At 38.3% G+C, this 288358-nt stretch overlaps 7 protein-coding genes and 2 long non-coding RNA genes across 18 annotated transcripts; 7 read left to right on the top strand and 2 right to left on the bottom strand.

The window, feature by feature from the left end:
* Nucleotides 1-34681: 34681 nt before the first annotated feature.
* On the top strand, nucleotides 34682-36771 carry LOC129758699 (probable cytochrome P450 28a5). The gene is made up of 3 exons (XM_055756292.1): nucleotides 34682-34914; nucleotides 34979-35225; nucleotides 35291-36771. The coding sequence occupies exons 1-3, from the start codon at nucleotides 34730-34732 to the stop codon at nucleotides 36353-36355; spliced, it is 1497 nt and encodes a 498-aa protein (XP_055612267.1). The 5' UTR covers nucleotides 34682-34729; the 3' UTR covers nucleotides 36356-36771.
* Nucleotides 36772-46853: 10082 nt separating this feature from the next.
* On the top strand, nucleotides 46854-63366 carry LOC129758698 (probable cytochrome P450 28a5). The gene is made up of 3 exons (XM_055756291.1): nucleotides 46854-47515; nucleotides 47583-47829; nucleotides 62287-63366. The coding sequence occupies exons 1-3, from the start codon at nucleotides 47328-47330 to the stop codon at nucleotides 63349-63351; spliced, it is 1500 nt and encodes a 499-aa protein (XP_055612266.1). The 5' UTR covers nucleotides 46854-47327; the 3' UTR covers nucleotides 63352-63366.
* A 13242-nt stretch (nucleotides 63367-76608) lies between these two features.
* On the top strand, nucleotides 76609-91441 carry LOC129758697 (probable cytochrome P450 28a5). Its single transcript, XM_055756290.1, has 4 exons — nucleotides 76609-76931; nucleotides 89819-90062; nucleotides 90142-90243; nucleotides 90394-91441. Exons 1-4 carry the CDS (start codon nucleotides 76744-76746, stop codon nucleotides 91357-91359), a joined length of 1500 nt encoding a protein of 499 aa, XP_055612265.1. The 5' UTR covers nucleotides 76609-76743; the 3' UTR covers nucleotides 91360-91441.
* Nucleotides 91442-95572: 4131 nt separating this feature from the next.
* Nucleotides 95573-173241, bottom strand: LOC129758694 (protein bride of sevenless). 5 transcript variants are annotated; one of them, XM_055756283.1, is made up of 7 exons: nucleotides 173089-173241; nucleotides 126685-127599; nucleotides 116170-116976; nucleotides 115960-116055; nucleotides 97742-98092; nucleotides 96250-97685; nucleotides 95573-96101 (listed from the first exon to the last, which is right to left on the bottom strand). In XM_055756283.1, the coding sequence occupies exons 2-7, from the start codon at nucleotides 126764-126766 to the stop codon at nucleotides 95829-95831; spliced, it is 3045 nt and encodes a 1014-aa protein (XP_055612258.1). In that variant the 5' UTR covers nucleotides 126767-127599; nucleotides 173089-173241; the 3' UTR covers nucleotides 95573-95828. The 5 variants fall into 5 exon arrangements, with proteins under 5 accessions (XP_055612258.1, XP_055612259.1, XP_055612261.1 ...); XM_055756284.1 differs by lacking the exon at nucleotides 173089-173241 and adding an exon at nucleotides 158993-159111; XM_055756286.1 differs by lacking the exon at nucleotides 173089-173241 and adding an exon at nucleotides 158938-159054.
* LOC129758702 (ADP-ribosylation factor 1-like) lies at nucleotides 103832-105237 on the top strand. Its single transcript, XM_055756295.1, has one exon. It carries the CDS (start codon nucleotides 104336-104338, stop codon nucleotides 104900-104902), a length of 567 nt encoding a protein of 188 aa, XP_055612270.1. The 5' UTR covers nucleotides 103832-104335; the 3' UTR covers nucleotides 104903-105237.
* On the top strand, nucleotides 136247-137643 carry LOC129758704 (uncharacterized). The gene is made up of 4 exons (XM_055756296.1): nucleotides 136247-136803; nucleotides 136859-136986; nucleotides 137289-137394; nucleotides 137456-137643. The coding sequence occupies exons 1-4, from the start codon at nucleotides 136686-136688 to the stop codon at nucleotides 137482-137484; spliced, it is 381 nt and encodes a 126-aa protein (XP_055612271.1). The 5' UTR covers nucleotides 136247-136685; the 3' UTR covers nucleotides 137485-137643.
* A 7042-nt stretch (nucleotides 173242-180283) lies between the features above and the next one.
* LOC129758693 (dentin sialophosphoprotein) lies at nucleotides 180284-269224 on the top strand. Of its 6 annotated transcripts, XM_055756282.1 has the most exons (8): nucleotides 193022-193599; nucleotides 202992-203692; nucleotides 230321-230682; nucleotides 244232-244642; nucleotides 244703-244886; nucleotides 244950-245597; nucleotides 245792-245833; nucleotides 260356-269224. In XM_055756282.1, the coding sequence occupies exons 2-8, from the start codon at nucleotides 203611-203613 to the stop codon at nucleotides 262539-262541; spliced, it is 3915 nt and encodes a 1304-aa protein (XP_055612257.1). In that variant the 5' UTR covers nucleotides 193022-193599; nucleotides 202992-203610; the 3' UTR covers nucleotides 262542-269224. The 6 variants fall into 6 exon arrangements, with proteins under 6 accessions (XP_055612253.1, XP_055612257.1, XP_055612254.1 ...); XM_055756278.1 differs by lacking the exon at nucleotides 193022-193599 and adding an exon at nucleotides 180284-180405 and having other exon boundaries at nucleotides 244703-245597; XM_055756279.1 differs by having other exon boundaries at nucleotides 193022-193267; nucleotides 244703-245597.
* Nucleotides 269225-283258: 14034 nt separating this feature from the next.
* LOC129758706 (uncharacterized) lies at nucleotides 283259-284020 on the bottom strand. The gene is made up of 3 exons (XR_008740049.1): nucleotides 283709-284020; nucleotides 283414-283641; nucleotides 283259-283346 (listed from the first exon to the last, which is right to left on the bottom strand). It is a non-coding gene; the product is annotated as an uncharacterized LOC129758706 (long non-coding RNA).
* Nucleotides 284021-286694: 2674 nt separating this feature from the next.
* On the top strand, nucleotides 286695-287364 carry LOC129758705 (uncharacterized). The gene is made up of 3 exons (XR_008740048.1): nucleotides 286695-287065; nucleotides 287122-287193; nucleotides 287270-287364. It is a non-coding gene; the product is annotated as an uncharacterized LOC129758705 (long non-coding RNA).
* The last annotated feature ends 994 nt before the right edge of the window (nucleotides 287365-288358 follow it).

The raw sequence follows: 288358 nt of genomic DNA, 5'->3' as shown, positions 1-288358 counted from the left end.
ATTCACTATTATCTTCAAATTCTTGAATTAAGAATAAAAATCGGATTTTACTCCCCAAGCCACTATATCAGAAATGTTCGTGGAATTCTACTGAACAACCGTAGATAGGTGGAAGTACCTGAATTATAAACAGATTCGAGTTTTAGGGTTCCCAATTAAAAAATTTACATCCGGGGAGGGGCCCCTAGGGGAGTAGGGGTTTGCAAAATGTCCACGCTTGTCCACGAAGTGGGAGGAGGGTTTCAAAAATCTCATTTTTCTGTCCACGTGGTATCTGAACGGCCCCAAAGCCAAAATACACAGCCTGGTCATAAGCAAGGCCATCAGCAGAAAGAGAAGTAGAAGAATTTTTCTTGAACTTTCTTTCATAATCTAATCAATTTACTTACTAGAAACTTACCTAAACGATGGAAGTAGCACTGAAAAGTGCTGTTTTTATCACTTAATAAAATTTAAAAACTTGCACGAAAGCGGGATAGAAAATATTTTCAAAAAATATTTTACTGTTTTCTCGTGCCACAAAACTTTTTCAACTGGAAAAAGGGTTTCACACACTCACACGCGTAAAAGATTTATTTATTATGGTTACACACAAGAAAAACAATTTAATTTTTATACCAAATTTACCAACACGCTCCCGCAGCAAGACTCATTTTTAGATAGAGTACTAAGAGTATCCGCAGCAATCGAGTGGAAATGCTAACTCGCCACAATCACTCTGATACCGCACCGGGAGTTACTCTATGGGTGAGCAAAACAGGGCCGTTGCCGTCACCAAGGTCACCAAATTTGCTCACAAGAAAGGGGCGAGAGCAAACATGCACTGAAAAATTATAGACTATTTAACATATTGTTGAATAAAATGCATGATAAATTCAATTTAAAATAACAAACCAGTAATGATCGCATGTTACCTTAACTGGAAATGTACTTTGGGATTTATGATGACTGTCTGTGGTACCATAATGCGATTTATTTCTCTCAAGATCTCTTAACAGTTTAGAACAGTTAGGATTTCCTAAACAGTTTAATGAAAACATTCTAGAGGAATGTCAATAACCCACATTATTAGCTTAAACCAAGTTCCGTTAATGGTTTTCTTAAATTTGGATTCTAATTTAAGAATTGTACGGTTTGGGCCGTTGACTTTGATGTGCGTGTTTCATGGAAAGCTATATGCATATCAAAATAAGATATGAATAAAATATTTTATAACAATTTGAAACAAATTCTTTATCGTTGAAAGTGAGTTCAATCCCGATCAGGAGAGAAAAACAAAATTATATCAAGATGAGATATTTTGATACTATTTTTTTCCTATCTAAATGAGTTATTATTCAGTACTCGTAGGATGTTAAAATATCTCAAATTATATCAAAAAATCTATGCGGTCATAGCTAAATTATATCAATTTTAGATATGCTCCTTTCAAGATTATATCTCGTTCAGATAGCATAGTTTGATATTGGGCAGAGCAAAACCTATCAAAATTATAACTTATCAAGATATGAGTGCTACGAGAAAATTTTCTAGTGGGATGTCAATAAACCACATTATTTGCTAAAACCATGCCCTATCTTCAGATTCCATATAATTGCATTCAATTTTATGGATCTGTTCGGTTTGCCCGATCAGGAGAGCATATCAAAATAATAAATCAAATATATCTCACCAAGATATTAACATCTCATTCAGTTATAATTAAGTACTCACAATTTTTGATTTAACTTTCTCCAATCTGAATTATATCTTATTCTGATCGACAGGCTTGAACGGGGTTGAGCTCATTTTCAATTATAAATTTTTTTTTTGGATTGTCCTTAAATAAAATGATTATATCTTATTTTGATATACGAATAACTTTTTCTGAAACACGGACATCGAAGTCAACGGCCCAAACCGTACGTTTATGAGTTACGCTCAACAGATTCTTGAAATAGAGTCCAAATTTTAGGAAATCGAAAATGGAACATGGTTTCAGCAAATAATGTGGGATTCCACTAGAAATTTTTTCGAAGCATTCATATCTTGATAAGTTATAATTTTGATAGGATTTGTTATGCCTAATATCAAACTATGCTATCTGAACCAGATATAATCTTGATAAGAGCATATCCAAAACTGATATAATTTAGCTATGATCGTATAGATTTTTTGATATAATTTGAGATATTTTAACATCCTACGAGTACTGAATTATAACTCATTCAGATAGAAAAAAATTAGTATCAAAATATCTCATCTTGATATAATTTTGTTTTTCCCTCCTGATCGGGTGGGCCGTTGACTTCGATGTCCGTGTTTCAGAAAATGATGTACGTATATCAAAATAAGATATAATAATTTTATTTTAGGACAATCCTAAAAAAAATCTTGATAATTGAAAATGAGCTAAACCCCATTCAAGTCTGTCAATCAGAATAAGATATAATTCGGATTGGAGAAACTTATAATCGAAAATTTGAAGTACTTAATCATAACTGAATCAGATGTAAATATCTTGGTGAGATATGTTTGAGTTATTATTTTGATATGCTCTCCTGATCGGGATCCTATTCAAGAATTTCAATCAAAATAAGATATTACCCAGATTCAAGAAACTTAAAGTCGAAAATTATGAGAATAAAATTCTAACTGAAGAAGATATAAATATCTCGTTCAGATATGTTTGAGTTATTATTTTGATATGCTCTCCTGATCGGGTATATCGATATACGGTTTTTTGTAACTTTATTCATCACTTTTTTTCAGAAGATAAAATAGATATGGAATATGAAAAAAAAATTACAGTCGAAGATCAATATCTTTTAGGAAAATGTATATTTCGAGAATAGGGTCCAAGTCTATCACGGCCAGCACATCTCTCACTGGAACTAGTGGTTTTTTCTAGGGCCTGTTTCACGTACGTGTACAATTTCTGAAAAAAAACAGCACGAGTTCGTCAGGATCTAATTTAAGAATTTTTCAGGCAACTGTTGCCAAAAATTTTTAAAATAAAAAAAAATTCAATGCATAGCATTCAATCAAAAATAAATTAGTTTTGATTCAATGTAAGTTTTTCACTAGAACAAAGTTTAATATCTGAATACAATGCTGGAATGCTGGAAATTTTCCATTTGAAAATTTCCTACTGTAGAAATATTTTAGCTCTTCAAGATGGGTACAAAAAAAGTTGCATTTTGAATATCTATTAGATAAAATTCTCTTGTAACGGTGTTTGTAGTACTACTCCTCCGAAATGGCCCAAACGATTCGAATGAAATTATTTTTAGAATATTCTGTAGCCATGCGAATCGGTTTATATCGAATAAAAACAACAAGAAATCGCATCAATTGTCCGTAATAATTAAATTTGCAGTTTTTTGAATCAAATAAAAGTCATGGCTTTCAATTTTTCGAGATTTTTTTTTCCTTTGGGCGGTTTGTTTTTCGTCTCCAAGATCGAGGCGTCGCGAGCAGACGTCGTTAGAAGAAAGTAGCCATGGCATAGCTTACTGATTAGTGGAAGCATTTGGGCGCGTATTTCTCAACCAAGCATAATTTCAATGCACGTGGTGGCGCTATGAAGCCTAGATGAGATTTATTTCTTATTGATTCCTAGCTCATTTGTACAGCATATAGTAATGAATGACGCCTAGATGTGATCCGGATTGATATTTTGCCGATCGAATCGAAACTATATAAATAATTTTAAAAATTAAAACTATTTTTGATTGCGTTATAATTAAAACAGCAATTGTTGTCGAAAAAATATGAATTTAGTATTGATGCATATGAAAGAGTGGTATGACTCTTTGCGGACGTTTCAAAAAAGAAAGTGGGAAGATTTACATACAGTTGTATAATCCAACGTTTATAGAAGGTTAGTTTTGATCCATATCGAAAACAGGAGAGAGAATCAGATGTTTTAGACAGAAATAGATCGAAAACATTTTTTTAACATGTACAAATGTACTTAACTGAAGATGTATCAAGCGTTTTTAAATTATTAAAACAACAACAAAATCCGATGAAAATGAACAGACACGTCAACTGAACAAGAGCCTGTCCTTCAAAATAGATGATATAGGATTGATATATTTGAAGGCCGAATGCAGAGATTTTTTTTATATATTTTCCAAGCATAATGACTATCACCATCAATGAAATAAACAACTTTCTCATAACAAAAAGTAAGGATATGCATTTTCTGGAAGAATTTTCAGCTAAGAAGGTACACTAGATCAAATGCAAACGTTCAACATTTACAAAAATTGTATAAATTAATTCTTCATCTTTAAATTCTGTGCACAAATTTACAATCTGACTAAATAAACTCAACATTTTTTTAAATCATCCGTCGAAAAACACTGTACTGTTTGTTTACACACAATTCAAGTACGTACTTAACATAAAAATTGTGTTTTTTGTTTTACATATTTTGGTATCATAAGAGAAACTTTTGATCTTTTTTTGTTGAAAAGAGTTAGTTGTGATTGATGTTCCTGTGGAAGCAGATTTTTTTGATAAATTTTTGATATGACCTGAAAATGTTGAAAATAATATTTACTCCTGTCATTTCACACGGTGGAACAAGTTAAAACGCGCCTTTTAGCCATGAAACATCTACCTTTGAAGAATTTCCTCTGCAAAATTATTTAGAATTATGTGAGAAAGGTCAGAAAGACTGTTTGTTGAATCTAAAGTAAATATTCAAAATTATTGCATGTCTTTATTAATGAAAGTCTTTTGCTTTAAACAGCATTCAGTATCAATTATTAGTATCAATCATTAACAGATAAACTGCAGATATATAAATGAAAGTTGATAAATAAAACAGGAACACGTGTTTAATTCATTTCAAAGCTATGTTACGCATCTATGAAGAAGTTTCAAAAATGCATTGTGTTTTCACTTGCCTCAATAAACGATACAAATGCTATCTTAGAAATATCTTTATGTCAACAGTTTTGCATATTTTGATTTCAACAAGACTTTGTTGAGAAAGGATTTTGTTGTACATACAACAATCGAAATTTATTTGTTTTAAATATTTACATGTTTTGCTTAGAATTCTAAAAGTTGAACTATGGTGAAATCCGTTTGCACTTGCCCTGGTGTATCTAAATTGAAATTGAGATTGAAATAAAAACAAAATAGAAGCAAATGAAACTTTGATAACTTCTCGACGGTTACCCTTCTCGACGCAAAAATCATCATTATAAGATTTTGTGCGATGTTTACATGAAAATTTTTAGAAAATATTCATACCACTGTTGAAGTATGAACAGGTTTTTTTTCGATCCATTAAATTTTTAAAAATCTGCTTTTCAATCGATTGTTTATGAACAGATAAGGTTAGTAAGTTTAAATCTTGAAAAGTCTTTAAAAGGATCATCAGCACAATATAAAAAATAGCTGTGATTCAGTCGAATAATAAAATTTAAACACATTTTTTTCTCCATTGATTTGTTTGGCATCACTTCAAGTTGTATTGTGTCATGTCTACAAGTTTAGTATATGGCGAAAAAAATTATTAACTTCCTGATTGTTACAAACGCTTTTGCATTGAAGTGTGAAGAAGAGAGAGACAAAGGCAATTCTTTATAATTTGGGTTGTATAGCTTGAAAACTTATTTACCAGTCAGGGCATCCATACAAGTTTGATGGCATGAATCGAGAACTTATCAAGGAAAGAAGAGAGTTTGTCTGCGTACGAATAATTTGATACCATCCCTTATTTCTGGGTGGAGTCGGAAAGAAGAAGGCAAGTCTTTATTCATATTATAATTGGTATAATTTGAAAACTTATCAGACAGATAAAGCAAAATATTACATCATTTAGACACTAAAAATTAGTTATAGTATAGTTTATGAAGCTTATAAAACAGATTCAAAGTTTCAGATCTTGAAAAACATGTTTAGAGATCAATTTTAAGAAAATATCATTTAATCATCTTTTTAAAGCGGTTGCTTCTAAATTATGTTGAAGTTTGATATGAAATGCTGCCTAGAAATAAAACTAAATTTCAATTATTTTTACAAAACTTTATTATTTTTGGAAGGTGTAGCAAAGCACACCGGGTCAGCTAGTTTTTTTTATAAAATAGACCATCGAAATTCTTCAAAATTGTGGATTTTCACATTTCAGTGTTTGCAAAATTTTAAAATTAGTTAAAAGTTTTCAAATTACATCTTTTTTTAACTACGCTTTCGAAAAAAAGATTGCTCGTGTTTAGATTTCGTATACTTTAACATTTTTTTGCAGTGTAGTGTTAACAACTAAAACGTGTAATCTTCCTCTAGCGTGAATAAATATTTTATAGCAGAAACATTTCATCTCTCTAATACTTCTCTCATTGGCCAATAGATGCTGCTAGCAGTGCAAAGAAAATCAGGCAGCGGTGCCAAACGTATCGATATTTAATATGACTTATGATATAAAAACTTGCCGATTTACAAAATTTATCCACAACTGGTGTAGAACAATATAAGAAAACATGTAAATTTTGCTGCCTTGTGTTATAATTTACATTGAAACAATTTCGTGGATCAATCTTATTATGATGTTCGAACAATCAAAGTGTTAAAACCTTTACCACATTGGAATGAGCATCGCTCACGGTCACTAAATCGTATACCGATAATCATAACCGCCTAAAAAGTTTCAATTGAGTGTCCCCAGAGTAGGTTCATCAAGAATCAACCGTGTTCTCCGAAATTATTGCACCTATTTATAGGGGTCGTTCGGATTCCACGTGGACATAAAAAATGAAATTTTGGCCCTCTTCCCCCTCCGTTGAAAAGCGTGGACATTTGATAAAGCCCTACCCCTTCTCTCCGGATGTCTCCCGGAGATTTGATGTTGTATTTTTTTTAAATCTAATTCGAAATTATTTGCCGATTTAAAAAAAAATAAGCATTTCGTGGTGTAGAATAATTTAATTTTTTTTTTAATTTCCATTTTTTTTAAATCTAATTCGAAATTATTTGCCGATTTAAAAAAAAATAAGCATTTCGTGGTGTAGAATAATTTAATTTTTTTTTTTAATTTCCAAATTACTTATCATTTTTATATCTTGCTTTCAAGAGGCTACTAATTGTTTAAACTTTAACTGTAATGCTTTGCAATTTAAGATTTTTATAATATTGATTCAATTTTAGAAGATATTTGGAAGTAAGTATGTCCACGTAGACATGACCCAAACCCCTACCCCCCTCTCCGTTGATAAGTGTGGACATTTCCATAAACTCCCCTCCCCCTAAGTTGTCCACGTGGTACGTGGACGGCCCCATAGTTTTTAACACATTTGTTTTTATCCTTTCAAATGAACATGTTAAACAATTGATAGTTTTTTAAAGATTTTACTAGCAACTCTTCTCCGCTTCATGGAATTATTTCAAGAAGTTTGAAATGTTTGGAGGTTGTTCCTAACTTCACAGCGGTCCCAAGCTGGTCGAAGTCTCGCTGTTTGGAGACGATTCCGATGCCAAGGATTACAATATGCACAGCGCACTTTTGATAGGATTAGCGTATATTCCCCCAGAAAAAAGTTAGCATAGTATGAGACCAGCATCCGATCAACGCTGATATGGATCGACTTGACTCGTCTGCTGCTGGCTCTGGTCTGACGAAGTGAGGACGTTTACGATTGGATCACGATGTGGCCGAACGATGAAGGTCCGATGAGAGATAGAGCGCGACCAAATGAGAACGAAGGAGATTCGCAGAGACCAATTCATCGATGTGAGGATATATTCAAAAACTGGTGAACTGGGCTGCCAGTTGACATTGTTTGACTCGTTTCGGAATATGAACAAGATAGGTATTCTTCTCCCGCATAGACCAGGATTGTAACCTAACTATCTCTGAAATAGTCTTGAAACGATTCAATGGAGTGTAGCAAAGATGTTAAGCAAACGATTATGGAATCTGTAAAATTCATTGGTTGAATCGTGAATTCCAAATCGACAGTATTTTTAATATGTCGTTAGGTTATGTAATTGTTAAAAACTGTTAAAACACTTGTATGGAAGAACTGTCCTACAAACTGTTGGGTTAAGGTTAAAAAACAATTGTGGGAAATGTTTCAAGATGATCGAGCTGTAACCGTTATAGTTATTTTAAGGAGCCGTTAAACCTGAACGTTTAAGTTAAAAGTTCCGTAACGATTTGACTTCACTTTATTCCAACGTTTTGCAGACCGTTTTAGGAACCGTTCATTAAAACTGCACGCACACAAACGCAAAAATTGTGGGAATTTTTCGGATAAGACCATGACAAATCTTTTCAATTCCATAATTTGATTGAATCACATCAATTAATATCACCAATTAACTGCACCAGCTTATCATTTGTGTACTGCCTCCTTCTCCTCCTCATTTCGATCTGCATGCCCTTAGGTCGTTCCGGTTCAAGCAATCCACAGCATGGAGTAAAACTTTGAAGGGTTCTGGTGGCGTAACCTAAAACATAGAAACGGGATCATCGGATTTGTTTTGAGAGATTTTTTATTTCCGCATACCTGAAACAAACAATGTTATCGAGGTTTTTCCTTCTTTGATGGCCCGGCGTGCTGATTGCATCAATTCCTGCAGGTTTAGGCTGGTTTAGGTAGAATAAAATATCCGCGAAAGTTTTCCCGGCGCAGCAAAACAAATAAATAATATCACCTGATGCAGTGGTGCCAGGTGCAATGTTTTATGAATATTCGCACATTGAGATGCGAAATTGTAAGGCGAATGCTCCAGATGATTATATATGTGTAGTATCCAAGGAATGTTATGAAAATGTAAATAAGCTAACAATTTAATTTAGAAATTACGCTCAATTGCAATCAAAGTTTTGCATCGAGAACGCCATACACAATACAAATGCAGATTCGATGTTTCTTTGACGCCTGTTTGCATATGTTTGCATGTAATGTGTAGCTCCCAAGTTCAATTATTGGCGTTGAAGCTACTCTAGAGTTGTATCAGATTATAAAAAAAATATTAAATGTGTACTGATTTCTGTGAAAAACCATCTGGCATCTCTGATCGGGGTTTCGTTCATTTTTGACGTGCGAGTGTGACAGAAGGAATGGACGGTATGGGTAACGGTTCGAGATCATTTTAACGATTCAAGAAAAGTTGAAGCAAATCGTTCATACCATTCTATGACCTTTCCAGATACCATCACCTTTTCACGGAAATGTTCATATTTCGTCCTTATCGTTGGCAAAGTAAAGTTTAATAGAATATCTGCGTTTACAGAGACAATCACTTTTTCTGAAGCCGTAGATGTATCTTATAGACTGTTTGAGATATAGTTTTTTAGTATGCGGGCTATCTCACACATAGATCAGTGATATATTTGCATGTAGAAGCATTATCTGAAACTAGGCAACATCCCTCGTGTGGTACAATTTTTCATGGCGATTTCAACCAACCGCAATTATGGTCGGTCTTTAATCCTCCATCGCAAAAATCTGGTGGTAGACGCTGCCTCAATTAACAGTATGGCTAGTGCTTAACTGTTGGATGGAACTGTATTGAACGGAATGCATCAACAAAACTGTATACAGAACCTCCAAAACCGAACGGAATCTTGCTACCAAGATACCGGATGCACTCCACTTTCTCAATCTGTTTCCCAGCTACCATGAAACTGGAGGGATTTCCTGTGTTGATCTCCATCGATTTGGTCCTTCCGAATTTTATTTTTAGACCTGCTGCCTTGGAGCCCACGTCCAACCCAAACGACATAAAGATGCATTCAATTTGATTTGGTTGATTTCACCATTGATAACCATACCATTTTGGACAAATTTATGCATGCGAAACTGAGAACAGTTGCTTGGGCTAACGTTTCGTTCTCTGCAGTAGACAAGTTGATGTCAATCATAAACCCACTTGATCCCAACTCCACAATTCTACGAAGGATAAAACTAGGAAAGACCTAGACAACAGCTGTTGTAGACGGAGTGTTTGCAGATACACATCGTGCAGAACTAGTATCGAAGATGAAAAGCAGAAACTTTTCTTGGATGATTGACGAGCACTTGTATTGAAACTCTATACTTGACATGAAAAAACCCCTACCTCATCTTCCGCATGAGTTTTTATTAAGAGGTGTAACTGGGCTTGTGATATAGCTCAGTTGCTTCCTGAGCCGATGTCCGTGATTTCGGTGTCGAATAAACCGAATACGAAAATACTGTAACAACAGTTCCTGTTGTAGTTTTAAAACGATTAGAAACAGCGTAAAAAAACGTTTAGAAAATGATGTCTGAAACCATAAAAAACATTCCACTTATCTTGAATTCCAAAATGACGGTCTTATATTACATATGTTACTGTTTAGAACTGTTAAAACAATTGTATGGGGCGACCGTTCTACAAACAGTTAAGATAAAGTCCAAAGAACACTCATGGAAAACATAGTTGGACAATCAAACTGTTTCTGTTACAGTTATTCTAAATATTTTCTTGTAACCTTACATTTGCAGTAACAGTTGTGAAACGATTTGAACGTGATTCCTAGAGTAACAAAAATGAAATTTAACCTGTTTTATTATCTAATGGAAGTTTATAATGCTTGATGCCGATGGCTTTTGATTGTTTCGGCCTCAGGAATCTCAGCAGCTTGATCGCCATTACTCACCTACTTGTTGTTTACTTTTTTCTCTGGTGCAGCCGGTGTGGGCCAGCGGTGCCAATTTTAGCTGTTTTTACGATTATTTACTTTTATCCAAAAACTATACAAATCTGTTGATTAACAAAAGCTTGAAAGTTTTCTAGTGAGACTATTTATGGGGCCGATTACAAAGTTAGAGCGAATTGGCAAACGCTACACACAAAAAAAAAGCATAGTAAAATTACTAGATCCGTGGTTTAAATGAACAACACGCAACCATATTTTTGAGTCAATAATGTTTTGTTCTTGATATTACCATGCACATAGTAATTTTACTTTGTGTTAATTTTGGCTGCGCATAGTAATTTTGACTACGTTCATAGTAAAATTGTCAGTAATAGAATGAGCTCTTTTACTTCGAGCATTGTAAAATTGCAATTTTCCATTATCGTAATAACACATTAAAATGAGTACCCTATCATGATATACATCACAAAATTACCATGCGGCATTGTATAAAGACCTCGAAATAAAATTCATTTGTTACAAATTAAAATTTTTATTTATTTAAATTATTTTTCTTAATACTTCAATTCATGGCGCACCACCCACGAATGGGGCACAGGGGTTGCTTCACACTTAGCGTCTGAAATGAAAATGAAAAAAACGGGAAACAATTAATTATAAGAAATACGAAAACGTACAATAAATGTTCAGTTTGCTTGTTCAACAAGCAGTAAAATAATTAGAAAATAAAAACACAATTTCACTCACCTGAAAGCCTGCATTTAACGGCCCGGCAGATGTGCTGAAATTGCGTTCCGCAAACAGTGCGCCAGCTCACCGGTTAGCAGCTATCGTCACAATGTCCTCCGACGTTGTCCAATGTCCGAAATCGAGGGAGGTTGAGGAACACGAGCGCATTCGCCGACAGACTAATCTGCTGTGCCGCTCCGGGTGCGGGTTCAAAGGCTCGTTGAGGCCCTTTCCAGCTGGTCGACGACACAATCTGGGAAATCTTTCGTCAACAATATAGGAAAATTGTTCTGTTAGCATATTTCATACGCAGTTCATTAGAAGTAACAAAAAAACACAATTTACTCACCTGAGAGAATACATTTCCCGATCCGACAAACCGGAAATCCGATAATTTTTGTTCGCGTTCCGAAATCGCGAACGGCTGACCCGTACAAAATAAACACTCGAACGAAGCACATAGTAAAATTACTATGAATTATAATGCGCATAGTATTTTTGACAACACAAATGACGGTGTTTCAACATTACCATGGGGATAGTAATTTCAAGAACACGAATTGTGTAATATCAAAATATCATGCGCATGGTAATTAAGACACGAGAAAATTACTATGAGCTGTCAAAGTTCGCATAGTAAAAATACTATGTCATAGTATTATCGCCCAGATTTTCGGTAAAAAATACTAAATCATGGTTGAAAATACTAAATGATGGATATAGTAAAATTATCATGACTCTGTATTTGAAAAGCCCATGCATTTTTTTTCCGTGTACCAATACGAACTCGAGCGGCGAAACAAATCTACATCTGCATTATCGAATTCAGTATTTCAGCTCAAAGCGATTTCAATGGATAGGAACAGGTTTTGACAACTCAACCGCAGTTCGCTTCACGTTCGCGTACACTACGCCATCGCTTGAGGCCGATGAGAGCGATGCGATGGGAACCGGCGAATGCGATTCAATGCGGCGAACCACATGTGATGAAAATGTATGTAAATCGCTTAAACCTGACATACCCAACGCGACAAATGGTTCGCGGTCATTTTTCATTTTTAACGTGTAGTATTTATTCCAAACAAAATTAAAAAAATATAAAATATATAAACTTTGTGAAATTTTTTAACCCAGAATTTATTTAAAATCAAATCTTTTGAAAGAGGACTTTTTTCAAAGATCGCGCTTGCGGAACCTCTAAACGGGATTTTTTTTTTGAGTCGGCCCCATACAAAAGTTTGTTCTCCACATCTTAATCTACCATTTGGAGGGTAAGCCCCCAGATTCCCAGACATTATGCAATTTTAGGAAACCATAATGACCATGTTATTTCTAGCACATAATTTTTTGTTATCTCGGACAATTTTTAACAGTTAAATCACTTGGTTTTAATAATTGTTTGTGTACAACAATTCACTCAAACATATCATGTATCTATGTATCTCATATCTCATGTAAATCTGATATCTTTTAGCCCTATCCTTAATCAACCACTTTTTATGGTTATGATGAGAAATTGTGAAATTATTATCAGTCTTAGCCTAGAAACAAGTTCAGGTGAATAATGCTTCGATATCTTATCGCTACTTTCCATATACGGATTATTCCCTCTTTCTATACACAACAGCAAAACTCAATAAGATCGAATTGTTTTTTTTTCTCTCTTTATTCACACGTGCGTTACCAAATATTTTAGTTTGTGTATGGTCAATGCACAATGATTCATACGGAAAAAAATTAAACGTGCTTAACTGTCGGTCGCCAATTTTTCGGATCCAATTTAGTATTTGGATTACGCCATACTCTTACATGTACGTCACACCCAAAAATATTAAATTATCTTTCGTCAGTGAATATGACGTTCTGCCAGAACTCTTCCGGTTCCAGGACATACTTTTGAGCGTATTCCAGCCGCTTTTTCTTATTTTTAGCAGATATAAACGGCTTCTTCAGAACAACACGACCTCGGTATTTTTTCTCATGAAGTATGTTCCGTACCCTTTGAGGATTAACCTGTATGTTTTCAAAATTCTTCAGGCTGTCTGCTAGTTTCGGGGCACTGATTTTAGGATTCTGGCTGATTTCCCTGACAATGATGCGATGGTGACGATCCGTAAGCTTCAGTTTGCGGCCTCTTCCTGGAGTAATCTCCAGGGATTTAGTCTTCTTAAAGTTCAGAAGGACATACTGAACCGGCGATCGTGGCCGTTTTACTATACCTGCAATTTCGGACAAGCTTTTACCGTCATTCTTCAGGTCAGCAATCAGTTTCCGGATGTCAACGGGTATTTTTTTGTGAGGAGCAGACATTTTCCTGTTTATCTTTGTGGATTTAATTAACAGGAAAATGTCTGCTTCTCACAAAAAAAATACCCGTTGGCATCCGGAAACACGAAAATCTACTGGTTTATGCTAGATAAAGTTCATTTTATCGCTCAGACCACTGGAAATTGTCTTTGCTGAGATTCAACTCACGTTTCTGCGTTCAACAGACTGACACATAACTGTTTTCTTGACTAATATTTGACAAAGACCTCAGTGTACGGACAATTTTTTGACGTCGTTTTTGGGACTTTCTATACAAAATTAATTAAATTATTTTTAAGGTTTATCTAACACCACAATAAAAGATTGACTTCGACCCAGTAAAAGCCAAAGCAGGCATTGATATGTCCTTCGCTGCAGCAGAAATATTCATTAACATTGATCCAAATGCTGCACGAGCTATTGCTTTCAGAAACGACATAAGATGTAAGAGCTGAAGCAAATGGGAACTGTCTGAACTGTCTGTCTGAAAGTTTCAAATACAAGTTTCGATGTCCAAGGTCTCAGGTTTCACTTCTCAAGTCTCATGTCACAGATCTTAACTCTAAGATCTTATCTCAGAAAATGTTGGATAAATATAGAGAATATATGAAATGTTGGCACTCTGTGTATTGTTCTAAGAGAAAACTAGTTGAAAAGCTTTCTTTGCAGTTGGGAAGGAGAGTCCGTTTATAACAACTTCGGAAAAAGAGAGCTTCAGACAGTTTTCTAAGTAATTTTAAAAGATAGGAGTTCCGTGAAAGAAAAATTCGATACGGAACAGGAAGTTTCGGGTTAGATAAACCATTCATATACCACACCACTTATTCGTATTTTGATTTTTTTTATTATAGTTTCTAGTTATTGGTTCTAATTCTCAACGTGCATCGTTCAAGCCAGCATGTTTTAGTATTTGTGTTGTTCATTCTAATACCGTCAACAGGGGCAACATGCAACAATTTTCAACTTCAATGACTTCTAAAATCTTAATGCTTACAGATAATCGTACCTCTTTCACATCAAAAGTTTTAAGGTTGATGGGACACCAAACTTTTCACCCTACTAAGAAAAAGGGGTAAGTTGCAACAAATTCTGTAGATAATGAAAAATCACATGAAAACGTCTGAAAATTTAAAGTTTTTGATACATTTATGATGTTATAACGCATAAAGCACCAATTGCAGTAGTTTTTGGTTTTGTGCGAATCAAATTTTTATTTTTTCTGACAAAAATGTTTTTAAGAAAAAAGTGTTAATCTGCTGCATACATTTAGGGGTATAGAATACTACAAAATATTCTATTAGCTCAAATCATGCAAATAAATCTTAGAATGGATGAAATTTTAATGTTAACAAACGCATAATGCAAAACAGTCATATCTCAGCATATGGAAACGCGATTTATGAGATTTAGTTCCGATTTGCATTTTGTTGCATTAAGCCCCAGACAGCTAACTTAATTGTAAAAATATTTATTTAAAAACATTTGGTGATTGTCCGAGAAATATTTATACACCAACAGTGTTGGTATAGTATAATGAAAGCAATATAAAGCTTGTAGGTGATAGCATTAAGCCAATGCATCATACTGAGTAAAGTTTTTTATGGCATCGAAAACTGTAAAAAAATTTATATCTTTTGCTCGATTTTTTAAATTTTTTATTACAATCAAAAACTTTAAAAAACTTTTTCATGATGTTAAAATCTATGTCATCATCAATTTGTTATCATTCAATGATAACTTTATTACAGTATATTGAAATAAAAATTGAATGAGTGTTGTGGCATACAAATGTTGCATCTAACCCTGCTTTTGCATGATGCCCCGTTTGACGGTACTATACAAGCAAGCTGTATCCAACCTCGCGTATAACACATAATTGTTTCTCTAATTCAAAAAGTGAATTAAATTTGAACACTGTGCAATGAGTTCGTTACTTTCCGCCATCTTTGGATTCCAGTTCAATCGCAGCAGGAACGACTCTTCTCAGCTCCCGGAAACAGGCAGGTTGAAATACTATTCTCTTAGTTTGTTAATTCATTTATCAGTCGTTTCGGTGAAAAGGACGTCCATTTTAGTAAGAACATTTCAGAATAATAAAATTTTCAAAGACGGATAGAAAGTAAGAAGAAATAAAATATGGTGAAAATGAGCGAGTAATATTTTATTTAGAAACATTTTCATCACATACCAAAATTTTGTTCATCACGGTCATCTAAAGGTAGATACAAATAGAGCTGCATCTACCAGCTTTGAACTACTTGTGAGTAGCAATGTGGCTTCTTCGTCACTCACAAACTTACAACAAACAAGTTAATGAGGAATAAATTTATTTGGTTATCTAATCCTAAATTTGTGAATTCAGGATCTAGCAAATATTTTTATAGAACCAATTTCACTGTTCTTACTAATCTTTCAGCTTGGCCATTACTTTGAGGATGATACGGGAGATTTTCCATCACTCTGATACCCTGTTTGCTCAAAAATTTATTAAATGCAAAAGGATGGGGGACCCCGATCTGAGACAAGGATATCTGGCAATACAAATCTTGCAAACGATTCTATTAATTTTGTAAGTAATCTATTGCATTCTGCCCCTTTGTTCATTCGAACAACTTACAACCATTTAGTATAACTATATACATACCATCAGTAAAAAGGTGATATGTGAAAAATGAAAAAAATCTAAATATGTGAATCCTACTTAAAGGTCAAGTAGGTTATCCCCAAAGTTTTCGCGGAAACTATAACCACCAAGATTTGTATTATATTTTTCGTTCTCTTCGGATGCCTTACTGTTCCTTGCACCGCTCCAACTAAACCATCGCTAGTTGTTCCATAGCGGGCGCGCAATTTTTTGGCATTTCCCATATCATGATTATATTTTCTGCCGTTTCAATATTTAGTTTAATTTCGTTCAAAAGACGGAACATAAGTTGCTCGTCTTTCAAACCTCCCACGATTCTGTCCAATAAGAGTTCGTATTTATCTCCACCCAATTTGCAGAACTCTGCCTCTATTTCTGATGAAAAAATGAAATCTTCTATAGACTTCCCCTGTTCTTGCATCCTTCTTGTGAACTTGTACCATAAAACTCTCGCGGGTGGGGTTTTGTCAAAACGGTACTTGATTTTTTCGACCTCCATTCGGAAACAATAGTTTCATCTTTCTTTTTGTCATCGTTTGTACTATTGACAATAAAAAATAGTACACCAAACGCTCCACCCAATCAGAAAATGAAGTTCCCTTTCTGGAAGGCTCAATAGTGGCAATTAAAGCATTTGCTGAGGTGATTTCATAAAAGGTAATTAAAAAAAACAACGCGCACCAACACCAGCAACGAGATGCTACGAGGCTGCAGGTAAAGGAATGATCGCCAGAGAGTTAGTGTTAGTTACATTTACACCATTTACAGATTTACTTGGTGGTTGTATACGGGTGGCCCAAAATTGCCTTATGTCTCGAAATCTTGGGTCTAAACCTCCAAATGGTAGCTTAAGGTGTAAAAAAAACTTTTATGTGGCGGCGACTCAGAAAAATTATGTTTAGAGGTCGCACTGGGTCGATTTTTGAAAAAAGTCCTTTAATTTTAAATTTTGTACTATGAAAATTATGATTCACAGAAACTACATTAAACATATGAGTTTTATATTTTTAAAATTTTGTTTAGGTAACAAATTTTTCGTGAATAATAAAAAAAATCTTTTATTTGTTTCACTTGTTTTTAGTATGACTTTTAATTTCTAATATATTATTTTATTTTATCGATAAATTTTTATTTAAATCTTCAAGAAAGTGTACCTTGCGTTATACTTTTTGAAAACCAAGACCAGCAAAAGATGCGAATTTTTACATACAACAAATTTTACGAAGAAAACATGATGTATTCAAAAGTTCAAAAAGTTATTGATATTTTAGTTTCTTAAAAAAACCATTTTTCTGCTAAATTTAGGTAATTATAATTTTATTATCAGCAAACTGAACAATAATGCTAAAGCTTAGCTTAGCTTGTTTGACTACTCATATCCACCTGAAATCATTAAGCCCGAAATGCTTTAATTAGTCTTCGAAAAAACCACCATTTTGTCACGGTTTAGAAAAAAGTATAATATTATATTGTATCAAATCATTCCATGCATTTCGTATTTCATGATCGCTGGCGTGGCTAAGAAGAACGAGTTCCACATCACCAATGGTTGCTACTCCGTGATTGGTCGAGGCCATCAATTTTGTACAAAGGCCAAAAGAATGCAGCTTGGGATTAGCAATTCATTCTTAATGCACAAAACCCATGCTCTCCCTTGAAAAAAAAAAAAAGATCAATGACAGCGCCGGCCACGTCCTAGTAGTCAAAGGGGGATGAAGGAAGAATAGTTAGTAAGAAATTTTGTAGGATCAACCATAAATCTGTTATTCCAGTTTTCTTCAAAGCTTGTTTTGAAAAACTTTGAAACAATGATAAATCAGTATCACCACCTAAAGAAACCGTCTATATGTCTGCGAATCTATATTCAAGTATCTCAGGAAGGGTTATTTAAAAAAGGGAGAGGTTTAGATCAGGAGCCATTTTGGAAAATGGTGCGATCTTCGGTTGACCTACACCCCTATGCTCCTAGACTAAGGTTGCCAGATTGCCCGGTTTTATCCGGGTTTGCCCGGATATTTCATACAAAATTTGGGAACAGTCCGGTCCGGCCCGGTTGCCCGGATTTCATTGGAAAATGCCCGCATGTTGCCCGGATTTATTCACTTTATTTGGCAAATAAAACAAAAAAAAAATATTGTGTTGTAAAAATTGATAATTTATGCCTCCAAAACGAAATTTTTGAGCAAGATTTATAAAAAATAATCATGAAAGGTTTTTTGCAAGCCTCTAATACGATTTAAAATCTGTCGATGTACTTTAATGAAAAATTTTTTTTTTCAATTTTTTTTCTTGATATTTGTTGAATAATTTTTGGATTTTGACAAAATTTGCCCGGATTTCGGTCGTCAATTTTGAAATCTAGTGCCCGGATTTTGCCAGGTTTTTATAAAAAATTGCCCGGATTTGTCCGGCCCGGATAGGTACTGAAAAATTTTTGGCAACCTTATCCTAGACATTTCCTAAGGAAACTCCTAATAAAATCTACGAGGTGTTTTTAATTAGAAATGTTAAAAATAATATGAACTCCGAAATAATTATCAAGGCAACCATTCGAATTTTCTAGAAGCTAGCAGTTTCCCTCACTATAATCTCTAACACATCACTGATTCTCGAAACGACTCTTAAAAAGAAATAATAAATAAACACTAAAAAAAAAATGGAATAAAGAGTCAAAAAGTTATAGATGATGCAGTTTGAAAACATGTTTACAGGAGCAAGAGAAAAGTAAAATAGAAATGTGTGTTCGATAAAAAAAACTGATATTTGATCATATTTTTTAATGATAAGCATAACAAACTATTACTGAAAAAAATACTGTGGAAATCATTTAAATAAATTATAAGTAATTCTTAGAAAATTTTGACTTGATCATAAGATTTAATATTAAAACAAGCGAAATATAACCACTTTGGGTAAAAGTTGAAAACAAATAGTTTACACTTAATTAGAATATATGATTGTTCGAAAGATTAAAAATTATATCAAAATGGTCATGATCGTATTCAGTTACCCTTCAGAAAATTTAGTCAGCTATTAAAATCCTCGAATGAAATCATAGCATACCTTTTAGACAAGTATAAATTTCCGAAAGGTATGCAACTACAAAACCATGTTCAGCTGGAAAAAAGAATTGAGAAGCTTTTTTACACAAAAATTTGCATTCGAGATTGAAATGAATACGATCATACAACATGAATAACCTAACTTGTAGCAAAAATATCAGCTACAAAATTTTTTCAATCAAATATCTGATACTTTGTCAAAGAAAACAGAATCAATCTACTTATCTGAGTATGCCAACTTTACTTCCTGGTTGAATTTCATGCCGCTCTTTCCTGAACGAATGTTCTGGGCCTGGTTTAGTCTGGATGGCGTAGAACCAGCCCCGTTGATTCAACCATTCACAACACTATTCAAAAAGCTAAATTTTCGCCTGTTCCTGATTGAACTTTACTCTTCCGCGTTTTAAAACTTAAAACATTTTTCGCAGACGCAGTATTTATAATTCAATTTGGTGAATTCTATTCGCGAAAAATAAACAAAAGGGAAAAGCGCGACGACGGAAAAAAACGTCCGTTCTCGAGCATGGATTGCTGCGACCTCCCTATAAGCAAAGTGAACAATAATGATAAAAAGAGAAAAAAAAACATTTAAAAACTAGTATTACTTTTAAATTAAGGAAGTGAACAATGATAGTCACAGAATATTAAAAAAAAAACAACTTGTTAAATAGTGTGAGTAGCAATATTATGAGAACACTTCTATACGAGAACATAAGTATCGTCCACAAATAATCTGGCAACACTGCAATGTCAGCCCGTTTCGCCCGTTAAACGAATGACAACTGCGGGGAACCTATCTGTCACTTCACGCGAATAGTCCTTCCTCTTTTGCTGTGCGACCGTCGAGAAGGTAAGTCCACATCGGGCGAGTCTCCGCGTAAACGAGAACCTAGTCTCACAAAATGGCGACCGTTGACAGATTTTTCTGCAATTCTTGGGAGCATTGCATGAAAAAAGGGAGACTCGCCCGCTGGGGACTTAAAGTGACTTAATTTAGTTTTATTTTTCTCCTCTTGGAAGTGATTAGTTTTGTGACCCGGTGTCCATCTGAAAAAAACAGTTTGTGTTGTGCGCCGCGGAGGAAACGTGGTAAAGCATCCTATTTGTTCTTCATCGTCGAAAAAAGGTATGTTGAGAAATTCAATCTACTGAACCTATTTTTGGAGACAGTGATTTTAATTTTTTTTTTGGCGACGGATCCGACGGAGATCTTTTTATTTTTTTTGTTTTGAAGAAGTTGTTTGAAGTGAGAGTTTATTTCTGCATTGGTGTTGAGATGCAACATCCAACCTGTTTACCATTATTTTTTTTCGAAGGATGAACGAAATTCCGAATCCAATAGCATCTTCATTCGGGAGGTTGTGACGGAACATCCAACCTAGCTTGTTCACATTATTTGAGGTGATTAAGAATTTGAAGTGATAAAGAACATTTTCCGATTCTTCTGGCGGTTGAGACGGAACATCCAACCAGTTTGCTTTTACATTTTCCTGGTGGAGAGGAACAATTTTCCCGGTGGGGATGGATAAGTTTCCCGTATTCAATCTTAATTTCGTTCAGACTTTTTCGGAACTCTTCATATCCTGGTGTGATTGAAATGATTTTTTGATTTTTCTGGCGGTTGAGATGGAACATCATGCCATTATATTTTTTTTCAGAGGATGAACGAAATTCCGAATCCAATAGCGTCTTCATTCGGGAGGTTGTGACGAAACATCCAACCTAGCTTGTTCACATTACTTGAGGTGTTTGAGAATATTTTCCGATTCTTGTGGCGGTTGAGATGGAACATCCAACAAGTTTGCTTTTATATTTTCCCGGTGGGGATGAACAACTTTCCCGGTGGGGATGAACAATTTTCCCTGTGGGGACGAACAGTTTTCCCGGTGGGGATGAACAATTTTCCCGGTGGGGATGGACAATTTTTCCCGGTGGGGATGGACAATTTTCCCGGTGGGGATGGACAAGTTTCCCGTATTCAATTTTGGTTTCGTTCGGACTTTTCGGAATTCTTCATATCCTGGTGTGATTGAAATGATTTTTTGATTTTTCTGGCAGTTGAGATGGAACATCCAACCTGTTTGCCATTATATTTTTAAATTCAGAATTAAATTGCGTCTTCATTCGGGAGGTTGTGACGGAACATCCAACCTAGCTTATTCACATTATTTGAGGTGTTTAAGAATATTTTCGGATCCTTTAGACGGTTGAGACGGAACATCCAACCAGTTTGCTTTTATATTTTCCCGGTGGGGATGGACAAGTGTCCCGTATTCAATATTGGTTTCGTTCGGATTTTTCAGAATTCTTCATTTCCTGGTGTGATTGAAATGATTTTTTATTTTTCTGGCGGTTGAGATGGAACATCCAACCTGTTTACCATTAATTTTTTTTCGAATGATGAACGAAATTCCGAATCCAATATCTAGCATCTTCATTCGGAAGGTTGTGACGGAACATCCAACCTAGCTTGTTCACATTATTTGAGGTGTTTGAGAATATTATAATATAATTTTCTTCTGGCGGTTGAGATGGAACATCCAACAAGTTTGCTTTTATATTTTCTCGTGGGGATGAACAATTTTCCCGGTGAAGATGAACAAGTTTCCCGTATTCAATTTTGGTTTCGTTCGGACTTTTTCGGAATTCTTCATATCCTGGTGTGATTGAAATGATTTTTTGATGTTTCTGGCAGTTGATGTGGAACATCCAACCTGTTTGCCATTATATTTTTAAATTCAGAATTAAATTGCGTCTTCATTCGGGAGGTTGTGACGGAACATCCAACCTAGCTTGTTCACATTACTTGAGGTGATAAAGAATTTGAGGTGGTTAAAAATATTTTCCGATTCTTCTGGCAGTTGAGATGGAACATCCAACCAGTTTGGTTTTATATTTTCCCGGTGGGGATGGTCAAACTTCCCAAGTTCAATTTCTGGTGTGATTGAAATGGGATGTTTTGATTTTCCTGATGGTTGTGATGGAACATCCAACCTGTTTACCATGTTATTTTTTCTCCGGAAGGATTGAGATGAGTCCGGAACGGTTGAGATCAGCCCCTTATATTTTCCCGGTGGGGAGGCATGGTTTTTCCCAATGGGGAGGAACAATTTTCCCGGTGGGGACAGACAGTTTCCCGGTCTTCAATTGAATTTTTCATTCGAGCTCAGCTCAGGTTACATTGAAATGATTTTTGATTTTCCTAGCGGTTGTGATAGAACATCCAACCTGTTGCTCCCAAATGTAAACTGCTGAGATGGAACATCCAGCCCGACTATCTTCAGTTCTGGAAGTTGTCTGAGTAAAATTAAAAATTGAATTAAATTTAAAAAAAAAGGAAATTTTATTTCCGGTGGCTGCGACGGAACATCCAACCCGTTCCTTAGAAATGACCAGGAACACCTTGGCTATACACTGAGGTCAAAAGCAAAGCACATCTTAGAAAAGCTTTCAAATTTGTATCTGGGAACGAGCAAGCCGGCAATTTTTATAAATATAAAAAAATTATCAATTTTAGTTATTTAAGTCTACTAGAATTGCTGAACGCTTAAAGAAACAAGTTCATAATTTTTCTTCCTTCGGAAAGGGTACACATGAGCTCGAGGACATCTTAATTATTTCTAGCGTTTGTACTGGTTTTGTTTCTGTATTGCAATATGAGTGAGGGAAGATACGTGCGTCCTCATACCGAGGAAGAGGATGAGGCCACGGATGTTTTGTCCTCATCTACCTCTTCCGAAGCGTTGGGAATAGAGAGTGATGGGGAGATACATACCCTTTCGGATAGCAATGAGATGCGCGCTAGATTGCCTATTCTAGAGAAAGCTGTTGTCGACATAGCAAAAGGGTTGTATGAACGAGAACAATCTGAGAAGGAGGTCAAACCGTCTATCAAATCTGATGAACCGGTGTTCTTTCTTTTAACAAAGTTACTTGACAAAATAAATTTAAAAAAAAAACGTCTGTTTAAGTTGGTTTTTCTTCTAAGTTGGTAACAACATTCCTTTCTTTTCCGATCTTTTATCGGCAAATGATAAGAAATGTGCCAGTAGACGACGCGATTGTCAATTGTCGTGTTGGATCATCTGAACCAATTTCGTTTTTAGTCGATTCTGGAGCGGATGTAAAGTCATTGGGGGTAGCGATTGGAAATGTTTGGAATCAGAATATAATGTAGGATCAGCTGACTTAAAAATAATCTACCAATTAGATTTTTCCGAGTTGAGAGCTTACGCAACCAAGTGTCCTATGAAAATAAAAACTGCGTTTGAGGCCATAATAAAAGTAATTGGAGATGAGAAACCGGTCATCAAGGCAACATTTCTAGTCATACCGGAAGGCAATCGATCCTTGTTGGGGAGGGATACATCAAGTAAGATGAAATTTCTCAAAGTTGGTTTTTTCGTAAATGTCTGCTCATCAAAAAGCAATACTGCTGTGTTCCCGAAAATGCCAGGGATGAAAGTCAAATTCACCATTGATGAAAGCGTCCTTCCAGTGAAAAATGCATACTTCAATGTCCCGGCTGCCTTTCGAAGGCTGCAAGGCAAAGGTTGTCCGACATGGAGGGCATCTTTTAGATAAACATGGGTTTCACATAGATGAATCGAATATCGACCATGTTCGCAAATTCAGAGAACCAAATCAGCATCCGAACATCCTTTGTAAGTGCCTACATTATGAATTTCGCGGATATTACAAGCCCTCTCTGGTCGGTGGCGAACAAAAAGACTTGGAGTTGGGGCCCTGTACATAGAAAGGCTTTCGAACAGATAAAACAGAACATCGTTAAGTCCACAGTAGCCTTAGGCTACTTTTGTGAAGTTGACAAGACCATACTGTATACCGATGCGTCCCCTATCGCACTGGGAGCGGTCTTGGGCCAGAAATCCGCTGAAGGAGAGAGGAGAATTATAAGTTTTGGATCGAAAGCATTAACCCCAACGGAAAAGAGATATGCTCAGCATCAGCGGGAAGCCCTAGCGGCAGTATGGGCAGTTGAACATTTTTCTTATTTCCTATTAGGACGTCATTTCACACTAAAGACAGAGGCAAAAGGGGTGAGCTTTATTTTGAATCGATCGAGAGAGGGCTCGAAAAGGGCGTTAACCCGAGCCGACGGATGGGCATTAAGATTAAGTCCTTACAGCTATGAGGTTGAATTCGTGAAAGGTAGAGAAACATTGCTGACCCTTCGTCGAGGTTTTAAGTAGGAACTGATGAACCATTTAGCGAGGAATCGAACCCCTGGGAGTTGGCCGTGCTTGAAACAAGTAACCCGCAATTTTGACGAACGACGAAATTTCCAAAGAAACTTTCCGTGACGAAACATTGGCTGGAGTCCTAGAAGCGCTGAAATCGGACCTTTGATCAACAGGACTACGAAGGTTTGATCTGGTGAAGGCCGAGCTTTACGAGAAGAATGAACTCTTATACAAAGGAGGCTGCGTTGTAATTCCTAAATGCCTCCAAGAAAAAACGCTGAATATCGTTCACAGTGGACACCCATCCGCTGCCAAACTAAAATCAATTCTCAGAGAACGAGTATGGTGGCCGGGTATTCCTTCGGATGCCGAGAACTGGGTAAATGGTTGCAAAGTATACGCCGCCAATGGTAGGCCTGAGAAACCAACGCCGATGAAACGTATTCCTGCATCCGAAAACGTTTGGAAAACTATTGGAATAGACTTTAATGGCCCCTACGCTCAGGAGGAATTTACATTCGAGAAGTGGTTGACTACGATCGAGATTTCTTATACCAAAAGTAGTAAAATCTACAAACTTCGCTCAGACTAAGAAAGTACTTGACGACATATTCGGTAGAGACGGATTTCCAGATTGTATTAAGAGTGACAATGGGCCACCGTTCAACGGTACAGAATATAAGTCGTATTGAAGAGAAAGAGGGTTACAAACTGGGTATTCAACACCTCTTTTTCCACAGCAGAATAGTATGGTCAAGAACTACATGAAACTTATAAACAAAGCTATGTCTGCTGCTATCGTGTCAAAGACAAATTTCCACCACGAGCTGCAAGCGGCTGTGGAATCTCACAATGCAGCCAAACACTGGGTTACCAAATTATCCCCAGAAGAGGTAATGCTGCGCAGAAATGTTAAACGAGGTCTACCCTAAATGAACAGAGGAGTAATTCACGTTGATGATCAACTGTTAGACAAAGTGGATTATGAATCAAAATTGAAGTCCAAACAGCGAGAAGATATTCGCCGTGGTGCAAAACAGGGTAGCATAAAACCGGGCGATCGCGTGATTGTTGAACGGCTTAAGAAAACTAATGGCGTATTTTTTTTGATTCCGGATTTGGCTCTGGAACCGTCAGAATAAAAAAGCGAAATTCGGGTTTCGAGTTATTCCATACGTAGGTGTGCGTGAGAACGAGCGCAATGTTTACATGCAGCTGTCATTTTGTTCTCCCTTCTGGATTTCTTCATTCGGTTCTTCACATTCGGATTGCCGTTTTTCGTGTCCGGATTACACTGGACTGCAGATAGTACGATTTTGCTTGGCTGAGAGGTTCAAAATCGCGGCAATAATCATTTGCCCGTTCATTATTTCAACTGTTTTGTTTTCAGCCAAAAACAGCTGTTTAATGTTTTGACAACAACGTTGAGAGTGTTGGTGAACTTCTCGCAAAACTGACTCTTTTCTCAGGGTGACTCCGTCCCTTTTTCGAGCGAACCTAGGTTGCCTCTCGAGCAATAAATGAGCACGATGACAGCAGTTAGAGCGAACCTAGGTTGCCTCTAGTTTGTCTCCAGGTGGAAAAAAAATACGGTATAAGAAGACACAAGATTCTCTCTTAAAAGATTTACCGTTTTAAGTGAGTAAAACGGCAAACTTCGCCTGACGGACGAAACAGGAGACATAATGGATCGTCATGTTTCACAGACAAAGAAAGTCCACAACTGGAGAGACGAGGAAAGTGAGCCATCTAACAGTCAATGTCCGGAGGAGTCAGTCGTCGAGCCCCTGCAGAGGCGCGTAAGAGACAGAAAGAAACCTTCGCACCTGCGGGATTATGTGGACGCAATCGAGAGGAAAGATTTGCAAATGTGACTCGTTCAGCTGTGATTAACATTCAGCCATTGTATTGTTTCATTAAATGCTATATTGAATACATTTTTTTTTCTTCTTTTTCTTCGGAGAGGGAGGAGGATGTGAGTAGCAATATTATGAGAACACTTCTATACGAGAACATAAGTATCGTCCACAAATAATCTGGCAACACTGCAATGTCAGCCCGTTTCGCCCGTTAAACGAATGACAACTGCGGGGAACCTATCTGTCACTTCACGCGAATAGTCCTTCCTCTTTTGCTGTGCGACCGTCGAGAAGGTAAGTCCACATCGGGCGAGTCTCCGCGTAAACGAGAACCTAGTCTCACAAATAGTACACATCCGATGATTTTAAAGATTTTTTTTTTGATTTTTTCGGTTTTCTGCAAAAATCATCAACACATTATGTTTTTCGTGGTCAGCGTTCGGACCAAATCCATTATGTTCTCCTGCTTTTCCTAGGGCTCGTTCTGCTGAGTCATTAATGACTGATAGACTCTGGCATTAAATTTTAGAAACCTTATAATCATAATATTTTCTCCACTGCTTTTCTTCAGTAGATTCTGGACTATTTTTCGCATCAAAACGGCATCAACTTGCTCATCAAAAAACCAATCAGATGTTGAGCTCTGACAAAAACCATAAATGTTTTTCGAATTTTTTCGACGTTTTCAGGAATAATTATCGTAGTTTTTAAGATTGTTTATGAATATAAGATTGTTCATCGGTGCACTATTTAGTAGCAAAAGGAGCTTGATACCACCATTTTAAAAAATTTTTTACTAAACTGGACGAACTTTCCAAGTTTCAAAATATCCACTTGAAATTGTTCTCTAATGCCGTTTTCGTTTTCTCCACTGGCTGCGGGCAAAACAGAATCAACGCGATCCGATATCACTATGGTAATAAAAAAACATCAAACTGTTTGTTTTGCTGGGAATTTTCAAAGGAAAAACGATACAGTAGTAATCAGTTTCTGAAATGGAAGGCGCTCAGGAAATTATTCTTGAAGATTACGACCTTGTCCTGAACGACGGGTACATTGTCTGGAACCGAGAAGATTATGTGCTTCTACGGAACAAGGCCGGGAAGTCTAGTTGCTAAATTATGACCATTCCTGAGTTTTTTTTTTATCCCAGCTTCTCGAAGCCTATAAAGAAGAATGCCAGAGGAAGGAAGAAAGGAGGAGGCAAAGAGCAGAGGAGCATAGGGAAAGAATTGATTGTTTCAAAAGATTGAGTAGTGTATTAGAAGAACTTTTGAAGAAATAATACATTAAAGTTAAGAAATGTTCTTTTGAAAAATAAATGAACTGGTTGTTTCATCGTTATTGGTACCAGAGTTTGTTAAGAATCCTTATCGACGAATCGAGATTTTATTCGTTTTCTGAAATAATTTCCCGGCTTTCTCATTTTAATAATTTTATTTTATTTATACCTTTATACTAACATATCTGCTATATCATTTCTTTTTGTTTCGCCTAACCTGCGCAGGGCAGCGTTTCCCCAACCGAAAGCATGGTCTTTATATTCAGTTAAGTTAAGTTCATTGAACATTATAGGATTACTGGTCGAAAATCTTGTTTGGAGCAGGTTCCGTATCGACCGATGTGAATTGTGGCATCGTTCCCGGAATCAAACGCCAATCTCATAATTTTCCGGTTTTCACGGGTTGCGCGGGGCTAAAAAATTGAACAGCGCTTCCTCTTTTTTCTTACACTCTGAACATTGCCAAAAAATAGGTGTTGGATGCTTCCGGCTGAAAAAAATATATTGGTATAGAAGATAAATTAATAGGGGAAAGGTTTCCTAAATGGGCCTATCGGGTTAAATGACCCTACGGCTGTTTGATGAAATGGCTGACTAGACAACTTATCTGACCAATGCATTTTGAGGGTGATACGCTTAGAACATAAGGCAAGAAAGAATTTTATGAATTTACAAACTCAAAAAAATTCAAAAAATCATACAATGTTTTGATACATTTTGATGTAATATTTCTACTTTTAAAAATTATATGTAAAGAAGATTAAAACAAAAACTAGGATGGTTTTTGCTTCTTACTCAAATGAACTTAAGAAATTAAATATATTCCAGCTTTTTTGGAGGTTTAATAATGATTATATGGTGGAATAATAGAGTGTTTTTGTATGCCCCATCATGTTTTGTAACCGTTCGTTACATTCTCAGAAATGTGTCTTTGACACACTACTTAATCCGACTACAACCCTGATTGACAAATGTCAACACTCGCCACTCATCCAAAGGTTCTCAGAGGATTCCTACCATTTTACCTCCTACTCCCATTTGTACGCAGCCACACACGCTCTTTTTTTTAACTCAAAATTAAGTATGACCGAGGTTCAAAACATAGTTCGATTCTATGAACTTAAAGTTAAGTACCCTTTTTCCTCCTTGCGATGGATCAAAACAGAGTTCGAACTGCGAACTCAAAATTGATCCCTTTTTTTTCCTTCGGCGAAGGATCAAAGCTGAGTTCGACATTATGAACTAAAAATTGAACTCTCTTTGTTGGACTGAAAACACTTAGCGAGTTCAGTCCGAACCGGAACAGCAACCAACGAACACGTCGCAAATTTTGTCGTTCCGGAACAACTACCGGAAGACTATGAAGGAACTTCATAATGGAATGCATGTTCACCGTGTCAGCGTAAAATTCTGTCCGTCATTGTAATCATATGGTGAGCGGCTTGGAATGTCCGGAAACTTCCGGATGTTGTTTACTTCCCGTGGGAAGTAACATCCGGAAGTTTTCTTTGACCGGGAGTGTCAAAACATTCCACCGCTCTGTAATTGCAATGCAATGTACCGGAACAGCAACATCCGGGTACAACAAATTTGAACCATCCTTTAATTCCCTGAAAACAAGCTACCCTAGAAAAAAAAGGATAAATTCGAGTTCGGCTGCCGAACTTAGTATTGAGTTGCCTATCAGAACTTAGTTTTGCTATTGCCCAGTCAAACTCAAAGTTGAGGGATGCCACCGAAGTGCTGTTTTGAACCAAAACTACTTAATTTTGAGTTTAAAAAAAATAGCGTGCACTTCTCTCGCGGGACGTGTCCATGGGCGTCGGATGAACACTTCTTTGTTAATGCGAGGAAGTGTTATCACCCAATGAACGTCGCACCCGTCCAATAAAGTTTCTGACGTTTTTGTTAGTGCGACGGCCGGATGAATTTGTAGAGCTTGCTTTGATATTGGCCTAGCCCACGAAGGGTTTTTCCGTTCGTGAACGTCTTAGAGGCATGAAGTGCGCGCCGTGTGTAAAAATCTAAAGTAATGTTGAAAAAAGAAAAGTATTTTTAAAAAGTGGTGTAATGTATATTAAATATGATTTACTAAAATTACAGGTTAAAAGCGAAAACAAAAGAGACGTTCACAAGTTAAAATCTATCACGAAATCGATAATTAACGGAAAGTTAAAAGTGATTTAAAAAGCTATAACGGAAAGTAGTACGTTTGAAAATGACATGCGGTATTTGTGAAAAAGCTAAACTAAAATATGTTTTTTCTACACTAAACAGCTAAACCTATCGTTAAAAGTGCTTAAAACCAAAAAGTATACGGACATTCAATTGTTCTGTAAAATCAAAGGTAAAATTTATAGGTTATGATTTTTAAAACATGCGGAAAAGTACTAAGTAAACTTATTAACACAGCAACAAATCGAAAAACGTTACAACAACAGAAACATCAAAAACATATTAAAACCAGTTTGTAAAGAAAAAGGTAAAAGTTCTAAAAATGTATATATTTATATAATGTGAAAAATTATTGTAAACATGCGGTTACATATATGAAGTCACAGGGTAGTAACTCCTCTGCTTAGGTCCAAGGGGCCTTTTTCTTTTGTTTCTCCGTTCAAGCTCCAGATCGACCTCATTGGGTAGCGAGTGCATGTTGTAACCGGTGCGTGGTTTAGAAGCCCAAGGTCATTGGGAATCATCGCGGTAGTTTTGTAAATGTGCGAAGGTAGTGCTGGCGTGGAGAGGAGGCGGACCGTACCATACATCATCGGCACGACAAGCATGAAATGGCCCAGTAGACGAACGAGCACGGTGGCGAACAACAGATGGCGCTGCTCTCAACAGGCGAAAAGGCCGTCATAGGCGGGCTTCACAAGTGGCGCAATGGGGCGTAATCCCAGGATGGGACCGTATCCCGGTTCCGGGGGCAATGCCCTTTACTTAGAGCGATCACTTCAGAAGAAACATTGAAACGCTACACACCATACCAGTTGCGTTACTAAAGTGTGATAGTGAACCACAGAGTCTGATAAATCCGTGTTAAAAGGATTATCATACGACCAGGTGAGAAGTGACCGCCGCCCCGGAACCCGTACCGTTGGAAGATACCCTAATGCCCTTGCTTTCTACCCCATTGCGCCAACAGGACCCCTTTTTATTTGTCTCGTATGAAGTTAGCTGTTCGGAGGACGAGAAGCACGTGCAGTTGAGGCCGATAATTGCCGAAAAAGCACCGTTATTGCTGCTTACCGAAGCGACCGACTGTCCCTAAGTATCCGAATACGACGATTCGTTCAACTACCAGGACGCCGGCATCAGGAACTGGGAGTCAGGGCAGTGCTGAAGTCCCCCGGAGCAGAAGCTGACCGTCAAGAGCCGAGCAGCCCGTCGCTCAGCAGGAAGTCTTGGAGTTCGTGAGATCAACAGTAGCGAGGTAGGAGTTAAAAAGCCCATTATAAAGATAGATTCGAAAGTGGGAGTGGGCACAGTAGTTTGTCGACCAATAAAGTGTGGAAAGTTCGTCTCTTCAAGACTCAGTGTTTCCTTTCGCTAGCTATTTCGCGGATATTGCCGACCCTGAGGCATTTTGAGGGGGGTTCTTAGTGATGCTGGGCAGGCTAACTCACCCTTAGGTTATAATGTGGCCAAAAGCAAACAGCCATCACAAGGATTTACAACCAGAATATCCTAAGGAGGACTTAACCTCAATTCAGTCCACAACCATCGTGCGGAACACCGCTTGTGTCAGCCAGAATTGGACACTGTTTCGGGACGCCGAAACATGTACAAATCCACCGAGGTAGCTGCCCTTCTGAGGAGAAATCGCAAGAAATTCGGAGCCTTGAAAAGTTTATACCCATAACAACAAAACCGCAAGTATTTATAATAATAGAGTGACGTCTCGTATTTAGGCCTGTTAAACTAATAAATAAGCTCATCATGATTTGTAACACGTTAGCCGCCCTGTTTTAGTGTCTATTTAATTGGATTTACTACCACATTTTGAGTTGTACCGACTTAATCTCCGTCATCCCATGCCTTCCTCTGAGATGTTACAAGATCTTTTATAATTTACGCATCCAGCAACGGTTGGTAACATGCGAGGTACCACTCGCATGTGTAACACTGGTTTGCCATCCCGCCTTTTGGACATCTCTATCTGAGTTTCTCAAGGGAGAAAGTAGCCCTGCAAGTGACAACCGTAGAAAGTCCGACCCTGAGTCTCACTCATTTCACCCAATTCCACCCACCAGTAAAAACCACCCACCCGCTGAGCAACCGCGAGTTACAGTTTGTAAAATGCCGTCATCCTAAAATAACAGGTTAAATAGCACAAATAAATAAGTTTTATCATTGAACCTTCAAATCTATGCTCTGAATAACATCCTAAGAGAGAATTGAAGATCTAAAAACAAAACAAAAAAATGTACTCATTGTGTGTTAAACGACAATTTGCCACAAATTACAACGTTTGAACAGCCTTAATTTTTTCGTTTTAAGTCCAATCGAGTTGCAGTTTTCAAGTGAAATGTGATTCTTAATTAAAATTTTAATAAAATCTACATAATCAAGCAATCGATTGGTAGAGAAAAAAAATTATGATAAAAAACCAGTATTTTATGCTTCTTTAGAACACTATGTGCCAGAATCCCTTTCACACTTGAGATTCAGTGCAACCCCTTCCTGTTGTCCGATTCCGCTCAAATTTGGCATATGGCCTTCTGATGACTTCCTTAAACCATCAAAGTCTTTTTTCGGCAAGTATTTCGATTTTAAAGTAGGCATTTATTACGACAAATTTGATAAAATAAACAAAAAATATCCAAAATTGAGATTTTCATTAAGGATTAAACCGTGAATAGCTCTTCACACGATGATACAAACAACATATTTAGTTCAGCAAAATTTAATTGCACAAAAATCCGCATCTTTTGATGGCATTGGTATTAGAAATATTTCACGCTTGGTACACATTTTGGTCAGTTGATTACAAAATTTTTGGACAATAAAATTTTTTTTCTTGGAAATAGCTTGCTTGTTTTTCATTTTGATACAAATTGGTTCATTTTTAATTTTTTGAATGTAGTATTTAACTCAAACAAAATTAAAAAAATATAAAATAAATAAATTTCATGAACATTTTTGAACCCAGAATTTATTAAAATCAAATCTTTTGAAAGTGGACTTTTTTCAAAGATCGCGCTTGCGGAACCTCTAAACATGTTTTTTTTTTAGTCGGCCCCATACAAAAGTTTGTTCTGCACATCTTAATCCACCATTTGGAGGGTGAGCCCCCAGATTCCCAGAAAAAAATTGCGTTTTTCTGAAGTTAGGGGAGACTTGATCCCCTATTGAAGGCGACTTGATCTTTTATTCAAAAAGCCCTAATCCTTGTATAAAAATCAAACAAAACCCCAAGATAGAATGTTAATTGACTATTTTGGTCATGTTTGTTCTCATTTCACAATTTATAGCAGACATAAGAAGAAAATTCTATAACTTTGTCTTAACGCTAATATCATTGCATACTTAAAGGCGCTATTTTTTATAATTAAGAGAAAATTAATTATTTTTGCTCTTTTCTTCAGACAATTGTTTGATAAATATTAGTTTTTGGATAAATATTAGTAATTTCGTAATCAGCAATCATAACGATCAATTCAGAAGAAGAATATGGCGTTTGGAAGGGGGATCAATTGTACCCAACTCTAGGGGATCAATTGTACCCATAATCAACATTTTAGAAAAAAAATTCTGAAAAAACTTGAGAGTTTTCCATTGCTTTGAAAATATGGTATAATGAAGTTCATTTTACGCTCGAACGATTGATACATTGGAACATATATTTTTTTCATAATTTTCCCATGTAAGGATAATTTTAAAGTGATAAAAAAAAGATCTTCAAGTTACATTCTCTGAAATTTTTCAAACAAAGTTCAAATACTCAAAAAATTATTTTGTTAAAAAATTTTAAACTACAAGCATTATTTTGCTCATTTTGGCACATTTTTCTAGAATATTTGATCTTTGTAAGACATTCCAGTTTAGAGATATAGCTAAGGAATCAAGTATCCTCATTCTCCCCTAAGGTTTACAAATTTCATTTGTATTTTGAAGATCAAACTATTTAGCAATTATAATTATTTTTGCCCCTAAATGTAAGCAGCATTTAGTTCTTTTTTAGATTATAAATATTTTTAAAATGAAACGTTAAAAATCAAGGTTAAATTGATAAATCAACCTCTTTAAATATTATGAAGGTGTCCGTGAACCGTCAGAATAGAGACTGATCAATGTCACCCCAAAACATTAAATTCTGAACAGAGACGGAAACGATTTTTAAATCAAATTTAATGAGGTCTAATATATTTCTGCATCCACGTTTTACGTTCATAAGACTCCAGTACTGGTTTTGAAAATATGAAACAAGCCACATTCCCCTTAACAGAAAAAATAATCAAAATATATTGAAAAAAGTGATCAATATTACCCCGGATTACGGTATTGATAAAATCGAACAGTGATTAATTCGAAAAACTACAGTACTGAGGAAACAATTGCAAAAATAATAAAATTCATACAATTATCGCTATGATGCAGTTTTAATGGTTTTTGTATGGGTGTAATGAGTGTAAAAACTACAACCAAAGAGATTCAAAACGTTTAGCCCCTGTGGTTATGCAATTTCAATAAATGTCAGATTTTTTCCATGACCATTAAGATTCTCGTAGAGCTAAATTTGTGAATTTTTCAGCAAAAATATAATTTGAGTTTTAGTGAATTTAAGATAATTGGATGAATCTTCATTGTTCCGTGCTAACCGTTTTGAGTTTATTATCTTAATTTCAAATTTTCTCAGCCATCTGGTCCCATAATCGATTCTTTGACCCTAACGATATCTCCCAAAAAAATAATCGCTCGTTTGAATAAAACAGCGTGTTTCTCTCTATCAGCGATCAGTGTGTACGCATTCGCGTCTCGTGTCGTGGACAATTCGCAGTGCGGCAGCCGGTTCAAGATGTTACTGACGTTGAGTTTGATTGTGGGTGCTATTGGAGCGCTATATCTGTACCTGGTATGGAACTTCGACTACTGGACCAAAAGAAATGTTCCCGGTCCCAAGCCGCTTCCGTTTTTGGGAAACTTCCCCTCCTTCTTCCTTCGCAACCAACATTCTTTGGAAGAAATTGACGAAATTTATCGGTAAGGTTGCGTTTTGTGTCATATACTTAGATGGTCACTAAATTTCTTATTATTTATTTATTAGAGCATACAAATCGAAGGTCAACTTTGTGGGTTTGTTCAGTCAACGCTCCCCTCGAATGTTGGTGATCTCACCGCAGCTGGCCCGCGACGTTTTAAGCAAACAGTTCAAAAACTTCCACGATAATGAGTTTGCAGATTTCACAAACAAGGATGCAGATCCGCTATTCGGGCGGAATCCTTTCATGCTTAGTGGCGAAGAGTGGAAGAGCAAACGATCGGAAATAACACCTGCTTTCACAACGCTGAGGGTTTGTTGATAAGGGGTTGATTGATTTCTTGTTTCAAATTTTGAAAGCGGTTTAAAATATTACAGATGAAAGCATTGTACAGCCTTATTGAAGATGTTTGCGGCAGAATGACCACCTATTTGAAGGCAAATCAAGGAGCTCCTCTGGAAACTAAAGAATTGGCAGCCAAATTTACAACCGATGCTGTTTCCAACTGCATTTTCGCGGCCGATGCGCAGTCATTTACCGATGAGAATGCTGAGATTCGCAAGCAAGGCCGCCGTCTGTTGTCAACTTCACCGTTGGCCCTGCTGGTTTTGACAGTCATGAGCCTTTGCCCACCCTTAGCAAGATTGCTCAAGCTGCGATTGATTCCCAAAGATATCGAGCGTTTTTTTACCAACCTCATGGCCGATGCAGTTCGTTATCGGGAGTCGAACTCAATCAAGCGGGACGATTATCTCGAGCATCTTATCAGTCTGAAAAATAAAAAAGAAATATCTGAAGTTGATATGGCTGCCCACGGAGTAACGTTCTTTATCGATGGGTTCGAAACATCGAGTGTAGCGATATCGTACACACTGTATGAAATCGCCAAACACCCAGCGGTTCAGAAAAGACTTCGCCAAGAACTGAACGACGCAACGCCCAAGAATGATTCCATTACATTCGAAGCCCTTCAGGAGCTCCCTTATTTGGATCAAGTGATCAACGAAGCCCTGCGCCTTTGGCCACCGGCAGGTCTAATCTCGAAAAAGTGTACAGAACCCATCCAGGTGGAGCTGACTCCGAATCAGAATGTTCTTATTGGAAAGGAAGTTTGTGCCATGATAAGCATTTGGTCACTTCAGAGAGACCCCGAGTATTACGAGAACCCGTTGAAATTTGATCCCGATCGTTTCAGTCCGGAAAATGGCGGCGTAAACCAGTACCGTGAGAAGGGTTGTTACATGCCATTCGGTGATGGACCTCGCCAGTGTTTGGGCATGCGTTTCGCTAAAATGCAGGTGAAGCGAGGCATCTACGAAGTGATCAAAAAGTTTGAAGTGACTGTGAATCCGAAAACCAAGGATCCACTTCCTTTGGATCCGAAGGAGTTCCTAACGATGGCACTTGGAGGAATTTGGTTGGATTACAAACCACTCGAGTAGTTATCGACTTGAAGCATTTCACTCCTGAAGTTATGCTAGACATAAGAACTGATCACTTCAAACCAAAGAAGATTTACGACAGATGAAGTCTGCATCTTTTTCATCTAAAGATCACCCTAAAATGAGCTGTCAACTTGTTGAAGTAAAAAGCAGTTGTGAAAGCTTTGGATCTTTAAAATGCGAAACGTGTTAAATCAAAAGAAAATCAACAACTGAATAATTAAAAAAATAGAGCTTTGTGCTTATTAAATCTTGAATATTTCAGCCAACAAAACAAAGATGGGTAGTTATAATGAAGTTCGGAAAGCACTTCTCTCTGGGTTTATTTCTATCTGGGTAACGTATCACCAAAATATTATATTGCTTAAAAAACCTCACATTTATCAAGGTTGAAATGAAATAAGCTGATCGATTTTACCTCAAATGTATGCACCAGCTAACATGTTTTTTTCGAACACAAGTATAGGGAACCAGAGTAGGGATACCATACTGTCGTGATTTTACGAATCTCAATCCAGAAATTTACTTCTACACGTCTGTCGCTCACAAGAATTGATCAATGACTGACTTTGTTTTGTTTGTTTGCCTAGTGTTGCCAAAATAGCAAACGTTGCCATAGTTATTTATTTCATTTTATTTCTCTCAGTGTTGCCGAATACAACTATTATTTTATTTTATTTTTAATTAAATTTTGTTTACTTTCTGTATATCTTTCATCTCATCCCTGCATTCCTTCTCACCTCTATTCTCATTCAGAACCTTTTTACGCATCGACTTTTGTTTTTTTTCTCCTTTAGAACAAATTTTTTTTTTAACAAATATCCTTATTTTTTTATTCCATATTCCACATCTTTGTTCTCCATCCTACACATTTTATTTAATTTCTGCTTATCCTTCATCTCATCACTACATTCCTTTTCAACTCTATTCTCAATAGAGTTAAGAAGGCTTAATCAAAACAAACAATCAACAGCAGTAGCCTTAAAAATCCAAACAAAAAAAAAACAAATTAGAAGCAGCAACCTTAAAAATCTGTGCTTCTAAAGCTTATTCTGTCTTTTTCCACCAGAAGGCCAAATCAAAACAAACAATCTGCAACAGCAGCCTTAAAAATCTGAACTTCCTTACCCACATCCGGAAGCAGCCTTAATAATCTGCGCTTCCAAAACCAATTTCATCTTTTTCCACCGGAAGGCCAACACACACACACACATCTTGTGCAAAAATTTAAAAAAAGGATCATAGCTTACAACAAATTACTTTAACATTTTGTTTTCATAAACATGCATTTTTGGTCGTTGTAAACAGTGAGCGCGATAAGCGCCTTTTAGTATGCAAACAGTAACCAATATGCACAACATTTAGTTAAACCTAGTACAAGAATACTTATTTTAAAAGAAATTTTATAATTGTCATGTAAGTCACATAACCTCCAAGACATTATTGTTAACATGATTAAATTGAAATATCTCGATGCAACCTCCGATAGCACGAAATATGTAGAGTAGAAACCCGGTTATCCGAGTTCCGGTTATCCAAACTTCCGCGTAATCCGAGCCACCAGTTTTATTGAAAAATACTTTTAAAAATAAGTTTTATCATTGCGATGTATTATTGACGTTGTTTAAAATCTAAACTTCACAGAAACGTCAATTATATAGAAAAATAAAACCCATGTAAGAATCGAGCTATGCGCCTGGATGATATGCAATATCAGAGCAAAAGGATAGGGTTTGTCAAAGTTTTTCGTTCAATCCGAGAATTCACTTATCCAAGGTTGTCCCTCCCCCGATTAGCTCGGGTAAGCGGGGTTCTACTGTTAATCCTTTTGCATACCATCCAGGCGCAAAGCTCGATTAATGTATCGATCTTGTGTCAACCTGATAACTGGGACTGATGGCTGGGAAATCGCGGGAACTCAGAAAACTGGAGTTCGGATAAGCGGGATTCGAATCTTTTGGTGTCGCCGGTTATGGTAACCCTAAGTTAAGCATTTCATGAAAAAAATTATAACCATTGCAAAATAAAAAATTAGAATCTATTGAATAGTATTTACAAATGGCAGACTTTACTTGCTAGAGCTTTAAATAATTTCATGAAATGTTTTTGCAAGATTGTATTAATCAATGATATGATATGCAAAGTAGTTTTTTGAGATTTTTTATCCTCCTCCATCCACAGCATTCAAATACGAAGTCAAAAACGCTAAGATTAAAATTGATTATATAACATCGCATATCTTTTCTGGGGTAAAAGTTAGGTTTATGCGTTGAACACATGAACTGTACTGCAAGAATCAAGGAACATTTTTCATTAAAATTTATATTATTTGGAACTTTCAGTACATCTCTTGCGATTTCTGAATGATAAATTTTGTTTTCCCATACAAATTTTCATACAAAATTGAAACTCTTTGCACTAATTCAGGACTGTATGGATCGCTTCTAAAAAATGTATTCTTATTTCTGGCAAAAAGAACCAAAAGTTATGAGAGATGAAACATTTAAGAATTTGAAATTTCCATACAAAGCTTGCAGCGGTCTACTGAGGATACTTGATCCCTCTTATATACTAATAAATGGTATCTAGTAACTGGAATCTCTAAAAAAATATAATAATTTAGAAAAATTTGCCAATTGCTGTTACCCTAGAAAATTGAAGAAGAAAATATTTTATGAGTATTTTTGATGAAAATTTAACAAAATGTGATTTGAAGATTTTTTTGATCATTTTCAACCCTTTCCAACTTATCAACAATATTTATTGTAATACTCAATTGTTGAGAAATGATTGAAACTTCATGTTGCTTCAATTGCAGAGCAAAAGTGATTTTTTTTTTGAAAAAGTTCTTAAATCATGTTATTTCTGGGTTCAATTGAACCATGATTTTAAAAAGCAATTGCCTGGTTAAAAAATCTTTAAAGATTGATTTTGCAAAAAAAAATTAATTTCGCCTAAAAGTATGCTTTGTATAGGGTTGTAGACAAACTTTCAGGAATCTCTATATCTAAGACTTTAAAACTGATAAATAAAAAGTAATATTGCCAAAAAATAGTCGGACGAGACGGACGAGTCGGCGAAGGATCGAGAATCCTTCAATATGTACGGGATGAAAAAGCGCTCTTATTTCTGGAGCGCATAAATTTAAATAACAAGCTTTCAGAATCTGTAAAAGACGCCGAGTTACTAAATTTTCCAAAAAAATATGTAGCATGAAAAAAATTGAAAATTATTTGTAGAATTTGTTAAATTTCATACCATGACAAGTGTTGTTCGGAAACAAATAACATAGAAATGTGTCATGTGTACAAGTTTTGTGTAAGGTGAAAATTCTTTAAACATGATTTTACCGATAATAGAAAGACAATTGATTAAAGCAGCTTGGAATGGAGATACATTTTATCAAAACGTTCTTTGGCCCACTAATCGTTGGGTTCATCGAGACATGTATGAATTAGTGCCTAAAATCCGACGTTCATAATTATTAATTTAATACGAAAGTTAATCCTAGCAGAAAAAAAAGTTACAGTTTTCACTGTAAAATTGAAAAAAATCTTTGAATTCTTTGACTATTTTTGCCCCTGGAGTTAGGCACTACTTTTTATCATTCAGTCGCGTGACTCGGAGGCGAACTAACGCGTTTTGAAAAAGATGCGGCTAAATTCAAATGGTGGTGTAAGAGCGATAGATTCCAGCGATACATTGGGCAATAGTGGCAGACTTAAAATTATTCATTCGGAGTTTAAGAAAACGGAAATGAAAAGGCAGTGAAAAGCTGGAGAAGTCTATTCAAATCCTTAACCTTAGGCAAAAAAGTCATTGCAAGAGTAGGTTTTTCTCAATAGTTTCCTCAAAAAACCCGTCCAGGAAAAGCAAACTACACTGCACTATGTTACATTCAAATTTTAAAATTCCTTATCGAATTTTGATAATTGAGTAAGGTTTCAAGGCAGAACAGATTCCCAACTCCAAAAACTATTCCCAGTTTCAGAATTCTGTTACAGATTTTCAAAATTTTCTCACTTATGATAGAAATTCATTCCTGAATAATACTAAAATTTCAAATTAAATTAAACCCATTTCAGGGGTCTGGTTCTCTATTTACAAAATCTAAATTGTATTTCTGTTTACATATTTCGCATTACGTATCTAGATTAGCATTCTTGATTTTCGGTTCGCATCATCATTAGAAAATAGAATTTAAAAGATATTTTGATTTTTTTTTTGGTTTGGATTATAAGATGGTATGAAAAAAAACCTAGCAATTGCTTTTGCTAAACTAAATCGAGCAGCCGAGCAGTCGCTTAAAGCAATTGCTTCGGTTGTTATGAAGTTTTTTTTGACAGCTGTTCTCTCAGTGAGGAGATTTCACTTTTAGAACAAGCTATTTTGGTATGAATAAAACCTAAATCTGAAATCTGATTTAATATTTAAAAATATTAAATATTGAATTCAGATTGAAACCCCTAAACATCAAATATAAAATACTAGATTGATGATTGAGGGCTCTGAAATAAATTTCAATTGTGGCTCAAATTGAAATTTTGATCTGGAATCTTAATTCAGAAATCATTTCTGAATTAGTTAAATCATCAAGATTACGTTGAGGAATTCAAATTTCAAGAGATCGCATTTATAATTTTAATAGTTATTACAATTTGAAATAGTAATCAAAGTCAGCCAGTTTTTGTTTTAGGGGAAAAAAATATCCAGTTCAGTTATTGTTTATGAAAAGTATTTGCGTATAAAAAAAAATGTAATGTTCCCATAAAAAAATAATAATATTATTATTGCAGTTTTATCTAGAGCACTTTGTATTGTGAATAACTGTTGAATGCATGAATGTAAATTGATAAAATTTTCAGTAAAGTTACCTGGTAATGTAATGTTTTTATATGCAAAATTTTGTGATGTTCTATCAAGTGGTTTTTGTGATAGCGTAAAATGAAGAAATTATTCGACTTTAATTTTTGGGCAACACGTGCGCCATCTATAATGCATACTATGAACCACTTTTTTCCAAATCAATGCTATTTTTGATAACGTTTGCTATTTCCTGAAGCTCGACCGAATCTAGAGTTTGGTCGAAGGTAAGGCTATGATCATTAGAATCCGGACAGTTACAAACGTGTGTATTTTAAAAACTGTTCATTTGATCGAAAAACTTTCTACGGACAAAACGAAGCTGTTAATATGATATTTAATGTAAAAATATAAAAAAAAATTACTGTTGATTTCAACATATACTCTTAATTTATCATAAAATCTCTTTTTTATCTTTGCACACTTTTTTCATTCATGTATTGATCTATTATTTTTACCACAGAAACAAAACATTTGCAAAGCAATGACATCGACAATGAAGATTTTTCAAGACGGTTGTGCAAAATTACTTTTATCATGTATTTTTGTATCGTAAATATCTCAAATACACGTAAATTTAAAAATCTAAAGAAATAGGCAAGATAGTCCTTTTCATTATGAACACAACGCTACTAATTTTTTGCTTATCCAAGGTCTGCTAACGTAGCTATCACCAAAATAAAGTGTCCGGATAATGAATGATCATAACTTTATAACAAATTTTGCTGATAGTCCTCCTTCGGCACAAAATAAACATATTTCACTTTTGATCACTCTACCATCGTTTTTGCGTAATGGCACGATTCCAGTCCCAACTTAAACATAGTTAAACATCAATTGTATTATTTATTTTTAAAGCTGTGCATTCGAATTTTTTTAATGAGAAGAATTCCAGTTTCAAAATGAGAAACAATTATAAATAAAAATTCCCCCAAAAATATTTTTTCGTCGAGCTTTTCCTAAAAATCTTTCTTATTATCTGGCATTAGTGGACAAAGTTTCTTTAAAATCGTTTTTTTTTCAACCTCTATTCCTCTGTTTTCATTTCTAATGTGAACCGCAGATGGATGTAAAAGTCCAGGCGCGATTCTTCCTTGAGTTGTTCCACTGTCATTAATGGAATTCGCTTTCAATCTCCTTTAAAACAAGATTTATAATGAAACGAAAACGAATTTCTGACGAATTCCACTTCTTTGATTTCAGCCAGTTTTGGTCGCTAGACACCCTATAGTTCTTCCTCACTCGAATACGATTTAAAAAAATTCAACGCACTGACCATTTTAACTGAAGAACGAAATTTGTTCCAGTTGCACGATAAGACTATGGATAAACGTCACTCCGACATAAAATCGTCAAATCAAAACAAACGTTTATACGCCGAATTGACGCATATCCATTTTAAGCAATTGTACGAATTTTACGCAGAATGAAACACAATTCTTTCAAAAGGCTGCATTTGTCATCTATCTGTGCATAATTTCTACAGATGACATTTTATGAATAGTCCCAGGTCAACGAATAAAAAGGAAAAAGAAAAAATCGCCTTTATTCGCTAAAAACAAAAGTGGTTTATGCATCACTTCGGCGTAACACGGCAGAGTAGGTTTAAACTTTTAGGACCTATTAAAGAGCTTTGCAGAGAAAACGGTCACATTTGGAGGCAGTTTTCTTTGTATTTTTAGCCATTCACCGTGTCAATCCTCATGAAAGACTAAGTAATTTGCAGTTTCAACAAAAAGTTAGCTACCTCAAGTACTAGACGTTAAATTTATCCATTTTTTTCCTTGTTTATCTCCGGAACATCCAGGCGAGACTTGTCAACGAAAAGTTTCTGGTTGGAAACCTTCCAGGTGACCGCTAAAAAGTTCGTTTTGCTATAAAAATATATAATATCACCGTATTTTGTTTATTTTTTGTGGGCAGCTCAACCTTGTAAAAATAAACATCCTTATTCTGCGCCGCGCGTGACGTGATGATTGTCACCTCACCTCGGAGTCACCGTGACTTTTGTCACCTAATTCCCGGAGTCGATGTGGGTAAAGTGACAGTGGCCCTTATTCTGCGCCTCGCGTGACGTGATGATAGTCGAGTCACTCAAGTCACTCTATTCTAGCAGTCGGTTCAGGTGAGGATCGTCACTTCGGATGAACTTTGTGAGTTCTTACCCTATTCTCGTAGTCACCGTGGGTGAGATTTGTCGCATTCGGGTGACGATTTTAGGTGACAATTGTCGGTACCTTTTCAGGTGGTGACGAGATAGAAATTCAATGAAAAATTTATGGAACAGGGAAAAATTTGGCTCTAAATGTTCAACAACATTAAAAAAGTACCATTTTATAAACAATTTTCACGAACAAATCTAGAATCGCTGAACTAATTCGGCAATCGGTGAGGATTGTCGTTACCTTTTCAGGTGGTGACGAAATAGAAATTTAACAGAAAATTTATGTACGTGGGAATGAAAGGCCCTAAATAGTTAAATTAAAGTGTTAACACTAATTAATTAAGTTCTATTTCTATTTTTTGTTTATTTAGAGAGTATTTTAACCAAATTAATTAAGTATAAAACTTTTTATTGAAAACGTCTTTTAAAAATTTGGAAGAAATTGCAAAAAGCTTCTCGGACACTAACACCGATAGCAGATTGTGAGTCAGCTCTCCCTCGAGGAACCGGACCGGCTTCAGCGACAGCTACGGATCCAGCAGGAATGTGTTTGGATCGGCTAGGATCATCACTTCATGGCATCCTCCCGGGCGTAGCTGGTAATTTCGTCCGTGTACTTTCCGAGCAGCTCGATCATGACCATCGAGGCCAGCTCACTGTTTGTTTCCTTGAGGACAATTGATAAAATAATCAGTTTAATGTTGTTTAGGGTGAAAACTTGTTGTTGATGCGAATAATAGCACTTTTTCTGGGATCACAAAAACTTTTTTGGTGAAATTGAAGGTCATCCAACGAATTTCACGCAAACAGCATTTTTAGCAACTTGTAGCACAAAACGAAAACCACTTTACTTACCTGATCCCACTTCGGAATTCGGCCTTGAATCCGCTTCTTTATGTACCGTTGGTTCGGGTGACATATTCGGGTCTTCGATTTTCCCATTTGATGGTTCCTCCTTCAACTCGGTGCAGGTTCCGAACTCATCCTTGGATAATGCATTTAGACCACACCATTTGGCCCTGTTTTTTGTCAAGCAGCTTGCCATTGCCGTACAATTCGATTGTGGCCTTTTAAAACCCGGAATTCCAACTCGTTTTTTTGAAAATTGATTCGGAAAATCCGAAGCGCGACCAAAATCAAAACAAAACAGAACAAGTTTGGCCATTTTGACAGATGTGTTCATTCAGTCACTCAATATGAATGAACCTCTGTCACTTAACCCACATCGACTGCGGGAATAAGGTGACAAATCTCACGGTGACTCGAGGTGACGTGATAATCGTCACCTCATGCGCGGCGCAGAATAAGGGCCAGTATCTCATTCAGGTGAGTGACTGAATGAACACATCTGTCAAAATGGTCGACATTGCGCTGATGTTGTTTTGATTCCGCTCGCGGTTCGGTTTTTCGGGATTAAATTTCTAAATAACGGATCCGATTTCCGGTTCGAAAAACGTCGTAATCGGTTTGTGTCAGCAAATTATCCAATAAGGAAAAATGGGCAGGTTACGCGACCCAAGCGGACAATTGGCGAATTAAATCTGAGCCGGGAACCTGCTGTGAAACCAAGTTTTTTGTGATAATTCCGGTTTGTAACTGGTCACCAACGGGTCGTAAGGTGACAGCAAGCAACTAACAGAAAAAAGGGCATTATTGTGCGCCCTAAGTGAAAACGCTGAATTCGGAATTAGCATCGAAAAGAACAAAAAAAAGCACAACAATTGATGACTGCTGGATGGAATACTGCGGGTGAGGAAAAATTGTTTAGGGCAGGACTTCGAAGCCGAACCTTTTATTTGTCCGAAATCACCACTACTCGGTGCAAGTGAAATTTTCCCCCAGCGACGGGAATCGAATAAAATGGAGTGAAGTGCTATATAAGTGTGTTCTTTTATCATGTTGAATATTAACAGTGAAATAAAATTAACCTTCGTCCAATTTTATATGCTTGAATTTATTAATAACGTCGGTAAAAAAATTATTTCGCTGTATGAATAAATTTAAAAATTCAAATATGAAAGTGAATTTTTCTTTATTGATTCTTAAACTATCACACTGTAGTGAAACTCAATATTTACAGCCTAACTTCTCCGTTTTCAATGAAATTTCTATTAAATTTCTATCTCGTCGCCACATGAAAAGGTACCGACAATTGTAACCTAAAATCGTCACGCAAATGCGACGATTCTCACCCAGGGTGACTACGAGAATAAGGTAAGAACTCACAAGTTCATCCGAAGTGACGTTTCTCGGCTTAAGTGACAACTGGAATCAAGTGACTTGGGTGAGTCGATTATCATCACGTCACGCGCGGCGCAGAATAAGGGCCAAAGTCAGGCCAACTTATTAGTCAGCTAGACTAAGCATTTAGAAAAATTTGACTTTTTTTATTTATTACTTCCACTGTTCATATTTTCGGATTGAGCTTGAAAATAACCTATCACATTCATCTCACTTCATGGAATCAATAATCTTCACTTTTATTCAAATTTTTGCTCACTATTGGATTCTCTAGGACTCCTTAAACGATTCACCATATGAATTTTGGTCAAATAATGAATTTTCAGCTGTTTTTAAATCTCCTACAGGGACTTTTCTGGATTTTTCTCGATCCTACAAAAAAATAATTTGTCAATGAACTTCAGTGTTTGACACTTTCTAAAAAACCACTTGACAGATTTTCACCAATTTTTGTACACGTACACATTGCATCACCAGATAGCTTCACTGAAAATTTCATCAATTTTCATCGATGCATTCAAAAGTTATTCACAAAAACAAAATGTTGCATTTGACCATATTTTAGAGCAAATTCTAAGATTTCAACCATCTATGAAAGTAAGTTCTCCCATTTGTTACTTACGGATTCCTTATACAAATCTTGTTTACCATTTTAGAGATTATCAATTGTATTTTCAAACTTTTTGTTTTTATAAATAACACTATTGATGGAAAAGAACTAAAAAATGAATAAGTCAAAATGATAAGAAATATTTATATTAGATTTTTAATTCGTGCATTGTTTAGGCAAATATGTATATTATAGAAGAAATAAGTTACCAAAGCCCTCCCCATGGAACCATTCTTCATAAACTACCGATACTTTTCAAGTGGTTTCATTCTATCAGGAAAGGTGCTTGTTAGAAGACATGAAAAAAGGAATATACGATTTTTTTTAGTTTTTATGCCTGGGTGTTTTTTCAATGAAAGAAAAATTTTAAATTTGGTAATCGAGGAAGAACTACCTTAATGGGTTAAATTCCTATAAAAAAGGAAATTTGGTAAGAATTTAACGGTGATAGGTGGTGATAGTATTGAGATTCTTTACATCGAAATATTTAGCTTAACAAAAAAATTTTCATCCCTGTTGATACACCCTGTTGGTTTGAAAGTAATCAAAGTCAAAGGTTAATTAAATTCCGCATCAACCATCATTGCATTGGTGTTACATTATTGACTGTTTCTAACACCTTTTTGATAATTTTTTTTATAACTCAGCATTGCAATCTTCGGCAAAGCAACAATCTCATCGAACAGTAAGAAGTTGATCATAATATCAACAGCCATCGTTTAACCCTTGGAGTAGTGGGTTTGACTGGCAGTATTTCATTCAATTGAGATTCCAAAACGGTAACGTTCGAACACCATCCACGCCATTCAAGATTATTTGTTGCTTTGCGCTCTTCCAAAACCAGAATCGAAAAAGCGTGCTTCTATATTTAAATTTCTGCTCGGGATGATGGAGACATTGTTCCTCGGGACCATCACACTTGATTTCGTTCGTTCGTTCGTAAACAAAATATTCCAAAAAAACGGATCACACATGCTCAACAAAATCGCCGCTCATGCTGCGCAAAAATAAAACGATGAACACTTCTCCAGTCCGTTTCAGTGTCTGTCCGGATGTTCGTGGGGGACCATTCGAATCTCTAGAAAATCGACAAGATGTTGCTCATAATAATAAGTTTGATTTTGATTGCCCTTGGGATACTCTATTTATATCTAGTTTGGAATTTCGGTTACTGGAAGAAACGCAACGTCCCTGGACCCGATCCTTTGCCGTTTCTGGGAAATTTTCCCGCCTTTATTTTACGCAATCATCCATTGGTTGAGGATTTCGATAAGATCTATCGGTAAGTATCCTTATTACTGCATTATATTTATAAGTATACTTATCTTAAAATCGTAAATATTCTACAGGGAATACAAGTCGAAGTTCAACTTCGTGGGCGTTTTTAGTCAACGGGCGCCTCGGATCCTGATCACTTCCCCAGAACTTGGGCGGGACATTTTGAGCAAGCACTTCAAACACTTCCACGACAACGAATTCGGAAACATAACGGACAAGGAGTCTGATCCACTTTTTGGCCGGAATCCCTTCTTTCTGGAGGGCGAAGAATGGAAACAGATGAGGGCGGAGATCACGCCGGCCTTCACATCATCCCGGGTGAGTGAATTTTCAAAACAGTTGATAGGGAAGAGTGGGGTAACGTGGTCTACTCTGAATATCTTAGATGTGTGTTGAAATAAAAATCTCAATCCAACTGTCATCGTCGTTGCTTCGCGTAAGCATATTTTTCTATATGTTGTTGACTTAAGTTTCAAAATATTTTAATCTAACAATCTATAATTGTGGTAGCCGTTTGACAAGTAGTAAACAAAAGTTACATCTAAGAAAAGCCTCAGAAATTCTTAGTCCATGCGTTTTTCGATACATTAAAATTATTGGCAGATATGTCTAAGAGCGACAACAATTCTGGAATGATTTTTTAGAGAAAATAAGATCTTAAGCAAGGTAGAAGAAATGAATTCTAAACCCCGTCCAAAAGCGGGGTTGGGAAAAGTGGGAAAATCGTATGTTCATTTCATAGTTTGTATGAAAAGTGGAATATAACAGTTATTTGTGGAACAATTTTGACCATAATTAAAACAAAATATAACTATGAGGCAGTCTTAATATTTTTCCAAATTTAGCCAAAAATGGTTGAAGAGTGAAAACTTTAACCGAAAAGTGTCTAAAATTAAGATCTTTAGTGTCTATGCAAGTTTTGGAAAAAAAAATTAAATAATTTCCGTTACAGTAGTGGAGAAAGAGGATACTTGATCCCTGGGGATACTTGATTCCTTCGTTATATCTCGAAAAAGGAATGTTCTACAAATATCAAATGTTCTAGAAAAATGTGCCAAATGAAACAAAACAACAATGCTGTTATCTCAACAAATTTCAAAATATTTGTTTTTCAAATTCTTAAACTTTGTTTGAAAAATTTAACAAAATGTGATTCGAAGGTTTTTTCATCACTTTAAAATGTTTCTCACATGAAAAATTACGATTAAATATCTATTCCAATATGTCAATCAAAAGAGTATAAAATCAACTTCATAATGCCATATTTTCAAATCAATAGTAAATTCAAAGTTTTTGAAGAAGAAGTTTTCCAAAATGTACGTTATGGTTATAATTGATCCTTAGTGTCCAAAAAGATATATTTTTCTTCTGAATGGATCGTGATCATTGGTTATCATGAAATTACTAATATCTGTCCAATAGCTAATGTTTATCCAGTTATCTGTTCAAAAGGACTAAAAATACAGTATTTATCTAAAAAACTGAGAAATGGCGCCTTAAAGTATGCAATGATTCTAGGGTAGTAGAAAAACTTTCAGATTTCTTTTTGTCTGACACTTATAAACTGTGGAATGAAAACTAATATGGCCAAATAAAGTCTTTAAAACTTTTGTCTTTAGGTTTTGTATGATTTTTGCCAAAGCTTAGGACACCCTGATTGAAGGATCAAGCCTCCTGTCACTTAAAAAATATCACAGTTCTTTTAAGTCTTTCGGAATTGCTTCTAGTTCATCTACGAGTTCATGTATCGTTATAACTTTTGGAGCATACAAACTCGAAATTACACGCTGTCAGAAAATTTAAAAGTCGGCGAGTTGCTAAATTTTCTCAAAAAGATATGATGAAGATAAGAAAAGGGGATCAAGTATCACCATTCTCCCCTACTCTTCTTTTTATGAAATTTTACCAAATGTACTCTTTTTATTGTTGTAAGACATTTGATCAGAAAAAGCTACGTACTTCTTTCATTTTATGAGGTTTTCTCACATCTTATGCAGAAACTACGAAAGGAATACAACTTTTATCAAATTACTTTAACATCTTGTTTCCATAAACATTTTTTTCCGGGAATTTAAAGAATTACATGAACATGCGTATATGGTTTTCATAAATAGTAAGCCGCCTTCGAATGTGCAAAGAGTAATATATATGCAGAAAATTTAGGTAATATGCTTAAATGCCTCGTATACAAATAAAATACGCATAAATATCTAATAATGTTGGTAATAGAAATGTACGTGTCAAAATAAATCTCATTTTGAAGTGGATTGTTTTATCATGTCTTTTGAGGTTTGGGAAAAAAATAAAATCCATGTAAGTACCGAGCTATGCGCCTGGATGATATGCATTATTAGAGAAAAATGATAGGGTTTGTCAGGATATTTTGCTCAATGAGGTTTCACTTATCCGCAGAGATGCCAATGTGCCTGATTTTTCAGGATTTGCCTGATTTTTGAAAATTAGCCTGATTTTTTGTGAATGTGATGGAAATAGATGGTATTGAACTGCATAAGCTGAAGTCTGATGCATCTTGATTTTTATTTCACACGTTTCTAAATTTTGAAAAAAAAAATGGCAGCCCTGCTATTACCACCTGTGGACTCGGGATTTGGTCGCAGGGCTAGAAGTTGTCCCTATTTCAGGCTGGTCACTCATCAGTTACTATTTTTGAAATTTGTTCAGTGAAGTCACTTATTTTACACTTTACAATTTGTCGAAACTCACTCGCGACGAACCGACGACGACCGATTGTTTATACCGCGGCGATTATACGGCACTGACGAGCTGCGGTGGCGAATATAAACAACAACAGAGAGTCTCAAGTGAGAACGTCAGTTCGCTATTGTTACAAGAATCGATGAAGAGTGAATTCGTAGTGTTCACTGGAATTGTTGCAAGTTGAACACTACGGAAACCAATAGGGAAGTGTTGCCAATATGGCGGATGGATAATCCAATTATCAATATCAATCACTATTGCAACCTGACCTTTAAGCATCACTCGATGTAAATAAATATGATTACGATATCAGTTTTCCGATAGAAATTTGCGTTCATTATTTCAATATTACAACAGGTTATGGGCCCAGTGGTTAACTGGCTTTAACTGTTTTGTAGTTTTTTCTATACGGATATTTTTTTGGATTGCGATGTCGAACCCGAAGTTCGAAGGGTGCATCGCAGTAGGCGGAGCTGGTGGTCAATCAGCAGTTGGTGGTCAACCAACCTTCAGAGGCCAGCAGCTACCTCAGGCCGAGGCTGGTTTGGCGCTACCTCACACGGCAGCCGGGTTCTCGAAAGAACTGCTGTTCGACGGTCGGACGGAGATCTTTGGAGCCTGGAAGATGCGGCTTGAGAGACGTCTGGTCAGATTGAAGCTCTCCCACACCCTGATCCGGATTCCAACGGAGGAGGTGGACTCGCTGTCGTTGGAGGACTCTGAGGAAGAAGCCGCCAGAACTGTAAGGTTCCAGAGGCGGATGGAACAGGAGGAAGCTGCGATGGACGAGCTTGCGATGGCCATCAACAATGATGTCCTTAACAAGATTGTTGGGGTCAATTTCTATAAAGACGCTATGGACATCCTCTGCGACTCCTACCTAGTAAAAGGTACGAGTGCGATCATCGCAATGCGTGGGCGCTTGAATAATCTCCCTATGAAGAGGTTTGACTCATTGTCGTCTCTATTTTATGAGTACGACCTCATCATACGGGAGATGGATCGGATGGGAGCGAAACTGAGCAGAGGCGAGAAGGTCCACTCGTTGCTGCTGGCAATCCCGCTAGGCTACAGTCACATCCAGGGTGCGCTGGCTGTTCTGCCGCCAGAGGAGTTGAGCTCAAGTTCAATCGTCGACATCAAGCGATTGTTCCTTGATTCGGAGCTCCTCCAAAACACCAGCACTTCATCTATTCAAAAACGAGGTGAGCCAGCAATAGCTAACCACGCATTGCAAACCGCGTCGAAGAAAGGTGACAGTCGTGCTTCGGGTTCGGGTCGGTGCTTCGAAGTTTGCGAAAGCTGTTTAGCTGGAAAACAGTCAAGCAAAAAGTTCAAGAGTCTGCAGATACCTAGGTCGAGTAGGCCACTTGAATTAGTGCACTCTGACGTTTGCGGATATATGGAAGAAACAACGTTTGATTGTCATCGATATTTCGTGACATTCACGGACGACTATTCACATTTTACCATTATCTACCTAATGAAACGCAAGAGCGAGGTTTTTGAAAAGTTTAAAGAGTTCGAAGCGATGGCAACAGCGCATTTTAATCGAAAGTTGGCTAAACTTAGATGCGATAACGGCCGTGAGTACGTTGGACGAGATTTTCAAGAATTTTGCAAGGCAAAAGGCGTCCAATTAGTTCTAACGGTACCATATACTCCTCAACAGAATGGCGTGAGCGAAAGAATCAACAGAACGTTGATGGAGAAAGTACGAGCAATGCTCTACGAATTAATGCGATCTTCCGAAATCGTTATGAGGAGAAGCTGTGTTCTGCGCAGCTCATCTCACAAATCGATCGCCCACACGAGCTCTTGTGGATAACAAGATGCCATTCGAAATGTGGTATGGCAAGAAGCCTGACTTAAGCAATCTACGCATTTTTGGCTGCAATGCGTATGCTCTAGTACCTAAAGAGAAGAGGCAAAAATTGGATCCAAAGACAAAGAAACTTATCTTTGCGGGTTACGCAAACAACGGCTAGAGGTTATACAACAAGTGCTCACGTACAGTAGAGATACACAGTAGCGTAGTCTTTGATGAGCAAGAATTGCTAGATCGTCGAAATGATCTTCTTCATTCTACAATTTCGCATCCAGCAAGCCAAAATACGCCATTTATAGAATCCGAACCTCCAGCAAAAAAGTTCAGAAGCGTCTGAGAACTTCGTGGGTAACGAAGATGAGCATCTCGTGGGTAATGAGAATGTTGAAGACGAACCCGAAGTCATCGTGGTTGACGATGAAGAATCAATTCAAGAACATCACGTGGGTAACGTTGATGAATCTGATTATGATAGCGCACAAGATCTTGACAGTCACACTGACGGCGAAGGGGAGGTTGGGTCACAACCGGTTCCCGCTTGTAGTTCGCCGATCAGACGTAGCACGCGCGATAGAAGGGCGCCAGAATTTTACACTGCCAAGATAGCAATAGATAATAGCGACGTTCCACAAACTGTTGACCAGTTGAAGACGAGGGATGACTGGCCAAAGTGGAAAATTGCCATCAGCGAAGAATTAAAAGCCCTGAACGAAATAAGACCTGGAAGAAGGTCGAGAGCTTACCCAAAGAACGAAAATCGATCTCATCGAAATGAGTATTTTCGATTAAAGAAGATACAAAGCTAGATTAGTAGCGAAAGGTTGCTCACAGCGACCTGGTTATGACTACGATGAAACGTTTGCTCCCGTTGTCAAAATGGAGAGCATTCGTACAATTTTGTCCTTAGCTAACCAGTCTGGTTCAACCATTCACCAGATGGACGTAAAAACAGCCTTCCTCAATGGTCAATTGGAGGAAGCGATATATATGAACGACGAAATGGGCAACTCACAACTCTTCAGACTGCAGAAAAGCTTGTATGGCTTAAAACAAGCTAGCAGATCGTGGAACCAACGATTCGACGAAGTTGTAAAGAAACTTGGTTTCATTCCGCTGAAAAGTGACTGTTGCGTCTATCAATCTCGGGCTAGAGAGCTAACCCTAGTTCTCTATGTTGTCGATATTCTTATCGTTTGTAAAAAGGTGGCTAACCTGGTCTGGATTAAGACCGAACTTGGAAGGTTATTCCAAATGAAAGATCTTAAAGAAGTTAAACATTTCTTGGGAATGGTTTTTTTTTCAGATATTATCAAAAACAAACAATTGAAATTTCTCAGGTGGGTTACACAGAGAGGATACTAAACGTTTTGACATGTTTGACAGTAATTCCATAGGTACACCAATGGATCCGAATGTGCAGTGGACGAAGACGAAGGATGGTGAAACAACCAATGATCCATTCAAGGAACTGCTAGGTTGTTTGCAGTATCTGGCTCTTTCAACGAGGCCGGACATTTGTGCCGCGGTCAGCGCACTCAGCAAGCTTCAAGCGACGCCTTCCGATGAGCATTGGGCGGGAATAAAGCGGATTCTACGATATCTGCGTGGTAAGACGGAGACAAAGCTGGTCTACACCAAGGGGGTAGAGAACCCTGTCGATGACAGAAAGTCTCTTTCTGGTCATGCCTTTAAGGTATTTGGTAATCTGGTTTCGTGGTCAACGAAACGTCAACAGACGGTCAGTCTGTCATCTACAGAAGCTGAACTTGTTTCACTCTGTATGGCAACCAAGGAAGGAATGTGGTTAACAAACCTCCTTGGCGAGCTAGGTGTGTATAGCAACGATTCTTTTCTAATCATGGAAGACAACCATTTGGTGGGTGTTTCGAAAATGCAACGCAAATATACGTGCAAATACACGTGTAAACATATCGTATATAATGTAGCGAAACCAGTATATACGTATCATTTTGGAGGCCATATAGGTACATTAGCAAACATATTCTTGATTTGGATTGTATTAAATTACGATTTGCACGACTTGTCATGCGTATCATTTACGACTACCCTGATTCGTTTTGGAATATACTATGACAATTTACATCATCATATACATAGATGATTGAAGTTGTGATATACGACATTTTTCGTAACAATGTGGAAAGTTTGACTACTTATTTGGTCGTCTTTTGCGACTTGAGTGCAGGGCTCTCATTTTCCGTCAGTTGAATAAAAAAAAGATTATATTTTTTTTGTACTTTAAACCAATTATGGTTTATTCATCCCAAAAAATTATAAAAATAAGATTATTTCAAAGAAATGCGTTTTTTGCTGTCAAATTCAAGTTTATATCGTAAAAATGTATTATTTGCCTGATTGCTGATTTTTTCAACGTTCATGAAGTTATTGTTAGTACCTGGACTTGATACCCTGACGATACGATCTGCAGCTCATGATGGTTCCTCGACGCTATCTGGAATATATAAATTCAAGAGGATTTGCTTCAAAGGCATTAGACCAAAAGCAAATCGTATATTTCTATAACTAAAATCTTTGAAATCGTAGAATACGTCATCGATGATCTAAAAATAGATCACCATTTTGAAGCCTCCTTAAAGACGAGTCTAATCATCGATGTCGTATTATCATAAACGATTTTATTGAACTTTTTGTATTCTTTTACGATTGCCAGCAAATACGTTTTACGGAAATCAGACATGCGAATTAATTTGCATAGGTATTCGATTGCATGCACATTATTACGAATCAATGCAGTTATATACGATTTTATAGCATATATCTCCCAGTGGCAAGCAAAGTTGCGAGCTTTCTTTCTTTCTGCTAAGATCTAGCATCTGGTTGTTATGATAATATAAATCGTATTCCATGTTAAAAAACCTTAATTTCGAATAATTTTATGCAGAGCACGACAAACTCTGTCAATCATGGCTGATCATCGTCCCAGACAACCATTTGGTGGGTATTTCGAATTTGCAACACAAATATACGTGCAAATATACGTGTAAACATATAGTATATAATGCAGCAAAACCAGTTTATACGTATTATTTCGGAGTTCATATAGGTACATAAGCACACAATTTCTTGATTTGGATTGTATTGTCGTAATAAAATCATGCAATGTATTCAAATACGATAAAGGATATGCACGGGCCGCACATTGTAGGTGCAGATCTACGAAAATGAGTTTAAATTACATTGTATACGATATAATCTGTAAAATAAAATACGTCTTCTGGTTGTCTGGGGTATATCGGTCGTTTAACAGATTTTTAGCGAATTGTCGTATACAAAGGTCAAGTTCATATGTACATAAATACGATAAAGAATATGCATGGGCCGTACATTGTAGGTGCAGATATACGAACATAAGTTTAAATAACATTCAATACGATATAATCTGTAAAATAAAATACGTCTTCTGGTTGTCTGGGAACATCCCTTGTATTCAATTCACAGAAGAACCTAGGAGTCATCAACGGATGAAACATTTGAACCTGAAATACATGTTCATTGGAGAGCTGGTTGAGCTTCGGAAGGTCCACATCAAACACATCCGTTCGGAGGACCAACCTGCCGATGCATTCACCAAGGGGCTTCCCAAGACACAGCATCGAAAGCTGTTTGAGTTATTGAACGTGCGAATTGAGGGGAGGTGTTGAAACTCACTCGCGACGAACCGACGACGACCGACTGTTTATACCGCGGCGATTATACGGCACTGACGAGCCGCGGTGGCGAATATAAACAACAACAGAGAGTCTCACTCAAGTGAGAACGTCAGTTCGCTATTGTTACAAGAATCGATGAAGAGTGAATTCGTAGTGTTTACTGGAATTGTGGCCAGTTGAACACTACGGAAACCAATAGGGAAGTGTTGCCAATATGGCGGATGGATAATCCAATTATCAATATCAATCACTATTGTAACCTGACTTGACGTAAATAAATATGATTACAATATCAGTTTTCCGATACAAATTTGCGTTCATTTTTTCAATATTACAACACAATTGTATTTTTTTTGTCCGTGTATTTAAAATTTCATTTTATGCTCTTTTGATTATGAGAGACGTATTGTGTATTTATTGGGTTTTGTTATTTCTAAGTTTGATGAATTTGTTTTAAGTGTGATTTGAACTGACGTTTGTTTGTTCCTAAATGCACACAGCCACAACATAAACATTTAATTCACAGCGTGTACAGACGGAAAAAAATTTAATATGGGAAAGTACTCCTTTAGAGATGATTGGCTGAGAAAACCAGACGGAACTGGTTCCGTTGTAGGGGACTGGCTGAAGAAGCATGGCGAGTCAGATGCGCATTGCTCGGTATGTAAAAAAAACTTTAGTGTTGTGAAAGGATTTCAAGCTATTGAACAGCACTCCAGCGGCGAAAAACATCGTGCGGGGATCATGGGTGCAAAAAATCTTAACCAAATAAGGTTTGGAATTCTGCAACCATCCCCAAATACCAGTAGGGGTTAAGGAAACCTGAGACTTTATAGTGCAAGCGATAATGCTACCAAAGCGGAACTAGTTTGGGTGCTAAAAATGCTTGCATCGGGATTTTCTTTTGCGTCTTGTGATGGGATAACTCCTACGTTCCTCCTGAGTATTCACTTTCGAGTACCAAAGCCAGTTATTTGTTAAAAGGACGCCTTAGCTCCATATTTCCGACAGAGAAAGTCTAGAGAAGCTCAACTATCGTATTCCATCATATATTACGATGAAACAATAAAATTCCGCGAGTGGGAAATGTAGAGATCAGAAGTGAATATAAAGAAAATAGATTAAGGTATAAAATTTCCAGGATGACTGAGTTTCCATAAGCGTGTGTGTATGAAACGGTTCGTATGAAAGAAAACGGCCGTTAATATTCCGTGAATGGAAGTGTGAGTGTGTTTGAGCAAGATCTCATCGTTGATACTTGGATTGAATGCAGCCGATAAACATGTGTTGGTAAGGATCGAATCGTGAAAGGACCGGAGTTTGTATACGTGAACAGTTTCAGACGAGCTCCTACGTGTGAATGTTAAAAACGGTCAGTTAAGAAAAGTTATTTCGAGTGAACGCAAGTGTGAACCGTGAAATTAAAAAAAATGTCTTCAGATGAAGGAACGTCCTGTCACTACAGGAAAGATTTCCAAAACGCTGTAAGATTCTGGAATGACGATGAATTTGTCTTACGTCATCTTGATACGCCAGGTTGATGTTTCATCTTCTCTATGTACATAACTTAGGATCATTTTTTCCGCAAAAATCAATTCAGAATGTATCAGGTATCAGGTATCAGAATGGGGGTAGGCTTAATAGCGGCACGTTATCCAAACATACGGGAAAATTGTGCCTAGCCTTTTTTATCCAAGATTTCATCATTTACCTGAGAAACCTGAAAAACCTATAAAAGGAAGTAATAAATTCAATCTATTTAAGATGGCATAAAGCCTTTCCACTAGGGATTATTAGCATTAAAGCTCTTTTCTACATTCGGTAAGGAATGATAGAATGTTTTTTAAGTTTAATTTCTTAAACTCAGATTCGCTTAACGCGTAAGATCCCAGAGTACGAAAACGTAGTCTGGCAAATGAGGGACAGTTACATATAAGATGGAAGGGATCTTCCACATCTGATTCACAACTACCACATACTGGAGATTCAGCACGCTGAATGTTGTGCATGTGATAGTTGAGTTTACAATGACCGGAGAGTGCTCTGATCAAGATGCTGCAATGAGATTTATTTAGAGTTAATAAGTAACTCGATATGATTGGAGATGGTTTTTCTAAAAATAATTTAGTTTGACGACAAGTGTCCAACTCTTCCCAGTATCGTTCATGCTGGTTAGAGGACCAAGTTTGAATTTGGTTTCTGAACCAACATGGTGATATTGGGACAGCCGGCTCTGGTCCGTAAAATTCCTTTTCCGACCCAGCTCTAGCGAGCTCGTCGGCGCATTCGTTTCAAAAAATTCCCTTATGTCCGGGTACCCATAGAAGGTTTAATCCATTGCCTTCAGCAAGTTCTTCGATTGCTTTCCGGCATGCGATTACCAGTTTTGATCTAGAACTGGAAGCACTGAGTGTAATACTGTCTAAGTCAGAGGGACCTCGACCAAAGAGCAATCCCCCCAGTTCTTGGTCTAAAGCCACGAGAACTGATCTGGGGTGGGCACTACATCGGCCTCTTTTTAGGCGACTTGACTGGCTCTCGACGGCAACGGAGGCCTTCGAGGGCGGTCTTGGGCAAAGCAGGGACTTTCACTGGATGACAGAAAAACACCGGTCTTCTAGTTAAGTAATTGTATTGTTACAAACCTGTGTAAAGTGTATGGTGTGGTGTGTAAGCCGGCGGGTGCTGGAACGCTGCTACGACGGGATTAGGCCTGATTTCGTGTGATGGCGGGATTACCGATGGGCGACCTGGCAACTACGACCAGGTGGTTTGGCTAGTACCTTTGGTTGCGGAACTGGTGGTTGACGGTTGGAAGTATGGTAGGAGAATATCGTTCAGGCGAACGACCAGGTGATTTGACTTGGCCGGCTTGGATGCACGACTTTGGATGACTTGGTTGCTATGTCCACAGATGGTAGAACCTCCCGCTGGCTCAACCTGCGGTGAGCTACACCTACGGTTGACCGGAATAACGTTCGGCTGGGAAGTTCGGGACAAAGCTGGTTGCTCGGTGTGGCGGATCAACCAATCCTTGGTGCTTCCTTGTTGAAGCTGCACTTCAGACAGCCTGGCCTAACCTCACTTTGCTCTGGCTTTCAGCAAAGGGAATAAAATGGGCCCTAGGACAAACAGGTCTTAGAATTGCGTCTAAAGGGATAACACTCGCTTTAAGCTACCTGATTTTCGCTCAATTCACAATGTAGCTCTTTTTCCACTTTTAACGCACTTTAAATTAAAAAAAACTGTGATGTGGTTGCGATGTGCACAGTTCTGCGTTCTGCAGCGGAAAGGACGTGCATCTATCGCATATCAGCCTGCTGCCCCTTATATTTTCCTTTCATACAAATCTATTTCCGTTTTTCCTTGCTCATGTCCAACCTTTACCAATAAAAATGCCTTTTAACCTGTTCCTTGAATGATGTTGCTGTGAGTCTGTAGTTGAAATGTGTCGTGCTTTTAAATTGACCGTTGGGAGTCCCTTGCTAGCTTGTGTTATTTTAGTATTACAATTAATTTATTTTTATCCAAATATCTAATGAATTAAATTATATTATATGAGACATTTATCGAATTAGGAATGTACAAAAAAGCAAGTCGATATTTTATTAAATATCGAATCTCAATGACTTGACTATTGCCTACATTCAGGAATTAGCTAAGCTTCAGTGGATTGCGTTCACACCCACCTCCGCTTTTCCTGAGTGTTCTTAATGTGGTGATGTAGGGCAAGACGCTCAACCGGTAACAAGTGATTTGATAGCTGCTTCGATCTGAACAGAAATAAATTGTTCTGAACATAATCTTTTTTTGAAGTGCAATTTGCACTCCATACATAATAGCATATAGCTCAGCCTGAAAGACTGTACAATATTTTTCTAGAGGTTGAGCATATTCTATGTTCAACTCGTGACAGTAAATTCCCGCACCTGCACGGCCGTTTGATAATGAACCGTCAGTATAGAATACAATATGAGAGGACATTTGGTCCTCTACGAAACCTGATAACCATTCTTGAGGAGAAGGTAATTTGACTTTGAACCCCATGTAGGGAAAACTACTCGAGAGTGTTAAATCGTTTGGCGCTAGATTAAACTTGTTTAATCTAACTAATTCAGGCCACACATTTGTATGACTCGATGATCTTTCTATATTTCCTGACAGCCAACTGCCTGTAGACGAAAAGCACATGAGAAGGCTTCCTGTTTTAGGAACAAGTGTAGAGGTTTGATGGAAAACAGAGCCTCTAGTGCTGCAGAAGGAATTGTAGTGAACGATCCGGACATCCCCAAAAGACACATTCTTTGAAGGTGATTTAGTTTAGTCCGAACTGTCGCAACTTCTCCTTTCTGCCACCACACTAGACACCCATAGGCCAGAATTGGTCTTACTATTGTGGAGTAAATCCAGTGAATATGTTTGGGTTTGAGTCCCCAGTTTTTTCCGATTGCACGTCGGCATTGTCCATGCATGCTTTTTTGATTCTGAATTCGATGTGATCTGACCAGTTTAATTTGGAGTCAAGAATGACACCCAAATATTTAACTTGATCAGACACGGTGATTTCGGAACCATAAAACAGCAGAGGGCGCACCCCGCGGGTGATACGTTTTTTAGTAAATAAAACAATATTAGTTTTTAGAGGATTAACTGAAAGTTCTACATGAGAACACCATCGTTCAACAGAGCGCAGAGCTTGTTGCATTATATCAAATAATGTGCTTATGCACAAACCTCTTACCAGCAGAAGATAATCATCTGCGAATCCATAGGTTGGTATTCCACGGTCATTGAGTTTTCTCAACAAGCCGTCTGCAACTAGGTTCAACAAAAGAGGTGATAGTACACCTCCCTGTGGGCAACCACGTGTGCTAACTTTTGTGATTGAAGCCTGTCTTAAAGACGAATGAAGATTCCTGTTACTAAGCATTGCGCTAATCCAGTTAGTTATAACACTAGGCACTCTATGAAGAAGTTCCGCATCCATTATTGATGTAAACGAGACATTATCAAATGCTCCTTCTATGTCTAGAAATGCTCCTAGACATGATTCTTTCTGTGAAAAACTATTTTCAATATTATGTACTACGTTGTGCAGAAGAGTTAATGTTGATTTTCCTGTTTGGTATGCATGTTGTGTCGCATAAAGCGGATGTTGGACAAAGCATTCTTGCCTGATATGATGTTCAATTAAACGTTCAAGTGCTTTTAATAGAAATGAAATTAGACTTATAGGACGAAAGCTTTTGGCTTCCTCGTATGATGATCGTCCCCCTTTAGGGATGAATTTCACGGCTATCTGCCGCCAAAGTTTAGGAATATATCCATGAGCAAAACTGCTTATCATTATTTTTCTTAATATGTGTTTGAAATGATCGAAACCTTTTTGAAGCAAAACTGGAAATAAACCGTCACTTCCAGGAGATTTGTATTGAGCAAAACCATCGATTGCCCATTTGATCGATTCTGTAGTAACTATTTTCCGAGCAAAATGAAAGGAATCTAGACTTCCAGAAAAGAACTCAGGCTCTATCGATGAATCTTGATCAACACATGAAACCTGATAATCTTTTGATTTGGCTAAGACTTTATTTAACCTACTTGCTTCGTGCAAGCTTGAAATGTTTGTGCAGTAGCTCTGCCAACTTGAGCGTTCGGCAGCTCTTGTTGCTTTCCGGTAAGCTCTGCGAGCCAACTTGAAAGCATCAAAACCTTCCGTGCGCCTTCGGTTCCAAGAGCGTCTGCAGTTTTTTCGTAATTTACTGAGATTTGAGATCCACCATGGTGTACTGTTTTTGTTGAATTTCAACGTTCGTAAGGGACACGCTTCTTCATAAGAATTTAAAATAATTTCGGTGGTTTTTGCAACCACTTCATCCAACTCAGAAGGAGTAGTAATTTCAGGTGTATATCCATGAAATTTAATAGCAATATGCTCCAAATATAGGTCCCAATTAGTTGTTCTTGGGTTTCTGAATGTAATTGTTTCTAAAAACTCACCTGAGTGTTCAAAATAGAAAAATGTAAAACTTTCGAAGAAACTGACAATATTAGCAGAACTGCATTTCATTGTTTGTAGGGCACGCGTGTTCGCCTTTAGACCAGGTTGATGTTTCATCTTCTCTATGTACATAACTTAGGATCATTTTTTCCGCAAATATCGATTAAGAATGTAACTTTAAGACATAATTGTCATGCATCATAAAAAAGCATGAAATTCAATTTGAGTGTTCCGGTCGGGACGGTCAAACATTTTGATGCCTTATTGATTAAAACCGTTCATTTTTCGAATACTAAAATCCCGGTAGTAGTAACCGGTATTTCCTATAATTTTTTCCACATTCTGAGAATGGTAAACAGGAAAAAATATTTTCAAATCCACAAAGAAAAGGACCATGCAAGCTTCTTTTTCCTAAAAAATTCACATATTTCAAAATGTGACATCCTTATTATCTTTTTCTTATCACTTTCCAATGTAATCTTTTTAGTATCATAATTATTTGTAAATCATTTTCTGTTTTGTCTCATCATCTACAGATGAAAGCCCTCTATTCATTGGTCGAAGACGTAGCTGCCAGAATGACAACGTACGTGAAGAAAAATCGGGGTACAACATTGGAAACCAAGGAACTGGCAGCCAAATTCACAACCGATGTCGTCTCCAACTGCATTTTCGCTGCAGATGCACAATCTTTCACGAATGATAAAGCCGAGATTAGGGAACAGGGCCGTAAGCTGATGGACAATTCGTTCTGGTTTATTTTTGCCATGATGACCAAAGCTGCCTCGCCGGCACTCGCCAGGCTGTTGAACTTGAGTTTGATAAAGAAAGATATCGAGCAGTTCTTCACCAATCTGATGAAGCAAGCCATTCAGGTACGAGAATCAAGCTCCGTTAAACGGGCTGATTATCTCGATTATCTTATCGGGCTGAAGAATAAGAAAGAGATATCGGAAATAGATATGGCAGCTCACGGAGTTACTTTCTTCATTGATGGGTTCGAAACATCCAGTGTTGCTCTGTCATTCACATTGTATGAATTGGCAAAAAATCCTGATGTTCAGAAACGTTTGCGTGAGGAATTGGTTAAAGCAATAGCTGACGATGGATCGATTTCCTATGAGGCTATCCAGGATCTACCATACTTGGATCAAGTCATAAGTGAAACCTTACGCCTCTGGCCTCCAGGGGCATGGATCTCGAAAAAATGTACGATCCCAATCGAGCTGGAACTGAAGCCAAACGAACCCGTACTTATCGAGAAGGATGTGTGCGCTATGATTAGCATCTGGTCTATACAACGCGATCCGGAGTACTTTGAAAATCCCCTGAAATTCGACCCGGATCGTTTCAGTCCTGAAAATGGTGGCATCAATCCGTACCGCGAGAAAGGATGCTATATTCCATTCGGAGAAGGTCCACGTCAGTGTCTAGGGATGCGCTTCGCACGCATGCAAGTGAAGCGAGGAATTTTCGAAATTATCAAAAACTTTGAAATTACAGTCAACCCCAAAACCAGGGATCCTCTATCGTTGGATCCGAAAGAATTTTTAACCATGGCATTGGGAGGTGTTTGGTTGGATTTTGAACCTATAGAATAAGTTTTTTTTAAATGAATAGAATAAGTTTATTTTTATGTGAATTCAATGTCTATGAATAAAGTTATGCTGTTTTTCATCTCCAAATCAACCATTTATGTAATTGTATCTATCAATTCGAACGACGCCTTTTTCAGAATCACTTTCTTTTAGGAGTGTCCCAATACACACAAAGGAGGTACTTAATGAACCATGACATGGCATCTGAATGGCATGGCAAATAAACAGTGTTATCAGCAGCAATAGTTACAAATATTTTGTGATCTTAAATACATGATTATTTTCAATTACTACCTTAATATTACTTTCCTGTTCAAAATTTCAAAAGATTCTCGATAGCTAAAAACTTGAAAACTGCCAAACTGAAAGATTTCAATACCACAAGGTAAAAGGGTCACGGCAAATGGGAAAACTTCGATGATTATTATATAATGATATATAATATACATATATCTTCAAAGAAACATGAAGTTTCACTGAGATCCTATATGTGTGTGTTCGTTTTTTTTTATATTGTTTTTTATGGCATTAAACATAAGTTAATATTTTCAAAAATTCTAAACAAAACATGAAAATATTTCTGTATGAAATTTTATAATTTTGTTTTTCATGTCTCAACATGAATGATTTTTACCTTCAACTTTGGCTTTTCAGGAACAAATCTGTTTAACGGCTTAAATAGGCCAGTGGTCGGCAACCATTTGAGTCGGAAGAGCCGAAAACTTCAAATTTTCAAAACTTCTGAGTTCGTAAGAGCCACATTAAAGATTTATTGTATTTGTTTTCAATAATACGAAATAACTGTAAACCAATAACAGATTTTTTTCTAACTCTTCTGGATACATTGGCAAATATCGAATCAAGAAAGTTTTAAATCCATTTAAAGCTTAAATCAATACGTTGCATGATGTTAAAGTGAAATATTTGAACATTTTTAAAAACTAGAATATTTATAGACACTATAATAAAAAATATAATAATATTAGCACAGTGAGCTAAAGAGCCGCATCTTTACATCAAAAGAGCCGCGACAGACGCATATAAGTAGGTACCGTAAAACGGGGTAACATTGATCACCGGGGTAGCTTTGATCAACATTAAATTTTGCCGCCACATAATCATCAATAACTAAGTCCAAAATTAAAATATCTTAAAACTTTTTTCTACATTTAGAAACGCACATGTTGAGTTTTAAACTGGGGAAAATTCAGTTTGATTTTGAAAATTTCAAATGTTATTTAAAAATCTTGAAATATCTATTTTTTCGAAGGCTCGCAAACAAACACCCTTCCTGTTGAAATCAATGCGTTTAATAGCAGCAGGTTGATTAATGTATCAATTCAACTTTTTTCCATAGTAAATTTATAGTTTTAGTGTAGTTTATGTTGTATTTTGAATTTTGAGGTAGATACATTTTTGATATTTAAAAAGTAGGGGTGTTTTCCAAGATTAAGTCTGTCTAAGACAAAAGTTCAGAAACCCTATCCAATGTTATTTGCCTTTCAGTATCGAAACGTTTTTCATATCTTTTACCCCTAAATTTAAGCATTTATAGAAATTTATTTTGCCTTGGTAGTTATCATAAACTGGGAACTATTTCATTAGATTTGCGTTAGTACAACAAATGTGATGAAATGAAACCATAAAATTGAAATTGATTCTTATAATTGAATTGAATAAGTGACTATTATTTATAATTTAATTCGCTTTAACCTCCGCAGAAACCAAAATATAGTGGTTGAGATTTCACCCTAACAGGGCATTCAGGGCATAATTATTTTTCTTTTATCACCGGGGTAGCTTGATCATGCTGAAACATATTCAGGAAATCATAAATAAATGCATACAGTAAAAAGGGTGAGATATAACGATCCGAGATCTGAGTATAAAGGGTGGGACGGTCAAAATTTGGTCAAGGGAAAACACGTGTAAATCGGTGAAATCGTTTATTTCAAAAATCAAATTAAATTTCTGTTTCAAGTTCAATTGGTATAAAATTCAGGAAAAATATTCAGTTATTGCCGGGCCTTCCGCTTAACCCCTGCCATCAGATATGGTACAGCCACCTTGTCCACCTTCTTCGCCGCAGAAAGCCAGTTTGCCTTGAACTGCTGCTCGTTCTTAGCAGTTTTTCGGTCTTCTTTAGGTTCCGCTTGACAATAGCCCAGTACTTCTCAATAATTTCTCAACTCCAAATCTTTTGATGCCTTTTAGTTAAACTGACTATGCTCACTGCTACCATCGAATCCCCACTTCAGTGTCATTATCAACTGATTTTTTCCATTAGCTGAAAAATGATCCGCTAAATCAGGATGTGCTTCGGGAATTCGTTGGAAAGTATGGTTTAGGAGAGGCTGTAGTTTGATTCAGTGCTTGAAAAAGTCAAGCTCATTTACCGCAAATCGGCTTGAATGAGACAAAAAAGCTATCTCTATCTTCTATTTCGACTGACGACGAAATGAACTCAAATTGTCTCCGATGAACTTTATGTTGAGCGTGAATGTGTTTGTTTTGTTTTCTCTATCGCTTCACACTCATTCGTTCCCCAAAGTCATGACAGTAATCGACCATCAACAACTCATTCAGTTCGATTGAAAACGAATGACTGGCCCTAGTAGGCCAGCTGCCGATTGATGTTTGTTTTCATGATTTTCGCAAAAACAAGGACAAACCGGATAAGGTAACTAACAAATCAAAATATCTGCTTTGAACTGCATACACCCATTGAACTTTGTTTTCAGAAAACAGTCCATATAATAAGCTGGGAAGCGGAATCTAAACGAGTGTTTTTTCGGCAACGGATACGCGAAATACTTTTGGTGGCGTACGAATTGTGTTAAGAGTACCTTGAGCGAAAATCAATAAAGCTGTCAGGAATTGAAGGTAAGTGTAATCCCCACTGTCGAAGCAAATATTTATTTTCTTTTTTGCAAAATAAACCTATAGGGGAGAATGAGGATACCTGATCCCTGGGGATACTTGATTCCTTAGCTATATCTCGAAGCTGGAATGTCTTACAAAGATCGAATGTTCTAGAAAAATGTGCTAAAATGAGCAAAATAACAATGCTTACAGTTTAAAATTTTTTAACAAAATAATTGTTTGAGAAATTGAAATTTGTTTGGAAAATTTCACTAAATGTAACTTGAAGATCTTTTTTCATCACTATAAAATGTTCCTTAACATGGGAAATTATGAAAAAATTATTTGTTCCAATGTATCAATCGTTCGAGCGTAAAATTAACATCATAATGCCATATTTCCAAAGCAATTGAAAACTCTCAACTTTTTTCAGAAAAAGTTTTCTAAAATGTTGATTATGGGTACAATTGATCCCCTAGAGTTGGGTACAATTGATCCCCCTTCCAAACGGCATATTCTTCTTCTGAATTGATCGTTATGATTGCTGATTACGAAATTACTAATATTTATCCAAAAACTAATATTTATCAAACAATTGTCTGAAGAAAAGAGAAAAAATAATTAATTTTCTCTTAATTATAAAAAAAGCGCCTTTAAGTATGCAATGTTATTAGCGTTGAGACAAAGTTATAGAATTTTCTTCTTATGTCTGCTATAAATTGTGAAATGATAACAAACATGACCAAAATAGTCAATTAACATTCTATCTTGGGGTTTTGTTTGATTTTTATACAAGGATTAGGGCTTCCTAAATAAAAGATCAAGTCTCCTTCAATAGGTGATCAAGTCTTCCCTAACTTCAGAAAAATCGCAATTTTTTTACTTCCACGAAAATGCTTCTAGTTCATCAACGGGTTCAAGTGTCGTTCTAATTTTTGGAGCATAGAAACTTGAAGCTACAAGCTGTCAGAAAATGTCAAAGACGGCGAGTTGCTAAATTTTTCAAAAAAAGATATGGTGAAAATAAGAAACGGGGATCAAGTATCCCCACTCTCCCCTACCGTTTGAGGTTACGAATTCAGTTCCGACTGTTTATGGACTAAATCTGGATACTAGTTTAAAGAATGCATTTTCAAAATTCTGTTTAACTTTAGAAGTCTCCATTCCAATTTGCTCGGAAATATGGGGCGATAAATTGGAAAAATCTTTTTATTGACATTTGCTGTTTTTTAGTTTAGAATTTATTTTGGAGAACATATTGAAAGTTAATTATAGTACCGCGAAAATATATATTCTTGAGTATGACAATATTTTTTTCCGATGTTTTTGCAGATCGCCAAGCAGAAATGGAAAAAAGTGGAATGAAGAAGTCAAAGATTAAATTTGCACGGATCTTATTGTCTCCTTGCTGGATGTGTTTGAACGGGTGAGTATTTTTTGTATTAAGTTTTACTGCCATTCTTGCATTAGTCTTCAAGGTTGAAGGATATGTTGAAATCATACACAAGAAGTGAAGAATAAATGAAAATGTTATTTCTTTTTTCACTGGAATATATTCACAAGTGGTTGTTTGAATGAACTAATGATGAGTTTTTCCCATCTACTTCACAGTAAATTTCTTCCTGAACCGCATTCATCACATGACGGGCAGCTGGATAATGGATAATTAATGATCACATCCAGTTCAACTTCAATTTAACTGTTCAAAGGCCATCGTTAGGATCATTGAATCATTGAACAAAAACATTATGTATTTAGTGAAGACATTTATTTCTTCTAATGAATCAAAATTACAGTGCTTTTTACTTGCTAACATCTAGAATGCAAAATCAAAAACGTGTTTTTCTACTCCAGGACAAATATAGCTAATAAAACTATCTGGAATATGTTGATCAATAAAAAAACGAAACGACTTAAAAAGAATCATATTTAGTTTCGTGATGAAAATATAATGGATATTATGAACAACATAATGGTAGAATAGAAAAATAAGCTTCAACTGACTCAGTGGTAGTTTCCATAGTTAAAAAATGACAAAGGGCAGAAAGAAAATAGTCTTAGACCTCAACCTGAACATCAGATTCCTTCGAATGATCTTTCCAATCGTAGAGATCAGGTAAAATCTTTTCGTACACATCCTTGTTCAGCTTTATAAGAAGAATATTTGAAAGGGTATCTTCTGCGAGTTCAGTACGACGTTCGGAAAGTACGAGACCGAGTGCACTGAATGATCTTTCTACAGTAACCTGATTTGAGGGTACCGCCAATACGACCATTGCGACTTGGTAAAGTTCTGGATGAGTGTGCTTGCGATTCAACCAATGTTGAAACGGATCGAACATCTGACGAGGTTCTACGTCCAGCGCCTTCAGCTGTTTAAAAAACGTCGATTGAGCTGAGCTGGATTCTGCGGATGGTCCAGGAGTGCCTCCGAACATACTAGTAAAAAATTCATCGAAATTATCATGTTTGGGTAGTGAAGCTGTTTCAGACTTGGTATCAATCAATTGCGAGCTTTTCGAGGGTTCGAGTTTTTTGATTCGATCAAAAGTATCTATGATGGTCTCCTGCAATATTAAATAAAATGAAAATTAACAAAACTACAAATGTATTGTGCATAAAGATACCTACTTGAATTCGCACTTTCTCGTCGTTTGTAAACACTTTAGACCCAAAATAGTTGAACCTTGGGTCCAGATATAAGGCCATTCGAAATGCCCATGAATCTCGAAGAGAAGGAAGTCGCGTTTTTAGAGCACGACTGAGCTCAGGTACAAAAGCATTGTTTTCAATATTTTGAACTTCGTTCATTGCAATTAACCAATTCATATAGAAATCGGATAGTGACATATGTTCCGATTGCATTTTTTTTGTGCATATATAAATTGGCCGAAAGGCTTGAACATAATCATTAAAAAAATCCCAATTATTTGACAGATCTGTAAGGTTGATAATTAAGTATTTATCAAAAACGAGTCAGCAAATTTATAAGATCAAAAACCTACCAAGCTCCGGAAATTGTGTTCCGAGTTCGATAAAGAAATCCTTTTGCTTTATGAAACTCTCCATCATCTTGAATATGCCGCCCCACCGGGTTTGGCTCCACACAGGAGGGTATCTGGCTTGACGATATTCAAAATAGTTTTTGTATCGCGTTAGCTTACATTTTTTCGCAATATCTGTTACCTCCTTTACACTCGGATTGCTTTTCTTTACAACGTCTATTACAACCAACTGTAAAGAATGGACGGCACATCGGACGAGGTTAAGCCTTTCCTGGAAGGCTTCTTCTAACTCCTCCGTGTAATCACACTGTTCGGTGTTATCCGCCTCCTCTTCGGTGTCGAAATCGTCGCGCAATGTTAGCTGAAGTTCTTCTTTGAGCTTCCTAACGGCAGCCAACATATTGGCACCGTTGTCAGATGTCACAGAAAAAATCTGATGAATCGTGACTCCATATGTACCAAGCACTTCTAACATTTTCGTCTTCAGTAAAGTAGCTGTTTGGCTTCCTTTCACTTCGAGCATGGCTAGAAAACGGTGAAATCATGTTAATTTGTGCACATGGAGACAACATAGAACAACTTACCCAAGGAAGCGAGATGCCGAGTCTACTTTTTTAGAAATTAACTTGTTTTCCATTTCTTCGCCTATCTGTTGCCGGATTTTGGTAGCAATACATTGAAGATGTGTTTTCATGTTGGCGGAGTTTATTTTACATCCTACTGCTGTGACGATCGGGTCAAGGAGCTGACGTAATGCTTCCCACCCAAAGCAAGAAACAGGCAACTGATGGTATGTCACCAATTTAATCGAGGAATCCAGCAATAGTTGCTTATCGATTGCGATCGGCCTATCGGTATAGGAATTTCGTCCTTAGTGAGACCTTTTTCGTTTGCCTTCTCGGCATGTAGCGTTCGGAAATGGCGAACGAAATTTCCAATGTCGTATTTATGCTGTGTATACTTACAACCACTTTTGGGATCAATTCCGCAAATCGCTTTTTCACCGTCTCGGATGATAAATTCCGCAGCAATATCCGTGAAGCACCTTCTTGTAGCACTGCGCCTTTTTGCTACACCTGGCACCGCCAAAGTTTCTTCAGCCATTATCAGCACAAAATACCGAAACCTCTTCTAAACGAAATTCACTCATCAACAAAATGACTGACTTTTCAACAAAGGTCACATTCACGGGGTCGAGATTGAAGTGACTGTCGAAGGCATTGAAAGAGAGAGTGAGCGAATGAATATAGAAAACGCTCTCATTCAGTGAGAGATTTTTGACAGATCGGAGCCAATCATGAAACCGGGAGCTAAATACACTGAATGGTTGATAATTTCAAATTCATGCAGGAGTGTCAACAGTTTTAAGCACTGGTTTGATTTCAGCCTTTGATTCAGTTATAATAATTTCAGCTGGGTAACATTGGCGTTTAGCTTCGAGTAAATGATGATACGAAGGGTAAATATTGGCATTGTGTTTTCGGGCACCTTTTCTTAAATTTAGATATTGACTTTTAGTCATATTGCCATCAATAAGTAATGCCAAAGCTTCTGAGTTGGTGTACTTATTAACAGAACAAGATGATTCCTTTACAGTTTTCAAAAATCCGGATGATATTCCAGATGATGTTTGGGTTGCTTGTAATAATATCGAAGCTGCATTGTTTTTCCCCTCCGACAGTTATTTCATCTGCGTAGCGTAGCACAATTCGGCAGTGTTAGGATGTGTACGAAGACTTGCAGTCTTTCTACGCTTCGTACAAATTGATAAATCTTCGAAACGTCTGCGAGATCCTACTTCATTTGAGGATTTATCTTTAGATCGCAACGAAGGTGGGAGAGGGAAAACACGGTTCATATAATCAAAATGATTCTTTAAAAGATTTTCCCTTGTTCGATCATTTTTAATCCATAGATATACGTTTAAAGTACTTGCAAACTGGTGCAACATATTCGTAGATTTTAGATTTTGTCCCATTTTGAACAAGCTCAGCAATCGATTCTGCCACGCGCTTACATTTAAGTTCTGCCTGTTTTTCTTCCATCCATATCAGAAAAAGTTTTCTGTAGCTGATAGCACAGCTGATAGTTTCTATTGGTTTAAATCACATTTTCAGAAGCATACTAAAGAAAAGAAACCAATCCAATGGAAGATATTACTGTTCAGTCCAACCAGTCGACTGAAGTTGGAGAGAGCGACGAGGAAAATACACGAGAGTACCGCACTGAGAGAGCAAGACGGCTGCTCTCGCTGAAAGCGCCTAGAAAATTCTAGGCGGTTCCGTCTGGCGCGAGCACGTGCTTTTGTGCTTGCTCGTCAGCCTATTTAAGGGCGCATTCTTTATGCGCCTAGGAGTCAGTCGCTATCAAACCACCAAACCGTCAAGATGGTACGGAAGAAAAGTGTATATATAGAGTGTATATAGTAGATATAAGTGAATAGAGAATAAATAGATCTAAAATCTAATCAAGAAAGAGTGTCTTGTGCTTCTTCGCTGCTTCGCTCCGACGCCTTGCTCCCGGGTCCAGCTGCCACAATTGGCTCTTTTCAGAGTCCCTCCATCTGAAAGAGTTTGGATCTCGGTCAACCAGGCGATCGAGATCCCCCCGAGCCTTGGCCGCCAGGCAGCGTCAAGTGAGAATGGGAATTGGGAGATGGGAAAACCATGCGTGGTTGTCTCTTAAGGTCCAATCCCACGAGGGGAGCGGACCATCAGTGGTAGTTTTCCGAGCGCTCACATCGGATTGGCCTTGGCCTCCAGGCAGACAGTCTTTGGACCTGCCTCCACTGTTTGGCAACCACCAGGGGTTGTCAAAGCCCAATCTCAGAAGGGGAAAGGCAAGCAGTGGTAGTTTTGCCAAGCGCCGCACCCACAGTCCAGCAATGGCTTTTCATGGCCACAACAATTACAGAAAACTTCACCTTCTGATCTGGACGTTGAGACGAACGAAACAAAACTAACAGTGAAAATTTATGTCGTAACGTTGGAATTCATTCGACAATTGAAAAAGAAGAAGAAAGTTTACCTAGGAAGCGCTTTTGTTGCATAGAAACCATTGTTTATATTGCAAACATGGTAAAGCAATACAGTGATATCTCGCTTGGATACTAAGGGATACAAACGGTTTTATATGTGTCTTGTAGGCAAAACCTTGATCTTCAAATCGGGTATAGAGCGGGCTTCCCGTTTTTGCCCGGTGTTGTTTAAATTGAACGTGAATAAGCACTATTTTCATGAAATTTATACATGTAACTCTCCAGAATAACGTTGTACACACTTTTGTTTTTCGACAAAGTTATGAATTTTAGACATTCGAACAAGTTTGTAGAATATTATAATAATCTTAAAATTCACGGTAGAAAGTTACGACGAAAAAACTGATATTTTGTGGTTAGATTCAAAATTTGATCTTTAAATCGTAAGATAAACATTGCAGAAACTTGACGTTCAAAACAAAGTTGCCTAAAATGATATTTTAAATAAACTTTTCGAAGACAGCAAAGACCTCAGACCAATATTTGAGAAGTTAGAAATTTTATCTCACTTCTAGGGGAATTAATCTTAAAAATAATATTTTTTTCTTATAGACCTGATGTTACTGTAAAACTTCACCAAAGACACCCAAGAGCTAAAAAGTCAATTAAAAGAGTTATAAGCAACGATCACGTTTTTTTGCTTTTTGGACCACTGTGACGGGTACAGATGACTTGCCAAACCTGATATTTCTTCGCGAACTTTGACAGTTTCATGTGCTTGAAAATATTTGCTACCTTTCCCCTTCCTTTTGCCGTATAAAAACCCTGTCCCGGAAGCTGCTTGTAGTCGGCTTTGACGTAGGTTTGGTCGTCCATTACCACGCAGTCAAACTTCGTCAGCATCGTCGTGTACAGCCTCCGGGATCGCGCTTTGGCCGTCGTATTTTGTTTATCATCGCGATTTGGAGTCACTTCCTTCTTGTAAGTCGATAGTCCGACTCGTTTTTTTGCTCGATGCACGGTTGTAGACGATACACCCAGCTTATTTGCGGCATCTCGGAGAGAGAGGTTAGGGTTTCGCTTGAAACTACCGGCAACTCTCTTTGTCGTCTCAGCGGCTTCCTGTTTTCGATTTCCGCCCGATCCAGACTTCCTGGCTGTCGACAAACGTTCCCCAAACACTTTAATTACATTTGTAACGGTTGATTTGGCAACTTTTAGCGATTTTGCCAGCTTTGCGTGCGAGTTCGGATTTTCGCGATGCGCTAGCAATATTTTGATACGCTCTTCTTCCTTGGATGGCATTTTGGCAACTGAAGAGTGGATTCCAAAATCATAATAGGAGCAACATTCTACATACACACTCCTTCAAAATGAGGGGTGTTCAGGTTTTTTAAATGCAAAATTGAAAGAAATACGTCAAGTTGATATTGACCAAATTTTGACCGTATTACCCTTTAATGTAGCAATTCAATTGCTAGACCCTGTTTAGCGGGTTTTGAACTGATTCATAAGAAAATATGTTTAGTTTATCCATGGTTCAAAACCTTACATGTTTTATTTGAAGCTCTTATATTGATTTAAAGTTGGACACTTTGATTCAATAATAGATTTTTTTTAAAAATTTGAACAACAGAGCTATAGGGTTTGGGTTATAGTTGCATTGTTTGCAAAAGAAAGAATAATTGAAAATTTTTATTTGACATTCTTGCCCCTGGAGTTGCGCTTTAAGTTCAAACAACAAAATGATCTTGAAAAGATAGAAGATTAAACAACCGCATTTCAATTTTGTTTCTTGGTGGTTATTAGAGTTACGAGTTTCTCAACTAGTATGCCCCTGTTCCTCTTCACGTCACTCGGGGTTTTTCATTAATCTTTTTCGTGGATAAAAAAGTTGACACTTAAGATTCCTTAATACATTATTAGTCATAAACTGCAAACAACACTTTCAATGGTAAAATGCAAGCTCTTAAAACGTAACTTAAGTTTTCAGCCTTGCATAGAGATAATGCTTACAAACGTTTGTTTTTTTTTAACAGACTTCTGTTCGGGTTCAACGTTTTTACAAATTTAGAAACCATGAACTGGAAAATATTGATAATTTTAGACAAAATAAACAAAAAAAATGTACAAATATTATTCAATGCGACATATAAACAATCATTGCAAAACAGCATTTTCCTGATATGGGTCCTAGCTTTTGCTCTGGACAAGTGCCGTACCCAATCAAAATAAATTGATACCGCACTTCAGCATGACGCTGCAGTATGCAAAATTTGCCATCAAAACCGGCAAGTCATCCAAGGTGGTTCACATTTAATACTTGAAAAAAAAAAACAAGCATAGAATACTTTTGAAAACTGAAACCTCACTTTTCATTCATTGGGTTTTTACATTTGATAAAACTTACAAAAATGTTCCTCCACATTCCTTGTAGCTGCTTAAATTAATTAAATTTTCTCCGAACACAAAGTGTGATACAGTTACAACCACAACGTAGGACATATGACCACAAATTGATTTATGTTTAGTTTTTCAGGCCATCACAGGCCACGAAACGTGATCATCATATCTCGTCGATGATCTCATACCTTTTTATTCCGAATCTTATCACATGTACAGGATGGGTATAAAGGAACAAAAAGGCGTCAATGCTAAAAAAATTAAAAGTAATCTATTTTAGGGTTCATTGCTAACTAACAGCTAACAATTGGTTCGATTTCTACGGAAAAAAATCAACCGACAAGTCTGACTTCGAATATGTAATACTGTATTACTTATAAGGGGGATATTTTTACTGGTAAAGCTCATGTTAGAATTAAATAAATGGCATATCAAAACCAAATTTAACAAATTTGTTAGAATTAAATTTTACATTTTTCTGTCAAAAATGTTTTTCAAGAAAATCCATAAGGGTGCTGCATACATTTAGGGGTAAAAAATACAACAAAAAATTCTACTGGCTGAAATAATAAAAATTTATGTTCGAATGGATGAAATTTTTAAATTAAAATGCATGCATGATGCAATACAAACATATTCCAGCATATTTTGAAGGTGAGTCTTTGATTTGCATTTTTAATACTGAACTGCAGACTAGTAACTGAATTTTAAAAATATTTATTTAAAAATTTTGTTGATTGTCCGAAAAATATTCTTACACCGACAGTGTTGCTATTGGATAGTTAAAGCCATGAAAAAATTGTAGGGGATATCACTAAGCCAATCCATCATATTTGGTAAAGTTTTAACGGCATCGGAAAATGTAAAAAATAATACATCTATTGCAAGATTTCATTAATTTTCTATAAGAATCATAAACTTTAAAAAACTTTTAAAATTTTTGATTTTTTATCACTGTTTTTATTTTTGTCATTTTTGTCATTTTTGTCATTTTTGTCATTTTTGTTATTTTTGTTATTTTTGTCATTTTTGTCATTTTTGTCATTTTGGTCATTTTTGTCATTTTTGTCATTTTTGTCATTTTTGTCATTTTTGTCATTTTTGTCATTTTTGTCATTTTTATCATTTTTGTCATTTTTGTCATTTCTGTCATTTTTGTCATTTCTGTCATTTTTGTCATTTTTGTCATTTTTGTCATTTTTGTCATTTTTGTCATTTTTGTCATTTTTGTCATTTTTGTCATTTTTGTCATTTTTGTCATTTTTGTCATTTTTGTCATTTTTGTCATTTTTGTCATTTTTGTCATTTTTGTCATTTTTGTCATTTTTGTCATTTTTGTCATTTTTGTCATTTTTGTCATTTTTGTCATTTTTGTCATTTTTGTCATTTTTGTCATTTTTGTCATTTTTGTCATTTTTGTCATTTTTGTCATTTTGGTCATTTTTGTAATTTTTGTAATTTTTGTCATTTTCGTCATTTTTGTCATTTTTGTCATTTTTGTCATTTTTGTCATTTTTGTCATTTTTGTCATTTTTGGCATTTCTGTCATTTTTGTCATTTTTGTTGAATTTAGTATTAAAAAAACTTTTAGGTTTTAAATAGCCAGAAATTTTATTATGTGAAATTTAAACAAAACATTCAAATATTCTGAGATCAAACTAGTTTATAATTCACGAAATGAAATATGAATAAATGTCCATCTGAATTATTTTGGATGATCTCAACGTGAGCGAATTCAAATAAAAAGTCACTCGAGATTTATAAATAGCCAAAAGATATTTTCCTAGTAACAATGTATTTATGTTTATCAATTGATTCCAGAATTTTACTAGAGAATGGACACCTCAATATAACATGCACTGTATAGCTGAAAATACTCCATTCTAAAACAGCCAAAAGAGATACGTTGATGGCACCTCTACAATACAAATCTGCGATTTCCATCGACCAGTTCAGTTTGGTCAAATCATAAATGTGGCCGCTTAATTGACTGAGATTTGATTCGTATGGTCAATGTTTTGCGACCGAACCGGACAGTATTCGGCGAGAGTTCATTCGAATTGGATCGTTATCTTTTCGGTTGTACGTTGAATAAACTTTGAAGTTTTATAGATAGAGTGAAAAATAGCTCGAGGCAACTGAATAAGGATGTTGTGCACCTTAACGGGAATCCTGGTGGGCACAGCTCTAGTGATTTACTGGTTCCTAACATGGAATTTCAATCACTGGAAGAAAGCTGGAATAAATGGTCCTAAACCGAAGCTACTTTTCGGCAATCTTCCGAACGTGTTAGCCCAAAAGCGCCATGTGTTTTACGACTATCAGAAATTGTACAAGTAAGTTGTTGTTGACAAGCGGTGCAAGATAAAAAGATAGCATAAAAATGCCCTGTGATTGATTGTGATAAGAACAAAAATTGAGATAAAGTGTGTGATTGGTAGACAACAATACGCAAATCACGTGAAAAAGTATATTAAAATTCATGCAGTTAGGGTAGACACGACGCGCTGCATTAAAATTATGTTCCAGCTCTGAAAAAATATAACCGAAACAGAGGAAATCTAAACGATTGTTATTTGGTTTTCGCTGTTTTTCAAAGCCCAAAAAGGGTAATCTTGTGTATAAGCTTTGCAACTTATGATCTATACTAACCGATTATTATTAAAGTTCAATTTCATGATGGTTTTGTATCGTAATTGACAGATTTTTCCATCAGAAATTCCATTTAAAACGCATTTAAATGGCTCAAAAATAATCGAGTTTTGTTAATTTTTAAACAGCTGTACCTATGTGGTTTATCTATAGGTGGGGACAACCAAAAACTTTAGTATTAGTTCGTTGTATCTATACAGTTGTTTATGAACGATTGTGACGTAACGCGACGCCACCACGGAGTCAAGTATTAGGCGTCCAAGTGTAGCCATAGAAACTTATTAGGAGGAATGTTTGGGACGCAAATAAAGTTGTTTATTATTCAGAAATCATAGCGTCGCCGTACTGGGCGTCAGGAAGAAAAAGGGTAATAATAGGGTACTTTGATGGTGATTTTTTAAATAACATGGAACGTAGCATGTCGTCGATGAATGGCGACTTCAACGTCGAGACGGTGCATGAACGATTGTGACGTAGCAATCAAAACATTGAAAAAACTGATTCTCACACTCGTGCAAGGGTAGTCTTGTCCTCACCTATAGATAAACCACATAGCAGCTGTACCGCCTAACGAGCCATCATGCAAAAGCAAGGTTAGATGCAACATTTGTATACCACAACACTCATTAAATTTTTATTTCAATATGCTGTAATAAAGTTATCATTGAATGATAACAAATTGATGATTACATAGTTTTTAAAATGAAAAAGTTTTTCAAAGTTTCTGATTCTCATAAAAAAAATTAAAAATTCGAGCAATAAATGAACAAATTTTTACATTTTTTGATGCCGTTAAAAACTTTACCCAGTATGACGGATTGGCTTAATGATATCACCTACAAACTTTATATTGCTTTCATTATCCTATACCAACACTGTTTGTGTAAAAATATTTTTCGGACAATCACCAATTTTTTTTAAATAAATATTTTTATAATTCAGTTACCTGTCTGGGGCTAAATGCAACAAAATGAAAATCAGAACTAAACCTCATAAATCTCGTTTCGATATGCTGGGATATGATTGTTTTGCATTATGCGTTTGTTAACATTCGAATTTCATCCATCCTAAGATTTATTTTCATGGCTTAAGCTAATACAATATTTGTAGTAATTTTTTTACCCCTAAATTTATGCAGCAAATTTACACTTTTTCCTTAAAAACATTTTTGATAGAAAAATGTAAAATTTGATTCGAACAAAACAAAAAATTACTGCAATAAGTGCTTTATGCGTTATGACATCACAAATGTATCAAAAACTATAAAAAAAATCTGTCACATTTATTCCCGTGCATTAACGCAAATCAGTGCTGAAAAGTGAACTTTTCGACACTGAAAACAGTATTCGAAAATGCTTTTTTCGATACTGTTTATCCTTTCCAAAGTACTGTCCACGACCTACTTGGTCAGGAATTTTCAGGACATTGGCATGGTGGACCACATGATGCGGGGATTTGTTGAAATGCACTTTTTGTTTATTAATGGATTTTTGACGGAGTTTTTCGTGTTTGTATAAAATTTTGTATACAACTCGTTAAATAGCTCAATTTTTTCAGCACTCGACGTAATTATCCACCCTCGATGGATAAATTTACGACTCGTAATAAAAAAAAACTAGTTTGCTTCTTGTTGCCTAAGTAACTCTCATCTCGAAACTGGGTCTTAAATCTTAAGTTTGTCTACGTCATTTATTCAGTCTGTAAAGCCTAAATCGGCTAAGACGGTGTATGTCTTTTTTTTAAATATACGGTTCGAAAGATCTTGATGAGACAAGAATAAGTTACTATGAGGTCAAGAAAATTTACCATGGGAGGAAAAAAAAATTGAAGTTGGAGAAGTTGTATTTTTTCAAAAAAAAGAGTGCAAAAATGCTAGCTAAACATTTATGCCCCTTTTTCCCTTGAAATAATATAATTTCTTCAAACCATGACTTTTTTTTCCCACATTAGATTTTCGTGACTCAATTGTAGTGTTCTCTACCAAACAATGTACCAACTGAGACAAACTGTTGAATAATATAGCCCCTTTTTCAGGTAGTTTAATGATAACACAGATGTTGTAGTGATCAGCATTTACTCAATTTTATTTTGATATAAGCTTTGGACAATCTATCCAAAACCAAGTAAAGTTTTTGTTTGCAATCTTCCCAATTTGAACCTGCACATAACACATCATCTGAATAGCAAAATACTTTTTCCAACCCTTCTAATAATCTGTCCATTACAGCTTGAAATTGACTGGCACTAGATGCACTTCTTTGAGGGAGACGATTTGCATCCTGGTGTTAAAATATTTATGATCAAATAAATAAATAAAAAAGAGGAAGTCGATTATATGTAAAAAGTCCTTTAAAAGTATGACCACGGTGTGTTTCTAGAAGATGTTTAAAAGAAAAAAACAGTAACTCTATTTTTTTCAGAAATTGAAAATCTAGCCTTTTCTGATTCATTTCCAGGCGAAATTAAAATATTTGGTCGGTGAGGCCCCATACGTTTTATTTTTTTTTTTAAGATTTACCCAAGCAACCAAAAGTCTCGTTAAAAAGGTCGAACACAGCTTAATCACCATAATCAATGTGCTGAAGTTCGTTTTATTCAGCCTAAAATTTAAGTTCTTATTGAAACTTTGAAGTTCCATTACAGATTTGAACGGCCTTCTATTCAGCCCACAAGTAAACGTTTAATCAGCAAAAACAAAAAAAATTATTCTTCTCTCCTCTCTTACTTTGGTCACCCCCAGCCCATGAGGTGCTGTCGGTTTCTCGGCATCCATCTTTATTCCTCCCATCACCTCCCTCAATTGATCTTACTTAATTGCTTTGTTTTTGACTTTGTTTGATACAAGCCGGCACCGCACGCCAGTTCTGCTCACAATTATTCGCTTACTCAAGCAATCAACAACCTAATGGAAAAAAATAGTCCTGGTACATACCAGATTTGAACCCGATCCTCTGAGATGATAGCCAATCACGCTGCCACGACGCCACGCCTAGAAGATGCTGGCAGCTAAAATTCGAAGTGGTTATTAGCTTCCTAGAATACCCGCAAGGGCAGCCAGCAGCCAGCAGCAAAGACGCATGTTGATTATGACTAAGAAACATTACGAAACGGCGTATAAATCAATCATCCGTTAAAATAATATCGGTTTAAAAAAAATGGAATTCCATGTTTATAACTGTTAAGCTAAAAAATATACAAATTCTTGAGTTTATCTTGATATTTAATTAATGAATTGCTTCAACTGCCTTTCAATGTGTGATAAACTCGTGGTAAGTAAATACAGTTGGACAAAATTTTAAAAAGTCAACATATTAACTCTTTTCAAAAACAATCATTTGCGAGTTAGCTTTAAGTTGTTCTGAGTTGAAGTTTCAATAAAAATTATTCATTTCAACAATTTCCAACCTACAAAAAATGATTTATTTATTATATGCCCTTTTGTGATGTTCGTTCACATTTTATATTCATGAAATGGCGGACATGTCTCAAAAAGGCTGTTGAGGAACTTTTTGGAACTTCGAGTCCATAGAAGGCTATTTGAGACCCAATTTGTAACTTTTATTCTGATTAATGCGATTGACATGTCACAAAAAAGGCTATTTGAAGAACTTATTGGAACTTGAAGTTCACAGAATGCTATTTGAGACCTAATTTGTAACTTTTATACTGTGTGGGTGCGATTGACATGTCACAAAAAGGTTATTTGAGAAACTTCTTGGAACCTGAAGTCCACAGAGGCTTTTTGAGGAACCTTTTATAACTTTTATGCTCACATTCGAGAAAATTTGGTACCAAATCCCTTTGAAACCTTTGTTCAGCGAAATTCGAACTTTGGAGGCACGAGTTTAAGTAGATATGAGACTTTTGGTTGCTTGGGTATAGTCTATATTTATGAAAAATCAATCTGAAAAATTATTCCAGTGCAATGGAATTGCAATGTTTATCTTTAAAAATTAAATTTTTAAATTTTTATTCAAAATGATGGCATTCTGAAACATAAAAAAGATTTTAAAGCCTTGAAAGATTAGTGATTTGGATTGAAAAACTTATTTTATATGAATTATTTTTTTGAAATTAATTATTTGGAAAATCTTTGTTATAATTGGTGTTGCCCAAAAGTTACTTATATTTACATTCATATGTGTATATCTTGGAAATCTAATTCTGGTTTAATGTAATTTAAAGTTACATGAATAACAACAGTCCAGCATTCTTTGACTGCTTTCCAACGAAATATTTAAAAAATGTCTTTTTTAAAACTTGTTCTTTAAATTAATTCCACATTATTTGTATGCTCAGATGCATTTTTAATGGTTCATTTTTTATGCAAATTTTTTGATGATACCACTTGCTTATTTTTCAATTTCTTTTACCTCAGATTAAAATTCAAACAAATCTCTGCAGACCAGTTTTCAACAGAATTTATAATATAAAATTTAGTTAAAATTAAGTCAATTTCAAATTACTTTTACTCATATTAAAGGTGAATAAATTTTCTATCATTCATCTGAACTTCATTTTTGGGTAAGAATTTGAATACTGATGATATTTTTGAATTAAATTAAGGATGAAAAACTTTTTTTTTTTGGAGAAGTTTCAATTTCATCGACGGTTTCAGACCAAATTTTTGCTTACAATTTTTTTTCAGTGTTAATGGATTTCTATGATTAATTCAAACTTATGATTTCTAGAGCTTTTTATCACAACTGGTAGAAAATTGTAGACATTATGATTTTCTACTGTTAATGCTCCATTAATGTTCTAATAAATAATAAAGAAGAACTGCAGTATTCAGTAGAATAACTGAAATGAGAATGGGAGGAACAAAACATGATGAATCTTACGCGTTTCAGGCTAGTGTGTTATCGATTATTTGCAATTCTTTTTTGCCAACAATACTATTGATTTTTTTAAATTTAAGATCGACAATAAGATAGAAATGCATTTTTTTTGAATAATTTCAAATTTATTACTGTTTTGACTATTGATTTAAAAAAAAATCCAAAAAACTTTAAAATTTAATTCAAAACAAAGAATTTAAGAAATTAGCATGATAATATAGTGGGTTGAAAACTGTAGAAGCTAGGATCATTTCACCTTAAAAGTAGTGCTTGCTCTTTGAATAAAATTGGAGAATCGCAGTGTACAGGAGGATTACTAGAATTCTGCTTAATAATAGAAATAAAACGTTTCATAAAACACTCCGGGTTTATAATGATCATTTTATCAAATGAAAGTAACATTCAAAATATAAGCAAGATTAAACTGTTGTGAATTGCATTGAGTCTGAAGTGCGAATGGGATTTTAAGACATTTGACTCAGGCGAAATATAAAAATTGTTTTTAACGGATCGTTTACTTTTGAATATTGATTTGCTTAATTTTTAAAAAGCTTAAATTAAGACAAACGTTTCTACTCCAGATCGCATCACGATGAGCGTTGTCACAAAAAAGTAATAGCGGTTTCTAGTATTAATGGATTTTCTTAATCATTGAGCTTTTTTAATAAAATACCCTCCAGTGTTTGCACAATCAGAATATTTAAAGATAAAAAATTCAAATGGTTTAAAATTATTCCAGATAATTCTAAGAATTTCAGATAATTTTACCCTCTCAGACTGCTGATAGAATTTGCCAGCTGATTTTTAAATTTTAGGATTAGAAGATATTTTTATGCAATTTTCTTCGTTTTAATAGCTCTGTAACTAGTTTGAAATAATTTCGAAATCTGTCCAAAGTATTTGATATGATTGCTGTGCTACCAGTTCAATTTAAAAATATTGAAAGCAAGAACTTAGAGAATAAGCACCTCTGAAATTAAAGAAACACTTAAATTATATGTATATTTTTTAAAGATTTCTAACGGAAAATTTTCAAAAAAAAATTTGTATGGAGGATCACCGACCAAATATTTTAATTTTTGGTGGAAATGAACTGGGAAGCTCTACTTTCTGCCGTTACTGTATTTTTTTTCTTAAAGTCCTTCTACGAAATACACCGTGTGACCTCATATTTTCTGGAACTTTGCGACAGTGACAGTTGATCCAGAGAACAAAAAATAAATATTGCAACCTGACAACTTAGCAAAAAGGTCTTGAGCAATTGGAAGTGGTAACTATTTGGAATCAGAACCTTAGGGGAGAATGAGGATACTTGATCCCTGGGGATACTTGATTCCTTAGCTGTATCTCGAAACTGGAATGTCTTACAAAGATCAAATGTTCTAGAAAAATGTGCCAAAATGAGCAAAACAACAATGCTTGTAGTTTAAATTTTTTTAAACAAAATAATTGTTTGAGTAATTGAACTTTGTTTGAAAAATTTCACAAAATGTAACTTGAAGATCTTTTTGCATCACTTTAAAATGTTCCCTACATGGGAAAATTATGAAAAAAATACTTGTTCCAAATTGGAACTTCCAATGTATCAATCGTTCGAGCGTTAAATGAACTTCAAAATGCCATTTTTTCAAAGCAATGGAAAACTCTCAACTTTTTTTAGAAAATGTTTTCTAAAATGTTGATTATGGGTACAATTGATCCCTAGAGTTGGGTTACAATTGATCCCCCTTCCAAACGACATATTCTTCTTCTGAATTGATCGTTATGATTGCTGATTACGAAATTACTAATATTTATTCAAAAAATAATATTTATCAAACAATTGTCTGAAGAAAATAGCAAAAATAATTTATTTTTTTTGATTATAAAAAAAATAGCGCCTTTAAGTACGCAATGTAATTAGCGTTGAGACAAAGTTATAGAATTTTCTTGTTATGTCTGCTATAAATTGTGAAATGAGAACAAACATGACCAAAATAGTCAATTAACATTCTATCTTGGGGTTTTGTTTGATTTTTATACAAGGATTAGGGCTTCCTGAATAAAAGATTGAGTCTCCTTCAATAGGGGATCAAGTCTCCCCTAACTTCAGAAAAATCGCAATTTTTTTACTCCCACGAAAATGCTTCTAGTTCATCAACGGGTTCAAGTATCGTTCTAATTTTTGGAGCATAGAAACTTGAAGTTACAAGCTGTCAAAAAATGTCAAAGACGGCGAGTTGCTATTTTTTTCCAAAAAGATATGGTGAAAATAAGAAAAGGGGATCAAGTATCCCCACTCTCCCCTATTGATAGACACCTCACAATCTATCACAAGTCTGATATTGTCTTTTTTTTCATAACATTAACAATCGGAGAAGCCCATTTGCTGGTTTTTATTGGAGTTATAACATTTTGCTTTTGTAGATTATCTAAGCACTCAGATATTTTATCCCTTAGTCGGTAAGGTACGTCATAATCGGTTTTTCATCGTAGATATCAAGTTCAGCTTCATAACCCAAAAATTGAGAGGAAAAATCCTAGTTAAACACACTCCAGTCAGAAAAAAAATCTAATCAATTTCTGCCTAAAAGTGGAATGAAACTGTGAGTTGGAATTATTTACCACTATTAGATTTTCATCAGTTGGTTTTAGTTAAAAAAAAATTAAAAAGGGTTGATACCCATCGCCGTAACAGAAGAACCACAATCGACCTCCATTTGAATTAATTTGCCTTCGATTTAAACCGAAATTAAACATGGATATCGTTGATTGAAGGCAAGTGCGTGCATTGAAAACTACATGTACCATTAACATCGCTATCCGAATCTGAAACCCATGGCTGCATACGATTGAATGATTCGCTTAAATCCTTCTCGCAGCTTGAGTTTAGATTGTCCACGAAATTAACCGCTTATTTCTCAAATTTGCAAACTTGAAACTCTTCCTTTTCGGATGACCTTTAATTTAGCAAAAATCGCAAATCGTGTTTTTATAATCTGGTTTCCTCTTCCGGTCTTCCTGGTACGATGAATTTCCAGTGGTTTTAGGGATCGCCTCTGTATATCGTCTCAGTTGTCTACTGTCGAAGTTTTCGCGGTGGTGATGATAAATCCGAGCTTCATACGGATGTTCTCTTATTGCTACTTTGGTGCCCAACCTCGTTTTAACCTTATCTCTTAGGTTAGCTACCTGCCCATAACGACCAATACCACTGGTTGGACCCTGTCCACCCATTGCAAATGCATTAATTTTTGCCATTTCTCAAGTAGCAACCTAGTTTTCCTCCATTTTCTGAGTGAGATTCTGCTTTATCAATAAATGCTGACGCAGATTAACATCTCTAATCCGGCTAATGCTGGATTTAGCTTCACCGCAATTGCAAAATTCGGCTTGCATTTTCAATGACAAGATGAAATCCTCCAATGTTTCATTCGGTTCTTGAACACTGGTGGTGAATCTGAATCTCAGAATGCGTGAACTTTCCATTTTGTCAAACCTCTGCTTCAACCTATCAATCATCATACTCAGAATTTTCTTAGCGACCATAAGGATAAAGCAATATCAATTCGTCGAAAACAACCGGTCCACCCAATGTGAACAATAAAGTTTCACGCTGTTCATTCAGAATATTGTTAACTTGGAAGCAAAATTTAAGCCATCCAATTCAATTAGTTAATGAAGTACCTCTTCTATAAGGTGCAATCAACGCCAACAGGCTTGCACTGCAATCGACACTTATCGTTAATCAAATAAAGTAGAAAAAAAAAACTTAAAAAAAAACTCAAAGAATAAAAGCTTAATAACTTTCCCAAAAAAAAAAAAAAAATATCAGCAAGATGAACCATCCAGAACAAACTGAATAACTTACCAAATTCGCTCGACCTTTGCCGACTACAAAGTGCTTATCAGTCCCTGGCGGATAATTTGATGGAAGGGGGTGGTTGCTTCTCAAATTCGGAGTCCAAAAGTGTAGTCCAAATATTCCCTATTTGATGGAAATAAACTAATGGAATGTTATTACAACCACCACGATTTTTTTTAATTCAACAGAAAAAATCATTTCTTAAGGTAACTGTATCTAAACGACGACTGAGACTTTCGACCAACAAGGAATTCCAATGCTGTTCGGGAGTCTCGGGTTGATTTAAAATATTCACATGTCGATCAAACTGGTCAACCAGTTCAGCTAGCCCTGAGGAGGATTCGCGTTTAAGACAAGGTAATGCGAATAATGCTATGTGTCTTTTAATTAACAGATGAGGATTGTTATAACGTTGCTCAATTATGTTCCAACCGATATTATAGTTTTCTGAAGACACTTCTAATGATGCGATTATGCGATGTGCTTCACCTTTTACTGCCGCCTTTAAATAATGTAGTTTTTGTACAGAAGTTAAGGAGGAGTAAGCCATGATTTTTGGGCATCGCACGCGTTTTTGTTTTCGTCCATAATTTTTTTTTTATTAAATTACAATAAAACTAGAAATTTTAAAATTAAACATTGGAAAATGACAGATTAAGTGACTGGTGGTTGTTTCCGGAGTGGTTCGTACTTTGTTTCGGCATGCTGAATCCTGGTTGAGGGCGTTCGGAGAGAATTTTAAAGTCAGCTGCTCCGGACTAGAGGAAAAGTTTTCTGTCGAAAACTTCCAAGACTTATTTGGTGAGATCAAACCATTTCTATTATATTAAATATTATATTAAACGTTATTTTCCTAATACACATTGTCATTAAATTAGTGTAGCTATTTTCAAATTATGCTGTAGGTATTTTAATAATCCATATGAAGCGTTTGGTAGGGAACTCCACGCTTTATTCCTCCCCTTGATCCAGAATCTTTTGCGGTAATTACCACATGGTTGGCCTGGCCGTAGTTATCTCTGCAATGCATGTTTTATGTAACAGAGATAACGTTGAAAAGAAAAATGAAGGACGCAAGTCTTTTCATTTTCCAGGATGCTTACACGTTTTGGCTATGTTGGTAAAAGAAGAAGAAGAAGAAGAATGTAGTTTTTGTACAGAAGTTAAATGTCCATTATTGTGAACGAGAGATTTGAATAAATCCCGAAATTCAATCCAATCATCCGGATTCCCATCGAATTCAGGAATTTTGATTTCGGGCAAACGAATAGCTTGAGCCACTGAGTGACTTGAAATATTGCGAGAAGTTTCGATTGTTGCAGGTGAACCAGGAAGTTTATCTAAAAGTGAGGCCTTGAGATCGACATACATATTTTCAAAATCGATTCGTTCTTCAGATAATTCTTCCGAATATCCGTTGCCTCGATATAGCTTCTTCCAAATTAGGTTAACGACAGACTCGAGCCGGCGTGGCTCCGAGAACAATGGACTGTCTCACCAACGTCAAAACGAGCGTAAAATTTGGCACTTACAGCACTCTAACCAAACGGACTTGCGATAAACTTATTCCGGCGAGACGGGTCCCGGGTTTCGGCACCATATGTTAATACTTGTAGTCGGTTTCGCGACACGAGGGAATACAGAGGGCTACTACCCTTTGGGGAGATTTTCTCTTTCGAGGGAATAGGTCCGTTTGGTTCGGTGGTTGATGAAGAAGAGAGCTCATTTATTTTCTTGTTCATTTCCGTTTGTAATTCACTGTTATACAATTCAATTTGTTTGATAATTCATGAATGTCAAAAAAGGTGTGATGTTATAATATACGAGGGGTTTTTAAGTAACTGCAATTATTTAAATATTCTGTATCACTATCAACAACAGAGGGCTTAAAACATCAATAACAGTAATTTTTAGTTTGAACTCAATTAAATATTTCAACGTTTTCTTTCAAAGACAAATATACTCAAAAGATGGACAATGTTGTTGCATACATTTAGAAGCAAAAATTATAAACATTTCTCAATATTTTTTGACCTCAAAAACAAATGAAATTTTACCTTCATGCAACTTCCAAGGTACTCTCACTGTTCTTATGTTCTTTTTTTTATTCAAACTTAACCATTTGAAAGGGTTTTTAGTCATTTGTTTATAAAGGCTTTCTGATAGAAAATGTCCGTTTTTTTTTAAATACTAAAATTATCATAGAATGGGCATAAAAATAACTCTAAAACTATACCTATATAAAGGAAAAATTTGATTCAACTAAGGGTTATGCTAGCGTTTGCTAAAGTTAAATAGACACCTAGATTCCATTTTTTGAACATGAATGAAGGTTTATTCTTGTTGAATGAAGTTCCTTGAAAATAATTTTCGAATCCATACTGTGAATTTTCTCCTAAGCTCGAAACATCACTCATCATAGGTATATTTAAATTTTAAATTTCATTCACAAGGTCATGTAATAAAAATATGTTTTTAAATTAACAAGAAGTAATTCCAAAATATTTCCATTCCCTTTCATAATATAAATATTTATTTTAAAATCATCCTTTCTTTAATCGCATGGTGATTTCAAGATAAAAAACAAAAGGGAAGAGTGGGGATACATGATCCCCTTTTCTTATTTTCACCATATCTTTTTGGAAAAATTTAGCAACTCGCCGTCTTTGACATTTTCTGACAGCTTGTAACTTCAAGTTTCTATGTTCCAAAAATTAGAACGATACTTGAACCCGTTGATTAACTAGAAGCATTTTCGTGGGAGTAAAAAAATTGCGATTTTTCTGAAGTTAGGGGAGATTTGATCCCCTATTGAAGGAGACTTGATCTTTTATTCAGGAAGCCCTAATCCTTGTATAAAAATCAAACAAAACCCCGAGATAGAAAGTTAATTTACTATTTTGGTCATGTTTGTTCTCATTTCACAATTTATAGCAGACATAAGAAGAAAATTCTATAACTTTGTCTCAACGCTAAAAACATTGCATACTTAAAGGCGCTATTTTTTATAATTTAGAGAAAATTAATTATTTTTGGTCTTTCTCCAGACAATTGTTTGATAAATAATAGTTTTTGGATAAATATTACTAATTTCGTGATCAGCAATCATAACGATCAATTCAGAAGAAGAATATGCCGTTTGGAAGGATGATCAATTGTACCCAACTCTAGGGGATCAATTGTACCCATAATCAACACTTTAGAAAACTTTTTCTGAAAAAAGTTGAGAGTTTTCCATTGCTTTGAAAATATGGCATTATGAAGTTCATTTTACGCTCGAACGATTGATACATTGGAACAAATGTTTTTTTCATAATTTTCCCATGTAAGGAACATTTTAAAGTGATGAAAGAAGATCTTCAAGTTACATTTTGTGAAATTTTTCAAACAAAGTTCAATTACTCAAACAATTATTTTGTTAAAAATTTTTAATCTACAAGCATTGTTATTTTGCTCATTTTGGCACATTTTTCTAGAACATTTGATCTTTGTAAGACATTCCAGTTTCGAGATATAGCTAAAGAGCTTCTCCCCTATCAGACAGTTTATTACAGTTTTTTTTTCAGTTTTAAGAATCCATGTTTTTATTAATTTCAAAGAACTTTTAGTGATGCAATTTATCTTTTAAAAAGTAGTAAATAAGTGAACTTAACAAATGATTATACGGATCGATCGTGTGTTTGGGAAAGGGGATCATACTTACTCAAAACTTGCGGCTCGAATAAGTTTACAAAAGGAATGATTTGTCTCAATTTGTTAATCTTAAGTTGTTAGTTTCTTAAATTACTGAAGAATACATTTTAGAGGATTAAAAAGAAAGTTCACTTAGTTCAGTCTAGCTCTAACGTGGTGATTATTATGATTATCTGTGTCTCTCTTGTTCCAGTGATTTTAAAGACGAGCCAGTGATTGGCTATTACAACGTGCGCAGTCCCCAGCTGATGGTGCGGGATCCAACCCTGATCAAGGAGGTGCTGGTGAAAAGCTTCCGGCAGTTTTCGGCCAACGATTTCTCCGATTTGGTTGATGAAAAATCCGATCCCCTCTTTGCACGCAATCCGTTTTCTCTGTCCGGTGAAAAATGGAAAACTCGCCGAGCCGAAATTACCCCGGCATTTACCAACAACAGGGTAAGCGAATGAGTGGACAAGAAAGTTTCCAAGTACCTACTTGAAATATGTTTATTTTATTTTATTTTTTGGCTTCTAGATCAAGGCCCTATCTTTTCTGATGGATGAAGTGTGCGTTCGCATGAGCGAATACATCAGAAAAACGATAAAGAACGAGGGATCCACTTTCGATGTAAAAGAGGTAATCTTCCTAAAATTCCAATAATATTATCAGGAATTTTGTAAATTAGACTGAATCTGACCAAAACTCTGGAATGGAAAGCTCACAATTTGAAATTGAAATTTCACAAAAATTCAAAACTGAAGTACATATTCTCATTTCTTCTTTTAGCTGATGTCAAAATACACTACGGATGTGGTATCCAACTGCGTGTTCGCCATTGATGCCCAGTCGTTCAGCAAGGACAAACCGGAAATTCGTGAAATGGGACGTCGTATTATGGATTTCAACTTCACGGCCACTGTTATTATGGCATTGACAACTTTCTTCCCTTCGATCAGAAACTTCCACAAGTTCACTTTCATCCCACGAGATGTGGAAGATTTCTTCATCAGAATCATGAAAGACGCTATTCGCCACCGCAAGACAAACAACATCGTTCGAAATGATTATCTGGATCATTTGCTGACGCTAGAACAGAAAAAGGAGATTTCGGAAATTGATATTGCTGGACACGGAGTTTCGTTTTTCGCCGATGGATTCGAGACATCTAGTTCGGTGATCACATACTGTCTGTTCGATTTGGCAGCCCATCCTGCAGCTCAGAAGAAACTGCGAGAGGAAATTCGTAGCTACCAAGCTAATAAAGGAGGTCTAACGTACGAAAATATAAACGAAATGCCTTACCTGGAGCAGGTGTTCAGTGAATCCCTTCGTTTGCACGTGGTAATCCCAGTTCTATCGAAGCGTTGTACCGAAGACGTGGAACTCGTAGGGCCAAAGGACAAACGAATCCGGGTTAAGGCTGGAACATGTGTTGTTGTACCATACTTTGTTCATTTCGATCCGCAGTATTACGACGAACCGGAAAAGTTCAAGCCGGAACGCTTTGCGCCGGAAAATGGTGGAACCAAACCGTACAGGGAACGCGGAGTCTATCTGCCTTTCGGTGATGGTCCTCGGATGTGCGTCGGAATGAGATTCGCCCTGGCTCAGGCCAAGCGAGGTATTGCCGAAATTATTGACAAGTTCGAGCTTTCGGTCAATCCAAAAATGAAGCTGCCCATCGAGTATGAGCCGAAGGCTTTCATGTTGTATCCTATTGGAGGAACGCTGTTGGATTTTAAAGCCCTATAAAATATTTCTGTAGGTGAGTTTTTGTAACGATTATGTTTCAACAGTTTCAATAAATATCATGCATTGGACTTGAAAAATCAAACTTTGCTATTCAATAAAGAAAGAAATACAGTTTTGAAGCGGCTAACTCTACAAATAATTTCATTCATAGAAACGACTATGAAGTTTACTGCTGATTTCTTTTATAAACATTTTAGGTTTTTAGGCAAATAAGTTCAAGTTTTTCTGAACTTTGTTCATTTTTAAAATAATCATTTCATGCTTTAATTTACGAAAAATGTCATGTTTTTGAAATTGGTTCGATGTTCCTAATGTGGCACTAATTGTTCCTAATGTTAACATATATGGGTTTTTTTTAAATTATGGACATATGAGGAAAATGTATCCGCGTACCCAATTAAAACCTATTTGTTCCTGATTTAGCATATGGGTCTGTTTTTTTATATATTAATGATATATTGATGAAAATCAAACGACGTAAAAGTTATCTAAGAGTAAAGTACTATGAGTACGAATGTCGTGAAAAGCCCTCTGTCTCGAATGGGTTAAACGAGCTTGTAGACGAGACAAGAGAGCCTGGACAAACTCCCTAGCCGAAGAGGGAGAAAAAGCCTCCGCCAATGGAGATATCCGATTACTTTATGACATTTCTCGCCGCCTCAGTGGTGCAAGGACTAATGCAAGAATGCCGCTGAAAGACCGAGCAGGTCAGTTATTGACCGATCGAACAGATCAGCTCAAACGATGGACTGAGCACTTCGAACAACTCTTCCGAGTCACGAATAGCGATGGCCAACAGAACCCGCAGCTCGAGGCGCCCACAGTAAGTCGCATTAATGGCGTCAACTCGGAAGCGCCCTCGCTGGCTGAAATAGAAGCGGCAATCAAAAACATGAAATCCAACAGAGCACCTGGGATCGACTGCATCCCTGCTGAAATGCTGAAAGCCGACCCTGCCCTGTCAGCACAAATGTTGCACCGTCTTTTCGCTGACATCTGGGATACTGCAACATTCCCGGCCGACTGGATGCAGGGTATTCTCGTAAAGGTCCCGAAGAAAGGAGACCTGACAGAGTGCGGTAACTGGCGAGGCATAACGTTGATCTGTACAACCCTCAAAGTACTCTGCAAGATGATCCTGAACAGGATCCAGGAGAAAATCGACGCTACACTCCGACGGCAACAAACTGGATTCCGATCCGGACGATCATGTGTGGACCACATCACAACGCTACGAATCATACTGGAACAAATCAACGAATTCTAGGACTCTCTTCTGCTGGTGTTCGTTGATTTCGAAAAAGCATTCGACCGACTTAACCATGAAAATATCTGGGCGGCTCTAAGGCGACGGGGGTTCCCAGAAAAACTAGTCCATCTCATCGAAGCACAATACGAGGCATTTTCGTGCAAGGTCTTGCACGATGGTGTCTTGTCCGAACCAATCCCGGTAACTGCTGGAGTGAGACAAGGATGTATTCTATCACCGCTACTTTTTCTAATCGTAATGGATGAGATTCTGACTGGATCGATCGACTGTGCAGCGAACCGAGGATTGCCGTGGAATCCTTCAACAATGGAGCATCTGAACGACCTTGACCTGGCTGACGATATTGTTTTGCTCGCCCAAACGCAACCGGATATGCAGAGCAAACTCGACGACCTCACCGAAAGTTCTAAGTTCCAAGGCAGCAGGTCTCAAAGTCAATGTCGGAAAGACCAAGTCGATGGAGATCAACACAGGAAATCCCTCCAGTTTCATGGTAGCTGGACAACAAGTTGAGACAGCGGAGTGCTTCCAGTATCTTGGTAGCCAGATAACGCCTGATGATGGTACCAGAACATCGAAACCCGGATCAGAAAGGCCCGATTTGCGTTTGCGAGTCTCCGAAACATCTGGCGGTCACGCCAGATCTCTCTACGAACAAAAATCCGAATCTTCAACTCAAACGTCAAATCCGTATTGCTGTACGGGTGCGAAACTTGGTGCACATATGCGGTGACGACGCGAAAACTGCAAGTATTTGTAAACCGCTGCCTGCGGAATGTCATCCGCGCTTGGTGGCCTGGCAACTGGATCTCGAATGAGGAACTACATCGTCGGTGTCATCAAAGGGCGCTAGAAATCGAGATTCGGGAACGTAAGTGGAGATGGATTGGGCACACGCTGCGAAAGGATGAAAACGAGATTTTCAGAGAGGCGCTTGATTGGAATCCAGAGGGTCATCGAAGAAGAGGAAGGCCCAGAAACTCGTGGCGGCGAAGTCTAGCCGCTGAAATCCGAACTGTCGACGAGAATCTTGACTGGGACCAGGTGAAGATGCTGGCTCCGGATCGTCAACAGTGGAGGTCTTTTACCACGGCCCTATGCGCCGGTTATTTGTTATTTGCAAAAACCAAAGCCCTTTTACCCATATTTGAGATCAAGGGTCCCATATCGATGCTTGGTTTGAACTTCGTGAGCATTCTAGAGTGGCTCCTTATACTTCTTAACCATTTGGGCCTAAAAAATTCAGGAAACATTGACAGTTCATGAGATGGGCGGTGGTTTTGTGAAGGTGGTTATGTGGTGGCGGTGGCTGGTGGAGAGGAAAAAAATGATACGGTGCAATTAGTGGCGGATGTGTCTGAAGTGAGGAACTTGTCTTCTCTTTCAAGCCTCCAGTGAGATTAATCTCAGTAAGGGAGGCTTTGGCTTTGATGAACTGTTCTACTGCAGGCTCAACGATCTAGTTTATTTTGCTTTCACTTATGTTAAATAGTTTTTTAAGTTGGCTTTAATATGGATTTTTTATTGCTGCTTGAAACTTTGTTTGTTACTGATGAGTTTCAAATTGTGGAGGCAGATTGTTATATTTGATTTTACTAAAATATGTGGGGGATCTCTTCATTTTTTTCAGTGTTTGCTCTTCTCAGAGTTAGATTTCCTCTGGACCTTGTATGAAATCGATGATTCTGTTGCTGGCGCTGAACTTGTTGATGACGGTGTAGCTTTGCAGGTCTTTTAAGGCAGCTATTTATTGGCAAAACTGATACCGAGGCTGCTTCAAAAAGGTTCATCGTTGGGAAAAGTCTGGGTTTCTTGAACACTACTTTGAGACAACGGTTTTGCAAAGCTTGGAGAGGTTTAATGTCTCGTTTTCTCGCAGCTCCCCAAACGGAGACCATGTATTGCAAGTTAGACTGCACAAATGCATGGTATAGATGTGTCAGATGTTTAGTGGGTACGAATCTGGATAGCTTCCATATCATGCTGTGTATAGCACTGAGTTCTATTCGTAGGCGGTCTACATGCTTGTCCAATCTTACTACTTCATCGAATATAAGTCCTAGATACTTGAACGATTTGACTTGTTCAATGACTGTAGAGCCAACTGGGAGCTGGTTTTGAGATTCGGGCTGCCGGTAAGTAAATCGGAAGATGACATATTTTGACAGGTTGAGCGAGAGTAGATTAGCATTGAAGTATTCTTGAAGAGTTTTAAGATCTTCTGACATCTGAGCTACAACTATCCTTACATCGCAGTTCTCGTAGGACAAGGAGTTATCGCCAGCGAAAAGTCTTGGTTTGCCGTGCGAATGCAGCCTATGGATATCGTTCACATACAAGATGAACAGCAAGGGTCCCAGGTTGCTGCCTTGGGGAACTCTAACGGGAAGGTATCCAAGATCACTAGTCGCTTGATTAATTTGTACATACTGCTTCCTATTCACGAGATAGTCAGCGAGGATGGAATTGGCAATACCTCTGATTCCGTAGGCATCCAATTTGTTCAGTAGTATGGAATGGTCGATCGTGTCGAACCTACCAACCTACCTAAGGGTCCGGCGCCGATTGACCGACACATAGGGCTGAGATAAAAGATCTCCACTGCTGGCGATCCAGAGCCAGCTGCTTCACTTCCTGCCAGCCAAGGTTCTTGTAAACTGTGCGGATTTCGCCGGCTAGAGTACGCCGCCACGAGCTTCAGGGCCTGCCTCTTCTTCGATGCCCATCTGGATTCCAGTCAAGCGCCTCTCTGCAAAGCTCGTTTTCATCTCTTCGCAACGTGTGCCAAATCCATCTCCACTTACGTTCCCAAATCTCGATTTCTAGCGCCTTTTGATGACACCGGCGATGTAGTTCCTCATTCGAGATCCAGTTATCAAACTTGAGAATATTCTCTGTTGGTGCAACGTGATATTTTGAATTGATGTAGTAACAATTTTATTTCATTTAAAGATCGAGTTTATTCCATTTCAAGACTTCAATAAAATATACATACACATAAAAATTGAAAATAATTATTCACCCATACGAAACGTTTACACAATTGTCGTTGACTAGAACAAAAAGGTCATCGTATGGTAACGCGGACATAAAGTAAGTACAACACATACTCTTAATGCTAATATCTTTGGAATGATCTTGTGGATGGAACTTGTGTACAATAAATAGGAGGGGCGTTCTCAGCCGAGTGTTGTTGCCATCAGAACCGTGTTATTTTGTTGGGCGACAGTTCGGAAGTGAGCGAGTCGGAGCAGCTGTAGGGGTTGCTGATCCCGTAGAACCGGCTCGATCCGTTAGCCGTCGGCGTTTCCTGCGTCTGGTGGTACCGGTTGTGTTGATTACCACCTCGCAGTGGCAGCGTCGGAATTTCGCTTGTTGCCATGTAGGGATCGTCCAGATCCGGATCCATAAACGTTTCCGTTGTTGTCGATCGGGGCTGACGCATTGCCGGATTGACACACTCGTAAACACTCTGGAAGAAGAAGGAGTTATTTTACAATTAGTCTCTATTGTTCTTTTATGGAGAGTTTGAGTACACCACAAACTACCTAAATGATTTTAGGAATCAAACTAAGAAACATTACAGTTATACTGTATTATTGAGTAAATAGTTGACTCACCTGTTCTGAAACGTATTGATTAGTTTGAGCAAAGGCCAGTGAGGTGAGCGAAGGAAGAGCTTGAACTAGATCCGACCGAGCTATGCTTCTCACCATCAGGAAGCATCTCGGGATCATGACGCCAACTAGCACAGCCAGCGCCGTGGCAACCATCCCGAGGGAGACGGCAGCTTCCCGCCATTCGTAGCCGAACATGCACAGCGGAATCCAGGTGGTCCAGATGATAAGGCACAGGACGGAACCGGTCACGAGTAGAACACCCTCCCGGTAGTTTCTTTGGGAACGGAATATGAACGGCGAAAGGAAGATCAGCCCCGCCAAAAGGATGCCATCGTAGGAAATGACAGCCCAGAACCAGTTTCCGTAGTAGATCTCATTGCAGGAAATGTTGTGAGCATTAGCGTGCAGCATTATTACCAGTTGAGTCGATAAGCCGAGTTGAACCAAGGTGCTGAAGCCACAAATCACACTTTGCAGATAGCCATTGACATGTGAAAGAAAGCCACCCTCGCTTCCAATTGACGCTAACATTATGGCACGACATAGCAACAGAGAAAACGTTATACAGTAGCATATCGATACCAGAAAGATTTTAATAGTGCAAAGAGTATTCCAGGTGTAGATGGCATCCGATTTGTGTAGAAGATCTGGCATGTATCCAGTGTATTCCAAACTGAAGGGTATAAACGATGCAAACTGTACAATTAAACCGATCAACAGCAGGATACTGCTCAGAGGATTGCCCTCCAGTACGTCTTCCATGCAGACTCGAACAATCAAGAATATCAAAATTGCCATACAGAATAGGATTCCCAGCGAAGCAACTGTTAATCCAGCAGCTACCCACGGTTCTTGCTTGATCTGCCAGAACATTTCGACATATTCACTTCCGTAGTAGATCGGGCGATGAGAGTTCGTGTAATCTGGATGCCGTATTTCGAACTCCTTACTGCAGTAGAAAATGTTTCCCAGCTTCAACGGTCCAGTCGCCTTATCTTTGAATTCGTTCAGCTGAAAGACTGTAGTGACGTTTGTCACCATATTAGAACTAGCAACCGGCCTGAGATCCATCACACCTTCGGAGCTGTTTATGTTCAAGCTAAACTTCTGTCGCAGTTCGAAGGTCATCATTTGGGTAAAACTGTCCAGCTTCAATTCCGTTACGATATGTTGCGCTGACAGTCGCGCGTAATATTTCCAATTGCTTAGTGTTTCATTGAAATTCGTGTCGCAGCTTGTTGCGCTTTTGTTCTTACATTCCCCATCTGCTGGAAGGTTTAACAACTTCACAACCTCCAAAAATACAGATCCTGCAGACAATATATCACTGGCCAGCAACTTAGATCCATAGCGTACACTCAACAAGTTAGATCTGTTTTCTGGTAGCATTAGACTAATCTCATTCTCCGTTATCACGTACGATTTGTCCGGGAGGTCTGCAATGAATCGTGCATAAGAAGAAGTTTACTCGATAATATGCCATCACTCTTACCTGATAAAAAGAGCATATCGTGCCCGGAAAGCACCACAATCAACGTTCCATTGGTGGCAAAGCTGACTGATTTTGTCACCCCGAGAATGATGAAGATCGTGTCATCGCTAGGGAAATTTTCCAAACACAGATGCTCGTGCCGACAGATGGCCGTGAACTTGTTGGAACATTCGAGCGATTCAGATCGGACTGCAATCGACGAGTTAGGATTGGACCAGGGCAGCTCGTACAGCAGATGAGCGGCATTTGTGTACAGCAGATCGTTCGATGCCGCAAATGGGTAAATACTGTAGTCCATCTCATCCGCCCAATCGGCACCGGAAGGCCACAGCGAAGCGGCCACGAAAATTCCTGCAATATAAGAACAACATTTCAAATTATAATGTACATTTTATTACAGTAAAAAAATATATTAAATATTAAAAGTTAACTACTTCACCCAAAGAAGAGATTGGAAAATTTCAATGCCGATCGGCTGGTATGGCTGGTAAACGGTGGATAATGTGCAACACGAGACCCCATAGTGGTCATATCACCTCTTATTCACAACTCCTATCTCTACCTCCCCGCGGTGCCGGCTGGGGTGCGAGTAACCTAAGCGGAGATCGGGTACCCAACCCCGGTGGATGCTTTGGTCGCATGCAGACTGAGAAGGTGGCCGCACGCGTCTGTTCCCCAGGTCAGGGGCGGCGTGCAACAACAACCGAGCGTCTGTTCTCCAGGTCAGGGGCGGCTCAAACAGCGTCTGTCTTGCAGCAAGCGGCTGAATTTATGAAATGCGGCTCCCGCCAGCTAAGTCCAAGATGGCAGCCCCATCCCGGGATAGGGACTTTAGGCTAACAACCTACTGCTCCTGATACCTTGTATTGTTACAGAAACTGAGAGAAGAAATTACCGAATTGGAATTTTGGCAACGACTTTTAGCATGAAAACACGGACTAGAATTGGAACTTGGAATGTTTTGACCCTTGCCCAGCCAGGAAAGCTGGCTCAACTTGCTAGAGAAGCTAGCCGCCTCAAGCTAGAGATATTGGGACTGAGCGAAGTCCGTTGGCCTAACACTGGAGAACACAAGACACAGTCCGGGCAAGTACTGCTCTACTCTGGCATACGAGGAGAACATGCTACTCGGGAACGAGGAGTTGGTTTCCTGTTAAGCCCGCAGGCCCATGCGGCCCTCATAAGATGGGAACCGATAAACGAAAGAATAATCGTAGCCAGATTCAGAACACGGGTTAGAAACCTTACAATGGTCCAGTGTTATGCGCCAACTGACGTTGCCGATTTGCAGGAGAAAGAGCAGTTTTACAGTCAATTGAACAGCGTGGTTGAGAGAATTCCGAAGGGTGACATTCAAATCCACTTAGGCGACTTCAACGCAAAGATTGGCTCCGATAATCAGGACTTTGAGCGCATCATGGGGCGCCATGGTCTAGGACAGATGAGCGAAAACGGAGAGCTGTTTGTAGAATTTTGTGGCAACAACAACATGGTGATCGGTGGATCGCTCTTCCCCCATCGACCAGCACATAAGGTCACTTGGGTATCCCGAGATGGCCGAACAGAAAATCAAATTGACCACATCTGCATCAGTCGAAAATGGAGAAGGAGCCTTCTTGATGTCCGCAACAAACGAAGCGCAGACATTGCATCTGACCATCACCTCGTCCTTGGTGAGATACGACTGAGAGTTGCGCGTGTCCAACGGCGCGAGGAGAAAGTCGGGTGTCGATACGACGTCCGCCGGTTGGAGAATCCAGAGGTGAAAAGGGCATACGTTGAACAGCTTGAATACCGAGCCTCAGAGCTACCGACAAACGGAACAGTCGAAGAACAGTGGTGTGGAATCAAGAATGCCTTTATCACGACGAGCCATGGTACTCTCGGTAAAGTTTGTGGAAGACGAAGTGAATGGATGTCGGATGAAACCTGGAGGATGATCGATGATCGGAGAAAGGCGAAAGTCGGAATTGAGCAGGCATGTACCGGGTCAGCCAAAGCAGCCGCCCGCTTACGATATGCGGAGCTGGAAAAGGCAGTTAAACGAGCTTGTAGACGAGACAAGAGAGCCTGGACAAACTCCCTAGCCGAAGAGGGAGAAAGAGCCGCCGCCAATGGAGATATCCGATTACTTTATGACATTTCTCGCCGCCTCAGTGGTGCAAGGACGGCAACAAGCTGGATTCCGATCCGGACGATCATGTGTGGACCACATCACAACGCTACGAATAATACTGGAACAAATCAACGAATTCCAGGACTCTCTTCTGCTGGTGTTCGTTGATTTCGAAAAAGCATTTGACCGACTGAACCACGAAAACATCTGGGCTGCTCTTAGACGACGAGGGGTCCCAGAGAAACTAGTCCATCTCATCGAAGCACAATACGAGGCATTTTCGTGCAAGGTCTTGTACGACGGTGTCTTGTCCGAACCAATCCCGGTAAGTGCTGGAGTGAGACAAGGATGTATTTTGTCACCGCTGCTTTTTCTCATCGTAATGGATGAGATCTTGACTGGATCGATTGACTGTAGACCAAACCGAGGATTGCCGTGGAATCCTTCAACCATGGAGCAACTGAACGACCTTGACCTGGCAGACGATATTATTTTGCTCGCCCAAACACAACAAGACATGCAGAGCAAACTCGACGACCTCACCGAAAGCTCCAAGGCAGCAGGTCTCAAAATCAATGTCGGAAAGACCAAGTCGATGGAAATCAATACAGAAAATCGTTCCAATTTCGTGGTAGCTGGACAACAGGTTGAGACAGTGAAGTGCTTCCAGTATCTTGGTGGCCAGATTACGCCTGATGGTTGTACCAAGAAGGACATCGAAACCCGGATCAGAAAAGCCCGATTTGCGTTTGCGAGTCTCCGAAACATCTGGCGGTCACGCCAGATAGCTCTACGAACTAAGATCCGAATCTTCAACTCAAACGTCAAATCCGTATTGCTGTACGGGTGTGAAACTTGGTGCACATATGCGGTGACGACGCGAAAACTGCAAGTTTTTGTGAATCGCTACATTCATCAATCGAAAACGTTCACTGAAGAAGGTAGTAAGTTGCTATCGAAATACTGGTATATGAACTTTTCATTTACCGTGGTTGATTTAAAAGGAATCTTTCGATCGCTTTGATTCAGATGAAAATCTCATGAATAACCATTTTGTTCACTTGAATTTATGTATGTAGCTAGGAATCGAGATTCGGGAACGTAAGTGGAGATGGATTGGGCACACGCTGCGAAGAGATGAAAACGAGATTTGCAGAGAGGCGCTTGACTGGAATCCAGATGGGCATCGAAGAAGAGGCAGGCCCAAAAGCTCGTGGCGGCGAAGTCTAGCCGCTGAAATCCGCACAGTTGACGAGAACCTTGGCTGGCAGCAAGTGAAGACGCTGGCTCCGGATCGCCAGCAGTGGAGATCTTTTATCTCAGCCCTATGCGCCGGTTAATCGGCGCTGGACCCTTAGGTAGGTAGGTAATGCCGATCGGAGCTAACTCTATGCCAAAAGTGAGCTATGATCTGCATTGCGCCAAAGATGCCAAGATTGGCATAGAGTATTGAGCTCTCGCGCAAAATGATGCTACATACATAAATTCAAGTGAACAAAATGGTTATTCATGAGATTTTCATCTGAATCAAAGCGATCGAAAGATTCCTTTTAAATCAACCACGGTAAATGAAAAGTTCATATACCAGTATTTCGATAGCAACTTACTACCTTCTTCAGTGAACGTTTTCGATTGATGAATGTGTATCGTTTCCCTCCCTTATATTGTCCGGGTTAGGTAAGCTACTACTAGGTAGCAAAAATGGAATGCTCGGCAGTTGTGCCGTTGTCTGTTTTTTTTTGGGTCTACCTACCATATTCTGGGTGTTTTCTGGTAGTGCTAAATTATTTTCTACCCGTTTTTGGGCATTGTCAGGTAAATTATTGTATTTCTTTTTACCTAAGAATTTGAACAACCAAGGGTGTCCTGGTCCGGTGTCTCCTTTTAAGAGATGAACTGATTTTTCATTTAAGATTTCAATGCTTTCAGCAACATCCAATTTAAGCGAATTACTATTCAAAGACCGGATCAGCGTGACATTTCCTCGATCAATAGAGTGACCAGATTCACACATGTGTAAAGCTACTGCAGATCTAGGATTCTGTGAAGGAAGAATTTTCTTCTTTGAGTCAGATCTAGCTATAGCCATGTGTTCCTCGAATCTATCAATCAACTTCCTTTCGGTTTGTCCAATGTACACCTTATCACAGTCGGAACAACTGATTTTGTACACACCAGATCTATGAAGGAGCTCCACTGGATCTTTTGTCGATCCTAAGATGGATTTCAGTTGATTATTAGAGCTAGTGAACACTAGTTCAATATCAAACTTTGTCAACTTGTGTCGCAATTCGACTGCGTTGACACTGTTGAACTCCATGGACCTTCGTTGAAACTCCTTCTGAATAGGAGTTAAAGTAGTGAAAGATTTCCGTTGAAGCAATCTTTCTTTTTTCCTTATAATGGCTTGAATGGATCTACTTTGGTATCCATTTTTATTAGCCGTTTGGGAAATATATTGAAGTTCCTTTTCTCTTCCTTCAGTTGATAGGGGAATGGAGTTCATCCGATGGATCATGTGATGGAACGCCGCCATCTTATGCTAGAACGAGTGGTTCGAGGTGCTCGGTATTACCCTCATGGTGTTTGTCGGCTTTCTGTAGATTTCGAATTGGAATAGGCCATCAGCTCTCCTTACCAGAACATCCAGGAAAGGTAATTTCCTGTCTTCTTCTATTCCGCAAGTGAATTTAATATTCTTATGCAAACCGTTTATGGATGTTAGAAGTTCTTCTAGAAAATCTTTGTTTACTACACAAAAAATGTCATCGACGTATCTCCACCATTTTTCGGGTAATAAATCTTGATTTTCAAGAGTCTCCTCCAAATGAGCCATAAACAGTTCACACAAGAATGGAGACAGAGGATTTCCCATTGGTGTCCCCTTAGGGACGCCGCACATGCCATTAAAATTATAATCATACAAATTACGGCGATTAAAATCATATAAAAAACAATCATTGGCAAAAAAGAAAAAACACAACAAGAAAAATACGGTTCAAAAATTGACACTTGGCCAAAAAGTAAGAACGCGGGATAGATAAAATGTGAAATGCGAAAAAATCGACAAGTAGCAACTATTCGCAGCGAATCTGAAACGATGGCAACGTCGCTAGAACTGTTCCTGCATAAGGAAAGCTCAGTAGGCCCATGGGTTGCTACGTTTTTGCTCGTTTGAAGTGTGCGTAAAAACCAGATCCCTGCAACGTTACACGATTTGTCTATGTATCGTGTGACCAACATCTTTTAAACAAGTCTTGGTGAATCTCGTTTTTAAGCTTTTTTTTCCTTAGATTTAAGCTTTTTTTTGCCTTGAGAGCATAGGAGATGAAAGCTCAAATCTGAAGAAAAAAGCTTAAATCTATCAAAAAAGGGGAAATTTAAGGGGAAATCTGAGAGATGTGCTCCACACGGTTTGTATAACATTGCCGGGAAGTGGTAAAAACACGCTCTCAAACCACTGGGCTCGCTATACACACTTCCCGGCAATGTTTTACAAACCGTGTGGAGCACATCTCTCAGATTTCCCCTCAAATTTCCCCTTTTTTGACAGATTTAAGCTTTTTTCTTCAGATTTGAGCTTTCATCTCCTATGCTCTCAAAGCAAAAAAAGCTTAAATCTAAGGAAAAAAAAGCTTAAAAACGAGATTCACCAAGACTTGTTTAAAAGATGTTGGTCACACGATAGGTACATAGACAAATCGTGTAACGTTGCAGGGATCTGGCTATACATGGGAATTCTCTTTCTGGGTTTCTCATGTATAGTTAGCTAGTGCAGAGCAAAGGCGGGAGCAATTCATGGGAGCTTTTCACCAACATGCCCTCTAGCCTAAAATTTCAACACCTATCAAGCTTTCTCCTATTGGCGCACTAATGCGCCAATAGGAGAAATAAATTCTCTCTAGTTTTCATTCCGCCGCACATGCCATTAAAATTATAATCATACAAATTACGGCGATTAAAATCATATAACTTACTGGTTCATCACATCATCCTGATTCGCGATAAGCACTTATTTTTGCTTTTCGATGCAAAAAAAACTTGATTCACACTCTATGAATCACCGATATTTCACAACCAAGAACGTGGAGGAGAAACTGTCATCGAACGTATTTCGTTTTGGTTTGGGCTCAATGTTACGATACTATAAGTGCGAGAAGAAACAAAAAATGAAGTGAGCGAATTGTATGGGGAAAGATGTCTGGCGTGTTTTTCGATTTAGTTGTGATAGAAAAATGGGGTGGTGAAGGTCCAATGTAATTGATTGAGCACCAAAACAAAAGCTTAAAACATTTCAGTCAGTTGGAAAAAAGAGACCTGATAAGAAGCAGATAGTAAAGATATACGTATGAGTGTAAGGTGCACTTTAGTTGTAGATGCAAAACTGAATAAATCCGTGTATGATTGTTAGTGCCGAAAGAACGACTTCCATTATTCAAAATTAAATTTATGGTGCAAAATTGATGTAGCCGGTCACCATGGGGAACATATTCGCGAATCTGTTCAACAAACTGTTTGGAAACATCGAAGAAAGAATTGTGATGGTTGGATTGGATGCTGCCGGTAAAACGACTATTTTATATAAACTGAAAACAGGGGAGATAATAACAACAATTCCAACGATTGGCTTTAACGTGGAGACAATACAATACAACAACGTTAGTTTCAATGTGTGGGATTTAACAAGTGCGGATAAGCTTCGACCACTGTGGAAGCATTACGTCCAGGAAGCGCGAGGTGTCATCTTCGTAGTAGACAGTAACGATCGGGAACGGATTAGTGAAGTAGATTATGAATTGAAGCGAATGCTGTCAGAGGAAGAATTCAAAGATATGAATTTGCTGATATTCGCCAACAAACAAGATCTACCGGGAGCGATGAGCGTAGCCGAAATTATCGAAAAGCTGAACTTGAACTCCCTGCAAAACCACAACTGGCACGTTCAGACGACTTGTGCACTCAGCGGCAAAGGGCTTTATGAGGGGCTCGATTGGCTGTCCAGGGAGCTGTTGAATGCGAGACGCAATGGGGGTGTTCATGACTAAGAAAACTTCACAGTCTTAAAATTATTCAAAAAATAATGTTTCTTAGATGAGGTACCTACTGTTTTAGGCATATTAATTTTACCTGGTAGATTTCATACATACATACTAATAATCAACTTAACCCTGTTTTTAAATGAATGTAAGATTGTGTTATATAAATTAGATACATTAAGTTCAGATACGCCATGCGAACAAAGACAAAACAAATTCTCTGTTTGGTTAGAACTAATTTAGACGACTTAAAAACGAACTAGGGGAGATAAGGCCAAACGAGCACCGGGGCGTAGTAACCACTCCACTTTTCCACGAAAGTACGAATTTTATAAAATAAATTTTCACGAGGAACGGTTTTGTAGTTCTTGCAGTATGAATTCTTCAGCAAAAAAGAAATCTCCCTATCATCTCTACAGAAATATAATAAAAATCCAACTAGGTTCTCAAGTGATGGAAATATTATAATTTTTGAGCACCGGGAAATAAGCTGCTATGATCGTTAAATCATCTTGATCTATAAGATACGCACTGCAACATGATGTACACATTGTTCATCAATTTTCACCATCATTTAATTTTTGATTTTTCACTTTGATTAATTTTAAAACACGTTTTTACTTTGATTTATTGGCTCGGGGCATATAGAACACAATTAATCGGGGCACGATGAGCATTTTCTTCCGTAGAATCTAGCAGAGAGTTCAACTCGATGAAGCCAACTGAATTATAGAGCAACAACTTGACTAGTTTACATCTGAAGATTTAGCCTATTGGTTAAGCGTCGGAGAGGTTATCAGCAGACTCGAGTTCAATTCCTGGTCGAGGTGATTTTTTTTTCATTTAACATTCGTGATCGATTCATTTTTTTTTTTTCAACACAGTTGCCTATTGAGTTTTTGTAGTTTAAAAAGTTTTCAAAATCGAAATAAAATCATGAATCTAAAATTAAAATCAGAATATTGAAACAAAACTTGGATTTCAAAGTGAATGCATGAATTCGAAAACAAAAAATGATTCCAGTATCATAAGATTTTGATTTCATAATCATCTATAATTTATGCATAATTGGTTCTGAAACTCAAAAATGAAAAATATCATGAAATGCATGTAGCTAAGAAATAAAATGTAAAAAAACGAGTTTGGGTCCTTAAAACCTTAAGGTATTAGCCGTTTCAAATAAAGGATTTACAAAAAAATTAAGTGCATGTGTGTTTGTTTGTTTAAAATTCATATATCATATTATTTCAAAGTAGTCGAAGATTCCTTTGAATTCAGCTACAGTATTTGAAAGACCCAAATACTAGTATTTCACTAGCTACTTGCTAGCATCCTCAGTGGGTTATCGACTCAGTCGATAACCCACTGAGGATGCTAGCAAGTAGCTAGTGAAATACTAGTATTTGGGTCTTTCAAATACTGTAGCTGAATTCAAAGGAATCTTCGACTACTTTGAAATAATAGTTTCATTCAGCTAAGAGGTTCTTCAAACCTTTGATTATTAGCATATATCATAATTTAAATATATATATAGTTCCAATTTACATTTTTCTGTTTTAAATATTTCAAATATCATATGATGGTTATCTAAATGAAAAAAAAACCTTCTGCAAAATAGATTGCCAAATTGAATGTAAAATATGACGGATTTATAAAATCGAGTAAGAATGTTGAATCCTTAGAGATTTAGAGGCAAAAAGGGATAGTCTCAAACAACGCTTTGTGAAATTATTTAAATTCAGCTCTACAATTATCAAAACTATCCCGTTATCAGTCGACTATTTTCTAGGCAACGAGGCAATCGCTCGTGTTAAACACTCGATAGATTTTGGAGTGATTTTTGATCAACACGCCTGGGTTACAAGATCCTCACCAATCATTTCGTCAATATTGCTTCCAGATATTTCACACAATCATAATTAAAATTATAATCCAGTTTCATATTTGTCAAAAACAAAAAACAGCTGATTATTTCAATTGCAATTGATTAAGACTCTAGATAAAAAAAATTGTATCAACGAACACAAGAGTATGGTGATATTAAAAATACCTGATTTAAGAAGATTGTGCCGTCCTGAATTCAAACCGTTCATCATATTTTATTTGTCAACTAAAGTTTTTTTTAAATTGTTTATTATCCTTTTTTTATGAAGGATTCAGATTTTTGCCCAGATTTTCTAGTTTCAGAGATACAATGCTTTAAAAAAAATGAATTCTACAATTTTTAGAAAATTTAACTGAAAGGAATATTAACGATTCCTAACATAACATAAATTGTTTTTCTTTTAGACGGGATTTATGTTAGGTACATGTTTTCTAGCTAACCTCTGACCAACAGTTCATGTTTAGCGAAAATAAATCAGAATTGTGGAAAATTTTAAACCTAACTGTCAATAGCTACTTTATGTTTTTATTTATGTAGCTGTTGCTTTTAACAACTGCTTGTCAAAAATTCAGCTGCCAATTTTAGAATCATATTTTATTATTTGATTTCGGAATTCGGAATTTCGGAACTAGTTTTAGATATACACTGAGGTTTTTTTACGCGGATTTTCAAATTAACGCGATTTTTCAGAGAAAATATTCTAAGACTTTTTCAAAGGAAAACACTTAGAATCTTTTTGTAGTGGGGAAAATCTTAGATCTGAGACTAAGAACGTGATACATGAGACCTGAGACCTGAGACCTGAGACTTGAGACCTGAGACCTGAGACATGAGACCTGAGACTTGAGACCTGAGACTTGAGACCTGAGACTTGAGACCTGAGACATGAGACCTGAGATTTGACACCTGAAATATGAGACTCGAGATCTGAGACACGAGACATGAGACATGAGATCTGAGAAATGAGACATGAGACATGAGACCTGAGACATGAGACATGAGAGATGAGACATGAGACCTTAGACATGAGACCTGAGACATGAGACCTGAGACATTTTTTTTTTTTACAAGATGGAAATTTGACTTCAAACCATAACAGCCGGGTGTTTGCTGCCGTGTGTGGGTTCGTCCCACTAAAACCACCTTGGGCTTCGTGTGCCAGATGTGCCCCTTGGTTTCACCCTATGATACTACATCAAGGGGTAGGCTGTGCTCATGCACTTATACATCTCACCCTTTTCCTCTTTCTCAATTTTTCCTCAATTTCTCCTTGATCATCGTTCTGCTTTATCCTTCTTCCTCCTTCTCCTTTTCCTCTATCGCCAACTTCAGACTGGTACGGAAGACCCCGAAACGTGTCGACTGAGATTTCGTCGACTATAGCACGCCATGACTGTTCGTCGCGACACATTTCACTCACTATGTTTTCAGCGTTCAAATTTTGAAGTTGTTGACGCCTTGAATTGAACCTGGGGCAGACAAAGATAGCATGTTCTGCCGATTCCTCCGTCTCTACGCATTCCGGGCAATAAGGCGAGCTGATAAGCTTAAACCGATGAAGGTATTGCTTAAAGCACCCATGACCCGAAAGGAACTGCGTCAGGTAGTTGTTGACCTCTCCATACTTCCGATTTACCCAGTCTGAAAGTCTCGGGATTAGCCTATGCATCCATCTTGCGTTGTTCGATGCGTCCCATTGCTCCTGCCACTTGAGCATTGACGCTGCTCGTTGAATATTACGCACTCCTCTAACAGCTCTTGCTTTGTAACATTCCATATCCTCCGCCAGAGTTATGTCGATGGGAACCATGCCCGCGATGACAAAAGCTGCATCTGCTGATATGGTGCTGTACGCACAGGAAACTCGCATGGCTATCAACCGATGTGTGCTCCGTAATTTGGATCTGTTGCGCTCTACCTCTATCGCGGAGCTCCAGGCCGCTCCTCCGTATCGTAGTTTCGACAGTGCTACGCTCGCAAGGAGACGTCTCTTGCTACTCTTTGGACCATGGCAGTTCGGCATAATCCAGGCCAATGAATCTATGACTTTCGATGCACTTTCGCAACAGTATTTGACATGCGCACCAAAACTTAAGCGATGGTCAACCATTACTCCAAGGTATTTCAGCTGCTGTTTCGAAGATGTCGTGTGCCCTCCAACAGTAATCTCCATGTGCGGCACAACTCTTTTATTGGTCACGAGCAGAACTTCAGTTTTATGGTGAGCTATCTGAAGCTTAACTCCCTCTATCCAGATGCCAACCCTTTCTACGGACACCGTTGCAAGGTCTTCTACCTCCTCGATTGTTTCGCCGGTAATCATGAGCACGATATCGTCAGCAAATCCGACTATCTGCACGCCTGCTGGTAGTTTCAGCGTTAACACCTCATTATACATGGCATTCCAAAGCACAGGACCGAGTATGGAACCCTGTGGAACACCCGCTGTTAGGGCAGTAGATCGTATCCCAGTTTCGGTTTCGTACGTCAGGATTCGATTTTCGAAGAAGCTTCCTATTATCCTGCAGAGAGTATTGGGAACAAGCATCCTGTGAAGCGCTTTGGCAATCGCTTCCCAGCTGGCATTGTTGAAGGCATTCTTAACGTCGATCGTCACAATGGCGCAGTGACGAACACCTGTTCGCTTCTTTTTATATGCGCGCTTCGCGTACTCTGTCACCATACGAATGGCGTCCACCGTAGATCTCCCTTTCCGAAAACCGAACTGTCTGTCCGACAGTCCACTTCCGCCTTCTGTGTAGATAATAAGTCTGTTTAATATTATCCTCTCCAGTAGCTTACCAAGGGTGTCCAGCAGACAAATGGGTCTATATGATGATGGATGCCCTGGGGGTTTCCCGGGTTTCGGTAGTAGCACCAACTTCGCCGTTTTCCACGAATTGGGAAAAGATCCCTCGTCGAGACACTTTTGTAGCACCACTCTGAAGGTATCCGGAATGGTCTGTACCGCCACCGCGTCGTACGGGGAAAGTGGCCACTGCGTCGGGCCATGCTGCGGGAAAAGATGTGCAACGATCTCTCTCAGTTTTTCCGGACACTTTTCGGTCGGCAACCTTGGGCCACCGAATCTCGCCAATGCAACTCTATAGGCTTGGCCCCATGGGTTATCATCTACGCTCTGGCATAACGCTCTGTAGCAGTTTTCTTTGCTTGTTTTAATAGCTCGCTTAAGTGACACCCTGGCTGCTCGGTAAACGGCACCTCTCGTTTCTCTGTCGGCTTCATTTCTCGCCCGTTGAGCTCGTCGTCTCGCTTTTAGACAGCTAGTACGAAGCTCAGCTATTTCTGAAGTCCACCAGTAAGCCGGTCGTCGCCACCACTTCGATGTATTTCTTCTGGGAATGGTCATGTCGCACACCGCTACCATCATTTTCGTCAGCTGCTCAGCATTATGGACCTGGGATGAGTCCTGCATGTATACAGCTTCGGTGCACACTTCCTTGTCGAACACTTTAGTCTTCCATCTCCGCTCGTGCACTGGCAGCTGCCTTACTGCCACCGGATTTCGGTTTCCTACGCTATATCGTATCGCCTGGTGATCACTGTGGGTATAATCGTCACACACTCTCCAATTCATATCAGTTTTTAATGATGGACTCGCAAAGGTGATATCGATCACTGATGTTCTGTCTGGTAATCCATGCTTGCGATAGGTGCTGATGGATCCAGTGTTGCACAGCTCAACTTCCAGTCTTGCGAAGGACTCTAGTAGACTGTGGCCCCTCGGGTTGTTGCACCTACTACCCCAGTTTACCGCCCAGGCGTTGAAGTATCCTCCTATTACAACAGGGACCTTTCCTGTCAGTTCGTGTGTGAGTTCGTCCAACATTGTGTTGAACTCCACGATCGTCCATCTTGGTGGAGCGTAGCAGCTACAGAAAAAGATGCCGTTAATTTTGGCAATCACGAATCCGTCCCGAGAATCTACCACTATCTCCTGGATAGGAAAACGTCCCGTGGCGTAGACAGCAGCTGAGCCAGACCTGTCCGCTGCCCAATTACCGTTTCCAGACGGGATTCTGTATGGTTCTGATAAAAGCGCCACATCACACTTCTTTTCGCCTACCGTTTGCTCCAGCAGAAGCTGTGCAATCTCGCTATGGTTGAGGTTTAGCTGGGTTATTTCCAGTTGTACTGGCTTGCCTTTGCCTTTATATATACCGGACAGTCCAAGCCACCAGTTTCGTGGACATTTCCATCCTCCTGCTTGCATAGCATACATTTCGGCTGTTTTTTGCATTCTCGAGAGAAGTGTCCCTCTTCACCGCATCTTCGACAGCATCGTGACCGGTCGGGTCCGTTGCAGCTTCGGGATAGATGACCAAAATCCCAGCAGTTGAAGCAGCGTTGCATCTGCTTCGGTATCCTGGGTGCGGTTCTAAAATGCCCTATTGACCACCCTACTCTTACACTTCCTACCGTCAGTAGCGTGTTGGCCGCTGTTGGTGAGAGGCGAATCGTTGCAATCTGCATTCCACCGTACGCCTTTCTTAATTTTATAGCTACCGATTCGTTGCTCATGCCAGGTATGCTGGAGAGAGCTTTCTCGAGCTCCTCTGCAGTTGTAAACTCATCAAGGTCCTTACATTCAATGGACGCAATCTGTGATAGCGCTCGGACAGTCGCTTCATCGCTTTCGACAAGCTCCTTGAAGTCGGCGCTTTTTACCGCCTGGTCCTTTTTTAGCTCGAAGAGCAGTTCGCCTTTTTGGGTGCGTCTTGTTTTGGTGACGCTCTCACCAAGAGCAGATAACTTTGGCTCTGCGCGCAACTTCCGGAACAAGTCCGCATACGTTGTGCCTTCTTTCGCTTCCACGATAAGCGCATCACCCCTGGATATCACCCGTTGAGGTTTGGGTTTTGGGGGTGGTTCTGGTTTCATAACGACCTTTCTTTTTACGTTCTCCTTCCTATTGCGAACCATTCGCCAGCCACCAGCACTGCTTTCACCGTCGGCATCCTCATAATCCGTGCCCCTCCTTTTTTTGGAGGAATCGTTCACGACGGGGGAGTCGCGGTCTCTTTTTGCGGTTTTTCTTGGCTTGGACTCCTTCGAAAGTCCTTGAGAAGCAACCAATTTTGCTTCCTCCAGGTCCTTCTCTGCAGCCTCGGCCTTCCGCACCAACTCCGTTCGTTCCTTGACGGCACTCTGCAGGAGCACCATCAATTTCGGTACCCAGGTCTTGATGTGCGTGTGCACGTTGTTGGTGCTTCGCACAAACTCCTACATCTTGTCGACCATGTCGGCTGCCTCCAAAAGGCCACACTTTTTGATGCCCCTTGGTGCACCTCTTCCTGCGATTGGGACCTGCTCCTCTTGCTGGGAACTGCTGAGGTTTTCAGTGGACCCATCCGCGACCGGGCTTCTTCCCGCTTCCTTGGCAACCTCCCTGCCAATCTCCTTTCCTAGCTCCTTTACTACTTTGCTCAGTAGAGGAGACCTAAGGAGTCCTCTCTTAGCAAAGACCTCCGTATGAGTTCTTCTGCTTTCTCCTCCTTCGTCCGAGCTAACATCAGTTGTCTCGACGTTCTTTCTGTTTTTAGTGTTGTTGTTTATGTTCATGTTTAGTCCCACGAGTAGCTAGGGAAATATACGGTCCACTGCGCCAGTGCCCTGCTTTAGCGCAGCAAGGACTTCATTACTGTGGGGTGCGTCCTGGTGCCCCACAGGCTACCGTTTGCGACTGACACATTTTCGACCCGCCAGCCTTCCACCTCATCAGCACGGTCTTTCGCATAGAGGCGTTTTCACGCCCCCATGAGCGGCACACTTTGGGTAATCTTGGGTCGTTGTATCCAATAGGTTCCGTTAGAAAAGTCCGAGTTCGTTGCGTATGTCTTCATCCGTAGGGGGGTTTCGTCGATTCCGTTTGCATAGTCCATTTCCGTAGCATGTGTCTTTATAAGAGGGGTTTCTATCAGTTCCGTTTGCATAATCCATTTCCGTTGCATATGTTATCGTTGGAAGAGGGGATGGTTCCGATTTGTTCCGGGTGCATAATCCGAGTTCGTTGCGTAGGTCAGGGGGGAGTTTTGCTGCATTTGTCGCCTCTTACGACATGGGTCAGCGACCCCGGGGTAGTATTCTAATGCCGCTACCCCACAGCCTGAGACATGAGACATGAGACATTAGCCATGAGGCATGAGACATGAGACCTGAGACATGAGACATGAGACATGAGACATTAGACCTGAGACCTGAGACATGAGACCTGAGACATGAGACATGAGACCTAAGACATGAGACCTGAGACCTGAGACATGAGACATGAGACATGAGACATGAGCCATGAGACATGAGACCTGAGAAATGAGACATGAGACATGAGACATCAGACATGAGACAGGAGACCTGAGACCTGAGACATGAGAAATGAGACATGAGACATGAGACATCAGACCTGAGACAGGAGACCTGAGACCTGAGACATGAGACCTGAGACATGAAACATGAGACATGAGACATGAGACCTGAGACCTGAGACATGAGACATGAGATATGAGACCTGAGACATGAGACCTGAGACATGAGACCTGAGACCTGAGACATGAGATATGAGACCTGAGACATGAGACCTGAGACATGAGACCTGAGACCTGAGACATGGAACATGAGACCTGAGACATGAGACATGAGACGATCTGAATTCCACACTGTCAAATAAGCCTTACTATATTCTACTATTCTATTAATCTAATTGATCGTGTTTTTTATCTTAGAAATAAACTATCATTGTACGCAAATTTTTAAATAATCATGGTTCTTACGCGTTTTTTTAGTAACGTGCTTTTTTGCGCGATTTTTTTTTTAATTATAATGGATTTTTTACGTGGATTTTCGAATTTCGGGGTTTTTTGACGTGGATTTTTGAATTAACGAGGTTTTTTTTACGCGGATTTTCGAATTAACGCGGTTTTTTTACGCGGTTTTTTTACGCGGATTTTCAAATTAACGCGGTTTTTTTTTTACGCGGGACGAAATACCGCGTAAAAAAAACCTCAGTGTAAATGAGAAAATAGTTTCAGAACTAATAAAAAACAACACAATATTCAAGAATCTTCATTCAGAAAAAAAATCAGAATAATAATAAATTATCAGAGTTTTGAAATCTGTTTTAAATTCATAGCAATTGTTCGCTCAAAATCAGATTTCACGATTTTTGAACCAGACCACGTCGAGTTTTGACGTGGGTGTCCAAATTTAATTTTCGCCTCGCGGCTCCCATTACGTGTAACTTCATTGAAACAAAACGAATCGTTATGAAATTTTTAACACTGATAGAGGACACATTTCTGAACATAGTACTGTCAAAACATTCCAGATCCGACCACTAGGAGCGCTATGGTATTGTTTAGGAATGTAATTAAAATGTTACCGTAAAGATAGAGCCACCCCCCAGTAAACATGAATCGGCAGAGAGGTAACTCAAATCGACAGAGGGATCGTATCGATCTCATTAGCGAATTTGCATCATCTAATCGGCAGAGAGGAACACACCATACGCGTGCCTTGGGTGAGTGCCACGAAATAATCTAAGACACGCCCTCCAGAGAAACACACGAACAAAATCCGAATCGTATGTTTCCCTTCGAGCGAGACGCGTGTTTGCGTGCCCGAGAAGTCGACTGCTACGATTTAAGGCATACACGGGACACGGGGACAAAATGCGAGCACACTGTACGAGTGTACGATTCAAACTGATTTCGCATGTACGCATTTGTATTCGTTGCCTCTAGGTATCTCGGCAGGATTGGAGTGTCGCCGAGATTAACCGTTTTATTCTAAGTTCGGTGACTCAACTCTCAATTTTTTGCATGCTCTGTCGATTTCTGAGAGGACGCGCTTACTGGGCCCATGCGACTAGATATATAGTGAGTTCTCTCTCAAGAACTCACTCTCATACGATCGATCGTGTGATCGGGTTCGTATGTTTGTTATGTTTATTTTTTTTTTTTTGTAATTTCTTTATTTGAAACGGCTCATACCTTTAGGCTTTAAGGAGCCAAACTCGTTTTGTTTGATTACAATTGTGTGCTTATATCTAGTTCACTTTTTGAAGAAAAGATAGAAGATAGATAGGGAAATGTGAAAATAAAAATACTAAGAATTATAGACGAAGATCAATAGCTTTTAGGAAAAGATATATTTCGAACATGTAGTCCAAGTCTATCACAGCCAGCACATCTCTCACTGGAACATAGGGTGGTTTTCCTCGGGCCCTAAGGGAGTCTATAAAATTCGTTCTGGCGATAAGATGGACCTCGCACGACCAAACAATATGCTCGATGTCATAATGTCATGGTAACCTTGGCCACAACCACATAGATTGCTGCCAGCAATATCAAAACGATAGAGTACCGCGTCTAAGGAACAATCATTGGACATGAGACGGGAAAATATACGAATAAAATCCCGACTCAAGTTCAATCTATTAAACCATGGTTTAAGGCTTACCTTTGGGATAATCGAGTGGAACCACCGACCCTGCTCATCCTCGTCCCATTTGCGCTGCCAGTTGACAAGAGATTTTCTTCGAGCCAAATAGTAAAATTCGCTGAAGACGATTTCACGTTGATACGTGTCGCCTTCCTTGTTATGTTTATCTTGAGCCAATAAATCAGTTGGCAGCAACCTCCGTACAAGCAACATCTCGCCTACAATTATTTCCCCCCGGTCGACTCGGTATTTAAAGATAGTTGGGAATAAAGTTTAATTTCCCTAAACGGTCGATTTTGTGCATCTAGTGGAAGAAAATTCACCTGTGATCAATATCACAGCACCTCAAGTAGAGGTTTGATTAAAGAACGGTATTGGGTAGCCTTAATTGCACCCCGGTGGATTTAGTGCTAAGTTTTGTGAATTGTTCCCCGGTTGCCCCAACGTAGTTTTCACAGTCCTTTACGAAGTTTTATGATTTGTTGGGACGATCCGGAACAGGTATAATAAAAAGTGCGTCCAGATTTTAGATGATCCATGCTTTAACACTTGAAAGACTTTGTGTACAAAGATAGAACCAAATTAACGGCGCTCCTTTTTTCGAAATAACACTAGATCACAAACTATTAAGTCATACGGCATCAAAGAATACTTTTCGATTCTTCCAACTATCCTATTTTTTCTATAGAATTTTAAAAAATAATTTTACTCACGGTCCACTTACCTATTGACTGCGGTACACATTCCCTCAAATAGGCGACCTCTTCTTCCAGCAGCTGAGGCACATGGGATTTGTTTTGCACCAGCACAATTCGTAGACCTGAAAGCATAAATTACACAATTCGTTATGCTAAACGACGACGACTCGACGTGGCCCTATCAAGAGCTTAACCTTGAACTTGTTCCGCTCTCACAGTTTCAGTTCGCAACTTACCGAGAGTGCCATTGTCGTTAATCAATTGAAGCTCGTTGATTCGGTCCACCACAAAGAGGCACCCGCCAAAATCTTGTTCGTCGGTGATCAACGAAATGGTAAAGTCGCCCTCGAGAGCGTACACGGTTGTGATATTGTCCAAGTCCGGTTCCTCAACCGTTGCGGAATTATTAGAAACGGTCACTGATGACGGCGACGATGGCCGCCTGAAGGGTCGCAATGTATGCCGATAATCACCGTTAATGGACAAATCGATGATGTTTCTGCTGAGCACATAGTTGGAGCAACTTTCTGGCAGCAGTTGATCGTCAGCTTGACCGGATATTGCCGGTTCTAGTTGACCAGTTTCGCTGACCAGGGTGGGTCTTATGAAATGAGTAATATTGATGTCCGGAATCCGAACTGCAACTGTTGAGTGTTCTGTCATAAATTCTCCCAAACTGCTACTGCTATCATTCGCCTCGTTCTCATTGAGCAACATCGAGGTGCTCGTCCCTAAGGCCGCTATTTCGTCCAGGTACGGATCGCTGGACGTTGGACTAATTAAAATGCTATTATCGGTTATGTCCTCCAGCAGTTTCGCTACTCCATGGCGTGGTTCCAGCTGAATGCCATCACTAACGGTACCAGCAGTGCGACTAATGTTGCCTAACGGAGAATCCGTTACGATGTCAAAGGTCTTGGACGCGGACGGCGGGGTCAAATTTTGTGACGCAGCTGTCCTCGCTATTACTGACGCCGGCTGTACGGCTTCCTGTGCGCCACATTCCCGGAATGGTAGGAGGGAGCCTTGCCAGAAAAGGAATGCTGAAAAGAGAAAAAATGGGGAACTTTTATTCAATTATTTTCAATAATGATTCAAACTATGTCTATAGATCTTCTAAACTTTAGTATAAAATATTAGAAGAAAAATGTTCAAGCTGGTTAAAATCTTCTATAGATAAACAAAATGGAATAGAATAGAATAGTATAAAATATTTCGTTAACCATCTACTTTCAAAATTAACATCAAACTTCTAGGCATTCATTGAACAACATAACCACAAGTACCAAAAATCAATTGATTTGTGAGGCACATATAACATGACATCCACATCAATGATAAAGAACAAATACAAGTGAAAGTCGATAAACATTTTAAAGGGGAACACGAAATTATTGCGACACTGAAACTGTCATGCCAATTTTCTTATAATGTTTAGAATCAAACCAAAATTTTAGGGTAGTTTTATACATATATTAGCTGACCCGGTGTGCTTTGCTACACCTTTCAAAATCAAATGATATTTTCAAAAATTATTCCGGGTTTTTGTTGTATTCTTGGCATTATTTTAAATCAAATTATAACATAATTCATAAGCTATCGCTAAAAAAGGAGAGCTGCAGCTGGAGTTTCGAATTGTTACACAAAGATAAATTTAATCTGTCTGGAGGGTCTCAAATTAATCGTACGCATACCATCTAACTCTAACTTATAAAGTACGATTGTTTTTGCTTGATATGTTCTGGTTTTAAGCTAAAAAACTGGTAAGAGAGCCGCCTCCTCTATCCTTCCCTTCACCCCCTGCTGAATGAAGGTCGTGATCTTTAATAATCATCACCATTTCATTCTCAAAAATCCTCCTATATCAAATATTGTTCCATTGGTTGATAAGTTTGTAAGCTTTACAACAAAATGTATATGGAGCCTCCTCCTTTCTTCCCCTCTCTATACTGTAAAGCGTAAGGGTCTATAAAAATCGTAGAAACATATCTCGTAACGAAGTACCTTTCCATGCCATATTTGTTTCCATTTGTTGGCTTCGTTAGCATAAACTGAGAACTTATGCTAAAAAAATTGTATTGGACTCACCTCCCTCCTCCTATGTACTTACGATGGTGTGTCAGATAGTCATAGAATCATACCAAAATGATTTTCCACGTTTAGATTTGTCCATTTCTCGGATTTTGTAAAAAAATAAAGTTGAATGTAAGCCTCTTCTTCCCTTCCTATATTCCCAATTCTATCATCCTATTGCAAGAAAGGAATTGTTTCACATAGAAAAAGTATTTTTCGTGCTCGAATACTTTTTGATGCCAAATTTGGTTGCATTTGCTCGATTAATTCTCGAATTATGCAAAAAAAAAATGTATGGAAGCCCCCCTTTCCACCTTTATATCTTTCCGCTGAAAAAAGGTGGGCCTTCAATTTATAATAGAAATATTTCTCTTATCCAAATTCCCTCACATGCCAAATATGTTTAGATTTGCTCGATCAACTCTCCAGTTATACTGAAAATTGCAAGGGAGACCTCTCTTTCCCCTTTTCATCCACCTCTTTGAAGGAGTGAGGGATTCCAAATATTTATAGAAGCTTTTCTCGTACCCAAATACTGTTCCATGCCAAATTTGGTTCCATTAGCTGTTGTAGTTCTTGAGTTATGCAGTAAAAATTGTATGAAACTTCCCTCCCTCTTTCCTTTCTCCCCGCTGGAAGAAGGAAGGGGTCTCAAACAATCATTAGAATATGTCACGTTCCCAAATATCTGTCCATGCCAAGTTAGGTTCCATTTGCCTAATTCGTTTTTGAGTTATGTAAAAAATTATGAAAAAGCCCCCTCCCCCCCTTATATCCCTTCTTCTGGAAAGAGGGAGGAGTCTCAAATAATCATGGAAATATTTTCCGTACACAAATACCCTCCCATGCCAAATTTGGTTCCACTTGCTTTATTAGTTTTTGAGTTAAGTAAAAAAATATGAAAGAGGCCCCCTCCCCCTTTCTACTGCAAAGAGGGATGGGTCTCAAATAATCATTGAAATATTTTTCGTATCCAAATACCTTCCCGTGCCAAATTTGGTTCCAATATCTTGATTAGTTTTCGAGATATATGAAAAATTGTAAGGTAGCCCCCCTCCCCCCTTTCTAACACTCCACTGAGAGGAGGGAGGGGTACCCCATATTCATAGAAATATTCTTCGTTCCCAAATTCCACCCCATGCCAAATTTGATACCATTTGTTTGACGGGTTCTCGAGTTATGCAAAAAATTGTCTTTTGCTTGGGAGGCCCCTCCCTCCCATCATGAGAGAGGGAGAGGTCTCAAACCATAATAAGAACCTTCCCCTGCCTCCAATACCCTCAACTGCCAAGTTTCACGCAAATTGGCTCAGTAGTTTCCGAGTCTATAGGGAACAGACAGACAGACAGAAATTCATTTTTATATATATACTAGCTGACCCGGTGTGCGTTGCAACACCTTCCAAAAATAAAATAAATTTTAAGAAACTATTTCAATTTGGTTTTTTTGTAGGTATCGTAAGTGCTCGGTTTATTAAAAAAAAACTTGTTTAAAGTGCCCCTCCCCCCTTCCCATCCGCAAAATCTGGAAGGAGGGAGGGATCGCATTTTTTCGTAATTAAAAACTCTCATATAAAATTTAGTTATATTGGTTGATAAGTTTCAAGCAATACATCAACATTTATATGGAACCCCTTCCGTCCCTCACCTGTCATCTGTCAGAGCAGATGACATAACAAACGAGATAATTAGAGACGAACTTCGACATTTTCTTCTTCTCAAATTTGTCGTCCACATCGAACTTGCTCTTGCCGGTGAAAAACTTCAACCCCGGAATTTGCTTGAAATCGGCTTTTATATACGTTTCGTCGTCCATCACACATCAGCCATATTTTGTCAGCATCTTCTCGTAGAGCTACCGTGCCCGAATTTAAGCCGTCGATTCCCAGTAAGCGCGTCCTCTCAAAAATCGACAGAGCATGTAAAAATTTGAGAGTTGAGTCACCGAACTTAGAATAAAACGGTTAATTTCGGCGACATTCCAAGAACACAAATATTCTCATTCGGTTTGTCCTGCCGAGATACCTAGAGGCAACGAATGCGAATGCGTACATGCGAAATCAGTTTGAATCGTACACTCGTACGGTGCAGTCGACTTCTCAGGCAGGCAAACACGCGTCTCGAAGGGAAACATACAAACACGATTCGGGTTGTTTTCGTGTGTTTCTCTGGAGGGCGTGTCTTAGATTATTTCGTGGCACTCACTCAAGGCACGCGTATGGTGTGTTGCTCTCTGCCGATGTGTTGATGCAAAATCGCCAGAAAGATCGTTACGATCCCTCTGGCGATTTGAGTTACCTCTCTGCCGATTCATGTTTACTGGATTGTTGCCGCTTATCGCGGTTTGAGAAGTTTTGTAGGGAAGAGGCGGGATAAATGCTCATATTGAGGAAAGTACTGATTTTCTCCCATATTCCAATAGATAAGAGTCTGAAAACTATATGCATATGAGCGGACATTTGTTTTATATACGTAAGAGAATTTTTTCTGTTCAAATCTCTTACATTTTTTGTGAAAGTAATTTTATTAAAAAAAGTAGTCAAAATATCCGGTTTTTCGAAACCGGCGGGCTGAATGCTCATATTTGTGTTTTAAGATTTATTTTTATATTAGTGAATGGAAAATGGTAGAAACGGATGATCGGATCAGTCTGAAGCTCCATTTTCACTGAAAGATTGTGATTTAAGCGTAAATTTAATGTGTCAATGATAAAAAGTAAAAAATGTATAGGACTAATCTATTTTTTCAACATTTAACCTGGCTGATATCAACATTTAACCCGCCTGATATGAGCATTCAAAACATGTCTCTTATTCCAATATCTTATCATTTACAACTTTGCCAAAAGCTTCAAATTGTTGAATATCCGATTTCCAGATGAATAAGAAAGAAAAACCATAAACATTTTTGTTTTCAGATTCTGTACGCACGATAATTTAAGTTCAATATATATGTTAACAAAACTGACAAAATCTTATTTGAATTTTTAATTTTTTTTTACTTTATATTACAATGAAATTTTTTTCTTGCCATGTGCCAGATGAAACTACACTGATTAGATATGTTGAAATTACACTGATTAGATGTGTTGAATCTCCAGCCATATCGTCAATCGGCTGTATGTCCATATTTCCCCCTATGCAGTCCAGCTCTTTTTTTTTGCATTCTGGTAGAGCTCTGCGATATGCCGATATTATTAGCCAAATCACGGCTTGAATTTGGGATTTGATTTAACCATCCGCTTCACCTTTCTCTCCGTCTTTTTGTTCTCCGGTCCCGGTTTTCTTCCAGTTCCTTTGCCGTGGTCCAACGTCAACCGCTTCTGGAACCGCTTCAACACTCTGGTGACGGTTGAATGATGAATGTTCAACATTTTTCCCAACTGTCGGTGCGACAGGTCAGGAAATTCTAGGTGTTTGGAAAGAATGTGTTCTCTTGACTCGCGTTGGTTCACAGTTCACCTCCATTTTCTTTGAATCGAAGAAGACGACTTCGAGTTTGACAACATGTAAACAATACACATAAATGAGAAAGTGTGCAAAAAAATTGGTAGATTTTTACCCAATAGTAAAAAAGTTATGTTGAATGTGTCGCAATTATTCCGTGTTCGCCCTTTATCTACGCGAGAGAATTTGGCATAAAAAAATCCCTTTTGTATAATAGAACGCCGATGTAGTCTAGCGGATAGGCTGGCGCGAGTCTGGTTTTGGTATGCTAGGCGTAATGGGTTCGATTCTCGGTATTGGCAAGAAAACTTTTGGGTTCGAATCCCATAAGTGGCCGACAGGTAAGATGTGTTTATTGACTATATATAAGATTGACTCGTTCTTCTGAGGTATACCTACATCAACACAATACAGTTACTCCATAACAGTTCATACGTAGCCATGGGGTCCGGGTATGGAGTACGCGATGCATTGGAGATTTGTCTAACTTAATAATCTAAAGAATGCACGTGAGCACATACTTAGGCAGAAACTGCGGTGAACCCGTGCACCTATGGTGGATAACCAACAAACATACATAAAAAACCCTTTCGTTGATCCCTGGTGCGATCTGGAACTTGTATGGATTCGCATTGATCTTGTAGACCGAAAATTGTACCTATCTGTACTGTACCTGCAACCCGATCGCTCAAGAGATGTTGCCCTCGCTAAGTCGTTTTCTTGCTGCATCTTCGAAGCTAGTTCCTTCTGCGCTCCAAAAGATGACTTACTTGTCATTGGCGACTTCATTACGCCCGGTTTGAAGTGGTGCTCCAACCATGGCAGCTTTCTGTATCCGGACCCAGCATGCTCTACTTCTTTGGCGCCTTCAAACATCATATTGGACTCCCTGAGTGCAACGACCTTGCGCCAGATCAACGGCGTAGTACGCGAATACGGTCGTACGCTGGACCTCTGTTTTGCCAATGATGGATCTCGTTTAGCGATCATCTAATTCGCTCCTGCTCCGCTTGTAAAAGTAGTCCCACATCCCACGTAAATAGTCAGCGGAAAGAACCTGGTATACCTTCAAACATGTTTCTGGACGGCATTACGGCGTACTCTGACCATGGAATCTGCGAACTCTTTGCTCAAAAATTTTCCAATATCTTCACTTCAGCTTACACATCCCCAGAACAGCGCTGTCAGGAACGTTTCACTGTTGGGCTTTTCAATAAATGGTATTGAAATCGAGGAAGCAGTCAGCGAAGCTCAAGAATTCCTTTTCTACGGGCCCGGACGGGATACCAGCTGCATTTTTAAAAAGTTTCATGTCTGTTTTGCTGACCCTTATTCGGTTCATTTTTCAAGCTTCGCTTGATAGAGCCACCTTTCCTCTGCTATGGAAGGAAGCTCACATGTTCCCGGTACATAAAAAAGGAAATAGTAGAGATGTTAAAAATTACCGTGGAATCTCTGCCTTATGTTCGATTGCCAAACTGTTTGAATTGGTGGTTTTGGATCCTATTTTCACGTACTGCAAAAATAACACCTCGAATGATCAACACGGATTCATGCCCAAACGCTCTACGACAAGTAACTTGCAAACGTTCACTTCTTTTGTGCATGAAAGTGTTGCTGATAAATCTCGAACCGATGCAATCTATACCGATCTGTCTGCTGCATTCGACAAGGTGAATCATGAGATTGCCATCGGAAAACTCGAACGCTTAGGATTCTGTGGTACTCTACTCGGCTTGTTCCGCAGTTACTTAACTGGTCGCAAATTGATTGTTCGAAAGGGTGACACCTTTTCCAGGCAGTTCCCTGCCACCTCCGGTGTGCCCCAAGGTAGCCATCTAGGACCGATTATTTTCCTCATTTATTTCAACGACGTGTTGTCACTCCTCAGCGTTCCCAAACTTTGCTATGCTGGTGACCTAAAACTATTTTGCAACATAAATGACCACGACAACATAAATTTTCTGCAATGTCAATTCAACCTTTTCGCTGATTGGTGCGACATGAACTGCCTGCCATTAAACCATAGCAAATGTGCAGTTATCAGCTTTTCTCGTAAGCGGCAGCCTTTAATTGCGGAGTACTTCCTTGGAGACGAACCCATCTCACGTGTGAACCACGTTAACGATCTTGGCATAATCTTAGATCAGCTTCAAGGCACACAACAACTACGTGATTGACAACGCACCCAAAAGTCTCGTCAATCAAAACATTTCGTTCTAATTTTTTGATTCTATCCATTTTTTCAAATAATGAACATTCTACGAAAAACACTTTCACTTAAAAGTGCTCTGAATTTGGAATTACGATACCCTATGGGCAGACATGCATCCGGTGGTAATATTCCAAAAAATGTTATTGCAGACTTGCAAACATCGCAGAATCAGCAAACTAATGGCGTGATTTACGACAAGAAACCTTTTAGGATAGAACTAGTAGAAGGTAAACGATACTCCTGGTGCCTTTGTGGTAAATCCAAATCACAACCTCTCTGCGATGGGACACACAAATTGGATCAATACAAAATCAAACAAAGACCTGTTCGATTTCAGGTTGAAAAATCAGGCACCTACTGGTTATGTAACTGTAAGCAAACCAAAAACCGACCATTCTGCGATGGTACTCACAAAAATGAAGAAATTCAGAAAACAGCCGGTAAAAATTGATTTCGTTTTGTTGATTGAATAGTGTCGATTTTTCAATAAAAATGTAGGAAAAAAAAAAAGAAAACCCAAAAGTCTCGGTTTCATTTTAAGAGTGGCGAAGGACTTCAAGGACGTGTATTTCCTGAAAAGCATATACTGCAGCATTGATCGTTCCATCCTTGAATACGCATCAGCTGTCTGGTGTCCCTACTACCAGAACGATGTTGATCGGCTCGAGGCCATTCAGCGGCGATTCTTGCGATATGCCCTTAGACACCTGAACTGGCAAGACTCTTTTCGCTTGCCTAGCTACGAGAATCGATGCCACCTCATAGATATCGATACCCTTCAAGCTCGCAGACAAGCAACACATGCCTCATTTGTCGCCAACCTCCTGACATCGCGAATCGACTGTCCCACGCTACTTGAGGCTATTTCGCTTTTTAGTATACAACAATTAGAAATCAGGATCTTTAATTGTACATTTCCATTCGAATGAACTATTACGGAGCTACAAACGCCCTCACCGGTGCAATGAGATCGTTCAACCGTTTTTCGGAGCATTTTGACTTCGACGTTTCGAGGGATGTTTTCTGAAAAATAGTGACAAGGGCCTTGAGAACCCCATAGTTAGATTTAAATGTTTTTTTAAACTTTAATTTTAAGTAATAATTTGGATCAACATGTGATCCGTTGATCAGAAATAAATAACAAATAAATAATAAATAGAAAGAAAGCCTTTTGTATGATTAAAGAATGTGTTTCTTTGCTTGCAAAAACTTCGAAGTCATAGGTATGAAGTTAAAAAAGGCTTTTAATGCCGAAAGAACAGCCTGTCAACACTTAAGTTCCATTGATAAAAAAACGAAATAACCCATTCAGTATTTTTTCATGAAAATTTGTGTAGGGGAGAAGCAGGCTATATGCGCCTATCAAGAAGAATACTTACCTTATTAAATATTCATCAAATATACTAATAAACCTGTACATAAGTAGATATCTGTTTTCTTTACATTGGATTAATTTTTATGTTGAAATCTACTTCAGTATTCGAGAAAACGATTTGTTTATGAAAGTTATCTAAATTGCCGAACCTCAAACCATGCCGACTAAAGGCGCCGATTTTTTTTGTTTTGAATCAAATTTTTGTTTCTCTCGCAATATTTTCGTATAATAACATTGAAAATGCCTTGAACTCTAATACGACAAAGCTGTTATTTTATAAAAATGTAGTGTCGATGTTCTCCTGAATCCTGTTCAGAATCACTTTGCAGAGTACTTTGAGAGTTGTACAGATCAACGCCTCGCCAGTTACCGCACTCTGTCAGGTCTCCTTTCTTCGGGACCTTTACGAGGACACCCTGCATCCAGTCGGCCGGAAATGTTGCAGTATCCCAGATGTCAGCGAAAAGACGGTGCAACATTTGTGCTGACAGGGCAGGGTCGGCTTTCAGCATTTCAGCAGGGATGCGATCGATCCCAGGTGCTTTGTTGGATTTCATGTTTTTGATTGCCGCTTCTATTTCAGCCAGCGAGGGCGCTTCCGAGTTAATGCCATTAATGCGACTTACTGTTGGCGCTTCTGTCGTTAAAACTGATATGCAAAACCATGCAAAAGTGCTGCATACATTCAGGGGTAAATGTAAGACATAAGGCAAAAAGCAGCGCACCTAACGGTTTATTTTGGAAGCTAGTAATTTCTCTCAAGATTAAAGATAGTTCCACTCAAAATCATATTTAACTTTTAAGAACTAGGCGATCGATATTTTGACAGAAAACATGTTACAAAAACCCGGAAAAGGCTTTTTTATGAGATTTTTTTTTCATTTTATTCATTAAAAATCAGTTTATAACGGTCAAGGGTTACATAAATTGACGTTCAAAGCCAGCAAAGATTGGTGAAAATTGCAGCAGACAAGGCTTATGTGATTAAAGCTTCTAATAACATTATTCCATTTCATAAAATTTAGCATAAATGACAAAGCTCGCATGAAGAGATCTTTAAGAAGTGTTGTTTCAACATTTTGATAAGATTCACAAATAATCATTGCCTAGATCTTAGGAAAAATAAATAGTTCCGCTCAAGATCATTTACCCTACCCTGTAAAATAAAGGTGATTTGAAACACTCACATTTTTTTCAATACGTCATAAAACTGTGCGCTTGATTAAAATACGTCGTTAAAAGATGACGCCCTAATGTTTGGGTAGCCCTGAGTGAATATAGTTCTTCTCATTAAACAATGTAATATAAACATTAAATCATAAAAGCGGTACAAATTAGCTTCAAAATAGGTTCAAAATAACATTCACTTTTCCCTAGAGAAAGTTTGCCAATTTGAAGTTGTCAATCATCATTAAACAAATTGTTTATCATTTCGAAAGACGTGTCTTAAATTTCTCACTCTCAAGCAGCAAAAATCAGGCCCGTTCGTGAAATGCATGCAAAATTTAAGCTTAATGTTCCGCATCTAAATATCAAACTCACATTCATTCAAACATTCCAAACAAAAACTAATTACTTGAGACGCATCAAACGTAAAGCGAGAATGAGAGAAGACCCATTATCGCACAAGTAGGGGTACATACCTAAGATGCATATCCGCAGCCAGTAGCAGCAGCCGTTCTCACGCCTCATCATGATCATCCTCTCCATCATCATCATCATCATCACCGTTGCTGCATTCGTACGGATTGGCGAGTGACGCCTCTGCCACACCGCATCAGCAAATTAAAAAACACACACCGAGTAACAACTTTCCGTTTCAATTCAGTTTTGTAAAGCAATGCCTTCGATTTGAACCACTTCGATGCGCTTAAGCGCTACTTGCTTGCTAACTAACAATATTGTACTATAATGGTGTTAGCATCCTCTTGGCTTCTCTGATCACAGCGAAGTTCCAACACTACACCTCGAGTCATCATCGACACACCCCTCTTCAGTCAACATGCTATTTGGCGAATGCTCACGTTTTGATAGCTATCATGCCACTAATTTTACACCATTTTCTGTCTTCAATGCCGCTAAACCCAAACACCATATCGTAGCGATCCCCGTGCAGAACAATTTGCCACTAATCATCGCACTTAATCAACTGCTTACTCATCGTCACCGTCCACCTCACTTGGCGCATTCGAAGCAATGGATGTTTATGTAGATACCTTGGTACTTCTTCATATGTTCAACTCACGTGCTGCAGGCTTTCGGTCAATTCATCCGGAAATGATATTCATGTTTCACTTTTGCTCTTACTCGGCTGCGTCTGGGCTAGGCGCATTGCCACACTACATAGATACACTTTCGAACACTGCCGATGTGCTACTAATTACAAACTACTGCCAGCTGCGATGAGAGATTAGTTCCAAACACTATAAACTACCACCCTACTACCCCGTGCTTGGGCTCTGGGCTTGGGGTGGATATCTCGTTCGGTGCAATACAATTCAACCGTCAGTTTTGGGGGCCTTTCATCCACGTTCCGTTCCGTCAGCCTTGAACTTGCCCTGGAAAATCGCCAAATAAAACCAAAATCGAACTTTAGACAAAATTCACTTATTGCAGTATTTTCCCATACGCTTTGGGATGGTAGGTAAGTCAGTCATTCAATGTGTCCATTTTCGCAAACAACACAATATTCCGCATCAAGTTTAAACAACCAAAAATTCGAGGGGAAGGAAAAACGAAAACAGAATGTGTCGTGGCGGTTGAGAATGGGAATAAATGGTAAGTGGTGAGGCAACTTAATGTTCCACGACTTATACTTGCAAGACATCAAACCGAAACCTAACTTTTCTTCTCTACCTGGTACCAGATTGTTTTTCCGACTTCATCAGAACGACAAACTAACAAACCGTGTATAGAGACTACTCAAAACTGTATTGCAAAATTTGTTGCACTCTTCTGCTGACTGGTTGACTGACTGGCCTGGCTGGTCGGTCGGATGGACGGCCAAAGTGCCGGGAAAACGAACGAAAAAAAAACACGGTCACGTTTCAAATTTCGATCAAACACTCGAGGTCGCCGACTCAGAAGAAGCGCGCGTCGCGAACTCTCAGAACGAACAACTTCGGAGCAAAGGGCGTCGTTCAGGTGTTCAGGTGGAAGGATTGCAAATAAGAGTCGAATAATCAGACAGTAGTCGAAATTCACTTTATCTTCGCGTCAAGCGCAATGATCTTTTCTTAACTCAAAATTTTATTTTCCTAATCATATTTTAATGAACGACTAAAATGATTCGAGAGAAACATTCTCGACTCAGAACTAAGACCCAAACCTCGAAATTTTTACCCAGGTTACGTATGCAAAATTTGGTGACAATCTTCAGCCCCGAGATTTTCCCGGCTCGGATAAGCGCGGAAAAATACCTGGTTAGCTTAGGGCTTAGGCTGGAATCATTCCGGATGTTCTGGTGCCAAATTTGATTATAATAATTAAAATTCGTTGGTTGTGAATCACAACTTGTGATCGGATTTTGCATCCTGTTCCCAGTTCATGGCCGTAGGAACGGGGGAGGTTTTAAAGGTTAAACCTCAAACACCCTCCCCCCCCCCCCCCCCAGGAGCGAGCCCCCAATGGTCAATCGAAATTTTTATCATTGGACTTTTAATTATAAATTCTTAATCAAATCTTGATGAACAGCTACAATTAGTCAAGAGAAACTATCTCGATTCAGAACTTGTTCCAAAACCTCGAAACCTCATCCCAAATCCACAATTTTACAACAGGTTTTCAAAAAAAAATCTCACTTGTTTACAGTAATTTAGTTCCGAATATAGAATGCCAAAAGTTAGATTCCAAAAACTCTAACCGACTCCAAAAAGCTAGACTAACCTTTCCAGATTGCCTGGATTTTGCACAGTTTTTTTCACTTTATTTACTTGCAAAATAAAACGAAAATTTAAATTGAGTCCTTGGAATTATGTATGGGAGAGTGGGGAATCATGGGTCACTTTTTTTCGTTGTTCCATAACTTCTTTATTATAGATGATAAAATGAAAATAAAAAATGGTATGGTTTTCTACATTTTCAAGGTATCACAAGGTATTTTTTTTTTAATTTTTTAATAAGTTATTTTCCCCAAATTCAGACTATTTAAAAAAAAAGCGATAATTTTTGGATTTTGAAAAATAGTGGGGAATCGTGGGCCACTAAATCCAAATTGACCAAATAACCTGCACAGTTTATGAGTTGACCCAAAACTGTGATTTCATAATTCATTTCGTTATTTTAAAGCAATTTCAGATGATGAAATAAAAAAGAGAGCTGTGTATGATCGAATAGATTCCAAAACCTGGCTCGCAAAAATTTTGGCAAAATTCCTTATAAAGATGGACAAAATATTTTTCATAACTCTTCGTTTGGCATAAGAAAACTTTACAGATAGGGAAAAGGTATCTTTAGTTCTGAATGTGTATAAAAACATAAAAACATAGCTGGTTAAAGATGTGTGGCCCACGATTCCCCACAAGCTATGATTTGCAAATTGGTTGCGTTTGTGTGACTTATTGATGTTTTATCAAAAATTCCTTTTCCACGTGAAAGATCAAGACAAAACTAAGATCATAAGCGTATGAGCTTATTTTTGTTATGAACTTTAGGTTTCCCATCGATGCAATTAGCGGGTGTATTTTTAATTATGCAAGTAAATTTTTCTAACTTTTTTTAGCTTGATAAATGAAAGAAACATATGATGCATATTTAAGACAACAACATAAAGAAATATATGCTCACGCAAAGCGACGACGATGACAGTTGGTTCGAGAATGGAATAATTCTAAAATTTTCCTGGATATTAGTCGGATTTTGGGGAAAATTTTGAATCAATATGCCCGAATTATGCAAGGTTTTAAAATAGTGCGGATTTGCCCAACCTGGATACTTGCGGAAAAATATCTTGTAAGTCCCCATTGTTCTTGATTTTCAGTATGGATAGAATGGACTCAGTATGGAGAAGTTTCTCAATGAACTGAGATAGAATCCTGGTTCGAATCTTGGTTTTGCATTTCAAACTAAAATAAGATGGATTTTTCATATTTGAAACTCATCATTTCGGAATATGAAAAGAAAATATTTAAAATCCAATCCGTTTTTTTTTAAATTTGGACTTGAAATTTTCACTCTCAATTTATACGCAGAACTTAAACATAAGAAATATTAATGAGTCCAGATTTGAAAAATCTGAAACAATTGCGTCATTCAAAATTTTTGTTCAAATTCACATGTTCAATGGACTGAGTCGATTTGGGGTCATTTTGGAATTTCTCAAACCCTGGGGTCTTAAAAGCTCCGTCTTGGTCCAAAACTCATCCATAATTTTTTGCAGAATTTTTAAGTAACGTTTACATGAGTAAATTTGAACTTTCAGGTTTGTATGGGAAAATTGAATATTTTGTACTAAAAAATCAACATCATTTTTGTTTCGTCTGTGGAACCGAGCCAGCTGATGATTTTTGTGCCAATTTATAAAATTCCTAAAGAAAACTTTCCGTTGAACAACTTTGTCGAAGACCATAACTTCGTATCATATTAGGATATAAAGTTATAAGCTGTTTTACAGGGGTATGTCTTTTCGCACTGATAAACAATAAATTCAATTGACATCCCTGCTGGGTGCCTAGCGAGGTATTGCGTGACTGCTTTCCATACAACACTTCGCGAGGCTCAAGCAGTGATGTCGATTGAATTTATTGTTAATCAATGCGAAAAGACATACCCCTGTTAAACAGCTAATAACTTTTTTTCCTAAATAGATACGAAGTTATTGTCTTCGACAAAGTTGTTCAGCGGAAAATTTCGTTGAGGAATTGAGCTGGAATATCTGCCATAGCGGTCAAAACTTTCATTGGATCCCAACATAACTATACATTGTCGGATAGATGGATTCTTCACGATTTCATACATCAATGAATCATTTAAATACAGACTTAAATGATTCATTGATGTATGAAATCGTGAAGAATTCATCTATCCGACAATGTATAGTTATGTTGGGATCCAATGAAAGTTTCGACCGCTATGGCAGATATTCCGGTAGAAAAAAATCTTACTTAAAAAAAACGACATCCAATTTTGGCTTTGTTAAGCTGTATTTCATTTCCCAATGAACCGATTTCCAAAACTAAAATTTTAATTTTTTGACGTTAACTTTATCATTATTTTCATAGAACATATTTGATCTGTCAAAATTACCAGTTCATCAGTATATTGGAATGATGATAAAGATGTTTGAAATGTGCGCTTCGGGTCATATTGACACGAACAGCTTTGGAGGGTAAATACTTTTTTTTTTAAATTCAAACAAAAATCTTAAATTTTATTCGAGTTTACAAGAGCAGAAAATAATACCTATTTGAAGCGTAAACTTGATTTGTTACTCTTATCTCTGAATATTTGATACTTTTATACAAATGCTTAAAATCGTTATGCTTGTGGTTAAAAAGAATACGCTTGCTTTGTTTAAATAAACACAAAAAATATTTCTTTTAAATGAAATCTTTCAAAATCCCTTATAAATTTGTTTTAAATTTTTGTTCTTGTTATATTCGTTTTAACATCTTTGTGCCATTTGCGACTTTCATTAACAATTTATTTGGTGGACAGTCATAAAAATACAAATACAAATAAACTCTGTTCGATGTTGACTTTTGGGCTCGAACTCAAAACAAAAGCTCAGGAGGAAACAGACTTTTAAACTGCGCTATATCACAAGTCTCCATATTTTTCAAAATTCCAATTCCATTCCAATTGGCAACTCCTAGGACTTTTTTCTTTATGATCTAAAATAAAATAGCTTCAACTTAAATAATTAAATATCACCTACACATTTTTTTCGCAATTCTTTGTGTATGCGTTGCTCAAGCCAAAATTTTATAGGAAAAATTGTCATAAAAATCTACCCCTCCCCGTGAGTCGGTTCTTCCTACGGCCCTGTCCTAGTTTATAATTCTTAATTTGTAATGTGGATCATCATTGGGACAAAATTCTAATACGAATCTTGGTTTTGCATTTCAAACTAAAACTAGATTCACCTTTCATGTTCGAAACTTATCATTTCGGAACATGAAAAAATAAATTTAAAATTACAAATCCATTTCAAGATTTCAATTTTAAATTTTTACCCTTAATTCTGATGCAGAATTGAAACTTGAAAAAGTTCCACAATGGTGATCCCAAATGAAAATATCAGAAATAATTTCATTATTCGGAATTTTCATTCAAATTCACGAGTTGAATAACGAATAAATAATTGAAGAAAGTATTCATATTGAATATCAAAAATTAAAAATTGAAATAAGAGATTTCTGGTTAAGGATTCTGATAAAAATAATTCCTTATTTCAGTTATAATTCAGTTATTCAGTTATTTTTTTGGAATGTTCATCTGGAATTAAGATTTAGAAAACGATTTCAATTCAGTAATCCATAATTTTATTTCAAGCTCAAAATAAGAATTCAGATTTGGAATTAAAATTTGAAATTCAGATTCAGATTTAACTCGAAGTTTAAATTTCTATTCATGATTAAAATATCAATTTGTAAATTTAATTAAGGTATCAAATTGCAAGACATCGTAGTTTCAAAATTTTGATTGTTTATTCATTGTTTATTTTATGTTTAATCAGAGTTAGTTTGAAACTCAAAACAATATCATAAAATAAGATAAAAATTCATTAAGGATTCAATTTTTTCACAAATTTTTGTTTGCGTCTCTTAACAAATTTGATTGGTTTAAAACTTTGCAATAATTCCATTTTTTTGTAAAAATCCAATTCAGATTTTCAACGCGTCTAGGAATAATTTTTTATAATTTAAAAACTATCTTTTGTCTTACATATTAAGTCCCACGTTTTTTTGTTTATGTCTATCATATGTTTATAGCTATCATTTTTGTGGAACATATGGTATGCATAAAATCAAGATTTAAAAGTATTTCTTCTCAAAATCAATCATTTCTAATATTATGCCCCAAGTTTGTCAAGTTTTTAAATAGCCCCTATTAGACCGCCTCGGATACATGCGGGAAGAATACTGAAATGCATAAAAAAAAAGAAAAGGGCTGCAAAAATAGACTTTTTGCTCCCAATGTTTCTGGATGCCTTTGGGCCACCAAGCATCCGTGTAAAATTTGAGATGATTTGACTGATACTTGAATAAGCGTTTTACGCGTTCCAATTTTGTACGAAAAATGGTATGGGAAAACAAAATAAATAATCCAGGAAATTCAAATAAGATTGAAATGAAGTTTGTCTTTAATTATCGGTTTTGCGTATTTATTCTTAAGTCAAGGCCGTGCGAACGGCGGGGCACGTTATGTCATTACAAATGTTATGCTGATATGAAATATTCTTCCAGAAACCAATTTCAGCCAAGATTTTAAGAAAATCCTTGTTCTTCTAAATGTTCAACATCACATTGAAAAAGGTTTTGATAAATTACACATGGCCACAAAGTTTTTCCGAGGTGCAATGAATTTGAAACGTAATTTTGACTAATTTGAGTACCCTGAATCTAAAAATGCAATTTTTTGCATTAATTGAATAAAGTATAATAAACCAAATCAGAATTAGCTTTTTCTTAGATGTAGGTTTGATAGTTATTCAGTTTTCAATGATCGATTGCACCCAAAACTGACACTTTTTATAGCTCCATATCACCAAAACTAAATGTGATAGGGTAAGTGTACCTAAGACAACGGCTTAAGGAAGCTTTTTTCATTAATTCAATAGAATTGCCTTGCATGTTGATTTGAAACTGATATTTATTCATTGAACTATATTTCGAATACTGTTTTATGAAACTATGTAGGAAATAGATCAATCCATTACGTACTTTTGAGTCAATTTATGATTTATTTTTCTCATTCAAGTTCCTCCATTGTCGTACCAAGTTCCTAATTCCGTCGTACAAGCTGGGTTGCCAGGTGCCCAGATTTGTCTGTAAAACCAAGACTTTTGACCCTTCGTCCAGATATTGGTCAGACACAGATTTTGCCCAGATTTTTGCTGAGAGTGCCCAGATTTTATAGACTTTCAAATTTGAGTGATGAATGTATATGCATCGTATATGTATATGCATCGGGTTTGTAATGCAATGCGATATATGCATCGGGTTTGATCCGTAAGTGCCAGATTAGACTGAAATCTCGCTTGTATTCATTGGTATTTGACCAATCGTTCATTAAACAAATCTTTTTTTAGATAAGACTGGCATGGTACGTGGTAGGGAACACTGTTATGTAGTTCTAAACTCGAAATCAACCCGAATACCACAGGATAACCTCCATCTCCTCCTCCCCTCATCCCACTCACACGCATAGTCAATTTTTTTGTTTAGTACCAAATTTGTGATCTTCCCTATGCACAGACACACACAGACTTTTTTTCAAAATTGTCCAGATTTTTACTCCTCAACACCTGGCATCCCTGCGTACAAGGAGACCGAAATTGTCTCAATTTATTCCACCCTCTTCAGAAATACATTTAAAATTTTGCGGTTGCGGTTCATGCAATTAGCATCAGCTTACATCGAACGGATCAACCGCGCAGGATAACAGCAGAAGTTCTCTCGAGTAACCAGTCGCAATAAGCTATGAAACTAGGATAGCTTTATTCTAAAAAGGTCTACCATTGCTTGGCTAATGCATCTGCAGGCAGCAAAGTATTATACCTTCTATTCAATTCTACCGAAATTGTCTCAAACTATTCCTCCCTCATGAGAGATAGTTTTGAAATTTTGCGGTTGCGGTTCATACAAATGCGATTATTTACTTTGCACGGATCAACCGCACAGGATAACTGCAAAGTTCGAATGAGATCTAAGTCGCAATAAAATGGACTTGCCAAGAAATCCCAAGGTAGCGTTTTTGTAGCTAGGTACCATTGCTTGGCTAAAGCAATTGCAGGCAGCACAATATTAGACCTTACAAATAGAATCCACCTTGCAAATGTATTTTGTACCAACACACTCTCCAACGGACTGGGCTGCCATGAACCAGGAATTGTCTGTACAATAAGATTTTATAACATTCAAACAGACATTTTTCACAAATTACATGGCTCAAATTTATAAAGTAATTGAATATATTTAAAGAACATCAACATTTTTAATAGTACTATATATTTTTCTACGCAATGAGACTGAATAGTAAGACATTTGAGGAGAGGCAGAATCACACTTGCGTTTTGTCAACATGTGTATTATTATGCATGTGGGAACCCTGGCGAAGGATATCGACACAAAGCACCGCCACGTTGATGCGCACTGAACCAAATCTGGAAATAAAATTTACTGGGTCATTTCATTAATTTTTAATGTTAATCGCTCAGATACAAAGTAATGATTTATCCAGTACAAGTTATTGGAAAATCCAATAAATTCTACAAGTGTATTATGTTGATGAAAAACATACTAAAATGTATAGGAAAATCTAATGAATACCATGTGCCTAATAATCCTAATCAAATATATTAGAAAATCCATTAATTTTCACATATTTATTTGTAAATAGTTTTTATATTTTGCCCGCAATATCAAAAACCGTACCGTACCGTAAATCGTCAAAATTAGTTGGTTCCGGATACGTTCATAATCATGATTCGTACCGTGTCTTTGCTTGTTTAGAATGACAACAACAAACGATTTTAGAAAGATATGTACGTTAATGATCATAGAACGAATATAAAAATTCGTGCATCTGGGTAAAGTGTGTCTTATTTGCTGCTGGTGTCATATATAGAGAAAAAAAAACACGAGGCATCTGAGCCTACGGTTCCGGAAAATCCTTTAATTTGACCAGAAAAATCATAAAAAGCCAAAGAAGCACTGAAGAATAAGTGCACCGGGGAACACGGCAACGCAAGCAATGAAGGTAAGTGAAGCAGCTTTCTAGTTTGGCGGAAATTTTCATTTTTTCAACCCTCAGTACTGTAGGGCAGTACAGATGCAAGGACAAACTTCACCCCCAACGTAGCGGTTCCGCCAAATAAGGTAAAACTGGGCCGCGTAGATGCGGCAGTGGAAGCATCTATAATCGTCGGGGAAATTAAATTGTGAGAAACAACTCAATTGCGGTACTGGAGATGGCATCGGCAGCGAACTTTCGAATTTGGCGGTGGTGGCAGCGAAAAAAAACTGTTATTCCGATAGACTCGAATTTCCATAATTGTGCGAAAGGGACCGGTTCTAAGGCCCTGTTGGCTCATCCGCAGATTCCATCTGTTGGCTGTAGAAGTTGTAAGTTTTGTAATAACCAATAAGTTTTGAAAATATCAATACTATTTATGGTTTTTTTTTTCAAGGTTAAATCTGATGTCTTTGGATCAGCGGAATCGGTCGAAAAAAGGTTTCCGTCCTCTAGAGAACTGAATCTTCAGGCATTGATTTGTGATATTGTGAAGAGTATTCTTCTTTTCCTTCAACATCGAACCTAAAGTAGATTAGACCCGAAGCACCGAAATTGGCCGTCATATTTTGGTAATACCACCTTGCCGGACAAATATCGGAGCGCTTTGAAACAAAGTAAACACTGGGTCGCGTAGAGGCGGCAGAAATAATAACATCACCGTACATGGTCATCATTTCACTTTGTGTGAATGACGGGAATAAATGTTGTTCCTCCGATAGATTCAAATCCACCGAATTGCGTGAAAGGGACCGGTTCCATGGCACTGTCGATTCAACCGGAAAAATCATCTGTTGGCTGTAGAAATTGTAAGATTTTAAAAACCAATTATAGTTACATACTCATTTTTTTTTGTATTTCAAGGTTGCTCCTGGTCTGTCAATAAGCAGAATGGTTCGAACAAAAGTTTCCCCCTTTCGAGAGACCTGAGTCCCCGGGTTCGATTTCAATGGTACCGAAAATGTCCTCGGAATGTCATGGTGATGGAATTTGTAAGTTTAAAATTTCATACTATTTGTGATCAATTTGTTTTAAAAGGTTAGCATTACCGAAAGCTCCTCTATCGAGTCTCAAAAATTGAGGTATCGGAACTCAGATTGATGAATATGGATTTTTATTATGAATTCAAATTTGAAACCGCCAGTTCCGCTATAAGATTAATTGTTGATAAATAATTTCAGTTCCTATTAGATAACTGAAAACTGTTCTATTTTCTAATCAAAATATTATTATCAGAATTTCATCATGTAATTAATAATTCTAAATTTTATTGATTCCACTTTTATTCATGTAGGTACGCTTTCTGTGTTCTTTGAGCAGATCTGAAGTTTCGATAAACAACGGTAGCTGCACCCTGCATCGAATACGCGATAGGCCTCCCGGATTCACTGCATCTGACGGTACAATTGTGTATTTTTTTTTCTTATTTTGCTAAGATCTAATTTAGATTTTTCTTTTTAGGTAAATCGGAAAAAAATGCTCCACCATAAATGACTTCGGTATCGAATTTTGAATACGGCGAATGCGCCAACTGTAAACAAATCCAGATAATCACATAAATGCGTTAAACTCTTCATTTTACATCCGAAAATATTATCTCCTTTTAATTTTTCTTATTTTAGTGAAATTAAATTTAATTTTTTAAATAAGGCGAATAGCTTTTTTTATGAGTGTGTAATCCCACAGTTCATTCGCCCCTTTCCCCTCAAAATTTCGTCGCGAACAAAAGGGCCAATAGTTATTTCGAGATGGAAAAGGGCATTGAAGTTTTTGAAATTTGTTTTCCCAGGACGAGGAGAAGCACAAATCAGCATTTATAAGATCGTTGAATGTGCTAATGTGTTAATGTGATCATTTGGACCCGCTTTAAAGCCGAAATTTGCTTGAATATTGCTTCTTTAATGAGTGATCCAAAGGGCGAACAGTCATTCTGAAATGCAACAGGGCGCTACAATTTGGCGAATGAACAAAATGAGAGCACCAGTCTGTGGTAAAAGGGCCCACAGTTATATTTATTTATTTTTTGAAGTAATTAGTACGGAAAAGCTATATTGATCGATCGGGTGATAAAATTAAATCAATTGGGAAGCGTTTTAGCGACTTATTAAGGAAAATGATTGTATGCAGCTAAATAGGAAATTGATTTTATTTTCTGAAACTTGGAATGCGTTTTTCTCAAAACAAAGGTCTTGGCGCTTTCGCCGTTTTCAAAATTCGATACCGACTTGTCTGGGTCAGCGCTTTCCAAACATTCTTTGATGGTTTTGATCATAGCTATTGAAACAACCATGCGCCAGGTGATTGGAGAACCCATTGTCCAGGTGAAGATAGAGCACCATATTCGCAGGATCATAACTTCACCTAAAATCCGTTCTTTTGAGAAGATTGGATTGGATTCAAAAAGATTAACATACAAATCAGGTGGACACTATAAAATAAGAAAAATATTGTCGACTTGTAGATTCGATAGAAGTGATTAATAAAATTGTATATGTTTTAAACGCAGATCTTTCATTTTTCCTAACAAATCAATTTAAATTCGAAAAAGGAATTAATTGCATTCATTTCATTGTCTAGAATAATCATTTTTATCGAATTAAGATTGAATAACTTTCATTGGAAATTCCTATAAAATTTATCGGAACGCTAAACTATATGCGTAAAATTTTGCGCTTACTAATAAAAAGTATTGGATTTTCTAGTAGTGCAAAAACACTAAAATTTCTAATACTGTTTATAGCCCGATTTTGCTCAGTGCGTGTAATGTGCATTAGACTGGTTCAGCTCATCTATTCAAGTTTTTTTGCGAGCGATAAAAGTTTTTGCAAAAATGTTTTTTTTCCGGAATTGACGCTTCGTTATTTTAACATTTTGTTGTTTGGGTTCAAATTTTTGGAAAATGACGTAGAGTAATCTAACTGAAATTAAACTTTTCGACTTTTTTCATTCAAATTGTAATATAAGCGGGTTTGATTTTGTTGAATTTTGAACGATTATATGTACAAAAAATCATATCTACCGATTTTTCATCTAAAATTGTATTGAGATCCAAACCAGAGACTCATAAACTCTTATTTCAAAGTTTAAATGATCCATTCATCCAAATTCTCTTGTCATTTTGACCTTCAACGGGAATTTTTTGCATCGTTTTTCCATGCATCGTAGATTCAATAAAAATTGAGGTTTTTGGTCCAGGAATTGAAATTTTTTCCTCGAGTTGATCCCCATTAAGAGAATTTCTGAAAACTGGAGAAAAGTTTAAGTTTTAGTTTTCAAGGATCTCTCAGTGACCATTCTGTAGAACAAAGGTTTGGTCGTATGTGCGATATTGCAGTTTGAATGCAAGAAGCTTAAAAAGTCTAATTTTCAAATAATTGATGTATCTCATGTTTCAAACACTTGAGAAAGGTTTAGTATCATCAGATAATAGAACCAAAAAAATCAAATCTTAAAACATGAAATAATTTTGAAGAAACAATTTTATTGGAGTTGAACGTTAGAAATGTGAAAGTTGGAGATATTGTTGCGTGCACTCAAACGTCTATTTAATTCTGCACGATACTGTTAGTAAATAATTTGTAAAACACCAACCACTAAGCTAAAAAATCCATCCATTCTTTGTTCATTTGAAACCATGCATTATAAGCAATGCTGAATACATTCAAGTAATTTAACAATATAAATAGACTTTTTGCACTTAACTCCCAGCGCATCAAGTTCCAAGTTTCAAAATAAACAAAACTACTGTATTGTGTTGTGATTACTTGGAAATCCATTATGTTCATTCTCTATGAGTCCGACTGTGTTCGGCAAAAAATAGTAAAAATGAACCGGTCTAGTTCCAATTCTTGCAAAACAGTTTCCTATTCCTGTCGCAAAATTACGACAAATTATGGGGCCCGAGCTATTCGATTTCATTCGAATATTGACAAATTGATATAGTTCAGCTTAGTTTGATACCATTTTTCTAATTTTATTTCAACACTTTTCTGTCGAATTTTATGATTTTGATCGTTATATGCATTGATAGGAAGCGATAAAACAAAGAAACACGCTGGGGGGATCACTAAGTTCGTTTTACAATATGGCGGAGTGCGTCAATAATTCAATTCACTTCGCGATTTCAATATCAAATAAATTAAGAAATAGTTTCAAAAGTGACAAATTTGTGATAGAAAATAAATTCACAAGCTTAAGTTTATCATGTGAAGTAGCCAATTAAAGTGGAAAGTGATTTTTTGGCTCTAAAACATGCATTCTTGAATTGCGACGAATCAGAGGGATACGACGGAGTTCAGGACGCTAAAATCTATCAAATCAATAATGAAAACATAAACATCAAAATGTTTCTCCCTTGATTTATCAATTCTATTCTATAAAAAAAAATCCTTCTTAAATGATAAAAAACTTATCTTTAAATCTCAATTTTTTGTTTTAATTTTCAAATCAATTTACCAAGTTTTTAAGTATTTTATTGAATTTAAAGTCAAACAATTTCAATAAAAAATTTTGATAAGTTCGTCTGTATTTTTCAATTCTGAATTTCAGGTGTTCTTTAAACAATGTGTGCTTCAATCCTTTAGTTGAAAATGAAGATAAAATTGTAAATTAAGATGAATAATAGAAAATATGGTCAAACTTTTACCTGATCTGACATTTATTTAAGAATTAATTTTGTTTTTCTAAATCTGTGTTTTGGGAATATTAATCTCAAATTTCAAAACTGGACTGCTTTGAAATTATTTTGAAGAAAATTTCTAGTTCAGAACAAGAAACATGATTTTGAAAAATTTATAAATGACTTACCGAAAATGTCATTGATTTGAATCTTCCATTGTGATTTGTTTTGAAGGTTTAAATACATTTCATCAGTAAAATTTATTATTTTTGAGTTAGTATGATAATTATGGGTAAGAAGGAGATGCAAGAAATCCATTTCCTTCTTTATTGTGTATTCTTGCTGATGTTATTATTTTTAGCTAATTTTGATTTTCGATGAGAAGAAGTTGAGAATTTCATGAAAAAAAAGTTATAAATATTTCACAGTGAAAAATCTGTATCAATTGAAGATTATTAAAAAATGGCAAGCTTTATTTATTTAAAATATTTGATGAAATATTTTTGCCAAGTTTATTTAAATCAATAAACTTATTGACTTTGCAAAGCAATTAATTGTGATCTTTATTTTCATCCTACAATAAATCAGCTTTCAAATGAGCAGAAAAGAAAGCTAAAATTTAAAAAATATTCATTTTGAAAATATTGCCTAACATCGAATAACATCGACCCCGCGTTACCATATGCTGTCAGGCTCACCCGCACTATTGATTGGAGTGACAGTTGATTGCTGACTAAGCATTTTATCCCAATCGGGTATGATATCAAAGATGTAAGATATAACCTTCTTAGGGCTGATATGCAACCATATGTCTTGTGCGCTTATTAACTTTGCCCCAAGTACACGCTCTCTCCTATTTAGGAGGGCGCAGCAGTTGCATAGAAGATGCTCTGCAGTTTCTTTTTCGTTCCCTAGGATACCGCCGTGGCCTGGTACTCAGAATAAAGATACTCTGTTCCTTATGGCCAGGTTTCTTAGTGCAACTATACACTCCCAAACTAGTTTGGAGTAACATGTGAACGTACTTAGTGCTCGGAGAGCAGCCTGGATGTCAGAGAACATGCAGATACTTGTGTACCTGTATCCCCTTTTCAAACAGGCTAAAGTGCATTCTAGAATTGCTTGAATTTCAGCTTGGAATACTGTTGGCCAGTTTCCCATAGGAATTGAGATCCTGAGTCTGGGTCCGAACACCCCTGCCCCAGTTCTATTATCCATTTTTGATCCATCAGTGAAGAATAGGATCGATCTTTTTTTTTTTTAGGTGGTAACCACAGGTGGTAAATCCCGGTTTACGGATTGTATTCCAAGGCACGGCGAGCCACCGCGTCCCCCCAGTTTGCTACTCTGGGTCCATGGGTACAATGGGAAGACTCATGATATACTCCGTATATACCTGGGGCCGCAGACCTGGTTCCCACCTCGAACTGTTTAGTACACTATGCTTCAATAGTGGGAGGTCTATTCGCGCTAATGCGCTCAAAGGCAATACTCATTAACGAGACCACTTTCAGCAAAACCTCTCATCCTTACGACTCGACGCCTGAACTCTCCTCTAACGACTTGAGAACCGACATCTCCTCGCAATGACTCGCGATTCCCACACAAACTTCTCCTCTTCGCGACTTGAGGCCTGATCTCTCCTCTAACGACTTGAGATCCGACCCCTCCTCGCATCGACTCGAGGTTTACCTCTCCTCTGCACGATTCAAGGCCCGATCTCTCCTCTAACGACTTGAAATCTGACCTCTCCTCGTAATGACTCGAGGTGACCACTTGTACCCCTCCTCTTGTTGGTAAGGGGCCTGATCCCTCCTCTTACGACTCGGGACCCGACCTCTTATCATAAAGACTCGGGGTTGACCACACAAACCTCTCCGCCTGAAGGTTTGAGGCCTGACCTCTCCTCTAACGACTCGAAGCCCGACCTCTTATCTTCAGGGTTCGAAGTTTGCCACCTTGCCCGTCGTGTGCCAGATCGAGAGCAGCTTATCCTAGACTCGCGCCTGTCACGGCACACGCGCGGGACTTAACGCAACGACTCGGTTGATTCCCGACGAAGACGTCATCCTACACCGACTCGAATTGTTCGCCCGGCGTCGAGAGCCACTCTACCCGTGGGTATTCCCCGAACATGGAATAACCCTTTCCCAACGATTTCCACTGCGAAGGAGGTCATGTCTTATCCCCGCAGCTTCTGTCGTTGAGAACCGCTCCACTCGGATACTCCCCGAAGGTGGAGCATCCTACTCACGAACGCGGCGCACCCACGGCATCCGCTACGCAGAAGGTATTGTCTTATCTTTGTAACTTCAAACCGTGGGGTCGGACGCACTCTACTCGACAGCCCCCCGTCGATGGGGTCAGTCTACTCCGACCGTTGTCCGGTCTTCTTTATCCCCCTTGGTTGGCAACCCAAGGATTTTTTGGCCCGCGGATTTTCCTGCCCGTTGTGTGCCAAATCGAGAGCAGCTTATCCTAGACTCGCGCCTTTCACGGCACACATTCGGGACTTGGAACGCTACGACTCGGATGTTTCCCGACGGTGACGACATCCTACACCGACTCGAGAGGCTCGCCCGGCGTCGAGAGCCTCTCTACCCGTGGGTATCCCCCGACAGTGGTTAACCCTCTTCCCTCGAGATCCGCTACGAGGAAGGTAAAGTCTTATCCCCGCAGTTTCCCTCTTAGGAAGCGGAACTACTCGGATACCCCCCGACGTTGGGGTATCCTACACACGTTCGCGGCGCACCTCTGACCTCCGCTACGCAGAAGATGTTGCCTTATCTTTGTAGCTTCGATCAAGGGATCGGACGCACACTACTCAGATGCTCCCCGCCGATGGAGTCATCCTACACCGTTCGCGGACTGCCGTTGGTTCCAGCTCCTCTGCAGGGCAGTCATGATCCGGGTGAACCCATCGCTGACCGCATGCCAAGTGTTGGAATCCGCACACATCCTCTGTACAACGTTATCTGCTGTCGTGTCAGGCCCACAGGCGGCAAATATGGAAGTACGTACCGCCGCAAACCTCGGACAGACAAACACCACATGTTCGGGTGTCTCCTCTTCATCACCACTAGGATAGGATAGGATCGATCTGGGAGGAACCGAAGGTCCACCTGACTCCCACACGTCCCTATCATTGATAGTTACATTGTATGGCATGTCTAGGTTGAAAATGGGCTCCATCTAGTCATCATTTTACACAAAAAGTGAGTTTAATTTATCAATTTATTAATTATTAATTTCTTTAGGATTTTGAGGTGTCCTGTAAGATCTCCTTCATAGAGAGTTTTGTGTTTGGAGAGCAAGGACTATAAAAATCGTTCACTCCTCGAAACGCACACGAAAATGCTTCGCAGCCGGCTCGCTATTCGTTTGTGTTCAATACAATCACGAACAGCAACAAAAACGATTCTACGACGGCGGTTTCTATGCTGCTCGTATTAAAAAACATTCATGAGCGAGTCTGAGAAACGGGATTACGAGAGACTCGAATTTGCTTCATGAGAATTTTGATACCGAGCTTGCTGTCTGTTTAGGGAAAGAAGTACGCCAGTTCAGAAGAAAAAAGTTGGAAAAAAAAGAAAAAGGAATCTTTCGGCTCGTCCTTCTCAGAGACAAAACGTCCGGGCACCGATCGTTTTGGCTTGGCCTACACAAGTGCACACTGTTGCTGTTGATGTTATTGATGATCCTTCAAGCTCGTAGCTTCAAAAAGTGACGCACATTCTTTCATAGGAAGCAATAATAACAGCACTAGCTAGAAGCAAAACAATTCTTTTGGCTCGGCATATTTGCCTGAAAACAATAATAACATCACTAAAATGGATTGGATGTGCCGGCCGTATGCACACTGTTCTTCTTATTTTCCATTCCTTTTGGGCAACGCGTGTTTACAGCCAACACGGCTTGGCGTCATCTTTGTTGCTGTTAGTGTTTGTTCAAGCTCAAGCTTTGCAAAGGGACGAACATTTTTCCACGGGAAGAATAATACCATTACTAACACGGCTCATCAGTGGGTTGGTAATAAGTTTCATGAATCGGCTCGCTGCTACGCAATCGTCGGGTTGATGCTAGATTTTGTGTGCGGAGAAGGAAGCAAGGCAAAAAGGAATCAGGAGCCTTGGTCGTGTTTTCGTTTTGGTCGGGCTTGATTCGTGAGAACAGGAGATTCTCGCTCACACCTCATTCGCGTTCCAGGACATTTTTATGAGCAAAAATCGGAGCGATGCAGGCTCCGTCGCTCGTTTGAATGAGTTTTTCAATCCTTGTTGGAGAGTCTCAAGGCACTACGTTCCGCCTCTAACTCAATGAATTGATGTAGAAGCAGAATATTTAGTAGTGCATTTAGAGCCTCATTCGGTGTACTTCGCTTTGCGCCAGTTATAGCTGATGATATATTATGATAAAAATATGTATTCCAACATTTCAATCGTTAGAGTATAATATAATCTTAAAAATGTTATAGTTTCAAAGCTATAGTATACGTTAATTCTTTTAAGAAAAAGTTTTCCAAAAAGGATTATGAGTTCAATTGATTCCTAAAGCCCAAAAAGATTTATTTTTCTTATGAATGGATCTTGATCATTGCTTAGCTCGAAATAATTAATATTTATCCAATAATTACCTGATAAACAGGACTCAAAATAGAGCTGATATCTAAAAATAACCGTTTGTCTGACAGTTATAAACTGTGAAATGAGAACTAATATGACCTAAAATAATCAAAGAATTTATTATCTTAATATTTTGCTTTTTTTTTTTTTTAAATATGTCTTTATTTGTATCAAATCATGATTACACTTATATTACATTATTGCATTAAACTAGGTGTTCAGCTCAATAATGAACTGTTCATAGCCCTATAAGTAACTAGATTATAAAAATTTATTTATAAGATTTTAATTTGCTGAGCGCAATCAAGTTTTTAATGTAGGAGAACATCCTGTAATAGCAAAAATATTTTATACTTAAAACTAAACACTATCTTAAAATAAAACTAAACATAAAGAGAACGAATCTCTGCGATGGAAGACTGCATCGATTTGCCTCTGAAGTTGGAGATGATTTTGTTGGCCATCTCTTCGATAGATTCAATGCCTGCAATCCGATGAAGATCTTCGGTGCTGTGCCAAGGTGGAAGCCGCAAAATCATTTTCAGAACTTTGTTCTGAATCCTCTGGATGACTTTCTTCCTCGTCGCGCAGCAGCTAGACCAAATCGGAACTGCATACATGATCGCTGGTCGGAAAACTTGTTTGTAGATGAGCATCTTATTTCGCAGACACAACCGGGATTTCCTGTTGATGAGAGAATAAAGAGATTTAGTGTATTTATTACATTTAGATTGAATATCTTCAATGTGATTTTTAAAAGTAAGATTCCGATCAAGTGTAAGTCCCAAGTACTTCACGTGATCAGACCATTCTAATGAAACCCCATTAAAAGTTATGGAATGATTTTCATTAGGTTTTAAAAAATTTGCTCTTGGCTTATGGGGAAATAAAATAAGTTGAGTTTTGGAAGCGTTAGGAGAAATTTTCCACATTTTCAAGTAATTCAAAAAGGAATTTAAATTTTGTTGCAATCTACTGCGTACCACCCGTAAATTTCGACCTTTTGCTGAAAGCAAAGTATCATCAGCAAATAATCTTCTACCTTTTCCTTCTGGTACATCAGGAAGATCAGAAGTAAAAATATTGTATAAAATTGGCCCAAGTATACTGCCTTGAGGGACACCAGCTCTAATGGGTGTCCTTTCAGAGCATGAATTTTGATAGCTTACTTGTAAGGTTCGGCTAGTCAAATAATTTTGAATAATTTTGGTGAGATATACAGGAAAATCAAATCGAGCTAATTTAGCTACTAAACCTTTGTGCCAAACACTGTCAAAAGCTTTTTCAATATCAAGAAGAGCAACACCAGTTGAATAACCCTCAGATTTGCTAGCGTTAATCATATTAGTTACACTCAAAAGTTGATGTGTAGTAGAATGTCCATGACGAAAACCAAATTGTTCATCAGGGAAAATGGAATTCTGATTAATGTGAATCATCATTCTATTCAAAATAACTCTCTCAAATAGTTTACTTAAAGATGGAAGCAAACTAATTGGTCGATAACTTGAAGGCTCTGAAGCACTTTTTCCAGGTTTCAAAATTGGAGTTACTTTGGCATTTTTCCATTTATTGGGAAAATAGGCCAAGTGAAAACATTTGTTGAAAATTTTAACTAAAAAATTTAAAGTGCTTTCAGGCAACTTTTTAAGAAGAATATAGAAAATCCCATCTTCCCCCGGAGCTTTCATATTTTTAAATTTTTTGAAAATCAATTTAAGTTCATCAATATTTGTCTCAAAAGAACTTTCAAACACATTTTGCTTAGAAAGAATATCATCAAATTCTAGGGAAATTTGAGCATCAATTGGACTTACAACGTTTAAATTAAAATCATGAGCAGACTCAAATTGTTGGGCTAATTTTTGAGCCTTTTCTGAATTAGTTAAAAGAAGTTTATCCCCATCTTTCAAAGTAGGAATTGGCTTCTGGGGCTTTTTCAAAATTTTAGTTAATTTCCAAAATGGCTTTGAGTAGGGTTTTATGTCCTCTACTGCTTTAGCAAAATTTTCATTACGAATGAAATTTAAACGACGTTTGATCTCTTTTTGAAGGTCGCAATAAATTAATTTCAAATAAGGATCTCTAGTACGTTGATATTGGCGTCGACGAATGTTTTTCAGTCGTATCAAAAACTGAAGATCATCATCAATTAAAGGTTGATTGAATTTATGTTTAACTTTAGGTATTGAAGCGGCTTTAGCATTGACTATTGCAGTTGTCAAATTTTCTACAGCCAAATCAATATCTTCTTTTGAATTCAGTGGAACGTTTACATTCAAATTACGTTCAATAAAATTCATATATCGCTCCCAGTTAGCCTTTTGAAAGTTAAAAGTTGATTTTGAAGGGTTTTCAATGGGACTTTGGGATAAAGAAAATGTTACTGGAAGGTGGTCTGAATCGAGGTCCGCATGAGTAACTAATTGACTACAATGCTCGCCTAAATCCGTTAGAACCAAATCAATTGTGGAGGGATTTCTAATTGAAGAAAAACAAGTATGCCCATTAGGATATTCAACAGTATAATAACCTGCAGAGCAGTCATTAAACAAAATATTCCCATTTGAATTTGATGAAATATTATTCCAAGATCGGTGTTTTGCATTAAAGTCACCAATAATAAAAAATTTAGATTTATTTCTGGTGAGTTTTTGTAAATCTCCCTTCAAAAAATTTTTCTGTTCTCCGCTACATTGAAAAGGCAAATATGCGGCAACAATTATAATTTTCCCCATAGAAGTTTCTAATTCAATTCCAATTGTTTCTAAGACTTTTGTATTGAAAGAAGGAAGAAGTCTAAATTTGAGACGACTATTGATGACAATAGCTACACCCCCACCTTGTCGATCAAGTCGATCATTTCGTAAAATTTTAAAGAAAGCATTGCTTTTCAAGTTATTGTCTGGCTTTAAAAAAGTTTCAGTGATGGCAGCAATATGTATGTTTTGAGTTTTCAAAAATAAAAAGAACTCGTCTTGGTTAGCCAGCAAAGATCTAGCGTTCCAATTCATAATATTTAAACATCTATTTGGATCCATGAGGGAATCGTAAAGTCATAATAATTTTGTTAGCATAATTAAAAGAAGTTTGGAAAGCTTCAAACATTGAATTTGCTTTCAACATAAGTTGCATCATTTCCATTAAATTTTGATGCAAAAATTTTAATTTTTCCTCAGTAATCTCACCCAAATCAACAAAATTGTTAGAATCAGAAGAGGAAGGAGAAGAAAAAGTATTTGAATTTCGGGGATTTTCCCAAGCCTTCGCATGAACGTTGAGACTTGGTTTTTTCCCATTTTTATTAGTTAAACCTGAAGAGGGAAACCCATTTTCAACCACCTCTGAGAACGATAAACAACGAGTCTGGGGCGCAGAATCAGCCCAGGTAACATTAAAATCACTTCGGGTATTACCCAGCCGTGATTCCAATGTAGACCGAGGCTGAATGCGAACAGGCAGGTTGTTTGCCGGCCCGACGTGTGAAGACGAAAAAGAGGAAGGAGGAGAAGAAACTTTTCTGGAAACTTTGGGATTTTTCCTAGAAGCAATAATTTTTGCCCTGATGGGACAGTCTAGCGAATTCGAGGAATGATTACCTGCGCAATTTGCACACTTAAAAAATTCTGTTTTTGGCTTATCACCACCAAAAAGGCATTTAGATTTTTCATGATCGAATGAGCCGCAAAACATGCATCTGGCATTCATTCTACAATTTTTAGTGCCATGACAAAAAGCTTGACAACGACGACATTGCGTAATAGTTTGAAGAAAATTGGTAGAAGATTTACGAAAAGATTCGAATTTGACTCGACAATGAAACATAAGACGAGCCTTTTCAAGAATTTGCAAATTATTAACCTGATCCTTTTTAAAATGGATCAAATAAAGTTCAGGAGCAAAACCAACACCACTGATATTATTCGTGTTGGTTCTTTTCCTCATTTGAATTACTTGAATTGGAGAAAAACCTAACAAAGAATTTAATTCAGCTGTGATCTCATCCGGTGTCTGATCGCCAGTGAGACCACGAAGTACAACTTTAAATGGACGATCACTTCTAGTGTCGTACGTAAAAAATTGGTGTTTTTTATTATTCAAATAATTTAAAACCTTTTGAAAATCATTAAAAGATTCCGCCAATATACGAGCAGTTCCCCTTCGACCGATCTGAAAAGAAATCTTCACATCCTTGACGGAAGTGACGATTTCTTTCCGAAAGGCATTGAAGTCAGGAATCGTGACCGTTATTGGTGGAATCTTTTCGTTTTTAAGAGTATAAGAAGAAGAAGAAGGTTTCTTAGTACTCTTATCAGAATTAAATATGAATATTTCCTCATCACCGATGTTATGAAGGACATCGAATGAATTGGAAATTTCAACTTTTTTGGCAGATGGCCCTGGATTAGGTTCAGCAATCCGTTTTCTTCCGGCCCTTGAGCCGGCCGAAGACTTCCCCATGCTGGAAAGAAAAGAGAAAATATGAATAAAAGAAAATGAAAATAATTTTAGCACTGAAAAGTGCTGATTGAAATACAGGTAAGGAAAAAATAAATAATGTAAAATGTTCCTGCAGGTACACAGCAACGATACGATGCTCCGGCGTACGTGTTGACGGCTCAACGGTACAGATGGAAGTGATTAATATTTTGCTTGATTATGTCGAGAGTTAGGGCTCCTCGAATAAAGGATCAAGTCTCCTTTAACATTCAAAATATCACAATTATTTTTGTCCCACGAAATGCTTCTAGTTCACCTACGAGTTTATGCATCGTTCTAATTTTTGTACCATATAAACTTTATTACACGCTGTCAGAAAATGCAAAAGACACACGTTCCTTTTTTAAAACTCAAAATTAAGTATGACCGAGGTTCAAAACGTTCGATTCTATGAACTTAAAGTTAATTACCCTTTTTCCTCCTTGAGATAATACAAAACGGAGTTCGAACTGCGATCTCAAAACTAATCCCATTCGTGCCATTTTTGCCGAACCGCATTTCGGGTAGCTACGAATAAAGGCATATAATCTGTTCAAATTTAAATTCGGGTGTCGAACTTAGTTTTGAGATGCTTGTAGAACTAAGTTTTGCGATTGCTCAGTCAAACTCAAAGTTGAGGGCTGCCACTGCCATGCGCCAACATCACTGTTTCGAAAAAAACGCGTTCAAAGTTTGACAGCTCCATAAGCTCCCAGCAAAAATTTTATTTCGTTTTCTTTATTTCTCGAAAACCAAATATCCTTCAGTTAACGTTGTAAACTCAAAATGTAGGTCTCCTACTTTTAAAACCCTGCTGATAACTCCATTTGTTTACATTTGGCGCATTCGCCCTATTCAAAATTCACTACCGATATCTTTAGCTTCTGGCTTAAGCGATAAGAAATACAAATTGGAAGATATTCAACACCTTATTCGTACATCCTGAACGCATGCGGGAGGGCGCAAGTTTTGCTCTCAATGCATGCAAATCGTTGCCAGTGACAATATTTGCTGCATCTCTCATTGGACATTCGTTTTCAACAGAGATTCCATGTATTCCGATTATTCAGGATTAGTCCAGCTTTTTGAGAAACCGTCCTGATTTTTTTAGAATTGTCTCGATTATCAAAAAATTTCCGATAATTGGATTTGTCGTTAAATGATGAGAACAACACACTAATCTGTAAGAAAATAGTCATTCCTGGTTAACACATAGATACTTATTTCGTAATTTTAATGGAACATGAAAAATCTTAACTAAAAGAAAAATTGAGTAAATTTGTTTTCAGATCAATCTGTTGATATATAAAAATTGTCCTCTTATCATTATTATCTTTCAGCTTTTTTAATCCAGTTTAACGTGATAAAAATGTGCTACAGTTGTTAAGACGATTATGATATTTAAAATTTGAAGCTTCATATTTTAAAGCTAAGCTTTGTTAAAAATTCTTCGTTAAAATGTTTTAGATTTGCTTATTTTAATCAAGCTTTTATTTGTTAATTGTGATATTTGAGAGATATTTTAACCCCACCTTTGGCCCAGCCCATGTTCAGCTCTATATTGAAAATCATAACATAATTTCTTAGGGTAAAATCGATACCGGTCAAGGTTTGTCAAGCAGCTCGATAGGCCAATGTTTGGTTCACGTTTTATGTTCCCGGGCGGAACCAAGACCGTGGTGATACCGGCTTTTACACTCGAATAAACAAATGTTTTTATTATTGCTACTATTATTAGTATTATTATAGGTAAGAAAAATGCTCCCCCACCCTCTTCCTGTCTTTCCCTTGAAAACTTCCTGCTTGTGAAGTATACCGCGTGCGCGATCCAACCAGTTGAAAAAGAGGGGAAAACGAACTCAAACATGCTAAAGTCAATCTATGAATGTGTGTAGCTCTTTCTTCTAGAAGGCGTGGGTCGATAAGGGGAAGAGTTTCATGTTCCTGAAACACGAAGCGTAAGTATCAAACATAATTATAAACGAGCCGGTCGATCAACCTGAACGAGAAAAACGTCGTCGTCAATATGGTACAGGTTCCCATGAATCACCCCAATGAAGTGGTAAACTATAGACGTTTACGTTTAGTTCTAAATTCAAATCTAAAATGTCAATTGGAAAAATATAAAACAACTTCGATTTAATGGAAATGTTAAGACGATTCAAACAGGGGGAAACCAGCACGAAAAGTTTATACTGTTTGTCAATCGCTTATCAACACGTGCCGTGTGAGTTTCAATCCAGACATTGTAACAAACTCTAAAGCAAGACGTGCTTTTAGAAACCATTTAAAAGCAGTTGATTCAATCTTCATCGAAAGTCAACAACATCGCCCAACATTATGCTTTCTTCTTCTCGGTGGGTGCCTTCTCAAAGATACGATTGAAGGGTCTGGCTGGACGACCGGATCATAGCTCGATCAGACATCGAAACATTTCACGCATGGACGAATAGGCCCAACGCATTTTGAAAGGGAACTTTTCAAATCGACGACTAAGGAACTACGCGGTGCGTTGTCTTTGCGGTGTGGTTGTCTGACAAATTCAAAGTCAATAATCGATTACAACATTTTTTGTTGTTGTAAAAATGAAACTATTTAAGACACATGAAAAACCGTGAACATATCATACGAATAGCGTTCACCCGTAAAATCAACCAAATCATTCCTCCGACTTCCTTAAAAAAAAAGAAGTGATTTTAATGCTAGCAAGGAAATGGTTGTAATCTTGTGAATATTGATGGAAAAATAAAAAAAAAAAAATATTTATCGTTTTTTGTAAGAAACATTACTACTTTATTCTTGGTGTCTCCTATTGGCCAGCGCACACTTTTTTCAGTCATGATATTGATCAGTTTTTTCAACTTATACTTCGTCTAAACTGTTTTTTAGGTTTATGCATCCTCCTCTTTCAATTTCAGCTACTGTTTGATCCAATACTTCTCTTTTAAAAGAAGCTGAGGGCAATTTAGGGGATACAGCTGTTTGCAAATTAACAAAACTGGATTATTTTTGAGTTACTTTAAAGTATTTTAATGAAATATCTGCAGGAAACTCTCACAATAACGAAGTAAAACTATTATGAGATTGAACTTAAAGTATAATCGGTTGTTATAGATCGTAGGTTGCGAAGGGTACAAACAAGATTACTCTTTTAAGGTTTTCAAAAACAGCGAAAACCAAAGTATTCGTTTTAAAAATTGTTGTTTTTTCCACAGGGCAAATCATTATATTTTATACAAAACAACCAGCAAAAACCTACTTTAAAATGCCTTGCCCCAAGCAGACATGGTTTAGGATTCAACCGCTAGAATTTGTTTGAAATAAGTCACTCTTGTTTGATAGTTGGAGATATAAATGTTCCAGTTAACTTAGAATCCAACAACTCAGTTATAAGATACAAACTCATCATTGAGTCGTTTGGTTATATATGCACAAATACATTTCCCACGAGACCAAGAAGTCAAAATAATCTTGACCATGTAATCACAAAACTTTTAGATTCCTCTAGAGTAACTAATGACACTATATTCAGTGATGTTAGCGATCATTGTCAGGTGGTTACAACCTTGAATCTTCAATCCATCAAGAAAAAAGTCCTACTAGAGAAAACTATTATTGATCATATACAATTAAATCAACGCTTTAGCAATTATTTATCGCAGATACGCACAGTGACTGATGCAAATTCCTGTTTAGAAAATATTTCCTCTGTTTATTGTACTCTTCTTCGTGAATGTACCAAAAAAATTAAAAAGTGTGTTACTATTAAAGGAAAATGTTGTCCTTGGATGTTTTTTGACCTAATCACGTTAATAAAGATAAAAAAAATAATTATTTGAAGAGAGTTAACAGCAACCCCGATGATTTACATTTAAAAGAGCTCCTTAGACACATTTCTAAAAAGGTCGAAATTTGCAAGAGAAAAGCTAAGAACGACTATTATGAAAACCTTCTCAATAACTCATCGCATGCCAAATTATGGAAAAATATAAACACTCTTTAAGGAACTTCCAAGAAAGATTCGAGACCAGAGATGAATTTGAATGTAAACAATCGCCATATTAACAATAAAAAAGATATTTGTCAACACTTTAATTCCTACTTTACAAACATTGGAAAGAATCTGGCCAATAGTATTGTAACCGATCCATCCTTTGATAATTTGTCATTTATAAATAGAGTTTCAAACACATTTTTTTTACGTCCTGCAAGTAGTAACGAAGTTGTTCTTATAATCCAATCTTTAAAAAACAAAAAAAGTAGTGGTCCTGATAAAATACCTAGCAACCTGCTAAAATCTAATTGTTTGGAATTTTCAAGAATACTTTCTGAGTGTTTTAATAATATTTTTGAAACGGGAATTTATCCAGAAATCTTAAAAATCGCAAAAGTTGTTCCCGTCTTTAAATCAGGTGATGCCACATGTTTCAACAATTACCGTCCAATTTCAATGCTTAGCGTATTTAGTAAAGTGTTTGAAAAACTTCTAATAAACAGACTAAACCAATTCATTAATGAAAATAATATTTTATATAACCTGCAATACGGCTTCAAAGCCGGCTGCAGTACATTGATAGCTATGTGTGAACTGATTGATTCTGTCATAGAAAATATAGACACAAAAAAATCGTTGGAGGATTGTTTCTTGATTTGAAAAAAGCCTTTGATACTTTAGATCACGAAATCCTCCTCAAAAAACTTGATCGGTATGGTATAAGGGGTGTTGCTAATACCATCATAAAAAGCTACCTTACATGTCGGAAACAATTCGTTTCTATCGACCAAACAGAAAGCTCTTTGGAACCACTTGATGTGGGTGTACCACAAGGCAGTAATATTGGGCCATTGTTATTCTTATTATACATCAATGATTTAAGCAATCTACCTTTACACGGCATTCCCAGACTGTTTGCGGATGACACTGCTTTGTTTTATCCTGGAATTTGCCCAAAGATTATAGTTAAACAAATGGAAAAAGACTTAGAAATTCTTCACAAATACTTCAATAGCAACCTTCCAACTCTAAACTTATCGAAAACCAAGTACATGATCTTTCGCTCGTCCAGAAGAGTTATCACCAGTAGTAATCACCTTTTTTTCGCAAATTCTACAATTGAAAAAGTTGACAACTTTAAATACTTGGGTTTGACACTGGATGAAACACTTTCCTGGAGTCCTCATATAAACAACATAATCACAAAAACATCGTCCTTGAGTGGCATTCTTTGGAGAGTCAGGAATTTTGTACCGCGTCATGTTCTTATGAAATTTTACTTTGCATTCATTCATTCCCAGTTTAACTACCTTATAGCAGTGTGGGGGAGGGCATCTTTGTCTCTTCTTGCCCGGTTGCAGACGTTACAGAATCGTTGTATGAAAACTATCTTCAAACTACCTTTCCTCTATCCAACTTCATTACTTTACTCAAGTACATCTCATAATGTTTTGCCATTATCTAAACTGTGCAACTTGCAAACATTAATGTACGTGTTCGATAATTTAAACTCCACAGTAATTTATTGTTTAGCTCAGGTACTCGCTCTCGAATTACTCGTCAGTCAAATCATTTGCTTCAAAGTCGCTGTTCAACATCTTTCGGTCCACGCAGAATCTCCTACATTGGACCATTATCTTACAACAGTCTTCCAGAAGTCTTTAAAAGCACTAACAACCGTACACTCAGAAAAATACTATTATGTATGCCATAAGATTCTCTTATGAAGTGGCGCCATAAGAAAAATTAATGAAATTCATAAGATTGTCTTATGACGCGAATGAATTCTGAAGATGAACGCCTACTTCAATGAGAGGTTGTTGCTTTTCATAAGAGATTCTTATGGAAACAGTAAATCACTTTCTAATAAGAAAAATTCTCGATATTTCATGCTGAAAACATTCACTTTATTGTTTGCCAAATTTGTTTAAAATTAAATCCTTCATGGTCACCATCAGCAGCGCATCAACAGACGGCTCCATCAAAGTTTTTTTTTTGCCGCATCTTAATCTTCGACCTTTCGTTTTTTGCCGATCAGCTTGCTGAAAAGTAAACAAATAATGTATTTTAGTTTACTAATATATTCAACGTTCACACCAAAAACATCAAATCTAACTTACCATTTTGGAGATAACAATAACATTTAACATTGAAGGAAAACTATAATAACTATGAACTGGCGATTGCTTCGTACTGTTAGATGATGAAAAAAAAACTGATGCTATGAATGAATGTGTTCATCATTTTTTCACAATGCCGTTTCTTCTATTTTTCATAAGAACATCGTATGAAAATTGAAAGAATTTCATAAGACTCTTATGAAAAATTAGTTTGGACGCAAAAAAGTGGTTCATAAGATGTATCTTATGAAATTTATAATAAGATTTCCTCTGAGTGTAGCTCTTTCAAAACCCAACTCATTCGCCACCTCAAAGGATTACTCTAGTCAATAACCAAATCACCTTGCCAGTTTTTTTTTGCGTATTAGTCAATAATTTTATTTTTAATCTGTTAATTTTAATTTAGTAGTAAAACATTTAGTAGTAAAACATTTTTTTTTTAATTTTTCTTTTGTAAAGCATTAGTTTTATAGATTCTTGTTTAATTTTTGTTAAATAAAATGGATCTCTTAAAAGGAAATCATTTTCCACTGCGATTCATGTCTAAATTTAGTTTATCGTATCGTACCCTTTCCCCGCATAATGTAAATATTTTTTTAAGTTCTCAGCATGAGTAAATTTTGCTCGCGTTAAGTTGTTGTTGATAATTATTTTTTGCTGTCAGGCATGCTGAGAACAGAAAGCGTCCATTACCAGGGGGCTCAACGGAGCCTTTTGGTGTGGGGGAGTGTGGTGGGCCTCTTTACAAATTATAATTAAAATTAAAAAAAAAAAAGGTTTTTCCTAAGTTTTGTCGTCCATCAGAAATCATCTGTCTCATTGCCTCGGTGCAATTATTGGAAAACAATCAAACCAATAATATGAATGTCTTTCGTCTAATAAAAAGGTCAAAATTAAGAATCAATTTCTCGTCCTTTAAAACTTTCGTGTTTCAATTTTAGTCTCGATCCGAAGCATAATAATGTAGTAAAACCACTACTTGAAATCAATTGCTCTACCTTAAAAATTCCTGTGTGCCAATTTTTATTCCAACACAATGCATGATAATGTCAATATCGCAAAACAGCGAACCGGTCGTAATATGGTCGATCCCTTTAGCCGGCTCTTTTCACAAAATTCAATACCTGTTATCGGTTGTCCATTTCTTGAAACCCTTGTGTGCCAATTAAACGTCAATATCCCAGAAATACAGAACAGTTAATTCAGGCGGCTCCATTTGAAGACCCCTTACACAAAGCACTCGAAATCAATCGCTCGTCGCTTAAAACCCCGTATGCCAATTTTCCTTCCAATCCAATGCATAATAACGTCAAGATAGCAAAAACACTGTAAAGTTAATATGGACGAATCTTTTCGTCGATCTCTGACACAAAATTTAAAAGGTAGGTACCTGAAATGAATTGTCAACTCTTGAAACTCCAGTGTGTTAATTTTCATTTCAATGCATTATAACGCCAATATGACAAAAATTCTCAACAATTAGTATGGATGACCCCTTACACAAAATTTGATACTTGAAGTGAATTTCTCGTCCCATAAAAATCCCAAGTTTGCCAATTTTTTAAATTTACCATTTTAAAAAATAAATACGCGCTTAGGGCATATTTGAAGAGCACCGATATGGTCTAGTGGATAGGCTGGCGCGAGTCTGGTTTGGTATGCCAGGCGTACTGGGTTCATAATCGGCAAGAAAACATTTGGGTTCGAATCCCACAATTGACCGAGAGGTAAGATGTGTTTCCCCCTATATACTTTATTGACTTAATAATGAGAATGTGCCCACCTGGCCAACTCGTTCTTCCAAAATACGAAAAAGACAATAAATTAACTACATTAAAGTTTATACGAAGCCATGGGATCCGGGTAAAGTGCACGCGCTACATTGGAGATTTGTCAAACTTAATTATTTAAAAGAATGGATGTGAGCACATACTTAAGCAGAAGCTGTGGTGAATCCGTGCACCCATGGTGGATGACATTCTTGATTAAAAATGAAAAAAGTATTTAGCCCTTTGTGGACAAAGGAGTATTTTATGCACTTTTCAGATTTTAACATTTTTATCTTCGTATTTTTCATTAGAACAAAACTATTTTTTTCGGAAATTATATGAGAAGTTGCGCTACACAAAAACTATATACATGTAATCGTAATTGTTGAAAGCAGTTTTTATATAATTTTGTAAGGCAGATGAGGTACGGTTGTTTCCATGTTTCACAAAATAATTAAATTTAAATAAAGATGAGAAGGTTAGAACTCGATTTTCACTAGGAAAAAGTTCTTATGGAAATAAGCTTCCCTCTGTTCAAGAAGTAGGGGGCCTCAAAATTGGACGAACTTCAAAACGACATCACAGGCAGTTTCTGCAGTGTCCGGCATAAAAAATGCTAATCTTTTATTTGTCTGCTCCGTTTTTGTTAGATAATTTTCGTTTTCACATTTTTTTTCATAAAACTTTGATTTTAGCGGATAAACAAACTCCACCAAATGCAATCAGTAAAGGAGTAAAACTAATACTGAAACATACTTTCTAGCGTCTGGCGTTAAATCGCTAATCGTTTTATTAGTCCTCGGCCTTTTTGATGACAAATTTATTTTCTCACGAGATTTCTGGTAAAATAACGGATATACAAACTCCACTTGGTGCAATTATTCAAGCAGGAATGCTGATGAATGTTTTCCCCCCAAGGTGATGGTCTTTGTTTATCTGTAAGTTCTCCAAACATTGAGTGAAAAAATTAATACAGATACTAAAAAAAAGTAACGGACCAATTAGTGATTAGCGTTTTAATGCTGGCGACGCTACAAATGCATGTTTTTTGCAGTTTAGAGCTAGAATCGACATCTCATTGGACTGCTAGTTGTAACATATTTTCACAGGTATTCCAGATTATTCCCAACAATCACACTTCATTTGCCCTTCCAGGTATGATAGCTGGCACGTGGCTTTAATCGCTCATAAACAGCTTTGGGTCAGCCCTCGGTAAATCGGTCAACATTCGAATGGGACAATAAAGAGAGCATCGAAAACGAACAACGGAAGTCAGCATAGCTCTTGCACATAATAGTTCACCTGGACTATACATAGAGTGACACACGCGGGTTACACAACCTTACGACTGCCACCGTTCTAGCTAGATGCTAGTTTGTAGTTGTTTTTTTTTCACCTGGTTCAATTCTACTCAATTGTTTTTACCAACGTCGATGACGATACAAACGCAACGAGACGAGAGCACACGAGCGCGACACAACATTGCCGGTCATGTCCGAACTAATTGACTAGCACCATTAGACTGGTCTGTTTTGGGCTATCCCACATAACCTATCCATCGCTGCTGCTCGTCCAGCCAAGGTGGGCGCATTTTTAGTTTTCACTCCCCCATTCGGTGCTTAGCTTTGCCTTCAATGAGAGCCGAGCAGCATTTGCATAGTTTGAACATTTGAATAACGCTGACGAGGGGCATGCCACCCGCACAAATATAGGTACCACCCGATCGAAATTCTATTGCGACCCAGAGTGTTACCTAGGGTGCAATGAATACAGAAAAATGGACGATGATCTATAGAACGCTTTAACAGGTTTGATGCCGGATTGAAACCAAAGACAAGATATGATAATTATGTGTTTGAGTCTTTACTGGCAGTCGTCTAAAAATATCTGACAAGATTATAAAGAGTTGGATTTGGTCCCTTAGTTTTTAAAATTTGCCAAACTCTTAATATTCTTGTGGTTCCTAAAGTAGTTTGTTTTTCACGTATTTGCACAAATTATTTGGGTGTAGTTGGCTGTTCGAGGAATTGTTGAATCGGCTATACTAAAACTTCAAAACTGGCATCTTTCAGTTAAGTTATTTTAATAGTAAAACCTCATGCATACAAATGAAACTATATGTCCATGAAAGTTTAAAGATTGTCCTTTCTAATGTATATATTTTTTGTTTTGGTATATTTGCAACTTTCAGAAATATTGAACAATAAAAACATGCAATTTTTAAAAGAAATCACCCGAAAAGTACCAATAAACTTCAAAATAGTGACTGGACACCTTCAATGGAGTTGTGTAGTTTTACAATTGTCACAGCTCTCTCATACAAATTTAGCCTCAAAACTCGCTTCGAAAAAAGTTGAGATTAGTTTTTAAAAAAATGTCTTTACAACATGTTGTTTCAAAAGATAGAGCTTTGACGTCTTCAACAAAGTTTTTTCAAATGTGATGATCTACAACTTTTTTTAAGACACTATAGTGATAATATGATAGATACAAAAAATAGAAAAATTGTCTCACTTATACGTGAATTGATCAGGAGAAAAAAAATACGATAAAATATGCGCCTTTTAAAATGATGGAACATTGTAGAACATACCATGAAGCTATTTTGACATTTAAGCCATGATCACGTTTTCAAGTTTTAAACCACTGTGCTGTGGGGCAAAAGTTCGAATAATGTAGGGTAAAAGTACAACCATTAAAAATTCTTCATTTCTGCATGAAGTTAAGTGAAAAATTATTTTATAACAATCTTTGCTTTCAGAGGCTTCTTTTGTGTTCGTTTCTGATACAAATTCTATACATAGGCAAACAACATGCGCGAATTCGGAGTTCTTCACTAATTTTCCATAGTCAACAGGTTTACGAAATCCAGTTCTAATCTCATTTTTTTTATTTTTTTTTTATTTATTCATTGATCTTTATTCATGTAACATAAGATCTCAGATCTTTTAATGCGTTTCAATATGGTAAATTCACTTGTATAAAATACAAAACGTTTCTAAAAGTGTGCCGTTTTTAAATATATAAATACATATCTATTTTCTCTTAATCTCTTGAACTGTTCAGTTTTGCCAACAAACTCTCTCTGAATCCCTTTTTATGCTTAAGATTTTTAATTTCAAAGGGTAATTGGTTCCAGTAAACGATACCTCTCACAACAAACGAGTTACTGTAGTAAGATGAGCTATGGTATGGGACAATGTAACTGTTAGTACGTAAACTTCGAAGCGGAACAAGCATTGAGTATAAATAAGACGGTTTTTTACAGTTAATAATATTATGCATTACCATGCACGATCGATAGACGAAAAAATTTTTAAATTCGCAACCAAGAAGAAATTTCTGAAGATGCGTTACCCTAGAATATCGTGACAGTCTGAAAACGTACCGAACACAGGCGTTCAATGCAACTTTAAGTCGGTCGAGAAATAATATTTGAATATTGGAAGCAATAAATCCACCGTACATAAAATGAGGGATTATGAAAGTTTTAAACAGCTTTATCTTGGTTGAAATATCTAAGTGTCGCGTGTAGATATTTAGAAGTTTTAAGGATGCATATATTTTTGAACACTGATATCTGATGTGCATGCCCCAATTGAGGTTATTATCAAAAATTACACCCAAGCTATTGATTTTATCTACAAATTCTAGTTTTTCATTATTTAAGAATAATTGGGGAGGTGTAAGAGCATATTTGAGACGAGAAATAAATAGAGCTTGAGTTTTAGAAGTATTTATTGGTAAACTATTAGTATTCGACCAGCGATGAATTTCGAATAAATCATTGTTTATTCTACTTGCAACTTCGATAGGGTCATAGTTGCCGTAGCTGCAAAAATATAATTGAACATTGTCAGCGAAAAGATGAGGGGTACAATATTTCAAAACATTTGGTAGATTGTTGATAAATAAAGAAAATAAAATAGGTCCTAAAACGGAGCCCTGTGGAACGCCTGACTTGATGTTCTCAAAGCCCGATAAAGAACCATCTACAAATACCACCTGCTTCCTAAGAATGAGATATGATTTAATTAAATTAGCAGCTGATGTGCCGAACGAAAAATCACTTATAAGTTTGTTAAACAACTTTGCATGCGACACTCGGTCGAAAGCTTTAGCAAAATCAATTAATAGTAAAACTGCAACTCCCTTTCTATCAATACATTTAGCTATGTCGTCGTGTACTTTAATCAGAGCCGTTTCTGTACTGTGGTTTTTACGAAAACCAGATTGAAATTTGTGCAACAAGTTATTACTGTTAATGTAATTCGATATTTGTTCTTTTATTAATTTCTCGAAAACTCTCGAAAGGGAACACAAAATACTAACAGGTCGTAAATTAGAGATTGCGTTTGAGTTTGCTTTTTTGGGTAAAGGAACGATTTTCGATATTTTCCAATCAGCAGGAAATTTGGAAGAAGAAATAATAGTATTGAATAGATGTGTTGATATTGGTAAAATTTGGGGAAGAACAATTTTAATAAGCTTTATAGGAATATTGTCGAGACCTATGGCGTTGGATTTTATTGAAAAAACAGAGTTAATAACCTCAAATTCTGGCTCAAATACAAATCTATTCGAACTTAAAGATGAAGATGAAAACTCCGTGGTACAATTTGTAAAATTTGATGAAAAATATTTATTGATTTCATCCGGAGAAAAACTATGATGGTTATCATTCGAATTTTGAGATAAACCTAGAGTTTTGATATTTTTCCAAAGAGCTTTTTGTGGAAGCTTAAAATCGATTCGTTGTTTATTATACTGAGTTTTAGCAGAACGGATAAGTGTATTTACTCTATTCCTCAAAATTTTGAATGTCGAATGGTTGACTTCTGTCTTATCTCTTTTCCATGCGCGGTATGAAATGTCTCGATTCACCATGGCAATTTTAATATCATTATTAAACCATGTTTTTCTGTTGAATTTCCTAAATTTTAGAGGAAAAAAGGTCTCATGTATGTCGTTGAGGTTACTATTTAAAATGTTTAAAATCATATCAGAATCCTTTATGCTTAACAATCTATCAAAGTTCATGTTTTGCATTGCAACATTGAGGCTGTTATTGTTATAATTTTGGTAATCACGATACCAATATCCTGAGTTCCTACTTTGCAGCAAATACTTAAGAGTGAAGAATATCATATCGTGACGAGATATTCCGGGGACTGATATCTGGTTGAATTTATGTACCGATTCCGCAGAATTAGTCAACAACAAATCCATCAGTGAACAACCACTAGTATGAAAAAATGTGGGTTCAGATCCTACACATTCGAGCGATAATAATTGTAAACATTCACGAAACCGTTGAACGGTTGGAGTACTTTTTAATAAATCTGCGTTGAAATCTCCAATAAAAAAAGAATCATTATAATTGAGAGCAAATGTTTCATAATGATCGATGATTAATTCCGAACAATCAGTTCTAGGAGGGTTATAGTATACACCGAACATGATTTTATCAGCACCAATTAAAACCTCAAAAATTATGAATTCTGTACCAAAACTTCCCGAATCGTTTATATTAACAGATTTACTAAGAATTTTAAACTTTAAACTTTTCTTTATATAAACGCATATTCCTCCTCCATGTCTGTTCCTATCATTGCGAATAATGTGAAACCCTTCAAAAGCTATAAGAGAGTTGCTAACCGTGTCATCTAACCAAGATTCGGTCATGCAAACGATATCTGTTTTACTTTGGGTAAACATCTGTTTCAATTCTTCAAATTTAGTCATCTGGCGACATCTGGGACATTAATATGGCATACGTTTAGCAAATCATTACTCATAGCGGCGTTGAGAATGGCCTGAGGTATTACTGTGGAGATACCGTTTACAGGAAGACTACCCAAAACCATTTAAACTAATAAATAAAAGGGAAAAAAGAGAGAGAATTGTAGCAAAACTTAAGGATATGAACGGCATTTTAAAAGTTAAGATTATAACAAATACAATTTAAGTTTTCTCGTTTAACCGTAACAAAATCGACTTTTAAACAAATTAGAAATGACCATAATATTAAATGGAAATAATTTCAAATCTACAATCTCAAAAAGCAAACTATACAAAAAAAAGAATTAATAATTTCACTATTCAGCAATTCATAATCCAAATTGAGCAAAAAAAAAAAAAATCCGCATATCTACCATGATTCTCTGTAGACTAGTAGCATCATCAGCGTCAGGTCTGTCAGCTCCACCATAAGCAGCAATAAACGAATGAACAATATTCGCACTACCGTCATAGGACACTGAGGCATCGCACACATTCAGGGTAACATTGGCACTATCAGCATCATGGACGCACCATCACTTACGTCGGGACTATATATTGATACCATTACCATCGGAAAAGCAGCATCGCCAGCACCAGATAAGCGTGGTTACCATCCACCGTAAGGGCCAGTGGAACCCACCAGCAAAGTCGCACCAGTAATAACGAACCATCAGCATTGCGCCATCAGCACCGCACCATCAGCATCGAGCCAGCACATCACACCTTCATCATCGATACAGCAGCACCGCACCAGCATTTCACCAGCAAGACTTTCAGGAAGGAAGGATTCACGGGATAACATAGGGATCGGATTCAAAGGATTATCTTGGAAGGAAAAATGAGTTAACAAGGATAGGTTTTTGTTTTTGTTGTTGTTTTGTAAGACTTTCAGGAGCGGACGGAATCAAGGAATTGGGAAGGATTAATTGGGAAGGAAGTGAGTAACTTATTAGGAAAGGGTTATAGAACTTTGACCAGGGAGTTGCTCTGCTCTATAGATAGGTTCGAACGTTGAAGATCCAGCAGGTTTCACGAAGATGGTTCCGTTCCGCGTACGTACAGTATCGATAAGACCTTTTTTCTTCAACTTGATCGCTTCAGTTCGTATGGCTCTCGCTTGTAGGCTCAGGTTTTCGTTTATAAATATACGACCATCATTTTCGAACCCCGCGTGTCGTAATGTTAAAGAGCGATAACGTAAATACGTACGATAAAAATTAGACTTCTCATTTCGAAGGGCAAACTCACACAGCAATAAAGGCGAAGTTCCACATTTGATGGGGGGCCTGGCTAGACGGGTCAATTTAGCCAAAGGTGGTTCAGTATACCCAAGAGCAGAGCAAATATTCCCGTAGAGCACACCCAGATCTTCATTTTCCAAATACGGCACACCGGATATCACGAGTTCATGGTCTATCTCGAGTTTTTTAGTGCACTCTAATGAAAGTTGCAGCTCATTTTTTACCAAAACAATGTCCTTTTGAAGGCTACTGACGTTTGTTGTGCATTCCTTTTTCAAGTCAGCTAACTGTGATTCCAGTCCTCCAATCCTCTGTCGCAACTCACCAGTACTTCGGTCAATTTGAGCTCCAATTCCTACTCTGATTCGTTCTGTTTCGGCAGCTACCATTGTACGCATCTTGATCCACAGGTCCTTCAGGGAGGCAACTTCTTCCTCGTCACTCGAATGTACCAAATCATCTTTCGACCGTTTAAGTGTCGGACCGTCTATTTCAGCTTTTTTCGCGCAAGCTGGTCGTTTTAGAAACAAAAATATGCTCAGATGTTTCCAGAACATTTTTTTTTAAGTAAAACGTTTCCGTTCAGATTTACTTCGGTGGACTCTGTATATTATTCGTACTTTTGTCCCATTTGCGGTTCGTACTTTTGCCCCTTTAAGATTTCTTGTGATTCACAGTTTAATGTGCAAAGCAGAGACACATTAATGAAATTCTTTCTTCGGCATTCCATAGTGGTTAAAAACAACAAAAAAGGATAAATTGAAAACGGATTTCCAAAATTTGTTTTTGTTTTGAAGTTATGAGTTTTTTTTATTTATTTATTTATTTATTTATTTATTTATTTATTTATTTATTTTTAATCCATCGAACGACAAGTCTAAATGGATAGGATGGGAAAAGCACAAGGCATGAAAACCCATCGATGTATGTAGCAAATACAATACATGAACGATACAATAGTTTGCCAGGATATTTAAAACTAGTTTCAGGGATTTTACATACGCACATTAAATATAGTGGATCAGAAAATAAAAGTTACGATAAGATCTAACATCAAGTACTACAATAAAACGATATCATCTTAACATTGAAGCTCGTAAGTGGTTCACAAACAGATCCGGGGTCATATTAAAATCAAATTCGCTAAATTTATCATTAAACACTACACATATTGCACGGGTAGGCTCGTTCTGGCCGTAAAGTGTACGATGAAAACCAAGCCGAAGGAATTCACGACTTCTTAGTTGTCTAGGCATCACGTTGAAGTCAATTCTCTCAAGAATGTTTGGTGCATCAATGCTTCCGAGCAGCAATTTTCCAACGAAGGCCGCTTTCATGTATTCTCGTCGATCAGCAAGGGTATCCAGCTCCAACCAAGAGCATCTTTGCATATATGAGGGAGATTGTTCCGGAATCGGCCACGGGCGAAGCCGTAGTACTAAGCGGGTAAACTTAGATTGAACAGATTCGATTCTGTGAATCCAGTTGGCGTGACTAGGGCTCCAGAGGACTGCCGCTGATTCAAGATGCGGGCGAACCAAGGCACAATACAAAGTCCGTAGACAGCGTAATTTGGTGAATTCTCTGGTAGTTCGCAAAATAAAACTCAAATTCGGCCTTAGCTACTTCATGGCTCAAGTGATATTCAAATGTCATTTTGGAGTCCAGTATTACACCTTGGTCCTTTATTACAGGAACTCGTTTAAGTGGGGAACCTTGGAGTGTGTAATTCCAAATCTCCGGATTCTTCTTCCGTGTAAAGCTGATGACGTTGCATTCCTCCCACTGACTGTTAAGCAATTTAGATCGCACCATACCATGAATTTGCTCAACAAATGCTGCAACTCCAAGCAACCGCTAAAGCTTTCAATCTTTCGATAAATTTTCAGGTCATCAGCGTAAAGCATTCTGCAGCCCGATGGAAGAGCATATGTGACGTCGTTGAAATAAATGCAGAACAGGAGCGGTCCGATATTGCTTCATTGGGGCACTCCGGAGTTATTCTGGAACACGTAAGACTCTTCATTGCCCAGCCGAACGGTGAGAGAACGATTAATCAGGAATGATTCGAACCAACGACCAAGATATTGAAGTATCGCTAGGAGCAAACGGTGGTCAATTCGATCGAATGCGGCTTTGAGATCAGTGTACAGAGTATCAACTTGACCCCCCTTTCCCATAGTGCGGATGCATAATGAAGTAAACTCCAATAAGTTCGTGTTTATCGAACGCCCAGGAAAAAATCCGTGTTGATCAATCGAAATGTAAGACTTAGCAGCGGTGAAAAGTATTTGTGACACCAACATTTCTAGCACTTTCGAACAGGCACACAGGGATGTGATTCCTCTATAGTTCAATACGTTGTTCTTGTTGCCTTTCTTGTGAACAGGGAACATCAATGACTTTTTCCAAGCACTTGGAAATTTTCCAGTTCGAATAGACAGGTTGAAGATCACTAACAGTGGCATCCATAGGGCATCGATACAATTTTTCAAGATGTTGGCCGGAATTCCATCGGGCCCTACAGTAGACGACAATTTAAGCTTTGCTATAGCCGCTTTAACTTCTTCCTCCGAGAAATGGATTGATACGTGTTGCCAAAAACGAACGGGGTCTGTATAATATGTCTTGTTTTCTAGATATGTATTCCCTTAAACATTTGGTAATCCCATTCACGATTGTCTGGATGAATTAAATTTAAAATCAATTCGTTTTGCTTTTGGTTAGAGTAAATGTACTCGAACTTGGCCCCTTAAAGCATGGTTGACTAGATTTCCCATGATTGTAGTCTTTCTGTAATGTGTACCTTCAAAAGTCCTTCGACAAATATGATTGCTTACTAGCCTGAAATGCAGTAAAAATATGTGCTTGCTTGAAAGCTGTTGATAATTTGAGATCTGATCAAACTATTGATTGAAATGATCCTTATTGTAGCCCCCGTTCCTAATTGTGGCCCTTTATAAGCTCCTTAAATTGGCCGTCTCTAGAAGAAATTTGCCTCACTAATACAACAACAGCACCCACGAATTCGTTGATAATATCCTGGAAGGAAGCACAACAATGTTCTGTATTGTTTTCAAAAAGTCGGAAGTACGAAATGTCAATCAATTTTTAGAATAGATATTTGCGTGCAGAATTATAATCTTACGTAAAAAAGTTTTCACTCGTTTATTTCAGTTTTTGGTTTGTTTAAAATTTCTATTATCAGAATGACAATCTAAAACAAATAGGTTCCAAAATATTGGATTGGATATCATAAATATGTTTATTTACCAAGAAAACAAGAAATCATGATAGATCTGTTTCCATTGAAGTAGACATACGATAGTGAATGTTCATTATTTTTTATTCCACTTCCATAAAAGGAGGAGAGACATGTTAAAAACCATTATGACCGAGGCAAGAAGCAAGCTAAAGCTAAAACTCAAGTAAGCGAACGATTCTTTGAATCATACATATTGAAAATGTCGCCCTTAGGAATTTTCTAGCAATCATTTGCGTACACCCGGATAGCAAAACAAGACAAACTTTCGCTCACTCCAGCCAGCCTGATAGAAATAGATTGCATCTCACTCGTTCGTTTGGGAACTAAGCCAATGGAAGCGAACAGCAAATTAAAAGCTAAAATTCAAGCTGCATCCCTCTCGCACTCATGCAAAATCATCACCCAAACTCGGCAGCGCTTCCTTTGCATATTCCTTTCCTACACTGAAAATCGAAAACACCCAAAATTGAGAACTGCCACCCGCCAAACCTTAGTTCAAGATTCACAACTTAAGTTTGTGAAAAAATCACAGCTTGCCAATACGCCAAACTTGTCTTTCAAGCGGAGAACTGTTTTTTGGGGGGGTTTTGTTGTGAGCCAAACCTGTAGGGAGGGAGTTTCATTCGGGTTGGCGGGGAAAGTTCTCAAGTTTGGGTATTTTCGGGGTTCAGTGTACGGAAAACAAACGTTGTCAAACTCTGCTGATGCACAGTGATCCATAATATAAAACAAACTTGGTCAAAATATTATTTTTGATTTCACATGAAATTGAAAACAATAAAAATTCAAGCTCTCAATAAAATAGCTTAGCTTATCTTAGCTTAGCATAGTTGACTACTCATATCCACCTTAAATCACTGAACTTGAAATGCTCAGGATCATTCATTCTAAAATTTGGATTACTTTTTTGATTAGACCTTGTTCAACTTACGCATTTCAAGCTCCATGATCGCTGGCGGATTCAAGCTCTCAATAAAATAATATTTAAACATTGTAATGCAATTACTTTTTTTTTAATAAATATAATATTCAGAATGACATAATGTGAACTTTGTTACCATTCCTTTTAAAGCGACACATATGCAGCAAATGTTCATCTTCGGCAGAAATAAAATGAAAACATAATACGATGAACGTTATTTCCAAATGTGGATTTTTTGGGGCATGGATATAGTAACTTCAACATTGAGATCCAAGTTATCGACTCGGATCCGTATCGGGTTGATTTCGTGCTCAGAGGTAAATTGAGAAGAAAAGTTCTAGAAATTTACCAAAAAAAGGCAGCTAAAATTGTAGCATTATAATTCCAACTGAGATGCCAAATACGCTTGAGAGATAAATAAATTGATTATAGTCCAAAATACAATTACAATATTTTACAGTATTTCCAGACCACTAAGGCAATAACGGCCGACGAATGGCTGCCGACTGCCTGCTGATTTCGTTCTCTCACACACATACAAACTTCAATTAGTGGAATTTCATGCCAAGATTAGGCAAAAGAAGGTTTATATTTTCTTAAATTTTAGATAGAAATTGTACGTTGTTTGGAGTAGGTTATTATCTTATATTTTTTGCCATGTATATTTAGTGATTTTTCCTAAGGAAGTGTGTTTTTAAAATCAATCCGAAGATGGCAGATGCACTAGCAAGGAAGAATCATATAAGATTTTTTTCGAAAATCCTAATTTTAATTCCAGTTCGTCATGTTTAAAAAAATGATTACGCAGTTATTTGGATTCAATTGTGGACAAATGCTATACAGAATGTAGACATATGCGATTTTCTTTTGTGTTTGATTTATTTTTTTATTTTTAGGCATATGTATGACATGTAAATCACCAAAATGCATTTGGGCATGCCAAGATAAGGAGCATGCCAAGTTAAGGCTCACTTACCCTAATAATTTTATTTATTATTTCACACTGTATCATTTTTCTTTTGTTGACACCGAGTGGAGCACTGAACAATAACAATTTTTTAACTGATTCACTGACCACGAACGAATTGTTGCCGCAACTACTTGCTTGCTGCTGCTTGCTAGTAGTTTTGAACTTCTAAAATCGAAGATTAAGGTTAACATATCCAGTTGCCTTCTGTTACTGCATTAGAACGGAGTTTTCTTAGTGACTTTTATTGTTAAGCTTCTAAATAGTCGGGAACAATTTTCTGAGCATGGCAAAAGCAACGTGTTTAATTGGAGAAGAACTTCATGAACGATGTTCAGTGGATACATTTTTCAAGAACACACGACTTTTTACCTCGAGGAAGTGGAATTTGTTCAAGTTCCGATCAAAATTGCATAATCTAAAGTCTATCTGCAAAAACCATTCTAACAAGTTCGGTAAACTGTATCCTGTTTCGCAGAATGTTGCTTATGTTGAATGCTTTCAAATCAGAATTACATTGACTGGAAGGTTGAAGCATCTGTGGCAATCAAAGGAATTCGTTCGTTTCACGTCGCGATCCCTGTAGATGCTGGAAAAATGGGAATGAAAACATTTTCAAGCTCCACGGAATTTAAAATATTCAATGTATGCATAAAGAAAAGACAATTTAAAGATTATTAACTTGCAGTGTTGTCTCGAAAAAATAAAAATAAAAAAATAGTTATATTTCGCATAAAAATATTTCAAAAACCAAAAATAATGTTTTTCTTTCATTCAAAATGTTATTTCAAATTTTCTTAAGTTATAAAACTCATCATGAAAACAAAAAAATCTGTTCAAGCATTTAAGATGTGACTAAAAATTTCGACGATTGATGCACTCTAGTGTAACCACTAAGTGCTGCGAGTAAATAATTGTTAGACAATTCAAACTTAATCTTTCATATCTCGAAAACAAGAAATATTATATTGGGATTTTGGTTGGTTCTTACGTAAAATTTTCTCAAAAAACAAAAAATTAATAAAATGATATTCCAGTCCGGAGATATTTTATTTTAAAAATGATGAATTTTTCAAAATCTTGGAACAAAGAAGGGAGGGTCCTGGAATGAGGGGTGGGCGGATCATTCTCAAAAATTGAGAATAAGTTTCGTAGGCCTCAGAAAATATTTCGGCCAAGTTTGGCGAATTTTCGATAAGATTTTTTTTTCGCTGTGTACACTTGACATGGAATGACCCAAATGCATTTAGATAGACTATATTATCAGAACATTTCATGACTCTAAAGGTAGGATTTGTTGTTATTAAACCTAATATTTGTATTGAAATTTCATAAGAATATGTAGAAAATACTTTTAACCTGCCCTAAAAAAATCCGATGAAATCTTCTCAATAAACCCGCAAAAGTTAATTTAACAATATAAAAAAAAAACTAGCACGATCATTTTGACCAAAAGGAAAACTTATTGGAACACAGGAGTGTTAATCGTGTATTTGTTTGAATTCAATCTTTCAAATTCAACCTCGCTACATCACTGTTCTTCGATTGTACTTCTCACTCGCTATCAAACAGCAATAAAGATGTTATTCATAACATAGTATCGTCATCCTGGCATTCTTTCTACAAACCACACTGTAGGTACACTGTTCAATCAATTTAGTGGTTGAACCAAAGTTAAGCTTAGCCAGCTTAGTGAACCATGAATCACGAGCAAACTAATCAGTGCTCAACTGTATCGGCTTCTTTTCTTCGATATGTAAAATGACGCAGCATTGGATTACTACAATCCTCGGACAGAATCCATGGAGCCAATCAACTGCCATCGACCAGACTGTTTCAGTTACGCGTACTTAATTTGGTTTAACTTCGACAAAAAAAAGAACTTACCTACCTTGCTGTAGTCCAATCTGTTCTTAGAAAAAATATAGATATGTAACTACCACCATAGGACAGCAAACTTCCGGCTAATGCTTTCTTTGGCTGCTGACGTTATAGACAATCCGAAGAAGAGAATTGGGTAACATTCCTTGATTTACTATGCTGGAGTAGGCAAGTTTCGCAATGAGTCACAACCACAAAGTGTCCACGTAACAAGTAGGAAAGTATATGTACGTCCAGTGACTCGAAGTGGGGGTGGGCTGCAAAAATTAGCCTTGGTTCTTGAACGAGAGTGAGGGACGATTTGTGAATCCTTGTTGCCTAGGAGACGAACCCTCACCGGATGGGCCAAACAAAACGAAAAACAAAGGGTTGAGTGGAGAATCCTAATCGAAATCGGAAAGAATTCGCTGAACGCTCGAGATTGTTGGAGCAGAACGCTTACTTAGATCTTAACGCAATGGAAGCAAAATTGAGAAAATTTCATTGAAATCTCAACATAGTACACATGTTGCAAAAACTAGATAGAATATGGAAAATAATAAAGAAGGACGTATTCAAGAGAGTAATGAAACAATTCCAAAGTTTTGAATTCAGATTCAGAATTCAGAATTCAGATTCAGAATTCAGATTCAGAATTCAGATTCAGAATTCAGATTCAGAATTCAGATTCAGAATTCAGATTCAGAATTCAGATTCAGAATTCAGATTCAGAATTCAGATTCAGAATTCAGATTCAGAATTCAGATTCAGAATTCAGATTCAGAATTCAGATTCAGAATTCAGATTCAGAATTCAGATTCAGAATTCAGATTCAGAATTCAGATTCAGAATTCAGATTCAGAATTCAGATTCAGAATTCAGATTCAGAATTCAGATTCAGGATTCAGATTCAGCATTCAGATTCAGAATTCAGATTCAGAATTCAGATTCAGAATTCAGATTCAGAATTCAGTTTCAGAATTCAGTTTCAGAATTCAGATTCAGAATTCAGATTCAGAATTCAGATTCAGAATTCAGATTCAGAATACAGATTCAGAATTCAGAGTCAGAATTCAGATTCAGAATTCAGATTCAGAATTCAGATTCAGAATTCAAATTCAGAATCAAATAAACAAAATTCAGAATTTAAAATGCAGAATTGAGAATTCAAAAATTCAGAATTAAAAATTCAGGGTTCATGTTCTGAATCGAGATTTATGTATCAGTATTATGTAATCTATTAAATTCATAAGTGGAATATATATTTTTAAAACTTTTTGGATACTCTAAACTACAGTTTGCTTCTTTATAATATCAGTCTTTGTGACCACAGTTCCATGAAACATTGATGTGTGAAGATCTCTTTTGTCAACTGGTAATGTTTTCCATTTTCTACCTACGATTTTTTGTCTGCAAATTAACACTTCAAAACAACTTTAATCACAACACTTACAATTCAATGGATTTTAAACCACTCCGGTTCACATTTCAAACCGAAACTACCGAACGCACTTCTCACGACGATGACAACTACGAGACGAAAAACTTGGTGCGATATGACGTGGAAAAGAGCGCAACCGATACTGACCAACAAAACCAGCAGCAATGGCCAGTCGATGGAAATTGAACTTGAAGGCGCGAAAAACTCTTACAGCTCTTGAAATGAGCAGCAGCGCATAAAAAAGAACACCACTCAGGTGAGTCAACGAAACCCTCACTCAGCTGAGTCGATTGAGAAAAAAACAACTGCAGTTATTGAAAGGCAATAGAAATAAGTTCTTCATGATATATTTAAATTAAATTTGAAAGTCTAACGTGAATTGCTCGGAAAATTGCTTAAAAAATCTATAAATTACCATTCATGATACAGTTCTATAATTGATACTCTATTGGAAAGCGCTTTAGTTTCCACTATCAATCCAAGTCAAATTAACGCCTGTTTATAGGCAATGATTCCCCTTTAAATCATGCAATTTGAGTTTCAAACGTTTTAAATTGATCTCGAACAACTGAAATTTCATTTCTCAATCTTAAAGTTTATTTGAAGAAAAAAAACAAAAACGACACATCCCAACCACCTGGTACCCCGGTCGATGGTGCGTGTGTGTGGGGTGTTGTTTTGTTGCAGCTTGGATTTTTGCTCCTTTCTCCCTTTATTCATAATAATTACCCTCCACACTAGTCCCTCGCTCCCGATTCCACTTTCTTCCAACTATCGATTGCCGCCATCATGCGGATCAACGGCGTCACCCTCACGTCCAGGTGTTTTCCAGCAATTACGCATCCGCTTACGGTGTATTTCTGACGGCAGTAATGCGGAAAATTTGTACAGCATAAGTAAGCATAAACCTCCTACGCGTTGGCGGGCGCGAATTCATTCAAGTGTTCAGCCATGGCCTTGAGCTTCGATCGTCAAGTTTGGAGTTTTTCGAAATGCTGTCGTTTTTTTTTTCAATTTGTTTAACGGTTTTGAGACCGATTAAACAAATTGGAGATCATGTTGGGCGGTAGAAACACTTATTAATGTAATCGGTTACAACTTTGTAAAACAGTAGGAAGCAGAAGAAAACATTCGGCAGAGTTCACAATACTCACAAGATAACCTCAAACTGTTTTTAGGTTTCTGGTGTAAAAAACTGACAACTTTTTGTTAAAAAAATATTGGTTTTAAAATTTTCTGTCTGAATCTTAAATACTGTTTGTGAGTGACACTAGTTTAACTATACCTTCTGGAAACGATACCTCAGGAGCGATTAAAGGTCGATACATGAAATTTTCTGACTTTTCCTAAAATGAGTAGCTCTACAAGTTGATGATGATGATGATGATGATGGTATTACAGGTACTCCGGAATCCGTGTACAGTCTTATTATACAGTCAGTTATACGAGGAAAAGCATCTTACCTGTCGGCCACTAATGGGATTCGAACCCAAAAGTTTTCTTTCCGATATCGGGAATCGAACCCAGTACGCCTGGCATACCAAAACCAGACTCGCGCCCCCCTATCCGCTAGACCACATCGACGCACTAGATCCAGATTTTTATCTTTATATATAAAAACTAATGTTTGTCTGTCTGTCTGCTATTCCCTATAATAAACTTCGAAACTACTAGGCCGATCAACGTAAAATTTGGCATATGAGGGTTTTCGGGGCCGGGGATGGTTTCTACTTATACGGCTGGCAAATGGTGGATAATGTGCAACACGAGGCCACATAGTGGTCATATCACCACTTATTCACAACTCTCATCTCTACCTCCCCGCGGTGCCGGCTGGGATGCGAGTAACCTAAGCGGAGATCGGGTACCCAACCCCGGTGGTCGCATGCAGACTGAGAAGGTGGCCGCACGCGTCTGTTCCCCAGGTCAGGGGCGGCGTGCAACAACAACCGAGCGTCTGTCTCCAGGTCAGGGGCGGCTCAAACAGCGTCTGTCTTGCAGCAAGCGGCTGTATTTATGAAATGCGGCTCCCGCCAGCTAAGTCCAAGATGGCAGCCCCATCGCGGGATAGGGACTTTAGGCTAACAACCTACTGCTCCCGACGCATAAACTTGTTGCGGAATCCGAAAGAAATGAGGAATTGGAATTTGGAATGTTTTAACCCTTGCTCAACAAGGCAAGCTGGCTCAACTTGCTAGAGAAGATAGCCGCCTCAAGCTTGTAATTCTGGGACTGAGCGAAGTCCGTTGGCCTAACACTGGAGAACACGAGACACAGTCCGGGCAAGTCCTGCTTAACTCTGGCATACGAGGAGAACATGCTACTCGGGAACGAGGAGTTAAGCCGGCAGGCCCATGCGGCCCTCATTAGGTGGGAACCTTTAAACGAAAGAGTAATCGTAGCCAGATTTAGAACACGGGTTAGAAATGGTCCTGTGTTATGCGCCAACTGACGTTGCCGATTTGCAGGAGAAAGAGCAGTTTTACAGTCAACTGAACAGTGTGGTTGAAAAAATTCCGAAGGGTGACATTCAAATCCATTTGGGCGACTTCAACGCAAAGATTGGCTCTGACAATCAAGATCTTGAGCGCATCATGGGGCGCCATGGTCTAGGACAGATGAGCGAAAACGGAGAGCTGCTTGTAGAGTTTTGTGGCAATAACAACATGGTGATCGGTGGATCTCTCTTCCCCCATCGACCAGCACATGAGGTCATTTGGGTATCCCGAGATTGCCGAACAGGAAATCAAATTAACCACATCTACATCAGTCGAAAATTTAGAAGGAGCCTTCTTGATGTCCGCAACAAGCGAAGCGCAGACATTGCATCTGACCATCACCTCGTCCTTTGTTGAGATACGACTGAGAGTCGCGCGTGTCCAGCGGCGATACGACGTCCGCCGTTTGGAGAATCCGAAGGTGAAAAGGGCATGCGTTGAACAGCTTGAATCCCGAGCCTCGGAACTGCCGACAGACGGAACAGTCGAAGAACAGTGGTGTAGAATCAAGAATGCCTTTATCACGACGAGCCATGGTACTCTCGGTAAAGTTTGTGGAAGAAGAAGTGAATGGATGTCGGATGAAATTTGGAGGATGGTCGATGATCGGAGAAAGGCGAAAGTCGGAATTGAGCAGGCATGTACCGGGTCAGCCAAAGCAGCCGCCCGCTTACGATATGCGGAGCTGGAAAAGGCAGTTAAACGAGCTTGTAGACGAGACAAGAGAGCCTGGACAAACTCCCTAGCCGAAGAGGGAGAAAGAGCCGCTGCCATTAGAGATATCCGATTACTATATCTTGCATGAGTGTTCATTACGTCGTATGAAACAAAATGTAATCAAAGAGTTGTATTACGAAAAAACAAAAAAAAACTGACATAAACTAGTCGCAACTTCCTTCCATTTAGAATATGTGTAGCCTGGACAACATATTCTATATGTGAGATACAAATTTTAAAGTTGTTTTGATAAATTTTGCAGCAGTTTTCTGTGAATTCTTGAGATGTTTCATACGACGTAATGATAGCTCACACGAGATATGATATTTCTCACCGCCTTAGTGGTGCAAGGACTAATGCAAGAATGCCGCTGAAAGACCGAGCAGGCCAGCTTCTGACAGATCGAACAGATCAGCTCAAGCGTTGGACCGAGCATTTTGATCAACTTTTCCGAATCACAAATAGCGATGGCCAACAGAACCCGCAGCTCGAGGCGCCAACAGTATGTCGCATTAATGGCGTCAACTCAGAAGCGCCCTCGCTGGCTTAAATAGAAGCGGCAATCAAGGACATGAAATCCAACAAAGCGCCAGGAATCGATTGCATTCCTGCTGAAATGCTCAAATCCGACCCTGCCTTGTCAGCACAAATGTTGCACCGTCTCTTCGCTGACATTTGGGATACTGCAACATTCCCGGCCTACTGGATGCAGGGTATCCTAGTAAAGGTCCCGAAGAAAGGGACCTGACCGAGTGCGGTAACTGGCGTGGCATAACTTTGATCTGTACAACTCTCAAAGTACTCTGCAAAGTGATCCTGAACAGGATCCAGGAGAAAATCGACGCTACACTCCGACGGCAGCAAGCTGGATTCCGATCCGGACGATCATGTGTGGATCACATAACAACGCTACGAATCATACTGGAACAAATCAACGAATTCCAGGACTCTCTTCTGCTGGTGTTCGTTGATTTCGAACAAGCATTTGACCAACTGAACCACGAATACATCTGCGCTGCTCCCTGCGAGGTCCCAGAGATACTAGTCCATCTCATCGTAGCACAGTACAAGGCATTTTCGTGCAAAGTCTTGCACAACGGTGTTTGTCCGATCCAATCCCGGTAACTGCTGGAGTGAGACAATGATGTATTTTATCACCGCGCCTTTTTCAATCGTAATGGATGAGATCTTGACTGGATCGATTGGCCAAACCGAGGATTGCCGTGGTTCCACAATGGAGCAACTGAACGACCTTGACCTGGCAGACGATATTGTTTTGCTCGCCCAAACACAACAAGACATGCAGAGCAAACTCGACGACCTCACCGAAAGCTCCAAGGCAGCAGGTCTCAAAATCAGTGTCGGAAAGACCAAGTCGATGGAACAGAAAATCGTTCCAATTTCGTGGTAGCTGGACAACAGGCTGAGAAAGTGGAATGCTTCCAGTATCTTGGTAGCCAGATTACGCCTGATGGTGGTACCATGAAGGGCATCGAAACCAAGATCAGAAAAGCCAGATTTGCGTTTGCGAGTCTCCGAAACATCTGGCGCTCACCGTATTGTTGTACGGGTGTGAAACTTGGTGCACATATGCGGTGACGACGCAAAAACTGCAAGTTTTTATGAATCGCTGCCTGCGAAACATCATCCGCGCTTGGTGGCCTTGCAATTGGATCTCAAATGAGGAACTTCATCACCGGTGTCATCAAAATGAGCTGGAGATCGAGATTCAGGAACGTAAGTGAAGATGGGTTGGGCACACGCTGCGAAGAGATGAAAACGAGATTTGCAGAGAGGCGCTTGACTGAAATCCAGATGGGCATCGAAGAAGAAGCAAGCCCAGAAACTCGTGGCGGCGAAGCCTAGCCGCTGAAATCCGCACAGTTGACGAGAACATTGACTAGCAGCAAGTGAAGATGCTGGCTCCAGATCACCAGCAGTGGAGATCTTTTATCTCAGCCCTATGCGTCGGACAATCGGCACCGGACCCTTAGGTAGGTGGTTAGAATTATTCTTGACAATTTCAAATATTATCAAATCAGCGCAACATATGAAAGCTATCAGAAGTTATAAAGATAAACATTATAACAAGAAATTTTTCGGAACTTTCTTCATTCTGAATCAGCTACTGGTAATCAGGTAAAACATTTTGAATTTATTTTTCAATATGAAGAAACTAGAATAAATGATCTATACAATGAATTGAAAACCAGTAAAATCGATCAACATTTGCGGCCAGGGGAAAGCTCGCAATCTCTCGGGTCATATTGACCCGAACAACTTAATTACGGATTTGTTTTTTTGAGGGAGCATTTTCTATGGTCACAGGAAGTTGCCTGGTATTGCAGATTGTGCATTTTATGATTCCCTAAGAAGATTTTTGAAATCAAATTTTTGCTATTTTTTTCGAAGAGTTATGATGATTTGAATGTGCGCTTCGGGTCATACTTACCCGAACAGCTATGGAAGGTTTACAGGGTGACAAAAAAAGTCCGGTCACACTTTTTTGTGGTCGCCCGTAGCCTACACGTTGCATCTCTCTGGTGCCTTCTATATGTCAAATGAAAGGGCTAACTCTGCTGCCCAAAGTGGCAGAGTTTCGTTTCTGTGCAGTTTGTTTACATTGAGTTGTGAGCCACGGTATAGTTAAAGGCAGCTGTTATCGCTGCTCGGTTTGGCGCGCAGATGACGAGCTTATTTTTTCGGACGAGAAGCTGTTCGTTTTGTAGCAAACAGTCAATCGCCAAAATGATCGAGTTTGGAGCGTGAGCCTCCAGCAAGCTCCTGCGGACAAGCTGAACGTTCCCGGGTTCCAAAATAAGACGTCAGTCTTGCTTCCTGACAGATGGCGCGGCATCCCACACCCCAAAGGTTGTTCAGGCGTGGTGTGAGGAAAACTTGACCGATTTCATTTCGAAGAATGAATGGCCTCCGTCGTCTCCGGATCTGAATCCACTGGATTATTTCGTGTGGGGATACATGATGTCTAAGCTGAACGACTATAAAATAGCAAATTTGGAGCAATTCAAGCGAGTTATCACGAAAATCTGGGACGAGATGCCGATGGAGCAGGTGCGCGCTGCTTGCGACGACTTTCCGAGAGGTCTGAAGCTGGTTCGATCAGATAAAGGTGGTGTAATTCCGAGATATCGTCTGTTAAGTATCTTTATGAGTTACTGAATAAAGCTATGAAAGCCAGATTCAGATTTTCTTCTTATTCTTTGAGATATTGAGGTTTTCCTGTGTGACCGGACTTTTTTGTCACCCTGTAATGTAATCCTGAATGAGCAGGGTTGTATCAAAATCTTGGACATAATGGAACACCCTATAATCTTCGAAGAAGCTTTTTTCAGAGAAGTATACGAAAATTCTTTTTCCTATAATTAATTATTGAAATTTTAAGAATCAGCTGGAGTTAACACAACACATATAGTTAACACAACACAGGCTCCCTTAAAAAAATTCGGTAATTTACGGAGATCTAGGGATCCCTCGATAAAAGTCATTTTATCCTTGGAATTTTGACATTTTTTGTTATAGCTGAACGACAAAAAAAAACTTTTCTAGCGAATGCCGTTGAACCTCACATGTCGAACAGTATAAAAAATAAGCTTTTACCTTCCTACATTCAACGGTTAAATTTATGTTCTGTGGTTGTGTGAAATATAACACTGCGCATGACCAAAAAAGCGACATCTTTGCTGCTGAAAAGCTTCCGAGTCCTAAAAGCTTGGAAATTTTCCTCGAGCTTTGGTGGGTAGAAGTTCGCTGGCCCCACCGAATAAGCCGCGCAACCCACACTCGCAATGACGTAAATCGTACGTAATTTTACTCCCACACGATATTTTTGTTATTTATTTTCCGACTGTGTTTTCCCCGCGCCAGCCATCGTTTGTCGCTTCTTCGTTTCGAATGTCCTTTGTCGAAATCCTGAAGTTCAATGTAGGAGACAAAAAAGTCCGACCGACTGTGTGACTGTTCGTTCTGCTGCTGGCCAGCTAACTACAAAGTCATTCAGTGAGAGTCGTTGCGAATAGTTTAGACGTAATTTCATAACCGGTCGTCGTAAATTTGGTCGGAAAACTCCGTTACACAACCGGATGGTGTATTTTAGGTATCCTTGCGATTATTGTGAACTTTTGCGATGAATTTTGTTGTAAACGTGATGCCTACTCTTGACGATAGTTGTAACGGAAAATTTTCCCGCAAAATTTGGCCAGTGCAAGTCCAATCGGTGAGAGTAGATGTTTTGCTTTCGAAAACGAAACAAAACGGATTGTGTGGGGAAGGAAAGACGAAAACCCTGTTTGGGATGTGATGATGTAGGACCTACCTATCGTGTTTTCCTCCGAGAGCGCCTGCGTCCTTCTATTCATTTTTACGCGTCAGCTCTGGAACAGACGTCGGTCAGACATGAACGAAGGCAGGGCACCATATGAGTGCCAAGATTGGCAGACACGTGTACCAATACTTGGCAAACAGCACACCCACACAGTCTCGGGTTGTTGGGACCATTTATGGTGGAACGGAAAGAAAGTCATCAACTGCAACCGTGGGACGAAATTATTATGGTTCGGAAAAGCTGTCAACGATGAGTAACGGTTTTCAGTTTCACGATACTGGATGATACTCCATTAGAGGAACCCTCCCGTTTCCAGCGACTAAGGATAATCGACGTTGTGTGGAGGTGTTAAGATCAGGTTTCACCTTTAGCACTTTCATATACATTGGGTTTCTGCTCGCCTCATATATTTTGGATGATACGAGGATGTTTTTCTGAGCTAGATGAGAATGATATCATTATAGTATAACAACTTATTTTTAACAACTAATAAATATGCATTCAGGGTAGCTTTCTTTTTTTAAATGATCGACTATTGAGTAAGAACAGTTTGTTATGAAATGTTGTGGGATTGACTAGTTACCGTAAAAGGTCAATAGTAATAAAAATATAACAAGAGATAATCAAAACTGCACAATAAACGGGAAACACCGAAGCCTGTAGTTTTTTACTGAATTCTCAACAAGCAGCATAACTAGTTCAGTATTTTTTTTATAATCGAGTACCTTAAACTTTAATTGTGCAAGGTAACATTTGACTATTTTCGTTTTCCGTAAGTTCCGCTCTACGATGGCCCAGCATTGTTCGGTCGAGTGAAGCTCTGGAGTGTTGGGCTCGTTCTTAACCTTAAGGCACGAATTGGACGTTGTTAGACGCAAACCACTACAGGGCATTTTTCTCGTAGAGGCATGACACGAAATCCGGCCTAAACATCATGGAACTCGTGGGTTGCTGCTGGAACGGCAAAAGAGTCACTCGCTGACGTAAACTTAAAAGTTGGTGACCGCCACGAAAATGCTGCTTTTTTCTTCACACAAGCATAAGTCAAACCAGCCATTTCTTTGCTAATTTCGACAATTAATTATTTATTGATTTAAATGGTGTTCACGACATAACCTGATGAACAATATTTCTTCAATTCAATCGGTCCATGGCAACCGTTCTCCAATTTCTCGGAAATCCCACATTCGTCCGATCACGCTCCACTTGGTCTAACAACTTCACTCGTTGCGCTCCTGCTTGTCTCGTTCTTACCGGATTCGTAGCGACATGTTCTGCCCAGCCTTCACCACCTTCTGGATACTGGGTTCGCCGTAGCGTCGCGTGAGCTCGTGGTTCATCCTTCGCCTCCACACTCCGTTCTCCTGCACGCCACCAAAGGTTGTTCTTAACATTCGTCGCTCGAACACTCCCATTGTACGCAGGTCCTCCTCGAGCAATACCCATGTCTCGTGCCCGTAGAGAACAACCGGTCTAATGAGCGTTGTGTACAGGTTACACTCCAAGCGAGGGCTAAGTCTCCTCGATCGCAGTTGCTGGTGGAGTCGACAGTTGGCACAACTTCCACGGCTGGTGTCATTGTCTGCGGTCACCAGTGAGCCAAAGTATTCGCTTATCTCCAGCTCGTCGCCGCGCCGTCCAGCGTGACCTTGTTATTACTGAACAAGCGGGCTTGGTCGGCCTCGGACCCGCAAGCCAGCATATGCTTCGTCTTGGTTGTCATCAACCCAATTCTTCCTGGTTCGCGTTTCACTTTGCGAAAAATTTCCTTCACCGTCGCAGATGATCTGCCGACTATGTCAATGTCGTCGGCAGAACAAATATGTTGACTGGATCTGCTGAAAATCGGGCCCCGAATTTCGCCTTCCGATAGACCATCGCCTTGTCGAAGCTCCCTGCGCGATTCGAAAGAACTCGACAATTCACCCGAAATCCGCACACAGCACTGCGTACCATCCATCGTCGCTTTGACCAGTCTGGTTAGCTTCCCGGAGAAGCCGTTCTCGTCCATGATTTTCCACGTCACGGTCGATCGTGTCGTGTGCGGTTTTAAAGTCGTGAATAGGTGCATACAGATTTGGTGTTCATGGCATTTTGGAGGACTTGACTTAATGTGAAGATCTGGTCAGTCGTAGACCCTCCCTCCATGAAACCGCCCTGATAACTTTCCACGAATTTGATTGCTTGTGGCGTTAGGCGGCGGAGTAGGATTTGGAACAACATTTTGTAGGCGGAATTGAGGACAGTGATCGCTCAGTAGTTCTCACAGTTAAATTTGTCGCCTTCTTGTAGATGGGGCATATTACCATCTGCTTTCTGTTCTGTTTCCTGTTCTGGATCATCAACCGGTGAAGGCAATCGGCCAACATGTCCGGGCCCATTTTGTAAGTTCAGTGGCGATGCCATCCTTTACAGCTGACTTGTTGCTATTCAGCTGGCGATTGGCTTCCTTAACTTCACTCATCGTTGGGAGTGGCTCCCCTATGTCGTTGGCTACGCCGGCGATATACCTTTCCCCACCGTCTTGATCTCCTGCATGTGCGCCGTTCAGGTGTTCATCGAAGTGATGCTTCCACCTTTTGATCACCTCACGATTGTCCGTCAGGTTGCCCCCGTTCTTATCGCGGTACATGTCGACCTGCGGTACGAAGCCTTTTGTGGAATGCGTTGAATTTCTGATAGAGCTTTCGTATTTCTTGGAAACAATGCAGCTGCTCCAACCTCTCGAGCTCCTCCTTCTCCTCCAGGCGGCGCTTTTTCTTCTGGAAAATACGGATTCGCTACCTCTTCCGTTGTGGGGGATTTCTCACGTTTCGACGGGTGCTTCTCTGCACTACTGAGGCCCGCGCGACGTTCTCTTCGTCCATCACCCTCCTACACTCCTCGTCGAACCAGTCGTTTCGTCGAGTTCGTTCCATACGCCTGATGATGCTCTCTGCAACGCTATTGATGGCTGTCTTGATGGTATCTCAACAGTCCTCGAGAGAGGCTTCGTCAAGCTCGTCCTCTGCCAGCAGCGCTGCTTCGACCGATTGCGCGTAGTCTGCCGCGACCTCAGGTTGCTTTAGTCGTGCGATATTTAACCGAAGCGGGCGCCGGTTTCGTGTGTTGTTCACTACGAAGAGTTTTGGGCGCATCTTCACCATCACCAGATAGTGATCTGACTCGATGTTGGCGCCTCGACAAGATCTGACGTCGATGATGTCCGAGAAGTACCGGCTGTCAATCAAAACGTGGTCGATCTGTGTTTGCGTTTGGTACGGTGATCTCCAGGTGTACTTGTGTGGGAGGCGGTGCTGGAAAAAGGTACTACGTACGGCCATTCGTTTGAAGACGGTAAAATCGTAAGCTTGAGGCCGTTGTCGTTGGTCTGCTAGTCCGCGCTGAACCTTCCATTTGTCGGTTTAGTTCCTTCTCCTGGCCGACCTGAGCGTTAAAATCCCCGATGACGATCTTGATATCATGTTTTGGGCAGCGGTCGTTTTCACGTTTCAGCTGAGCGTAGAATTCGTCTTTGTCGTCTCCGGTTCTTAAAAGGTGGCTGTGAAACATGGATGATGCTGATGTTGAAGAAACGGCCGCATACGCGTTTCTGCATCTTTCCCATCACTATAAAAGCTGTTCCAAGCTCGTGTGTGTTGCCGCAGCTCTGGTAGTTGGTATGAACATCTCGGAACACACGTACCGTGGAGCTCTTCCAGCATACCTCCTGCAGCGCTATGATATCGATTTTGCGGATCTTCAATTCGTTGGCAAGCTCGTGGGTACTGTCTGTGAAATTTAGAGATAGTTAGTTCCATGTTCCAAGTTTCCAATTGCTGGTCCCTTTTCGTCGCGTGAGTCTTTGTCGATTTCATCCGAAATTTGTTGTTCATTATTGGTGATGCTGTGTTGGGTCCCGAACACCACCAGGACGCTGTTGCACTCCGCACGCCGCTCCTGACAATTCGCATGCGACCAAAGCGTCCACCGGGGTTGGGTACCCGCTCGCAGCCCGCACCATGGGGAGGTTCAGAATCAAGACCACGGGTAAGACAAGAGGTGATTTGACCATTATCCGAAGGTTGGGTGCATGGGGTCTAGAGTTGCTCATTGTCGACCATTCGCCAGCCAAGCTAAGCATTTAGCGCAACGAACACTGATAAATGTTCACAAATGAAATGCTTTTTTTAAGCAATCGATACTGTTTGGCATAAGCAGCGTTATTTCGGGACTCTATGAAATCTTAGACCGGGCTCATATTTATTATGAGACTTGAGAGGTCTCACGTATTCAGCTAGAACTTCTTTGTAGCAGGTGAAGGTGGACAAACCTTTCGTTTATTTGTCTTCAATCAACAGACCAAATATAGGTCCAAATAACGACTTAAAGTTAAAGTTACACAAAATTTACATCTAACTAGCGATTTCTCGATATTCTTAGAACTTTTCTTCGGAAAACATCCCTCGAAACGTCAAAGTCAAAGAGCTCGGAAAAGCGGTTGAACGTTTTCATAACACCGATGAATGCACTGTTATCTCCATATTTGTTTGATCGAATGGGGACATACAGTTGAAGGTCCTGGTTTCTCAGTCCGTGGGGTCTCACACTAAGAGGAATAGCTTCCAGTAGCGTAAGACAATCGATTCGAGATGTCAGTAGATCGGCGACGAAAGAAGCTCGTGTTGCATTTCTTCTGGCTTGAAGAGTATCCATGTCTATGAGACGACATCTCCGAGAGAAACTGATGATTACACATTTACTGCGATTCAGAGGCAGGCAGTTGACGTCGCACCACTATGCGAAAAGGTTGAACTGGTTTTGCAGAAAATCAATGTCGTCCTGACCGTTTATGGTGTAGAACAGTTTAAGATCATCAGCATAACAAAGTTTCGGGCCGTCGAGGAGTGAGAGCACATCGTTAAAATAGAATACCTTGGGGCACACCGGAGAATGCAGAGAACAGACTGTAGAGCATGTCTGCAGTGCGAACTGTCAATTTAAGTCCGGTTAAATAACTGCGGAACCAGCCAAGTAAAGGTCCGCAGAATCCGCGTCCAAGCTTACCAATGGCGATATCATGGTTGACCTTATCAAAAGCTGCTGACGAATCGGTATAAATGGCGTCAGTTTGAAACTTAGAAGGTGAAGGTCAACAGGTAAGTTGTCGCGGAGCGTTTGGGCATAATACCGTGCTGATTGATTGAAAAATTTTGCTTTTGCGAGAAAATCGGATCCATGGTAGTTTGTAGCAGAAATTCTTCTATAGTTGTTGATATCTCTCCTTTCCTCCTTTTTATGGATCGGAAAAATGTAAGCTTCCTTCCACAGTGAAGGGTAGGTGGCTCTGTCAAGAGAAGCTTGGAAGATGAGTCTCACAAGAGTCAGTAAAGCATTATTAATCGTTTTAAAAAGGTAGATGGTATACCGTCCGGGCCAGTAGAGAGGGAGTTTTTGAGCTGAGCCGCTGCTTTAGGTATGACCGCATCCTCTACTACAGTCGTGCTCATTCAGCAGCCAAGTGGCGAAACACTCCTAACAGCACTCTCCACATGTTATGGGGATGTTGAAGCAGTAACAAAGGTACTCGAGAATTTTTGAGCAAAGAAAGCACAGATTCCGCAATCAGAGTTCGCAGTGTTGCCATCCAGAAACATTTGAGTAAGAAGTTCATTCCGATGACTTTTGACATGCTTCCAGAACGATTTTGGGTTGGACTTGAGGTTACGTTGTATGTTTTTGAAAAAAAAAATTGGTAACAACGCTTATGGCTTTTTTATTAGCGGAGTTCAGTCTTCGATATATATCTCCTCAGTTTGGGAGGATTTGAACTTATGGTGATTTCTAAGAGCACATCTCTTCGCCGTCTTTAGTCGACGCAGTTCTTTTGTAAACCAGGGTGTCCGCAAATTCCCGAAAGTCGTTCGCTTTGGCACGTGGCGGTCGATAACGTAATTTAAGATATGCGAGAAGGTTTCAGCCACAGCATTGGGATTCAACAGATCGAATTCAGATTCCCAGTCGATGGTGACCAGGATATGGGAGATAGCATCGAAATCTGCTTTCTTGAAGTTGACATAGAAAGGTGCTGATTTTTCGACATTGGCAATCCAGTGACCTCGAGAGAGACCAGTAAAGCTGGATGACGCTGAACTGTCTTAACGAACGGAGCAGGAGCCGAATCAATTGGTCGGATCACGAGACCCTTCGCTAGCAAAGCAAAGATCGAACATACGGCCGTTTTCGTTAGTAGGGGAGGAGCGGGCTGCTATGCTATGCGCCTATTTAGCAGAATACTGATTTAATCAAAAATTACATCGAATATATACAGTGAGCGAAATAAGAATAGCACCACTATGTGTTTTGCTTGTAAAAATTTAAATAATTGAAAATTACAAAAATTTTCTTCCACAGTTTGTTCTGAATTGCTTAACGGATAAATCAAGCATAACTCTACTTTTTTTGGTCGTAGCAATTGGCGTTGAGGACCAAAAATGTGAAAAAGGGTGCGAAATAAGAATAGCACCACTTGAGTTTTTCAACAAAAACAAGATTATTTTTGAAAATTTACTGTGTCAAAATGCTTCTACGAGTGATTTGAATAGATAACTGCTTTTTAAGGGGGGGGGGGGGTGGTAGGGTCTAACACTTTCAAAAAATCGATTTTTTTATTTTTTTATTTTCTTATTGTAAAACATTTCAAGAATGTTGTGTCAAATTTTCAAGTCAATTGAAGCAAAACTGTAGAAGTTATAGGCCTTTTTCTCCTCCTATCTAATACTGCAAGAAAGCAAGAGCAGAAACTTCAAACGCGTTTTTCTCGAAAGCACATTTTTAAAGTCCGTGGATATCGTCATTTGAAAACTACTTATCCGATTCTTTTCAAATTTGGAACATATTTTCTACATATAAAATACCAGACCCCAACGTTTTTCTTTTTTGATTTTTCTACTTTGGGGAGATTTTAGAGGTGAAAAATGGCGGATTTTTAAGTGAAAAATCGTAGTTTTTACTTCAAACAGCCACAAAAATTTCATAAAAATATTTTGAAGTTAAATAAAAACGTTGGGATCCAGAAAAACATCTATTAAAAATATTTTGCTCTGATTTTTTGACTTCAGACGATTCTGTGCTGAGATACAGTGTCCACCGCAAATCCTGTTTTCTAAAAGGCATCCTCGAAAATGCTCCGTCACCGGCTCATTTTTCAATATTTTTCTACGAAAAAATTACCAAATGTTCTTTTAACAATGCTTTGTATAATGCAAAAAAATTGAATACATTTGTTCGAACGATAGCTCTAGAAAAAAATCGTGAAAATGGTGTTTATTTTATACCCGTTAGACCCTACCCCCCCTTAAGGAGTTTTCCAGAATTCCAAAGGTTTTCAAAGGTATTAAAAGGGGGTTTTAAGAGATGCTCATTTAGCGTTAAGGATTTTGATATTTGAGCTATAAAAACTTTATCAAACTGCTTTATTTCTTCATTAACATTCATGAGAATGATGCAAAATGATGAAACATAAATTTGAGGCTGAGTTTAAATCCAAAAAGCAGGTTGGAATTCAAAAATACTAATGTTTTTTTATAGTCAAACACTATTTCTCTAGTTTTAAGTCATAGATGGCAGCACTATCTTGCCTTTAACCAAATTCATGCCCATTTTCGAATATCCAGGATTAATTAAGGAGTGCTGGATGATTTTGGTCAAGAAATAAATACATGTACCTTGACAACGCTTTGGAAATTCTAAGATCACTTAATCCAAAACAATAAGAATTGCAGTAAGGTCACTAAAAGTGAATTTTTTGGACCGATTATCAGAATAAAGTTCAACTTTGCGATGGAGCTTGATGGACCAGACGGCTAGCAGTATTATTGGTATGATTTGCAATTGAATCGGAAGTTGAGATGAGCAGGAATTTTGGCGGTTGTACATTTTTGTGCTGGTGATTCTTTTGCAAATCCGGAAAAGCTTTCTGCAGCGTGAACTTCCACAAAACTGTGATGCGAAAATACCTCAAAATGATGAATGTGGGCCTAAATAAACCTGGAAAATCAATATTGAGACTAAATTTGGTTTTAACTGCAAGATAGTGCTGCCATCTACGACTGGAAAAAAGTGTGGTTTACTCAACAAAATCAAAGTTTTTTATTTTCAACCTATTTTTTTCTGATTCAAAGTTAATCTTCAATGTTTGTTTCATCATTTCACATCATTTGATTGAAAAAAGTAAGTAGTTTGGAAAAGAATTACAGCTCAAATATCAAATTCCTTAACGCTAGAGGGGCATCTCTTAAAACCCCCTTTTAATACCTTTGAAAACCTTAGGAATTCTGGAAAACTCCTTAAAATGCAGTTATCTATTCAAATAACTCGTAGAAGCATCATTATTCACTTTTTCACAGTAAATTTTCAAAAATAATCTTGTTTTTGTTGAAAAACTCAAGTGGTGCTATTCTTATTTCGCACCCTTTTTTCACATTTTTGGTCCTCAACGCCAATTGCTACGACCAAAAAAAGTAGAGTTATGCTTGATTTATCCGTTAAGCAATTCAGAACAAACTGTGGAAGAAAATTTTTGTAATTTTCAATTATTTAAATTTTTACAAGCAAAACACATAGTGGTGCTATTCTTATTTCGCTCACTGTATACAAAAACTATATGCACATGAGCAAAAATCTGTTTTCTATACATTGGAGTAATTATTTTGTGGAAATCTCCTTCCGTTGTTGAGAATTTGATTTTATTATAACTGTTATCAAAATAGCCGAACCTCAAACCGTGCGGGCTAAACGCCCCTATTTATATTTTAAGCAAAATTTCTGTTTTTATGGCAACACTTCCGTACAATTTCATTGGAAATGCTAGAAACTAATAGCTTTCATACGACAAAGCTGAAGTTTTATGAAAATCTATGTATTTTATAACTTTATGGAATAAACTAAATTTAGGGTTGCCATCATATGGAAGAATTTCATTCCTTAGATAAATTATATCAAATCTGTTTTGAGATCTTCGATTTGCTCTTAAGATGTTAATTAGAGCTTAGATTTGAAGTTTTAATGATAAAAATCATATATTTTTTCTATTCAACCTGTTAAAGGGTGATACTGTCAAAATTTGGTCAAGGAAAATCGCGTGGAAATCGGTGAAATCGTTTATTTAAAAATTCAAATTAAATTTCTTTTTCTAGGTTAATTAGTATAAAATTCAGGAAAAAATATTCAGTTAGGCTTCCGCTTTTCCAAATCCGAATTGCCGGGCCTTACGCTTAACCCCTGCCATCAGATTTTGTACAGCCATCTTGTCCACCTTCTTCGCCGCAAAAAGCCAGTTTGCCTTGAACTGATGCTCGTCCTTAGCAGTTTTTTTTTGTCTTCTTTAGGTTCCGCTTGACAATAGCCCAGTATTTCTCAATTGGGCGGAGCTCTGGCGTGTTGGGAGGGTTCTTGTCCTTGGGAACCACCTGCACGTTGTTGGCGGCGTACCACTCCATGGCTTTTTTTACCGTAATGGCGAGATGCCAAATCAAGCCAAAACAGTACGGAACAACCGTGTTTCTTGAGGAAAGGCAGCAGACGTTTATTCAAACACTCTTCCACGAAAATTTGTTGGTTGACAGTCCCGGAAGCTATGAAAATGCTGCTTTTCAAGCCACAGGTATAGATGGCTTGCCAAACCAGATATTTTATCGCGAACTTTGACAGTTCCATGTGCTTGAAAATATCTGCTACCTTCCCCCTTCCTTTTTTCCGTATAAAACTCCTGTCCCGGAAGCTGCTTGTAGTCGGCTTTGACGTAGGTTTCGTCATCCATTACCACGCAGTAAAACTTCGTCAGCATCGTCGTGTACAGCCTCCGTGATCGCGCTTTGGCCGTCGTATTTTGTTTATTATCGCGATTTGGAGTCACTATCTTCTTGTAAGTCGATAGTCCGGCTCGTTTTTTTTTTGCTTATTTGCGGCATCTCGGAGAGAAAGGTTAGGGTTTCGCTTGAAACTATCGGCAACTCTCTTTGTCGTCTCAGCGGCTTCCGGTTTTCGATTTCCCCCCCATCCAGACTTCCTGGCTGTCGGCAAACATTCCCCAAACACTTTAATTACATTTGTAACGGTTGATTTGGTAACTTTTAGCGATTTTTTCAGCTTTGCGTGCGAGTAGCTCGGATTTTCGCGATGCGCGAGCAAAATTTTGATACGCTGCTCTTCTTCCTTGGACGGCATTTTGACAACTGAAAAGAGAATTCCAAAATCAAAATAGGAGCAACATTCTACACACACACCTTCAAAATGAGGGGTGTTCAGGTTTTTTTTTTAAATGCAAAATTGAAAGAAATACGTCAAGTTGATATTGACCAAATTTTGACCGTATCACCCTTTATTTAAGGGTAGCGGCATCTTACAAACATGGCCAGCAGATCGTGGCCTAGAGGATAGTAACCTTGAGATCGAATCCCGGTCGTGACATAACCTGGCACACATAGTATGATGAAGGTTGGCGGTTGTAGCATTAGTGAAATGCTAGCCGGGTATACCTTGGAATTGTACGCCTCGATGATGCAGCACATGCATGTGGATGGAGCTTTTCAAGGGAACTTAGATTGCACTTGGAGATCCTACCTCGATATGTGTAGTGCTACCGGTAAACTGCAACTTCAACCAATAGTGCAGGGGTGTCAAGTAGCATAGCAAAGTAAAAATAATAATGCGGGGTAAATCACAATAGATCAACTTAATGGTCGCAGTGGACTCTCTCCCCAACAGGAAAAAAAATCCTACAAACATGATGGGGGCATACAAAAACACTCTTTTATTCCACTTTCCCATCATTATGAAACCATCATAAAAGCTTAAATTTGTTTCACTTCTAAGGTTCATTTGAATAAGAAACAAAAACCACCCAACTTTTTGTTTTGAGCTTCTTTACGTATAATTTTTAAAAGTCAAAATATTACATCAAAAGGCATCAAAACCTTGTATGAATTTTTAAATTTTTCTGAGTTGATTTATTCATAAAATTCTTTCTTGCCTTATATTCAAAGCGTATCACCCTCAAAACGCATTGATTAGATAAGTTGTCTTGTCAGCCATTTCGTCAAACGGCCATAGGCTTGTTTAACTCGATAGGCCCATTTAGGAAACCTTTCCCCTAACTCTGTTAATTTGACGCAAGGTTGCCGTACTCAGAGAGGCTAGTATGATGTTTGAAGGCGCCGAGAATGTAGAGCGCACAGGATCCGGGTACATTGGGATGGTCATGACGGGGTCCTCGGTTTGTCACTCCTTAATTAGCCATGCCTCAGTGGTTGCAAAACCTTCAGGGATAAATCTATTTCCAGAGGATAAAAATCCTCACTTCCGGTCCTCAATTCACACAATTGCTGATCTGTTTCTTTTCCTCGTTTTCCCGTTTCAGAATTTCTTTGAAAGTGCTTTGAATGTTACAAATTAACAGTTTCATCATTTGAAAACTCTACTGTACACAAACTGTTTAAATATCGCGCACCCTTAGCTCAAAATTTAAAAACTATAACAGTGTTCAAATTGTCCATGCAGCAGCCTGTACTGCATATTTCATCTAAACGCCTATTACTGATAGTTCAACCAATGACGTTTGGGTATCATTAAACTTTACCCCAGGCTCATCTTCCGGGATATTTTTATCCCTCAAATGTGTCGTTACCGCATTGTCGATAAAACTTTCAAACGTATCATTATTTTGTACACAAACAACAAATAGTATCAGTTGCGGTTTTGTATTTACGTCATAATCATAGCTGATAACTGGAGACCATTCATTTTAATGTAATTTCCCTATTACGTCCTAGTCTTTTCTTCGGCAATTTAAAACGAATCTCGATGCCCGCAAAGTTGGTGTAGGTTTTTTCCGCTGCTAGTGTGGGTTAAAGGAAAAATAGTTCACCCTCGCCTCCTGTCGGTTTATTCTGGTTGAAAAGAAAGCTAGGGAGGGAGAACGACGAACGTGGGGCAAGGAAGTTGAACGAATCCGAACCAGGATTTCATTCATTGAGAAAATTGCCATATTTGTCCTCCTCCGTTTCAAACCAAACCACCCACCCACCTCCACAAAGAAAAACCAACGATAACGCGCGGGAAAAAGCTTCCAACACACTCACATTGGGATGCATAAGGCGGATGGAAAAACACTCGTGCCTGAATCTCGCCCTTGCCCATCATCATTCTGATTGGGTGTTTGTGATTGTGCTGGTGCCATCGCATCGGGAAAAGCTCACGAATTCATGCAAACCACCCTAATTGTAGCATTGTGGTAGTGTGTGGAGCAAAGCAAATGCCCCAAAGCCCCCGACGAACCGAGTCGAATCGAATCCACATCGTCTGTATTTAGGTACCTTATACTTGGCCTACGAAGAAAAGGCCACAGAGACAAGGTTCCACTTTTGCTCGGTTTGCACACGTTCGATTTTTGTTCCTCTCGGTTCGATCCCGTGAAAAGCAGGAAAACTTCTGGCGAAAAAATGGATTACTGATTTTCCCAAAAGCTCTTTTGATTTTTCGACAGTTCAAAAGTGGAAAAATGCCATCGAAGAAGTGAAGTTAAAATAGTGAAGGCAAGTCCGTTCCCTAAATCGGGTCTATTATTCGCGAATTGAGAAGAATAATCTTTGTGAAGGTGGTGAAAATTTTCACTTTGGTTGTGCCCATTTTTCCTCGCACAGAACTACCCACAGCAGCGAGAGGAAAATCCTGACCCGTAGCGCAAAATGTTGAATATTGCCCATTAGGAAAAGTTATATCCCATCAATTCCCCAGAAGCATGTTGTGAGAGATTGGGGAAGATCATTTATCGAAGGAAAAAAGGCACACAAAACGGATAAAAGTGTTCCGCCATCATCAAAGATAATGGAAAATTGGGCACCATACTTGATCCGAATCAATCGAAAGGGGCAAAGAGCATAATGAAGGATATGAATGAGAGGAAAAACCACGAGCAGAACAACAAAAGTAAGAAGAAAACAGATCGCATTGGTATCGGAGAGCCGAAATCAGATATTTCACTTCGATTTTTCCATCATCGTTAATGCTGCTGCCGTTTTCGTGCACACGGTGTGATGGAATCTAGGGAAAATGTCTAATATTGGGCTTCAGAGCTCTATAGATTCATTGTTTAAAGATTTTTTTTCCAAATGTAAGTGAACCATTTCTCAAATTCAGACAATATGCAGGTGTTGAAGTTTGAGATCTACCAACTCATTTAAGCAAAGTAATGTATACATTTTAGTTTGGGTCGATAAGAGGGATACATGTGAAAAAACCATCATTTTTTAGAAGTAGGCCAAAGAATTCATAGTAATTTTTTATGAATTTGTTACAAAATTTTAACTTGAATTTAAATATTTTTTCGAATGGATATAAGATATAGCTATTCAAGTATTGTATGGAATACCGAGAACTCAGAAAAAAGGATGTTTTCTTGAAACTGGCTTTGTAACACTTTGATTTAGAGCGCCTTTGTTCAGAAATGCTTGAAGTAGAAAACATACTATTTCAAAGATAAATCAATAATTATAAAAACTGATACTGCTAGAAGATCACTTTAATTAAAAAGATACAAGTTTCTCACAAAAGCAACGCCATAAAGTTCGCAAAAAATATCATTCACTTGACACGGACCTTTAAATGTAGAAACTGAAGGATTCCCAAATTTCGAAACCTGGACAACAAATCGACGGAATGTTATACCTTTTTAGAGTTACTCCAATTGTAGTGTTTTATTTGATAGAATATGTGTTATTTATTAAAATAATTTTAAAAGAACATGTTTTAAGTATTTCAAAAATATTGATAAATTCGAGCATACCATCGAATTTCGACTAAATTCAAAGGAATTTTTCGATTACTTTTTGCAATCATGATTTCAATGAGCCAAAAGGTTCATTAAAGCTTATTTATATAAATTAGAGTAAAATTCAAAAATTGAAAGGTTTTCTTTGAGAATTCAATTCTTAAATAGGAGGGAAATAAAAAAAATAATAAATTTTTCGGGATTTGGAATACAAAGATTAATGATCACTTAAACTTTAAAGGCTAAAGTTAATTTTAATGTGAATAATTTTCGGCAAAGCAGTCCAAATTTTATTTAACAAACGAAGTTTATTTTTACACCGACGTTTCGATATCGTATGATATCATCCTCAGGGATTAAAAATTCATCGTTGTTTCAGCTTTTGTAAAAGCGTACTGTTTAGATTTCTTCGTCACTTTAGTTTCACAGAAATATAATTTTGTAGGGGTAAATTTATGCGGTAGAGTTTTGTATAAATGTTGTTTCGACGGTACTATGACTAATATGTTCATTGACACGTGCGGCGAGATGAAACGCTAGGTAGAAGAATTTGTAAAGGCATGAAGAATAGGCGGATAGGCAAGGATCAGATGAGCTTCGTAGGATAAAGTTTGGATAGGTGTTGAAACTGTAAGTCTAGGGCATTTTTTATTGGAAAGCATGAAAGTGTGGTGGTACGCCTTTGCCGTACAACAGACTACTCTGTATAGGAAGCGTGATCGACTTTTGATCAACAGATTCCTAAACACAGCAGGCCAGTTGGACTGTGTACTGTCAATACACAGTCAGGCCAGGTTGACAGGTTGACAGTACACAGTCCAACTGGCCTGCTGTGTTTAGGAATGTGTTGATCAAAAGTCGATCACGCTTCCTATACAGAGTAGTCTGTTGTACGGCAAAGGCGTACCACCACACTTTCATGCTTTCCAATAAAAAATGCCCTAGACTTACAGTTTCAACATCTATCCAAACTTTATCCTACGAAGCTCATCTGATGCTTGCCTATCCGCCTATTCTTCATGCCTTTACAAATTCTTCTACCTAGCGTTTCATCTCGCCGCACGTGTCAATGAACATATTAAATTAATAAATTTATCGGCGATTAAAACTTATCATCATTTTATTTTAGGACAATCCGAAAAAAAATCTTTATCATTGAAAATGAGCTCAACCCCATTCAAGTCTATCAATCAGAATAAGATATAATTCAGATTGAAGAAACTTAATATCGAAAATTTAGAGTACTTAATTATAACTGAATCAGATGTAAATATCTTGGTGAGATACGTTTGAGTTATTATCGGGTGGTCATCCGATCAGGAGAGCATATCAAAATAATAACTCGAACCTATCTCTCCAAGATATTTATATCTGATACAGTTATAATTGAGAAATCAAAATTTTCGGTTTTAAGTTTCTCCAATCAGAATTATATCTTATTCTGGTTGACAGACTTGAATGGGGTTGAGCTCATTTTCAATGATGAAGATTTTTTTTTCGGACTGTCTTAAAATGAAATGATCATATCGTATTTTGATATTCAAGAGTACTTATCTTGACTCAGAACTGATGCAAAAATCTCTGAAACTAATCCCAGGTTCAAAATTTTGTCGCTGTTTTTCAAAATTTTTTCACTTGTTGATTGAAATTCAGTTCATTTTAAATGAGATTACACTCATTACGAAGGTTCTGATTCCATATAACAAAAATCAAAATTGTATTTCTGTTTTCAAATTTTCAACTCTGTATCCAGTTTAAACTTTTTATTTTTAAGTTCGTATCACATTAGAAATTAGGAATGGTTAGAATTTGGTTTTGCATTCATACAAACATAAAAAAGCTTCAAAATGGCGATCCAGAATTAATAACTCAGAATCAGATTCATCATTTAAAACTCATATTCTTATTAACATTTTCTAGTCGAATTAAAAATGAATAATTGACCGAATGAATCTAGATTGAAACCCATAACATCAGAATTTAAATTAAAGATTCATGAATGAAACAAAATACACTCGTTGGATCGTATTTGAAATCGGTAGCGAATTTTGGTCAGGGCTAACGCGCCAAATGTAAACAAACTGAGTTATCAACTGGGTGAAAACGTACGTTCGAAGACCTACATTTCGATGGTATAAAGTTATTTGAAGAATATTTGGTTTTCAAGAAATAAAGGAAAAAAAAATATTTTTACTGGGAGCTTATGGAGCTGTCAAACTTTTAACGTGTTTTTTTTTTTTTTTTTTTTGAAACAACAATGTTGGCGCATTCGCCGTATTCAAAATTCTTGTTTGATATGATTCAGAAATTGTTGTTTTTTGTTAATTTTATAAATCGTGTTGAAATCCGGAAACAAATTCAAAATTTATAATTTTAATTTCGATTTAAAATTCAGATTCAGAACTATTATTTTAAATTCATATTCAGCTAATGAAAAACTGTACAATCAACATAAAAAGAATCGAGATAACTGTTTTGTTGAGGAATTCAAATCGCACGAAATCATAGACGTATTATTTTGATTGTAAATTTAATTTAAAAAATCAATCAAAAAGTCAGTTTAAATACACAATTTAGCTAAAATACACAAATATACAGAAGAATTTGAGATTATTTAGCAAGAGTTATTCAATAAAAAAAACCTTATTCTTATGTTTACAAAAAATCGTCATTAGCATTTCAATTATGGAATTGATAATAATAATAATAATAATATTTATTAATGACCCTTTAACTTTATAAGTCATTCAGGTCAAAGTATGAAATTGATATTTATGCAAAATATTTGTTCATATAAAAACATGTAATCTTAATTTTAAAAAAATCTACAGGAAATTCAATTTTGTCTTGGTGTCAAATTTCAAACTTAAATCTAAAATTAGGATCGAGTCTGTATCACTTTCTTTTACTTTTGAAAATTTGATTTGTGTATATTTATGGTTAAATTCTTGGAATTTGCTCAAGAGTTTGATACTTTTAGCTTGTTTGATTTTAGCATAGATTTTTTTCTTACAAATTGAAGGCTTTCCTAAAGCAAAACTTAAGCTATGCTCAAATCAAATACTCTAAAACTACCAAGATTGCTCAAAAGAAAGTTACCAGATATTACCATAGATGGTGTAAGTACTCTATTTTGGCCCAAAAGTTTTCATTTAGCTAGCAGTTTAATAATTTGAGGACATATTTTCACAAGTTTTTTTTAAACAATAAACTATTAATGAACCGAAAAACTATTAATGTACAAATTTTTTTGATGAACTCAAAAATTAAATGTCATATAGTAATTAAAATGTATTTTTTTAAATTTTTTCGATTCATGTTTTGTTTGAGCAAAAATGTTATAGAAAAAAATCGGTCACCAAAACCCCCCCATGAGTCGGTTCTTCCTACGGCCCTGGCACCCGTGTTCTGCTGCAGGATCAGCAGTAGTCGTTTTTGGAGGCACTAATTGACGTATACTCCCTGATCTATGATAAAAATGCTGCTGATAGGACAAATATTTCTTTGCGAATTTCAATAAGACAAACAAATAAATTGAAATGAATTGCACGAAAGCTTGTATGCAACAAAATTGCATACCTACAATCAGGGGCTATCGGCTTCCCCGGAATTCTGGCGACCAAACACTAGGGCCAAATGAGGGTTGACGGGTTGAGAAATTGATATTTGTTCCAGCCTGATTTAATGTTTCAAAATATCTCTGCCACTATTCCCCTTTTTTTCGTCTTGAACATTTTTTGAAATAAAACATAGTATTTTGTGGAAAATAGATCTTTTTCGCTAACTTTTGCAACAAAAGTGGAAATTCTTGGTGCGCGTACGGCAATTTCAAAACGCCGTGCTTGCGATGAGGCTGTTTTGACTACTGAAAAGCTAGCACCCAATACAAAGTAGGCACGAATGAAGGTAGTCGATGATTTCCTTTGAATTCAGATAACTTATAAACTCATGAATTGGCCTTCGAGTATTTCTCGGAGGGCTCTTAAAACATAATTTTAGAAGTGTCATTATGAAACCAGCTAAATTCTAGAAAAGTCTGTAAAGAAGATTTATCATCAGAAAATTACCAAGTCCACCCGTGAACTCTGGGAAAAACGTTGCTTCGGAGTCAAGATAAAATTTTGAAACAGACCTCAACATCAGCCCATGTTCATTTTGATCACAATCGAGAATGTAACCATAAGAGAAGCTTCTTCACAACGTATTTAGCCAAGTATTTCTTCACAACGTATTTAGCCAAGTATTAGATATACTTTTTATTATGAGTGAGTGTAAGAAACATATTACATATTATCTCTTTTTGGGTTTGTGATATAGCTCAGTTGGCAAGTCAGTTGCTTCCTGAGCCGATGTAAAAAACGACTATAATCGAAACAAAAAAAAATATTGTCTCTATCATACAAAATTGGATTTTTTGCAGTCGCAGTTTTTCATACAAAGGTTGACTGAAAAGCGGTTAGCGTGTAAATAGAACGCCGACGATCGCACAGGTTTGGTAGGTTAATGACCGTTGGAAGAAAATGGACAGAATTGGCCTCATACCACCTGAATTTCCAGATGCCCAGATTTGTCTGTAAAACACAGACTTTTGACCCTTCTGCCAGATATTGGCCATGTACAGATTTTGCCCTGATTTTACAGAGTTTCGAAATAGAGTGATGAAATCAATATTCATTATGCGTTAGTGCCCGATTATACAAGAAATCTTGCTTGTATGCATTGGTATTTCAACAATCATTCATTAAAACTAAACCCCGCTCACACGCATTTTTGTTTGCAAATTTGTGATCTCCCTTGTGCACAGACACAGACACAGACTTTTTTTTCCAAATTACCCAGATTTTTTATCCTCAACACCTGGCATCCCTACATACCACTCCAGGGCACTTTTAGAATAGTAGCATGGTCCCTAATCTGACAAAAGTAGCGGACTTTCATCGTGCTGCTGCAAGAACGGCAAAAATCGCTTCTCGAGGCACTTAGATTTGTAGATATCTACCATTTATTGTGCCCTTTGTCACGAAAGGCTCATTCCTCAGTCCGCAAGAGCAGATGGCCTGCCAAGTGAGATATTTGGAGGCGAACTTCGATATTTTATTCTTCCTTAATTTGTTGTCCTCATCACACTTGCTCTTGCCGGTGAAAACCTCCAGCCCCTGAATTTGCTTAAAATCGGCTTTTAAATACGTTACGTCGTCCATCACACAGCAGCCATATTTTGTCAGCATCTTCTCGTAGAGCTTCCGTGCCCGAGTTTTAGCCGTCGATTGTTGCCGCTCATCGCGGTTTGGGAAGTTCTGTACCTTGTATGTATGTAGTCCAGCTCTTTTCTTTGCATTATGGACGTAGCTTTGCGACATGCCGATCTTTTTAGCCAAATCACGGCATGAGATTTTGGGATTTGCTTTAATCATACGCTTCACCTTTCCCTCCGTCTTTTTTTCTCCGGTCTCTATTTCTTCCAGCTTCTTTGCCGTGGTCCAACGTCAACCGCTCCTGGAACCGCTTCAACACTCTGGAGACGGTTGAATGGTGAATGTTCAACATTTATACCAACTGCCGGTGTGACAGGTTAGGAAATTCCAGGTGTTTGGAAAGAATATGTTCTCGCAACTCGCGTTGGTTCACCTCCATTTTCGTTGAATCGAAAAACACGACTTCGAGTTTGACAGCATGTAAACAATACACATCAATGATAAAGTATGCAACATTTCGTTGATTTTTATCCAATGGTAAAAAATTATGCTTTGTTGAATGTGTCGCAATAATTTCGTGTTCGCCCTTTATTTGTAACATAAACTTTCCTTTTTTTGCTTTAGCTGCAAATACCCTACCCAATCATGAATTTTCGTGCAAATTTTTCGGCAAAAATAAATTTAAATTTGGCTGGAACATTCCCCCGAGCCGTTGCCAAGTAAAATTTTCGACCTGGGATTTGCCCGAAGTCAACCTTGACATGGGTTTCATCGTCCATCACGTAGAACTAGGTCAGCACCAGGTCTGATAGCTTCCGAGCACGGATTTTGGCAACACTAATGTGTTTTATGGTCCGATTTGGCTGTTTGCTAGCTCGATATGGCGTGATTCCTTTCCGGAGTCGAATTCTTCTCACAATACTACGGGCAGCACCGGATTTTCTGGCCAAATCACGGTCCGATTGGGATTCCTATTAATCGTCTTCAAAATCTTACCACACGGTTTCCGGTCGACAGTTTCACTCCGACGATTGGCTTGAGGCTTCCGAATCTTCGTCAATGTTTTCTCATATCGATTGATAACGCGCCATACGGTATTTCTGGGCAATTTCAGCTGTTTAGCTAGCCTAAATGCAGACCACAATGGATTTTCCAAAAAACTGTGCAGAATTTATTCCCTTTTTTCGGCTTCCATGTTGATTGTTTGCAAAGTACAGTCGATTTGCGGAATGTCAACTATACATACTTGAAGCTGAAAAAATTCCCGCCACGTGGGTGCCAAGAACTTCCAAATCCGCCTACCAGCGCCACAATATCAGCAAAAGTTTGTTCCAATTTTAAATCAAGCAAGCTTTAATGAATTTTTCAAAACTTATTCTTTCAGAACGATATCCAATATTGGATTTCAAATATTTAAAATGACGAGTCTAATAGACTGAAATCACTGGTCCTTAACGGTGATTCCAGTTAAGCTTCATAAATCAAATAGAAACATTGTAATAAAAATAATAGAAGATTTAAAGAAAAAGTCAATGAACAGGCAAAAAGCAGTGTTTTATAACGCTTACACTCGATTAATTTTCAATTCTTTGAGAGCGAAGGGAGTCAATAATCTCACTATTTGCCACGATTTCACGATTATTCCAAACTTTTTTTCACTAATTTTTTGTTCAAATTTTGATCTGGGATCGTTGAGCTCGGAAATTGGACAAAAGGGGCGGTGGATGAAAAAAGATCGAAAACCGTTATACTAAAAGAGTATCAAAACATTCGAACAAAAAACAAGATGCAGCTTTTAATATAAATCTTCGAAATCTAAAGGGGTATGAGATTTTTATATGTATTTACTAAAATTGTGAGCGCTAGACATGAAATTAAGCTACAGCAAAGAACTTAAATCGGAACTTCCGCTTGTGTTTATGTGTTTAGGTTCAGCTACTTTTTTGAACACACATACTAAAATGCAACTACTACCAAGCTTTAAATTGTTAGTTTTCAACAGAGCAACACCTCCCTGTGTAACTGGTCTGCTCGGAACCTTGAGCAGCACTGATTGTTTCTTCATCTGACCATAAGTTGCGGCAAACCCGAAGCAATCGACCATGTGCTCACTCGGCTAAATCCCGAGTCGATGGGTGGGGTTACTGGGGTTAGAGAAACAAGAGAGATCAATAGCGGGAAAGATCACATGCGGGATATACATGGTGTTTCGATAGAAGGTCCTGCAGTTGATCGGCAGAGCTCGATTGCTCGTGTTCGCCGGTTTAATCACGTTCACCGTGGTGAAATTGGCTAACGCGCCGTTGTACTGAAGCGGAGATTGCAGGTTCAAGTCCTGCCGGTGAGCCGTTGTCTCTTTTTCGGAAAATTCATGATATTTACGGCTTATGTTCTTTTGTTCTTTGATAGCTTATGTTTCTTTAATTCTTTCCATCACCTACGAAAATGTTTAAATTGTTGGTTGAAGGCAAGTTAAATAGAAGCAGCTATTTAGTATCAATAAAATGAATCCTTCTCCTTGTTGTACGTGAAGAAATTTTTCGAAAATAATTTTTGCAACACATTAAGTATTTTGCATTCGCTATCTTTAGAAAGGTGGTACACTGCAAGCCAGCCGACTCGGCAGCTTCTCTTTTTGGGGGCCAAAATGATCAACGACCGGTTTTTAAGAGGCGTGCTAAAGGTGACAAGTTACTGACAATTTATAACTTTGCCGCAGCAGCTTGGAGGCACCCACTGTGTAGTGTGTATGGGGAAAAGTTCGTTCGTTGGACCATTCGGTGTTTTGGTGCGCCATTATCCCATCCCCAGAACAGAACACATCACGTTGGCCTATACCCAAGTATAGCATCGCGGGCTTTTCCAGTGGCCAGTTTGGTGGGGGGAGGGGTTAAAAGAGGGTGGGTTCTGGCGGCTGTTGCCCACCCAAGTCCCCGAAACGCATTACATTCAGACGTGGGACTGGTTGGTTCCTGAACCTACACTTTTGGCAGCAAACGAACGACCAAGACACTAAACGGCGCGTCGAGAGCGGAAAATTCTTTCGCCGAAAAGTCAACGCATGTACCTACTAAAAAGGAAGGATGTGAATAATTCGGAGCAGGAAGAGATTGCAGAGAAGAAGCCAAATGGAGAAGCCTTCGAAGCGGAGAAATTCGAGGGCTGAAGGATTTGCCAATAATGCGGTTCATGGTTGTGGTGAAACGAATTTTTCCGCAGATAGGATGAAATTAGGTTTATGGGCAAAGTTTCGAGTGGAAATAGTGGCGAAAATGGGTTTGGCGTGAAAAATGGAAAAGGAAATTGAAAATTTCGCGGTTGTCACATGTTTTTCTTCTTATTTTTTTTGGTGCCAGATAAATATAGTGCTACGACAAGTGTATCCCGGGAAAGTACCTACCACTAAGAGCAGTGTAACCAATCAGCGAGTTGTTAATACATAAATAAAAGATGGCGAAACGAAGAGTATAAACAACCTGATTATTGTAAATGGTGAGATCCCGATCTGGGAAAGTAAAAATAGAATCTCATAAAACATCGCCCGCAGTGTATTTTTCCCCGAATCTTTTGGGAAAAAGTGTCCACATCGGTGCCACCAAGCCATGCCTGTGCACACAAAGTCCTGCCTATTTCAGTGAAACGACAAAATTAGACAAACTGCGTGCGTGCAAGTCCTGATAAGGTTCGTCGAACGAAATACTAGCAAAGAAAAAAACGAGCGAGCAATTCGTTAGCTGCTGCTGCAGAAAATAAAAAGTGGTTCCGCGAATAGCCCGAAGTAGGAGAAACAACAGAAAAAAAAGAAAATATTTATGGTGCAAGGCGTTGGCGAGTGTCCCAGGAGTTTGGGGTAGTGCTCTAGTCTTTGGAAACTGCTGCTGCGATCCCACAGCGGCAGCTAGCATCCAAGGAAATCCAGCCAGCAGCAGGGAAAGAGCAGAGCAAACACGCTGCTGCTAATTTGGGTACTTCCCAATGGGTACTCTCACGTCGTCTTCGACGGCAACCACTTTCCCTACTCCTCGGACGTCCAAGATCTGTGGCAACAGCCATGAAGGTGAGTATCCGCCATTCCGCCCATGACTTTTCCTCCCACCCGAACTACTTTTATTACGGTCTCTGAGACCTATCACCTATATCTACATGAACTGCATGCACTACCTACTGGGTGATATGTGTTGCGGACGTACCGGATGTACGATTTCGATGCCAGGTAACTAGTGGGGTAAATCAGACGACGACGACGAGAACGAATCGTTTTCCATCCATGACCCAGTTATTTTTCCCTCCCGATTCGGATCTCTGAATGTCGCTATCTCTGTATGTATGTATGCATTCTAGAGTGGTCTTCAACTTGCACCATGCCATGCCATGTGTGCCGATTGTGGCACCTGCCTGTGTAGGTGTCATCGATGTGGGAGGAAAGATAAGTGTGTTTTAATTCGAGGTGAATTTTGACAAGGAACATGTTTTTCCATTTTCACATTGAACCGAACCGCCACTATTCGGTGCAGACGAACTCACTCGGCCAGTCAGGAGTTAGGTAGGGGAGATGAGGGCATAACGAGCACCCGAGGCATAATGAGAACTACGCTTTTCTACGAAAGTGCGTATTTTCTTAAATAAATTTTCATGAGGATTTGTTTCGTACTTCCTATAGTATTAATTTTTCACAAAAAAAGGAATCTCCTTATCATCTTTACAGAGATATTTAAAAAAAACTAGCTTGGTTCTCAAGTTACGAAAATATTATAATTTTTGAGCACCACGAAATAAGCTTTTATGATCTTAAAATAACCTTGATCTATAATGTACGCACTGCAACATGATGTACACATTGTTTCTCAATTTTTACCATCATAAAATTTTTGTTTTTTCACTTTTATAAATTTTAAAACACGTTGTTACTTAAATTTGTTGACTAAGGGCATATAGAGCACCATATTATCGAGGCATAATGGGCATTTTCTGCCGTAGAATCTAACAGCGAATTAAAATTGATTTATAGCGCCACACCTTGACTAGTTTTCATCCGACAATTTAGCCTATTGGTAAGGTGTCGGAGAGGTAATCAAAAGACTACAGTTAGATTTCTGTTCGAGGTGATTTTTTTCCATTCACAATTCATGATCGATTTTTTTATTGTTACATTATACAGCTAGTAGCATCATCCTCCGAACAAAGCACTTAATGTATGAGCGTGCGTGAATTGTTTGTATTCTACAAACAGACCTAGATTATTTTGTTATTGCTTTGTTTTATGAATCTACGACTCACCTGACTTCATCGAATTGAATTCGCTGCTAGATTCCCCGGCAAAAACGCACATCTTGCTCTGATTAATGGTGCTCATACTGCCTCAGGGGGGGTTCTCATTATGCCTCCACAGTGGCTGGTTTTCAGCTTTTGGCAAAAATTTTTAAAATGCATTTTTTAACGTTTTCATCTAGTTTTTCACGTTTCAGCCCGTTAGGGAATAGGCTTTTCAAGTGTCTGAACACGTAACAATAATGTAACCTCCATATTATAGCTATTTTCTATGGTTAAATAACCGTTTTCCTTAAGGTGGCCATTATGCCCCCATCTCCCCTACTGGCAGGACATTGCAGGATGCGATTGTTTCGGAAACTTGTACCAACTGATCCATAGTCATTATCTCAAGAAGAAGTTTTCAAAACGGCAAAATTACTAGTTGAATAGTTGAAGTGAGAGGAAATTGTGTATTGAAATAAAATTCCTACTGTTATCGTCGTCGCTCAGCATAAGCATATTTCAAATATGTTATTTCTCTGAGTACGTATCTGATTTTTCTTTAGGACTCCACAAATTGAATCAGTGTGAATTTTAAATGATTGTAATATTGTCTTGTTCTACCACATGGAAAAAGATTTTTTCTTTTGCAAAGGCCACCAAGTTGAAAATCATAGCTTGTGGAGAATTACGGGACACACAATCAATGTGGTGTATCGTAAGCTACACAGTTTTAAATAACCTTGTACTATTAGGTACATGTTTTACCCTGCAAATATTTGGAACAAATTATTCCTTCTAAGTTTACATGACTAATGACGTAATGTAAATTCCAGATTAGAAAAGAATGCCATTGTGCATTTACATGACCATAACAATGAAACCGTTCCGTCTCGATATTCCGTTTTAGTTTTTCAATTATTATTTCTCGCTTGAGCTTTCATTACGTCGTATAAAACAAAATTTAAACAAACTGTTTTATTACGAAAAAAAAAATAAAAACTGACATAAACTAGTCGCAACTTCTTTCTATTTAGAATATTTGTAGCCAGGACAACATATTCGATATATGATAAACGAATTTTTGAAGCAGTTTCTATGAATTCTTCAGAAGTAACATACGACGTAATGAAAGCTCACGCGGGATTTTATTAACTTGTAGCCATCAGCCTTATAACAAAGCATTGATTAAAAAGATATCCATAATGGTTTGCTTACTCGAAATCCAGGAGCTCCAGAAGCATTTTTTGGCGCATCAAATCGAATTTGCTCCTTAACGCCGTTCGGCCGTTCGGCCGTTCGGTGTTTGCTTGTGAAACGATTCTGCTACAGGGTGTATCTGAATTTACTTTTTAGTTTCGTAATAATTTTTGGATGGATAATTTTGAAAACAATTTTTCATTTATTTTCAAAATAGGGTTTGTTTACTGTTTGCTGTAAATGTTTGATTACTGTAAATAATGTTTACTGAATAAAATTACTTGTTATTCGTTCATTGTACATTAAAATGTCCTTAGCTTACTTTAGTTGACTACTCATGTCCACCTTAAATCATTGAACTTGAAGTGCTTGGGTATGACCATTCATTTAAAACTTCAGATAACATATTTGATAAGACTTTGTTCAACTTACGCACATCAAATTCCATGATCGCTGGCGTGGCTAAGAGAACAAGTTCTACCTCGCCAATGCACTATGGGGTTTGAGGCGGCTAAAAGTCGAAAACTGAACTTTAACGGATCGCTTTTTTTTATTTTTACTAGTTAATAACTTAATATTTGACTAAGATATCCCCAGTTTCTTAACTCATTTTCTTTGATACTAAACGCACCACAGACATCAGACTTTGAAAATTTCAAAAAGAAAAGTATGATGAAGAAACAAAATTTGAATTTCATATATTTCTATGGAAAACATTTTTTCTTAAATTTAAAGTACACCATATGAAAGCTTATATTAAAAGCTTTCATTTGAACTGTTCCAAATTTTTACTTACTTAATAAATCTATGATAAAAATGAGTAAATATCAATTTTTCCAAAAGTCAAGAACTTTAAAGCCTTGTAAATTAAAAGCCCCCGAATTGAACCATACTCTTTTCATTTTCAATATCTAGTTTTAGGTCTTAATAATACAATGAAAGATTTTCCCAGCACCCCAAAGCATCGTTTTCAGAGTTATAGTCAAATGAAGATGAAAATATCACGCAAATGGGTAATGTTTACCCACTAATGAGTATAAATTCAACAAAGTTGTTACTGATTTGTCAAAAAAATCTTTCCTCGTAATTGATCAATCATTTCACATATTTTTCTTTTGAGTTTCATGAAATGTTTCAATAATATTTATCATTAAATTATCAATTAATCCAAAATAAATAAAAAGAAGGGTAAAAAATGACACCAATCATCCTACTTTGTAATTTTTTTTTTAAATCTCTGTATGAATTAATCTAAAATAATTTAAAAATTAGCTGATTTTACCCGGCCTTGCTCGGGTTCACAAAAAATCTAAATCAAACTGAGTCGTTTGACTTTTTGACATTATTAGAAATTTGGCCCATGTTGGACCATGTAAGTTTTGTTACTCTTTTTACGGTTTTTGTTAAGATTATTCACTGTGTTTATCATTTTCATATTATAGAAACACTTATAGGTATAAGGTTTTAATTAATAGACATTAAAAATAATTTCTCTAAAATGCTCATTCAACCTATCACGAAAAACATTTTTTCACCCACCCAGGAAGCTTGAATTGATATGTTCTTATATTTTTTATTATCAAAATAATATTGTTTTTTTATTTTTCGCTTCCCCTATCTAATTAATATCTCCTTTGGAGTTTATTCTACTTATCAAGATTGATGATATCCCTGTACAATGGTTATTTACTTAGAAATTTCTAAAAATACTTCTGATACTTGTTGAACCATGTTGAAAACTTACTCAATATGTTTTCAAACGTAGGGGAAAGTCGGGTAAGACGGACACCCTAAGGTAGAAGCGCAATAGAAAACCAGATATTGCTATTTTCATCGCAGTTTTCGTGCAGATGGGCAGTTTAGATTGTTTACTATCGCATTAACCACTGGAATTAGTAAATTTCCTTCATCAAGACTGTTTTTATATTCTTATAAAATCTTAGCATCTTAAAAATGCTTGCTAATTACACTTTTCAAAAATGGTCGGGTAAAGAGACACTGTTTAGAAAAGGTACATTTTGCCACAAAAATTGCTGTAAATGTAGATATTTTTGTGAGTTTAGTATAAGAAAACGTTTTTAAACTAAAATGGAACCAACTGGTCCAAGTCCAGAAGCGAAACAGTGTGGCTTCGGAATTCCGTATTTTATAGGCGCTTTCTTCACCGGAGATCCTGTTTTTTACAGTTTTTATGGCCTGTTTGAGGTGTTGAGTGCTTTTCGACCGACAATTGCTCTTGCGAAGGTCTTCTGAAGACATATGGAGGATCAAACCGATGAAAAATTTATAATACCTGGAGAAACTTATGTGTCCGTTTTACCCGACCTTGAGGTGTCCGTCTTACCCGCCTTAGCAACTTTTTTTTCTAAATGATTGATTTTCAAGCCCTTTGACCGAAACTCGCTGATTTTCCTCCATATGGTTGAAAAGAAGCCTAATAAACACTCTTTATTTGAATACGGTTGACATTTCCGAAAATTTTGCGAGTTATGAACTATTTTATGAGAAGAGAAAAATTCATCAAATAATGAATTCTCAAAGTTTTTGTTTACTATTATGGGACCTTGATGATATAAATAAACAAAATGTCTCGAAAGTGTTGATACACTCAGGCGAACATATTCCCATCATTAGATTAGTGCTAAATATTGTAATTCTCGAAATATTGAAAGTGTCCGTCTTACCCGACTTTCCCCTATATGTGCTCTTTCGATTTTAAACTTCATACTGCTTTATGATGACTTGTTCCTAAAAGAGCTTTTTGAAGTCATTGAACACAAATCATCTCTGAACCAAAGTTACCATTTTAATGTTATGAAAAAGGCTACATGTGAGTTATATTTTATTTACTTTTACCCCTTAGAGCAAGTTCACTGGTGTTGGGAAAAAGTGGTAGAAACTTTGACATTTTGAAAATTTTACCATGCAAAAATGTTTTCAAGATCTTTGGGTGTTGTATTTTTTTTACAGCACTGTTTCTATTTCAGCCGTATGTGAAAGAAATATTGCTGTTTTTGCATCACAGCATGCGTAACTACAACACGTGTTGTTAAAAAACTTGAAGTTTGAAGGCCACAGACAGAACTTGGAAATGTTTTTGCATGGCAAAATTTTCAAAATATGACAAAAAGTGACAAAATTATTACCACTTTTTCCCAACTCCAGTGAACTCACTCTTAATATTCCAAAGGTTTTATTTGAAAAATTCAAAATCAAAGATAAGTAAATATCACCAACTTTGTTTTAAGAATAACTTTTGAAAGCACGGATGGAAATTCATGAAATTTTCAGCGAAGTTTCTTGGTAATGTGATGTTTAAGTATGCAAATTTTTGTGGTGTTCTGTCAAGTTGTTTTGAGATAGCGTTCAATGAAGAAATTTTTCGACTACAATTTTTGGGCAACACCTGCGCGATTTTCAATGCACCCCCTTTTTTTCAAATCAAGGCAACTATTGATGATTACGTTTTCTGTTTTCTGAAGCTTGACCTTCAAAAAAACTCAAAATTTTGAATTTTGTCAAAGTTATAACAAAATTCAGCCGATAGTCCTCCTTCGGCACAAAAACATCATATTTGAGTTTTTATCACTCCTCCACCGTTTTTGCGAATAAAGAGATTTAGTATATTTATTACATTTAGATTGAATATCTTCAAAGCGATATTTAAAAGAAAGATTCCGATCAAATGTGAGTCTCAAGTATTGCACATGATCAGACCATTCTAATGAAACCCCATTAAAAGTTATGGAATGATTTTCATTAGGTTTCAAAAATTGAGCTCTTGGCTTATGGTGAAATAAAAAAAAGTTGAGTTTTAGAAGCGTTAGGAGAAATTTTCCACATTTTCATGTAATTCAAAAAGGAATTTAAATTTTGTTGCGATCTACTGCGTACCACCCGTAAATTCCTACCTCTGGCTGAAGGCAAAGTGTCGTCAGCAAATAATCTTCTTACTCAGGGTGACAAAAAAGTCCGGTCACACTTTTTTGGGGTCGCCTGTACCCTACACGTTGCATCTCTCTGATGCCATCTATATTTCAAATGAAAGGGCTATATTTGCGGCCCAAAGTGGCAGAGTTTCGTTTCTGTGCAGTTTGTTTACATTGAGTTGTGAGACTTGGCAGAGTTGAGAGCAGCTGTTATCGCTGAATATGTGAGAGGATACAAACCCGGACACATATCCAAACACTTAAAGCTGCTCGGAATCCACCGGAAATTCGTGTACCGGACCATAGAGACCGGAGACACCGAGGACATGGCACGATCTGTACGACCAAGGTCTGTGAGAACTCCAAGGCTGAAAAAGATCTGGGACGAGATGCCGATGGAGCACGTGCGCGCCGCTTGCAAAGACTTTCCGAGACATCTGAAGCTTGTTCGATCAGAGAAAGGTGGTGTAATCCCGAGATATCGTCTGTAGAGTATCCTTATGAGTTACTGAATAAAGCTATAAAAGACAGATTCAGATTTTCTTCTTATTCTTTAAAATATGGAGATTATCCTGTGTGACTGGACTTTTTTGTCACCCTGTACATATTTTTCTTTACTAACGGGATCGTCCATATAAATAGCTCAATGTTTTTGCAACGGATCGCGATTAAATTTTATACACGGGAGTTTTATGGAACGGTCAATCGATTCATGGTTTCTGAATTGGTATCAAACGACAGAAAAAAGAGTCGTCCATATTATCTGTTTATATTTTTGCAATTTTCCGCAATTAATTTATCATTGAAACACAAGCTAACGAATAAAAACCATCATCGGAACGGATTGAATCATTTTATTCTTTATAGATTATTCGGATATTCGGCGCCGAATACCGCCCAAAAATCGTTAGGCCGAATATTCTGCTCACCAAATAGATGAGTTAAGTATTCGGCTGAACAGGCCAAATATTTATTTACGAAATTTATACAATACTAGCTGATCCCATACGAACTCCTTTTCTTTCCTTCCTTCGCTTTCAATTTAGAATATATTAGAACAGCTAGAATGAATGTTAATTTACAGGCATTTTTCAGATGCAATTCCGAATGCATTTTTAAGCAATAATTGCAAACATGTTGAACACGTTATATGTACGTTCACTTTTTTGTCGTTTGCTACAAAATTTGAAATCAGGAATCAATTGACCGTGCCAAAACCCCCCGTTTATGAATTTTCGTTTCGATGCGATACAAACTCACGTCATTATTGAAAAGCTAATTTGACAGTTAAAAAGACCCCCTTTTTTGTCGTTTGATTCAAATATTGAAATCAGAATCAATTGACCGCCCCAACCCCAATAAACCGTGTATAAATTTCGACTCGATCGCTGCAGATCGGTGACCTCTTTTCCGAACTTTGATCTCTGAAATCGATTGCCCTTCCTTCAAAACTCCCGTGTGCAAATTTTCAAACCAATCCATTGCGCAATAACGTCAATATCGCATAAAAAACAGTGAATAGTTTATATGGACGTCCTCTTTAGCCGACCTCTGACCCAAAATTGGATAATTGGAATCAATTGTTCGTCCTTGATAATTTCTATGTGCAAATTTTCATCTCAATCCGATGTATAACAACGTCAAAATCACAAAAAATTGAACAGACAGTATGGATGACCCCAGTCCCTTATACAAAATTTGATACCTGCAATCGTTTGCACATCATTCAAAACTCTCGTGTGCCAATTTTCATCTGAAACCGATGTATAATGACATCAATATCGCTAAAATAGCGAACAATTAATATGGACGACCCCTTTGACTTGCCCCTTATACAAAATTTGATACCGACAATCGATTGCGTGTCCTTAAAAATATCCGAGCGTAAATTTTATTTTTAATCCGATGAATAATAACGATAATATCACAAAAAAATTGAAAAGTTGATATGGACGACCCTTTTTTGCCAACCCCATACACTGACATCAATACCTGGAATCGAGTGCTTGTCATTGGAAACTCTCGTGTACCAATTTCCATCTGAATCCGATGTATAATAACGTCAGTATCACAAAAATACTGAACAGTGAATATGGACGACCCCTTTGGCTGGCCCCTTACATAAAATTTGATACCGGCAAACGATTGCCCATTCCAAAAACCATCCGAGCGCAAATTTTTAACTCAATCCGATGTACACTAACGTCAATATCACAAAAATATTAAAAAGTTAATATGGACGACCCCTTTTGCCGACCCCTGACCCAAAGTTCAATACCTGAAATCGATTTCCCATCTCTCAAAACCCCCATATGCAAATTTTCATCACGATCCGACGAAAAATAACGTGAAAACGCGAAAACAATATTTGTCTTGTATGAACGCCCCCTTCAAAAGGGGTCAACAGAAATTCTGAAAACATTTTTCATCATTCCTGGTCCTAATGAGCATCCATACCAAATTTCATCTCGCTATCTCTTGAAACGGCTGAGCCTATAGAGGACAAACAAACAAACCACAGAAATTGCTTTTTATACAGTGAGCGAAATAAGAATAGCACCACTATGTGTTTTGCTTGTTAAAATATGAATGTTTGAAAATCACCAAAATTTTCTTCTATAAATTGTTTTGAATTGTTTAACGGATAAAACAAGCATAAGTTTACTTATTTCGGACGTTGCAATTGGCGTTGAGGACCAAAACTATGGAAAAAGGGTGCGAAATAAGAATAGGACCACTTGTGTTTTTCAACGAAAACAAGATTATTTCTGAAAATTTACCGTGTAAAAGTGAATATTATTGCTTCTACGAATTATTTGAATAGATAACTGCATTTTAAGGAGTTTTCTAGAATTCCAAAGATTTTCAATGGTTTTGAAAAGGTGTTTTTAGAGATGCTCTTCTAGAACTAAGGAATTTGATATTTGAGCTGTAATTATTCACCAAACTACTTATTTTTTTCATAAAAATGACGTGAAATGATGAATCAGTCATTTTTGGTTTATTTTAAATCGGGAAAAAAACAGGTTGGAATTCATAAACTTAGATTTTTTTCAGTAAACATCACTTTTTCCAGTTTCAAGTCATAGATGGCAGCACTATCTTGCCGTTAAAACCAAACTAAGTCTCATTATTTATTTTTCAGGCTTATTGATGCCCATATTCATCATTTCGAGGTAGTTTTCCAACACACTTTTGTTGGAGTTCACGCTGCAGACATCTTTTCCGGATTTGCAAAAAAATAACCGGCACAAGAATATACTACCGCCAAAATTCCTGCTCATCTAAACTTCCGATTCAATTTCAAATCATATCAATAATACTGCTAGTTATCTGATTCATCAAGCTCCATCGAAAAGTACAAAATTATTCTGATTATCGGTCCAAGAAATTCACTTTTATCGGTACTTGATGACATTTTAATTTTTTGATATTGTGAACTTATAATTTCCAAGGCAGTCACACGGTACCAAGTACTTATTTCTTGACCAAAATCATCCAGCACACCTGAATTATTCCCAGATATACAAAAATGGGTATCAATTCGGTTTAATTGCAAGATAGTGCTGCCATCTATGACTTGAAACTAGAGAAAAAGCGTTTGACTATTTAAAAACATTAGTATTTTTGAATTTGAAGCCTGTTTTTTTATTCAAATTCAGCCTCAAATCGATGTTTCGTCAATTTGCATCACACTAATGAATGATTATGAAGAAATAAAGCAGTTTGACAAAGTATTATAGCTCAAGTATCAAATTCCTAAACGCTAGAGGAGCATTTCTTAAAACCCCCTTTTAATACCTTTGAAAATTTTTGAAATCCTAGAAAACTCCTTAAAATACAGTTATCTATTCAAATAATTCGTAGAAGCAATATTATTCTCTTATACACGGTAAAGTTTTAGAAATAATCTTGTTTTCGTTGAAAAACACAAGTGGTCCTATTCTTATTTCGCACCCTTTTTCCATAGTTTTGGTCCCCAGCGCCAATTGCAACGTCCAAAAAAAGTAAACTCATGCTTGATTTATCCGTTAAACAATTCAAAACAATTTATAGAAGAAAATTTTGGTGATTTTCAAACATTCACATTTTTACAAGCAAAACACATAGTGGTGCTATTCTTATTTCGCTCACTGTATATATAGATTATAATTATAAAAATTTTCAGATATTTTTGGATAATTTATAAAATATCAAAAGTAATGTTGAAAAAACTACACAATCATCAAAAACTTATGGTTTCATTGAAACATCTTAGATGTATCCGTGTATCTTAAACTGTAGATAGCTTTATATTTTGATAAGTCAAATCTGGTCAAAATGCCAAGATATCTTATAAAACCTCCCGGTTTAAGCCGGGGTTTATTCAAGTTATAAGCAAAAACTTAAAAAAAATCAAATTTTTCTTTGAATATTTTTAGATCATGTGTTCAATAACGATTTTTAAAGTTTTTTAAAGTGAATATAAATTTTTATTTAATCTCTAGACAACATTTTAACACTGTGCTGTGATTCAATGTAAACTTTAAATTTCAAATTATTTTCTTTCACATTCCTCTTGTATTTTTTAGCCTAGATTTAGTACAGATTTGCCGTTCTTTTTAACAACTGTTTGGAAGATACCTTGCTCAAATTTTATTTTCATCTAATTCGTTATCAAATAGGAAATTTCGAATTGCTTGGAACCTGTTTCGATGTATTTTGTCCCAAATTTCACAGGAGCCTATTCTCTTTGGTGATAAGCGCCCTAGAAGCGTCAAGACACCTGTTTCCCTTCATTTTGAAAATCAAGCAGACTCCTAAAAAAATATCTTGTAATACATCGTCTGTTAAAATGCCATTTTTTTTAAATGAACGCCTCAAAACATAAGGGTCATTAAGACGGAGGAAAGAGGAACAAATTGAAATAACCGCTTTTGTATTTTTGAAAAAAAAATCGACAGAGTTTTTGACCGAATATTCATTTGGCCGAATAGTACAAAAGGTTAATATTCAAAATTCGGCCGTTGGCCGAATACAACTATTCGGTACACCTCTAATTCTTAACAAGACCATTGTCCGATTCTTTGAATAAATGTAAAACAACTGGATCTAAATATTCATAACAAACCTAGAACTTGCAAGGTTTATCTTGGTTCCTTGAACAAATCAGGTTTAACTATGATAGGATTTCGAGGACAATATATTGTACATATATTCTACAAGATAAACTTGTCTGTATCACGCCATATGAAACACCTCGAACTGGCTTCATCTTTCGGCTCATCGGCCAATTGCCAACTGGCAGTTGGTTTCTCAAAAAGTTAACTTAGAAAGTGAATTTGGTCCGCGGTAATGTACCTACTTACGGATGGTACACTACTATACATTACATTCTACCAGCAGCATAAATGACAGCGTACATGCAATTCAGCCATTAGCGACGATTCTTACTCTAGCTACTTCCAACGAACGTTGTGCCGCACTTGGCATGGCCGAAGGCTTTTCCCCTTGCTTTCTTCTAGAGCTGGCTGATTTTGGACACGGAAAAGTGGACTCTCGTTTGAATGTTGGTGCACAGGAACCTAAAATTTACTAGTTACATACTTTTGCTCCCACTACCATTACACCACCAAATCCTAAGCGCACCCATACATACACAACAAGGGAACACGTGAACTCCTGACTTGGATGCATGATAACTTATGGCGTTTGTTTGCGCCATGACTCGAGGAAATGGGTTCAAGAGCATTGCCGTTAATCATATTCAATGTTTTTGCATTATTTTGGTGCATAATGCAGTATTTTTTTTGTAGGTCGAAGCAACTGGCTGGAGTGGAGCTGTTTTTTAGCCTCTAGCAAGTGTGATGAATCATGACCGGGGGGGAAATTAGTTTCACATGAAGGGATCAATTAAGGCGCTGAATTGTGTAGGGTAGCGAAGCTTCGTTTCGTCTAAGTGATATAATTTGGCTTCTGAAATGAACCAAAATCACGGAAACTGCACTCCTCGTTATTTTTCGATGAACATGAAGCATTGATTAGTGATTCAAGGACTCACACAAGAGTCCATGAACTCGTGGATGTTAAATCTTAAGAACAGTTATTAAACTAGTGTTTAGGATCTTTAGCAATTTATATTCAAATGAAGACCTTGAAGGCATGAAAGCGCCGATGTGGTCAAGCGGATAGACTGGCGCGAGTCTGGTTTTGGTATGCCAGGCGTACTGGGTTGGATTCCCGGTATCGTCAAGGAAACTTTTGGGTTCGAATCCCATAAGTGGCCGACAGGTAAGATGTGTTTCCGCTCATAACTGACTATATAATATAAATGATCAATCAGTTGCCAGCTGGCCAAGTATGATCACGGATGCTGGAATACCTAGCCCCCCTGATTGACGTTCTTTCAAAATATACCTTACATCAACACAAATACATTCACTCCAGAGACCAGTTAATACGAAGCCATGGGATCCGGGTATAGTGTACGCGCTGCATTGGAGGTTTGTCGAACTTATTAATCTTTTTTTTAAGTTGGTAACCACAGGTGGTAAATCCCGGTTGACGGATTGTATTCCAAGGTACGGCGAGCCGCCGCGTCCCCCCAGTTTGCTACTCTGGGTCCATGGGTACAATGGGAAGACTCATGATATACTCCGTGTAAACCCCCTACTCCCTTAACTCCACCTGGGACCGCAGACCTGTTTCCCACCTCAAACTGTTAAGTACACTATGCTTCAATAGTTAGAGGTCTATTCGCGCTAATGCGCTCCAAGGCAATACTCATTAACGAGACCACTTTCAGCAAAACCTCTCATCCTTACGACTCGACGCCTGAACTCTCCTCTAACGACTTAAGAACCGACATCTCCTCGCAATGACTCGAGATTCCCACACACAACCTCTCCTCTTCGCGACTTGAGGCCTGATCTCTCCTATAACGACTCGAGATCCGACCCCTCCTCGCATCGACTCGAGGTTTACCTCTCCTCTGCACGATTCAAGGCCCGATCTCTCCTCTAACGACTTGAAATCTGAACTCTCCTCGTAATAACTCGAGGTGACCACTTGTACCCCTCCCCTTGTTGATAAGGGGCCTGTTCCCTCCTCTCGAGACCCGACCCCTTATCATAAAGACTTGGGGTTGATCACACAAACCTCTCCGCCTGAAGGTTTGAGGCCTGACCTCTCCTCTTACGACTCGAGGCCCGACCTCTTATCTGCAGGGTTCGAAGTTTGCCACCTTGCCCGTCGTGTGCCTGATCGAGAGCAGCTTATCCTAGACTCGCGCCTGTCATGCAACGACTCGGATGATTCCCGACGAAGGCGTCATCCTACTCCGACTCGAATGGCTCACCCGGCGTCGAGAGCCACTCTACCCGTGGGTATTCCCCGAACGTGGAATAACCCTTTCCCAACGATTTCCACTGCGAAGAAGGTCAAGTCTTATCCCCGCAGCTTCTGTTGTTGAGAACCGCCCTACTCGGATACTCCCCGAAGGTGGAGCATCCTACGCACGAACGCGGCGCACCCACGGCATCCGCGGGGTCGAACGCACTCTACTCAACAGCCCCCCGTCTAAGGGGTCAGTTTACTCCGACCGTTGTCCGGTCTTCTTTATCCCCCTTGGCTGGCAACCCTAGGATTTTTGGCCCGCGGATTTTCAAGCCCGTTATGTGCCAAATCGAGAGAAGCTTGTCCTGGACTCGCGCCTGTCATGGCACACGTTCGGGACTTGGAACGCAACGACTCGGATGTTTTCCGACGGTGACGAAGTCCTACACCGACTCGAGAGGCTCGCCCGGCATCGAGAGCCTCTCTACCCGTGGGTATCCCCCGACAGTGGTTAACCCCCCAGACAACCATTTGGTGGGTATTTCGAATTTGCAACGCAAATATACGTGTAAACATATCGTATATAATGTAGCAAAACCAGTATATTCGTATCATTTTGGAGGCCATATAGGTACATCAGCAAACATATTCTTGATTAGGATTGTATTAAATTACGATTTGCACGACTTGTCATGCGCATCATTTACGACTACCATGATTCGTTTTGGAACATACTATGACAATTTACATCATCATATAGATGATTGAGGTTGTAATATACGACAATATGGAAAGTTTGACGACTTATTTGGTCGTCTATGCGACTTGAGTATAGGGCTTTCATTTTCCGTCAGATGAATAAAAATAAGATTTTTTTTTTTGTACTTTAAACCAATTATGGTTTAATCATCCCCAAAAATAATAAAAATAAGTTTATTTCAAAGAAATGCGTTTTTTGCTGTCAAATTCAAGTTTATATCGTACAAATTTATTATTTGCCTGATTGCTACTACCTGGACTTGATCCCCTGACGATACGATCTGCAACTCATGATGGTTCCTCGACGCTATCTGGAATATATAAATTCAAGAGGATTTGCTTCAAAGGTATTAAACCAAAAGCAAATCGTATATTTCTATAACTAAAATCTTTTAAATCGTAGAACACGTCATCGATGATCTAAAAATAGATCAGCATTTTGAAGCCTCCTTAAATAAGAGTCTAATCATCGATGTCGTACTATCATAAACGAGTAAAATAAAATACGACTTCTGGTTGTCTGGGCCTCTTCCCTGGAGGGCCGCTACGAGGAAGGTAAAGTCTTATCCCCGCAGTTTCCCCCTTAGGAAGCGGCACTACTCGTATGCCACCCGACACTGGGGTATCCTACACACGTTCACGGCGCACCCGAACTTAATAATCTAAAGAACACATACTTAGGCAGAAACTGCGGTGAATCCGTGCCCCCATGGTGGATAACCAACATACATGCATACATAAATGAAGACCTTGAAGGCATGAAAACATGTAAGTCAATGAGCTTCAAAAATCAGTATTAAAGTGAAGAAGCAATGCAAGCCGGCTTATTTTGCATTGAACTATACAATGATATGTACAGTAAGGTTTTTTGTACGCGGTTTATTTCACATGGCTTTTTTATGCGGTTTTGCGGGAACTAACGCTGTTTTTAAGCGTCTTTCGGAATTTACTCGTTTTTTGAGAAAATATTCCAAGTCCTTTTAAAAAAAAAACACTTAGAATCATTTTGAGACCTGAGGCCTGAGACATGAAACTTGAGCTAAGACAAAAGTTATGAGACTTGAGACCTGAGACCTGAGACCTGAGACTTGAGACCTGAGACAAGAGACACGAGACATGAGACGTGAGAAATGAGACATGAAACATGAGACATGAGACTTGACCTAAGACAAAAGTCATGAGACTTGAGACCTGAGACCTGAGACTTGAGACAAGAGAGATGAGACTTGAGACATGAGACATGAGACATGAGACATGAGACATGAGACATGAGACATGAGACATGAGACTTGAGACTTGAGACATGAGACTTGAGACATGAGACATGAGACATGAGACATGAGACATGAGACATGAGACATGAGACATGAGACATGAGACATGAGACATGAGACATGAGACATGAGACATGAGACATGAGACATGAGACATGAGACATGAGACATGAGACATGAGACATGAGACATGAGACATGAGACATGAGACATGAGACATGAGACATGAGACATGAGACATGAGACATGAGACATGAGACATGAGACATGAGACATGAGACATGAAACATGAAACTCGAGACATGAGACTTGAGACATGAGACTTGAAACTTGAGACTTGAGACTTGAGACTTGAGACTTGAGACTTGAGACTTGAGACTTGAGACTTGAGACTTGAGACTTGAGACTTGAGACTTGAGACTTGAGACTTGAGACTTGAGACTTGAGACTTGAGACTTGAGACTTGAGACTTGAGACTTGAGACTTGAGACTTGAGACTTGAGACTTGAGACTTGAGACTTGAGACTTGAGACTTGAGACTTGAAACTTGAGACTTGAGACTTGAGACTTGAGACTTGAGACTTGAGACTTGAGACTTGATACTTGAGACTTGAGACTTGAGACTTGAGACTTGAGACTTGAGACTTGAGACTTGAGACTTGAGACTTGAGACTTGAGACTTGAGACATGAGACATGAGACATGGGACATGAGACCTGTGACATGAGACAAGATACATGAAACTGTCTTTGTTTCTACCTGTGTATGTTTCCAAGTAATTTAAACCCAATAAAAGCATCTTCTGTGATAATAAATTACTATTTTCGTATTTGTTTTTCTTCGGAAAATCGGTGGAACTTTCAATGACAAATGCTCATCAATATATGACATCATTGAATTTGAACCTTTTCCTTTTTTTCTGCTACCAATATCCATCATTGTTCTGGGGAATTGACTTTTCCCTGTGTCAGAAATGCCATTTCCAAGTCCTGTCGGCCATTGCTACGGATTTCGATTACACCAAATTGGAATATAAAAGATAAAACCGGAAGACAGAATTTGACAGCACATGCACATTTCGACCACATTCTCGTTAATGCTGCTGAAGCTCTAGAGCAGAGTGGCATTTGCATAGCTGAAGAAAATGTGTGTTTGTGTATCTTTTTGTGTCATTCAGATGCAGATCCTGCCAGGACTCCTTCCTCCTAGGATAGGAAAACAGCGCTATGTAAATCGATACATGGATGGAAAAACGTTTTCTCCGGGATAGATCGTAAAACGTTTCAGCGACCAGCTACTAGCTACTCTAGACAACATGTTGGCATGGGCGGCTGCTTTTGAATTCAAAATGAGCATTCTTTTGCAAGCTCATTTCGAGGCAAAATGTACATATCGTAACAAGTGGAATATTACATTGTGGCGAAGTCAGCACAAGCCAATAGGAAATCCTCAATACACTGAACATTGTTCAATTTTGTAAAGTAATTCCATTGTTTCAGTACCTTAATCTATCTCAGAACTAAAATTTTTTTTTAAACCAATCTTTTTTGGTTTCATACATCACAGGTAGCACTTTTTTTTTTTCCTTGTAGGGGAGAGCCCACTGCGACCAGTAGCTGATCTATTGTGGTATTTACCCCGCGTTACTATATGCTTTCAGGTTCACCTGCACTATTGATTGGAGTGACAGTTGATTGCTGACTAAGCATTTTATCCCAATCGGGTATAATATCAAAGATGTATGATATAACCTTCTTAGGGCTGATATGCAACCATATGTCTTGTGCGCTTATTAACTTTGCCCCAAGTACTCGCTCTCTCCTATTTAGGAGGGCGCAGCAGTTGCATAGAAGATGCTCTGCAGTTTCTTTTTCGAACCCGCAGAACCGACAGTCATCGTTTTGAATTATGTTTATCCTTTTGAGATGCTGTTTTGTTGGACAATGTCCGGTCAAGAGACCTGTGTAAGTACTTAACTCGTGCTTACTCAAATTCAACATGTTTTTGGAGAGTCGTGCGCTTGGATCAATGAGTCTTTTTGCCTGAGTTGCTCTCTCCGCTGTTTTCCAGTTGGAAACAATAGTGGTGCTTTCCCAGTTCTTGAGCTCCATAGTCAAGGCACTTCTCGATACTCCGCAGAAAGGTTCAGGTCCAATCAACAGTCCCTGAGATCCTTCCATAGCTAGTTGGTCTGCTTCTTCGTTCTAGGATACCGCAGTGGCCTGGTACCCAGAATAAAGATACTCTGTTCCTTATGGCCAGGTTTCTTAGTGCAACTATACACTCCCAAACTAGTTTGGAGTAACATGTGAACGTACTTAGTGCTCGAAGAGCAGCCTGGCTGTCAGAGAATATGCAGATACTTGTGTACCTGTATCCCCTTTTCAAACAGGCTAAAGTGCATTCTAGAATTGCTTGAATTTCAGCTTGGAATACTGTTGGCCAGTTTCCCATAGGAATTGAGATCCTGAGTCTAGGTCCGAGAACCCCTGCCCCAGTTCTATTATTCATTTTTGACCCATCAGTAAAGAATAGGATAGATCTGGGAGGAACCGCAGGTCCACCTGACTCCCACACGTCCCTATCATTGATAGTTACATTGTATGGTATGTCTAGGTTAAAAATGGGCTCCATCCAGTCATCATTTTTCACAATAAGTGAGTTTAATTTAAATTTCTTTAGGATTTTGAGATGTCCTGTAAGATCTCCTTCATAGAGCGTTTTGTGTTTGGAGAGTCTCAAGGCACTACGTTCCGCCTCTAACTCAATGAATTGATGTAGAGGCAGAATATTAAGTAGTGCATTTAGAGCCTCATTCGGTGTGCTTCGCTTAGCGCCAGTTATAGCTAGCGTTGCTAGTCTTTGAAGCTTCGCTAGTTTTTTCTGGGCTGTAATTTGCATAGTTTTGGTCCACCATACTAAGGAGGCATAAGAGATTTTGGGTCTTATTATAGCTGTAAATATCCAATGGATGATTTTCGGCCTTAGTCCCCATTTTTTCCCTACTCCTTTCAGGCAGACCCATAGAGCTGTTGTAGCCTTAGCGATTACATGCTCTATCTGTGGGTTCCATGATAGCTTTGAGTCTAGTACTATGCCTAAATATTTCACTTGTGATGCGAGGTTTAACACTTCCCCATCTAATGTTAGAGGTTTTAGTGTAATTTTTCATCTCCTAGTGAAGGCTATCACGGTAGTTTTGGAAGGGTTTATGTTCAGTCCCTCTTCCCTGCACCAGAATAGTGCGTAATTAAGCACGTAAGCACCAGTGCGTAAGGTAGCACTTATGAACCAGTTTCTTCAATAAACTTGTCAAAACTAATGATGAATCCATAAGGTACACCTCAGTTTCAGGCAAAGTTTTTACATATCTGAAAAAATAATCGAATCAAAAGTACGAGAGACATTTATATGGAAGAAAAGGAAGGAAATTTAAAAAATCGCATCCATTCTACCGAATATTTCATCGAAAAGTTGAAAAGATCAATATTCAGTATTAGGCTTTGGCCCGAGAAAGCCTTGAAAATTCTGAGATCACTAAATCAAAAAAATTGAATTGCTTCAAAGTCACTATAAACTAAATTTATTGTACCGATAATCAGAATAATGTCGTATTTTCGATGGAGCTTGATGGACCAGATAACTAGCAGTATTAGATATTGGTATAATTTGCAATTAAATCGGAAGTTGAGATGAGTAGAAAATTCGGCGGTGGCATATTCTTGTGCTAGTGAGTTTTTGCAAATCCAAAAAAGCTTTGTTCAGCGTGAACTCCAACAAAACTGTGTTGGAAAACTTCCTCGATACGATGAATATGTGCCTAAATAAAGCCGAAAAATCAGTATTAAGATTAACCTTCCATGGCGGTTACCCAAGCAACCAAAAGTTGGAATATCACTATAGAAACGAACTCATAAGTTCACATAGAGCTGTACAAAAGTTCTGTGGAACTTTGAAAACTTCAAAAAAGCTGTAAAGTACTGTTTTGGTTTCTGTTTCTACTATTTGGGAACTTTAAAGTTGGTTTGAAATAAAAACAATCTACTTGTTAGGTACTTCCCATTTATTCAACATCAAGTTGTTATCAAAGGGTTGCAATTTTTTTTTGTACAGCTCAATAGTTCGTAAAAAACTCTTTTGTAAACTTGAAAGTTTTTAGTTTGTTCCAACGGCCGATCAAAAGCACTTCGTAATATAGAACCTATGAAGTAGATTTATAGGCTTAATTATACGTCTCGCATGAGCTTTCATTCAAACAACTTTTAAAATTTGTATTTCACATATGCTGTCCAGATTACAGATATTTTAAATGGAAGAATGTTGCGACTAGTTTATGTCAGTTTTTGTATTTTTGATAATAAATCTGTAATAAAACGGTAATAAAACCGTTTTATTATCAAAAATACAAAAACTGACATGAACTAGTCGCAACTTTTTTCCACTTAGAATATCTGTGATCTGGACAACATTCTCTATATGTGAAATACAAATGTTATAAGTTGTTTTGATAACTTTTACAGCAGTTTTCTGTGTATTCTTAAGATGTTTGATACGACGTAATGAAAGCTCACGCGAGACTTGTTGAAAAAAAAACAAGTCGTTACTTGGGAAACGACAATTTGAAGTACACAATTAGTTCCGAAAGCACTTTTTAACAGCTTGAAAATGGGAATGAAGTGGAAATTATGAACTGGAAAGTCGTTTTAAAGGAAATCATCACATCAAGTAAAATCGTTGCCTACTCATGATGTTCATATAGAGCAGCTAGTATGAAGCTCGATTTCCAAGCAGTGAGCTAGGGTTCGAAGCTCGGTCAGAACATGTTATTTGAATGTGAGTTAGTAATGAATACGGTTGATTGGTCAAGTTAGCGGACTTGAGAAGGCATATGACACATTCCACGTACAAGTGATTTTTATACGCTAGCGTGTCTAAAAATCTCAAATTTATCAATATTTTTGATAATTAAATCATAGTAAACCAACGAAAAGAGAAAAAAAAATTTTCCATGTTTTAAATAATTTTGAAAATCAGTTTTTCTGTTGGAAAAAGTGTAAATGTCAACAAATTTTATAAAATAATTAATTAAAATATATGGATTAATTTTTTTTGAAATTTTTTCAATACGTTTCAAAGCCACAAACACTGCTTCATGTGTAGAAGAACGATTTTTTTAATATCCAATGGGGTTGTTTTCAAAAACGAACAAAAACAGTCGCAAATGAGTGAATTCAAGTAACAAAAAGAAGGAAACTTAAATATTGTAAAACAATAAAAAATAAGATCTTCTTTGAAAATGATGAGAGGATTCTGAAACATTAAATTTTATAGGAATTGGTTAGAATCCAGCTGAGTTACAACAGCGCGAATGAGTGAATTCACGTCACAACATTTTTTTTTGTAAAATTTTATAAGGTGAATATGTATTGAAAGCTGGTTTGAAAAGTCGATCGGATTTTTACAAATCGAACATGATTTATTTGATCTTTAAATTTGTTCGTTATTTTCAATTAAAAAAAACAAAAATATTGAAAAATGAAATAAAGGCAGTTAAAAACAATAATTTTAACGTATGATTCCTCAATATGTTGCTATTCAAGTACCAGTAAAAATAAGGAAAAGTTAGGAAAAGATACTGAACATTGAGGATTGTACAACTACAATAACAACATATGATGCAAAATTTCGAAAAAGTCCGGTCCGGCCCGGTTGCCCGGATATCGTGAAAAAAGACCGGATATTGCCCGGTTTTTTTTACAATTTTCAGAAAGAAACCAAAAAAAATCAAAGTTTTTGAGTAAGTTTCAGCAAAATCAATTAACGGTATGGAAATTTTCAACGGTAGTTTCAAATAATATCGCTGATTTACTTTTATAAACCTTTAAATTTTCAAGTGTTCCAAAAAGTTTTTGGAAGTCTGCAATTACATGAATAATATATTAATTTAATTTTTTTTTGCATGTTTTCTTTGCTTTATTATATAATAACACCTAAATTTTGCCCGGTTTTTGCCCGGTTTTTGGATTTGAAAAATTGAAATCCATGCCCGGATTTTGCCAGGTTTTTTTGAAAAAATGCCCGGAATTGCTAGGCCCGGATTGGAGTGGGAAAAATTCTAGCAACCTTACTCTAAAAATTGTTCGAAATAACTTAAATTTCGTAACGTGAATTCAGTACACTACCCTATTCTGTTTTAACTGAATGAATTCAAGTCACAACTTCAAAGAGGCATTACTTTGTTCGTTGTCGTTTTATTGAGAAACTGCGCGACCGAATATTCGGCCGAATAATTGAAAAGGTCAATACATCTCTATTGGGAATACATGAAGTTTTTTTACTTTTCCTCAAATGAGGAGCTCTAAAATTTCTCTAATTTTTAGTTTTTTTTAATAGAGTTACCAGAATCACCAAGAAAAAAGGCAATTAGCCGGTTAGGGTTATATAGACCTGGATTTATCGAAACTATTGAACCGATTTCCATTAATAATACCATTTTGAAATCGTCCAAGTGTATGATGTGATCAAATAAAATGCTATTTCCAAAATATGAGTTTTGATTTTAATGGTCTTCAGAAAGCGTCCTCGAAGCTAAAAAGTCCCTAAAAATTATGTGTTATGCAACATAGTTAACTCATTTCGTTGAACTTGTATTGAAAAACTCTTGATTCATATGAATTAAGATAGAATGAGAATTCATATCAAAATAATAATAAAAGTGCTTGGTTTTTCAGGCCACAGCTGGTTATTTGCAAAGTTCATAAATAATATAAATGCTTTTATAGCTTTATTTTCATGAGTATCAAGGAATTATAAAAAAAAAATTTGCCGTTCTGTTCAATTGCAATTCAATTCCAACCGATAGTGATGAATAAATAATGAAGAAACGAATATGGTGACCAATTCTAGTATTAAATTATAGAATTTTAACATATTGTAGACCAAATCTGAGGTTTATTGCCTTTTACTTTACGCTTTTTGTTACCCTGAGCACAACTTTTCTGAAATGTTAAATTTAGTTTTGAAATAATATTATAAAAAATCAAAAACAATACTTCAATTAACTCAAGAATAGAAAATCTGCACTTTTAAACCATTTTATGTTGAAATTAGCTCATCCGGTGTGCTTTGCAACACCTTCCAAAAATAAAAGAAATTTTTAATAAATTATTTAAATTTGTTTTTTTTTTTTTTTTGTTGGCATCATTTTGAATTAAATTTCAACATTATTCAGAAGCAACCGCTTTGAAATGGGAGCCTCAACTGGAGTTACGGATTGCACTACTTTGAAGATTTTATCTTATTTTCTGAAACTGTCTATAAATTAGTTTTCAAAGATTTGCAATTTTCCCTCTGCTTCACGTTGATTCTTTAATTATGCCAAAATGTATGTTTTTACTTGTATGGATTCCTCACCACTTTCTATTATAGACTACTATACTATTATAGACACATTTTAGTATCTAAACAACGTCACAACTCGTTCCATTTTTTTTGTTAAGTATTCGAGATTAAAGTGAGAGCCTCAAATTATAAGTAAGCAAGCAACCTCTCTCATATTATATGCTCTCTATTGCTTAATGAGGGTTCTCGATTTATGCCAAAAAACTTGTATGGAAGCCTCCTCCCTTTCTCCTTCCGATCTGCTGCTGGAAAGATTCCATTTTTTCGTAATCCAAAACCCAATCATATTAAATTTGGTTCCATTGGTTGATAAGCTCTTAAGCAACACAACCCCCTCCGTCCCTCCGTTTTCCACACTGCAAGGCAGAAGGGTCTGTAACATTAATAGAAACATATCTCGTATTTAAATACCTTCCCATGTCAAATTGGATTCTTCTTGTTTACTCACTTCTCCAGTTATACCAACAAATTGTTATTTGGGCCCCCTCCCTACTTCCTGTGTACTCTATGGAAGAAGAGTGGTGTTTCAAATAATCATAGAACCAATTCTTATACCCAAATAATTTCCCATGTCATGTTTCGTGCCATTTGTTGGATAAATTTTTGGTTTTTGCATAACAATTTTAAGGGAGCTTCCCTCTTTCCTGACATAACCGTTTCTCGTATCCAAATTCCCTCCTTTGCCAAATTTGGTTCCATTTCCTCGATAAGCACTAAAGTTATGCGAAAAATTGTAAAGGAGCCCCCCTATCTCCTTCCTCTACTGCACTGGAAGCAGGCAGTAGTACTATATATTCATAGAAACATTCCTCATACTCAAATACCCTACCAAAATTAATTTGGTTTCACTCGCTGGATAGGTTCTTGAATAATGTAAAAAATTGTATAGGAGCATCCCTTCCATTGAAATTTTCCCCATGCACTATGGGGTTTGAGTAAGCAAAAAGTCAAAAACTGAACTTTATCGGATCGCTTTTTTATTTTTGCTAGTTAATAACTTAATATTTGACTAAGATATTCCCAGTTTTTCAACTCACTATCTTGGATACTTGGTGCGTGGTGCGTTCAACAGACATCAGACTTTGAAAAATTGAAAAAAAATATATGATGAAAAAAAATTTATGAAAAAATTTAAATAACATATATTTCTACGGAAAACATTTTTTTTTTCTAAAATTGAAAGTACACCATATGAAAGCTTATGTTAAAAGTTATCATTTGAACCATTCAAAATTTTAACACACTAAATTGATCTATGATAAAAATGGGTAAATAATTTTTTTTTTAAATCAAAAACTTTAAAGCCTTGCCAAAAAAAATCCCCGCATTTTCCCATACTCTTTTCATTATCAAGATCTAGTTTAAGGTCCTTAAAATACAATGAAAGAGATTCCAGGCACCTTAAAACACCGTTTTGTGAGTTATAGTCAAACAAAGCTAAAATATCATGCAAATGGGTAATTTTTAACCATAATTGAGTATAAATTCAACAAAGTTGATGTTGGTTTGTCAAAAAAAAAATCTCTTGATTGATCAATCATTTCACATATTTTTCTTTTGAGTTTCATGAAATGTCTTGATGGTATTTATCGTTTATTGATCAATTAGTCTAAAATCCGGTTTTCAAAAGAAATAAAAAGTAGGTTCAAAAATAACCCCAAGCATTCTACTTTAAAAGTTATTTACTAATTTTTTTTTGTATGAATTTAATTTTAGTTAGTTAAAATAGTAATTTTCTTAAAAAATTTCAAAAATTACAAAAAAGTTCAAAACACCTAATTATATTTTTGCCGCCCCGTAGTGCCATGGAACAGAGAGTTCTCAAAATATCAAAGTAACATGTGACAAATATTCCTAGATAATGTCTGAATTATTTATTATAAGAAATCTGAATATGAATTCTGAATCTGAAATCTGAACCTGAAATCTGAATCTGAAATCTGAATCTGAAATCTGAATCTGAAATCTGAATCTGAAATCTGAATCTGAAATCTGAATCTGAAATCTGAATCTGAAATCTGAATCTGAAATCTGAATCTGAAATCTGAAATCTGAATCTGAATTCTGAATCTGAATCTGAAATCTGAACCTGAAATCTAAATCAGATTTAGATAATAAATTATTCAGACATTATTCTAGGGATGTTTGTTACAAAAACTATAGTTTTTGTTATTCCTGCATTAGATATCTACTGCTTGAAATGAACGAACACAAGCATGGTAATCCAACAAAATGTATCACTTTATTTTTCGTTTGTTAAAATATGAATGATTGAAAATCGTCAAAATTGTCTTTTACAATTTGCTTCAAATTGTTCCACGGATAAATGAAGCATAAGTTTACTTTTTTTGGATGAACCAATTTCCATTGAGGATCCCCAATATGAAAAAGGGTGCGAAATAAGAATAGTTCCACTTATGTTTTTCTACAAAAATTAAGATTATTTCTTAGAATTTATTGTGGAAAAGTGAATTATAATGCTTCTACGAACTATTTGAATAAGTAAATTAATTTTAAAGCATTTTCTAGAATTCCAACTTTTAAAGGGGATTTAAGAGATTTTCCTCTAGCACTTATGTAAACTTATGCTTAATTTATCCTTTGTAAAATGTTTTTTTTTATGATTTTCAGTCATTATTATTATAACAAGCAAAAAACATAGATGTTTTATTCTTGTTTCGCTCACTTTATTTTTCTAACTTTTTATGAATTTTGAAAATAACGGGAACGGGAACGGGAACGGAAATGAAAATACACGCAGCATTCGCACAAACTTTGTAGATTTACTGAAATATATTGAACGATTGTATATTTGTTAAACACTACAGCGCTTATGTAATTACTTCACTAGAACTGGTATAAAATTTCCTTTGTTGTGAATATAATTTTATTGCAAATTTCTCTCTTTATTCAAAATCCAGATTCAAGTTGGTGCATTTGTTTCATTAATTGAATGTAAATTTGTTTCTACATTTTCAAGGCGCGCCAATTTCTTATTGTTCCCAAAAGATCCATGCACTTGGAATTATCAAATAATTGTTCGTATTTATATACCTCAAAAATAATAAATTCTTTTCGTTATGCTAGAAAGACATTTTATTGGATCTCTAAGGGGGTTAATTGAATTAATTTATGATTATTAAAATAAACCCTTCAAGCTTCATATTGATAGCCATCAGATCTTCAATACATAATTAACTGATCATCTAATCATAAGGGCCAATAGCGGATCTAAAATTATGTTGAGCGTTTATCTACCAGATGCCCACATAGCAACACAGCTCTTTAGCAATCAAAGTTGATAATAATTATCCTTGATGGCTATAGAACTGAATGAGCAATGTGGTCTGGTGCCAAATTGTCTTTAGGGTCATGTACCAAGTCTATTAGATATGCCTTGTGTAATGGGATGACTAGAATCCGAGCATTTGGAGGGTAGGGAAAAAGACTTAAAAATGTCTCGACCATAAATCCTTTCCCATACAGAGAAGAAGAAAAAAGTCAACAGACAGTCACTGATATGCTTCAATTTTCTCTCTGATTGCCTTTCTCGTTCCAGCAGAAGAAGCGCCAGAAGCCCAATCGACAGCAGCAGCAGCAGCGCCACCACCGGCAACGACGGCAACTCCGGCGACGGCGAAGTCGACGATGGAAAGAAGCAGCCGTACTGACGCCAGCGGCCGATCGGCAGCCCTAGAACGAGCCTACGTGCACGACGTCTACGAGCACTGCGAGGAACCGGTTGGCCAGATCCGACCCAAAGTGGCACAATTCCTAGCCGGGCTGGAGCCTGGTTCCGTCGTCTGTGACGTGGGCTGCGGCAATGGACGGTATCTGACCGGATTCAATCCCATGATCTGTACCATCGGCGTGGACCGGTGCTACCGATTGACCAAAGTGGCACACGGGAAAGGAGGAGAGGTAATCCACCATTTTTCTTTATTATATTTTTTAAAAAATTTCATGATTCTTAATAAGGTAATATTATAACTTTAATTGACTTAGAATGTTGTGCATAGATATGAAAATAGCCAGAAACATTGTTTGCTAAACTACAAACCTACCTTTTATCTGACTTCAAATTTGAGTTTGTTTCCTATCATACTACGAAACCCCGAATCGCGAAATTGGCAATATTCTTCAACCGGTCTCCCTAAACAATTACTTCCCGGCCAGAAACATCCTATCACTCGGCCAAGCAGGGTCCGTTGTAGCAGACAACCAAAAATACGCCATGACGGTCGCAAACGGAAGCAAATTTTGGACTAGAATGGGAATTTTCATGAATTATGCAAAAATATCTGCGCACTGCAGTAGAAGATTCAAGGGAAACAGATAGTTCTCAGACCAAGACCGGATACCTATACCCTCCAAGTTAGGAGGAGCAATGCGATGAGACAGGAAGGCAAGAAGAAGGCTGGGAAGGATTTGTTTGGGATGCCGAGGAAAGAAAAATCATAACACATTTTCCTTGTTCTCAGCCACAAACAGCATCACATGAACCTACGGCTAGCTATCCTGTCTACTTTGGGCTTGCCGCTTTTCCGAAACGGACACATCTGCTCTAAATTATTTTGGGTTGTTTGGAGATTGGTCCTTTTTTCATGTTTTTTTTTTCTCGTTGAGAACTGCGATTACTTCTATTCAGTTGTTTGATGGTTGTACTTTTTGACTTAGCATATTAATCCAAAAATATATTTATAAACATTGCAAAGATAAACACTATTGGATACGATAGTTATTTCGATTGCAGTTACTAGAAGGGTATTACACCTTGCGTCGCCAGCGGCCTTGGCTTAGAGGTTAGAGCGTATGTCTTCGTAGTCAGAGGTCGTGAGATCGAATCTCGGTCATGACATACATATAACTTCTACTGAAGACCAGCGGTTTTAGCATTTAAAGCATGTTAGCTGCCACCTCTGGAAGGTTGTACGCTTGAGTACATAGATTTGGATGGATCTTTCAAGGGAACATATGTTGCACTTAGGATCTCTTGTGTGAACTAAGGTAGCGTAAGGTTGCACTTAGGATGTAACATATGTGTGTGCTCTGCTCATCAAATGCTCAACCAGTATTCAATAGTGACAGTGAATCTGGAAGCATAAGGGAGAATGAGGATACTTGATCCCTGGGGATACTTGATTCCTCAGCTATATCTCGAAACTGGAATGTCTTACATAGATCTAAAGTTCTAAAAAAAATCACCAAATATTAGAGTAAGGTGGGGTAAAAGTACGAGTCGGGTAAAAGTACGTTTTGAAATTATCACAAACCGAGAAAAGAATAATTCAAAACTCTGGCGTGGATTGATAGTTATCTGAACTGCCTTCATGCTAAATTGTGGAATTCTGAATGGTTGTACTTTTACCCCACATCATTCGAAATATATTGCACTTTATTTTGAAAATCTAACAGAATGTGACTTCAAGATCTTTTTAATAATTTTAAAATGTTTCCCAGATTTTAATTAAAATATTAATTCAAATACTTCAATCCTAAGTGTATACAAAAAAAGTTTGTTTATATGTAGGTAGATACTTTCATAAAATTGGTCAACATTCCGAATATTTGATGAAAATATAAAAAAAAATCTTAAAGTTTAATTGGATTTGCTTGTTTTTTTTTTTTTTTTTGAAAAATGTTCATGAATCCGGGCAAGCCCGCATACAACCAAACGATTTAAAATGATTATTCTGCAATATTGCTAAACTTTAAGTACCATCATGTCACCATCTACCGCCCAGTTAAGCGGTTTTTCAACTTCAAACATGTGTAATAAAAAAACGACGGCAGATTTTTATTCGCTTTCTTTTCCAATACATCTCAAAACTGCTCTACTTTAAATAAAAAATTTAGTGGAATGCGAAAAATGTACGCTTTAAAAAATAATTAACTAAACGTTGAGGTGTTCAACTGGCCCTATTACCGCCCACTCGACTTTTTCGGGTATAGATAATGTTTTCTTAAGGAAAAACTATCTAACAACACGGAAACTGTTCTTTTTAATATTGTCCATGTAACGAGCTGTCAAAACCATATTTTGTGAAATCTTTCCCGCAAATTTTGTACAAATTTTAACAAAGTGCGTTGACTGACAAAATGATGATTCCCGGCAAACAGCCTCAAGTAATCGGTTACTTTCAGCGATAAAACATCATTTTCTAACGTAATCAAACTAAATGCTTCTTACAATTTACACTTTTGACACAATACATGCGTTAAAAACAAAGAAATTGTGCGTGACCGATAATTAGGAACCCACACTTTTATTTATACACCAACTAGCTGACCCGGTGTGCTTTGCTACACCTTTCAAAATCAAATGATATTTTTAGAAATAATAAGAATGTTTATTGATTTTTTGGGATTATTTTAAATCATATTATGACGTCATCATTAAGCAACCACTATAAAATGAGAGCTGCAGCTGGAGTTTCAAATTGATGATTTTCATCTGTTTCCTTAAATTCCGCCCTAAAAAAGAAGGGTCCCAAATTAATCGTTGTTTTTGCTTGAAATGTTCTGGATTTATGCTAAAAACTGATTAGAGAGCCCCTCCCTGTCCTTCTCTTAAACCCCTGCTGAATGGAGTTCGTGATCTTTAATAATCATACCCATTTTTTTTTTCGTTCCCAAAAATCCTCTCATATCAAATATAGTTCCATTGGTTGATAAGTATTTAAGCTTTACAACAAAATTTATATGGAGCCTCCTCCTTTCTTCCCCTCTCAACACTGTAAAGCGTAAGGGTCAATAACAATCGTAGAAACATATCTCGTAACCAAGTACCTTTCCATGCCATATTTGTTTCCATTTGTTGGCTTCGTTAGCATTAATTGAGAACATATGCTAACAAAATTGTATTGGGCTAGCCTCCCTCCTCCCATGTACCTTTTCACTGAAGGAGGATGATATGTCAAATAATCATAGAGTCATACCAAAATGATTTTCCATGTTAAGTTTTGTCCATTTCTCAGATTTCGTAAAATAAAGGTTAAATGTTAGCTTCCCTCTTTCCTTCCTATATTCCCAATTCCGTTCTCTTCTTTCAATAGAGGGGTAATTACTTAATATTCATAAACGTATTTTTCGTACTCAAATACTTTTTGATGCCAAATTTGGTTTCATTTGCTCGATTAATTCTCGAGTTATGCAAAAAAATGGAAACCCCCCTTTCTCCCTTTATATCTTTCCACTAAAAAGATGGGGCTTCAATTTTTAATAGAAACATTTCCTGTATCCAAATAAACTCACATGTCAAATACGGTTCAATTTGCTCGATTAGCTCTCCAGTTATACTGAAAATTGTAAGGGAGACCTTTCCTCCCCCTTTTCATCCACCTCTTTGAAGGATTGAGGGATACCAAATATTCATAGAAGCATTTCTCCTACCCAAATATCATTCCGTGCCAAATTTGGTTCCATTTGCTGTTGTAGTTCTTGAGTTATGCAGTAAAAACTGTATGGAACTCCCCTCCCTCTTTCCTTTCTCCCCGCTGGAAGAAGGGGTCTCAAACAATCATTAGAACATGTCACGTTCCCAAATACCCACCCATGCCATGTTTGGTTCCATTTGCTTAATTACTTTTTAAAAACTATAAAAGAGGCCCCCTCCCCCCTTTATAACTCCCTACTGGAAAGAGGGAGGGGTCTCAAATAATCATAGAAATATTTTTCGTATCCATATACCCTCCCATGCCAAATTTGGTTCCATTTGCTTTATTAGTTTTTGAACTATGTAAAAAAATATGAAAGAGGCCCCCCCCCTTTTCTAATGGAAAGAGGGAGGGGTCTCAAATAACCGTAGAAATATTTTTCGTGTCCAAATATTTTCTCAAGCCAAATTTGGATCCAATATCTTGATTAGTTCTCGAGTTATATGAAAAAATGTTAGGTAGCCCCCCTCCCCACTTCCTATCACGCCACTGAAAGGAGGGAGGGGTACCAAATATTCATAGAAATATTCCTCGTTCCCAAATACCATCCCATGCCAAATATGATACCATTTGCTTGATTGATTCTAAAGTTATGCAAAAAATTGTCTTTTGTTTGGGAGGCCCCTCCCCCCCTTCATGAGAGAGGGAGGGGTCTCAAACCACAATAGGAACCTTCCCCTGCCTCCAATACTCCCACCTGCCAAGTTTCACGCAAATCGGTTCAGTAGTTTCCGAGTCTATAGGGAACAGACAGACAGACAGACAGACAGACAGACAGACAGACAGAAATTCATTTTTATATATATAGATTACCGCCCATCACTAAACGCTTCAAAAAACTACAACTATTGAAAAAATCGAAAATTTTCCGATGCAAATCTATTCTACAAAAATCAAACTATCGTTTCAAGTCGATTGTAGGACAAATAGGTACTATTTAGTAAACAAAACCCCTTTTTTCCCTAGGAGCACAGTTATGCTTAGTTCGCTAACAGGCGTCGAATTCAATAATTTGATCGGAAACGAAAAACCAAATATTTTATTTCTGACTATAGCTACCATAATTAAGTGATGATTTTTCAGTGAAATGGTCGAACAATGATGCCGACACAGAACACAGGTCTTATTTTTGGAGAAAAAATCCAGTTTTTTTAGAAATACACACAAAAGGGTGGTTTTGGGCGGTAAATGGTGTCTGGGCGGTGAATGGTGACTTGATGGTATCCGAGTTTTTCGTTATAATTTTATTTTATTCTTGTTTCAAAATTTCCCGCTTATAAATAGTTAGGGTACATTGGGATTTTATTAACGACTTTTTTTTCGATCTACATTTAAAAAAAAACTTGGTTTACAACTTTTACTATGATTTATTAAACGAACTTCGGATTAGATTCCTTAAAAACTTCCTTTTTATTTTAATATAGTTTATATAAGTGGATTGTGAAAAAACACATTAACAATGTACCACAATTTCACACTTTTCTTTCCGGATTGAAACATAAATTTGTAATTCGTATTCAAAGTTCGAAAGTTATTCAAATTCCTGTCTCTCTTTGAGGAAATAATTCGAAATACAAATTTGTCTTTGAAAGATTACAAATGTTTTGAAAAGTTTAAATGAATCGTGTAATTCGTATGCAAAACCTCAAGTTATCAAAAGGAAATATTATTGACCATAATCAGTTCCTGGATTTTTGATTAGCTAGTAAATATTTCTTCATACAATTAAAATCTCAAATCAAATCTAATTAAAAGTTCTGTTCAGATTGAACTGCAGGGTCGGATTAAGCCATCGGGGGGTTTTTGTTGTATTGCCTTCAAATAACCATTATGTCTGGTATCTTCAAACAATAATTGTTAATCCATCACGTGCATACATAGCGGAAGAATTGACCAACTAATCGAAAATGAAAATGTTGATTAGAGTTGTTAAATGCAAAATTCTATTCAAATTTATTTAATAACTCTATCACACCCCAATAATTTCTGGAAAAGAAAATCTAAAAGATAGAAATTTAAACTCTTTTTATTTTATGATCAATCACTTGGTATGAGCTTCATCGAAAGCGAAATAAATATTTCTTTCACGACTATTGGGAAGTAACAATAAGACTTCAGACAAAGAATTTAAAATAAAATAAAAAAAACGACAGAATTAAATTCAAATTCCTTTGTGGGTCTTCATTTGAACTTATTTAGTTTGTAAGTACATATTTGTAAACTAATTTTAAAAGACACGAATATCCCAGGAGTGGTAAAGTGTCTCTAATAAACTAAATAATAATAATTTGTGGGTCTTCATAAAATCCGATTTAAGGTTATGAATTTCACTGTTGTATACAGTGAAATTCAAAACCTAAACTCGATTTTTTTTAGACTCACAATTCAAAGTCTCAAATTCAAATTGTTCTATCAAATACAAAATTGAGAATCAAATCTGATTGTAAGAGGAAAGCAGGAATTACTAAACTCATAATTCAAATATTTCACTTCCATATCTTAAGAACACCAAAAATCGTGTAATGTGTTGAAATTTTGAAATTGCAATGCGGATTAAAACATAAAATCTTGCGTGAGCTTTCATTACGTCGTATGAAAAAAAATGTAAACAAACAGTTTTATTACGAAAAAATACAAAAACTGACATAAACAAGAAAACAAGTCGCATCTTCTTTCCATTTAGCATATACATATGTAGCCTGGACAACATATTATATATATAAAATACAAATTTTAAAGTTGTTTTGATAACTTTTGCAGCAGTTTTCTTTGGGTTCTCAAGATGTTTCATACAACGTAATGAAAGCTTATGCGAGAAATATAGAATAATTTATTTATTTATAAGAAAATGGTCTAAAAAATTAAACTTTTGTCAAAAGTTCTTCAAAGTGTGACAAAAGTTACCTTCAAAAACAAAAATTCGGAATGGAAATTTAATTTTCAAGACACAGAATAATAAATTTGGAATAACATGAGATTGAAAATATAGACATATTTATGTTTAAAGAATCGCTCAATGAAATTACTCTGATCTCTCTTCAATTGTCGCTCAATGAAATTCGCAATTGAACTATGAGAGCGTTTTTGTGATTATAATAATTTGAGGATGGTCACTTAGATATGCTAGGGTATTTTCTCTAGTAGGGGAGATAAGAGCATAACGAGCATCCGGGGCATAATAAGCTCTTTTCTACAAAAGCAAGTATTTTCTTATAAATATTTTCATAAGGATTTGTTTCGCACTTCCTATAGTATTGAATGTTAACCCGAAGACTGCAACACGATTGGACTTGAAGTAAAAAAGTTATTGCAATTCAAAGGCCGCAAATTTTGTCCAACACTCAATGAGTACATTTTACGCATTGCGTTTTATTCGATAAATTTCGACCAAAATACAATCTTGGAACCTCAATAACTTTCCTTTTTCAAACGCAATCGAGTTACAGTCTTCGGGTGAAATATTTGTCTCAACTTAGGCTTTAAGAAAATCAACCATCAAAAACAATCGGCTTGTGAGGAAAAAAGTTATTGATGAAAAACCAGTATTTTTCGATCTGCCCGGGCAAAATACCTTAACATTTTATTCACGTTTGAGACTCAAGCAACCTCTCCCTATGATCAGATCTTCCTGAAATTCGGCATGTGACCTTTTGGTAAGCTAATAAATAATTTTGACTTGGAGCGAGTGAGACTTATCATGTTTCATTCTTCTTATACTATGATAAGTGTACTGCGGTTCGTTAAATTATTAAAAACTACAAAAAATACTGTTATGGTAAAGTAGCCATAACTTCTTCAATTTTTAACCGATTTTGATAAATAACCACTTGAAATCTTTGTTTTAAATTAACATTTAAGCGCAAAAGAAAATCAGATTTTTTAAATGCTACCATTGAGTCTAAAACTTTCGTTGAAACAAATTTTTTTCTAAAAAAATGCGTTTTTTATAATTTTTTTTCTCATAAAGTCACTAATTTCAGCAATACTGTTGGTCAAATGCAAAAACAGTGTTCAGATGATCGATATAAAACTTATTCACCTTCAATATGCAAAAAAGGGATTTCAAATTACTGTTATGCCGTCCGAGATATTTTCATCCAAGTATAAGAACTTTTTTTTATTTTTCCAAAATTTCATATTTGGAGCATAACTCAAAAACGGTTCTACTGAGATTTTTTTGAATTTCATTTTCGAATTCAGCGCCTGATTTTACATTAAAAATGACCTTTAGTTTACTAAGTTCAAAAATGCTGTTAACTAGTGTAATTAAGCATTCCGGATTCTTCGTACAAAATTATATGATTTTTTTCTCATTATTTATACCCCTTGATCTTTGCTACATCGTTAGCATGGTTTCAAATACAAGCATGTATCATGACTCCACGTGGAATTTTATTTAAAAAGGTTTCCCAGCAAACAGTAATAGCTACACTATTAGCATAAAGCTTAGTTCTTTTAGAAATTGGACACTTTCTTTTGCTAATATCTCGTTTACTAGTAATTGGACATTACAAGTTTCAACAGCATTTTGCTGCATGTGAAAAGCACTATCCGGCCTTTTTTTTAATTTTAAATTTACGCGTTTTTTGAGATATTTATGATGCACGAGAAAAAGAAAAAAATAATTTTGCACAAAATCCAGCATTATCAAATTGATAGCTGACAAAACCGTTGATTATTCAAAGAATTACTTTGTGTGAGTGATGGAAAAGTATGCAAACACAAAGTTCAAATCAAGCATTGGAGTGAAGCACATGATCGGCAACTATGGTTAAGAATAAGGGTCACCTGGGAAGTCAAGTATCATACCAGCATTTTTAATTTGGAATAAGCGAAAAACGAAGTGTAAATATATCGCGAAAATGTCCAAACAAATTTTCTCCGATAAGCCGAAAGTATTGCATAGTAATTAATCATTCGAACCCAACTTCAAACAAACAATTTTAAGCTAGTTCCAGAGCTCGTAAGCTGTAAAGCCGGTACCGAGGCAATGGGACAGATGATTTCTGATGAACGACCGAACTCATGAAAAACCATATTTCAAACAAATTCCAGCGTTTCAATCCTATACCATGTCTGCTCGTGGCAAGGTCCTGAGCATATTGTATGTTTTTGCTGGTTGGTTTGTAAAAAATATATAATGATTTGCCAAAATTCTGCTCCTGTGGAAAAAAAACAACAATTTTCAAAATGAAAACTTTTTTAAAAGCCCTTGTATGTATCCTTCGCAACCTATGATCTATACTATTCTATTAGGCTGGAACAAATATCAATTTCTTCTTTTGTGACCCCCCCCCCCCTTCGAAATTTCAAAAAACCCGAAGGGGGGGAAAAATAAAGTTTGAAGTATTTTATGTTAATTTCGACAACAAATTCAAATATCTGCAAGATTACAAGACCAAAATATAAATTTTGGAAGATGGGAGTTTTTCCACCTTTTCTTATCATGATTTTATTGAATTATTCGATAAAAAAAAGTACTTGATTTATAGGTATTGTGCAATGGTGGAGGCATTTTGTCGCATACAAGGTTTCGTGCGATTTATTCCAATTTATTTGTTTTTCGCATTATTTTTTATTGTCCCCCCCCTTACGATGTTTCAACTCCGAGTGACAAAAGAAGGATTTAAAATTTGTTCCGGCCTTATACTTTAAGTTCAATCTCATGATAGTTTCACTCCGTTATTGTCAGATTTTGCCAGCAGAAATTCCATTAGAAACGCTTTAAAGTAGCCCACAAATAATCAAGTTTTGTTAATTTAGAAACAGCTGTTTGAAAAACTTATGAATATCATGAGTGAAATAAGTGTGCGCCGGCCAATAGGAGGTACCAAAAATAAAGTAGAATGTTTTCTTAAAAAAAAATGATAATTTTTTTTTTCGTGAATTATCATAAGATTACCATCATTTCCTCCATAAAAAGTATTTAGATCAAACGAATGGTTTTCGAGATACGCACATCAACACATTATGTCCCGTTAATTAATGTTAATCATTATGATTTCGACATTTTTTCATCAATTTTGCTTCTGAAACGAATGAAACCACTTAACTTGCTTAAGGGGGGGGTAGGCTCTAGCACTTTCAAAAAATCGATTTTTTTATTTTTTTATTTTCTTATTGTAAAACATTTCAAGAATGTTGTGTCAAATTTTCAAGTCAATTGAAGCAAAACTGTAGAAGTTATAGGCCTTTATCTCCTCCTATCTAATACTGCAAGAAAGCAAGAGCAGAAACTTCAAACGCGTTTTTCTCGAAGGCACATTTTTAAAGTCCGTGGACATCGTCATTTGAAAACTACTTATCCGATTCTTTTCAAATTTGGAACATATTTTCTACATATCAAACACCAGACCCCATCGTTTTCCTTTTTCGATTTTTTTACTTTGGGGAGATTTTACAGGTGAAAAATGGCGGATTTTTAAGTGAAAAATCGTAGTTTTTACTTCAAACAGCCACAAAAATTTCATGAAAATATTTTTAAGTTAAATAAAAACGTTGGGGTCCAGAAAAACATCCATTAAAAATATTTTGCTCTGATTTTTTGACTTCAGATGATTCTGTGCTGAGATACAGTGTCCACCGCAAATCCTGTTTTCTAAAAGGCATCCTCGAAAGTGCTCCGTCACCGGCTTATTTTTCAATACTTTTCTACGAAAAAATTACTAAATGTCCTTTTAACAATGCTTTGTATAATGCAAAAAATTTGAATACATTTGTTTGAACGATAGCTCTAGAAAAAAATCGTGAAAATGGTGTTTTTTTTATACCCGTTAGACCCTACCCCCCCCTTAACCGAAATGCTTCCTCTTTTCGCAAAGAACATGCACATACTTTCTTAGCATAGTTTAGCTTGATCGACTACTTACATCCACCTGGTGTCAGGCGAGGCTCAGTAGAACAAGTTCCGCTTCGCCAATGGTTGATATTCCGTGATTGACCGAGGTCATCAATGTTGTTCAAAGGTCAAATGGTGTTTGGGATTGACAGCACATCCACAATGTCCATAACTGATGCTCTTTTTTTTTAACATCAATAACGGCGCCGGCAACGTCCTAGTAATGAAATGAATCCTGTTTCCAGATCCTGCGCGTTCTTCTTTCACGGCACCTTGCAGCGTCTACTTAGATGCCCCAAGCACAGCGACTCTACGTCAGATAAATTACATTGAAAACGAGAACGGCAGGATGCTTGACCTCTGCTTTCTTAACGAAGGGTTCAGGATTCCGACGATCGATTTAGCTCCCGCCCCACTCGTCAAAGATGTCCTACATCACCCAGCTCTAGTGGTCTCACTCGGTGCCGCTAGGTTATATTCTCCCATTGAGAAAACATCTTACTATAAAGATTTCAAGAATATGGATTCCGAGGCTATCTTGCGCGTTCTGGAATCCATCGAATGGGAAGTCCAGCTCGATCTTTCTGATCCCAATCCAGCTGCAGAGACATTTACGAATATCCTTAATTACACCATCGATCGCCATGTGCCGAAACGTAGCGTAGGTGCTTATCTACGGGCTCCGTGGGTCACTAAAGAACTGCGGCAACAAAAGACAGCTAAAAAACGTACTCTTCGTAACTATAACAAGTACAAGTCGCTCTACGCTCAGAACGAATACCGCAAACTGAACTCGACTTATAAAAAGACCAGTAAGCGCTGCCACCAGAATTATCTTAATCGGCTTCAGTGAAACTTCAAGACCAGACCGAAAAAAATTTGGAAGCACGTAAAAAATTAGCGGAAAGAAACAGGGCTCCTGTCCCACATGTTTCTGGACAACAACACAGCTGATTCCGACCCCGAAATTTGTGAGCTCTTCGCGGGGAAATTCTCATACGGTATACCAGCAGCTTTTTGAAGCGTTTTATGCCACTTTTACTGACTCCCATCAAATATATTTTTCAATCATCGCTGGACAACGCAATGTCAATGGAAGGAAGCTCATATGTCTCCTGTCCATAAAAAAGGGAACAAGAGAGATATTAACAACTACCGTGGGATATCTGCGCGATATCCAAACTCTTTGAACTAGTCGTTATGGATCCTGTCTTCTCGTTTTGCAAACCTTACATTTCCAACGACCAGCATGGATTCATGCCTAAACGATCAACAACTACCAACTTACTGAGCTTCATATCTTTCGTTCAAGACTGCTTTGCCAGGAAGACCCAAACTGACGCCATTTACACTGATCTCTCAGCTGCGTTCGACAAAGTGAACCATGATATTGCAATCGCAAAGCTCGGACGCTTAGGATTCTGTGGATCTCTACTGGATTGGTTCCGGAGTTATCTAACGGGACGGAAATTATCCGTTCGAACCGGTGAATCCTTTTCCAGGCAATTCCCTGCTCCCTCAGGAATATCCCAAGGAAGCCATTTAGGACCGATAATTTTCGTAATCTACTTCAATGACGCATTCTCGCTCCTTGAAGGCACAAAACTTGCTTATGCTGATGATCTGAAACTTTTTCACGCCATATACAACCAAGACGATATCGACTTTTTACAGCAGCAATTTTCCGTATTTGCTCACTGGTGCGACATTAACTGCCTGCCGTTGAACTGCAGCAAATGCTCGGTTATATAATTTTCCCGTAAGCGGCACACTCTTTGCGCGGAGTACATCCTTGGAAGCGAAACCATCACCCGAGTAAACACATCAACGATCTAGGATTTATCCTCGATCAACGGCTGGAGTTCAAGACTCACACGAACTATGTAGTTGACAAAGCTTCTAGAAACCTTGGATTCGTGTTTCGCAGGGCCAAAGACTTCAAAGACGTGTACTGCCTTAAAAGTCTTTATTGCTGAATAGTTCGTTCCATTCTCGAGTACGCATCAGCTGTCTCGTGCCCCGTTTTTCAGAACGGAGCTGAACGAATCGAGGCTATCCATCGGCGCTTCTTGCGGTGTGCCCTACGTCACTTGAATTGGCACGATCCGTTTCGTCTGCCAAGCTACGAAAATCGTTGCCGCCTCATAAACTTGGATACGCTTCAAGTTCGTAGGAACGCTACTCGAGCTCTGGTTGTGGCTTACCTGCTGACATCGAGAAAAGACTCTCCCACGCTGCTGGAGGCTGTCCATCTCAGTGTACGACCCCGAGGATTAAGAAACCAGCATTTACAGCTCTACGTCCCCATTCGTCTGAACAACTATGGGGCCAACAGCGCTTTTGTCGGAATCTTAAAAACTTTTAATCGTTTTTCTGCGCATTTCGACTTTGACGTTTCGAGAAATGTGTTCCGAAGGAAAATATTAGACGTGTCCAGAACTGTGTCGAGTGGGTTTTGATTTTGATAAGTTATTTAGGATTAAGTTATCATTTGGATCAACATGTGATCCGTTGATTTTTTATACAAATAAATAAATAAACAAATAAAACGATAGATTTGAAAAGAAGGAAAGGATTAAAGAATAAAGTTGTGCTTTAAGGCCGAAGGAAAATGGTACGATCAGGATAAACTTTTGACTAGTGGAATGATGTTAAAATAAGAACTAAATTGTAATATAAAACTCTCCTGTTTTTATCCTTCCGATTCAAAGTGATATTACGATGGTTCCATCATGTCAGGTGTTCCAATGTCTTAAAGAATCTAACAAAAGATGGGAAGAATGAAACATGAAAAATCTTACACGCTTCAGGCTAAAATTGATCATTGGCTTACACAAAGGTCACGTTCTAAATTTAACTAGATCTCCATTACTACGGGAAGAGGTTGCATTAAGCCTGAAGTATTGGGATTTTTTAGACATTTTGTTGCAATGTATGCATCGCGACATGGCGCAGGCGAAATACAATCTTCGAACCACAATAACTCGTTTGTTATATCTCCAGTTGTTATGCGATAAAGTGTTGAAAAGACAATCTCTGATGAAGCCGCATAAAACATTGTAAAAAACACAAATCCACAATACTTTTATCTCTGAAATTGTTTCTCGATTGAAAAAAAATGGCATTCAAAACTTAGAAGCTATCTTGTTCAGGCGTAAAGTAACTTGGATTTCATCATTTTCCTTTCTTTCAACAGGTGGCCGTTTGTGATAATTTGGATTTGCCGTTCCGAGATGAATCATTCGATGCTGTACTGTCGCTGGCGGTCGTTCACCATTTCGCCACAACGGAACGACGCGTGGGAGCAATCCGAGAACTCGCACGAATATTACGAATCGGAGGGCGAGTAATCATAACGGTGTGGGCGCTCGAACAGCGCCATCGACGGTTCGAATCTCAAGATGTGCTCGTCCCTTGGCAGCCACCACGTTCGAAAAATGCCGGCGTATCGGATGAAGAGGATGATGACGATTTTTTACCACCATACCACGCGTATACGGAAGATTCAACCAACTCGAGCCGATCGGCTGGCGATGGGGACAGTTCGAGCCTTTCCTCGTCTTCGCCCGGTGAAACTTGTTACAGTTTTGTAAGGCGTGCTATCCAGGTAATCTAGTGATAACTTTCGAATAACGACCGAAGTGGTCTTATAACCTGCTTTTTTTAGAAACTTGCCGGCAGTAAAAAGAGTCCATGGTTCCTAGAGTCGTGGAGTTCTCGAGAGACAAAGCATGACAGCAGTCTGGACTACGAGGACGCCAAAGATCTACCGATCGAGCTGAGACGGTTGGAGGATTTCGACGACATTCCGGAGCCACCGCTGTCTGCTGGCCTGAAGAGCCGAAGTCTAGGTAGTATATTAAATCCACCACCAAAAACCATAGTTAGATCACGTTCAAGTGTACCAAGTTTAGGTGCTCAAATACCTGAATCGAAAGGCACACCTGCTGAGCCAGCAGTATCCCGAAGACCAAAACTGGTAAAACAGAAACAATCACTGTGTGAAGATGTAGATTACAAACTGTGTGAATCGGCGCAAGCCTACCGGGAGCACATTCAACGAAACGAGTCTCGAATACAGCTGCTGCGAAAGCAGAGTTCGCTCAACGAAGAGCTGATGGCCGAGAGCCGCTTGCGTGAGAAAGAGCGAATTCGGAAACGAATACAGAAGCAAATGTCGCTCAACGAATCCTTCCTTTGTCGATCTGTTTTCACGAAAAGACTGCAGGTGATCAAAGAAGGTTTCACTACGAAACTGAAAACGTCCACCGGTAGTCTGGAAAGGGTCACAAAGAATGGATTCGTTAAAATCATGCAAAACATAAAAGCGACAGCTCAAGCCCATCACAGCCATGGTCACGGGCAGGGCCGATCCTATGACTCGTATGGTCCCGGTTACGCGCCGTACTGCTACGATGGCCGTCCAGGAAGTCATCACCTGCCCAGAAACAACTCAATGAACAATGGCAACAACAGCAGCAGCGGTACTGAAAAACTCATCGGGATGGGATCAAGTCAAGACGATTCCAAGCCACGTCGCCACTCGAGAGAAAGCGGTTCCGGTAAGTTGATCCATGCGTTTCGCGATCTCGCCATTTTCTCGTATACTTTTCAAAACTGTTTTTTCTTCTATTTTTTCTCTCTATATCTCGAATCCAAAAAAACAAAACTACTTTCTTCTCTTTATGAATATTTTCCACCGCCAAACCATCCATCCTTCTGCTATTGGTAATGTTCATCTGTTTCATTTCTACAGAAAGTTTTCGTTCCACTTTCATAAAACGACAACGTTTTGCGGGTACCTATTCTATATTTTTCGTATATTATTACAATATAGATGGTTGATGAAACATAAATGCTTGGTTCTCAAAAATATGTCTAGACATTGATTGGGTCTGTCATGTTTAGTTTAGTTTCACTGTTGGAATAGTCGATTGAATAACATTTTCCCTTTCAACCAAAACAAAATCCTTATAACCTTATAATGAATAATGTAAAAGTTTTCTAAACAAAATATTGATAAATCGTAAATGCATGGTTTAGATAGATTTCAAACAGCATGTAGCTTGCGATCAAGTTATACATACAATCTAAATTTCTACGCCGTTGGTCATCCAAGTGATGGTATAAACTTTTATGATGTATGGGATTTAAGTATCATTAATAGTTCGGTTTATGAAAAGATATTCTTGGAAATCGATCTCATCCAGACGAATAACATTCTACTCTTTGTTTTGAACAATTGAACAACTTTTTTCCTATATAGAGTTATGCATTTTCTGATATGCTGGACGTTGTCGAAGAATTGACTCCATGATTGGTTTCATAATCTTTCAAACTTCTTATAAAATAGATCAAAACAGTTGTGTTGTCGAGGATATGCAAGATATTCCTCATTGTCACGGTCACGAAGTCGCTCTTCAAAGCACCTGAACAGAAATTTCTTCCATAAATCGTCAGCTAAATGTGTTTAAAAATTTCTCGCATCTTTACTTTACTGCAAACGTTTAATAAGAAAGTTTATTTTCAAGCGCAACTCCTACAAACTTCTTGCACGGTTCTCCCAAGAGTCTCTTTGACAGCCTTCGGAGTAGGTATCTGCAATTCAGTTTTGAACAAAGTGAGCATAAGATGTATAGGGTGTTCCATTATGTCTAAGTACGATTTAAAATAAACAGTTTAAGCACAAATTAGGAGCAATTTCATTTGTTTCGTCACTTCTATGTTTTCTATAGTCTTATTTTACAGAGAATCAATGAAAAATCAGATTCCAGTCAATCATAGGCCAGTGATCGAATTTTTGATCGAAGACGAGAGGCGATGATTTTGATCACTTTTTTCCAATCTTTTGCAAAGTTTTCGATTGAATATGCAGGCTTCACATGATTCCTGAAAAACTATTTGGTATGGGAGAAAAAAGTTTCAATCGGCCTCGCTTGAGGACAATCTGTGAATTCATCTCCTTCGGTATGAAGACTCGCATGAGAAATCACTACAACAATTTAAAAAAAAATGTAAAATTTATGAGACACTGTAAAACTTAAACTACAATGACACGAATGTCAAAACGTTGGTAAAGTGTCACAAATAAACAAAAAAAAAACTCCTTCGATACAATCTGGACTTTGTTGGATTTCTGCCAAGCCCAAGATCGTGTCTTTTGAGTAGTGAACTGATGCCAAAGCCGGCCAAAACAATACTAAGTGATCATGCTTGCGGATCATGGGCAGCAGGCTACGGTTCAAGCACTCTCGGGCGTGAAGCTGTATTCATTGTTTCAGTGTTCACAAACTGTTCGGAGTGCATGAAACACTTACATATGGCTTGACAAACCATTGCATTTTAGCCTAATTTTTCTGTAAAAATTGATGTCTTCGACTCGTTAACACTGCGGTCATCCCGAACAGTGTAATACTGGTGAGGCTGGGTCATTCGGCCGAAAGTTATGAGGCCGAAAGCCATTCGGCCGAAGGTCATTCAGCCGATGGACGTAATGTCGAATGGGCAATCTGGTCGAACACTAGGCCGAACAGGCCACTAGGCCGAATGGGTTATCCGGCCGACGGTTATCCAGCCGAATGCTATTAGGCCGAAAGGTTGTTCGGCCGAACGATCACTGGGCCGAAAGGTCATGACGTCGAATGTTTATTGGGCCGAATGGTCATTAGGCCGAATGGTCATTAGGCCGAATGGTCATTTGGCCGAATGGTCATTTGGCCGAATGGTCATTAGGCCGAATGGCCATTTGACCGAATGGTCATTTGGCCGAATGGTCATTAGGCCGAATGGTCGTAAGGCCGGATGGTCGTAAGGCCGAAATGCTGTAAGGCTGAATGATCATGAATGGTTGCTAGGCCAATAAGAAATCTTTTACACTTGTCTGCATGCTAGGCCGAAAGGTTGTTTTGCCGAACGGCTGTTAGGCCAAATGGTCGTTTGGCCGAATGGCTGTTAGGCCGAATGTTCAAAAGGCCGAATAGTCATTAGGTCGAATGGTTACAAGGCCGAATGGTTATTAGACAGAATGGTCGTAAAGTCGAATGAACGACAGGCCGGATGGTCGCAAAGCCGAATGGACAAATCCGGCTTTGCATCCATTAGGCCTGATGATTGTTCGGCTTGATGACTATTTGGCCTAACTGCTGATCGGCCTAACATGCAAGAAAGCGATAATATGTCTTATAGGCCTAGCATAAATTCGGCCCAACGACCATTCAGCCTAACAACCAACCGTCTAGTGGCTATTCGGCCTAGCGACCTTCTAGCATCCATTCGGCCCAACAACCTTTCGGCCTAGCATCCATTCGTCCTTACAACCATTTGGCCCGATGACCATTCGGCCTAATGACCATTCGGCCTAACGATCTTTCGGCCTAGCATCCATTCGGCCTTACGACCTTTCGACCTGGCGACCATTCGGCCTAATGACCATTCGGCCTAATGAACATTCGGCCTAGTCACCAATCGGCCTAATGACCATTCGGCCTTATGACCTTTCTGCCAAATGATTATTCGGCTTAGTGATCATTTCGCGTAATGACCATTCGGCCTATCGTCCATTCGACCTGATGACCATTTAGTCTGATGACCATTCGGCCTAATGACCATTCGGCCTAACATCCGTTCGGCCAAATAACCATCGGCCTAATGTCGCATTCGGCCTATTGTCATATTCGGCCGAACATCCGTCGGCCTTTTAACCCATTCGGCCTAGCGACCTTCGGCCTAACATCTTTCGGCCGAATGTCCGGCCCCCAATACTGGTCACTTAGAAGCGTTTTGTAATCAAACTTTCAATAGATTTCGTCGTCGATGATGACGCACACCGATTTTCCACAAAGCAGTTGATCATATAATTTACGAGTACTTGGTTTGACAAAAGCAGCTTATTTTTGACTCGGCTTCCGCTTCTTCTGCTTCTGATATGTCTTAAGACAATTCTGAATTCAGACCCAATCCTATTATGGCAAGATGAACGTTGTGGAGAAGGTATCCCAATTTTTTGACTACATCCCGAACTGACGCAGTCTTCCTACTGGGGTAAGCACGCATGACTTTCCGGTCCAAAGTCTTGTCCACCGGACCCAGTTTTCGCCTAGATTTCCTTCATCCACGAAGTTGCTTTCCTCTACATACTTCAGAATTGCATTTCGGACCGCTCCAATGCTTACTTCTTCCATTTTCGCCAAGTGACTCAGCGAAATTTTTGAGAAAGTGCACCATTTGACCGCGATAGCTTGTTAGGTTCACGAAAATTATGAAAATTCGAGCTCACGATACACAGAGTTTTAAGTTGAACTGTAAACAACAACACACACCAGAAATCAGCTGTTTAAAAATCATCCAGAATGATCAGGGTAGCATCAAAATCGTGCTTAGACATAATGGGACACCCTATAGATCTTTGCTGCAGAGGACGAATGACTGCGATGGTTAAAATCCTCTAAATAAAGAAAATTAGAATGAGAATTAGATCTTCGCAGCCTTTTACCACTGACCATCTTTTACTACATGCGATAGTTTGTTTGTCTGTATTTTCACGAGAGCCAGAAACATTATTATAGAATTCCATGTTGTTGGGCAGGGAATCCAAAAATCGTTATCCTCCGATAGAATTTGCCGATCAAAACACCCGTGCGAGAGATTTTCATCCTCAAGAACACTATACCTAGCGCTTATCAACTTCAATTTTGCTCTCGATAAGTTGTGCTTTCCGATTCAAATTTATCGTCTCTTGTAACGTTAAGGATAAGCAACAACAATTTGCTGGCACCCAAGGAGGACACCAACAATTGCTTGATGCACAAGGTGCCGGGCCGACCCGACCGGTAGACGCACCAAAAAAAAATACCAAAAATACCAACAATTGCTTGGTGACGCACAAGGTGCCGGGCCGGACCGACCGATCGGTAGATGCATCAACAAAAAATACCAAAAATACCAACAATTGCTTGATGACACACAAGGTGCCGGGCCGACACGGCCGTTAAACGCACCATCAAAACTACCAACAATTGCACGGGGCTTACATCAAGAAATCTGATGCCCACTAGAGCAAAGTTCGAACGAGTTATCTTGATCGGCATTGGAAAGGGATGAGAAGTCATCAGTTTTTTAAATTTATCGCTAAGTGTTTTTTTTTTAGTTGGTAACCACGGTGGTAAATCCCGGTTTACGGATTGTATTCCAAGGCACGGCGAGCCACCGCGTCCCCACAGTTTGCTACTCTGGGTCCATGGGTACAATGGGAAGACTCATGATATACTCCGTGTATAACTCCTACTCCCTTAACTCCACCTGGGGCCGCAGACCTGGTTTCCACTATGCTTGTACACTATGCTTCAATAGTTAGAGATCTATTCGCGCTAATGCGCTCCAAGGCAATACTCATTAACGAGACCACTTTCAGCAAAACCTCTCATCCTTACGACTCGACGTCTGAACTCTCCTCTAACGACTTGAAAACCAACATCTCCTCGCAATGACTCGAGATTCCCACACAAACCTCTCCTCTTCGCGACTTGAGGCCTGATCTCTCCTCCAACGACTTGAGATCCGACCCCTCCTCGCATCGACTCGAGGTTTACCTCTCCTCTGCACGATTCAAGGCCCGATCTCTCCTCTAACGACTTGAAATCTGACTTCTCCTCGTAATGACTCGAGGTGACCACTTGTACCCCTCCTCTTGTTGGTAAGGGGCCTGATCCCTCCTCTTACGACTCGGGACCCGACCTCTTATCATAAAGACTCGGGGTTGACCACACAAACCTCTCCGCCTGAAGGTTTGAGGCCTGACCTCTCCTCTAACGATAAGTGTAACACAAGTGATAAACCAGTTATCATTATCAGATCGGTTCGATTTGCTTCCCTATTGTTGGGTGGACTTGAGCCACGCCTCTTGTCTCCCGAAGCCTAGTGTTGACTGTTGACTTAATAACAACAACCGCATTTTCACCCACCGCGCCAGACTTGACTGCCGACTTTTCTTCACCATCAAGGCTTTGTGCTCATTTAACGAAACCTCATCACTCACATTAGAGAAAGTATTAATGTAGGTACACGACTGGCATCATCGTATCGTCGTTTGAACAATGAAGCTTCGCCACTGATAATGCCCTGTCCAACGCTTATCCATTCCTCTGCCCTCCTCGCACAAAACTGGGTGCTACCAATCGAAGCAGTGGCGGTAATGAGCTCAGCCAGTTTACCTTCAACTCTTGACTCACAAAAGAAGCTGCTGCGCACGGGGGACTGAGATAAAGAGAGAAGATACGTCAATGATCAAGAAAATTGTGCATACAATGATAAAAATTGTGGTAAATTATGTCCAATTGTGCGGAAAATGAGTAAATTTGAGATAAAATGAGAGAAACCAGTGCTCAGAGAAAGAAATTGTGCGAATTGTTGCAAATTGTGAAGATGTGGAATTTTGATCATTATCTTTCCATAGAATTCTTTCTCTATTACAATTCCCCGTTTGCGCTCCGAGCCCGTCATCGATCGTATGACTGCGTTCCTTGATGCTTGACTATTAAATATTGTGAGCTTCTGATGATCGGACAAAACGTTATCAGCACATGGAGGGGAACTTATTTGAGGAACATTCAAATGAGCGTGATGGCCCAAAAGTCATCGCAGTTACATTTTTACGCTTTACTACGATGAAGGTTTTCTGTTCTGCTCTTGGGCTTGAGTCAGGGACATCCGGGGAACTAAAATGAAGGCAGAAAATTCGTCAATGAACACACAAATTGTGCAGCCAATGATTGAATTTGTGGTAATTTGTGACAATTGGTTAGAGTAAATTAGAAGGTTTGAGTTCAAATGAGAGAAACCAGCGCTCAGAGAGAGTGAAAATGTGCTAATTGTTGCAAATTTTGTTGCAATTTGTGAAGCAGTTGTGGAATTTTGATCATTACCACTCCAAACGCAAAGAATTCTCTCTTGATTTCAATTCCTTGGAATGACTGCGCCCCTTGATGCTTCGAATATTAAATTCTGTGAGCTTGGATGATCGGACAAAACGTTACCAGCACATGAAGGGAAACTCATTTGAGGAACAATCAAATGAGTGTGATGGCCCAAAAGTCGTCGCAGTTACAGTTTTACGCTTTATGATGATGATGGTTTTCTGTTCTGCTCTTAAGCTTGAGCTCAAAGACATCAGTTCAGTGGCCATGTATTCTGCCATCTGATCCTTCTATATTTTCTTGCAGTTTGTTACAATTTCAGTACTGTGTTGTTCTATATTTTCAATGTGTAACCTCTTTTTGCGGAAGTAAGTGTCCTGAATACTCACCCTCGTCTACAAATTGATTTCCCTTAAATTCGGAGCACATAACGAACTTTATAAACATAACTAAGTGATCCCGTACGAATTTCGTATCGGTTGCAATCATTAATGTGTGATGAAACATCCGTATTCGAATTTTCTTTTCAATCTGATTCATTACCATGACAGTGTAAAGAAAAACAAATCAAAACCAAGAATCGATTGTCCATTATCTACGAAGATAATAATTCAGAAACACCTTAAGCTAGTTTAAAGACTAACATTTGGTTTAAAGGCGGTATTTTACATTCCATTGCCAATATGGAAGGCACATGTAACATGGAGATTTTGAAGCATGAAACAAAGCTACAGTACCGTTCATAATTGTATAGAAATTGGAAGCAAGCGCACTGTCACTTCTGTAGGGATGAGATGAAGAATATATAGAAAATAAATCAAATTTAATTAGGAGTAAAATAAAATAATAGTTGTAGTGGCGCGCCCCTCGCAATAAGATATACGACCTTGCGATATCTTAGGGATTGACAGGAAACGGGGAATTAGAAAACGTGCGTGTTCACGACCGGTTGTGTGTCCCGTGGCGGCGAAATAAAAGTTAAAGAGTATAGTTGAATTTGGTGACAAAGCAAGTGATTTGCGATCCGAAAGTTCCGTTCTCTACAATCTGGCGACGAGGATAATGGATCGTGCGGTGAGTAACATAATTATAGACATTTTTTAGTGAAAAGAAATTGTTGAGAAAAAGCGTCTCGTTGGGGCGTAGCACCAAGATGGTTCGAAACATGTGTCCTGACATAGTGGTAGTGGTGAGAACAACAACCGAAGAAAGGTTGAGAAATTTTTCTTGTAGCGAAAACGGATGGAGAGAGAAAATGAAAACTGCTCGAATTATGTTGCTTGCTGTGGTTCCGATAATAATAACAGTTTTTGTTCTGAGGAACATATTCGTTATTTGCTTTGAGAAGTAATGCGTACGATTCTGAGGAATGAAGTATGAATTTCTTGCGAAATAGGGTTTTGCTTCGAGAAGTAAGGTGAATGATTCTGAAAAATGGAGTACAGCTGTTCTGCGGAATAGTGTTTTGTTTTGAAAAGGACTGTGAACGATTCTGAGGAATGTATATATGACTGTTCTGAGGAATAGAGTCTGGTGTGTTCTGAGGAATAATTTGAAAGATGTTCTGAGGAATAATTTTGAAGATTTTCTGAGGAATAAGTGCTGAGTTCTGAGGAATATGGTTTGATTTGTTCTGAGGAAAATGTGTGTAAGATGTTCTGAGGAATAGTGCTTAGTTCTGAGGATAAGTTTGGTTTGTTCTGAGGAATAAGGGTTCAGTTCTGAGGAATAAGGTGTGGTTCTGAGGAATGTTATAAAGTTTATTCTGAGGAATTGTATGGAGTTTATTCTGAGGAATAGTAAGGAATTGGTTCTGAGGAACGTTAATCAGACTGCGGTCAGTATGGAATGAAAGATGAATGATGAGTTCCGAGAAACTCGGATAATCGAGTTAGTTTTGAGAAACAAATCCTAGAGCATCATAATTTTGTCAGTTTTCATAGGAAATCCTCCGCAAGCAAATTAGTCTGAGGACTGAATCTTGAGTTGGAAAAGACACAAAGTTGGAAATGTTGGCATTCTGAGTATTATGATTTTCTGGAGATATAAATGGGAATGTTGCAACAGATAGATTTTGAACATAACGTAATGGCGTTTTTCTCACCGGCTTTTTCAGGTGGAAAACTCTAGAGCGCTGCCGCCGTTTCGCTGTGAGGTAATTGAACGCGGTCAGTTAGCTAGAGAATGGAGAAGTTGGCGCTCGTCTCTAGAAGTTTACTTCGATGCTTATGGTATCACGGATCAAAGCAAGATGAGAGCGAATCTGTTGCACCTGGGTGGAAGCCAACTGCAACGCGTATATAATAGTTTGCCCGATGTGGATAAAATTTCTTTGGTAGCCACAAAGCCTAATTTCTATGATACGGCTGTCAACAAGTTGCAAGAATATTTTGAACCAGGCCGACAATGTGTACTCAGTAGGCGTAGGCTGCGTACAATTACTCAGGAGAAAAATGAACGTTTTGCTCATTTTTTGTTATGCTTGAGGCAGCAGCTACCAGATTGCGGATTAGACCAGTATTCGATAGAGGTGCAAGAAGTCTTGACTGAAATCTTATTGATTGATGCCATTATCGAAGGTTGTTCTTCTGACGAGCTTCGTAGAAGAATATTACAGAAAGACAGAGCTTTAGCTGAAATCGAAGAAATTGGTAGTATGCTTGAAAACGTGGAGCAACAGGTCAAGGATTTTGGACAAATGAGTTCAGAGAAGCAACCGGAGAAGGTTTTCCAAGTTGAGGCGAAACAGTTTAAAAGGTCGACACCATTCAACTCGCGGAATGCAAATTGGCAACGTGGAGTTAAATGTTTTAACTGCGGTGTACAAGGCCACATAAGCTCATCGGTGGAATGTAAAGCACGTAACCAGAAATGTCGGCGGTGTGACGTGGTAGGGCATTTTGAATCCGTTTGCCGAGAACGTAAGCGAAGCAACTCAAATTGGAAACCAAATAAGATTAAACGAGTACGAATGTTGGAACAACCGGATCCGGAAATTCCCGAGACGGGTAGAAGCAAGGAAGTTCGCTATATGGAACAGAAAGGAAATGACAACGAGGAATCTAATAAACGTTATTACTGTTTCCATCTGGGTAATGATAGCAACGTTCTTGACTGCAAAATAGGGGGCGTTGTTATAAGAATGCTAGTCGATTCGGGATCCGATATTAATCTTATTGATCAAGGTACATGGGAATTTATGAAATGTCAACAAGTTAAGGTTGAAGAAATGATAAAAGGTTGCAAGCAAGTCGTCAAAGCTTATGGTCAAGACAAGCCTCTACCGATTTTGGGAACGTTTAAAGGATTCATAGAAATTGGAACCAAATCCACATATGCTTTGTTTTCCGTGGTTGAAGGTGGTCAACGTTGTCTTCTAGGTGACGCAACTGCCAAGCAGTTGGGCGTTTTGAAAGTAGGCGTGGACGTCAACCAATTAGATTCAAAACCGGTATTTGCTAAAATTAAAGATATTCAAGTTAACATCCATATGGATCCATCAATGAAGCCTGTTTTTCAACCAGTACGACGAATTCCGATTCCGTATGAAGAAGCCGTCAATCGAAAATTGAACCAACTGTTAGAAAAGGACATTATTGAGGTGACTAAATGAACGATATTTTTATTTGAAATTTAACTGTTACTGTTTACAAGAGAAAATGTTGAAATGAAATACTGATTACTTTGAGAAAAAAAAAAAAAAAAAGGAATACAACAGGACCTAAACTGATATTTTTTGTACAATGCTAACAATTCCATTCGTCTTTCATGACGTTACGTTATGTTTTAGGTGAAAAAGGGTCCAGCTTCGTGGGTTTCGCCGTTAGTCGTTGTTGGTAAAGCCAACGGTGAACCTAGAGTATGTTTGGACTTGAGACGAGTTAACGAAGCAGTTATGCGGGAAAGATATCCCATGCCGATGGTTGATGAGATTTTGGCACGTATTGGTAAAGGTGCAGTACGAAGTCGATTGGATATACGGAACTGGCTCCCGATTCAAGGGATATTACGACATTTATTACTAGTCGTGGATTGTTTAGGTTCAAACGATTACCTTTCGGATTGGTAATTAAAATTGAATTTATTTTGTAGGTTTAATTTTACATGCAACTTCGATTCTAGGTTTCCGCACCAGAAATATTCCAACGAGTAATGGAAGAAATTCTCGCTGGGTGTGAAGGAACCGTTGTATACCTTGATGATATTTACATAGAAGGGAAAACCCGCGAAGAACATGATCAGCGTCTGAAAAAAGTATTGCATCGGTTGAATGAACGAGGAGTGGCTTTGAACAAGGAAAAATGTGTCATAGGTCAACCAGAGGTACTATTTTTAGGGCACGTTATTTCAGCTGAGGGTATTCGACCGTCTCCTTCGAAAGTAGAATGTCTTCTTTCCTTCCGTGCACCGGTTAACGTCAATGAGGTTAAAAGTTTTTTAGGTTTAGCCAATTATCTGAACAAGTATATTCATAATCTAGCTGACCTAGATGAACCTCTTCGACGACTGACGCAAACTGATGTAAAGTTCGAGTGGAAAGATGAACAACAAACGTCGTTCGAGAACATCAAAAAGGCTCTGGCGAATACTCCTCAACTAGGCTATTTTAATGTTAAACATCAAACTTCTGTTATAGTAGATGCCAGCCCTACAGCGTTAGGTGCGGTTTTAGTTCAGACAAGTAACAACGAGAACAGAGTAGTGTGTTATGCATCTAAATCCTTAACCGACACCGAAAAACGGTATTGCCAGACAGAAAAGGAGGCATTAGCCGCAGTTTGGGCCGTTGAGCGGTTCCAAATGTATTTACTTGGACTAAAATTCGACCTTGTAACAGACTGCAAAGCATTGCAATATCTTTTCATACCACGATCAAAACCGTGTGCACGAATAGAACGTTGGGTGCTGCGATTGCAGGGGTTTACTTACAGCGTAAAACATATCGCTGGACCTAAAAACATCGCAGACGTTCTATCGCGCTTAACCACCTTGGAACCAAAGCCTTTCGATCACTCAGAAGAACTGTTTGTGCAAGAAATTGCTGCAGCCGCAGCCACAAATGCTGCCCTTAGATGGGAAGAGGTCGAGCAAGTTTCAGCGCAGGATGACGATATAAAACAAATATTAGATGCTCTTAGGAACGATAAAGTACACGAACTTCCAGTTTCCCTTAGGACTGTGGCTAATGAATTATGTCAAGTCGGGAATATTCTCATGAGAGGGGATCGTATTGTTGTACCGAGCAGTTTGCGTCACAGAGTTCTGACCATAGCTCACGAAGGACACCCAGGAGTTAGAATGATGAAAAGCCATTTACGGGCATCCGTTTGGTGGCCTAAATTGGATCAGGATGTGGAAAACTATGTCAAACGGTGCAGAGGCTGTGCTCTAGTTGCCGCTCCGAATCCACCTGAACCCATGAGTCGCCGTGATTTGCCGTCTGGTCCTTGGGAAGACCTAGCTATTGATTTCCTAGGCCCATTACCAGAAGGACAGTATCTGTTTGCCGTTGTCGATTTTTACAGCAGATACTTTGAGGTATGTGAAATGAAAACTATTTCGGCAGAGAGTACAATTCAAGAACTTACAACAATGTTCAGCCGCTTTGGTGTTCCTTTGACTTTGACAGCAGATAATGCCCCTCAACTATCTAAAGACTGCGAAGAATTTGCACGGTTCTGTTCTAATTACGGTATAAAATTAGTCAATACCATTCCATATTGGCCCCAAATGAACGGGGAAGTCGAACGGCAGAACCGTACAATCCTGAAAAGATTAAAAATAGCTCAAGAGTTAGGGCAAGACTGGCGAAATGAGTTGCAAAAGTTTCTTTTAACATATCGATCTTCTACGCATACCACAACGGGTCGATCTCCGGCAGAGTTAATGTTCGGGCACAGAATACGGACCAAGCTTCCGCAAATCTCTACTTCGACTGTAGAAGATGAAGCCATGCGTGATTTCGACAGAGTCAACAAGGAAAAGGGTAAGCAGTATAGTGACAACAGAAGAGGTGCTCAAGAAAGTGGCATAAAAGAGGGGGATCTAGTTCTTATGAAACGTGCGAAAAAGGACAACAAATTAAGTACTGAATATGTCAACGAACCCTTTGTAGTAAAAAGCAAAGTCGGAGCAGACACAAGCATTGAGTCCGTGGAAACCGGTAGAAAATTTCGTAGGAATGCGGCTCATCTGAAGAAGTTGATGGATACCACCGAAGTAGTAAACGAAAGAGACAGTCAAAATGAACGGGACCCTCTAGAACTACCACAGTGTAGTACGTACTCGTCGGGCACTGTCGATCATCGAGTGGCAGATACACAACAGGATTCGGAACAAGCTGGGCCGTCGAAAGGACGGAAACGCAAGGAGCCTTCGTGGTTTGATGATTACGTGACACACTTCATCAAGAAAGGTTAAGTGGGATGTAGTGGCGCGCCCCTCGCAATAAGATATACGACCTTGCGATATCTTAGGGATTGGCAGAAAACGGGGAATTAGAAAACGTGCGTGTTCACGACCGGTTGTGTGTCCCGTGGCGGCGAAATAAAAGTTAAAGAGTATAGTTGAATTTGGTGACAAAGCAAGTGATTTGCGATCCGAAAGTTCCGTTCTCTACAATAGTTGTATTGGGCAACACTGTAGATGAATAAAATAAAATAAATTTCTATGAGAACATTTGCTATTCTGGCAGCACTTGACAAACAAACAAAACAAAGTCAGTCATTGATCTATTCTTGCGAGCGACAGACGTGTTTAAGTGAATCTCTGAATTGAGATTCGTAAAATCACGACAACTTCGACTTTGAACTTCCATAACATTTTACTCTGATAATATTTTTAGATCAACTATCACACTATTATAACTCAAAATTTGAGCTTTTTGGGTTTGTGTGGCCTGAGAAACAGTAATTCTACGAAAATTGGACTTTTTGGACATTTCTCATTCAAACTGCAATATCTCTGAAACTACGCTACATTTTTTATTGAAATTTTGCACAGTGATTGTTGAAATTTGAAATGGAATGGAATGGAAATGGAATAAATGATCCATTTGTGTTTTGAAATCATAATCTCGCGATATTGTTGTGATTTTTCGGTTGAAATAGATTTACTGGTTGTTAAACAGAGAATTTGATTTTCCTATGGAAACATTCGTCCAAAATTCTATAGAAATCGCATTTCAAGGTTCATGCCTGAAATATTGCACCTCGCGTAACTTTTGATCTTATCGATAGAACTTTTCGAAAATTTCAGACATGATAGCTTTATATTTCAACAATCACTCTGCAAAATTTCAATAAAAAAATGTAGCGTAGTTTCGGAGATAATGAGATTTGAATGAGAAAAGTCCAAAAAGTCCGATTTTCGTAGAATTATTGTTTCTCAGGCCACAGAAACTCCAGAAAGCTCAAATTTTGAGTTATAATAGTGTGACAGTTGATCTATCGAACGCAAAAAAATTGATCAAAAAATATCATCAGAGTAAATAGTTATGGAAGTTCAAAGTCGAAGTGACAGTGCGCTTGCTTCCAATTTCTATACAATTATGAACGGTACTGTATGTTTGGTGATATATTTAGATATAAATGTTGTCTTGTAAGACAACATTGCAATGACGTGTTGGTAGTCATATCCTATAGAAATACGCGCGAGAAAAATCTGTTAAAATCAATGTAGTGTAGTTACCCAAACATTTCAATCACTGTTATGGGAAATGTTCGCGGAATTAAATATTCTACTTTTTACTTGTTAAATCTAACATCTGTACAAACACATTAATGCCCAACAGACCGCACAAAAGCACACATGAATTGTACAAATGTACATATATTTAATCAACGATCCCTTGCATTCAAAACAACAATAATAAAAAGTAAAACACTAGAAGCAAGCGTACGAGTAAAGCAAATTAATAGTAGGTGTATCATGTCATAGGTTGTTATCCAATGCAATCAACTTTTCGAAATTGTATTTAGTGAGTAGATTGTTGAACCTTGTCATGCCGTCTGTTGCACGTGTGCTCGGATTTATTGTCTGTTTAGTGGACAAATGTCTTGGTAGTCTCACAATATTCAGCAGACAAATCACTTTGATTGAACATACAATTTAATTAATCAATTAAAAAAAAACAAATAAACAAACAACAAGTTGCTTTTGTTCCGCGACCGACAGCTTTCAATATGTACCTTATCCAAGTGTCCGCTAATTACGCTTTAGTACCAATATATTTAGCTATCTGTGACCGTGCAAGCTGATCTTTCTAAAATTTCTCCCTATGATATATATGAATGTTAGTAGCTTTGCTTTTTGAGAACCACAAAACGCTTCCGATAGACAAGTGCTACATGTTACTGATGAATGTTTTTCTCTTTCTTCCTTTACCCTGTGACCCCGTGGACTTCTACAGACTCTTCCAAGGACAGCAGTCTGCAAAGTGATACCAGCATCGAGTCCGAAGACAGCTTCGCCTCTGTGATCTACATTCCAAAACCGGACCAGCAGCAAAACCAACAGCAAAGTAACAACGGATCCGCTGGAGACAGTTTCGGACCCGGGACGTCACGAATGCCTTCCGGCCCCACTTCGCCACTGATAATGCCCTGTCCAACGCCTGCCCATTCACCTGCCCCTCCTCGCACAAAACTAGGCGCTACCAATGGAAGCAGTAGCGGCAGTGAGCTCAGCCAGTTTACCTTCGAAGATGCGTCTTTACTGCATAAACTAGAAGATATTTCACCATCCTCATCGTCATCTGTACATAACACATCAAGTAACAAAACCGTTAAAACTCTCAAATCCCCGCCTTCAAATGCTTTAGCTTGTTCGAATTCACCAACAACAGCTGTTTCCAGCAGCAAAACTAGCGTAGATTCAACGATCAGTAATGTATCGAGCACAAACAGCGGTAACAGTCAAGCCGCAACAGCGAAACAACAGACACCACAGACGAAGTCTGCGTCCGTGGTTGCGAAGATCACGCGGCAACAAATTAAGGATCTGCCTCCAATACCCAAATTCAAGAAATCTTCAAATTATCCCATAGTTCGTCGGCAGACTTCTTCCACCAGCACATCTGCTCCTGTAGTGCCAAAACTATTAGGCTTAGAACTGTTCAATCCGGAAACCGATGACTTAGATAGTGATTCTAGTGAGCCCTCATCTCCTGATTCGATCGACAGTGTCATAAGCGCCTTGCGACCCTCGGTTTCGCCTCAACCAACGGTCCCTGTCTCTAGCTGTGCCTCGACTACAACGACAGATTCGTCTTCACAAGCACAGTCTATACAACCGGTGGCGACCACCATCAGTACGCCGGGAATTCCTCCTCTAGTTGAAGCTGCTGCTGATGTTGCGCATAAGCTGGAAAATGCCGTAGAGCTCGTGCTTCGTGAAAGTGAAACCAAACCAAAACTGACAAACGGTGTGGTTGACCCAGCGGAGAGCTTAGAATCAGCGGAAGAAGAAAATACATCCTGTCGGCAGCATCTAGTCGACTTTGCCGAACAGCTTAGTGCGCAACTTTTGAAGGAGCTGGAAAGCGAGAAGCAAGGAAACGAAAGCAGTTTCGACGACGATGATGAAGTATTTAGCGATAGTCGATTCAAGAAAAAGTCTTACACCCTATCAGATGCGCATCCTATCACCGATCCGTATTTGAAAAAGTTAAATGGTGATTTGAGGGATTTAAATCAACTTCGGGCGGAGCTCAGGGAGAGGCGATTAATGTTGGCCAATTTGAGCCATATTGGTTCGACCGGATTGTGTGGAAGCAACGACTCGTTGGGCCCCAGCTACGGATCATCGATGACGCCCATTATCCAGGAGGAATCCGATGACGAAGAGGCCCTAAACGAATCCTGCGAAATGGAACACGATGACTTTGACAACTATCACGGGCTGCGTGGAAACAAGCTGAATCTCAATAAGAATGATGAATTTGTCATCATTCCGGAACTGGACGAAGATGATGCAGAGTTGACGAACGATACAGCTTTACTGATACAGGAAGAAGATAGCACAGAGGAGCATCTTCAAAACATCGATTTAGAATTTTTAGGGAGTAGTAACAGTAACAATAATAGTACGAATGATAGGCATAAAACTAACTGTAGGCATAGTTTACCCCTGAAAACGATCAATCTGAATTCAAGTCAGCTAAGCGCACCGAGTGGGGCGGCATTCACACAGCATCACAGTCGAATGGAGTGCGTTTCTACCAATAGCAGTGCAACCACAAACAGTCACTGCAACAGCAGCAACACAACAACGCAACAGTCTGGTGCCACATGTTTAACAACAACAACATCAACCAACGAAACTGATAGTAGTAAAAAGCTACCCAACACTAACAAATCGTCAATCGAGTCTCACACCAGCGTCGATTCCTGGGCCCATTCGACAAGTTCTGCCTCCCTGGACAGTCCATCGGTTGGAGGATCGGCAACCCATCATCGGTACTATCACGTGTTCCGCGAAGGTGAATTGGATGCCCTGATCAACCACCACGTGACCAGTCTACACATAGTATCGTCCTACTATGAACGAGCGTCCTGGTGTGTGGTCGCTGAGAAGGTACAAGTTTGGACAATCTAGTTCGCATACTGTATCGTCGCATAACCCGAACCAATCAATATCATACCGGGCTTTGTGGAAGCTGCCTGTGACTATCCAAGCAAAAAACGGCAGCTCTTGTCGGAGCATGTGTTTAAAACCCCTTTAAACATACGAGACTTTTTATCTGTGACATTAACTCAAGCAGTTAGTAATCAATTCGGACGATCGGCGAAAGTTATGTATTTGCAAGTAAAAACCAAATAGTTCAAGAAAATAGTTACAACTAAGCGAGAACAAGGCTCTAAAACTGTATTATTTATGTCTCTGTGATTCATATATATATTTAAATAGAAAATAATTAGCGATAAGAAATTAATTCAAATGGAAGATTTATTACATCCTGCGAACAAACCCGAGCATTCCAAGGTATGATTTTGTTATGCATAGAGATCAAAAGTAAGAATGGGATAAACGAGTAAGAATCTAACGAGTAAGAAACCAACATGACGAATGGAGTAATAGATGGTTTTTTTTTCACAAATACGTTTACTCACGTACGTATACTAAAAGGAGTTTACTAACTTACTTACTTAATGTTCCAGCGTCGATTCCCCAGTGCATAGGGCTGTGGTAACTCTCCACTGTTGACGATCCGGAGCCAGCGTTTTCACTTGGTTGCAGTCAAGATTCTCGTCGACAGTTAGGGTTTCGGCGGCTAGGCTTCGCGTGCCACGAGTTTCTGGGCCTCCCGGTAAATTTGAATCGGCAGAGAGGTAACTCAAATCGCCAGAGGGATCGTAACGATCTCTCTGGCGATTTTGCATCATCACATCGTTAGAGAGGAACACACCATACGCGTGCCTTGGGTGAGTGCCACGAATTAAGCTAAGACACGCCCTCCAGAGAAACACACGAACACAATCCGAATCGTGTTTGTATGTTTCCCTCCGAGACGCGTGTTCGCCTGCCTGAGAAGTCGACAGCTACGATTGAAAGCCCACACGGGACACGGGGACAAAATGCGACCACACCGTGCGAGTGTACGATTCAAACTGATTTCGCATGTACGCATTCGTATTTGTTGCCTCTAGGTATCTCGGCAGGACAAACCGAATGAAAATATTTGCGTTCTTGGAGTGTCGCCGAAGTTAACCGTTTTATTCTAAGTTCGGTGACTCAACTCTCAATTTTTTGCATGCTCTGTCGATTTCTGAGAGGACGCGCTTACTGGGTCCTTGCTAATTTCGTTCTCATCTCTTCGCAGCGCGTGCGAAATTCATCTCCACTTGCGTTCCCGAATCTCGATTTCTAGCGCCCTTTGATGACTTCGGCGATGTAGTTCCTCATTTGAGATCCAATCGGAGATTCGGATTTTCGTTTGTAGAGAGAACTGGCGTGATCGCCAGATGTTCCGGAAACTCGCAAACGCAAATCGGGCCTTTCTGATCCGGGTTACGATGTCCTTCTTGGTACCACCATCAGGCGTATCTGGCTACCAAGATACTGGAAGCACTCCACTTTCTCAATCTGTTGCCCAGCTACCACGAAATTGGAAGGATTTACTGTGTTGATTTCCATCGACTTGGTCTTTCCGACATTGATATTGAGACCTGCTGCCTTGAAGGGGTTTACAAAAATTGATACTAGTTCCAATGCCTTCTGTAAAAAAGTAAAGAGCGTATTTGTTTTCCTCATAGAGAGAATTGCTCTCTGGACTCCCTTGAAACGAATCATTTGTTCCATTTTACTCGGGTACTCGGGTGCTGTCGATTTTATCAAAGATGGTGACGAACAACGAATATAAGTTAGAACGGTTATACGAAACGCTTGAAAGTCAAGAAAAAATGGAGAAAACGACCTATATGCAGGACGAAAATGTGCTTGTATACATTGTTTATTTACCGGTTCTTTGCATCCCGTAGCGTTGAGCGCAAGATTAATAGTGTTCGTTCGGTAAAAATCCTGAAGAATATCTAATGAAGAATCTCTGAAAAAGCCTAACATCCCGCAATGATTCTTCATTGTCCAATGTCATTTTCGGCTAGACTTATTCTAACTTGTACAGTAGACGTTATTGTTGAAGTTTTATTCGAAAATTCCTTCTTCTACTTCGCTATAATCTTTGCCGGACGGCCACTATCGTCTTCTGCATGAAGTTCCGAGATGTCAGGATCCGATAAACAGTATTCACGGGCATATTTTTGTGCCAAAAGTGGTCGATGTGGAGTCCCGGGTCTAGACCCTATTGAGGTCTAAATCCAGAATGCCGCACAACCAGAGATGCCAATATGCCTGATTTTTCAGGAATTGCCTGAACTTTCGAGGCCCTGCCTGACAACCTGATAAGCCGTTGAATTTGCCTAATTTTTGAAAATATGCCTGATTTTGCCTGATTTTTGCGAATGTGATGAAAAATGGGTAGTAAGGCGAAAGTACAGAAAGCAATTTTTTCATAGAGAAAAAATAAATAACGCTCTCTAGTTGTTTAACAGGGAGAGAATCAACCCTAATCCGCTCTTAGTGTCAATATGACACTATTGGAAGTCTGGTGGCTTGTAATTTTATTCGAGTGCATCCAAATAACACAATTTCTCCTGGGATTCTCAATAAATTCTTGAAATCTTTAAATTTTCATAATTGCTTTTTTTATTGGACGCACCCTGGAAGCCCAGGAAAAAAAATCCCTAGTCAGACCTTGAGTGTCAATTTGACAATCTTTGGTAAAAACCGCTATGTCTCTTTTGTTTCTCAACCATTTTTTATAAAAAATATTTTTTACTAACCTCCTTACGAAACTTAAATATGTTTCTCAGACATTATTCACCTACAACATTCCAGTTTTTCGTTATTCAAAGTCTAAGAAAAGAAATAAAAAAAACATGCTTCTTACAAAAGACTGTAGATCAGCTACGGAATGCTTAAAAAATTTCACTCAGTGTCCATAAAAGCTGAAGTTAAAAGCTTTACGTTGCACATAAGGATATATTTTTCTGATGTTTTTAAAAATCATTACCACAAAAAATGTAGAAAAGGGGAGTAAAAACCGTATACTTTTCAATGAATGAATCTTCAAAATTGTTTAAGTCACACCAGATAATTTTTTAAAAGTGCTTCAGCTTTTTTTGGACACTAAGTGAATTTGAATTTCGGATTTTTTTCTTAGACGATGAATAACGGGAAATTGAAGTGTTGTAGGTGAATATTGAATGAGAAATATTTTTGAGTTACATTACGAGATTTTCAAAACAATACATTTCGTAAAAATCGGATGCGAAACAAGAGAGATATATTGGTTTTAGCTGTGGTTTTAGTCATGACACTCCATCAGGGACTGTAACGAGTAAAAATTTCAGGGCGGATGAGGGTTAAACCACAGAGAACAGACATACAAGCTAGCCCACGAAAGTTGTGTAAAAATCCCAACATCCTTTCTGAACCAATTTTTGTCTTTTGGCTGGGCCACCAGATGTCTCCAAACACACCAAAGAGAACTGTCAAAACAAAGCTGACTAAGTTTCAGTCAGTTTTCTATAGGTCGTATGTGCTGCTTAGCATGCTTCAAGAAAATCGCTGTTGAAGTTTCGTTCGAAACTTGATGAACGAACGTTCACCATGTTGCATGAAAAAAAAAATCATAAAAGTATGATATTATCTTTTTCCTTCAAATTTGTACATAGTTTTAAACAGCTGGATGCTAAAGTGATATGTGAAAGTAACCCGCTTTGAAATGCCTAGAATCAATACTGCTGGGTAAGACTGATCGTCAAGAATGTTGTTGTATTTGACTGGACATAGGGAATGCATTTTCTTACATAAATTCCTGTTCAAGAAGTGCGAAAACTTAAACCGAAGCTGTTAGTTATCTTAACTGTCATAGTAGTGCAAAAATAAAGAAAGTGAAATTTCGCCCAGTTAAAAGTAACTCTGATTTCATTTATTTAGCAATACATTAAAGCCGTCCATTTTACTGAGACATTGGATTCATTTTTTTTGTGAGTTCATATACGATTACGCCTTTTTGAAAACAGGACACTTTAAAGTTGATTTGTAACTTTTGAACGGCGCAATAGATGGCACTGTTTGTAGTCAATTTCTAACGTATTTTTTGGATGATAGCATTTGAAATTTTACACACTTTTTTGACGATTTTTTGTTCGAGCTTGTACGTCTGTTCTCTGTGGTTAAACTATTCTCATTTTCCTGAAACTCGTCAGATTACGAAGCTGTATGAAAGTAGACACATAAGGCCGATGACATAGTGAGAGCGATGTGATGCGAATTGGCGAACGCGTCCAATGCGAACTCGAGCGGCGGAAAAAATTGACATCTGCTTCGCCGCGTTGAGTATGTCAGGTTTAAGCGATTTTCTTCAAATGTGTTTCGCCGCATTGAATCGCATTCGCCGGTTCGTATCGCATCGCACTCACTATGTCATCGGCCTAACAAACGTAAAAGTTCTTACGTGAGCAAAAATCATTAAAGATGAGTCTGGAAGTATTTCTGGAAGTAATGTTCCTTTGCATTTAAGTTTTCAAAACGTTGAAGCTCCGAAAATTAATTCCTCCTTCCTGAGTCAACAAAATTTTCTTCACGAAGTTTCCTCAATTTTCAGGATTTGTAAGATAAGTCTGGACATCTTATGAATCTTGTAATAAGAAACTTTTCAAGTGATTTCAGTGCATAACTTGTCACAAAAGAAAAAAAAATGGCATCGCAGTTAATTCCCCATGCTTTGTTTTCGGCAACTAAATCAACTGTTGAAAGGCCAAAGCCGATTCAATATTCGGTATTCGGTCATTTTACTGTCTCATGTCAAATCATCGTTCCCTAGACACATATTGCTCGCAGTTATGTTTGTGGTTTTTGATTTGAGATTTTGAGATTTTTTTTTACAGAACTTTTCTTGTTTGGAAAATAGATATGCGTATGTTGAGTGAACGTAAATTTTAAATAAGTTAAACATTCAAAACTTATCACAGAATGGTATGAACTGAACGCTAAAACCCCCATTCGTCTGCTAAATTCCTTCACATTCCTCAAGAGACATACTTAAATAAACAGCCATCGAGAACATGTTTCAACTTAGTTTTTAGATTTGTTTAAAGGAATGTACCAATTTCCGCTGTAAATATAGAATTCCCACTCCAAAGAAGTAGATTTTGCACTCAGAAGTGATTTATATTTTTAAAACATAAAAAAAAATCCTTAAATCATTTTTTCTTCTGTTCAAATACGTTGCACATGACTTGGTATGATTTCGAATGCAATAATGCCTAAGCATTAACCAATAATTACTCACAAATATAGTTTAAGCAAACGAAATCTGAGTAACGAATCAGAAAATCGAAAACAAAACTACTAACAAAACATAAACTCTAAGATACAACAGAACAAAGACAATGACAACACAACAAAGGCAACAGATATAAAACATAATAGTGATCAGCATTTAACAATTATAACAAACAACAAAAAATAAACAAATTCATATCAGAACTCAAACGAAATCATTTCTATTCTATAATCTAGGTTAAAGCTAAAAGTCTTCGAAATACATGTGATTTTAGAACGATTTTCGACGTGTCAAAGTGTTCCGATGTAAACAATTTGAAAAAAAAAAATATATAGACACAAATTGCTTGATGATAATGTATTTCATTATTGAAAGTTGTCCTTTGTCAATCGAAAAGCTACATATGTTTAAGTAAACGTGAAAATTCCTTCAATCAAGTCAGTGTTGGCTTTCCCCATTAAAATGCGAACTTGACAAACTTCGCGCTGTCGTTAATACATTTGAGTTTAAAAAAAGTATAAACAACTTCGCGTAGTTGATTAAATTCAAATAATTCCCAATTCTCTAGAGGCGGTACATTAAAAAACCACTGACAAAGACTTGTGATCAATGTTGAACCTTCAAAACAATCAATTCATCTTCAAGATATGCACAAATACTTGTTGAAAGCAGCTAATTACCAGTATTTATGTTCATGTTATTTTTACAATTAGAAACACACATGTCCTAATAAATTTATGTCAAGTGGAACCAACTATCGAATACAAACTAACAACATTTAGATAAAAAAAAAAATGCTCGTTACTTTTTTATACACAACAAAGTTCCGATACGGCAAACCTCATTCCGCAGAAATAAATTTACTATTTAATCTTTCGTATGCATTTATCAGTGCACGTTCGTTTTAATTTTGTAAAATAGACAAATTTGTATCATGCTAAACTGAATCGCGCTCTGTACAAATACAATAATAAACGTAGATAAACAATAAAGAAACGAATTAAAGTTATTAAGGCATAAAAGGGATAGCTAAACAAACTTCTGAAAACGAATCACACAATCTCTAAAGAAAATAAATAAAGATACTGGAATATCTCAAACCAAACATAAATGTACGAAAGCAGAAAATCAATCCAGCCTGCGAAACGAAAGTATTAAACAAATCGAAACGAGCATCTAACTTCTACGCTAAGGATTGCCTCGATCCAGTGGATGAAACAAGAAAAAAAAACTGGCAAAATTGTGAAATATTTATGAACAAAAATACAATAAAAATGCATACTGCAAACCAAAATGAACGTAGATGAGGTACATACTTTCTTTTTACAATAGAATCAAAACATTTGCATCAACGGGAAACAGGAGAGCGAATAAAAGGGAAAATACAATGACGTATTGTAAAATTTTGCGAAAAAAAGGAAAAAAATATAAATCATGTTATTAAAAACAATTGTTATAGAATCCTGCCGAAAGAAAGTTCCTTTGCAAAGGTATTTATCCTCGGCTACGGCCAGAAGACGAACTTCATGAAATTATAATAATGTTGTCTTACTTACTTACTTACACCGAAAATAATAAAAAGGTAAATTTACCGCGATAGCAAGGTGAACGCTCGTGAAAGCCAAAAAGGTAAGTTCTACCTTAGCGATGTGAATTTCACCTCACAGCGAGGTATTTCAATTCACACCTGAATTGAGGTTGAAAAAAAGGTACAATTCACCGAGAAAAAAGGTGAATACAAAAAAGGTAAATCTTACTGTAGTGACCGGACGATGAATTATTCGTTATAAAAGACCGCGATTAAAACGACGCGTGTTCTCTTGTCAAACATATTTTCTCAACTGACTGTTCTTTCAACGTTAACCCTCACGTAGAATTCCAACCGGCTCTCGATTTCACCAATACTAACGTAATTAAACGCTCGATTCTCTCACCTCAATCAAGCACGCTCACTCAGTAGCTCAGTGGAGCGCGTTCATAAATCGCAATAACTACACGATCGATTTGACTTACTCGTTTTTATACAAGTTAATTAATACTGAATTCTTATCCTATTTTCTCTCCAATCCTAATCCCTACACTTACCTCGTAGAGAGGTGAAGTTCACCTGAATTGAGCTGAATGAAAAAGTATAATTCATCGAAAAGGTAAATCCCAATAAGGTAAAACTTACCTCGTACGAGGTGAAGTTGACCTGGATTGAGCTAAACAAAACGGTACATTAATTCATCTAAATAAAGTAACTATTTGCCGAATCTGTTTATTGAGGTTAAGCTGTTTTGCCGTTCTGGAAGGACGTTTTGCTTCGTGCCCAAAATGTGAAAATCGGAATAGAATGGTAAGTGTTTTCTTAGATATCATTTAGTTGTGCTGGTTCTCGTCATAATACTTTGCTTTTGTTTCAGATCGACCCACAGCGCTTCGAGGTCTATTCCACGTCATCCTCCAGATATCATTCCAGAAAAGCCGGATCTGACCGGACCGGACGGACCTGCAGGAGGATTCAGCGGCCAATGTGGCTCTGAAGAACGCTAATGCCGAATTGCCACGAGCCTGGTAAAGAAAGGACTTGCCTTAAAAAATATTTTAAACACGGTGATTAATTACAAAAATTAATTTTAGGTAAAAGTCCCTTTTTTTAAATAAATATCAATTTTTGAATGAATTTTGTTTTTATTTATTGAAAACCAACTAACATTTACCTTTTAAATCAGTGAATAGGAAAACGGTATTATTTACCATGTTTCTAGGTGAATGCGAAAATGGTAAAATTTACCTTTTTGCTAGGAGAATGAAAAAAAAGCTAAAATTTACCTCGGAAAGGGGTGGAAAAAAATCACTTCGCTTCTCGGTAAATTTTACCTTTTTTTGTTTTCCTTGAAAGTTAACGAAGATTGATTGATTATTACAGCAAATGTCCTGTAAAAGAGTTTCACACTGAAACTTGAATGTCACGTAATCATGTTTTCGACCTGTAAAATTATGATAAATTTCTTGTTTCTTTTTGTTACAGGACATTTGTGTAATTTTACAGGAAATATTTTTTGCTGTTTGGGCCGTGATAAAAGACCTCCACTGTTGACGATCCGGAGCCAACGTCTTCACTTGGCCCCAGTCAAGCAAGGCTCTCGTCGACAGCTCGTATTTCGGCGGCTAGGCTTCGCCGCCACGAGTTTCCGTCCTTCTGGACAGTGATGTCAACCTTCCAGATTTTTTCTGGATCTTCCAGATTTTTTGTACTTTTGCCAGACATTTTTTTAGGTTTCCAGACTCCCAGACTTTTGTCATTTCTTCCAGACATTTCCAGACTTTTGAGTTTCGACATGAATTTTCTGACAAAATAGTAAAAACTAAAAATTCTCGTTGCAAAATGGCAGGAAATGATGCGAATTAGTAATTGAAGAGTAAGGAATGCCACATTCAAGTTCGCCATCCAGACTTTTCCACACTTTTCCAGACAAAGCTTCCAGACAATTCTGAAAAACTGGTGACATCACTGCTTCTAGATACCATGGGTCGAGCGCCTCTCTGTAAATCTCGTTCTCATCTTTTCGCAGCATGTGTCCATTCCATCTCCACTTACGTTCCCTAATCTCGATTTCTAGCCCCCTTTTGATGACATCGGCTAGCTCTGGCGATTTGAGTTACCTCTCTGCCGATTCATGTTTACTGGGATGGCCCATGCAATTCTACTCAAGCCGCGTGGAGCACATCCCTCAGATTTAAGCTTTTTTGTCAGATTAGCAAAAAAAAAACTTAAATCTGAGAAAAAAAAGCTTAAGATCGAGATTCACTAACACTTAGCAAATAGATATGGTCACAAAAACACAGACATATCCTATATCATTGCAGTCCCCTAAACTTGGTGCTCATATGCGGCAGGCCCTTGCAATTCACTCAAGCCGCGTGGAGCACATCTTTCAGATTTTAGCTTCTTTTTTTTTGTCAGGTTTAAGCTTTTTTCTCAGATTTTATGCTTCTCTGATTTGAGCTTTCAGCTCCAATGCTCTCAAGGCAAAAAATCTCAAATCTGAAGAAAAAAAGAGCTTAAAATCAAGATTCATTTACACTTAGCAAATAGATGTTGGTCACACGACACACGATACCAGGCCCCTGGTATCGGATTTGTCTACGTATCGTGTGACCAACATCTTTTAAATAAGTGCTGGTGAATCTCGTTTTTAAGCACACCCTGGCAATGTTATTCAAACCGTGTGCATGGAGCACATCTCTCAGATTTAAGCTTTTTTGACAGATTTGAGCTTTTTTCCTCAGATTTAATCTTTCATCTCCTATGCTCTCAAGGCAAAAAAATGTTAAATCTGAGGAAAAAAAAAGCTTAAAAACGAGATTCACGAGCACATATTTGAAAGATGTTGGTCACACGATACATAGACAAATCGTGTAACGTTGCCGGGATCTGTTTTTAAGCTTTTTTCCCTCAGATTTTAGCTTATTTTGCCTTGAGCATAGGAGATGAAAGCTCAAATCTGAAGAAAAAAGCTTGAATCTGAGGAAAAAAGCTTAAATCTGAGAGAGGTGCTCCACATGGATTGTATAACGTTGCCGGGATCTGATTATACCAGAAACCACCGCTGACACACTGCCAAAGCGTGAAACAGAACCAATATTATTCATCATACGATTGAAAGATATCACTTTCAATTGATACCATATAAGTATTCGATATCATAATTATCTTCAATGTAAGGAAATGCACCATGGTAATGAAAAGGCAAGCTTAAAGTTCTCAGCTGTATTATATGGATAAGAGGTAAACGAAGCATATAGATTGCATAAATAAAGGCGAAATACAGGTACTGAAGACGCCTTAAATTAGTTCATATCGAAAAGCACCATTTTAATTTTTTCGATTTTCTCATAACATAACTTCAAATTCTATCATAAATGAGATTTATTTTTTTTGAAAAGCAGGACATTTTAAAGACCAATTTAAAAAGAATCAAGACAATACGAGAGTTTTTGGAAAATCAAGACGGTCTAAAAAATCAGAACAAATCGTGAAAAATCAGAACACCTGCACTTATGATTCGTACGCAGAGATTGCTCTATACTCTGATCTGTGAAAACGTACTCAGCTCATGGTAAGCTTTTTGTTGAGTCCCGAATAGGATTGTACCATGAAAAAACTATGAATTCCATGTTCACAAACCATATATTGTATGGTTTACACAATGAATATTATCGTCCAAGATACCGTGAATGCACATTCGAATTCATAGTTTTTGACCATACATTTCATCGTTTTGACGAAAATAACCATGAAAAAGGGGTATTGTTATGCAGCGTGACCATGAAAAAAATGGCGATTTTCCATACATTGAGAATCCGAAAAATATAAAGTTCATGGTTTTAACAGCTTCCAATTTTTCATGGTAAAACCATGAAAATCCATGATTTTCATTGTTAAACCGCTGTAATAAAAATATTTGCTCATGGTGGGGTTTTTGTATTTATTTCTTGTTTTGTCATCATTTTCAGTTTTAACGAAATTAAAGCGGTTGAAGTCGTTTAAATTTATTTATTCAAAAAAAATTTAACACTTTACTCACACTAATTGATTTGGACTAATTCGCTGGACCCGTCTCTCACAATCCGGCTTTCCGTAGCCGCTCCAGGCACCCACTCACTCGCAGTGTGTGATGGTTTTTTACTAGAAATGATAAAAATAAACCAATCAACATTTGCCTCTTGGTAATTTCGATTTTTACTCACCATTGGGTCCACTTCAGAACACTTCGAATGAATTTCTCGAAAAACTACCGACCAACCTCGACCGACAAATGTGTAGAGGAAAAAAAACAGTGCCGCAGACGTCAAATAATCCATACACGATAAACTTGGAATGTTTGAATTTCTTAAATTATTCACGCTCGGATGTACTTTTAACCATGAAGTACATGGTCACAATTAAATTCATTGGATAATGAATGTGATACCATGGTTCTGTAATTCTATTCGGGTATATACGAACGACAGGAGAGAATTTCGTTTGTGGAAGCGGAGGTGCCAGGTGTCTTGATTTTTAAGGATTTGTCTCGATTTTTGCTGAAGACCGTCCTCGTTTTTCTAAAACGTTTGAATTGTTCTGATTTTTAGGGAATTCCTAAATGACTAAAACTCACTCTAGAGGTCACTTTTAAGTGAAAATTATTTTCAGTGCGGCGACGTTCCTCCAAGGCGGGTAAAGCTTCAGGTGTGTTCTTATACCAATGCACGGAATCGGCCATCTTGTGACAGGCAATCGTAATCGTAGGCATGGTACAGGATTTTTTTTTTTTTTTTAGTTGGTAACCACAGGTGGTAAATCCCGGTTTACGGATTGTATTCCAAGGCACGGCGAGCCACCGCGTCCCCACAGTTTGCTACTCTGGGTCCATGGGTACAATGGGCAGACTCATGATATACTCCGTGTATACCCCCTACTCCCTAAACTCCACCTGGGGCCGCAGACCTGGTTCCCACCTCGAACTGTTTAGTACACTATGCTTCAATAGTGGGAGGTCTATTCGCGCTAATGCGCTCAAAGGCAATACTCATTAACGAGACCACTTTCAGCAAAACCTCTCATCCTTACGACTCGACGCCTGAACTCTCCTCTAACGACTTGAGAACCGACATCTCCTCGCAATGACTCGAGATTCCCACATAAAACCTCTCCTCTTCGCGACTTGAGGCCTGATCTCTCCTCTGACGACTTGAGATCCGACCCCTCCTCGCATCGACTCGAGGTTTACCTCTCCTCTGCACGATTCAAGGCCCGATCTCTCCTCTAACGACTTGAAATCTGACCTCTCCTCGTAATGACTCGAGGTGACCACTTGTACCCCTCCTCTTGTTGGTAAGGGGCCAGATCCCTCCTCTTACGACTCGGGACCCGACCTCCTATCATAAAGACTCGGGGTTGACCACACAAACCTCTCCGCCTGAAGGTTTGAGGCCTGACCTCTCCTCTAACGACTCGAAGCCCGACCTCTTATCTTCAGGGTTCGAAGTTTGCCACCTTGCCCGTCGTGTGCCAGATCGAGAGCAGCTTATCCTGGACTCGCGCCTGTCACGGCACACGCGCGGGACTTAACGCAACTACTCGGATGATTCCCGACGAAGACGTCATCCTACACCGACTCGAATGTCTCGCCCGGCGTCGAGAGCCACTCTACCCGTGGGTATTCCCCGAACGTGGAATAACCCTTTCCCAACGATTTCCGCTGCGAAGAAGGTCAAGTCTTATCCCCGCAGCTTCTGTCGTTGAGAACCGCTCTACTCGGATACTCCCCGAAGGTGGAGCATCCTACACACGAACGCGGCGCACCCACGGCATCCGCTACGCAGAAGGTATTGTCTTATCTTTGTAACTTCAAACCGTGGGGTCGGACGCACTCTACTCGACAGCCCCCCGTCGATGGGGTCAGTCTACACCGACCGTTGTCCGGTCTTCTATATCCCCCTTGGTTGGCAACCCTAGGATTTTTGGCCCGCGGATTTTCCTGCCCGTTGTGTGCCAAATCGAGAGCAGCTTATCCTAGACTCGCGCCTGTCACGGCACACATTCGGGACTTGGAACGCTACGACTCGGATGTTTCCCGACGGTGACGACATCCTACACCGACTCGAGAGGCTCGCCCGGCGTCGAGAGCCTCTCTACCCGTGGGTATCCCCCGACAGTGGTTAACCCTCTTCCTTCGAGATCCGCTACGAGGAAGGTAAAGTCTTATCCCCGCAGTTTCCCTCTTAGGAAGCGGAACTACTCGGATACCCCCCGACATTGGGGTATCCTACACACGTTCGCGGCGCACCCCTGACCTCCGCTACGCAGAAGATGATGCCTTATCTTTGTAGCTTCGATCAAGGGATCGGACGCACACTACTCAGATGCTCCCCGCCGATGGAGTCATCCTACACCGTTCGCGGACTGCCGTTGGTTCCAGCTCCTCTGCAGGGCAGTCATGATCCGGGTGAACCCATCGCTGACCGCGTGCCAAGTGTTGGAATCCGCACACATCCTCTGTACAACGTTGTCTGCTGTCGTGTCAGGCCCGCAGGCGGCAAATATGGAAGTACGTACCGCCGCAAACCTCGGACAGACAAACACCACATGTTCGGGTGTTTCCTCTACGTCACCACAATCTGGGCAATATGGCGAAGCCACATGTCCAAACCGGTAGTGGTACTTCATGAAGCATCCATGACCAGTCAGGAATTGCGTCATATAGAAGTCCACTTCACCGTGCCTTCTTCCGATCCAGCTCCCGATGTGCGGGATCAGACGATGGGTCCACCTTCCTCTCGTTGAGCTGTCCCACAGCTGCTGCCAGTTGGACATCGAGTCCTCATTGGCGAGATCTCGAACGTTGGGCGTGTCTCTGTTGTCGTAGCAATAGACATCCTCCTCTAGCAAAACCGAGATGGGCATAACACCCGCTACTACACAGGCGGCTTCGGACGACATGGTCCGGTATCCGCTGATAACCCGCAGGTTCATCAGCCGCTGAACGCTGCTAAGTCGCTGCAGGTTACAGCTTCCTCCCAGGGCCTGCCTCCAGGCCGCTGCTCCGTACCGCAAGATCGAAGTGGTCACACTTGCAATGATCCGCCTTTTGCTGCTTTGGATAGCCGAGGAGTTCGGCATCATTCGTGTGAGTGCGGCCGTGGCCATTGCCGCTCTCTTGCACACGTGTTCGACATGGCTCGTGAAGCTGAGCCTGTCGTCAATCATCACCCCTAGGTACTTAATTGCGCGTTTAGACACGATGTTGCACGGTCCAACGGCAATGGTACCTGTTTGGGGTGATTTCAGGTTGGTGATAAGCACCATCTCGGTTTTGTGGTGGGCTAGACGCAGGCACTTGGAGTGCATCCAGCGTTCCACTTCCTGGATAGCTACCGTGGCCAGTAGCTCAACCTCCGCTGTTGAGGAGCCCCTCGCCAAGAGGACTACATCATCTGCAAATCCTACGAGTTCGGCTCCCGATGGGAGGCTCGTTCGTAGGAGTTCGTCGTAGGTGATGTTCCACAGAACCGGGCCGAGAATTGACCCCTGTGGAACACCCGCCGAAACCTCTTGTGTTCGCAAACCCTCGCCGGTCATATACTGCAGTTGGCGATTGTGGAAGTAACTTTCCACAAGCCTATACAGATATGCCGGGATCCTCATTTGGATGAGCGACGACGCAATCGCTGTCCAACTGACACTGTTGAAGGCGTTCTTCACATCCAGAGTGACAACCGCACAAAAGCGGAGCCCTCTCCTCTTGGTCAGCCTGGCTCTGTCCGCTACCTCGATGACCGAGCGGATGGCATCTACGGTGCTGCGACCTCGACGGAAACCAAACTGTTTCCCCGAGAGTCCGCCCTCACTTTCCGTGTATCTCTGAAGTCGGTTCTGAATCACCTTCTCCAGGACCTTACCCGCTGTATCCAGTAGACAGATCGGCCGATATGCCGATGGGTCTCCTGGACGCTTACCCGGCTTTGGCAGAAGAACAAGTTTCTGCCGTTTCCACGTGTCAGGAAACACCCGTTCCGTCACGTATCGTTGCAACGATGTTCGGAACATATCGGGGAATTCCCTAATCGCGGCCTTCACCGCGACGTTCGGAATGCCGTCCGGTCCGGGGGCCTTCCTCGGTTGGAGAGACTTGGCGATCTCGCGAAGTTCTTCCACCGTTATCCTCTCTTCGGCGCTGGTGTCCCAGTCATACGGGACTGTTGGCCAGCGGGTAACATCGTGCTGTGGGAACAGCTCATTGATGATGACTCTCAGTTTATCGGGGCACGTTTCAGGTGGTGCGCCCCCACTTTTAGTTCTGCCCATGACTATCCGATAGGCATCACCCCATGGACAGTCGTTGGCGTCACGGCATAACTGTTTGAAACGTGCCCTCTTGCTTGCGTTGATGGCCCTGCGGAGGGCCGATCTCGCGCTTGTGAAGAGTGGCCTACGCTCCGTTCGCTCTTCTTGGGTCCTTGCGTTCTGCATCCTGCGCCTTGCCCTATGGCAGTCGGCGCGCAGACCCGCAATTTCCTCCGTCCACCAGTAGACGGGTGGCCTAGTGCTTTTATGCTTGGCCCTTCTCGGCATCGCAGCATCGCAAGCGCGAGCTAGAACCCTCGTCAGTTCTTCCGCGGACAGGTTGTCCAGGTTCCTCTCCCAGTGCAACGCTTCGACAAAGACGTTCTGGTCGAACTGCGTTGTCTTCCAGAGGCGTTCTCCTGTACGAGACTCGCGTCTACCTGTCCGCGTACTTGAGCCTAGCCGATAGCGAATCGCGAAGTGATCGCTATTCGTGTAGGCCTCGCTCACCATCCAATCGCTTACCAACCCCGGGCTACCGAAGGTGACATCTATGGTTGACTCGCTCCCGTTCCAACTTTGGTAGGTACTGGTATTCCCTACGTTGGCTAGATCCACATTAAGCCTCGCCAGGGCTTCTAAAAGAGTTTGACCTCTGGGGTTTGTGAGGCGGCTACCCCATTCAACGGCCCACGCGTTAAAGTCGCCAGCAATAACGATGGGGCTTTTCCCCATTAGCACATCCACCATATTGTCAACCATAGTGCCAAACCTCTCCAAGGACCACCTTGGGGGAGCATAGCAGCTACAGAAGTAGATCCCGTTAACTTTGGCCACCACCATGCCTTCGTATTCCGTCGCCACAACTTCTTGTATGGGGAAACTACCTGTAACCCATATCGCGGCCAGTTTGGCATCATCAGTCGCCCAATTAATGCCATTCGCAGCTCTGCGATATGGGTCTGCCACTAGCGCGATGTCCAACTTTTCCTCAACTGTCATCTGCCGCAACAGCTGGTGTGCTGTGTAGCAGTGGTTGAGGTTAAGTTGGACGACCTCTATGCTCTTGGCGCCCGGGGTGGTACCGCCTGCGCCTTTGTGTAGGCGGGGCACCTAGGGTTGCCAACAGCGTGGTCTCCAGCGCAGACAGGGCATTTAGCAGGCTTTTTGCAGTTAGCCGACTTGTGGCCGGTTTCGCTGCAGCGCCAGCATATGCCACTTCTGTCTGGCCCAGTGCAGTCGAACGACTTGTGACCGTTCAACAGGCACTTGAAGCACCGGTCCGGTTGCTGGGGGATGGATATCTGACAGATAGACCATCCCACCTTTAGCCGCCCACACTTAAGTGCGGCGTTTGCTGCTGCAACCGGAAGTTTGACCAGCCCAATCTGCATACCAGATTTGGGAGGGCCATTCCGCAGACGAACCGTCATCTGGTCAGAGCAGATTTTGCACTGCTCGACCAGTGCCACCCGCAGTTCGTCTTCCGTCGTGACTTCATCCAGGTTTTTAACCCGGATGGTCACTTCCTTACAGAGGGCACGCACCTCAGCCTTGTCACCAAGGGCTTCGGCGGCCTTAGCCGTAAGGGTCCCGCTGGAGTTTCCAGCACCACGCTTCAGTTCGAGGATCATCTCGCCGGTGCGTGTCCGACGGATCCTCCGAACTTTCTCGCCTAAATCGGCGAGATCTTCGTTCGTACGCATCTGTCGCAAGACATCTGCGTACGTGCCCTCAGGTGCTTTGACGACAATCGCCTCGCCCCTCTCCCTGACGCGACGTTTGCGTCGTTGGGGTTGGGGTTTGGCTTTTCCCGTCTCCGTACCTTTGGGCCTTCCCCTTTTGCGCGATACCGTCCGCCATCCGGTATTTGCGCTCGTCGGCTCATCTGCCTTTTCGGCAGGGCCTTCCGCCCGCTTGGAAGCGCTGGCCGCAGGATCCTGCCGGACAGACGGATCCTCCGCTCTTTTCTTAGGGTCCCCGGGTCTGAGTTCCCCGGGAGACCCTCTCTTACGCTTGCTGTTGCCAGCAAACGCAAGGCTGCCCTCTGTTTGGGCAAAGGCATTGACCTTCTTTGGGCGGATGGTGTCCGCCCTCAGAGGGGTCTCTGCCGGCCCTCGCTCTTTTGGTCTGGCGGCCTCGGGCTCCGCAAGCCGTTCCACCACAGCTTTGTTGGCTGCGATGAAGAGCTGCATCACCCTGGCTAGCTTCTCGCGTATTTCCTTGTGGATGTTGGACTTCCCCTTCACACATTCCACAAGGTCAGCGATGCCAGCCATGGCCGTGACCAACTCTACTGGAGCTCCCGGATCTTGGAGTTCCGGGGAGCTCAGTAGGTCTTCCAGCGCTTCCTGTACTTGATCGTACGGGTCCGCTCGCACATCGCTCGGTGTTTCCACCGACGTTGCCGTCGGGTCCACCGGGTTGGCAGATTGCCTAACCGGCGAACGCCTAAGGCCACTCCCGCCGAACGGATTCGAGCTCTCGCCCTTATCCGTTCCGTCCTTTTTCATTTCTTTTAGATTTTTTGGCATATTTGATCCCACGAGTAATCAGGTAACAAACGGTCCACTGCGCCAGTGACCTGCTTAGCGCAGCAAGGACTGGGATACTGTGGGGTGTGTCCCGGTGCCCCACAGGCAACCGTTAGAGACTGGCGTGACTTAACGACCCGCCAGCCTTCCAGGTACATCGGCACGGTTAGCTCCACACCTTCACCAATGGAGTCGGTTTCCGATAGAAATTCCATTGTCGTAATCCAAATTCTTTAGCGAGGGTCTTCATAAGGGGGGGGGTGTAGTTCTCTCGGCCGTACATCTGCATAAAGCAGACACGTTTCCACTCTGCACCACGGGGAGGTGGAACTACGTCGCAGAGCATGGTACAGGATAGCTAGATTCCTTAGGTATACTACTCCGTTGCTTGCATATGTATTAGTAGGCCAACCGAAAAATAGTTATAGAAATTCCACAGAAATGTATAGAAATTTTTATAAATATTAGTTTTCTTATTAAACTACTGATTTTAAAAATTCTGCAAAAAATATAGAAATGTTCACCAAAGTATTTGCAATGCATTAATTGCTCTGCGGATGGAAAAAATATTTCTTAAGTGGATTTTTTATAGAGTTAAAAAAAATTGCTTTTTGCAGAATTCCTTATAACTGAAACTTTTTTATTTTTTCAGTATCTAAAATAAAGAAGCATTCATTACAAGTTGTAACAAGTCATTTTTTCACCATATTTTTACTATTACATATGAAAAAACACTCTCCGAAATTCGATTATTTTGCTGAAATACTGCTAATTTGCCAAAGAAAAACTGCTACGTAGTCGGAAAAAAGAAAGCTTTTGAACATAATTTTTACGAATTTCTACACAACATATTTCAAAGCATGCGACTGATTACTTATTATTTTATTTACATAGTATTCCGTCTTACGACATAACTTGACGAACATAATTCCTAAAATTCACTCGGTCCATGGCAACCGTTCTCCAATTCCTCGGGCACCCCACGTTCGCCAGATCACGCTCCACTTGGTCTAACCACCTCGCTCGTTGCGCCCCTGCTCGTCTTGTTCCTACCGGATTCGTGGCGAACACCTGTTTTGCAGGACAGTCATCCGGCATTCTCGCAACATGTCCCGCCCAGCGTATCCGGCCAGCCTTCACGACCTTCTGGATACTGGGTTCGCCGTAGAGTCGCGCGAGCTCGTGGTTCATCCTTCGCCTCCACATTCCGTTCTCCTGTACGCCGCCAAAGATGGTTCTTAACACTCGTCGCTCGAATACTCCGAGTGTACGCAGGTCCTCCTCGAGCAATATCCATGTCTCGTGCCCGTAGAGAACAACCGGTCTAATAAGCGTCGTATACAGGTTACACTTCGTGCGAGGGCTAAGTCTTCTCGACCGCAGTTGCTTGTGGAGTCCATAGTAGGCACGACTTCCGCTGATAATTCGCCTCCGGATCTCACGGCTGGTGTCATTGTCTGCGGTCACCAGTGAGCCGAGATAGGCAAAGTCTTCGACTATCTCCAGCTCGTCGCCGTCGATCGTGACCTTGTTATTACTGGACAAGCGGGTTCGGTCGGTCTCGGATCCGCAGGCCAGCATGTACTTCGTCTTGGACGTATTAATCATCAACCCAATCCTTCCTGCTTCGCGTTTCAGTTTGCGGTAGATCTCGACTAGATTACTTATTTGGACAATAAGACCCCTCAATCTTTCATAAATTGAAATTTTGTTTCAAATCCCATACATATTGTTCGAAATTTCGTAACTATTTTCGACCCTGTGTTTACACGGCTCTGTCGATTGAGGTTAAGCGCAATGTCATACCTTTTGATCTACCTATCTTGGGCATGGTAGGCGAACAATTCGCTGTCAAAAAGCGCTCCGTCTCCAACCCCCACCAATGAGAAACTTTTGGTACCCCTTTGCCTACTTATCCTCAATATGCATCCACCCGATAGCTGGAGGCACTCTGCGTTCCTTTTCGGAGTCTTCTCACAGGGCGTTGGTCCATCTTTTTTTACTGATTAGGGGCCGTTCAGATACCACGTGGACAGAAAAATGAGATTTTTGACACCCCCCTCCCCCTCCGTGGACAAGCGTGGACATTTGGCAAACCCCTACCCCCCTCCCCGGATGTCCACGTGGACACATTTGAAAAAGTTTTTACCTATACCTATAATTTGACAGTTAGAAAACACCACTTTTTGCCTTTTTGTTATAGAAGTGGCTGATTTTGTTAACCCTTTCCTTCCCACGAGGTTTTTCACGTTTTAAAAATAGAAATATTGATTTTCAACTGAAGTTCTAGAACAAAAGATGCATTATTTTAGTCTATTTTCATGATCCTGTTGATAAATTTGGGTTTTGAGGTGGATCATATATGCTCCATTGGGAAGATAACAACACAGAGGGTGCAAATGAAAAATAAGAAATAACGGAAAAAATACTTGAAATTTCATCACCTCATTGATCACAAACTAAAACGATCCTATTTTGTGAAATATTTCTTGGGTATATCCAGCCCTCAAAAGTCAAACTATTGAAATTTTCGAAATTTTCAGTTTTGCCTTGAACAATGGCGGCCATGACACTTTTCGCCAGAGAAACAAAACATGCCGTTTTTTCGAAAAAATCATGAGCTTTTGCAAATATTTTGAAACATGTGGTCATTTTAGTGAATGAAATACCTCTCCTGAAGGGAAAAAACTTTTGACGGAAGGATTTCATGAGTATTGATAAAAAACTTAGCAAGATGAAAAGTACCTTTTGTTCCCATTGTATCACCTGTGCTCCACTTTACTTATTCGAAAATTTACATGTTTTAGTAGGAATCTAAGCAAACCATCATTTGATTTTGCTTACACACTTAATCTTTTCTCCTGTGGTCGGGACGATTTCGTCCTGTATTTTCAACAGCTGAAATTACAGGACGATTTCAGGACAGAAAAACAGCTCAGGAAAACAACTGTCAAATTTAACTGTAGGTTCAAAACGGATTTGTCCTGTGACTTGCAGGAAGTTTCAAAATTCTCCTGTAGGCTCGAAAATGTTTCCCTCCCCAGATTTACATAAAAATGAAAGGGTTTATTATACATAATGTGAAAAGCACATTGTTCTTCGAATCAAAGTTTTATTACCCTTTGAAAAACAAACAGATTAATGCTTTACAATCATATTGCTGTTATTACTGCGTTCCTGCATTTTGTGGTGTTAGATCCAGCCTGAAAACAAAAAAAAAAACAACGAAAAGTTAATTTTTCATTTTCTTATAAATTATAGAAGATTTACCTTTTCTAGCAAAAAATGTATGCCACTAAAACCAGCAGTTCAATCTCCAGCTTCTTCATCAGGCGCCTATTTGGTTTTCGAGTTCAGCGGCCAGAAACGGATCTGTTCCTTAAAATTGGAGCCACCCTCTGAACAATGGACGCCACACTTCGCCGATGAATGCTCCGGAAGAAAACTGTTCCTCTCGGAGAAATCGTTTCCCATTAGCCCCGCGGATTTCGGCCGTATCTAGGGAAGCGAAAAAAGGCAAATAAACATTAATAAAAGTGTATTAAACAACTTACTCATTACATACCTCTCTCCCGTGCAGAAATGGGCAGTTCTCAAGATGGCTTTTATTGAATTTGTCCTCGCGGTTCCAATAAGCAAATACGAAAACACCTGTCACTTAAAACAGTGATACAGGAGATTGTTGTCCTGAAATTTTTCGAGCTCCTGAGCACCCGAAGGAGAGTTCCTTCAAATTTCAGGAGAAATTGAGTGATACGAGAATCGGTTAGCAATCTCTCAGTGCCACAGGAAAATCTCTTGTTTTTGACAGTTCAAATGTCATTTTCAGCTGTTTTCCTGTGATTCAGAGAATCACGGTTCCGAGCAGAATAACTGCAGTCTTAGTGTGTACAACCTTATTGAGGGTTTCTTTGAGTTGTCAAGTTTTACTTCGAGTGAAAAAATTTCGGCGTGAATGTTTACTTTCCGAGCAGTGGTTTTAAAATTGAAAAGTTCAAGAAAAAATATTCTGGTCGAACTACTCGCGTGATAAGATGGTGCCATTTGGTCATGAATAGTAAAATATTCAAGAAAATATTAACAACTTTGATGTTTTTCGTTATTTACTGGCATAAATTTGATGCGCATCGAATTTTATCGGTTGATTTCTCGAGAAACTTGTCAAAAATACGTGCGCCAGTATAGTTTTGCATAATAAAAGTTTTAAATGCATGAATTTACGATAAAAATCATCCAAAAACATATTAAGATTCCTCTATGGATGCCCATGTTGTGTATATATAAACTAATAATAATTAATAGAATTTTAATACAAATTAAGTGTTAATTTTTGGTTTTCATGCGATTTTTTACAAAATAAAATGCTCGATTTTTATAAAAAAAATATGGCGTTCCATCTTAAACACCTATTTGACTTGTAGAAACTATTTAACACTTCAAGCTTGTCTTTATAAGTATCGACTAGCTCAGGCGGCTACTTTGTCAGGGTCGGCTTCCACTAGCTAGCAGAGAAACAACAACAGGGGTGGACTGGGATAAAGATACGGCAGCAGAATTCTCTCTGGCAATATGGGCTCTCGGACCTAATTTAGAAAAAATGTATTTTCATTTCAAACGTTTATTGGACAGACATTACAACAGTAGGAAAGGGAACCGGTGCGGCCGTTGATGTCCTGGTCCTGGAATGCAGCATGGTGAATGTGCCCTGGAGGCGGGCCCGCAGCTGGAGATGAATGGCTTGATGGTTGATTGCAGATGGTGGGGAGAGAGAGAGCTTGAGACGACGAGAATGAGATTCGGCGACGGACGGACGGACGGCTTAAGATTTGAGTGTGGTAGGCGGAGAGGTTAAGGTATTGACTGCTTGAGGAGGGGCTAAATGACGGGCGGAGCCACGCACCTGATTATTGATAGTCAATTTGTTACCTGTGCTCCTGCAAGGCCACGTGTCTGGTCCTTTCTCGGTCGTCCCAAGCCTGGTATCTCCACAGATGTTGCTGGATGTTGCAGGATTCCTGGGACAGCCAAACCCCGTGCTGGTCAGAGGCCCGTGTGTCTTCAGAACGAACCTTGAAAGCCTGAAGAGTTCCCAGGCAGGGTTTTCCGGGCCACGTGGTCGCTGCTTGGAAAGGCGCGCTAGGTGTCGGCAAAAGCGCTACCTCCCCTTTGTTCCTGGGCACCAGCGAGATGAAGAACCCGGCAAAGCTGGAGCGGGTCGGATTAATGGCGGCTAGACCCCCGGCTTCGAACAGATCGGTTTCTGTCTGGTCTTTCCCACTGGCCACGTGGACACGACTTCGGCGATGCGCTCGTCAACGGAAGAGCGCTTTCCCTTTCGGATGTTGTTTGACGTTTCCTCGAACCACGGACAGGCAAGGAATCCGGTAGGGAAAAAGTCCGGTAACAGCAGATGGTATTTTTAATATTAGCTCGTTTTGTGTTTAACTACACTTTAGAGCACGTGAGCACACTTTGGTTTCTTCTTGGGTGAGAGCTACGAGAAACACGTCTCCCCTGCTTAAGTGTTCCGGACTGAATGCCCCCTTTACTGCTAAGCCGTCGTCGTTGAGCTTTGTCTCGTCCTACTCTCCACTTTTTCGCTCGATTTTCGCCTGAGTTTCCGGCTGTCAACAAATTTTCGGCGATAGAGTTGGGAGCTATTGGCTGTCGAGTTCGAATGGTAGGAGTGAATGCAGGGTGACAAAAGACACTGAAACAAATCTAGCTAATAAATATTTATATAAAAAAAGAGCCAACAAAAAAGAAAATGGATACAATAATAATAATTTATATTTACTTTAAGTTAAGTTAATGTGCATATTACAAGGAAGTGTTCTGAAAACCATTGTTACTGTTTGACGGTAACAATTATCCCCCTCCACAGAGAAAAAAATACAAAGTATTTTTTTCCTGTTCTTTTGAAATTTATGCCATTTCAGTTCAACCCATGAGAATCATTTTGGCGCTTCATCCGGGAGGTTTTTTTTTTATATATATATTTTTTTTTAATTTTTTTTTTTTTAACTACAACCTAATTTTGCTTAATTCATCACTTGTTTCACTATAATTTAATTAATTCAAAAGTTTACCCACTTTATGATTATTATTATTCTTATTACTATTTGGTTTTTTCCTTATTCTATATTTTGGGAATGTATTATCCTATAAACTACTTTATAACTTTACCTACTAAGTTTCATTCATGCTTTCAGTGGTATATTTTTTTTTCATTCATTCTCACAACATTTATACGGGCCCGTAATAACATTCATTCACACATTCAATCTTCTATCACTCATACACTAGAAACCGTTGCATAAATATTATTTTATATCCCTAACCTAAATTCTCAATGTGGCTTATTCAACGGCCATCATTGGAAATCTTCTTATCAAAATTAAAGTATTTTTTTTCTCTAATTCTCAATGTGGCTTATTCAACGGCCATCATCGGATCCTTTTGCATTATGAAACTTCAAATTAAAGAGCTCTATCATTCTTCAACTCTCAATGTGGCTTCATTGGATCTGATATTATTCTTGTGGATTTGGTTACAACTTGCTTCATGAGATTTTATTCCTACTATGCAATTTGATTTTCAAATATGATATAATAGATTATCCCTGAAGTGATTCATCCCAACAATGGGCAGGTTTTATTTTCTTTGAATAAACCTACGATTATTGAATTCTTCTACTAATAATTATCCTTGCACCTTAAACTTGTATGCAAGTCGACCTACAATATTGGTTGCGAAATTTCGAAAGCTTTTCCAACACTATTTTCGCCCGAGTTGATCTGTCAGTGGAAGTTTGTTTTGCTTTGTATTTTCTAGCTTAAATCGCGGCAGCTGAACGAGAATCAGTTTTCAGTTTGCTGTTAGGAAGTGACGATCTTTGCCTACCGAATTCCAGTTGATTCAGGTAAGTTGTAGGGCTCATATTCTACATCGACGACCTCCAACCCGTTTATATTCCAGGGAAGGAACCTCCTGACGCGGTCAGTCCAACAAAGATGGGACGATTCATTTCAGTGATCGCGACGGAATCCGGTGAGTAATATTTACTAGTTAGTTTTTTTGTTGTTGTTGTTGTTTTATACATTCCGTTTTACTCTTTTCGTTTTAGGTGATGATAGAGTGAACCGGCTAATATATTCGATGTTATGACGACTTTTTGTTAACGAAGTTTTTATTGGAATAAATAGAATGGGATGACAACCGATTAATGACGCGTTATGAATGGAAACACCAGAGAAATTCCTCACTAAGGTTTCAAGTGCTCCGCAGGCCAAATGCCTAATGATTTTCCATCTAAATCTTCGATTTCATAGGACGATGAACCGACTTTTCGTACAACTCGCGCGGGAATGTACTGCGGTCCATATTTCGCGTTATAATTGTCGACCGCACTCGACTGCTTCATGTTACGCCGGAATATGACCTGGCCTACTTCCAATGCTTTTCCGTATTTACGATGTCGTAGATTATAGTTTTTTCTTCCTTCCTCATGCGCTTTACGTAGGTTTTTCTGAACTAATTCATTGATTTGATGAAAAAGTTGTTTTTGTCTAGCTTGTTGCTCGTCGAGAGTTAATTCTGACTCGGACCCGATTCGGTTGTGATCTGTTCCCTGAAGGACGAGTTCATAGCCATGAGTGGCAAAGAAGGGAGTAACTTTCGTTGCAGAGTGTACGGAGGAATTTATTATAGCCTCAATCTCGGACAATTTCACATCCCAAAGCTTTTGATCCCCCCGGGCGTAGGTTCTAATAGCAGCATTGACTGTTCGATTTACCCTTTCCACTGGGTTGGCCTGGGAATGGTATTTCGAATTCAGCCAATGCCGTATGTTGAACCTTGCCAGTAGGGATCGAAATTCTTTCGATGTGAAACAGGAGGCATTGTCAGTGATCATAACTTTGGGGACAGAGTTCCGATAGAACCACTGGTCACGAATCGCGATTGAAACGGCTGCGCTATCTATTCTGCGAAAGGGCAAGAGCATGACCCATTTAGTGTGTAAGTCGACAGTGGACAAGATATACTGATGTTGCTTCTTACTGCGTGGGAGCGGCCCGATGAAGTCAACGGCTACGATTTCCCACGGGTGGGTGGTAATCCGTTGTTCTCCCATGGGCGGAGTTAAGGATATATTGGGCGCCTTACATTCTTTACAAGTTATACAACGGGATACGTAATCCCGAACCTCTGTAGC

The sequence above is a fragment of the Uranotaenia lowii genome, chromosome 3 (genome assembly GCF_029784155.1).
Source record: "Uranotaenia lowii strain MFRU-FL chromosome 3, ASM2978415v1, whole genome shotgun sequence".
NCBI classification, from domain to species: Eukaryota; Metazoa; Arthropoda; class Insecta; order Diptera; family Culicidae; genus Uranotaenia; species Uranotaenia lowii.
This window is presented reverse-complemented; position numbering and strand designations above follow the sequence as displayed.

What these genes read in the sequence shown, in the direction of transcription:
- LOC129758704 (XM_055756296.1), top strand. Translation starts at nt 136,686, where the DNA reads ATGACGGGAATAAATGTTGTTCCTCCGATAGATTCAAATCCACCGAAT. An exon ending in ATCTGTTGGCTGTAGAAATT is followed by an intron (nt 136,804 to 136,858) that starts GTAAGATTTTAA and finishes TTGTATTTCAAG; the next exon opens with GTTGCTCCTGGTCTGTCAAT. An exon ending in ATGTCATGGTGATGGAATTT is followed by an intron (nt 136,987 to 137,288) that starts GTAAGTTTAAAA and finishes TTATTCATGTAG; the next exon opens with GTACGCTTTCTGTGTTCTTT.
- LOC129758693 (XM_055756278.1), top strand. Translation starts at nt 203,611, where the DNA reads ATGGGTACTCTCACGTCGTCTTCGACGGCAACCACTTTCCCTACTCCT. An exon ending in CTGTGGCAACAGCCATGAAG is followed by an intron (nt 203,693 to 230,320) that starts GTGAGTATCCGC and finishes TTCTCGTTCCAG; the next exon opens with CAGAAGAAGCGCCAGAAGCC. An exon ending in AAAACGACAACGTTTTGCGG is followed by an intron (nt 245,834 to 260,355) that starts GTACCTATTCTA and finishes GGACTTCTACAG; the next exon opens with ACTCTTCCAAGGACAGCAGT.
- LOC129758699 (XM_055756292.1), top strand. Translation starts at nt 34,730, where the DNA reads ATGTTACTGACGTTGAGTTTGATTGTGGGTGCTATTGGAGCGCTATAT. An exon ending in GAAATTGACGAAATTTATCG is followed by an intron (nt 34,915 to 34,978) that starts GTAAGGTTGCGT and finishes TTTATTTATTAG; the next exon opens with AGCATACAAATCGAAGGTCA. An exon ending in CTGCTTTCACAACGCTGAGG is followed by an intron (nt 35,226 to 35,290) that starts GTTTGTTGATAA and finishes AAAATATTACAG; the next exon opens with ATGAAAGCATTGTACAGCCT.
- LOC129758698 (XM_055756291.1), top strand. Translation starts at nt 47,328, where the DNA reads ATGTTGCTCATAATAATAAGTTTGATTTTGATTGCCCTTGGGATACTC. An exon ending in GATTTCGATAAGATCTATCG is followed by an intron (nt 47,516 to 47,582) that starts GTAAGTATCCTT and finishes AATATTCTACAG; the next exon opens with GGAATACAAGTCGAAGTTCA. An exon ending in CGGCCTTCACATCATCCCGG is followed by an intron (nt 47,830 to 62,286) that starts GTGAGTGAATTT and finishes CATCATCTACAG; the next exon opens with ATGAAAGCCCTCTATTCATT.
- LOC129758694 (XM_055756283.1), bottom strand. Translation starts at nt 126,766, where the DNA reads ATGATGATGATGATGATGGAGAGGATGATCATGATGAGGCGTGAGAAC. An exon ending in CGATATGCTCTTTTTATCAG is followed by an intron (nt 97,686 to 97,741) that starts GTAAGAGTGATG and finishes GATTCATTGCAG; the next exon opens with ACCTCCCGGACAAATCGTAC. An exon ending in ATCAATACGTTTCAGAACAG is followed by an intron (nt 96,102 to 96,249) that starts GTGAGTCAACTA and finishes TTCTTCTTCCAG; the next exon opens with AGTGTTTACGAGTGTGTCAA.
- LOC129758697 (XM_055756290.1), top strand. Translation starts at nt 76,744, where the DNA reads ATGTTGTGCACCTTAACGGGAATCCTGGTGGGCACAGCTCTAGTGATT. An exon ending in GACTATCAGAAATTGTACAA is followed by an intron (nt 76,932 to 89,818) that starts GTAAGTTGTTGT and finishes CTCTTGTTCCAG; the next exon opens with TGATTTTAAAGACGAGCCAG. An exon ending in CGGCATTTACCAACAACAGG is followed by an intron (nt 90,063 to 90,141) that starts GTAAGCGAATGA and finishes TTTGGCTTCTAG; the next exon opens with ATCAAGGCCCTATCTTTTCT.
- LOC129758702 (XM_055756295.1), top strand. Translation starts at nt 104,336, where the DNA reads ATGGGGAACATATTCGCGAATCTGTTCAACAAACTGTTTGGAAACATC.